Source organism: Aphis gossypii, chromosome 1 (genome assembly GCF_020184175.1).
Source record: "Aphis gossypii isolate Hap1 chromosome 1, ASM2018417v2, whole genome shotgun sequence".
NCBI lineage: Eukaryota > Metazoa > Arthropoda > Insecta > Hemiptera > Aphididae > Aphis > Aphis gossypii.
The window spans coordinates 79827140-80115497 of NC_065530.1; the positions used below are offsets into that span (position 1 = coordinate 79827140).

General features: G+C 27.3%; 2 protein-coding genes and 9 non-coding genes across 13 annotated transcripts; 5 read left to right on the forward strand and 6 right to left on the reverse strand.

Moving 5' to 3' along the window:
- The first annotated feature begins 21826 nt into the window (after positions 1-21826).
- LOC114121572 (probable G-protein coupled receptor No9) lies at positions 21827-165539 on the forward strand. 3 transcript variants are annotated; one of them, XM_050200994.1, is made up of 4 exons: positions 21827-21894; positions 109318-109386; positions 127787-128564; positions 163123-165539. In XM_050200994.1, exons 3-4 carry the CDS (start codon positions 128313-128315, stop codon positions 164953-164955), a joined length of 2085 nt encoding a protein of 694 aa, XP_050056951.1. In that variant the 5' UTR covers positions 21827-21894; positions 109318-109386; positions 127787-128312; the 3' UTR covers positions 164956-165539. The 3 variants fall into 3 exon arrangements, with proteins under 3 accessions (XP_050056951.1, XP_050056950.1, XP_050056955.1); XM_050200993.1 differs by lacking the exon at positions 21827-21894 and adding an exon at positions 57046-57910; XM_050200998.1 differs by lacking the exons at positions 21827-21894; positions 109318-109386 and adding an exon at positions 57046-57910.
- Trnaa-agc (transfer RNA alanine (anticodon AGC)) lies at positions 119340-119412 on the forward strand. The gene has a single exon. It is a non-coding gene; the product is annotated as a tRNA-Ala (tRNA).
- Positions 165540-170206: 4667 nt separating the features above from the next.
- On the forward strand, positions 170207-170279 carry Trnaa-agc (transfer RNA alanine (anticodon AGC)). Its single transcript has one exon. It is a non-coding gene; the product is annotated as a tRNA-Ala (tRNA).
- A 13639-nt stretch (positions 170280-183918) lies between these two features.
- On the reverse strand, positions 183919-183991 carry Trnaa-agc (transfer RNA alanine (anticodon AGC)). Its single transcript has one exon. It is a non-coding gene; the product is annotated as a tRNA-Ala (tRNA).
- Positions 183992-185833: 1842 nt separating this feature from the next.
- Trnaa-agc (transfer RNA alanine (anticodon AGC)) lies at positions 185834-185906 on the reverse strand. The gene has a single exon. It is a non-coding gene; the product is annotated as a tRNA-Ala (tRNA).
- A 1834-nt stretch (positions 185907-187740) lies between these two features.
- Trnaa-agc (transfer RNA alanine (anticodon AGC)) lies at positions 187741-187813 on the reverse strand. Its single transcript has one exon. It is a non-coding gene; the product is annotated as a tRNA-Ala (tRNA).
- Positions 187814-190328: 2515 nt separating this feature from the next.
- Positions 190329-190401, reverse strand: Trnaa-agc (transfer RNA alanine (anticodon AGC)). Its single transcript has one exon. It is a non-coding gene; the product is annotated as a tRNA-Ala (tRNA).
- A 4510-nt stretch (positions 190402-194911) lies between these two features.
- Trnaa-agc (transfer RNA alanine (anticodon AGC)) lies at positions 194912-194984 on the reverse strand. The gene has a single exon. It is a non-coding gene; the product is annotated as a tRNA-Ala (tRNA).
- A 2986-nt stretch (positions 194985-197970) lies between these two features.
- Positions 197971-198043, forward strand: Trnaa-agc (transfer RNA alanine (anticodon AGC)). Its single transcript has one exon. It is a non-coding gene; the product is annotated as a tRNA-Ala (tRNA).
- Positions 198044-198308: 265 nt separating this feature from the next.
- Positions 198309-198381, reverse strand: Trnaa-agc (transfer RNA alanine (anticodon AGC)). Its single transcript has one exon. It is a non-coding gene; the product is annotated as a tRNA-Ala (tRNA).
- Positions 198382-261065: 62684 nt separating this feature from the next.
- On the forward strand, positions 261066-263916 carry LOC114121573 (uncharacterized). Its single transcript, XM_050206641.1, has 2 exons — positions 261066-261247; positions 262671-263916. The coding sequence occupies exons 1-2, from the start codon at positions 261230-261232 to the stop codon at positions 263763-263765; spliced, it is 1113 nt and encodes a 370-aa protein (XP_050062598.1). The 5' UTR covers positions 261066-261229; the 3' UTR covers positions 263766-263916.
- Positions 263917-288358: the final 24442 nt, after the last annotated feature.

Consider the following 288358-nt stretch of genomic DNA (forward strand, 5'->3'; position numbering starts at 1 on the left):
AAAATACATGCTTTTAGATATACATAGTTATGTGTATTTCAATAATAGTTTATTACGGCAATGATAATACAATATTATACATTTATCTATGTATAATATATGTTATAAAGCTAAGCACCGAATCCAAAGCAATCCATATTCAGATAACATATCCGAATTGATCTGGATTAAAATAAACGTTATAATCTATTTCATCTGGATTTAAATACTAAATCTGGAATTATGATGATCGATCCGAATCATATCAATTATACTAGGTAATACTATTATTTTTATTTTTAATAATATATTAAAAAAGAGTATTTTCCTATTATTTTATTAATATATATATATATATATATGTATATATACATTTTGTTTCTGTATAATTTATAAATGAATAATAATAATGTAAAATATTAATAATTTTTTTTTTATATAAAAACAATATCAGTATCTAAAAAATGTAATTAAATGGTCTTAGCTGACAAACAACATTTATATTATACAATCATCTAATATAATGAACATTTGATTTACCAAAATATAGTAAAATATTTGTCAAGCATTAGTAACCAGTACCATGGCCGCCCGCAGGGAGGGAGAGGTCATGCCTTCCCGTTTTTTTGATAATGTTTGTATAGTATTTTACCTAACCTAACCTAGCAATGTATAATATACACCTTGCCCCCCCTGGTTTATTGTATAAGTATTAAATTATATATATATTTTTATTTTATTTTATAATAGTTTGTAGTTAACCAGAAAGTTGTACGTAATCTTGTTGTTTTTAAGGTAATTTTTCAAAATTGTTGATCAAAATTGAACCGAATCGCTCTTTATCCATCCTCTTTTGGTTATGTTAGTCCCTAATGATATAACTTACGTATGTACATAATATTTTATTCATGTTATGATTATTTTCCATTTGCCGTTTGTCTCTGGGAATAATTCCGAATATTAGTAAAATTTAACCACATAAACTATTACTGTATAGTGTAAAATAAAGTCCCACGTCGCAAAGGGTCAAAACGATATTTTCTTAACTGACAAAAAATATAATGCGTAACAAATTCGATTAATTATAATTATTATTATGGATTATTGCTATTATGGATTTTTGATTCCGACGATGATTATATTACAAACGATTTTCGATTACGGTATTTATGTAATTTGTCAGCATGCTATCGAATCAAAAATAATAACGGTACTCAATAAGTGGTCTTTATTACAAACAGTAGCCCAATTAACATTCATCGCGCAAATTTACTTTAATAATTTTTACATTGACGGCTGTTTTAATTAATGTTTTGTTTTAATTTGAAATGGCAATCTCGAAGTTATTGTTTATAGGAGAAGATAGATAGAAGATAGATAGGCCTGTGGTAAAGTTTTATCGGGTCGATTTACACAACATTGTGTATAAGTCACATAATCCGCTATATGGAAACAAGTAGAAAGTTAATCAATTCTACCTAAATATTTTGTTCCCGGCCATAACGAGAAAAGCAAGAGATTAGCAGAAAAGTGAAATCGACAATATAATAATAATAATAATAATAATAATGACATCAGGTAGTTTAGAATAAATTATTATTATGTTAATGAATTCGACCCTTTTTAACATTATGCAAATAAGCTGAAAATTAATAATAATAACGATAAAAACAAAACTGTTTTATTTGTCAATGAGATGATAAACATAATATCATAATAGAAGGATCAAACGCTTCTATTGGTGTTAGACAAGTAATGCTAAAAATTATGTATCTATGAGCAGCGAAGGTCATTATATAAGCTATAAGACCAATAGTGGCCAACCATGGTTACGTCGGGACAACAAAAGGTTTTGTGGTCTTTACTTTTCCGCTCCTAGTTAACACGCTTCTGTTTTATGTGTTAAGTGTATCGTATAAATAAAGATGTTCTTTTTTTTGTATTATTATTGTACACCACGCAGTGTATTGTTTTAGGAGACAAACGACGCTTTAACTGAAATCATGATTGCGAATTCGAACAAAAAAATAATAATAATAATATTAAAAAAAATTAATAAACAAATAACTTTTAAGTGCAAGCAATATTGTTATCTCACATTGTCTTCGTTATATGTCAAAGAGTAAGAGCTACAAAATTACCCAATTAGCTTGCTGCACTAATTTTAAAGTTTTCTCTTTTTATTTTTGGAAAAATAAACGCTTTTATAAAATTTAAGCTATTTAGTACTCTACATTAATAAAAATATATTTTATTTATTAATATTTCTAGAAATGTAAGTAGACTTAGCTCCTGATTATAAAATTAAAAATACATAACATCAAACAAATTTAAAAAACCATAGACACTACTATAATAAAAAACCAATAAAAAAATAATAAATTTTTTGTAAGAAAATAATGTTATAACTCGCCTATAAATTATAAAATATTTACTTCAAAATGTATAAAAACGTACACATTGTCTAAGGAAATCAGGATTAGTGTGTAAACGGATCAACTCATATAATATAGATAGTAATAATATTATGAGCAACAATTATTAATTAATAATATCACGCACGTCGTGTGTTCGTAAATCGTTCGGGCGTTGATAAATGGTCGAACGATTTCCAAAAAATACATAACACGATTTAGTTGGAATTGATTATACAGCCCCATACAGCCTAAAACGGCAAAACAATAAATAATTCTATACCAAAGTTGCGTAGTTCGGTAAAGTTATTACGAGTTACTACGCTACATTTGGTACGAAATGCTTCTACGATAATACGACCGTTTACCCGTCGAGAAAATATATCTATGTGTTTATGTTTGTGTATGTTACCGATGATTTGTTTTCCTTTTCCAGTTATATTATTGTCTTCGGCTATTTATACGTAATATTTTAATTCTTACGATCGTCTCAGTCGTTTTTCGTTTATTTTTTTTTTAAACCGGCACGCGCAGTAATCTCCACTGCGCAATTCCAAGAAACGTCCATTCATTATTTAACATTTTACCGGAAGACGTAACCCGGCGATTTTCCGACAACGGTCTGTAAAAAAAGAAAACGGCACTTTACTCGCGAACGTCACGAAACCGAAGTGCAAAAACTTGAAACGCGAGGCACAATAGCGATTTACAGTTTATCAAAAGTACATAATATATTTTTTTAAAACGCTATTAAACAGTATAGTAGTATCACGAAAGTAAGGAAGGTAGTACGAAAAAAAATAAACAGCCTAATAGTATACGCGTGCACGTAACATAACAATAATATTATTATAATGATAAGGAAATTATTTTTCTCGATGCGATACGAATTTTAGAATACGCGATTATGGCGTGTTCGTCTCAAAATCACAAATGATTTAGGTGTTGTAAAAAAGCTCGGGCGTATCGAATAAACATTTTTGGAAAGTTAAAAAAAATAACTTGTTTGTCTATGTGAGCAAAATAACAATTTAACCTAACCTTGAGTAATATCTTTGAATCGGGTCAAAAATAACAAAGTACGCAGTAAAGGTCTAGCGCGTTTTGTGAATGAGATGTGGTCGAGATGTCTGATATTTTAGTCCGTCGGTGCAATCATTAAACTTTGAATAGTACTCAATGACGCTGTTGATGAGTTGATTCTTAAGACCTACCTTATGTATTAGTTGATGATCCCGATATTGTTTGTGTACTAAATATGTATGATAATATATTATTATAAAATATTCAGCTTATTAGCGTAACCCAAGAGACACCTCCAGGAGGTTGGCTGACAAGTCTCTCAAAAATGTATTCTTTTAGATTTTTTCATATTTTGAAAATCATTAATTTTTTATTGTATTATACTATTATGTATTATTTATTAAAAAATGTAATAGTTAGGTAGAAATTTAAAATCCATTGTTTTTAAAAACTGGTATTTGGTAATGATATTACTAAAACTATTTGTTTTTCTTGGATTTTCTAGTCGCATTGCGCCTGCATATATTCCGACCTTACTTTAACTGCTCATCTATAAAAAGATAAATATTTAGGTGCTCACTACAATAACAACTGTTGAATTTTGAATATACTGATATTACAACAATAGGGAATCAACTCGTACACACCTCTTAATGACCCGAGAATCAATTCAACGGTATCGGTGTAGGTAAACAGGTCCCCGGAAATCAACTCGTACACAGCCCTCAATGCATATTATTATTTAGTAGGGCAGTACATTTCTGCGTAACACAATCATCGGTAATTACGATTTCAATAGGCCAAGACGAGTTACAGGTATTAACCTGGAAGATTATGAAAGTGTTTTATTTATTATATCATGGAAATAGCAAAGTTTTAAATTAAGTATTAATTAATTATGGTCTCAAAACACCTGATCAGGGGAATTATTATTTCAATAACGTTGACTTTATTAGCCATATTTATCTAATGCTTTTTGTTAAAATGTCCATGTTAATAAATATTAATAAAATAAATAATTCATTTTCCATATTAATATTTCGTTTATAAAACTATTCATTCAAAGTTTATTTTAGCTTCATTTAAGTATATGTATTGCGGGCTGCATCCGAGTTGGGTTCCGAATTTAAAATGACTACACTAGTTGGGTCCCGAATTATTTTTAGGTACCTACTACACTAGTTGAGTCCTGAATTATTTTAGGTATAACACAAGTTATTGAATATGTTTAGCCAATACTGCACTATACTAACATTTTCCTTCCCATTTTAACTGATTTAGAAATCTATGATATATATAATAGACCACAGATTCACATTTTTTAAAAATTGTATAATTTATATAATACTTTTGTGGATTTTACTAAAAGAAAAATGAATAACTAAAAATATGATTAATACAATTGAAGAAATAATAAATCGATTCGATTTTGTAAAATTAATGTCTTGTAAATTTTTACCAACACAAAATTCCTTGTTTTTCTAAATATTATTATTTTGTTTTAAATTTCATTTACTTTTAAATTTAAGAAAATTATTGTATAATATTTTCATTACACTATACTAACTTTCTAATACTATTATATAAATTATACAGCTTAAAAAAAATCTTGTCTTATGGTCTAAATAGATCATAGATAGATTTTAGTATGATGTAGTACTTACTAAAAAAAATTCAGGACCCAACTAGTACACCAACTGCGATTAGCCCCTAGATTCGGAACCCAACTCAGATGTGCTGGTATTGTGATTGTTATTGCGGTATTTACTTATTTAAAATAACCTAAACATAAAATATGTAAATATAACAATGATAACAGTTATAATTATAATATTATATTAAATTTTTTTATATGTATAAATAAATAATGTAATAATGGTTTCGATCAAAATGTCTTAAAATACGTATATATTTTAATATTTTCAACTATATTGTTTGTTAATAATAGGAATAATTAAATGTTTCCAATGCATTAATAAAACAAAATTCATTCGTTTCAATAACTTTGAAATCAATACGGTTAATGACTCTAATTATTTATATACAGTCATCTTTTTTAAGTTAGGTGGATATTTAAATCAATAATATCTTTAAATTATGTAAAACTTAGATACTGTGTTTTTAGTTTTTAAAGTATTTAACGTAACGTTACATAGACAAATAGTAATATGAAAAAAGACAATTAAAAAAAGATGTTATTTTTTTTTCCTTTTAGTTATTCATATTATATTTTAACTAAACGTTAATATAATATTATGTGGTAAATAATATGGTAAATACAAGAGAATATGGGAAAAAAATATTTGATTTATAGTTTTTTTGTTTAATTATTAATCCCAAAATGATTAAAAATAACGTGATTTTATTTGTTCTTTAGAATATATTACAATATCATATATTGCTTCATATGACTGTTTGTATTTCAATATAGATTAATTTGTACAGTGTACACTGTACATAATTCAATTAGTCGTATAACTCATGTGTAACAGTATTGAATTACCTATAATATAGTTATATTGCAAGAGAACTGAGCGAAACAAGTCAAATTAAGACATATTAAGACGTTGTATTTAATAAGAATGAACTGATAATATATAAAACGAATAAATATGTCCGGTATTATATTATACTTCTCATAAAAAAAAAAAAATAATAATAATAATATATTAGGCACATTCAATATACAATATTATTATGTATAAAATATATGTTTAATTCTTATTATGTAAAGTACCAATAATGAGTTAATGAAGTTAATCGCGTACGAATCGAATACGAGTAAGGTATATTAATCAACGTTTGAAGGTGGAATAGGCGTACGTATACGTGTGTGAGATCGGTGAAAAAAAAACAGAAACAAGATAACTTCCGTTAATTTCCAGGCTCGATGAACTTTCGTAAATTGCTACAAAGATACGGGGCAATGAGAGTGCAACGGGCGGAGCGTATACGAAGTAAACGAGGTCGTGAGGCTGTTAGGCGCCTACGGCACCATTATTGAATCAACTGGCGAACGGTGTGTTCGTCGTTAATGGGGTGTTGAAATATAATTAATAGAGGTACCCGGACGATAAAATGAAATCGCTCGGAATTTATCTGTGTTTAAAGGGACGACGGTCGAGTGCGCGGGGTGAGTTTGCTGCGCCGAGTTAGAGATTGCCGCCGGGCGAATATGTGAACTGATGTTGATTGTCGGTCAGGAGAACGGTCGGTGGAGAGGAGGATGGAAAAAAGAAAAAAAAGCAGCAAAAGAACGAACGATAAAAATAAAGATTGGTATTGATGACAGAATTCTTTTATACGGAAGAGGACATATAACAACACGCGGCGCCGCCGACTCGGACCTCGCGGACGAGTGCAAAAACAAAAAAAATCTTAATCTATTACCCGACTGTTCAACGGTACGGTCGTAAGTGCTGATCGTTCGACCAAAATCGTAAGTATAATATTATGTTCGCGGGCGCCCCACCGCGGTATATATATATTGCGAGTGATTTATGTAACGAGTATAGATTTCGAAGGGGTTAAAACCGCGCGGCGGTCGTTGCGGTCGCGTGTGTGTACCAGCCGAGTTATAACAATAATAATATTACCTATATACAACACTTATACAATATTATTATTAATATTGATTATCGTCATTATTGTATTCGTCGTCGCGCCGGTACGATGTTATATGCTACCGTTGAGAACTTTTCAATTGACAATATATTATATAAAACCGCACAGGTACCTTATAATGCGTCACCAGCTGTCAACGGTGACGAACGACTTATTTCGTTTCGAATATACGCGGTGGAGAAATATTTGGTAATATATCCGCCCGAGGTCTGAGTTGAAAACGTCAGTATTGACTATCAAACCGCATAAACGACGTATTGATTTCGAGAGGGAAAACCGTTTCAGCTCAATAAACCTATAGTCTTCTGTGATGTACTGGATTTCCGATAGGAAATGGCAAGATTTGAATACTTGCCGTTACCGTCTTATTCTGCGGTTTCGCACGTGGACATTAATTAAAATTGCACTCATTATTGCTTTTAAAATGTATTTTTCTCTGTTCCGTGAATACTATGCATTATAGATATTATCACTTATTTATATACATAATACAAATTATAATAATAATAGTATAGGTAGTGTTTAAAATATTATGTGACAGTAGATTTTAGCATGGCATATGTCAAATTTGGAAAAAAATGACCTGTAAGAAATCTACTTTGTAAGTAATATTATTTAGATGAATTTGATATTGATTTTTTTTTTATTAATTAAAAAGTTAAAATATGAAAGGTAATTTTTAAAACTAAAATTTGATCTTATATTTTTAAAATATGAATTATATGTGATTTATTTTTAATGCATTTTGATGGGTCGTTTATATTTATACGTAAAGAATATTAAGGAAGCTATTTTTTTTTTTTTTAATTCGTAAATGCTTCAATGAATAATAATTTTAATATACGTTTGTGCTTCTATAATACATTGATCCATTGTTGTATAACCTTAATAATCTGTGTGCTATTTTACTATCAATTTATTACGGTACTAAAACGTCTGTTTGATATCTTACTTTAATTTGATATTACATAGGTCAAATCACATTATTGTAGTGATACTAAAAAAAAAAACACACAATAATCATAACTAGGCCTATTAAACGTGTGTTTTTAAAGTAAGTAGTACTACTTATATAATCAATGTTAATAATGGTATTATTTGAACGATTTTTATTTTTTTAGTCATTTTACATATTATTCATTATTTATAAAACAAGTAATAATATCTTATACATTAGTAAAATACTAAAATGTTTAAATAATTATACAAAATTGTTGTATAAATTATGTTACGCACTATGAAGCATACACATGTATTCAAAATGTATGCAAATACCTCTAATTTTCGACTAAATTAATGTAGATACCTAAAATTTGTTTTTAATTTAAATAATATCGTTTTCCTCTAAACACTCTGTTTGAATCGACTTAACATGAGATAACCATTTCTAAACACCACAAAATTACAGCATCGATTTCAAAAACTTGCATGATTAAACTTTGCATTTAATTTTAATATAATGCTAAATGATGCATATATGAATATAAAATCACATAAATGTTGAAATAACATTAACTTTTCAAAGCCTAAGATATGATCAAACCAATATTAAATTATAATAACTAAGGATTAGGTGTTGTTTCATTAATTAAAGGTTATCAAAGCTTAAATATTTATAATTAGGCTTACTTTAGTACTTATAGTCTTAAAAAACACACATATATGAATACAGATATCCATAAAAAAAAAAATGATAAAATGTATACTGTAAAAAAATTTAGTACCTAATCATCATAGTAGTACCTAGATAAAGGGTACATAAAATAGCGCTGTATATTACGTTGTAGATATCTACCACGATTAAAGATATACATAGGTTAAGTAATTTACTCTTACATACTACAGCCATAATGATCACGGTACTCAGATATAAGTATATAACCGGTATTTATATACACAATCGCCATTCGGTTAACAGGTATATATTTTATTACTCCTTTAAATCGATAATTCAATTTCTAAAGCACACAAATCGTCTGTATTATATTTAAGTGTTAAGTGTATAAAAATGAACATAAGATTATTTTATGTTTAATATTATTATCATCACTAACTGTTGAAATTTTGCTGAAAAACAAAATCGGAATGTCACAATAATGTCTTTAATTAATAACGCGTAAATATAAACTTATCGTCATTTACGTCAACATTAATTAAAAAATAAACATATTTCAAAAATATCGGTTCCTATTTGATTTTAAAAGTTATATTCAAATACTTTCTTTTTAAATAATAAAAAATATATTGAATATTAAATTAATTTAGATAAAATTACTAAAAAAATTTTTCACATAGATAATTTTTACCTAATTGATTTTCACCTATGTCTATACACAATTATTATAAAATATCGTAAGACTATGGTGGTCAAATCAGTATATAAACAGCCTATCCAGTTACAAAAATTATTTTACATAAAAATAATGTACCCATTGATGCTGTTACTCTAATATGCAATCTTTCATTAAAAAATCATATTGAAGTGGTCATAATATTGCAAAGCATTTATGCTTTTAGGGTTATTCATATTTTACACTGTCACCATTTAAAATTTATAGTGTCCTTCGAGTATGTATATTTTACAATCGTACTTCCTATTCTAATATATGGTAGTATCCGATGTGATAACTACATAAATCTATGATTTAAATTTTAAATAGTCCAAAGATAATTATTTTAACATGCGATTGCGTCGATTCCTTGTCCTCTACATGACTATAACCCGACTCCAGATTTCCTTAATCTCACGAGTATAGTAACCAGGAAACTACAATCTTGGATTTCTAATCAACCTGCCTACTGGTAAAGTCAACATCCAAATCTTCTAACCGTCATTATTTTGTATGTAGTTAATCGCTTTACTCATTCACAACCTGACGTTCTATACACCAATATTTTCGGCCGACTATTTTTAAAAGTCCCTAATTATCTATGATTTATACACATCGCTGACCATGACTTCGCGCTTTTTCACTCAAACTCGTGTTTATTTTTACAGTATACTTCTCGTATAAATTAATCCGTTGATTAAAATATATTTGAACTTTGTTATTTTTTGTGCTTATCTCAACGACGTATGCATGAATGAAATAAAACTAAACACGGAGCATGTCGATTTTTCGCAACAGACGCCATCACAAGACATGCAGTAAAATTGAGTTCGGAGTGGCGCCCTATTTACCATCTGCAGGACATTATACTAATATTGCGTGTGTGTGCACACGTAGTCTATGTATAACGCCAAAGCGAATCGTTTGCCGCAGTGTATATATCGAATAGCTCGTGGCCGATACCTCTCTACCCGCTGGCACTACGAATCGATATTATTAATTCGTTTATTTCGGGTTCTACCACCGTATACCCCCGCACACGAAATTGGCGGGTGGACGTCGAAGGGGCTTATTTCCCTCGTCCGATTTCACGCAAGATACACTGCACACACACATCGCACCGCCAGCAGTCGTGTTGGGAACGCTTAATGAGCGATTTCGTCTCCGAAGATGGGAACCGGAACACGTGCGGTCGGTGAGCAGCGCAGTAAAACGCATATTATTATTATTATTATACACGCAACTGTACGACGAGACGTCCGAATTAAATACATGATGGAATGCGACGTTATACGATATTTTCCTTAGCTCCTCCTCGCCACCGCCGCCACCGCCGTGGACGGTTACGGAGTTCATTACACGACATCCATCAAAGTTGGACGGATGCGAGATAAGGAGAATATTACGGTTTTTCACCATTCGCATTAATAACAATATGACGATGATCATAATATTATATATAAATATAATAATATATGATGTTAATGTTGTGCTTGCGAGGATGAAAAAAAGGACACGCGTGTCATCCGCGGTCGTCGCGTTTTGAAATTGAAGAATTACAGGCCGGAACATCTGCAGTTGGTCAGCGGTAGCGGAGGATTTTTTCTGATGACGGTGGAAGGGTAATACAAACTCGCCGCTCGGGTAAAATAAATTGCGACCAGAACACGTTCTAATAACGGATGTTAAAAGTGGTCAAATAAAAATTATAAATTATGTAAAATAATATATAATGTTCTGTAGTATTATATTATAACACATTTTAAACGCGCTAACAACAGAAAACTGATAAAATATAGCCACATAGGAAAATTAAACAGATTTTGATGTTTACGTGTCTCGATTACAGCATTCCATAGCATTTAATCGTTATCATACGTCCGAATTTTTTGAACATACAATGCAATTAATAGCAATCACTTATGCCATTCTGATTTGTATAATTTATTAATATACGAAAAAAATGTTAAAATACTAACTGTAGTCTATAGAAATAAATAAAAAAAGGTATTTGAGTAGGTACCACTCTGCTGTACATTTATGGTATCGAGTGGGTCACTACTATAGGGCATAGGCATATTACATTTGAATACAACAATATATCATTGTGTACGTAAAACGATTCTGAGTGCAAACAGTCTGTCAGACTATATCAACAATATGTTTATGATTTTTTTTTTTTTTTGATATAGCTATTAAAGTAATTTGTTTTACTATTAGTATTATAGTAGGTTAGTATCATTTTTTCCAAAAATATTACATTTATTATATTATTAATGTTTAATTATTATAATAATCCAACTATAAAATATTATATCAACTTATATAACTCAACGTCTTAAACTAATTTCTCAATTAACATCTTAAATAACTCAAAAACAGTTAAATATTTTAAAAATGTTATCGTATAATAAAAATAATAGCAAAAACATTTAGTGAAAATTTCAAATATCTATTGCTTTTGTTTTTTAATACAATAAATATAAAAATTGTTTGAGGAGAAATAATTATTTTACTGGTAAATGTCGAATGTCGTAAATATTTGAACTTGAAATACTCATAAAAATTTAATTTGGCTTATCGGTAGAGTTATTTTATTTTATATAAATTTTTAAAAACTGATAAAGAAACGTCTATAAAATTTTTAAATTTAAGGTTTATATATATATAACAAAATATTAATTTCTAAATACAAAATAATCTACTAATTCTGACGATTTTTTTTATGAATTTTGCTAAAATTTTAACTTCAAACACTTGTTCAAATATTGCGACTTTAGATTTTCGATATTTTTTTAACTGAGAGATTAACAACTCATGATAAGCTCTATATTACATTTTCCAGCATTTATACTAAACAAGTATTTTTTAATCAATATTTATATATAAAAAGAAAACTGAAAATTTTGAAAATTTGTTATGACTATAAATAGCTCGAAAATCGTCAAAATATTCATTTACCTCCAAAACAATCCCTATTTGAAAATCAAAACATTTTATTGAAAATTTATCGTATACACAAAAAAATAAACATTCAATAAAATCAATACATTCATCACTCCGCTCAGAATCTAATACAAAAATAGAATATTTTTGTGTCTGAATTTAATAATAATAATTGCATAATACTCTGATATAACTTGTTTATTATATTATTCGTTGAATTAGGTCAACAATAGAGATTTTTGAGTATGTTTGCACCAAGTATTAGACTATAGTGTGTTTAAACTCACGTCGTTTGCACGTTTTACACGTTAATGATTATATTCGATTATCGCTTAAATAGATTGAAACTAAAAGCCATCAAATGCATATCGTTTGTTTTTCGAGGACTTAGATCCAATATGCGCATGAACCTACTTGGCACTAGTAAATATTTCTCACCACCTAGTTATTATTTTATTGTTTACTCTATAAATTGTTGTTGTTGTTGTATATAAGTATTAAATTGAATGCAAAATATTTTTAATACCTGCAGATTAACCTAACGTCTCTAGTAAGATTTTTTTAAATTTAAATATAATATCCATGTTTGATTTTTGCAACCATTTTCAAGCAATTTAACTAGACTTTGAGTATTTTATACTTTTTTTAGGAACTTATTTTTCATTAAATAATAATTATCGCCGTTAAAAATAACTATAATAGTATTATAACTTTGCTCTGAAAATTCATTATAATGATTTTTGATCTCCTAATAATCGCTTTTATAACAATTTTAATGTCAAAATAATTGAAGTATTTAAGTTATTTTACTCGTATCATGTTTATCTACATTACTTATAAATCCGATTTTAGATTGGATGTTAATCACGATTAAGTTACATTTTATAATTAATATTATTTCTGATCAATTGAACCTGTCGTATATGCGTCTTTTTTAAATTTTTATAAATATTTAAATATTTTTCTGATAAATATTACCTAACAAATTTGAAAAAATCAAAATATATGTCATTTATACAATATAATAATAATTATATTTTTGATTTCATTCACAACGTGACAACTAAATTATTTTTTCAAAATGTTTTTTTTAAATTACTTAAAACCCGACAAGTTTTAATCGGATTGTATAACATCACTAAGCAGATTATTAGCTTACTATAAAAAAAAATATATATATAATATATAATATGCTCTAAAAATCATATACACATGAGAAATGTCAATCGCATTATATTAATAATGTCAATTGCAATTTTACACAGAACACTTTGATCTATAAGTATTATTGTTTGTTATTGATAGTTAACGTTGAATAACAATGTAACAGCACACATTATTAGTGAGAAAGAATAACTTATTATACAGAGCGTAATAACGATAAAAGTACAATATATAACTAATGCAGTCAAATTGAATTTGTTTTATGTTCACAATATTTAGGATTGTGTTTTTTTTTTCTATAAAATCTGTTCTACCAAATTTTTTGATCGGTCACTGAATAATTCTCGCAAACTTTTCTGCGATAAAAAAGGCAATTTTCTGAAATAGTTCATCTAATATACACGCCGTTAATAAGGATTTTAAGTAAATTATGAGCAACAAAACTGAATAAATAATGTAACTACCAACCATCACCAGGGTATACCGATGAATGAACGCTTTAATTATTTAATGTAAACGAATCTTTGCGAACGTCATTGACCACCGCCATTTGCCGACACGAGAACTTTAATTGGATTGCGTTATTCACGCCATGTGGATAATCCAAATTAGTTTTGTTTCTTTAGTCTTTGGATAATGATATTTTATGCGTATTTGTCGGTTGTGGTTATGTACAAGTTTCATTTTTAAATGAATAACAAAATTAGTGTTGTGTAATTATTTTTGTAATATAATTTTTTTTGGGGCTCAAAATTAATATAAAAAGGTAAAGAATAGTGGTAAGGTATTTTTGGTGTGGAGAAGGTGTAATTTGGAATTTAATTAAAACGTGTATAAATGGAAAAAAAAAAAAATAGAAAAAAAAGAAAAATACGGGAATACGGGAGGTAGTTGTGTGATTTTTGTTGACAAGTAAATACTTCATCTGTAAATAACCTCTTTCCAAGCACGGGTATAACGGGGAGAACTATCTTGTCATCAGTAATTTTTCATATTTAACAACAGTAAGAGATTCAGTGTTTTAATTATATTTTCTTATTTCATCTAAATACCTCCCTAGACGATTACTATCCAAATAGTATAAATTAATCACATTTTTAAATCTATCTTTTTGTACAAACTTACATTTATCAATAATTAAACACGTCATCATACAATATCGTTTGAATCTTTTCAAGTTGTTTTTATTATGGTCACTGTATCAATCGTATCATACATCTATTGTATATTGTACATTTATTCTACTGATTATCAATTGCATAGGTATCCTGAGTTGATCTAACTCATATATACTATGATATGTATCTCTTCATTTTATAGAACAAAAAAATCATTCGATTATTAACTTCGATATTTATTTTAGGTAGAAAATTTGATCTAGTTGGTACTTTTAGGATTTCAAAAGTAAAAATTCAGTTTTTTTTTAATATTATCGGATGAGGGGATATAAGAAAAAAATATTCATTTATTATTTAAAATAATTTATAAATTAATTAAATATAATAAAAAATAAATGAAAAAAAAATTATCTCCAGAAGTTTGTAATTTAGCGAAATTGGTACCTACTCAATAATGAGGTACGATATTTGACATCTACTACACAACAGAGCGATTTTATCGATGTTTACATTATATTTTATAAGGAAAAACAAAATTTGAGCAAATTTATAAATATTACCTATTATTACTTAAATTATCAACAAAATATAAAATAGGAAATGTAAGTTTTTACATGAGAAATATTATTTGAAAAACACCCAAAAGTATGTTGGAACACATGGCGTTAGGGTTTGACAGTTTACTGTCTATAACAGACAGTGAGTAATTTATCAATACAACAAATATTCTTTTTGAATCTAGATAACATTTACAGGTTGCTGTCCGATGATAGTTTTCTTCTTGACTATGATAAGTGTAGATGGAATCTTATATAACTCGTATAAAGAATAATAATATTAATACTCGTAAAATATATATTTTTTGAGTTGAATTCTTTTTTAAATTTTGTTGAAGACCTAAACCATTGTTGTTATTATTATTTGATCGGGAATTTTGTGAGGTTACTTCTTAGTAACTGATGATTTATATAATATTATTTTAACATTGTAACTTACATTTTTATTGATTATAATTTTAAAAACACACACACGCATACACATATTATATATTATACACATTTATGGTTCATTTTTTTTCCATATAGCGGAAAATATCAAGTACCTAATTTATACAAGTATAGTAATAGACATTGTAAATAGTAAATATATTGTGAAGTTTTAACTCAAAATACTCGAAACAGATACACGTTGTCAACCTAACTTCTTATACTCCAAGCGTAAATTAGTTCGATCATCCGATTACGTAAGTATTATTTAAACAATATTGAGATAGGTTGTACATTTTGAATACCCTGATTATTAATCAGAGTTGACCAATACAATTTCACTAGAATTTAAAAACGTCTATCAGATTAATGTAAATATTTGCAAATTCAACGATCGAACGTTGCTTTAAAATCAATTTTAATAGGTACTATTGTAAAATAACAGAATATAATAATCGTAATAGATTAACATTTATAGTAATAATAATGAAATAGATTACCACAAAACCATAATAGAAATTAATCTCCTTTCCTTTTACCTATGTCTAATCGTATTTATATTTCATCACATCCTTCAATAGTAGGAGTAAAACCTATTTATATTTAGAGACTTGAATAGTCCACTTAGCTCACTCTACTGTAAATAATTCTAGGTTGTAAGCTTATTTTAAGATTAGTTGTAATAGTAAAACAAAATATAAATTTGAAGTATAGATATTCTCTTTGTAATTTTTCGTAATGGAAAAAAAAACCAATAAACTATTTACTAAGATTCATGAGAAACAATAAAGAATATCATTCTGTGGCAATTTAAAAATAAAAAAATTATCATTAACACGTTACGTGTCATTTAAACCTTAAGTTGCAACGTTATATTATGTTTTTATACATGAAAGTATCTAAAAATAAAAATTTAGATTTAACTTTTGAGTTTGGTATTACAAATATTTCAGAATTTCTTGTTAACGAAAAACATAAAATATAATAATATGTTTTGACAGTTTGAAGGGCATTTTATCGGTGTCAAAAAATCAAGAATATTTATATTGTTTGAATTGTCAAGGACCAACTGAACTATAAAAAAAATGTATACACATTCGGTATTGCATACGAAATTATCTTTAAAAAAAATTCATCTTATAAATATCAGTAAAAAAGGAAAGATATAAAATTGTCATTGCAGCAGTATGATTTGTAGTAGAAGAATGAAATAATAAACATATTTTACAAGAACGGTCGTTTTTAATACTTTAATCTACCAAACATCGACAAATCTGCAGTACGCAGTTTTATAATATGGAAACATTAGATTAATTCATCTTGGAACAAGTACAATTTATTATATTTATTTTTTCTTCGTACGCGTGTCCAAGATTTATGCGATCGGCAAGTCGCCAAACTGACGTTCGCGTTTAACAAGCCACAGCAGAAAACCGTATACATTTATTAAAACCGTAATAAAGTTATCAAATATTTTACTCGTTTAATTATGAGCGTAACGATTGCATACAACAATATAAATGTGTTAGTGATTTAATTATATTAAACTTTTCTTATTAAATATTTATTAAACTAACTCGATTAAACATCAAAGTTATCAAATATATATATATATATACTTATATAAGTTTAAATATGTTTCAAACGAAATTATAGAGAACATTATTATTGATTTATCTAATACTTCGTAATACTATAATTTTAATGATTTTCGAGAGTGTCGAACTTATTACGAAATTTGTGATTGTAATTAATTATTTTAATTTATTGATAACAATATTTAGCATATTATTTGAATTGATCTAAACAAAAATCCGCGTGGTTAGGATACTGATACTGCCTAATTTATTCTCTAAGAACGAAATAAGTCAAGTAGAAAGTGCTTGGTGATACAGCACAACCTACGATCGCTAGATGTGTTATTGGTATTATGTATATTGTATGCATTATGTTATTTTTGTAGAATTTGTATACATCAATAAATGATGGAAGCAGAGGAGTAGTGTTTTTCACAAAGATTCTCCTCTGCTGTCGGTTAAACAGGAAAAAAAAGTAGAAAGTGTTGCTTTATTTATTAGCATTTTAAATTTTAAAGTAACGATAAATCATTCAATCATTGCTTACGAAAAACATTGTTGTTGAAGTCGGTCGTAATCACCATTCTTTCAATTTAATTTTTAGTCCACACTGTATATAATTTAAAAAAATTGTCTTTTAAAATGTTAACACGTGTCCAGTATATAAATATAGTCCGGTTTATAGATGCACCGAAAAGAAAATTTGACTTTCTAGCCAAAATAAATCTATTATTACAAAATATGAAAATGAAATTTTAAAGAAAATAAAAGTCATTGTAAAACTACGATACTATCATGTTAAAATATGGCATAAAATAATGTGACCAACGTATCGATATGACCACAGAAGGTGATAAAAAAATATTCAAACAATATGGTTAAAGGTCAATAAGAACGTAAAATAATTTTTGAAATTTATAACTTATCAGTAAAGCACCGGATATAAATTCAAAGTTGAACTTCAATTTTAGTATAAACTCGTATACAACATACATTATACATTATTACCTATTTATTAATATAATGTGGTACGTGTTTTGAATTTGTGTATTATTTTTATAACATGAGGTTTTCGAGAATTCGGAATAAATGTAGTCATTTTATTGTGACGTGATATAAAATTGCGTGTATATGAATTGTAAAACATTACATTATGCACAGGATTTTTTTACTTGCGTGATTAGTAATTTACGAGTAGATTTTTTTAATTTCTACTTGTTAACGTGTTCAAGCGGGCAACACGGAGGATGCGTATGGTGAAAACGCACTGGACACGTTTTAAGTAAAATATATCCATTTTTCATAACTTTTCGATTCATATGCAACATTTATGTTAGTATGTATGTTTTATCGTATCACGTTAACGAATAATGACGTTAATTATTACCATAAATTTCAATCCTGCGTTTCAAGTTATTGCAATATTGTACACATCTTATCATGTTCGCGTCACGAAAGCACACGACTCGACGTGACACACTTACACTCCGTTGAACAATATTTTATGCATGCCTATTATACGGCAGTAAACAAACGAGCGTAACCTTTGGGTGCACAACCTTATGCGGAATAGGTCCAGGACCCGTTTAATGTACCTACGTCTGTGCTCTTGGATTCCGCGTAGGTATATTACATTGTATAAAATTCCTGAACCTCGAGCGCGGTAACGCGCACCGTCGTAACAGTAGTATAATGTAGCCAGAATTTTTAATATTATTTTTAAAATGTTTACTATTTTATCATGTCAATTGCCATCAGTATGACATCGTCGATATCATCTATATGCCATACAGCTGGATAGAGATCTAGTATAACATCATTAGCAAACAGTAAACACTGAGATCTTTTAGATTCTGGGCACAACGAGACAACATTTATTACAATGAGAGTAGATGATTTGTGTAATCGAAATTTATTCCCAGTGATTTACGTTTCTTTAAAAATGTAAAGAAAAAGCGGCTATAACTTTAAATAGTAGAATGGTTTTAGGTAGGTATAATTAATTAAATAGGCATATTATTTATTAACTATAATTATTTTGATAACATGATATTTTTTTATTATTATTTTTTTTTTTATAATTCAGATAGAAATAATTATTTTAGATAATTGATATTTTTATCAAATACTAAAAAATTAACATTTTGTTAAAAGAATATGATTCTTTTTCAAGTAGGTATATAATACATAGATATTTATTTATTTATACGCCAAACGGAAATTTTACATATTATTCAACAAGATAAACGGGCGTGAGCCCAGGTTACAGTTCTAATATAATTTAACAAAATAGTATAAGATACAATTGTGGAACATATAAATAATTGTAAAAAAAAAAAAAAAACAAAAAATAAGGTACATGAAACATATATAGATACATAATTCTATCGGAGAAATGACGAATCCTCATTGGCTAACTTCATCATGCGGTTTATTGGCTCGTTCATTAAATAATTAGTAGAGGAGAGAGGAATAAAAAAAGTATATGAGTTTCGGGTGCATAAAAGATATTATACAATTGTAATTAGCCTTTTTGAAATTGTGAAAAGAATGTGAGTAATTAATCATACTAGGAGTAGAGATATTAGAAAATGAAATATTAAGAGGGGGGTGATCAGCATCAGGTGGAACAAATGGTTCGAGAGATTCACAATCAACAACAGAATCATTGTTACAGCACATAAGATCAAGAATGGAACCCTTAGAGTTTAAAATGGAATTCTTTCGGTAGAACCCATAGAAGGTGAGAGATTCAGGAACACAAGGTACACGAATAGGAGAACATAATGTACATGTAAATCATTAGACCAGGAAATATCAAGTAAGTTGTAATCTCCATAAAGCAAAAATGTGTGTTTAGGATGATGTTGATAAACATTTTCTAAGATGGACATAAGATCTTCATATAAAAGAGGTGGAAATAGAGGAGGAAAATAGGCAGCATTAGTTATAAGCTTAGAGAACCCAACTGAGAGCATTACCAATAAGTGCTCAACGTTAATTTCGTGAACAAAAATTAATTTGGACAATAGATCTTTGCGTGTACCAATGAGAACTCCGCCAACCCTCCGCCAAACACAAGACGGTAGAGACAAAGAAAAAGGGTGAATTATGGTAGTAAGAAGTGTAGTGACTTCAAAGATTTTGTCCTCAGATTTGGTGGAAGAAGATTTGTCCAGACCATGTACAATAACATTGCATGAGCACTTTTCACGATCAGACAATTCATTAATGAGTTGAGGTAAGCTGTTAGATGTAGAAGTTAGAAAGTTTTCTATGGTAGTTTCAAGGACAATAATTCTACCCTTAAGAGTAGCGGTGGTCGTTTTTAGGGACTCATTTTCGGAACGCAATACATTTATCTATCAAGAAAATGTATCTAATCTGGTTTTAAGCTCATCATGCTTTTTATCATGAGAAAGACTCATCGATTTAAAATTTGAGAATAACGCATTCTGTGATTTCTAGATATCTCCGATAACATCATGAAACCCCTAGGCTGAGAGGGTTGTATCTGATGCCGTATCTTCATGTTTTGCATTATAAGTGAGTTCAATTATAGTGTTGAGTTAGTAGTTGGAACAGTATATATAATTAATTAAAATTAAGTAGGGAGATCCTCCTTACAATATGGGGATGCAACTACAACAACAGTAGAGTGACTGGTTGAGGACAGCTCCTTATAGTATGTAAATACAACCACATTCGCAGTAACTCTGAATCGGCAGATAAGGCTCAAATCAGAGAGATAAGCGATTCTAATGACTGTACCTTGCTAATATGTACCGCAATAGGCAAAAACAGCTGATCAGAAGCTACGACAAGTATTAGACAAGTATATGATAAAAAGAAAACTTACATGATGAATGACAAAGTTTTAAGAGTTGCAGGTAAAGAGATGTATCTACGGAAGATACGCGTACAGGAACACTGACGGACTGAAGCAAAATTAACTGAACAAGCGTAAAAATAATAATTTGATCGGGATATAAAGTGATTTAGATCAATAAAAAAAACTCACTTCTACGAGTAATCACACGTTATCACTAAAAAATAATATTTTAATTTAAATTTAATATTTAAAATGTTCGAATTATTTTAAAGTGTTTTTTTTTCTGATTTAAGACTTAAACATTATTGTTTTTGATAAAAATCTTGATAATTAAACATAAATATTCTCATATTAAGTTCATATGATGTGGATCTTAAAATAATTTATTTATATTTAAAAAATACATAATTTTAGTTTTTATTATTATTATTATTAGCGTTTAAACTTAAGATGTTTCATATGAACCTATTGACTATGTATATTATTTGTTTAAATATTCTTAGTACAACACTACAACAGTTATTCGAGTGAAATACGTGGAAACTGCTTTCTTCATACTTTGAATACCTTACAAGTATGTGAGAATGCCAGCATTAATATACTTACCAAGTTGTATATCATGTTGTATTGCATATTGCATGAAGTATAATAATATACAATATTATGCATTTTACACACATACATAATATATGGTTACTGGTATTAATAATAATAATGAACGTGGTGATAAAGCGACCGCGCTGCCAATGTCATTTTCGCACAAAAACACACTTCATATCCTGCCTTGTAGAATCAACAAAATTTTTTTTCTAAATTATTTTAATTAATTTTCAGGGCGGCATTCTATACAACACAAGTATACGTGTCAAGCGTTTTTTTCTTCAAAAATGTATCAACGCTGGTATGTTTAAAAATATGTATTTTAGAGTTAATTTTTTAATTATTATTTGTTTTTTATTTTGTTTATTATTTTTTTTTATCACAATTTTATAGAAATCAAATTTAAAAATGTGACCGGCGTAGACTGTTTTCTTATACAGATCAAAAAGGGGAAAATGCTAACACAATATTTATTGAGTTGATAATCGAGTTGTCCTTGTATACAATTCCCAGAACAGCCGATCACAAACCTGCTATATTTTGTTTGTTCTGCAAAAGTATACGACTATTTATTTTCCTTGGATAAACGCTTAACACATGCTAGTACACACAAATCGGTTTCCATGACGTTTGAACGATATTATTGTAGACGATGTTTTCAAAAAATATACTATTATTATTACAAGTATATATATAGATAGATATCGTTGTCATTGGATTAGTTATATTAAATAAATAGTTTTTTAAAAAGTGGGAATAAAATAATAGATTTGAGTTTAACTATATTTAGAACATGCTTAGAGTGATCGTTCGGTGATGCACATCTAATGCATGATAAATAAGATAAAAAATTTGATTAAATATTCGACCGATTTTTATATTATGGCACCTACTACCGTGATATAATATTATGATGTATACGTGCAATGTACATGACTAGATTGCTACGCTAAATAAATAATAAAAAAAATAATAACAAATACAGTTTTATTAACAATATAAAAAAAAAAATAGTTTTTACTTCTTAAAGATTGCTATTAAAAAAAAACTTTCTCTTTTCTCAATGTCAATTATTCCTTGTTTACTAAATAAAATAATATCTAACTAATTAAAATCATCATAAAAATAAGGTTTACACAATTTAATTAATTTTGCATTTTTATTTATTACTTAGTGTATAGTACTAATAATGTATATAGCACTTATACTTATTAAACCCAAACCTTAACAGTTAATTTATAACTATTATTCCAAAATTTTAATAATAATCAAAAAAATGTATAATACTATAAAAATAAAAATATATTTATATCTATAATTATAATTATATATTTTATTATATTTAAATACTAACATAACTAAGTGCCACCCTTTTGAAATTCGACTTGTATACATAAAGACCCGCAGATGTATGTTTCTATTTCAAAAAGAAAAAAAATTCAAGAAAGAAAATATGTATATATTTTTTTACAATAATAAATTAAAAATGACGTAAGCCATACGTTTCAAAAAACGTTTATATTTTAGTAGATTATGTGTGTTTGCCATTAAAATATTCCTTCGGATTGAAGTTGCTGATGTAATTCTTCGTATCTCCGATTTTCCGTAATTTGTTTACGTATACGCATACACAATACATAATAAAATAATAATATGCGTTACTCGAGGAGGTGAACAGGAATAAGGAGAAGAAGAAAAGAAATGGCGCAGGCTCGTGATTGGTTTCTTTCAGACTCCGTCATCGAGCGTAAGCATAATAATAATAATAATAATAATATACAAATGTGTACAGTAATACGAACTCGGTAACGCGGCACCGTCCGATAATCTGAAACGTTCAGTAAACCAACTCGTTTTTGGATAGAAAATAGTAATTTGGTTCCAAGTAAAACGAGAGAAGTCACGCCACGTTATTATAACACGACGTCATCGGGTGAAAAATAATCAAATTGGAAAATAGACAACACACGAGCTATATATACACGTCATGGTGTTGTTACAGAACTATAAATGTGTAGGTATTAATACATTCGCTCAATATTTAATTCTTTGTCGCCTCGAAATCACGAAAAGAACTTTTCACAAATAACCACACGGCCGTGACAGCGCGCACGTAGACGTATTGAAAATCGAGATACACTCGATTCGCGGGGTTGTATCCTTTTCGGATATTTTTTTTTTCAGCCATAAGCTCTGTAACGATCGTTATTTACTAAACCTGTATAAACTTAGTATATCTCATATATTAAAAATATGGGCTGTTAGAATTTTAATGAGTTTAACCAAATAATATTTCATTATATTTCATAATATTTCATCAGAATTCGTGCCGGTGCACGCAAAAACCCGAATAGGTAAACCTGAATGGTGAAGCGGGTCACAACGAAATCAGTGGCGTAGACAGAAATTTTCAACGGGGAAGGGGATGCGTGGGGTCATGAATCTAATTACTTTTTAAAATTTTTTTTTTTTTGGTGGTGGGGGGGGAGATTTACAGAATTACTAATATCCAGAAAATATATGATAATAAATAATATTCCTAATTGTTATTTACGCCCAGGTCGACGTATTTGTTTACAATTTTTATTCCAATGTTTGAACACCCGAATACATACCGCAGCACTTAAAACCCAAATAATTAATAATTCAGAACTTTTCATGTAATATATTTTACCACGTTTTAAACAATTTATCTATATAATATCTGAATCGATCCTCGCCTTTTTCTAATACTCGTCATTTACACCGCACTCGAATCATCCTGAAACGACCGAATATCAAATCAATATTTGATTATATAAAAATATTATTGTGTGTAGGCACGTTACAGGCATTTTTTAGTAGTTGTTATTTGTGTGACATTGTATAAGTTGATTTCTATTCATAATAAGCTCGAAAAGAAAAACAAGAACATAAAATCAACTTCAATCACATGCAAAATACGAAGACAATATATTTAATTTGATTACTGTTATGATATTCGTACACGCATAACGGCCGTTAACAAAAAAACCGTTTTTTTTTTTTTTATCACTTTCTATCCGTATAACATATTTATGTGTACACTGATCTATAATGTATTATTACTGCTCTTCGGCTGCGTGTTGAATATACAAGTTGATTTATTTAACAGACTATACTAATAATTATCTAAATCAATTTTGTGATATTTTTTAAAAATTTTTTTTTTTTTTTACTCAGTTTTTACAGAAAATTTTACATGATATGCATTCATGTATTGATGTCTAGATTTTAAATTTTTTACATCGAAAATATACCTAATAACCGTCAGAGTTTTTAAAAATTACGTAAACAATTCTTATTTAAGTTGCTGTAGTACAGATCAAAACTTATCCGAGATGACCCCGGATCATTTTATCACGGTGTTTTGGCTTTATAAATACTTACGAAAGCCACTATTTTTTTTTAAATCTCAAAAACGACCCGAGAAAATTAATTTGCCCGTTTAAATACTGGTCGCCTTGTATTTCATAACAAAATATAATTTCATTAATTTCATAGTTATTCGCGACGATGAGCTGCATGTTCCTTCAAACGCCGTGTGAACGCTAACAATATGACAAATATAATAGTCCGTTCAGCGTGCTTAATCGCACTGACGTTTGTTATTTTTCACATCGAAAATCTCTGCACCGCCGACTTTTGGTCTTCCACTGCTCACTATAGTAGCCCGCGTTTTCCGGGTCACCAATGCATTATTCAGACCAATCGATAAACGAGCGGAAAGATATTCGTCCGTGCGGGTCTGTGTACATTATATTATTATATTTGTGTGCGTGAGCGTGTGCGTGTGTAACGTACACGATATACGCATTATACACTATTCATATATGTTTGTCGCCGTTGACCTGCGAGAGAGGAGGACTGCCCCAACTGTAGTTCGAGTCACGATTATTACAACTGAGATATTATCGTGACTGAAAAGTTGACGAATTGTCTGTCAGGTTGATCAAAAAATATAGGCCAGTTTGATTTTCGACGAAAAAATCATAATATTAAATGTAAATACATAAATGGTAAGAAAAACTGAGCTACGTTTATAAAACCACTTCTAACATAGGTATACGTCATGTACTCTTAATTTATATCGTTCAAGTACTTAACTCTCTTGAAATTTAAAACAAAATACAGTAATTAATAAGTAATAAGTAACAAAGTATATACTATTTACGTTTTCAATTTAAAAAAAAAAAAAATGTATATATATATACAATATTATTGTTGATAAGAACTTAGCTAATATTTCCCTGGAAAATGATAATTTTCAACAGATACAATATATTGAATTTTATAAATTAATTTTTAACAGAAACGGTTAGGTTTGATTTTAATGTTTCGGCATTAAAATTTGACGTAAGAAAAATGTTTTCAAGTTTTTTTTTTAACATAACACCCTTTAAATCAATCAAAAAATAAATATTTCTATTTTTGATGACGTTTTGTAAATATAAATATATTTCTAAAAGTTTCTATAATTTATAGCCATAAGATAGATACTATAACGAATAATATTTTATATATAATAAAATAAAATGAATGTTGGAAACTCATTTGTAACGATTATTAAATGAATTATTTAGTGTAACGCGTATAAATGTATAAAAGACGATATGACTCATACAATATTGATCTTACAGCGTGTTTTTATTTTTCAAATATATAATATTTAATTGCATAAACAGTATACATTTTCCACTTTCTTCTTAAAATATAATATCGAATCACTACAAAGAATACGAACAAAGGTTAAAATAATTATTTAGAACATGAAATAATTTTGATATTAAGTCAAATGTATTGGATATACATTAAATATGGATAATTATCTGTAAATACCTATGGTGCATTAATAATTATTTTACTCGTACTAATATTGATGAACAATAGAGTTTGATTGATCACAAACTTGAATTACGATATTAATGGTGAAATAAATAAGTGTATTACAGTATATGGGACCTATTGAAATTTTATTTGGCCCAAAACGTAAATTTAACATTAATAACATTGTAAACACATCACACATATCACACACAATTTTAGATTTTATAAATCGAAATTGTGCTAATTGTACTAATAAATATGCTTTAAAATCCAAATTTTTCCCCTTTTATTAATTTTTATTTATGAAAATTGAGACTTTACCTATAAGGACATAAATCAAAATTAAAAATTAAAGTCAAAAATCCTTATAAATTCATTCATCTAAATATCCTATACCTAGAGATTTTCGCTTTTCGGAGAACTTTTATCAGTCGAAAGAATTATAATAATATTCAATAAGCCTAAAAAATTAGAACAACATCGTTTATGTTCAGAGTTACATTTAATACTTGGTCTTTTGCTGAAGGTATTGAGTACTGACTATCTTGTTTTTTAAAGTCGTTTATTTTTCTTTTACCCATAGCATATGGATTAAAAACTTATTTTATTTTAACAAGCAAAAAATAATATCTCTTATAATAGACGAACGATAATTTACTAAAGTAATACAAACGCATTGTTTCTTAGAATTTGTTTATTTAACCAAATATCTCCACATCTTTTTTTATAAACGATATACAATAATTCATATCAAATATATACATAATATGTGATGAGTGAATAAAAAAGCATTATAGAGAATAGTTCATAAAATAGTGATGAAAGAAACTAGTCATTGATGACATTTTATATTATGCATGTTTATTAATAACTAACTGTCTCCATGCACTTCATTGCACGTTAAAAATGACGCATTTTATATGACTCAACTTTTGTTCAATTCGTTATTTAATACTCGGAGTTAACATAAAACAAAATAGAGAATCTTATAATTTATATTGAAATAATAAAACGCGAAACGGAAACGCGTATTATTTAGTAATAAATCAAAAATATTAATTTATAACTTACCTAAGTGGTAAAAGAAAGTCAGACATTTATCTTCATACGATAGCGAATTTATTGATAAGATAACTCCGTTAACCAAGACGTTTTCATAAAATATCGTGTTAAAATTCATTTTTTTTTTTTTTTGATAAAATTGAAATGAAAATATTATAATACGTATAAATCGTAAAATAAATTACTTTAATAAAAAAATATAATTAGTGATATAGACTTAAGAACGTCTCTGCTGAAATAGTTTTTCGTTAAAAAGACGTATCATTAAATTCAAATTTAACATAATATCTATTACAGTGACCTATTATCGACAAATACTGTACAGCAGAACGGAAACTTTTTGCTCACCTTTATAATTTTATATTTTATGAAAAATAATAAAATATCTACACTTCTTTATATACATATCAAAATTATATACAATTATTTTTTTTTTTTTGTTTTACTTGTTAACTTGTATACTTTGCTTACCCTGGTCAATATTACCTACTTAAATATTTGACTGGGACGTCCGTAAACTCAATTTATTAGGAGGAATAAAATGGGGAGTGAATGAACCTTCTGTTCAGCGTCCCAATCTCTTAACATATCTATTAATATATTTATCGATGATAAAAGAAGGTTAATATTTATTACAAAACCAAAAATTGTAATTTCACAAAAAAAAATTAATAATTCTTTTTGAACTATATTTGACATCTTTTCTCCCACCAACTTTCCAATTTCAAGAGATGTATTACTGGACCCAGCAATTTTTAATACTGAATGTGTGTCGATTAATCTGGATCTAACAGGTGATTTATTACTAATCAATAATGAACTAGTGTTGGTACTATCCGGATACTCGGATATTTTTAAACCCGGATAAAAATCAGTTCGAATATCCGTAATCCGAATATATTCGGGTATTCGTGTACTATTCGGATATATTCGGATAGTCGTACTATTCGAATATATTCGGATAAACATACTAATCTAAATTTGTACAATATGTTTAATAACAAAAATAATACACAAAATCATGGTGTGTCTGACAAAATATATATTATAATATTATATAATAAAGAGGTAGCGTAAAACAATAAATATATAGTATTTAAACAATAATTAACAAAAATAATACAAAAAATCATGGTGAACAATATATATATTATATAATTAAGTGGAAACGTAAAATAATAAATAGATAGTGTTTAAACAATAAATAACAAAAATAATACAAAATATAGTACGTTGAAAAATACTTATTTTAAATATTAAATATTTTTATTTTGCTTTAAGAAAACTAGAGTGGAAACATTTTTTGCTTTTAATCTATTACGTTTTGATGTAGCAATATTCCCGGCGGTAGAAAAAACTCTTTCTGAAGATGCTGACGATGCAGGAATACATAAAATATTTTTAGCGACCTTTGCAATTGTTGGGTATATTGTTTCGTGTTCTTTCCACCAAATGCATGGATCTAAATTGTGGTTAATTTGAATTTCAGTAATATACTGTTCAAATTCATTATATGAAATGTCAGATTCCCCAAGTAGTATATCCATAGCTGTTGTGTTTTTGGTAATTTGATCCTGATCTTTTTCAGATGTTTCCTCATAGCTTTGAATAAGATATTTGACAGTTTGTCGAATATGTTGCTTAACATTATCGGAAGTTTCATGGTTCAGATTTTTATGTCTAGGATCTAATAAACATGCAAATACGCTTACTTTAGGTTCCCCGATTAATATATCATCGTTATGAATACCAAATCCAAAACGTTCACACAATTCATTTGATACTATTGATTTAAATTTTACAGTTAATTCATTGTCACTAGTATTTATTTTAAATTTATTTGACAACAAGCTACTTATTATAGGCCTTACAATAGATATCGTCACTTTTTTATCAGCACAAAGAACGGTTGTAGCTAATTCTAATGGTTTCAAAAGTGATATTAAATTTCTGCATTTTTCCCAGTCATCTTCGAAAAACTCGAGTTTTTTGGCCATTTTTTTTGTAAAATATAATTGATCTGCCATTACAGCAACTATTGCTGACCGCACTTCGATTAAACGTTCAAACATGTGTAACGTGGAATTCCATCGTGTTGGACAACATTGAATTAAACGTAATTTTGGTTTGCCATTGTTTATAAGATAAGACTCTAATGCGGTTGTTCTTTTATAAGAATGTTTGAACGCAGACACTATAGCTGAAGCCTTTTTGGAAATAACCATACATTCATCAATTCCTAATCCTTTGTTCACTGCTAGTTGTAGTGTATGGACTGCGCATGGCATACTTCTACAGCCTTCATTTATATTTTCTCGTATTTTTTTTATTGCTTTAGTAATATTGAACGCGTTATCGTGTGTAATACCAGACACTTTTCCATCCACATTCCAATTCTCCATAACTTCTAGAAGGGTTTCTTTTAAATTTTTAGATGTATGATGTTTGGATAGTTCTCCTGTATACATATTAAAACAATGTAACATCCAATCATTATCAATGAAATGCCCTGTAACCGTAATATATGAATCTATGGCTAAAGATGTCCAAGCATCTGTGGTTAATGCAATTTCTGTTACGGAATGTATTTTTTCTTTTATTGAATTAAATTTGTCTTCATATAAGTTATGGATACGTGTTTTAATATTTTTTCTTGATGGTATAGTATATTGAGGTTCAAGAACGTCTAAAAATTATTTAAGTATTAAAATTAATAAAGTGGGTAAGTGTATGTCACTCAGCTCACTGCTGTACAGTAGGTTACAAGTGGGTCAATGTAATAGAAGGTGACAAATTTGAAGTCAATAATGCAAAATCATTGTATACGAAAAATGATTCTGAATGAAGCCGGTCAGTAACCCTAGGATAATATTAGTAATAGTATATTTGATCATTTGATGATATTATTCTGATTAAAGTAATTTATTTTACTATTTGGAATTACTATTAGATAAAGGTAGACAAACTTATGAGTGTTTCTATGCAATTGTAGATTATTTTCCTTTTCACATTTTTGGATTTTTGTTAGTAACCTTTCATAGTACATTAAAGATACCGGTGACATTTTTTTTTCTTATTTTTGCATATTTTTAAAAAATTTGAAATGTATTACATAATTTTAAACCGAAAATTAAAAGAGAAAAATGTATAAAATAATATTTTGTCAAGTAGAAAATATATTATAAATAATTTTGTTGGCATTATAAATAATAACTAAAATAAAGATAAGATGAATACGATAAACGTTTGGGTCGACCTATAATGTTAATTGCTATATCAGTTAGCTATCTAACACTTAGTTACGTCGTTAGTCATTTAGTCTGTAAAACGTGAAAATTCCAAAAATAAATAATTTGCTAATTTTTGTAATTTTTATGTATTTTTTTTAATTTCTAACTTTAAATGCGTATAAAAAATTTAATTGTGACTCTGTATTTTTATTTTTTTTCAATTGTTATTGTAACAATAAATTAAGAGCTTTGTATAAAATTTTCAATTTTTTTTACCTAACTAATGAAATGTTATTAACATGTTAAAACACACTTCATTGTAAAATGTAATTTAAAAACTAAAATGTAAAGATGCTTTGTATAATAGACCTACTCATCAGTTTTCGGAATCCTTCGTGATCTACTGTGTTATAAGGTAACATATCAACACAGATCATATTACTAATTGCTTGAGTAATCAATTCTTGACGACTTTGATTTATAGGACGGCCATTTACTGCTGAAGACACAAGTGACATTCTAGTTTTTTTTCTCGGTGGTTCGGTATTATTTTCTGAATCAGAATCTTGATTTCTATTTATATTACATAAAATTATACTATATAATAAAATTTTTCCCCAACATATTTATTGCAAAAGGCAACTTCCTAGTAGGAAGTTCCTATTTTGTATATTGTATACCTAACGCTAAACCACCACTAAATCCCAAATAATTGAAATATTTAGTAGATAAGTACTTACGTCGATTGAGATGATTCAGTATCAACAATGTCAAATCCATTTTCTAATCGATGAAATTGGTTGTAATGATTCCAAAGACTTGATGTGGAACTTTTATTTTTTAATGTTGCATCACATGTTTTACACTTGGATGAATTTACGTCTATTTTTTCGAAATAATTCCATACTTTGCTTATATTTTTACGAGACATTGTTGCCAAAATATATATGATAATTTTTAATTTATTAAAATGTTGAATTAAACAAGACAAGTAAATTAATGTGTTTCTTTAAATTAAACTTCAACAGCACAAAATTAAAAAAAAACTTAATTAATCCAGTCTCCGAATAAGTGAAAACGATTGAACTTAATACGTTATTGTTATATGGTCAATACATGATTACGATATCTCATTTATAACTATTATTGGTATAATATACTACCAATTTATTATAAAACGTAAATCCCAGTGTCTCATTAGATTTATCTCACGAATCACAATAAAAATACCTACCGCTTTGCTGTACATTAGGTACCGTGTGGATCACTATTATATATTATAGGAGTGTTTGAACTACAAACGCTTATAAAAAAAAAAATTGACAACCGAATTTTGATTTTTTTTTTAACTACAATAAAAACAACTCATAAGAAACCTTGTATTAAATTTTCAAGTTTTTTTGGTTATCCCTAATTTTTTCTTTTTTTTTTTCTTTTTCTCGATAATTATTTCAAGATGTTTACTTTTGACTTCTATAATGCACCAAGGATACTCGCTTTTCCATCGGAAACCACACCCGAAGTTTGAATTAAAGCATTATTTCGACTAGTTATGCTGTACACAGACACAAAAACAAAAAACACACACATTATTGTAGAATCATTACATTCAACACTTCGTTCAGAATCTAATAAATACTTGATTAAATACACTACAAGTATAAAAATCCGAATATCTACTATTAATATTCGAATGTTTGATTATTTTTTTTTATCCGATTACTATGGATATTCGGATATCCGGATATTATGGATAATCGTGAATATTCGGATTTTGTAATTTAAATTATCCGAATATCAAATACTGGTTATCCGAATATTTAAAAAATCCGAGTATATGTCCCAACACTGTAATGAACATAGTTGCTTACAATCTCACATCGATAAGTACAACAAAACATAAAAATAATTTTACATTCGAATCTACGAGTTTCGTACTGGCACAAACTTGTAAAAATAAGGTACACCTCATTGAATTTGTTTTTTTTTTAAATTTGAATAATTTTAAATCTCGGTATTTTACTTATGTTAGGTTATTATAAGTTATAACTTATGTTTTATTTTTTTCCCCCATTAATATTGGTAGCTGTGGGCCACAAAAAAATGAGCCGCGGGCTGCGTGTTTGACATACCTGATTTACACCATAGACGACTACGTGTACTACTAGGAATTTATGAAAAGAATACGTTTTGAATAAGTGGATTTGAATAAGATGACAATCGACTATGATATTTTTTATAGAAACATTTGACTTTTTTATTATAAATAGTTTTTATTTTAAAATTTATTTGTATCCATAAGTTTTATGTTTAGGGCGGAGCATTAATTACGTTTCTGAGGATGACATTTTGAAAAGATTGAATTATATTTTGTATTTGTCTTTTATTCATTCCACATAACTGAAGTTTGTAAGTTAAAATTGGTTTCAAGGGAGTTCCTGATTTAAGACTTTTATCTTACTTCGTACCCAATGCATATGCATATTTATTTATTATTTGTCACTTTAATTTTGTTGTGATAATATTATAATATTTTTTCAAACGATTGTTAATTTTAATATAACTTAAGTAATTTGAAATGAGTCGTTTAAGATAAAATACGTAATAAATCTTTTAATTTTAATAATTCCAATTTAAGCAGGCAATGATCACTCAATATTTTCTCACGTGTAAAATGTTAATAAGTATTTTTCTTACATCGTGTGTTGTGTGTTATGTTCAAAGTGTTTTTCTCGATAAATTCAGTTAGCATAAAAAATATATTCAAAAGGAATAGCGTATTGTTTCGTCACACGTTAACACAATTTATTAGGTGCATTAAATGAATAAGCCACTTAAATTTGGTACTGTTTGCTATTATAATATATTATATTATTAAGCAATTGACGCTATTATATTTCAGAATATTTTAATAGTGTGCTTTTCATACCTAGAATCATTTCAGAAATGTGTGTGATTCTTTAGGTTGCGAACGTCTTATTGGTTTTACTCATATACAACATCATATTATAGTGAATACAATATACACTGTAATGTAATTATTTATTATATTTCATCTATGAACCATCCTTCCCACACGCACCAATAAAATTGTTAGTATTTATCTTAATAGTACTAAACAAATAAGAACTTTTGTTTTGCAAAATGTATTTATAAGTCGTAAAATATCATGTGTTTTGAAATTTCCATTCTCAAGAACTTATAAGTAAACCTTACAATCGTGTGAATAAATACAAATCTATAATAGTGAAAATAGTACTTGAAAGTATATATGTTACGGATTTTTTTTTATAATATTCAAGTATTCAAGGTTCTTTTCCTTCATTTTTAAACCACTATTGAAGCTCAAATCGATATTTAAAAAACATATGCTTAAATTAATCGTATTGCGTTTTTATTAATTTAATATCGAATTCGATCAGAAAAATTAAAATAATAATTATTACCAAATATTTTAGATACTGATCTTTGGATAATGTTATATGTAATATAACATAAATATTTTTAATAAACGAATTCGTTTTGTCATCTATAAAATATCATAGGCCTAAATTTAAAATATTATATTATTATAATATTCATTAACCATAATTTTCACCTCAATTATTAAGATTACATTTTTTGTTTTTAATTTTGAAGATCAATAAAGTACAATTTTAATTGTTTAGATTGTTTATACTATTTAAGGAGTATTTTAAACATTTGACATAATATCTACTTATTTGAATTTCAATTTAGATGTATTAGCATTTAAAAAATATATACTATTTGCATAATAATTTATAATAAAAAAAGTTAAACTTTAAAAAGAAGTTTGTAACACCATAAAATATTTTTTCAATAGTTTAAATAATATGAATAAATGAAAAAAAAACTATTTTTAAGAATACTTGTAAATTCCAAAAAATTTTTTTTAAATAATTTAATTGTTAAAAAAAAAAATAAATGGTGGTAAATATGCTTTGTGGATCATTCTGTATATTATTTTAATTTATATTAAGTATATAATATTATTATCAATATTTTAATTTATTAATTACCTATATATAAAAGTTCTTGGCAGTATTTGTCTGTAATAATAATTATACACACTATCAGATGTATATTATTTTATTCCTAATTACTGACAATTAATAACAAATTTAAACGTGTACCTATGATCTATATTATCATTTTTATTACCGACTTTTATTATCATCAATACTCATATTAAATATATTATATCATTTTTGTGAGGTTTGTTTTAGACATACAGTTATACACTCATAGATAATATGTTAAAATTGTTTAATAATTGTTGCAACAAATATTCCATTATACTTTAAGGTAAATATAATTATTACTTTCAACAAGTTATTGGGTATCGTTTTATACATAATTCAATGTTTTTTATTTTTTTTTTATTATAAATTTTGAGAAATTTCGTGGTTATTTTCATAGTTATTTTTTTATGTTAGTTATTCATTATTTATTTTCATACATTACGAAAATATAATAATAAATTGGTGTTTAAACTATTTGGATTTGTATTTGTTTTGAAAATAACACCTTACTGTAGTACTGTGGTTCATTATATTATATATTTAGGTAAAAAATATATTATACAATACATAGTTATAATAATATTATCTGATTTCGATTTTAAGGATCATGTATCGTAGACTCGTAGTGAAATATCACCATTGCAATCAAACCGACAACGATAAATTGTGATATATAAATATGTACTTTTTTGTTTAAGAACCACTGGACTCGCCGACAATTCATTATTGCGCACCCACTCGTTAAATCGTTACAGTTAATTTATTATGTAAAAAAAAAAAATTATATGTGTTACTCGTGTATTAAATGAAAAAAAAAATCAACTGATACAAGTACTTATATTCACTATTATAAAGAATTGAACAATGTTGTAGTATAGATTCCTGAAATCGTAGCCAGTATAAGGAATAACTTAATGGCATTGTCGACAGAATCGCATTTCACTATTTCCATTTTTTTCCCATTTATATTATCATTATGTTGACTAATAAAAAAGACGTTTTTTGCGTTACAAAAATTTAACTTTTTTATAGTTAATTTTTGGCCTAGACCATATTGTGGGCTTAAACATTATTAAATTATCGTTTCGTTGAATTAGACTAAATGTATTCATAATATTTAATAAAGTGCGGGAGTTTTGGTAAATTAATTTTTTATGAGAAACGTAGTATTGTCGAACATTGCGTGGGCACCTCCTGCATGAAATATATAGTTATAATATGTGTGCAATCCTCGAAGAACAAATACAAAGCATAAAACGAACAAAAAGCTGTTTTGATTTCACGTTTAATCGTAATGACAGATATTAAATTTCAGAACAATCGATAAATTATTATAATTAGATGAATTATTGAAAATGTTGTTTAAATTTAAAACATACAATATATTATAATATGTACCTTAAATATGTCATACACACGAGTAGACTAAACATGATTATGAATGCATATACATCACGTATTGTTTTCGGTATGGATTTCGTATTTATTGGCAGTCAAAACACAAATGATGAATAATTTGAGTAGTTTAAAATACTTTAAAATTTGTGCAAGAACGTTTAAAGTAAGATACAAGTTTTTCATCAATAGTGGGTATAAAATTCACAATGGTTAATTCAACTGGGTATTAAAATTTAACCTAACCTAACATAGAATGTAGCACAAGAAAATAAATTATAATTATAACTGCAATATAATGGTTTTCAAATATATATATATTTTATAATTATTTATTAAGCAGTATTTACATGTCAGTAACAATATTACTTATTTTTGCAACTATTGCCGTTGTCAGTTAATAATTAATTGGTTAACTGTATTATAGAAAAATAATAACAGAATTAATATGATATTTCCAATATATAATATACCGTTAGGGAAACAATAATTACTGCACTATATATTATTATGTATATACTATTATAGTTTTATGGAAAGGTTAGGTAATATACAGTAGGCACTAACACTAAATTTGGATATAAGAAAATTACTGATAAAAAAGTCTGCGTAAAATTCCATTATTATTATTGAAACTAAAACAATTTTATCCATTCAGAGCTGAAAATAATTCATTAAAATACACAATTTAAACTGCATAAAATAATAATATAACATACATGAAAAACAATAAAATGTAAAAATAAAATCTGCTTAAAATAATATAAATATAATATGAGAATAAAACATATTAGGATCGAATAAATTTAAAATACAACCAGTGGAAATTTAAGTAACGGTAATACATTGATCACTCGTGTTGAAACAGTGTTTCTTTTTCAAAACGTATAAATAAACTAAAAATAGTATATTTGTAAGCATAGTTGTAAAGATTACATAAATAATATTTAGTATGCTAATAAAAACATGAGCAATGAAGGGACACTCAACTCTAATTATAACAGTAAAAAAAACATCGGTAAAATGTATGCAAATTTACATTTTCCAGTAAAATTAATTGAACTTATATCTCTAAGCAAAATATATTACATCAAAAACGTATAATATTACTATATGTAAAACATATATGGTAGTAATATATAAAAATATAAAATATTAGTTGCGCTTATAAAAAAAAACCAAAGGACAAACGGCATCATAGAGTTCTGTAGGTCATTCGACAATCGTTATCGATGAAGACAACGATTTTTTTCGAGATAAAATAAGTTTTTTTTTTAATATCATAGAAACTTAAAAGAGAAGTGAGAGCGCAACCGGGTGAAACAATGTCACGGAAATTAGAAAATCAGTACCTGGGTCAATAATAATGTACTTTTTTTTTATTAAACCAATCAATCATTTACAATCAATTATCATTACGGTATTAACTTTTAAATGATTTGTGAATAGATTTTTTTTTTGTATTTAATTCATTCATATTTCGTAATTTTAAAACTGTTAATATTTTATAAATATAACTAAACATATAATATCATTGTATATTATATTTGTTTGCATGCATATTAAGTAGGTATATTATTATTATTAATAATAATAATAATAATAATAAAAATAAATAAGGGAAAATGCTAATAAGTGTAAGGATTTCGTGTAATTTTTGGATGAATAATTATTTTGTTTTCTTAAAAAAAAATGAAAAACATATATGTAAGGTATTCCGCTGGATATTGACATATTAAAATATTAATGAAATCTTAAAGAGATGTTTAAATATATTTCAAAAAATAACTTCTTCATCAAGAGTACGTATAAATTATATTGTCAACTACAGCAGTATTTAGTTTTTTAATATTATGACGTACAAACACCATGAAACTAGATAGAACTTTAATAGATAGTATTAAAAAACGCGAACGACATTTCGAAATTTACATTTTTACAACACTGAAGTGGACACTTTAAATATGTAATTTAGTTTTTAATTTTGGTTAATTTTTCTATTCCGAAAAACCAAGCATAATCTAAAAGCAGTATAGCCCTGGGAGAGACTATATTTCGCACAAGTTACGAGAGAGATACCTAATGCGATTGAGTTTGTACGATAACATAAGTCCTTTTTTGATTAGTTGTTAAATGATATAACCGTAAAAATCACTACACCCTCTATATCATAATTATTATTAAAGATTTTACAATAATAACAAGTTAACTAATGTTTCTTTGTTTATATTTTAATTGTTAATTTGTTAATATACCTAATTCACCTATGAATTTTATAATATATATTGTATTTTATTATAACACATTAATTTATTATTGACCAATTGGACCAATAAATTAATAAAAAAATAGTTTTAACATATACCTAAATGTTTTAGGACTGGATATAGTTTTTTTTTCTGACTAATTTCGCATGGCCTATTTTGCATAATTGTTTCTATGGTAACTAAATATTAGGTTATAGTAGTTAAATAAGTTTCCCAAGTACATTAGCAAGTAATGTTCAACATAATTATGATACCTGATCTATTTCATGGTTCAGTACATATTCAGCATATTTAAATAATATAATTATGCTTCCATAGTAATGAAAAATAAAATTAAAAAATTAACTAGATAAATCTGGATACAATTTTTTTCATAATATAAAGTTTTTTTTAAGGTTTTTCATAGAGATCAATAATTAATATAATAGCTATGTTAAATATTATGTTACCATACTATTAACTTTGATGATAATTTCTTTTTTAATCATAATTGTATGAAATTTTATTTAAATGATTAAATTGTTTTATGTGCATTGGAGAAAATATCAAGCAGTAAGTTATATTATGTTTATGTAAATATGAAATTTCACTAAATTTCCCCTTTCTCTCCAAGTCACCTTAATGAAAATGTGAACAATTATACGCAACAAACAGTTTAACTGTTTCCCATTCTTTTAAAGTTATATCGCGTTTACTGAACAATGGTACAATAGTCAATAACTCATGGTGGTTGATTTTACCTGCTAACCGACATTCCGTGTGGAAACCGATCAGGGTACCTCATCTGTACAATAGTATAGTGTATAATAATAATAATAATATTATGGGCACCGTATTTCAAAGGCCTTGGTGCAGCAGACTTAGTGACTCTCGTCGACATCATTTAATAATAATACTAGCCAACAAAACATACATCGAAACCCGTGCTTAGGTCAACTCGAAAGTCAAAATTATACTATCGTTGCCAAAACAATTATAAAATATAATCAATCTAACCTATGTATTGATATAGATACATATTATTATAATGTACATAATGTGGGAAGCATAAAAAAAGCTTAAATAATAAATGCATGAAAATGGACGTCGTTGCTGCGAGTTCTTAATATTATATTATAAAAATATTATTAATAGGTACTGTAAATCAACATTATATATTTATATTGTAATTATTGTGATCGATAATGACATTCCGTCATATTTATTTGATTTGGCCAAGAGCCAATAATTCGATACTTTAGAACTGCGGTGATTGTTCATATCGTCGCTTGTAAAAGGTATCATGATTCAAGTAGTGGGCTAAGAACCAAAATGTGTCACCACAGAATATCAAATTATTAAGGAGAGCAATTTTAAACTTCAAATTGCAGTATTTTCTTTTGTTATGAATGATTTTTAATAAAATCAAGAAATTCACAACGTTCCTCTGTGTTTAAATTTAATTTTTGTTCTTAGTAAAACTTAAGATAAAACAATCGAGATTACAAAAAAATATCAGTTAGACATAAAAAGTTCTACAGATAGAAACATATTGGTTGTTACTATATATTTTATCACTTAGTTAACAGTTGTTTGTTTTAAAATAATTGTATATAACTGTCCAATAAACAAAATTCGGTTAAATTAATGTTGATAATTATTGTTTTTAAATAAAAAAAACTTGAAAATGTAATAACTAATAAGTACAAGATCCGAATAATTTGTTCTTATATAATTTGAAATATGTACTATTTTTTTTATATATATTTTAAGTTAAATTTTCCACATCTGATTTTATACCAACATGAATGTTGAGAAAATGTCCCATAAGGATGATTCATCGAGAATTTTGATGCCCCCTTAACAAATAATATAGTTGTTCAAGATCTGATTTTTAGGGTTTTTATACCTATTATAATAAATACATAAAGATTATATTTTAAAACTCTTGAGATTTATTTTTTGTATTATTTAAATAGTGTCCAGTGTAGATACTATAGGTATAGACTTTGGTTTTTTAAATGACAATTCGCTTTTTAAGCATTTAATTATCTAACAGAAAAATTTTCTAAAAGTTTTGACGTATTATGATCAAAATTCAAACAAATAAATTTTGAATTGTTTGACTTTGTGTATGTATAGTTCTAAAATTTAAATATATAATAATTATAGATCCACGATAATGGATTTGGAACTTAGAGCGACTACGACTCTATGGTAACTTGACGATCTTAGAAATCAATATTAATCAATCAAAATGTATAATAATTGAAAAAATACTCGTTTAAATTTAGTTTTTAATACATCAACATTTTTAGAAAAATTGTCTGCTAAATAATTTACAAAATAGAAGGAAAGTTTTATATTTTTATAAACAGAAGTACTTCGCAAGACACTTCTTAAGTAGTTAAAAAAAGTCTGAAGAATTATTAAAAATGATCGTTAAGTATATTTAAAAACTTTAAAACCAGATTTTGGATAATTAAATTAATGAAGAAAAAGGGGGTAAAAATGCTCATAATGAATCACCCTATCTATCTATAGGCTATAACGCAACTACTATGTCGTCAAAGTCCGCGGTGCAATCATAACACACCCCAATGCTGGTTATTGTCAGTCTTTTGGAAGTTTTTATATAAAAAATAAAAACACCTGACTCTCTATATAATATAATAAAACAATAATAATTACTGGAAAAATGGAGTTTTTTAAAGTTATTACTTATTAGTTTTTAGTATTTCCAAGAATTTTCGACCAGAACCTTTTTGAAATTTCTAGGAGACCAACTCTAAGCGCATCTGCGTTCTACGCTGTCATTGTCGTCTGTCTTCATTAACAGATTACATCGTCAGTGTGCATGACAACATCATAAGGTGTCTAGTTCCCTTGATGCTTCAGTAACCCAACTTCGTTTCTTCCATTGATAATCAAATTCATACAACATACTAATATTATAACCATCATCCTTTTCCTACTTCACCTAACTGTTTCATTTCATGATAGTCTAGCCATATTACAAAAATTTTAAGAATATTATGTTATAAATTATCAATAAAATACAAACATTATACGAAATGTATATAGCACCGATAGATAGGAGAATGGTTAAAAGTAATTGAGCTCAGTTATTTTGGTTTAAACAAATATTGGATGATTAAGTAAAATAATATCTATTCAAATAAATTAACTATAGATTAAATTCTTAATTAAATACAAAAGAATAATTTTGATTTCATATTAACGTAATATTTAAACTCTATTAATTTATACATAATGTCTTTAATACTGAAAAAATTTATTAAATATAGTCCATATGTGATTTTTATTTTCAAAAATAAACAATACTTATTACAACATAAAATAATATGAAACTGAGTAAGTTCATTATTATACTTATTTGTATACAAAACAATGCATTAGAGTAGCACGACTATAATCAATCGCGTTAATTTAATATTTTAAGTACCTATATGTGTAGAGGATATATGCTGTTATTTTGTACTGACATTGAGTTATCAAGTTATATGTAATAGATTACATGAATGTACAAATGAAAAACATTTAAATATCATAAATTCATAAATTAAGTATGATCCAAATATAATGATCCAAAATTAAACCAGGGACGTCAACCAATGACCTGTGTTCCCTACAAAGTCATGCAATTCGGCCGTAGTAGTTTTTGTTGTCTACAAAATACATACCTATTATATAATTTTCAATAAAATCTCTATAAAAATAAACATAATTCATATCAAAAACGATATTGTATTTAACGCCGCTCGTTATCTTTGTTATGTGATTTAATACTGGTATTTCTCTTAAATGATTCATTTTTGGAAAGTTATGCAGTGTAAATATATATTATATAAAGTTTTTTGTAAAGTCAAACAATATAATTTGTATTGTTTTTCGTGGTTTGATTATAATATAATTGGTTGTGTAAATATTGTTAAAACAAATTAATATTTAAACTTATGATTATTTCACACTATTAAATAACAAATTCGTAAACTGTGTTTATTTAGAATCATTTAGTTCTCGATAGTTTTTTAAAAATTATATATCTAAATGGTTAATTGTGATCTTGAATAATATAGTATCAATAATTGAACATGTATAATGCATATAATATATTCACATATATATAATACATATACTATATGTAATATAAATATTTCAAAAACTTTTATTAATAAATTACGATATTATAAAATAATATCTCAGTCATAATTTCAAGAATTGCTAGAGACAGATAAATAGATAGGGTCGTACATAATTAATGCATCAGAATAGTTCATTTAGACCTTTTTCATAAAGCAGATGTGCTTCGTTTGATTTTTGGGTTATGCATTGTTTGCACATCACCCGATTACTTTACGTAAAATTATTGTACTTAATATTTTGCGCATCAACGTGTTTAACAATAAACTGGAAAAAATGAGGAGTACCTACCTAAAACCACAAATTGTTTAATAACTTTCAATTTAAAATTTAACATTCGTAAATTCATATAATATACGATAATCAAAAATTGAAAAGGTTGTTCTGTTTAAAAATATAGATAAGTATCATGTTACGACAAGATTAAACAACTGGAATTTATAGATGATTGACCATTAGATGTACAAATGATAGCCAGCGATAAATAGATATTAAAATAGATATATCTACGCTAAATCAAAAATAAGACACAAAATAGATTTTAATTGTCTGTGTTTTGTGGCGTGAACAAAAACTAAAGCGTCGATTATAGCATCAACAGTTAATTTCAGTGAGCTGTTGCACTATTAGTGTAACAAAGTAAAATCCGAAAGTGATTTAAAAATCAATATTTATCGGTAGCTAGCATATATCTTTTTTACTTAATATGTTTTTCTTTTTATTGAAATCGTGTGTGTAAAAAATTGAAATAATCAAAAAACGTCCTCATTAATTAATAATTACAAGACCAAATTTTACAATTATATTGAATTTATATCAAATTTGGATTTATAGAACATTCATACCATAGAATCGGTCTGGTAAAATTGCTCCAAGAAAAAACAGATACTTACACGATCAGTATTTTAAACGAAAATCGTTTGGTATTGTTATACTTAACAGTTTTTTTATTGAGTAAATAAAATTTCAACATCTGAAAGGTCAATACCTAGTCTAAATTTTTTACGTATTTATATAAAGTTTATGTAAATTCATCATGTTGAACATTTGGGGGGCGAAATTAGTAGTATAAAAAAATTGTGTATAATAATATAATAGGTATATTGAAATTAAATAATAATATAAGAATATATTAATATCGAATCATAATATGGAACATATGGTCTTTTAGAATCTAAAAATTCAACATTTAAACGAATGAATTTAAGGATAAAAGCAGAATAAGTCACTCTGTATACATATGGAACACCGTGTGTTATATAATAATACATTCGACGCACGTGCGCCCGTGAGAGTAAACGGTAATAATTATCAGCACAAATGAGCGCGAAGATTGAAGGAGTGGCGCCCGGACACCATAAATAGAGAGTCGGTGTATTCAAATGTGTCGATGATAATTATAATAACAATAATACATCTAGTGTAATATCACACATGGGATGCCCGTGCGTGGCGCGTACATCGTATTATATTTTAGTGTAACAATATTCTAATACCTATCACACTGCATATATTAGGTAACTACAGCGATACCACCCACCGTACTACAAGTACGATTCGACGTACCTACAGAGTGTATCAAGTTGATAATATGAAGTGATTAAATTTGATTCCAGTATAACATTTTGAAATCCTACTAGCATATACCGATACACCCACTAAATAATAACATAGAATATTATCAGCACATTCGAATTTCGTGTAAAACATAAAAATTAAAACTGGAAGTCTGTAAGAACTGGGTTTCATGTCAAATTTATTTTTTCCACAATCAATGGATATAAAAAAATGGGTAAAAATATAAAAATGAGAAAATCTTGAATTAGTTGACAAATTAGTCAGCATAATATACTATAATGCAAATGCTAGTGTATAAAAATGTATTTTTTTAATTGAATTCTAAAAATAATTAGGTTATAACGAAATTCCATTGCACGTAATATAATTCAAATTTGAATTTTTGTGTACAATTCAAATGTGGCCAATATTTTACCATGTAGGTATAATATTAGTCTATCGCGATATAAAATCGTCGTCGAGAGCGCTTCCCATACATTCTCCAAACGTGTCGTCGACGATTCGTCCTTGTGTATCCTGTGAACGCTCGCGATACAGTATTATTACACAATCACATATACATATGTTGTACGCCGACTAAAAGTACCTAAATTACGATAAATCGAAAGATTTATACATAAAATACACGAAATCACATACAGTATATTGTATATAGGTTTTAATGTTTATAGTACAAATGTTGTTGTATATGGCTTCTCGAGCGACAATAATTGCCGTACGATGATCGCCATATTAATGCAATACACTACGTTTGTTGGTACTTACAACATACTATGTAAACGGTATATTGTACAATGTACATAGCAAACTATTCTATGATCATGTATACATAAAATATAATATAGTGTGATTTTGTTGTAACAAAATAATCCATCTTGTTTTATATTTTAAAAATAAAAAAAATGTTCGCGCACTTTTATAAATAAACGATAAATTTATTACGCTTAGTACCTAGTATCTTGCATTACGTATATTTTAATAGGCATAATTTAGGAGCTTGGGGATCATTAGTATCTCTAATTTGACGCTCTCGTAGTTATTATAATTTGTGGACTGAACAAAAAAATAAGTGATTACTTAACAAGTATACTTGCCTAAACATAATATTAGTAATTATGGAAATGTAACAATTGTGATATTTTTTTATTTTTAACAGTAATATGTTATTTATTTATATGTATACATTGTACAGGTGTATAGATTAAATCGCAAAAAAAAATATAAAATAAAATAATAAAATGTTATAAGTACTATTTAATAAAATCATTGACTAAATCAAAGTATACAGTTTATGAAGATCCATCATTGGAATTCGATAGGTGGTGTAATAACTAATTATTACGTTTATTTGTAGGTATGTATTTTATTTGTGAATTAATAATTATAGTTATTACTACTGCGATTATAGTTATCGTTTATGTGAATGATCTACAATTAAAATGAACAAATATCTAATCGATACAACCAGCGATATGAAAAAATAGTATAAACAATTTTATACGCTTTTAATATTACGTGCGTGCATCGAATGGCTTTGAGTTGATAATACTACAAAATCCATAATAATAATGGTAATTTTAATAACCCATTAATATGAATTAATAAAAATAATCAGTTCTTAATTTATTTACATCAATATTCGATGATATAAATTGATTAAAAAAAAACCCCTATGTGGTTATGTGAAATTAATATAATTAAAACCATACACGTTTCAGAAAATGTATGTACATTGTACATCAAAAATATGAATAATCATCACTTTTACTCGATCATGTTCAGAAATAATAATTTAAATTTTCGTTCGATATTCTTACATAAAAGACATCTTTAAATTATGAGAAAGATTAGTACTAAAATAACCAACTGGTACAATTATTATTATTAAAAATAATAATGTGAATACACTCGATTTAGTATTGTATTTTATGTTTTCATAGTATAGTTTTGAAATACTATAAATGTATTAATTTTACTAAAACACGTTTATTATTTCTTTAGAAATAATTTTAAAATTTTTTTAAAATATATGTTATTTATAAATCTAAAAGTATTTTATTTAATTTTACTATTATAGTTGTGGGTAGGTGTAGTTTATTTTAGTTCTACGTTTCTTATATTTTTTTCCGTTAAAATATAATCAATAAAACTGCAAGAAAAAACCCTCCTACCTATAACCACGCAAACTGAATAAAATGACACTTTTGGAGACCAATATTTATTATACAAAGGTAGGTACTCCAATAAATTGAAGAAAAATGTTTTATACACAATCTAAGACGTCAATGAAACTGTTATACAATAGGTACAATAACAACATGAGCGTGATACTAGTTTTGATTAAATTAGATTAAATAAAATAGCAATAACATATTATTATTATTGTTTTTTTAAATACATATGTATTTAATAATATTTATAGTGATAATAATAGATTTGGATATGAACAAAGGATTGTACCAAGACATTTAAATTCGTGAATTCCTGCATTTTTGATAGAGCGCAATACATGAAAATAAAAACATCGTTAATCAGACCAGTTTTAAATATCTTTATTACAAGCAATAAGACAAGTGTTAAAAAGTTTGTATTTCGTAATACAACAACTAAAAAATAACAATGCTATTGATTAGCTAACTTCTTTCCTTCATTTTTTTATATGCCATTTTTTAACCAAGTTTAAATTATGTTCTGGTCGACTTAGTTTATCATTTAAAATTCATTACGCTACATAAATAGTGAATTCTACTAGTTTTTAAAATTATTTTCACGTCAATATTCTGTATGTCTACCTAAATCAATACTAATCGTATTCACTGGTCACTACTGAAGTGGTTTGACATTAAAACTACAAACGTTATACTACGTCTGAAGAGGCTCAATTCAATCTAGATTGTTTTTTAATATATAATATTATTAGGAACGTTATATAACATATTTTATTTCTGTTATTGAATTTAAATTCAGTTTATAGAAAATATAATTTGAATTTTGACCATTTAATTAAAATATAAAAATAATACATTATTGTATTGTACAATGTATAATCGGTAATATAAACAACATGTCATATTAAATCCTACCGATTAAAAAAAAATCGTATTAATTCAAAATAGTCATAAAGAAATATATGAAGTTGTATCTTTGAAACGTCGGTATAATTAAATTAATATTTATTATATTCATATTTTATTCGTCCTCTTGTTCTTTTCACGTATATACCTTATACCGTTACGAGTTGGATTGAATTTACTACGAATTCTTCCACTGAATGATTACTGCAGTAGTCACAGTACGTTTATTTTATTAAGGGTAAGAATAACGCTAGAATAACACCAGCTAAAATAAAAACGGACACTAGTATTTTTGCATAACAGATTTTATACTTTATAAACAACTTAATATTATATCGTGCCGTTATCCAGACGAAAAATAGATGTCAAATGTCATCAGATACCTATATGCACTTAAATGTAATTTGAACAAGTCCTGAACGTGGGAAGGAAAAACATCAATTTATTATTGTCTAACATCGGCGTATAACCAAACGATATAAAATGCGCAACGTAATTTATTTCTACCAATTTCGTTGAACGCAATATTGCGCGTATGTTTCCGAACGAATTCAATATAATAATATTATTATAACAGCTAGAGACAATACATTATTTCAATGTTTCTTGCTGTACATTATTATGACGTTTACATTAAGTAACGCTGTTTACGTCATTACCTGTCTATACACAATACAGGTATATACATACATAACGTGTAATCCTATATCATAACACTATTTTGGTTCGTATAACCATGGTTATATTGTAGTAACCATACGGATTAAGACAACTCTGAGATGCTGATTGTATTATGTGTTCCTATATACATGTCAAGACCGAATATATATAGATATAGTGCATAATATGTATATGCGTATTATAATAATTACAATATCATCCCTACGCCTAACCACAAGATTTTGGTACTCGTCTAATACTGCCCACGTACACCGAAATACGCTTTGTCCTCGCATGCGAATCCTGTACATACCTATTTCATATAATTGAATTCTGTCAGTTTAATAACCATATAGTTGTATTGTATCAACCATTTTATCAAATATGATATTCAATATTTACTCGATGATGTGCTTTGTCTATTTAGATTGAGCTAAAAACAAAAAACTCGATTCTTGGTAAAAAAGCTTCAATAATGTATCGGGAGAGCGTCGATATAACATCGCTTCAGCATTTCATTTTATTGGAAACAAGCTTGAATAACATCTCCCATTTAAATTTCATACTTAACTCTGACTCAACGTTTGTGGAGTTTCAGTAGTTCAACTTTGGGCCCCGGTGTCAGGATCAATACAATTCTCGTTGTAGTGCGAAATTGTAATTTTTTTTTTAATGCATTTAATAACAAAAGTCTTCCCCTTTTAGTATGAAGACTAAAACTTGGTCAAACTTCGTTCAATATGATTTTAAGGTTAGGGTTTTCTCTGCGACTTTACAGCCTACAGGTATTTGATACTGATACGCGTGTAACTATTAACTACCCATAACTACCAAGAAAAGGTATTTCACGATATTGGTCATCCATTGGCAAGTATGTAGATAATAAACTATGTCTAGTAAAATGACGTAAGTATCATAAATAATGTGAGCGTATAGTATTAGATCAATCAAAAGATAGATAATAATGTAATTATGATCAATATAGTTACTTAAAATTATAATATTCGAGTATTTTAATTTTCTTCAGTTATGTGACTTACGCATAAATGCGTATTAAGTATATGTACATATTTTTTTTTAAGAGTATATATTTTTTATTTTTTACATTAATTCTATAACATAAAAGTTTATATCTCAAATATATCAAATATGAACTATATTTTATAAATTTATTTTGTAGAAAAATAAACAGATAATAATTAATTAATATGTACCTGTGCCCTATACCAATATCAGTTTTATTATATTGTTTCAACTTTATTGTATTATTGGGATATAAATTGGGCTCTATATAATACAATAATATGAAATTAATTAATTTGATTTACGACATTTGAATAATATATTACGTTATAAAATAATTTTCGATAGCTTTCGAATACCAATAATTGACGATTTCAATTGATAAATCGACAATGATAAATACATAAGTGATAGGTGTGACAACAATTCGAATCATTTCATATACCGATGCATTGTATTTCGTATAAATAATGTAAATATGTAGGTGGAATAATATTTAGAAAACGTATTCCATTATTTAATTAAATACGATTCAATGATATGATTCTTACTATTTTATAAATAAAAACATAGATACCAAATTTATTAAACTGTATCATTAGATTATTAGAATATTTTTAATTTACAAACTGTTTAATGTTAATATTAATATTAAGTTTAATAATATGTGTTATACTTATTTAACAACTAATTTATCTACGAGCCTAAATAAGCTCATACAGCATTTATCAGTATTTTGAAAACGAAATTATGTTTTTAAAGAATAAATAATAATACAGTCGAGTCCTGTCGAGAGAACCTTGATAACTCGAAAACCTCTATAACTCGAATTTGTTTTCGTTCTAATGGAATTGTTATGCACTCAATGTGATATTTGTAACTCGAAAAATCCATAAGTCGAATTAAATTTTGCCTCCCTTGAAATTCGAATTATCGAGACTCCACTGTAATTTAAATTGGTAAAATAAGCACGCCGCATATAGGAGTTATTTTATGTCGAATTGTTGTACTTAAAATTAACCACTAAATGAAAATATAACAACTTTAAGACACATTTATAAATGAACAATAGTAAGAGTACTTAGTGCTATAAAGATATAATTCTAGATTCCCTCTCATATTTTCAAAATATAACTGAGACATTATCATAAACTATATGTATAATAAGTATAGGTACCTAATGAATAATTTAACAAATCAAAAACCGAGCTACTACTCTTTTATATCTTCACTTTAGTGTTATCGCATAATTTACAAATAAAAATACTTTATAAAATTTAAAATATATACGGTCTACATTTATAATGAGTTAAATGAAATCCGATAAATCAAACACTCTACCAAATTAATTTTACGCATGTGAAAATAGATGCCTACGTAAAAATTTAAAAAAAATTAATTATTATATATATTATATATTTTTTAATACTTAGCTTTTTCAAAAGTAGGATATTTTACGAAGTACTCGTATTTTAATACACAAAAATCTGAATTCATACTAGTAATATATGAATTAAAAGTATTTACCTTTTTGTAGAGAAGAATCGAGTGACACCTCGTAAATGCTGATCTACTACTCCGCTTACCAAAAATTAAAATATTTATAACTCATAAACCACTTTTATAATAAATCGAAATACTCCAAAAAATATTCTGCTTCAAAATATGAAATTAAAAATATGTTTTGTCAATCAAAAAAGTAAAAACTAAAAACAGTGTTGTTTTACTTCAACAGAAAATAATCTATATGTTTGATTTTTTTTTTAAAGAACAAGTGTTGTTTGGTAAAATAATCAACCAGTATAAAGCTATGCAATTTCAAGAACCCCAATGTGTTTTTCAATATACATAGGTATACGTGAATAAAAATTACACCGATGAACAATGAAATGTGTAATTTTTAACGCCATACACATTACAAGTACTTAACCATATAGGAGTTTGTATTCGTTTGTCTCGATTTTCTTACATTGAATTAATATGATAGTAATATGATGTATAATATAAGGGTACAAAGTATCCACGTTATATATATTATACAACAACACTAAAGTAACTTTTAATATTTAGTGCAGCCCATGATTTGAAATCTGTTTTGTGTATCATTATAGTATCCAAGTACACACAAGTATATTTTTTATTTCATATAATTATCAAACGATTGTGCACACTTGCCTCGTATGAATATTGAATAAGGTACTTAAACATATTTTTATGGATATCCCATAACAACCTAAATTATTATTTCATATTTATAATTAATAATTATCATAACCATATTGTGATACTCTGATATATTCATCGTCTATGTATTACATATTTACATTTAAGCATTATCATCGAAAAAAATAGAGAAACGTTATATTAATGATAGTAATTTTCGATACACAAATTTCCAAAAATTTCGCAATGTGCCTACAATAATACATTTATACGTCTACATAATACTGAGTTGTATATAAAATATTGAAATATTGAATATTTTCACGAAAAATGTGTATGGTATGAAGATAATATTATTACGCTTAATGTCTGCTAACGCTCTTTGTTGCGTGTATGCAATAAATAGGTAGGTATATTATAGGTACGCTCGAATTAATGACATAAATGTAAAATGAAATAGGTAAGGCTAATTTCAAACGAAATAATTTGGTAGTAGAAAAACTACGCACTTTATACAAAATTAGTTGAACCAATGAACCACATAATAAAGTAACTGTTAGTAAACAAGTAAAACGAGCTATAAAAACTATATGTATCATCAGCTAAGGAATAATAATAGTATGTGTTTTTAAATATACTATGGCTAATTTATCGGTTTTCATAATTGGAAATCAAAAAATAAAAAATAAAACTAAATTACATGATTAAGTTATATGTTATTTTGAGTAAGAATGCAATAAATATATACATTCTTTGGTATATAAGTCATCACGTTATCACGTCGTATACTATATGATATTATGAGTAATACAAATTTAAAGCACTAAAATAGCAAAATAAAATATAAAAATATAATTATTGATTTTTTTTTGTAAAATGATAAATTGTTTTTTTTTTTTTTTTAACAGCTGAACAAAACCAGTAATAAAAACGCTAATTAATCGAAATCAACTTTTTCTACGCTTTTCTTTAACAATAAATTCGATGTTTTAAATTGGCAATTACATTTTTAACTCAAAGTAACGAGTAAACGTTGTGTAATGTGATGTACGAATAAAAATAAATTATGAAGCTATTAATATTATAAGCATTACTAATAAGATTCAAATAATTGAATTGTAAAATGGTTAATGACTATAATGACAACTTTTATAATAAAACATATTTTTTATGCCATTTTAACCTTTTTTCAAATTATACGATTAAACAATAAATAGTGTTATTTAAAAACACACCATTGGTTATTCAATGGTTTTCTTTTTTTTAATTTTTTTTTAATATTAATTTTACTAAAAGTATTACAATTTGTACTTTTCATGCGTATAGATACACTGAACTATTTATATTTTATGAATCATTAATTTCATATCATGTAGTTAAAATAATAATAATAATAATAATTTGTATTAGCTGTTAATCATTATAATTATGTAACTATACATTTATAATAAAAATAATTTTCATTGATTTTTTAGTTATATATTTTATAATTATAAGTTGTATTCAATTTTGATCTCTATTAGCTATAGTTAGTTACCATTTTATTCTTTAATTTGTTTTATTATTAAAAAAATATAATGCTTACTATCAATGTGATAGACATTTTTTCCAGTCAGTTTAGTGGAGAAATAATTAACAAAATGGAGAATTTAAAATATTTTTAACCCTGTTCACAATTGGCATGCATGTTGAATACAATGGTCAACAAGTACAACACAATACATTATTCGATAGTAATTGTTGTTAAACAAAGTATTTCCCAAGTATCTCCAAGATTCTAAAAACTAGATTATTCTTCTCTATATAAGTACACTACATTTTGAAACAAAAGTTGAGTAGTTACTATACTAATTTAGACTATATCGATTTTGAAATGTATCTATTGTATAGATATATATGTATTACATACACCAAACTTTCACGTAAAATTTAAAATTCAATGACCGACATGCGTTGTATTAAATGTAACTATAAACAACCCATTATACCGCATTAATTTTATAGTCTTTTATTTATTATTATTATAATTGTTGTAATTATTATCGTATTATAATAAATAAAATGTATTGTGCCGTATGAGTATGTAAGTAAGTGGGTGGTTTCTGATTGAATTCATAATTATTATTTTATTTTAGATAATGAATCGGACAGTCATTTATTAGGTACGCGTAGTTATCAGTTTCATAATAAATATTTTAAACGTAAGTATAATCTGTGATCAGAGAGTGTTTTAACTGTGACGAAACATAATATAATATTTTAAAATATATATATTGTATATTATGTGTAATTTAATTTTCTAATTACTGGGCGCGTGTGTGTCTGTGCGGCGGCGGCAGCAGTGGCGGCAACGCGTACAATGGCGAAAAATGTGCTATACACAATACCGGGGTTCATTAAGTAAAAAAAAACCCGTGACATGTCGGTTTATAAAAGAACTGTATATTATTATTTAGAACGAATAACTAACATAAAAACTGTTTACAAGTGTTTGTAACTCCATATTTCCATTGTTACACTTCAAAAATCTCAACCATATAATTGGACACATGAACATAATATAATATTGTAATATTAAAAATTCAGGTTAGGGAATCTACTACTCTTTATAGAAAATCGGTATCAGGCACGTTTAATTTTGTATAAACACGAAAACGACGTGTCTGTGCAATTGACGCCCATGTAGTAAAGAACCCATCGAAAAACTGTTGCCTTTTAGTTTGTTCGTTTGGTTAGTACATGTTGTTTAATAATGTGACAACAACAAAATATAACACAATATTATAATACAACCACTATTAAAAATATGTTGCACAACAAAACTTGAGTTATTGTCATGACTCATAATAATAATAATAATAATATAGCGTTTATCTTTATTCTACCTGTTTATTATAATTTTGGCGAATAGCCCGGAGACAGACGTATACCCGCGGTATAACTATACATCATAATATACTCAACGATGTACATTATACTAGGTAATTTATCATAACTTACACGGTTTACACGTGTTTAATAATTAATAATACTAAATCGATACAAAAAGGATGGACCCTCATTGCCGAGCCGCGTTGTTCTACATTACAATTACTGATTACTGAAATAACCGTTGTATTATTATTGTTATTATGTTATTATTATTATTGTTATCATAGTAACGTGAATTTGGGGAGTGCTGTGGCAAAAGGAAATCGGTATACCGCGCCGACGACGCGGAGTAAATTATAAAAGGACCATACTATGAAATTCAGGAAATTCGGGAGATATCGTTTTGAATCAATATAATTTATTATATTATAATAGAATACTATAACATACCTGTATAAACTGCTTCCCAGTTATGTAATAGAGGTGGCTTTCGGAGAAAATGACTCGCTTTATTGGCATTTCGGATTTTTTATCCACTGAAAAAGTATTATATAATATTATATACGATATACCACACGGAGTACGAAATACATGAGATTGATTGTTATGTAATATTATATTTATTATTATGAAGCACTAACATACTTTTTACTATCAAAATATAAAAACGACTACTCTCGCTTTGAAACCACATTGGATACGTATACCAGGAAATCTGGGAATGACATACAACACTAGATAAAGGACAATTACGTCGATAAATAAAGTATACTGTATAAAGTGCTCTAAAAGTTATTAATATCATAATTATAAGTATTACTGGTACCAAAGTAGGTTATTCGCAGTTGAATATTAAAAATGTTTTGCCTCGAAGAATCTTAAATAGGATTTAAATAGAGGCATTGTAAAAAAATTAACTATAGGTATACGATTTCAATAAATAACAGTGTTCAAAACTTGTAAGTAGAAGGTAGATAGTGTGCTGAAAATGTAAGTGATCTTAACGCTCGCCCTTCACATTAATTTCCGTTTACATAGTATCATCTATTACTCTACATACTTTGATGATCGTGACTCTCATTTCTGATAGATGACTAAACCTACGAAACTGAGACCCGATATTTTTATATACTCAAAATATAAAATTAAGGTTTTGATTGATATAGGTTACCTATTGACAATAACTTGCATTTTATGATTTAGAAAAAATTAAAATATGAAGTAAATCATAATATAATAATTATTCCCTAAAATCATCTTAAATTTATACTTAATTTTACAAATTATTCAAATTTATTTTATATCATTAAACAAAAGAATAACTGAAATATTGAAATATTAATTTAATATTATACTACAATATACCTATTGTAGACTAAAAAAGACTATATACGTTGTTCAGTGTAAAAAATAATTTAAGTATAATTTACTTCATAGACAGTTATAAATAGCTGCTAATCTATAGATACAAATCCATATATTTTTAAATATTTATATCGCAAGTAATCGTTATGCAATTATTACTATACGGCTATTCCTAATTTACTAGAATTTTAATTTAATTTAAATAAAATAGTCTACAAGATATTAACTACTGTCAGCCATTTATTTTGTTCTCGTTGGGGAACGGTGAACCTCCTTACAGCGGACTATAATTTACAGCTCACTTAAGTAATTACTAAACATAATATTATAATATAGTTTACTGTAAAGATACTCTCTCATCTCATGACATATTGAATGAATTTATTAACAACATATACTTATACATATTATACTATAAAATGTTGTACTTTAACATTTCAAAAAATCATTTAAAATTAAAATATATAAGAACTATTTTTTTAAAACCACATAAAAAATGTTGAACCCCCCGAAAAAGTTGAACACACGCCATTCTCTAATAATATGAATTTTTTTTTTAATGATATGTATATATCGTGAACAATGAGGTTATAATGACTTAAACTGTAATTTAAAAAAAAAAAAACGGTGCAACTTACGACGTAAGTAGGTATAAAAAAAAAAAAGTAAACAAGTTATAATAAGGTTCCTGTACTACTGAGCTGCAGATTGATTAGGAGATTGATTACTTGGGAAGTGTAAGTTATATTATCTGTTTGATTTTTTTCGTCTATCGATTTCTCATAATTTATTATAAGAAAATATTAGTATTTTCGATATTTTTTCACGTATGATTTTTAAGTTAAATATTGATTGATATCAATAATATACATATTTATTATACCATCATCATAGGACGATCAAGGTTAATATATTGTTAAATACTTGTAGTAACAATTTATTAAACTCGCTTTGCGAGACCAGATTATTTTTATACCTCAACTAATTGTATTGGTTGAGTTAATAATTAAAAATTATGCAAATAATAAATGTTTAATAACTTAAATACTTTTATATGCGATGGATCGAGGAAATAGTATGATAGTAATGATGTAAAAATCGGGAAAATTAAGTAAAAATTTTATTAAGAATACATATTTACTTCATTAAATAATGTCCAACAGCTGGATTTTTTCTTGTGGTTAGTATTTGTGTAAATCGGGATTAACCCGTTTAAGTCCAATAGGAGAAACTAGTACAGTACATTAACCGCGCGAGTCAAATAGGTGGTGACTAGTGACTACTGTATTTTGATAATAATTAACAAGCACCACTCTGCAGGTAAATGTGAGAATCCAATTTTTGTTTATTCTTGTTCTAACGTGGTCTACAATCGGTGCCGAGCACGACTGCGGCGATGAGTCGACATAATTATTATTATTATGCGAATAGTTTTAATTGTTTTCACAGAAATCGAATAAAAGACTAAACAACAACCGATATAGACGATACCTATTAAACGTACTGCGACCAATGACCATATTATTATTATCGTTATAACATTATAGGTATATACGACAGAACCGCGGTATAACTGCGACCTAGGTATACCGGGGGCCCGACGACGGCGGGGAGGTACGCGGGCGTGATACGATCGCCGCCGCACTCCCGAGTCGCCCGGCGAATTGCACACGCACATACAAGCTCGCGTTTCTCTCGTCGCGGCGCATGCGGCGGCGGCGCCGTCGACGGCGGCGGCAGACGAGCGCGCGACCCTTGGCTGCGTGTGCTCCTCGGCGGTCAGTCGCCGCTAACGCACGCCGGACGTGCCCGTTGAACGCCCGGTGGTCCCCCCACCGCAATAATCACGTTCGCGAAATCCCGCGACGAGTGCGCGAGAATATCCGTCTTCGCCGTATTGTTGCGATAACATTTCCAAGACATAATAAAAATAATAATAATAATAAAAATCGTAAAATCGTTTCGTTACCCGTTGCATAATAGTAGCCGGGGCGTAACGAATAATATAATATAGCGATATAACAATAATCGTATTAAAATAAAATCGTAATTATAAAGGGACGACCGTCGTCGTCGTCGCGGAATACGAAATATAAAATATTGTGCGCGATCGTCGGGATAAAATATAAATTATAATAATATCGTTTGGGCATAATAATAATTTATTAAATCGTCGTCGTCGTCTTCCTCGCCGTCCGTGTAATATACCTGGTTTGATATAACATCATTTAATACTGCTTTTACGACTTACGTGCGCGTTCGTATTGTTGTGCAACGATAGTGTGACGTTTTTTCGGTATCGAAATTACCGACGGTTCCACTTTTTTCAGCCCCGTCGGCCAAATTTCATCTCCCGGCACGGAGAAAAACAAGCCGACGTATCGGTTATCTTCTTTTGTTTTGGTTTCGCGTGCAAACGGCCGATCCGCGTCCATAGAATCACAATCAAAACAATATCACTGCGTGTGCGATGCGGTTTCAAATATTGTGTTCATCGTCGTCGTTACCGCCGGTGCCACCGTGACCTAGTGATCTCGCGGAGAAGCGTTCGATCTTAAATACGTACCATATATAATATTATACGGTACATTTACACAGGTATTTATACATTACTACTACTACTACTATTACTACTATAATTTGCGGATACCTGAATACGCGTGTAAACACCAGTTATTTACCTATAATATGTCGGCAACAGCAGCTGACGCTAATATTATGTGATAGTATATCGTAATTGTTGCGCAGAACGATAACGCTCATTATTATTTGTATATGCCGCCCGGCCGCCGTGTGTGTTGTATTATATTTTATGCTAATCGTGGTGTACGACATAGGAAATATTGTCGTTTTCATAATTTTGTTATGAACACAATATGATATGCTACCCAATATTATTGTGTAATTGCGATGCACTCATTATCGAATAGATTTATATCGGAAATTTTTTTTTAACCACATTACGAGAAAACGCTTGTTAAATATAGGATTTTTTTATTTTTCTCAAAACGCTGTAAGTATCTACGTTTATTTATTATCATTATTTTTTACACGTCAAGTTGTTTTCTCTCATGGATCGTTTTATATTTTGATCGGGATTTGGAAAACAACATTTGTTGAACTGCGCGATTGTCGCACGCGGTATTTTTTTTTATATCTAAATAATTTACTATCAACCATAATATTATTATTATGTTTTTGAAAATGACGTTTGCAATATTTTATTTACGTACGGAAAGTGGTATTCGAGTAACCTTTTAATTTCGTGTTCGACATTAACTTATGTAGTTTACCGTGGTCGTAAAGTGCGTACCTATAGTATTTTAACGTCGTCGACTATTGGTCGTAAAACATAGTAATTCGTGTTATTTTAATTGCTGTGACGAAGGGTTATAAAGTTTGTTTTCGTTACGACCATTACTGAAGTGAATTTATACGAAAAAAAAAAACAGGAAAATAAATGTACTTAGAAACACGCCTACACAAACATTACACATGATAATAATAATAATAATATAATATTCACGTAATCAAGCATGTATACAATTTATTTACTACATGAAACTAAATTTATTGTCACTTATACGCCTATAATAAAGATGTTACGGGAAATACGTCAGGTTATATGAAATAGAAAAAAAAATCGAAGATGAAAATGCCAATTTAATTCAGTAAAAGTGTCAACGAATATGTTTCACGAAGAGTTATGAAAAAGTTTTGTTTTGGGTGTCCTTGAGTGAATGGCTTTTTTGATTTGAAAGGTTAAACTGAAAAGTTAAAATAAATCTAAAATGTATTATTATGATTGTGTTGATATTTTTATTCGTACGTCCATGACACAAACTTTCAGTATTATATTTTTATTAGGCGTTTCTACTTTTAGATGTGTAAGTAAAAAAAAAATGTGCTTATATAATATTATAGACAGTATTATGAATGAATAAGAAAATATTATCATTTAGTATAGGTAGTATCATACCCGTCTATCGTACAGCATAATAGTATTTAACGTGAGAATCGTTTAATATTTAATATATAATAATATGTATCTATAATCGATCAAATTGATTTTCGAAACATAAATTCAAAAAAACGATAGTAAATTATTTTACATCACAAATTCATAAAGTATATAATAACATTCTTGACCTGATTACTGTCATTCAAGTTAGTCGATGTATACGAGGTTTTTTTTATCACTATTTTAAATTATTATCGTTATGGTCTGTAACACTAAAAACATTGAAATAATAATATATTCTCAAAGCTTAACGGTGGTTTTTGAGATATATATCCGAAATCCATTGAAACATACAGTCAATTGACTTCTGGAACACTAACTTATAACCGACCTGATTTCACGAGAACATATTATAAAATGAAATGCTGTAAAAATACAGAGATAAAATCGTATGAGAAAAATTCAATACTTCAATAATGTAATATATAAACATGTTAAGTCATTGTATTCGATTGAAAAATACTTGAAAATAGATTATGCTTTTAAAAACAAAAAATATTATGTATTACTGCTTATTATTATTATTACTATGCTCAATAACAAATATATCACGCTATAGGTACGGCTTATAACTACTATTGTTATCGTCAGTTGTCGAATTTTTCCTCGTCGACGACCAGTAAAAAATAATGTTATCATTGATTTATTTTAATAAAAATAAAATAAATACATATAATGTAGGTATCATTAATATTGATTTATTTATATTTAGTGCGTGTTGTATAATATTATGTAATATTAGTATTATTCACATATTTCCAAGTATTGTATATTTAAAAATGTCTGATTTATTTTTGTAACACAATAAGTATAACTGATAAATTTTGTTTGTTAAATCCCAGTGATGAAAACAATACGATTTTTAGTTTTGAGTATAATTAAAATATCAATTTAGTTTTTGAAAATATTTCATCTAATAATAATATTGGTTTCGTGTGGGTTGCCCTCTTAAAAATTTAATTTTGGGCGTCGTTATAATGTTCTATAACTCTTTCGCATAAATAATGAGTCGATCGACTAACATTTATAGTAGGTATAGGATGTATGTACCTTTAATGTTTTACTTTGATCTTGTATCAAAGTTGCAGGATTTTCATTAATTTTTAAGTAATCAGTTTTTCTGTATTTAATTATAATTCAAAAGGTAATTATTTTCTTTTATTAAATATCTTTAAATGATTATTTTAAGGGGATTGCAGTTTAATTTTTTGTTTTTTTTTTGAATACATATAGTGTATATTTCACTATTTTTGTGCGAAATAGAACTTTACTATTGCATCGCTTGATATATTAAATTTTGTAAATAAATTATGTTTTGTTGTTTTAATGAAAACAATTCTGCTCCAAATCATTTACTGTAAACGATATTCGGCATTGTTTCTCGGAATTTAACTCTAACCTATCCGCTTCAGGGATAACCGAATTGTAGCTTGTACACTTAAATTACTCGTATGTCTAATCTGTTTACGCATAATTCATCGACAGTCTCGTGTCGTATACGGTTCTTCAAAAACGCAGATTATAAAGATAATACGAAACTATTTAGTGATTGTAACAAAGGAAAATTATTATTAATTTTCTCGAAAATTAAACTCGTGCACTAATAAAAATTATACTGTCATACTTTATTTTATTTAAAATTTACTTACGCACATAAATTTAGAATTAAAAAATTATATTATATTAATGTTAATATTACTTTATACATTATTTTGTAATATTATGTTTTTATTAAGTTGATAAGTAATAATGCATGGTGCAGAATCAAAGACAAGGTCTCCGAGTATTTAAAAACTATAATATAGTTTTGCATATTTTATCGCCAACACGAGATTGTAATAAAAGTTTTCTGGGTTGTGCATTTTTTACACACATGAAATACACATACTTTTATACTTTTATACTTATAATTTTCTTATACTGTGTATAATAATAATTACGAATTTATACTTAATATTATTTATAATGTATTATATGTACATATACTACTATATTAGTGGAAATCTAAAATTCTGTTGTCTACTTTTAATACAATTTTTATTTTGGTCTGTGAACGGAGCACATAACAATCCGAAATTGTTTCAAAAGTGGAATAAAAATTTTGGTCTCCAAAATCTAATTCAATCTCAGCAACGTTTTCGCGTGTGGTTTATTGCGCTTTGCATTCGATGCCGATAAAATATTATACAGCCGATGTTGTATAATGTAGTCAGTAAAACGTAAAAGTTGTATTTCGTTTTGTTTTTTTTTTATATTTTGTTTGGCCGTGTTATTAGCCATAGTGTGAGATAGACGAGTCGAAATAAAATATATTATCGCGGTTTGAATAGTAAACTTTCGTCGGAAGACGATTTATGAATATTTTCCCCGTACGTTTTTATGATATATACGTATATACGACACTATGATATTTTATCGTTGACGTTATATTTTTTTTATTATTGTTCGTTATATTTTTTCTTACCACAGAATCCGGATATTATTATTATTATTATTATTATTATGCGAAGAGGATCGCGAGTTACTCGCAAAATATTTGAAATTGATTTGTTCGTTTCCGTTTTGGTATGCTATATATATATTATACATATATCACGTTCTTCTGTTTTATCACTTTTATCACGAGCGCTGGCCACTTGTACGACGATGACGTCACGCAATCGCTGCATCCTAATGCTCAAAATACACAGGTGTGCACACTACAAAAACCAAATCAAACAATTTTATGTATTATATAATATCAGAAACCTATTCAAGTTGCGTTGGAGGGTCGTTCGATTGCGTGTTCTATTTTATCCGTTCATTTGATAAATTGAAACTACATACATATTATAATATATTATAAGCACACCATATTACACGATGAATGTGGAATCGATTCAATAGTCACGTTGTCTTTGATAAAGGCGGGCTAGTCAATGAAAAAAAATATTTTGAGAAAGTTATTGAGTTATAAGTTAATATAGTTAAGTAACACATATTTGACTTAAAATGTTTAAAGTAAACATAGAGAAAAATATGTAAGATAGTAGATATTATTTAAATAAAGTTATTTTTTTATTCTTATTTCCATTTTGGTTACACGTAGGTATTTATAATTATTTCTGTACAAATTTCAATTTTTTTTTTTTTTTTTTTTTTAATATAATATAGGTACTATACTATTCCTTGTTGTTGCACTTGTAGAGGTTAAGGTAGATATTTATAAAGGTTAGTCGAACATTTATTGTGTCAACTGATTTACTTAATCAAGAAGTATTTATTCGTTTATTTTTATTCAAAATAATCGTATAAAACGCAGTGAAACAAAAAAAAAAAACAAATAAACAAATAAATAATAATTAGTTTTAACTATAATTTATAGGTAAAGATATGTGTAAGACTTTATAAATTGAACTTACAGCATATTATTTTTTAAATTAACCAGGAAAAGATAATTTATTCAAATGGATACATTAACTACTAAATTAAGTTTAAGTTTATTAGAAAATTAACAAAATTGTCAAGTTTAAAAGTTTGAAAATAAATTCAATTACTTAGTTTAGTTGTTTCAGATCTTAAGCTTTTGGCTTGCGCGTGGTCAGTGAAATATCACATAGCTATATCGTATGGTTTTATTGGCTTAATACTATAGTGATTATATGCTATGGCGATGTGAAAAAAGATTATAATGATCAAAATGATGATATTTTTTAGTCACTCGCCAGAATGCATTTAAAATTATACATCATCGTTAGCCGCTATGCATTTAAATTATATCCATACGATATAGATCATTGTGAGTTTTTCACATATCCATTACAACGGGCGTTTTACTTGATTGTGTGAGATGAGAAGGGTAGATAATAATTTATATATATATAGTTATTATTTGACTGATATATTATACTCCTTACTTTCAAAGTTTCATAATTTATATGTACTCGTATGTATATAACATGTATAATATATACTCACACAGATAACAAGAAAATATTCGATCAACTTTTTATAGATAAACAATTAATAACAATACACAGACTAGACAAACACTGACTTACTGACCAGTGGTTTTTATTTTTATTTTTTTTGCTCTATCTTTATTTCATGATTGGTATATATTTGGTATTATAGAAATGAAATAATCGCAGATTTTAATATTTTTACGTATAGTGTCGATATTATTAATTTTAACATTATTATAGCCTGGTGAGTTATATAACATAATACAGAAAAAAATAATTTAGATTAAAGTTAAACTATCATTTTGATCAATAATTGAAAATATTGTCTATTTAATTTTTATTCAAATCCAAGTATCCAATTCAGTTTTATTGGTTATGGATTTTGAACAATTATAATTTTATAATATTCATGTTTGTTGACTGTGAAAAAAACTCATGCATAATAATTTAATTATAATTAAAAAATTCGTTAACTTTTAAATAAAGATGATAACCATTGGGTTGAAATTAAATACTGATTAACTATTACGTTTTGAATTACGATATGGGTCATATGGCTGTCTGTTGGGGGTATCATAGGTGATGAATACGTATTTATGAAACGAAATAACATTATTTTGAGACCGCGATAACTTTAGATAACCGTGATGGCTAAAGCGGATTAAACATATTTTAATAAACTGCTATAATATAATATTATATAATTATATTATATCATCATAATATTATGTAAAATGATATGACTTCGTTGATGTAGTGTCACATAATTTTTTTTTGTATGGCCGATCGTGATTTTCTTTATTATTATTGCAGTATCTGAATGTATGTTAATTGACAATCTTCTTCAGTAATGTTCAATTCACCTACCTGGTTTGATATTTACTAACGCCACAATGTTTGGAAAAGATCAGATCTATATTTATATGACACAATATTTCAAATCGAAACTATACATTGGTATTATCGATTCGTGTATGAGATATTAAGACGTAGTAAAGTATATCAAAGCTGTTGTGATATAATCCAATAATACAGGATCTATTGTTTCAATAACGTAAAAATTGCATTCATTCATCTGCAACTGTATAGTTTAAGTATATATATCACCGAACTACACAGGATGATTCATCTGTAATTTTCAACCTAATTTTTCTCTTTGATAAAATTATTCATTTAAATTCTGAATTTTAAAAGTTTTATTATACTTAAGACCATAGTTTAAAATACTTATATTTTATAAAATTTAAAGGGTCCAATTGATTTTTTTTTCTTCAAAATATGTAAATCAACTTTTTTTTTACAAATCATTAAGCAGTTGATTTTTTTGTAAACGTTGACGTATTTATATTAAACAACCAAAATGTTTCTGAGTTATTAAAATATATACTATTAGTTATTTAAAAATATAAAATATATGTTATGTTTAAACTAGTAATAATTTTATAGCCGGATATTTTTTTTTTTAAATAGAAATTACGACTTTCTAAACCTATTATCTTTAACACAAAGTTTAATTTCTCAAAAACTATTCATTTTAATGGAAATTCTAATCCATAAACACTTTCAAAAAAATTATTGGCAAATACTTTTAAGTAAAAAAAAATATTATCACCTTAATACACTTTATATAATGTATTTAAGTGTTTCAAATAAAATATAGTCTTTAAGTGTAGTTAAACATTTGAAAAACCATAATTTGAATATATTTATATGTATTAATAAGAAAATACTAAAATTATGAAATATGATTATCTGATTATTTTAATTATAATATTGAATACTTGATACTATTAAATGATAATTAAAAAGTTTTTCAGATTTGATTTTATACTTTTACACCGTGGTTTATATTTTTACCTTGTAGGTATGATTATAATATCTAAATATATTAATTTCGTTTTATATAATTTTCATTATATGCTTATATCAAATAAAAATAGATAGAACAATAATATTAAATATAAAAATGTATAGGACAATACTATTTGCCTGCACTTCAGATTCGTAATAAGATTTAAAAATTATTCATGGAATACGTGTTTGCGTGTGTTTTTATGTGTAAAATCACTGTATTGACATACAAATAAACGAAATTTTCTAAAAAAAAAAAAACTTGTACATATATATTCATTTTAGGACATTTATATGAATAATAAATCCGAGAAAGCTGTATAAAAGCACCGGGATGAAAAATAATATGGAAATATTTTTTTCCCTCATGCGTGCGTAAGGTGGTAATTGAAATATATTACTTACGTACCCGATATTTGGCGGTTATAATGTAATTACATTAATAAACTAAATTTGTTATCTAAGCCCATGCCAAGTACGCATGCCGCCTTGCCAACATTCAACTTCTATTAATGTCACTTGGCTGTTTTAATATGGCGTTTATACGATCGTGCATGTACGTTACATATCGCATACACGCGTATAATATAATGTATACTCGCGTACAATAATAATATATTGAACAACTTTACGCGTACAAATTATTCGTCTACTGCTACTGCGTCATGTGTCGTTTTTAAATTATTTCTGAAATCGCATTAAAAGGAAGAAAAAAAAGTTATTCTATTTACTCGTCAACCTAGCCTTAAGCGTTACATTGATAAATCTTTACAACAATAACCATTTATGTATTATACGCAACGAAATGCTTGAATATATATTATAATAAAATGAACTCGTGGATTAAATAATGCACATCTCATGTGATATGTGTAAGATGGTTGTTTTAAAGGTAAATGCTTATTTTCTTAAAAAAAAAAATATAAATATTTTTGACAGTATTTTTTTTTTCATAATTCATGTTCTTAAGTTTTTTATTTTTTAAATAATGGCATATAATTTTAATTCTATATTCAAAGACAGAATATTTGTATTAGAATTCTAATAAATAAAATTTGCATTTCGAACAAGTAGTAAATTATTATAGTCTTAAGTACTTATTGAACGTCTTGATGAGTGAAGTAACCTTTTACTGGGTACCCACATCATTCCATTTATCCTAATAACCAACTAACTTCTGGTTCGAAATTTTATTTTTATAAATATTAGATAAATGTTTTCAAAAAAGTAAAGATCACTCAAAAAATAAAAAGTATAAAAAAAAAATGTAATGGCTTTAAATTATGTAAAAAAAAAATAATAGTAATAAAATACATTACTCAACATTTTTTAATACGTCTTGTTAATTATTTGTTTTTAATCATTTCTCTTGTACATAACAATTATACATATATATATAATTAAATTGAGTAATTGAAACTAGACCATGAAAATTAAAAAAGTTTTTTAGACATTTTGTCAATTATTTTTTTATTTCGTGTACTAACACAATATATAATACATAATATTGTTTTTTATTTTAAATAAAGACCTGATTATTTTTCTGGTTATTTTACTCGATTAGTTATGATCAGTCGGTCGAACTAAAAACAAAACAAAAAAAAAAAAAATTGTCATTTTACTCGTCGATACATCATCAGCGATATAAAAACCGTCAACGGTATCGTAATCGTCCATGTTATAGCATACCGGACAAATCGTGTGGGTCGGTGCGTCGTATCGTATTCTGTTTTTTGATTAACTCACTTGTACAACACTGGTATGCGTGTGCTATACGAAACTCCGAATTCAACGTTTCGCGCGTCATGCACGGTTTTTAAGAGTTTACTCGATTTAATATTAAAACGCCTTTGACATTTTTCCATTATTTTCCTGCCCCTCTTACGTACGCCACGCGCATTAGATATCCTGGAAATACATTTACGCTCATAATCACAATTCACTTACAATCCGACGGATAATGTGTATATAACGGATTTGACATTTGTCATTACGTGCGCAGCACACACTATACGGTGTATACTTTGGCTGCGTCGTCGGCGCGACACCACACATGATGCAGCAGCCGAACGTGTACGGGCCAGAAGAATATTATTTTACTCGTTCTAGTTATGGACGAACTAACTTTTGTTTGTGTTTACCTTTTTTTTTTTTTGTGAGACTTTCAATGGAAGCTATTCACATGAATGAAACATTATGCTCTGCGTGTTATAAGCTTAGTGCTTTAAAAGGGTTGAAAACACGCCAAAGGTAATTTCGGACGACAGTTTAGTAGGTAATTTGTTTAAATTAATTAAAAGGACAATTTGTTTGAATTTAGTTTTAATACACAAAAAGGTTATAATATAATAGGTACGTAACATAGCTGTCGTGCTGTCTATGTACAGTTATTTCATTTTTTGGTATTATATATATATTTTTTTTTCGAAAACGATAACGATGAAAAAGTTTTATGACCGCAGTACGCGCACAGTTCGCTAAGTGAAATGATGGCTATTTAAAACATCCCGCAGATGTCAAAAGTACCTACGCTGAACGACGGCCAAACGGGCATCATATATTAGTCATATTATACGTGCATTATATTTACCGGGCGCGCGTCTCGGGTTAATAATCGAAACGCGTTCCACTTGGATGGCTGACCATATTAATTAAAATACGCGATCCCGAAAGGTCGAAATGTTTTCACGTCGTCTGGTTCAAATCTCTGCTGGTATTTTTGATTACATTTTTTTCACTCGTCACAATAATATCGATACCACGTAAATATGTATCTACGTACGAGTCGGTTTCACGGAACGTATATAACGTGTTAATCTTGATCTTTTGATTTTATAAAGAAAAAACGACGCGTATTTTTTATATTTTATCATCAATCGTTTTACCGGCGCCTACACGAGCATTGTGTTCAAAACGGTTACTATTATTATTATTATTATTATTTATTGTAGGCGAGCCTCAGGTGGTGGACGACAGTCAGCGGCAAAAGTCACAACATGGCCGGCGCATTGTATAGTTATATTATTATTATTATTTATCAGTCGTGCCGGGCATACTGCAGCAGTGGTGGTGGCGTCCTGTCGATGATTGACGTGTCGAAATAAAACGTGATAATAAATCAACCGTTTGAGAATATTATTATTATTATTATTACCACGGTATAGTTTGAAACGGTAAACCCCAGTCCCTGCACGCACCTATTGCCTTTCTTCCTCATACCCGTGGCACTCACAACAGTACCTATATGACGTATAATATGTTGTTATTATATTACAGTATTATCGTGCCATCGTCCCGTCCTGTCCCCTCGTGACTTCCATCATCGCCGCCTTCGTTTTTCATCGCGCGGTCACAGATTGGCGGGGATAGTCGAATGGCGGTGACGGGTGGTTATAGAGGTAGAGTTATGGTTTGCAACGGCTTTATTATTCGCACGCGGATGATGCGAATAATGACCGAGCGACGGGGCGAGTGAGTGGTGCAGTATGACCGTGTAGGGGAGGGTGAAAGGACGAGATAGACGTATGCGTGAGCGAGAGACAGAGACCGCAACGCTCCACAGTCGATGTGTGGCGGAAACATATATACAGTGAAGTGGTTGTATAATAATAATATTATATTTTGTATGTACGGATGTATGCATAATACGTTATGCTTTCTATATAACGTAATTATTGTACACCACCACCACCACCGCCGTAAATGCAATTAAAAACTCTATCGGCCCTAAATACCGAAACGTGTCGTGATGTGGCGAACGTTTCTAAGTTGTATTTCCTCGCCAAAATAGTTTTGTGTCCCGTGGTCGTACAGTATATATATTATATAGTTTATCATTGTATACATATCTTATAAACAGCTTAATACCGTAATAATTATATAAGTACGTTCTGGTCTTGGCAGGTTTAGTTACGTAACGATGTCACTTTATAGCGCGTCCCATACGGCTGTATGGTACCTGACAAAAACGAGATTGCCAGGTAAAACGTATAATAATAATGTGTTGTTTCAAAATAACGAGTTACAAATGAGTTATTACATTTTTTGTTAAAAAAAAAAAAACTTCTCTTTTTTAGATTAATATGATTAGTGATCAGAGAGACACCAGTCTAGTATAATACACCGATATATAACATAAAATAATACATTTTTTTTATCATATAGCTATAATATCTATAAAAAATATTGTATTACTTTTTTCGTCTAAAACACACTCTCGTCACTAATGTTGGACAGTCTCCTTTTTGGCTAAAACTTAAAATTCCTTTTTTAGACACTCTCCGTCCTTAACGACTAGTACAATTTTTTTTTAAATTTACAATTATAAGAACTGAACTTGTCAATTGTTTAAATTTAATTTGAAATCAATATAGTATTACATAGGTAAATAAAAATCAAATTTATATTATAGACTATAAAAATATTAAAGATGTCTAACAACAATTATCTTTAATTTGACTAATATGTTAAAACATTTTATTGCAAATTATTTTATTTTATTATACTTTCACCCATAAATTGGTCAAACAAATATTGTATTAATTCAAATTAATCTTAATTGTTTATTCATAAAGGCATCTTTTATTATCATAAAAAATTATTATTAATTTAAATATTATATGATTATATTAATTTTTATTCGACTGAAGAAATCGAAAATCTCAATTTGTGACATTTATGAAAGCATATTTTTTTCAGATAGTTTTATGCAATGATTTTGATAGTTAAATATCACATTAATTATGGATATTATCATTATTTATTTATTTATTTTTATTTTTCATTACTTAAATAATATACAACCTGTTAACTAATTTTACAATACAAATAATATGTGCTATAATAAAATACCTAACATGATTGCTACTTAATAAAATGAATAACCCAGCGGCTATATATTTAATTAAATATAAAAATTGTTAAATTCAGTTGTTAAAATTGTAAGCCTAAAAGAAAACTATACTGGCAAAAAGGGTGACGCCACTAACGTCAAGACCTGTAAAAAACAAAATCAGATAAAACGGAGGTATTACAACTATCACACCATATAAGTCTTACTTCTATATTATTGTTTAATATTCAACCGATGCGCGCTTATGGGATGATAAAATATAAATCCATTAAATAAATTATACTACAAACTGTATAGTATAGCTACAGACCGAGTATTGTTTATTCTGATATTATCCTATGCTATAACAAACGCGAGAATACATCTCTGTCCACCATATATATATGTATGAATGTATGATTGAAAATGCATTATATTATAATGCACTAGTTATAATTTAGCGAACAACACTGCATCTGTGTATCAATACATGCAATCCTACTGTAATATTATTTGTTCACATAATCTACCTTTGTATTACAACAGACGCTCATTCGATGTTCTGACCCGTGCCGGTGGTTGGAATTTTATGATATCAATACACAGATTAGCTACGTGTATCAGTGATAGATAAAAATAAGCCCATGATTAATCGACGTTTAAAGTTTTTAAATATTATGTAATTTATAAATAAAAATTTTCAATAAAATATATACTCGTTAGTCGTTACTCATTGAACTCGTCAATACTAAGGGATTAGTAAATAATTAATGTTAAAATAAATTCAATTTGGCTAAGAACTAATAACAAGAACTAGTTAAGTATTTAAATGAATTATACTCTACGATTAAAAATTAACACTCGGGCCACTATTAATTTTATTTAGCTTTATTTGTAGCTATACTTTATACTACTTTATTATAATGCATTATATAACATTATAATTTATTACACAATTATTATATTGAACAATATTTCAACTTCAGCTATGGATATTGACAAATGTAATGAATAATGCATATGATTATAAATATAAGCTTTGTAAACTAATCATCGGTTTATCAAAGTTTTTTTTCCAAACGCTGACATACATCATATTATAAAATATATACACAATAACAACACTATGATTGAATGTAGAATAGTATTAAATGTTTTAATGCATATATATCTGCAATTTTTAAACATTCTTATTATTCGTAATATGCAGTTGTCTGCGACACCCGCGTATTGTGATAATTCGAAAAAATGAAATTCATCTGTAAACATAATAGTTGGGTAGTTAATAGTTATTAATAATGATAGCAATGATAAACGAATCTTCAAATAACACCGCTCTTTCTCGTTATTAATATTAAATCTAGTGATAAAATTATAATACAATGTATTATCTCAGAGTTAAAAATATATATCTTAATTAGATGCATTATCGATTGTTCCTAGAACACCAGCATATTATTATTGTAATATTAACTATTATGCACGTGTTTCAATATATATTAAATTTCATACTTTTGAAATAACTATAAATGACCGTGTTGGTCTTGGGAATTTTTGTCTTTCGAAAAACTTTCCGAATCCGATAAACCCTTAAGTATAAATTAAAACTTTATGAATATTTGTTTTAACTTTTCTTTCGCATTTCGATTTGAAAACTTTACGGATAAACTTCAAAACACTCACAGATTAAAACAATTGGATGTTTTTAAAATTATACGCACAAGTGTTTAAGTAATTTATCGAAATTATGTATTTTATTGAAAACCATATTAGGTAACCGTCTACAGTAATATGTTCTACTAGTTAGTAAGAAATAACAATTATACATGACTAGGGAACGGATTTTAATTTAAATAAATATTTTTATCTAGTCTTAACATTCGAAAGTTTTTGATATATGTTTACGTTTCGTTTAATTTTAAATAATCTAATGCTAATTTTATTTTAAATATTTTAGAAAAATTAATTTTTTTTACAAATAAATATATAAATTATGTAATATTACACAATTTTTGTGTATATTTTAAATATTTTTTACAAATAAATATACGTATTATGTATTATTGAAAAATTTCAGTTTTTATTTTGGTATTTTACGACACGATACGATCTCTTTACTGTACGCCTTTGACATCAAGTCATCAAATAATAACGACTCGATATCTTATCTAAGTATTATGTAGTAGGTACTAATTTCTTATTTCTGTATAGGTATATGCGTTCGCTTTTTTTCAGTATTCGATCACTTTATTTTTGTATTGTGTCCGTTTGTGTAGTTTCTATAGGTATAAAGTATTGTCAACTATTTAAATATGGCAAAAATCGTTCCCACAAAAATATCAAAAGTTAATATTTATTTGAGAGAATTTCCGAATGAAACTTTTAGAAGTGATGGACAAGTTGTATACTGTCAATTTTGTGATAAATCAGTATCTATCAACCTACGTGGTCAAGTTATTCAACACATCAATACCAGTAAATATAGAGACAATAGAGACCAAAAGCTTAAATTTCAACAAAATTTTATTTCTACATCATCTGCATCTACCAATAGTAAGTCAGTTTTAATGATAACTTTTGTCGTGCACTAATACTTTCAGACATTCCTCTTTTTAAATTGAATAATGATGCATTCAAAAATTTTTTGGAAAAATATACTGGTCATAAAATTCCCGACGAGAATACACTTCGAAAAAATTATGTAAATGGGGTTTATGAAGAAACTATTTCAAAAATTCGAAATAACATTGGAGATGGACCTATTTGGGTTGGAATGGATGAAACCACAGACGCTGAGGGTCGATATATCGCAAATGTTATTGTAGGAAAATTGAGCACTGAACCATCTTAACCATTTTTGTTATGTTACGAAGAATTAGATAAATGCAATCACAAAACTATAAGTCAATTATTTAATAATGCAATGGGTGTTTTGTGGCCGAATGGTATAATACACAGTAATGTATTCAGAATACATTTTTTTATGTGCATTATTTTGTATTATGCACGGTATTATGTAATATTTGTAATAAATTCTATCTTATTTTCAATTTAAATATTTAAATATTATACACTTATAAATAAATATTTTTTAAATAATAAACAAATATATATTTAAATATTTTTAATTTTATACTAAATTAAAATCCGTTCCCTATACATGATGAACAAAATAAACGTTGACAATAGTATTTAAAATTATGAACGATGCGTCAAAAATTCCTATAATTACTATTTTTTGAAATCCGTAAAAATCAATCATATAACTTTACTATGTCAAATGTTTTACATGAACAATTATTTTCGTCATAATTTTAAATTGCACACGCCTTTGAGAGTTAAAAGAACTAAATTTATTTTTTATTATCCTATAACGTACGTGGTGTGAATATTAATATATGTTTTATTTTAATGAACGAGACGAAGAATAAAATATATATTGTATTTTTTTTTTTTTTTTTTTACTTTAGAATGACTTGAAATTGTTGTCGATAACCTAATACATATTTCTTTTTCAGTTTCATTTGATTATTTTTTTTTATCTATGACATGGATTTAATAATTAATAACATGTTATATGATTAAATTGGTACACGGATTATAACTATAAACATAATTACCTAATACAAACTGATCCTGTTATTTGTTAATTAAATACGATCAAACTTATACAAAATTTTCTATAATGAATACGTTTATGATAATTTATTGTAACATCTAACTAAATATGGCTAATTAATAATGGTTAAGGAGATTAAACTTTAATCCCAACTGAGTATCCGTTTAGAGTTAATAGGATTTGATAAATGATTTTAATTCAAGTATTTGGAGTTTGTTAGATGATATACATTTAATATATTATATTATTATTTCAATTATATGATAAAATATCAAAATATTTTTCCACAATCGCTGCAGAAAATAATACAACGAAAAACATACCGTTGTGCAGCATTATTTTATAATAAAAAATAGATTTTTACTTCTTAATCAATATATATTTAAAAATAATATTAAATTAAGTATTTATTTATTAATAATTAATAGTATTTAATTACTTTAAATTCTAAAGAATATTTTTTTTAAACCAAAAAATATAAATTTGAGTGACATTATTTTACATGATAAACTTGTTTAGTGTATCTGTTATTTATTTAGCTATAGTTTTTCTTTACTATTTTAAATTAATTGTTCATTTTAAGTTTAGATTAGTTAAATGTTATAAAATACAATAATTGCTATTAAATTTGTAATAGCAGATGATTTTCAAAACTTTTATGTCTTGTACTATATATAGTAATGAAAGAATATAATTATGTATTGTATTTGAATATTTCCGATCTCACCCATGAATTATTGTTTTTATTATTATCATTATTATTTGAACGGGATCTGTGTGTATGAATGCTATTTGAATTTAAATAGAATTCATATTCAGACCTCGTATACATGAATAAGATTTCTATCACACAGATGTATGGAATTTCGTAACCACAATCATTGTAAGACTTGTTTAGTTATCTTTATATTAGCATTAAAGTTGACTAGTATTCTAAATCTTGTGATCAATATCCTTAAATACATACTTGAGTCTTGTGTATATATGTATTTGATTCAATAATGGCGTTTTGAAATATATATTAATAACTTGAAACAATTAAAAGATAAATAATAATATATATATATATTGGTATGATGTGTTATTTCGAGTAAAAATAAATTTAACGTCAATATAATCAAATGTATTCAAGACATTCGGTTTAATTATTCAAATGATTTATAGAGATGCTACTATAATGAGTAGTTTTATACCACGTATCTATTTTATTTATAGTTAAGCATTTTTTTTTCAATATTATGTTATCAAATTGATCTACTATATTTTAGTTGAATATAAGTCAAAAATATTTTTTTTTAAATACAATTTATGCAAAATTTAAATTAAATGATTTTTTTTTTTTATGATTATATTATAACTTACAATTACCTATACTATATAAGGCATTTTTTTATGATAGAAAATGCTGTCAATCTCTAAATGAATTAATAACGTATTACAAAAATTGAAGTGCTTACAAAGTTTATAATTTGAAATTTTTTTTTTCTAGTATTTTACTTTATATTTAAGTTTCTACTTTTTCAAAAATCAAAAACTTGAATACTTTTTGAAATGAGATTTTACCGTTCAAATAATCATCCAGCTGAGTATGCATTTCATTTATATGATAATTTTGTTGTCACATTATGCGTTATTGTAAGATCACGTAGATACCTACCTGTCCTATTCACATTTATCCATAGAAACTTTTATAAATATATATCTGAAACCTACAATTTTAAAACACTACGATGTTATAAAACTGTTCTACTCAGTTATGTACTATATGTTTTCATATATAAATATAAAATACTTGTTCAATACACAATACATAATACACATGCTTATCGCGAATAAATCAAATTTCACGTTTAATCTCACTTAAATTCAAACAGCGTGACATAAAATGTGATATGTAGTTATAAGTTCTAACCTAATGCAATGCATATAGTCTATTAGGATATTGCAAGCGAATTATTCATATGCATTTAAATAAATCTATTGTTTCGAATTATTTTGTAATCGAACATTATTTTATATAGGTCTCAAATTGAAGCAATCATTATTTAGTTATAATATATAGTAGTTAGAAATATTACTTATACAGATAGTTATTTATCTACAGCTAAGCTTTATAATAATAAATTCTATTAAACGTATTGGTGTGAGTTGAAGTAAATCAAGAAATCAGCTATGATAATATACTGATCTGATTATTATTGTAACTTAGGAGGAACGCGGTTATACTTAATTTAATACTCGCACATTCGTCGTTAAGTCGAAATTACTTAATTATTACTAATTAGATTATTTAATATTGATTTCAAACTAAATTCAAAAAGAGACTTTATTAGCAAAGCAGATGACGATTAGTTAGTTGAATCTCATTGATACCGATGTAAGTTGAATTTTATCGATAACTGCAGTGTTCAGTTCTCATTATTATGGGAGTTAGAGTTAATAATTCAGATTGACAGAGGTAGAAACCCAAAATGACATTATTCGTCGGTGATTTACTCCGTGTTTGTTTGTTTCGTTGTAATATTATTAGATATAAAAATTGTATAATAAACAGTTATGAATACACCAACCAATGGTTAGATTAAGTTGATGATGATTAGGAGTATTTAAAAAGGTATATGATTTTATAAATTTCGGAAACATTATCTGTATTTATTTGACAAATTTTAAAAGGTAGTTAATAAAAACAAGGACATTAATATTGAGTAACTATTACTCTTAGTAGGGTATAACAAATAAAAATGATACTTTTTAACTGAAAAGTGATATTAATGTGTTATTTTGTGAGTCGCAGTTTACAGTTTAAAATAAACCAAATGTTCCATTATTAAAATATAAACACTGATAATAATGATAAATCAAATTCATATAGAAGAAAAACATTGCTTAATTTAGTATGTAGAATTAGCCCAAATAGATCAAAACTCGTTTCCATTTTGACTTTTAGAATGGAATACTGAAATAATTATAAATCCCACGCCTTTAGGCATAATGATTAATTTAATATTTTAATGTACAGTGTAGAATTATGTGACAAAACCAGCGTGTGCCCTAAGTCACCTATTTACTATACTATGTTGATTGTTAGTGTTGTTGTTGTTGTTTTTTTTTTTTTTTAATACATACCAAATGTAAATTTGCGTGGAAATAAAAAAAATTAAAACTAACAATTAATATTAAAAAAAAACACTATTCGATGTATTGTGAAAATTGATTTGGCAATATCCATGGTACTATGTGTAAAATTCAATATGTACGCACGCATATCGCATGCAACATATAATTATTATTAATGCACGTGAATACAATAAAATGCGTGTAATTGTTACAATAATATATACCTAGTAAAAAACGATAAGAGTAATTTCGAAAATAAAAAATTAATGCAAATTGTATCCAATTGACACAGGAATTATTATTGGTTTTTTTTATGAATTTATATTTTCTCTAGTGTTTTCTTAAATTAATAATATTCCCTGAAAATCCATGATGAAATTTTTTTTTTATTAATGAAACATGAAATTTTTGCGATTATAGTTTTTATTTTTAGTGTGGTTTCATATATTTAATTGATAATAACCATAATATAGAAAAAATTAAAGAATCTTCATTGCAGCTTGGTGCATAATAATTAATTACCACTTACCATAATATATAAATGAAATTAAAAATATAATATTTATTTATTTAATTATATTAAATAACTAATTTTTTAATAATAATTAGGTATGTTTTGCTTAAAAAAAATATACAACTATTTTAGAAAAAAGCTTATATTCATATACATATACTATATAGTATTATTAGATTGGATTTAATCAGATTACTTTTTCTTTTTTTTTTATAAAACAATTAATAAAGTAATATTAAAATTAAAATTAATATTTTAAATTTAACATTTATATTTTAAAGTTATATTTTAAAAATAGATATACAAGTGTTTGTGTTTCATTTGTAAACAGTGTGTTTTCTTAAATTTATAAAAATAAAATTAGGATTTTCAAATTTCAACTATTCAACTTAACCGTATAAAAGTGTACAAGTGATTGGCATGCTTAGATGTCCTACAGACAACTCACAAATCTGATAATATAAGTTTTGCAATTTCTAAATTTTTTCAACAATTATTGGAATTATTTATTAATCAATTAAAAATGATCTATATTATTTTAAGAACTAATTTATTAAGCTTTAAAAAAAGTCCTTGGTTAATTGACTCATTTGGAATTTTCTAATCAAATAATACGTAAATCAAAGATACATACAAATTAACTGAATTTATTTATATTTTATTATTTAATAAATTCCATTACACATTCATTATATAACATTCATTGATATTCTGGAAATACGTATGATTTCTTCGAGTACTCGTATTTTTTCATTTATTTAATAATTCTACCATTCAATAATCATGTCTCATCAGTTATCACCAATTTCCATTCATATTATATTATATTCATAGATATTAAAGAATGGATAGGCCATTTGTGCTTATCATACGGGCATGAATTAGAAATAATTTTGAGGTTATAGAGGTCTTAACAGAATTAGGATTAATTATTTAAAAATTATTTATATTATTATACAATAAACATATTACATTTTATAATAATAATATTTTAATAATTTATAAATTCCAATATCTATTAATTGTCTATACATCCATCAATGATAATAATCACAAAATATAATTTATGATAAGACCTCTGCTAGAGTGAGAGGCATTAATAAAATCTGTCCTTCTCTCTTCCCCATTCCGGCACACTTCCCTCTATACGATTAATATAGCGATGGCCTATCCATTCTTTAATATCTATGATTATATACGAATGTATATTTATTCTCAGAAAATTCGAAAAAAATATCAACGTTTCTCTAATAGTAATTAGTAAACATTTACGCGTAAAGATACCTAATCTCTCGTTTATTCCACGAACTTGTCATAAGCTATATTTTACATTATACGATTAGTTATGTCATCGAACATATTTTTCAATTTATCCACACATAATATTATGCCTATATAATATATAATTAGCGCTTTGAAAATTATTTTAGATTTTGAGTTAAGCGACGAATATATTGATTTTAGAATGATATGTGTGTGTTTTTTTTCTGTCTGTCATCACCTTTTTGTGGCAATAAAACATTCACAACACAACACACTATATATCAAAACTTTAAATATTTATAAGCTTCATATCCAAAATGTGATTTTTATAGATCAAAATACTTCATATTTGATGTAATATTCTGCTTTATAATATGAAATTAAAAATGTATGTATGTTATTATTAAAAAGAGATAAAAGTATAAATAATGATAACTAACTTTAAGGAAATACAATTTTTTTCCAAAAATGTAGTTTTGTAACAACATAAATTATGTAAAGAAATAATTTCAAAAATGTTAATTTTTTTCTAAAATAATACGTTTCTTACGTTAAATAGATCACTCAGTACCTATAAATGTATAATATTCACAAATGCTTTAAAATTACACGAGTTAAGTTAAAATATTTTTCTTAAATCCGAGACACTTTGCGATGGTTCAGTGAATATTTGAATTGTCTTTTCCATTTGTGTAGCGTTTGAATAAATAAACTTTCAATATTTTTAAAACCACAGTGAAATTTGAACCCGTATGTGGTATACGAGTTGGATACAGGTACATGGTTTAAAATAACGAGTTTTCATTGAAAACCTATATATTTTAATAATAATATAATAATGACTACAATGGCAATATTCATTTTATAATATTATTATCCATTGATGGAAACCGTTGTGCAACTATTGGACCGTGCAAGTCGGGTTCATTAGGATTGTTTTGATATTGCACGCGAGACAGGTGGTATGTATACATCATAACATACGCAAGCGACAGCGGTCATTCGGATTGTTAAATCCTCCACTCGTCGCATTCAGGAAATAATAACAATATATTATTATTATTATGGTCTCGACAACGAATCGATTCCAAGCGGCGCCACGCTGGTTCAAATGGAAATCAATTTTTCGCTAAAACTCGTTATAACCTAAATAATACGTTACTGTAATTAAATACCTGATAATTTATTTAACGTAAGGCACTTATTATTTTAAAAACAATAAATGTACCTATTTTAACATTTTTTATTTCGCATAATTTTAAGGTTTTACTCTTTAATAACTTGTTAATTCCTTATTCTTCAGCAAAATTTTTGAGTACTTCATATAAATCGAATTTTGGATGAGTTTTTTATGAGGGACGTAAGTAGGTATTGAAAGCTTTATTGAGCATAGTTGAGTGGTGATACTAAGAGTACTAACCCCCTAAAATATTTGTCTACTTCTTGACTCATCTAAACCTTAATTACCGATATAGTAACATACAACTATCTAATAAACTACTTGTCCAAAATCTACAGATCGAAATACACCGATTAATCTTTTTTATAATGTGAAATCAAAAATGGATGTATTATTCAAACTTAAAAATTATAACAATAAAATAACTTAGTAAAATTGTATTTTTTTTTCCAAAAACTAAATTGTATTAAATCATTTTTTTATATAGGTTACATTAGTATTTTCTGAAATAATGAGTGTATTACTATATGTGTAAATTGTATTTGTGAAGTTTTTGAAACCATTGAACACATAAATGCAGCAATTTAAAAATAAATTATCATTTGGTACTTTGGAATCAGTCGTTTTCTTTTGGCGTCTGATAGGGGTTTTCTGCGTGTGATTAAATTATAATAACATCATAATATACCTAATACCTATACAGCTCAAACATTTGAATTAAATTTTTAAATTTTATTTGAATCGGAATTTGTAAACCCTCTTTTTTTTAAAAAAAATAATGCCTTTTTATACAGTAATAATAATAACTTATTTACATGATTTTAAATGAATTCAATTCACTGTTCAACGCATGCATATTTTTGTAATACTCAAAGGCCACATTTAAATTGTATTTAATAAAATATACTGTAAATACAATGTGTGTATTGTAAAAAAGCTTATTATTTTTATAATTCCATAAAATTTAACTCTAATATGTTACGTTTGAAAGTTCGGACAAAAGTAATGAAATAACGAATAGTAGCCGATTTGTAGTTATATAATATATATATATTTTTTAGAGCTAAGAGTTGATAACAGTTTGTTTTCAAGGACGTACTTATTTCCTTTTTATGAGTAAAATTCCAGATGTCTTACTGTAATAATCGCCTCCTAAAATATATTTGTTTGTTTGTTTGTATCATCCGATGCGTATGATTGAGTTATCTAAATCGATTTAAGAATTAAATCATTGATTTTCATTCACATGACTACGAATTGAATTTAATAAAAATGAGTATGTAATTCATAAACCAAATATTTCTATTTAAACTAAATTTATTATTTTAAGAGGACGAGATGCTTACACGCAATGTCGTAATACGGGCATACGGCTCTCCATCTAACAAAAACGTAAAATGTATATATTAGAATTGATCTATACGCATTGTAAATTAACAAGTGAATAACATAATATTATCTGTGTCTGTAAATCGAATTTTTAAAAGTTTTTAATAATTAATCAAGTTATGGGCATTTTTAAACTTTAGTAGGTATTTTATATGCTCTTTACTATAATACATTTAAATCGTAAAAATACCAATGTACAAACGCAGATAATTTTCTAACATTTTAGTTTTTTTTTTTTTGTAGCTCGTCTTCTTAACTATTCTAAATATGAAATAACTACAAAAATAAATGTATGTACATTATAAAATTCTGGTTCAATTCCTGAAAACTAAAGAAACTCGTTATTCGTGAGACAAATGACATAGCAAAATGTTTCATTTACCAGGTATTAGGTACCTCAAACGGCTTTGTCATTATTATATTTTCATTGCTGAATCGTTTAAATGGACAAGATACTTAAATATCAATAAAAATTAAATGTTATATGAAACTTAAGTTTTTTTTTTTTTTGTCACACTAACCACAAACCGAAGCTTTCAGGTTCGATTGTAGTCGAAAAAAATTGCAATATAAACGTTTCTTTGTCTCGCAGTTGTTTATCAGTTCAATTGACGATGACATTTCATTAAGCACGCTACGGACAATGCACGTTATTATATGCTATATCTTTAATATTAACATCATAGTTTCTTTTTATCGTCTAATTGTTGGACAAAGTGCATGCGTGTTTTGCTGAATACGTATTCGGAATGCCAATAATATTAATATGCTAACGACTTTTACTATCTGCTGTTATACATGCTTAATATTAAAGTATAATAATTTAACAATTTTTATTCGTATTTTTTGTAATTAACTATCATATACGTCACAGCACAGTTATTATATTTGAAACTTGTGCATAGTATATTATTTAGTTATCAACCACTATTTATTTTCTTTTTATTAATTATAATATTATTTTAAATAATGTAGGTACTTACATAAATATATATTTTATAAGCGATTATATATTTATTTTGTTTGATAATATGGCATTTTATTTTACAACTATTGGCATCCAGATTTAAGTTAACGCCCCCTCCCCCCAAATAAACATATCTTGTTTCTGTTGTTAGTGGGATACGTACATATACATTTATATTTATTTATACAAGCACGTCTTATTATGAAACCATAATCGCGTATTGTTTAAAATAATATTACGATATTAAAGTTAGAAATGGTATTTTAAAACGCACGATAGAACTTATGTTGAAAAATAAATCGATTTAACGCTCGTATTTTATCTAATGTAGACTTTATTTTTGAAACCTAATCATATATCATATATACATTTGTATCTACAGAATTTAAACGCGCTATAACGTATAATACATGACGTGAAATCATAATTTTAATCATATGATATAAACATGATGTTATCTAGCCGTGTAATACATATTATCAATTACTACGTATGATTATATACACATAGGTACACTGCAGCGGGAAAATTACGTGTAAATGTGTACAAACCTTCAACAAAGATTATAAAAATTGTTTGCATCCAATGTATATCGTTCAATTTTAAGGAATAAGTCTTATAAAAAACCGTTTTCAATATCGTGTTCCAAGAGTAATCCGTTTGTTAAACAAATGGAAACGTAATGTAAAATTCGACACGGTAGGCCGCATCGTCACACGAGTGCAATCACGCCGCGGTGCAGTGTTTTTGTAATTAATTTCCCGTGAGACCATAACGACACAACGGTGATAACAAAACGTTTCATTTGCCGTCGTGAAATAAACTGCAACCGCGACGAAAATCCTGAGTACATAAAACTATTTCTATAGTGCGTTTTAAACACATTTTGTATTACATTGCAAAAATAATAATATTATGTTTGCCGTAAAATAATATTAACGCGTAGGCTGTCGATTAGTCTACCTATGATCATATAATTTAACAGCATCATATCATATTATTAAATATATGAGTAATAATAATAATAACATTGGTATTAGTCCTGAGCACTTACACTTACATATACCTCCTAAGTTTATCCCAGACACTTAAATAAATTGTATATTATATTCTTAATAACCATCTACAGCATGTGCACGTGCAAAACGGTTCTCGACGATAATAGTAAATACATAATATGGTTATTATAACGAGAATTTAAGGTATAGAAGTCCACGGACAACATTATAGTTTCCGAATGGCTTGCCCGCCGCAACCCCTGCCACATAATCATCCTTCCTTACGTATAAGTCGTTTGCCTCACCCCTCAACCCGGACGCCCGGCAGACTATAAAGTTGGTAAACGCGTCCGCTTTTACGGCAGTAAAACTTCGTTAATTACCATAACCCATTAATCATTGAGGGCAATCAATTAGTTAGGCGCAGTCCTTGATTCGCAAGTTAAATGACGTCAGACAGTTTTTCGTTCTGTTTATTTTCCCTTGTCGACACGGCGTTGACGGACGGTCGCGTGGTCGGCGGGTGTGTGTGGAGGTGGATTTGATATACATGTATAGAAAATACCTTAATGCCTCCATAATATTATACGTTCCACCCACATCGCTCAACGCCTACCACGACGTGTGTGTATGTGTGTGTGTGTGGAAATCGAATGAATAATATATATATATATATATATATGTATATAATTTACAATAAAATATCGATCAGCTGACCGTGTTTGGTATACTTTATAAAATTAAAATTCGATCGACCCTTCACGGGAATATTATAGTCGTAATATATAATGAAATTTTTCAAGTTTATATTAGAATATAGTTTAATTATATTTCAAAAACTTCATCTTGTAGCGAACAAAAACAATAAATAAATTAAATTGATTCGAGTAAATAAAGCTTTCTTAGAAATTAAAAACAAACACTAATTTAAAGTATATGCTTTAAGTGATTTTAAAAGAGCTAAATTAAAAAGTAAACTTTTAATATGCCTTTTAATTTATAATTTAAAAGCAATATTTTTTATACCCGTGTAGGCAATCTTAAGTCCAAGTATTTAAATTTCATAATGGAATTATAGTTACTTAGACGATATTATTATACTAAAATAATGTCTGATAAAATATTGCTGACATCGCACTGAATAATATAACAAGTAAATTGCACTAGGTCATAATTATTTAAAAAAAAAATCATATAAATCTCGGCGTCATTATTTATTGGATTGAAAAATAAAAACATTTAAGCTTTTGATGTAATAATTGGTAATGCGTACATAAACTAAAGGCACTACCTAATTAAAATACCTAATTAAATTTTTTTTTTTTTTTATTAAATCAAATTATTAAACTATAATGTTAATAATAGTACGTAGTTTATTAGCGTTTGAATTTGAGGCTTATGTTTATCGATGTTTCGAATATATTTCCAGAGTAAAATTTGGTATTTTATATCTTTACTACATATTAATTTTTTATGCTGGTCCATAACTTGGCTACTTTTCTAAATTCAAAACGTCCAAACCTATATTGACACAGCCGGTATGTATGTAAATCAACTAAATTTAGACGACATTGACACATCAGTACAAAAATCCCGTCTGAACACTTGTAACGAGTATATTATAATATTTTTTGCGCCATATCGCTGACTACTCTTATATACACCTATGTATCACGCATTGATCCTTCGTTAATATTTCGTGTCATGCCCCATGCCTATATATAGGTATAATAATTATAAGTGATCGCCAACTACATAATAATTTAACATTTCTATATATTATTGATATGATTGTGATGTCGTAATTTATAGGATTATAGATATTATATCACAAGTTATTGATAATTATTAAAAACAAAAAAAAAAGTATCCTATTTTCATATTTTCTTATAATTTATAATTAATATAAATTGATATATTTATAATATATATTATAATTAATTATAGTGTACTATGCTGAATCAATTTTTCGTTTTGATTTATAGCTTGGTACAATATCTTGGCTAGTATTATAACTTTTGGTCCTTGTAGTATTTTCTGGATTCGTTTCAAGTATAGCTCAAATTAAATTTGTTCCTAAATCAAAGTTATGAGTTTATCGGATGGACATTTTAATTCATGAACCCTGAGATCAAACGTAGCTGTAACTTTCGATAATCCTGTATAATATGGTATATTGTATGGTTGTCGCGATATAGCTAAATATTGTCGACTATCATCAATAATTAATAACTGTTTTAACGTGCAAGTATATGAATTCAGCATATTTATCCATTTTTGCGTGTCAGTTTCATAAAATAACTCGGTACATTTCATGGTTAACCAAATTTCGCGGTGCGAAATCAGTGGTGGGGATTATAAACTATAACGGTAGCGTAATCCCCGCCTAAAGTATTTTAACGCGAATTCAGATTGACCAGCATAATATTTAACAGTTCAGTACTTATAATCCATATATATCGTTCAATGTTATGTATTTAATACGGTCTAGTATTAGTATTATTACTACGCATGAGTTATGTCTCCTCGACCGAAAACTGAGATGTACAAATGGCGTATACTATTTTCGTTGGACAGTAGTTAGTCGGTAGTCCGATAAGATAATTAATAATGAAAGTAGTATTTATAATATTGGTTGTATGTAAGTATCCTACGAATCGTATGTACTTATATAAATCAAGTATAATGACTTATAAGTAACAATAACACACGATTGTCCAAAGGAAATGTTCGAAACCAGTCTCCACGTGTTATAGGTAGGCTATTGCTCTCACCACGGTAAGATTTGAATGGGGCGGTCAGTAGAGCCCGTAGTAGTAACAGTTGTGTACATGGTCTATATTATATTGAGAGAAAATTATTAAAATAAATTCAGTTCCAGTTGTTTTGTACAAATATAATTTATACCTATACATACTTCTAAAGTTTTGACAAAAAACTGAAAAAAAACCAAATCTAACTTTGTGTTCTTCTTATCTATATAATATACTCTAACACTCACTTTACCCACTATAGGTCTACCAAATTTGAAGGTATATATCACAGGATTGGTCTTAACCATTGTGGTGATATTGCCTCTACTGGCGCTGGCACACACACACACATATACACACACGTGTATATAAATAATATAGTGTGCCGTGTGCGCCCACTGCAGATTCGCAATAAAATCGGTTGCTGATACGGTTGAATGCAATCAAAGACCGAAAGGTATTACGTGCCAACATGTTTAATGGCCAACGTTGGTCTCCACTATGGTAGTCGGAAGTAAACAAGATAATAATTTTCCTGGCCATAAATCGTTAAATACAAAATGGCCGCCTTCGGGGTTTTGCCACCACCGCAAAGAGCCATGCGGCAGACTTACGATGTAAAACGCAATTACGATTCGTCGAGCACTGCGATCCGTGACCGCACCCGCATCCGTAACTCCCCTCCCTCATCATCACCCATCACCGAATATTCTATATTTTATGGAACAGTATAATAGCCATATTAGTTAAGCGTAGATCATGCAAATATTAAAATATTGTACTAGAATAATATATACTGCATGCGTTTAAAAAAGCCAAATTAACGTTGACGGTTATCGATAATTTAAAAAAAAAATATTTAAAAACATCTGTATACTACAACAGGTATTATACGTCATTATGAAATATTATAGGTATTATTGTATAATAGAATATTTAGACATATTATACGTTAAGTCCAACGTGAAGAGAAAATAATATTGTCGATGAAAATCATTCTTAATTTTGTCTTCTTCAGACTTCAACACATATAATAGGAGTATATCATTGTACTTAACTATTTTTTGACTTATCGAAACAATTATACGCGTTAGTGCACTCCATACTAATAGTGTATGTTATATATTATTTACCTAAATACTGAATGATTCAATGATACGAAGTACAAAAATTTAAACGTGGAAATAGTAAAAAAAAAAATAAACAGATATTACAATATCGTTAATATTATCATTATTGTTTTACTATAATAAAAATAATTATATCATTATTATATATTATTACCTATGTAGCGAGAAAAGTAAACAACAAACTGCTGTGTGGCAGACGCGTACCGTTTGCACACATACGGAGCGAGTCGATGAAACGGAATAATTTCAATTACTACATACACACACACATATATATATATATATTATGTATTATAATATTGTTACGCGTGAACGTATAGGTACACACCGGATATGTATATGAAATACATACTCTAATGCGTACGAACATCCAAATGTATATATAAGCCAGGAGGTGTATCGAATAACGATCGAACAACTAGCGCACACACACACAAATACAAACAGTCACTACGATCCGCTTATGAGCCAGGAAAATGGACACAGTTTTCCGGGGGACGACGTGCCTGTTTTTAGTGTGTGTGTGTGTGTGTGTGTGTGTGTGTGTGTGTGTGTGTGTGTGTGTGTGTGTGTGTGTGTGTGTGTGTGTGTGTGTGTGTATGCCGATTTCCAGAGGTAACGGAATTGTATTGAGACTGTTTTTATTGTTGTTTTTTGTTTTGTTTTGTTTTGTTTCCTATTACCTTAAACGCGTTCACGGCTGGGTGGGTTGTACTTTGTTTATTTTTGGCACGTTTCTGACAAGACACCCCTCTCACTTGCGCGCACCCCCTACCACCGATCACATGTGCACGGTACACAGAAATGTAGCCAAAAAAAAAAAAAATAAATAAATAAATAAAAAAAAAAATGTTATTTTTTTTCTCTTTTGGAAAACCGTCAAGTTCTAGTAGAGCGCTTTGCTCTTGCAACCGTTATTCCGCGAAGCTTTTATCATCCCCTTCATTCCGTTTCTGTGGCCTTTGAGCGTGAGAGTTTATATTTTTCCCTCGCTAATGACATTATTGACACGACGCCAATAATAATTCAATGTTCGTGACGCAATCATAGTATATATAATTGTAGATATGATTTTACCATGATAAGTGACATTGACAACTAGTTACAAGAATGCATGTATAATATAACGATATTATACTAGTGGACCGCCGGTTGGTATATTCGAAAGAGAACTTATAAATCCACATTTTTAGTGTAAAGACATATTTGCAGATAACGTTAATCATTTGTTTTATATAATATATTTTGAGAAAATATGACAGTTTAAATGAAAATCTATTTTTGTGATAATGACAATTCAAAATAGCGTGTGCCTAGTAATTTTTTTTTAAATATTATTCCTTATTCTTGAAATCACACAAAACGCATTAGAAATAATTAACATACAGTTATAAATCTGCATCAACATGTCTTAATTAGTGCATTTCAAATATAATTTTGTAATCACTCAACAACTCAAATCGACAATGATAAATGAAAAAAAAATTAAATTACGTAAACTACTAGTTAAAAATAATATTTTTAAAATAATTAGTAGGTAGACATTTAAATGTTGTAATCTCGTTTATTTATATACATTATACAAATTATTTATTTATGATCAATATAATAAATATTATTATCAGAAATTTCCATAGTCTACGACAAAATATATAAAAAAGTTTCCATTTACAAGACATTGTAATATAATGTTTACGATTTACAAATGTGTACGTGGTCTGACAAACAATATTAAATCGATGGAATTATAACTATACGTACATCGTTTAGTCGAACTAAATTGTTTCATTTGACAAGACTTAATATTTATAACATTATTGACGACGTTTATCCTATTACTTCCACACGTTTATTGAGTAATTTCATATCAATATCGTGCACCACATGAATACATATTATGCTGAGTGATATAATAATACGATTATATTAGTATGGTCTAGTTTCTTTTGTCTGCGATCAGTAAATGAGATGATGTACGTATTCAACGAGGACTTATCATGGTGCGTTTTATAATATTTTAATTATTAAGAACAATATAACTGATCTAGTATCATTAAAATATTAAAAAGCTATATGTTATTTATGATTTTATGAATTCTGTAATTTATGACAAGTTGTATTACTAATTACTATGAATCATGTACAAACAAAAACTAATAACTGACAAAAATAATGTATTTACATCGAACGAAATTAGTATAGTTGTTAAATATTATCGGGGCGCAATTAGTGTAGTTGTTAAATTTTACTGAAACGAAATTCGTATGAAAAAGGGATCTTGGGACGCTATTCGTTTGCACCGTCAAAAACAATAGTTTTATAAACCTTATTAGGTACCCTACTAATATTATATTAAAATTCAAAAATGGAAAATTTCGAAAGATTAATATTTATTCTTTGCGGTTGGTTTACCGAAATTTATCGTTTTGAAATATTCATAATTTTTACTTGTTTTTCTCGATTGTTATTTATTACAAAATATTGTCATAATTTACTCTCGAATTTTATGGAATCTTATTAATTGATTATGAATGATTAGTGGAACCAATAAAAAATTCACAACGGTACCTGCAGATCTCCCTCACCATCATTCTGGTTTATAATCAATTATTATTTATAAAATGCATTCAAAACTAGAAATACATTAATACTTTAAAGTTAGATTGACTCAAGATAATCTCATATCTGAAATAAAATACGGATTGTCGTCGTCAACTGAATACTAGACAATAAAAATAAATATTCAACTATAGTACATACGTTTCTTTTCTTTTATATCATTATCCGCTATATAACTGTATTGATTATTATGTCTTGAACAATAATAAATAAATGCTAAGACTTGAGTTTATAAGAACATGAAAAATAAATTAAGAATCCAAAAAATAAAATGTTTATGAAGTATAATGTACACGTCAAGTACTATATAATAGGTACAATGAATGCCAGTTAACACTATTCAATATCGGGATCACTATAATATGTGTTTTTATGCCAAGGTCACTTATATTAATACTTCATGCTAAACTTGCACTTTTCTAAGAATTTGATGATTCAAGATAATATTAATCGTTATCCCGATACAAGTACAATAATTGGGGATTATTATAACATAATGATTTGTAAAACATGTTTATTTCACGCTGGTCTAAATCAGCGTTTCTTAAACTTTTTTTATCTATGGAACACTTTTTTAAGTTCACTTTAATCGTGGAACCCCTACGTTTTTTTTTTTAGATTTTTAGCTACTTATATTAAACATTCAACAATAAGTTATTACCGCTCGATAGTTAGACTCTGTACTTTGTTTCAATAGTTGTAACGCGTAAAACATTTTTCCCTGTTAGTCGCTAATCTTTAGAAAGATTTTCGAACATTTTGAAAAAAAGCATTTTAGTTTTGCGGAACCCTAAGGTTCCACGGAACACAGTTTAAGAAACGCTGGTCTATATCATATTATAGACTAAGGAGTAGGATGTATGTATCTAATATCGCAACTGCGCTGAATACGTAAAAGCATAACGAATTTTTTAAAATATGAAGTATGTATAGACATAGTTTGTAATTTTTTCCTCAGATAAATACACTGAACACTTAATTCTTCCGTTGGGACAGTAAAACCTAACTTTAATATTAGTATTATTATAACATTATTGAAATAAAAAAATAATATTATAACCAAATTACCTATTATAAATCTTAAAAATATAATTTTTTGTTAAAATTACCTAATTTAAATAATAATACTTATTATTAATAATATAATTTTAAATTATTTATAATCTGATGAAATAAAAACCACAAAAGATACACTATATACAATATACTATGTAAATTAATTACCCATTGCTTTAACACAAACCGCGTTTAAATAAATTAGTATCATCAAAACGGTTACTTACTTAAAATAAAAGTATTTTAATCAATATGTTAATTATATAATTGTATTATATTATATACAAATACGTATTTCTTTGATAATGTGTGCTTTAATTTAAACCGTTTAAAATATTAAATTTAAGTATACTACGTATAATTAATTATACTTACACACAAGTACTCAACGTATATATAGATTTAAAAACATAATACTGAACGAATAGCTTGCCTAAAACGTACAGTTGATTATAACTATTATTATACTATAATATTCTGCGATAACGTAATACTATAATACATATTTTATTTACCTAAGATCTTTATGTTAAAATTATTGGAACTAAAATGTTTAACGCGGAGAACATCACATCATTTTTAAAATTAGATAATTTGATGATAAATCATTTTATACACCAACTGGAACTTAGAAATTATTATTATTTCACGAGTTTCTAGTGAATAGAAGATAGTTAGTTTTTATTTATATGCTAAAGTTTTGGTGTAAAGTAATCAAAGACACAATATGCTATATTATATAATATAATAGTAATATTGTTAATTTTGACGCAAATATAATATTATATTGTTAATAAAAATGAAAATAATAATGTTGCTTTTAAAATTAATTAAACAATGCTGATTAGTATGATAGTTCTTATTTGAAATAGGTATTTGTGCTTTCGACTAATATTAATCGATTAAAAAATTATTTTTATTATTTTTCGTTAATCATTTTATTATTGTATTGATTTTGTCAATAAATTATAAGCCATGCATCGCATACACACACACACAGAGGGTTTTTAGTTTTCAGTAATAGTTTTCAAGATGTATAACATGTTATGTGTTGTTTATTCACAACAATTATATTGTTTTCTGCAGAAAGTTTATCGCAAAGTAGCACATTTTATTATTATTATTAAGTTAAAACCACGCTCACGATACGTATCTTCGTAATATTCAACGTATTTTCTATACGTCGGCTGCATAAATTTAAAGCGTTTCTAACGTTATCGGTGATTTCAAAAATAACAACTGATAAATATAATACATGAGTACACAAGTCATTTTTTGTGTGTGTCTATACGTCATAAAAACGAAACCAACGCAGTTTTCACGTCAATACACATAATACTATACAGCGTCTACTAGTGGCATTTTATAACAGTACTTATCGACAAGAGTGTCTGGAAGGGATGAAGGTGTGACTATGGGTCCTTTTTTATGAATTAAGTTTTGATTTATACATTGAAATCCAATGTATACCTAAATTTGACATTAGCGTAAAAATTAAAATTTGAATCTTTAATATTAAACAAATATTACACGGTATTGAGACAAAAAAAAAATTTAATTTAATTAAATTTTTTATTGTAAAGTGTAGAATATTGAAAAAACAACTGACTAAGTGATAATAAAATATATATGATATTTTGTTTAAAAAATAATAAGTAATAGTTTTAAGTTGATAGATACCTTATATAATATAATTAAAAATTAAAATTAAAGTAATTAAATATTAATTAAAAAAAAAAAACTAAATAAGAGTATATAAATTCTTTAGTATAGAAATTATGATTTTAAATAGTATGATATTGATTTCAGAAAATATCTTTCTTCCTTGAGCCAAAAATTCACTCACAAAGTCACTCCCTAATATTAGAATGTTATACTTACCTATAAAGAACACAGATCAATTGATTGAAAATTAAATGTCGTTTCTAGCTGGTGTTATTTACTCTTTTCTGAACCTTAAAATTCAGAAAAATATTTGTATAAAGCTTGATGAGTGGTGTTAGTGAAAATTGATTTGACCTTAACGTAAACGATCTTAATTTTCCACCTAATTAAGTTGTAAAAAAGATTAATTTTGTCAATATTATTCGTTAATTTTATTTTTTTTACTATAATAATATAACTAAGATAATTACTCAATAATTTCTGTTTACATAGCAACAGCATTTTTAATTAAAATTAAACAATTATTATTTAAAAATCTTATACCGTTTTTGGTTTAGATAGTTTCAAGCATTTTTGATGCCGCAAATTTAAAGCATAGCTAGTTTATTATTACACTCCTAGAAGATTAAATAATACTTAAAGTTATTTTTTAAAATAATAATTATGTATATTATGTATCTATAATATTTTTGTAATCATATTTTCAAAATATAAAAATTCACATTTTTATCTATTTTGACCTCTACTTATCAATTATACATAATATCATCTATTATTTTATTGAAGACCAAATATATACTGTTATATCGCAGGATTGCTCTGTAGATATTAATTTGATTATTCGCATTTTACACGTCTGCGCGTGCGTGAACTAGATCGTCTGTAAAACGATTTACGAGCACGCAGGAAATATTTTGTTTTTTTTCTTTCGTTCGCTTAAACGACGCATAGACGACCGAAAGTTTGAAGATTTATCTGTCTGCTTGGAACAGTCGCATTTAAAATTCCAATACAATATAGACTTTGACTTTTGTTTAAGTCACATTTATCTATCCACGTCTTCTAACCCATTATTTTGATCCACAAATTCTCCCATCCCGATAAGCAATCTTCGATTTTCTCATGTATACCCACATAATAAATCGTGACGGCTTTCGTTTTATATACATAATAATAATATACATTATGCAACCACTTATATAATATATATATATAGAAACACGATATCCACTTACCGATGTGTGGATTCAGATGATTCAGCTGCTCACAGTTATGATCAAAATTTTTCATTTTTTTTTTTACTCTATAGCAATGTATTCTAATTTATTTTCGGTCACATAATATTATTATATATTATATTATACAATTTATTTTGAAAATATTTCTACAATTTTTCGTTCATTGTTATCAAATATAGAATTATTAATTTAGCCAATACTTATAATATTAAATGTCCTTGAATTATAATTGCATAATGTAAGCAAAATTACGTTATAGTAAAGAAAATATTATTTGATACTGTAGTTTACATATTTTAAAATCTGTTGATATTGATTCACTACAGTTAGTTATCAAACAATGAGAATTGTGATAAATGATGTTAATAATATAATGCACGTTATAAAAATTAGTCTAATGTTATATGATATAATAATTTGGACTCTTTCCTGTTAAAGCTAATAAATTATACGACATTAAAATAAGTAAACTTGCTGAATTATTCGTTTAGTTTACAGGATTATAGAATAATAATTTAAATAATAGTACATGTCCAAACGTTGTAATAGATATAAAATAAATAAATGTAATTAAAACAAAAACTTAATAATTATGAACCATAAACTCTATATATTAGTTAAGATTTTTAAAAAAGTATTTGAAAAAAATACTATTGTAGAGATTTATGTGTTGATAATAATTGTATTTATGCACTATTGAAGTTATGTAATAATATTATGCAGAATGCTGGTACCGTCTAAAATATTCAGAAATATGTAAAATAAAATTTCGTACTATAGAATATGGTTATGGTTTAAATCAGCTTGGCATTTCACTAATTATATTATATATTATTATAATACTCTGAATCTAATAGGCATTAGGTAATGTATAGACTTGTTATATCGTAGGTAAAAATTGCAAAGTGAATGTAATTAAAGTTAAATCTATTTAATGAACCCTACTTCTCAAGTAAAAAAGTATAATATATATTATTTATAATTAAGCATTAACAGTTTAGGCTATTATCATTTTCTAAATCTAAGGTATTGCAATTTAAGTTAGTAGATTAATGTATGTTTAATGGTTGTATCAAGTAGGTGGTACAGGTATAGTAAAAGATGAGAACTCGAATTAAATATTTTAATTTTGATAGATATAAACATTTCGCGATTAGAATTATAGTTTTTAAAATAGGTTAAGGAAATTCAAAGAGATTGTATGGGATTGAGGCATTGAGCTCATCTCGTAAAGATTTGTATTATTGTGTGCTTTTGATTATCCACTGAATAGAGAGGATTGACATTCATGAATAAGCGAATTTCGCGGATAATCTACGAAATTAAAATTCAAACGAAAATGTTATAATTGTATAACATACTCGTATATGCATTATTAATAAAATTAAATCATATAGTTTTAAATAATACTCATGGAAAAATAAATTAGAGCATGTTAAATTTTTATTTATCATTCATATAATATTACGAAAATACCTATTTAAAATTTTATAATTTCCTTATAAATATATGACGTATGTATGGAATAATTCCATGGAAAACTACGGATATTTCGGAAAGCAGATAATCGAGGGTTTTTATGTTACGTGTTTTCACTTGATTCGCAGTCAAAATGAGGACTTATTAGAATGGTTAATATAATTGTTAAAGATTTTAACTAAAAAAAATACAATAAAAACTGTATGGAAACAAAATATACAAAAACAATTTTAAAATTCAAAACGATGTTCTTGATTTACTCCAAGAATTTAGGATGACAGACGAAAGTTCTTTATAATATAATAAAGTAATTCAAATATATGTACAACTATACTGTATAAAATGCTACATTTACTTGTCTTACGCTTTTAAAACAAATTTGGGATTAAATAACATACTATGTTTCAAAAAAAAAAACAATATACTAGATCATATTATAATAATATTATACATTATATATAATTGACACGGTTTTTTTTTTATTTTGTCCTCTGGCGCTGTAAACGAAATTTCGATTGAATTTCACGGGGAAAATGGAGACGAGTTTAACAAAAACTTTTGATCTTAAGATGAAGATTTTACGGGGATCAGAGACGGTACTTATGGACTCTATAAAATGGCGGGGGCCAGTAGAAAAACGTGTCTACGCCGTAACAGAATTGAGTCGAGGAGACTTTTCGGCATCGACGCACTTTTAAATCAGCGTTCGATGGTGGAGAGGTGAAGAGGCGCCGACGCCGGAGAGCTCTTCAAAGACGAGAAATAATAATAATACAATAGACCGGAAGCGGGCTGGCAATAATAATAATTCGGAGAATGACGTCGTCACCGATGCCCCATCTACGACGAGATTTTCGCTAACTCCGCGAAAAATAACCCTTTGCGTAGCAGCTCGTGGGTGACGTGAAAATTCCAGGCTACTTATTTACATGTATATAATACATATTATATTCCACCCATATAATAATATTATTATATTTTATCAATATTATATTGTTTATAGGTACTAAATGGTATTATAATATATGTATTTTTACGAGTGTAGGTACTTATTCGTAGGTTATTTTCGGCTAATTTTTTGTTGAATTCTTTGTTTAAATGAGCATCTTTTATCTTTTCTCCTTATAATAAGTAAAAAAATGTGCAGGTATATATGGGTGCTGGCAAGTCGCAATAATATCATATATATGTATAATGTATATTGTATATACTAAATAATATAATGTGCTATGTGCTAGTTGTAGGTGCTTCCAAACGCGAAACGAGAAATTTAAATTACGTAATGTTCCTACAAACACATACAATGTAATACAATTATTATACGCCCAAAGTATCTAGTATCAACCCTAAAAAGTATATGCAGGACAAATCAATATAATTTAATAAGTTTTTATAATAGTAACCTGTAAAAAAATTCCAATTTAATGGCATAAATTCAAAATGTTTGTACAAAATAAACTTTCACGTTTTTTGTATTTTTTTCTCCTCAAATGCTTGACATTAAATAAGAATTTTCTTACAGATTAGTTACTGTTTTAAAAATTATATTTAAACATTTAGATTTGCACAAAGACACTTGGAATGATTTCTCTTATTTTGTTTTTTTGAGTTTCACTGAATAATACGTATACATTAGTATACATTATAAAGTAAGAATTTTTCTATGCATTATTTAGTTTTATTATTAATTTCATTATATTTAAACACTGAACGATCCCTTTCTAACGAGATTTTTTCAACGTTAAATCCGTCTATTGCAGTATTGCATACACACTCTTATTTTAAAAACAAACATTTATGGATTAGGTAAAAATGTTTTAAAACAAATAATATTAATATTAATAAATTGTTTTATTATACATATACTATGTGTGTTACAAATATATACTTGTACTATTTCTGAAGTTCGATTTTTCTTTTCTTTTCTTTTTTTTTTTTTTGTTGTTAAAATGTACGTTTAGTGTACTATAATTTATAAATAGTACAATATTTTACTTTTACACTAGATTCGTATGTATAAAAACTAATTAAATGTTTGATTGACAATCATTCAGAATCTACATTATTTTTTATTGTATTATTCTAGTATTCATATAAAGCGTATTTGTATATAAGTGTTAATACATATAGGTACTATAAATAATGAATGACATAAAATAAATAAATACCTTACATGAATATTATTTTATTATACCTATATAAGATTATATGGTGTAACATTGTCATGAGGTTTATGAAATCTATAATTCTATAATATGAATAGCACTAAAAATACATTTTTATGTTTTCTGATTTGTATTGTTATATACATAAAAATGTCAATCACAAATTTTCAATATCAAGGACGTAATCACTTATTTTTTTCCGAACCAGCGGATCAATAATAATCTGATAAATATTTAATGTATAAAGGTAAAATATACCAAAAGTTCCATAACAATCTTAACTATCCTATAATAATACAAATCATATGATTCATTTTCCTTAAGATTAAATTCATTAAAAATCATTTTTTCGTAAAACGTTTTAAGCTTAACAACCGTTCCGCAATACATATACATTATAAGTAGTCAATACATTGCTATTTTGTTTTATGAGAAAATTCTGTGAGACTTTCGTACGTTGAATTAAATACATTAAATAATTGTATTATGATTGAAATTTTAATTACTAATTTACACTTACAAATTGATTTTAAATTGGCGCTAGTTGCATAATATCCAATGAACTTTGAATAATTCACACATTGAACCTTAAATAATTAGCATATGCTGTGAAATCAATTTTAAATATACTATCTGGTGTTCATAATCTAATTTTATTAATTTGAGGATATACAATTATATTTATATAGACGCTGAAATTATTCAACTTCAATATAACATATAATATATTTTGGTCGAAATAATGTTGATTACCTGCAATTGTGAATATAAAAATGCCATGTATAAACTAAATGTTAAAAGATAAATGTCGTACATTGACTTACCGAAATTCATAAAAGAAAAAACTCATAAAACATTAGGATATAAGATTATAAAACTTATTTTGAAGATTTGCCAAAAATGTTTTTTTTTTTAATAATACTGGAATATACTCGTATAATATTATATTTTAAAAGATAATCTTAAGTAAAACGTTAATTTGCGAACACTTCTAAGATATTCAACATTTTATCTAGAATAAATTTAAATTAATTCTATGAGATTAACTACTATAATACAATAATATTAAACTAAATACTTAAAACTAGTATATTGTATTTAACTGTGATGGTTTCGTATTAACAAAAACCAGAAATCGTACCTATTTGTACAAAAATATGTTATGTATATGTGAGTTTTGAGACATTATTTTGATTATGATTTTCCATAATAATTTAAACGATAAGACGTATAATTTTTATATATTCAAACAGGTAGTATATTGTTTTACATTATAACAAACATATATAGGTACGTGTTTAGTGTACAAAATCATATTAGTCATACTTAATCATAAAGATAAAAACATAAATTACACCATATCCAGATCATGGCTTTAAATAGTAATTCAAGAATTAGTAGGTTTGAATAAATATTTAAATGTTTCCTATGCTTACATTATAGTTGGTAAACTGTTATAATTTTTTCTTATTTAGTATTTACCAATTCCAATTACACATCAAACATAATTTTTAAGAAAATAACAATTTTTGTACAGATACATTTTTCATTTATTCTGAGCAAAGGTTATTAGATTCTCGTAGATATTAAATGTTTGCTATTGTTATAATTTCAGCCTAGATGATCTTGGTCATAGCTAAAAAGCTAATGTATATATATATATATATATATATATATATAATTTTTTTTTAACGGGGTTGGAAGTATGAATTGACTTGAATCCGAAAGTAGTCTCTTAATTAGTTTCTTCTCTATTTTAAATCATTAATACAATAAAAAAAAATACAATGACTATATAGTTTTGAGTAGTAAGAAAAAATAAAAGCCAACGAATTTATTGTTATAATATTATACACTAAATAATAATATGTAAATAATACATTAAGGTTCTAAAGTAATCACAACATTTAATTTTTAAAAATCAGATCAGAGACTTAATTATTTCTTATGAATTAATTTATAATATAAACGTTAATAACGACGTTTTGAATTTATTTTCTTCAACGGTCTTGAAAAGTACATAATATTTGCATATATGGTGACCCAAATAATAATATATTTTGATCCTTTTCTCATCGTCATATTTATAATATGATATTATATTATGTTCATTCGTGCATATTAAATTTTTATCCGTCGCTTGTCGCTATAAATGTGTATTTTAGTTTTGGGAGAAAAAAATGTAACTTAAAACATACATTTCACGTGTCAAAACCTGTATGTTTATTTTACAGTACGTCGCTCTACGTGGAGAATTTTGCTGACGTCAACTAATTTTGAAAGGTCAATGAAACTTTTCGTTTTTCATTTTTTATTTATAATGCTTAAATGGATAAGTGACATCAAATGAGAAATCTAAATTTATATGCTTACTGAATGTTTCAGGGAAATATATATTTTTATGTTGTATTAATATAATAATAAAAAAAATATCAATTATAAATGGTTTTAAATATTTTAAAATATGTACGATTGACTCGTTGGATTTCTATGGAATTTCGAATAATACAGCGTATTGTTTACCGTGGACCACCGTTGCATATAAAACCTCAAAAAAGTTATTTTGTTTCAATTAAAAAAGTTTGCTAAAAATATATATAAATATAATATTATATAGTAATAATGATATAGTTTTTATTGTGATGTTGATAATTGCATAAGGTCATGGTTGCTTTTTTGGTACGATAATCATGTGCATCAGTTAGGTTCAAAAATATTACTTATACGATTTTTTAAAACTTAACTTATTTCAAATAAGTATATGCATGTGAATATAATTTTAAAAGTGAAATATAAAAATATTTAGTTTTAGCAAAAACTCTTTTTTATCAATTCTACCAGATATCTATCCAACATGCTCAAAAATATTTTCAAACATTTTAGCTGATCGAAGGAAATAAAATATAATATGAATATAATATTTATTTATTTATTACACAAATTATTAATTCATTCATTCTGTGGTTTGATCGCAAATGAAATATAAAGCCTTAGGTGTGCATTTTAGAGTCTGTTTGTAGTGAGTGATTTGCATTTATTTTTTAACATTTATCAGTCAACTCGTGATAAGACAAAAGTTGACGACTGACATTATAAACATAAAATGTATAAACATACTTATAGTTTATCATTGAAGTACAGGTTCGCACTCTGTAAAGAGAAAAAGTCATAAATAATATTCTTCACATTTGCATACATATTTATGGTGTTAAAAAAAAACTCATCTTCCGATCTGCATATAATCGTTTTTGAATAGACACACACGAAATCTGAATGACAAATTGACGACCATCATGTCATATTGAATTATAACTAAACTATAATATTCATTCATTGTGACATGAGCGTATTAAATGCTTTACCTTGTTAACATATTATAGTAGTGAAAAACAATCATACCATTAACCCTTTTCAATTCCCTTACGTTTTTGGAAATAATTTACAAATGATGGCAGATACACTAGTAAAATACGGCTTGTAATATAATCGTAATCGGTGTTAATATATTATTACATTGTTTTGTATAGCGTCAATATTTTTACATTACCGTAAAACTAAATTATCACAGTCTCAGTAATAAAAATGTATATAATATGGCAAACCATTACATGCGAATCGGTCGATCGTTGTTGAGAGTGATACAACAAATATGAACATATTTATTACGTCTGATGACGGCCGATTAAATTGATTGACCTAAAAGCAACACTAATACCATACATTTAAATTCATACCATATTGGTTATTTAATTTATAAAATTCTAAGTTATGAACTATAGCTTGTAAATAAGGTTCTAATATTGTGTGTAATTATTAACTCCAGGTTCACAATAGATCATGACAATATTTAACATAAATATGTACATTACTATTGAACGTAAGCGTAAACCACTAAATCATTAATATAGCTAATAGTATTGGGCTGTATTTACGCAATTATGAGTTATATGTTATATTTTCAGTACATAATTTTTTTTTTTTACGAAACTATCGCGGTAGTTTGTGGCTCATATCCAACACATTAACACATTTCAACTGTTTAGGTTTTATTAAAATTGTTTCTAAACATAATGGTACTTAACCAAATCATTTAACTGTATTTATTATGAGACAACAAGTATCTTTACATTTTTTATTATGATAATAATACTTAATATAGTATTATACGAGGTTAAATTCACTTAAATTATAATTTAGCTAGTGCCTATTTTCAAATGAATGTCATTGAATGAAAATTAGTATTTTTAGTCTAACTGGTGGAAATGATAACCTAAAGGTAGATGGTTGTTGCTTGTACACCTGATGCAAGAACAGAAGCCCTTGCCCAGCAACGAAATCTGAAAACTTGACGGAAAGCTATTTTTCTTAATTCTTTTTTTTTTCATCAAAGGATTTCACATTCGATGCACGTAATCCAAAACATATAGTGTGGTTTATGTACTTGAATTTCCAACGAAGCTATAGCCATAAGAATGTTTTACGTTCGTTTTCTCTTTTTTCCACTCATGTATACGTATATAAAATTTCCTCTATCTCGTCCTCTCCCTTACACACACACTCATACATTTAGATATTCTTACGAGCCTGCACATTTCTCACCTATCCGTAATCCGAATAGTATGTTATGCATTTAAGAGGCTGAAATAATAATTTACTGTTACGTCCGGCCATGTTTTAAAACAAAATAAACGAAACTTTAAAACATGTTGCCACGGAGTAGTAAAATCCAACAATAATTTATAAATCACATAACTATAATTCCAAATTATTACATTAAATAAATTGTAAAGGACGCATTATAAGAAACTGTCATAATAATAATATTCTTATCAATTTCGCATAAAGAAATATCAAAAAATATTTTTATTCTAGATTCTTAAGATTGACTGAAGATAGTAGAAAAATATATTCAGTTGTACCACGAACATTTTAACCTTAGATTTGCACGTGCAACTTTTAAATAATCCCTACGAAAGAGTTTTCAACTCCAGTTTGTCTGTGTATATACCTTCTTAACGACTTAATACTTTAAGAGGAACCTTTTTTCGTACCAACCATTGGGACTTCTTTTTTGTTTTGTATTTATTATTATAGTTTTTCTTAGGTTTTCAATAATAATAATATTATACAATAATAATAACACGGCGTCTTGGATAGGCTATTTAGCAACACCAATGTCACGGGTGAATTCTACATTCTGAGGTTTTTCGGTACTCTGCAAACTGCAGTTTTATGCTGATGCGTGGTAAATTAATAAAACAGTATAGTTAAAACTGAATAGATACTTTTAATTTAAAATAAAAATTAAATAAAAATTTAGAATTATAAGGTTAGGTTAGGTTAGATATCTGTTAAACACAAGTTTCTCCTTCGCGTTTATGTATATAATTACGATCTATAATATAGTACAACAAAAATATACGGTACTCGTGTGTGTTTTGTTTGTTTGTATAATTTTAGACGTTATACAGCAAACTGCTGTAAACACCACTCTATGCGATACCCATGAGCATCATGCATATGACAGTCGACTTAATACTCAAAGCTCGCGGAAGACTTTATTATGTCTCATGCACAAAGGCCAGATTAACTTTCGCGATCTTATAATTAGTTATGACCCAAAATATTTGTACCTTTTATTATGTATTATAACATGAATAATTGGTTGTGATAGTAGAGAAGAGAGATTCAGTATGCTTTTGATATTGTTTATAGATGTTAAAAATAAGTTGTAGCGTTCTCATAATATCTTACATTGAATCTTATAATATAATTTAGTATTAAATACGTTTCATTTTATAGAATTTATTTCGAGGTCACTTGCAAAATAAATATATAATATTATTGTTATGGTAAAAAATAATAGTATTATTGGGTGAAGTATGATTCAATTTAAGTGATAAAAATTATATACATATATATTATTGACTATTATATTATGATAATATTTTAAGTCTTACGATAATTCATATTCCATATTATTATGATTAACAACGTTTCGTATTAAGCCTAGGAACTTATAGGTGTATTATTATTTTTTGTTATTATTCACGTATACTCTTTTCCTTTCTAAAATCGCAAGCCCTCGTCCATCGTTGATAAAACACGACTGCGGGTTTCAAACAGTTTTTCTCGAAGCATGACGTAAGCTTTTTAGTATCTACCTAGTATTTTATTTTCCGGATTCTTTTCGGTTGTTCACATATTACTACATTTAAGACGAGAGAAGAAAAAAGACAGCGTGTTTGTATAATCGCAGAGAACTTACAACTGCATGCACGCGTGGACTAGAATACGATCGGAAACGACGCGACCTAGTGCCGCTGCAGTTGTCGACGACGTCTCATCTTGACATCCGGGGTAGTCCCGCTCGAGCTTTATCGTCATCTGGATGATCGTTTCTGTATGCTCGTGAGAGCTCGCTAGACGGTCGAGCTCCGACGGATATACAGACAAAACCATTACATACGATAACTATTTATATACTTATATAATATATAAGCGTGTATATGTGTGTGCATGTAGAATTTATAATGTAATGTATAGTGATCGTACTATAATAGTGCGGTGTACGGGTGATAGTTTCAAAAAAAAAATATTACTACGTATATACAATATTATAATTATTATAATACCGTAGAACATTAAAAAAAATTTACACTTTATATAATAAAAAATATATTAAAAGAAATCAAAAATGTCATTTCGTCTTGTAAAATTCATAATTATACATACATATATATATATAAGATATATAAACGTACCTATATACATAATAAAATGTAATAGTTTAAGTTCCCGATAATTATGTTTTAAATCATAACAATATAATTAACATTTCGTTTTTTTTATAAACGTCCATTAAAAATATTATTGTTTCTATATATTTTTTAGATTATATAGTTTCAGTATGAACTGTATAAATACAATTTTTCAAACGTAGACACAAAAATATCATTTTTTGTAAATTTGTATCTACAATAAAAATAAGATATACAATTTTTTGAGGTTTTAACAACATTGCATAACAAATATACAACGCAATATGCATATAAAATAAACTGTCCCTATACATTTTTAAGAATTTTATACTGATATAAGAATAACTTTAGTGGATATTGTATTAAAATTTCAAGAATTTTTGAAACAGTGAATATATTTTTGTTGACATTAATAGAAAAAAACAAAAATAAATTTCAATTTTTTACGCCTATTTATAACTCAAACATTTTTTTAAAAGTTTAATTATATACAAAATAAAAGTGTTTAATAAAAAAAATTGCTGAAAATATTAATTATCTATTATTATTTTTGTAGTACAATAAAATACCAACAATCGTCAGAGGAGAAATTATAATTTAACGATGAATATACCTATAGAATTTTATAAGAATTGGAACTTGAAATACATATGACATTAATTTGACTTTCAATTAGAAGTATTTTTATACAAAGATTGAAAACTGATAAAGAAACTCGTATGACATTTTTTAATTTTGGGTATAAAATTAAAATTGTTTTAAAGTTTCTGATTACAATAAAATTAACCAATTTTCACAATTTTTATGAATATTTTCAAAACTAAAAAATATCATGAAAAAATAAATATATTTATCGTTTCGCTTAGAATTTACAATTATTGTAAAAACTACAATTCGAATTTTTATAAATATTGTTCCTTGACGACGGAAATAATGTAATGAAAAAAGTGTTTGAAATGATGTATAAGTACTTAAACGAATAACCTTGAATTTTTTTGATTAATATAATAATTTTCAAACCATTTTAGATTAATTATGACCAAGAAAAAAGGATGTATTAAACCACTTTATAGGTACTTTTTTAATTTAAACACAACTACGCTCGTAGTGTCATGATAATTATTTTAACAGCCATAATGATGCACAGCGTACATTCATAAATATAATCTAAATAATTGGTACGACACGCATTACAAATATGTTAGTTATTTTAAAACGGTTAGGTAACTCTTTAGAAAAAATCATAAAATTAATACAGTATTTAAACATTTTTAAACCGTTTTGAGTCTTTACAACCAACGGCAGCCGTCACTTAAACGTTTTAAAAGATCTGTGATAGTTAAAAAAAAAACAATATATAAATGAATAAATTGTACAAAATATAATGAATAATTTAATATGAAATAATATAATGATAATTTGTATAATTTTATACAAATATTATAAATATTGTTTTTTTGCGGTCGCATTCTAGAACAATATTATCTAATAATAGTATAAAATATGATAACGCTGTTATAATTATCGTATGTAATATATGCATTATTCGTAGAATTTAAAACATCATTAGAAATCATATTTTTGTTTCCGCTTCTAATTAAAACATAATATATTATTAATAACGGCCTGCAGTGTATTGTTAACTGTGTTTTTCCGTATCATATGTAAATTTATACAATTAACAACACAAAATTAGTGTTTATGCTACTAGAAACTACACGCAGTAATAATATGGTATGTTTTGTATTCTTGTTTCAATATACATTTTGGTCGGTATAAAGTATACATATATCTAGTCAATTGTAATCAAAATATATAAAAGAAATAGATAACATTTATGTATACGATTCACGTTTAATTGTTTAATTTCTATTTACGAATTTCTTCAAGCTTACTTTATATTAATTTATATATATATTATAATACTTATAGGAATATAACATAAAATCCTACAAAATAATAGTTATTTATAAATAAATTAGTATTTACTGTTAATATTTTTAGCTGTTAAAAATAACAATTTATTAAGAGAAAATATAAAAATACAGTGGAGGTTCGATAACTCAAATTGGTTGAAGCGAAAAAAAAATTTATGTTATCGAAAATTTTACTTACAGAAAATAAATAAAATATATATTGTAAGGCTTTTTTATTTAGTAAATATAAATTTAATACTAACTAATTAGTAGTTATTGGTGATTATTTAAAATTAAATAATAATAATAAAAAAAAAAATACAACTACAACAAAATATAAATTAGTGAATTATAACCATAATATTATTGCAACAAGGTTTTCATTGTTTTCAAAGACATATTTTATTCATGATTCACTAATGAAAACAAACAACTACACTGAGGAAGATGTAAATATTGTTAAAATAGTTGCATTTTTATATTGTATACACATAATACTAATTTATTATTGAGCAAAAACCAACCATATTGCGTATTTTATATAAGCATTAAAGTATATTGCGTATTATATATTATTATGTATAAATGGCGTACCTAATCGACGATAAATTATCAATTTATAAAAATAATAATATTTGTGCAGCGCCCGTGATCGGATTTTTCGACTTAAATCATCTGTATATGCGTATACACTATACATTTAGACGTATTCATAATATATTATAAGTATTTATCGTTTGTATTATTTTTGGCGGAAAAGGGACTTGATGAAAATACGGGCGATTAATTTTATTGCACTGAATAAAACGGCTGCGGTGGCAATATATATATATATATATATAAATATAGACAGTGGCTGGAAAAGTGGCAATAATAATTGAATATCTTTCGAGGCGCAAACAGTTAAATACCACTGTTGCTATTTTTGGGGGGTAGGCTATGTATGGTAACAGTCGCCACCGCATCAATTTTCATTATGTCAATATCAAATGCCGTTGCAACCACCGCACACCAATGATGAAACCGACGATGCCGATGGCGTGAAGAGCACCGGCACAACGCACAAGTAACACAGTTTTCCTTCGGACAATTATTTTATACCCCGCAAAAATACGGAAGCTAAAAGGCTCTCTGAGCGTTAGAAGTTCATTTATCTTAGCGACCCACCCGCTCTTCGCCGTCATCGAATGCCAATCACTCGCCGCCGAGGTCGGTTGATCGATTACGCCGCGGAAAACGATATCTCATCGTCATCGTCGCCACCATCACCTCCGAGCTACACCATCACCTCTTCTACGATCGTATTATACATATAATATATTTTCTGTCACTCTGTCTCTTTTGCTCTCGTATACTGATTCGGCAAACGACTACTACGCCCACGAAAATAACAACAATGTTGACTAAGAGCATACGTACGCACGCCAGTTTGTTCGTATCCTTATAAACTGTAACACATGGTACGCAGTATAGATAAAAATACTGATTTTAAATCTTATACGATAACACACAATACGCGTGGACACTATCGGAATCGAGAGTTTGTCACCGAAATACGTTGATAAATTTGATCCATTTTTGTGGTCAACAAAAATATAAAAAAAAAATATCCAAGAATGTCGTAATTTCTTTTTTTTTTTCAAAAAATCATCGATATAATCACGCATCACATTCGTACGTAATAACATAATTAATTTATTCACATTTTATATGAAAGCTATGAATCCAAATAATAATATGATTAATTGATATTTCCATTAGATGACCAAAAAAATTTTAAACTTACTGTTTGCAAATTACACATTGACGATGAAATACATACAATAATATAATACGGCTATTATTCTATTCGGTATCTCGTACAAAAATATTAGAATAGAATATTATTTTTCTGAATGCGGGATCCGTCTAGTCGTTAGCCAGTCGAATGATTCACCCGTCTGCAGTGTTTATTCACGTGTTAAAATTATATTCTATCTCGGTCGAGTACTATCCGTCGCTGATTATTTACAGAAGTCACGGTGTTTCATTGACATCAATAATTAGTTATTACGAAGATATTCAATATACCTATATTTATGTACCATCTACTATGTAAACTCCATGTATAAATTTTATTTTTTTGTAATACATGAATAGTAATGCCCTAATGTAAAGTGGTAGGATTTCCGTATACCGTGATGCATATTGTTTCCTAAAGCTAGTTACGCAATGCTTGTTTTTTGAAGTTTTTTGCATTTATTTACCACTTTCGAATTTAAAGCTCTTATTTTCATTATTTTAGCGTTTTAGGGTTTTAAGAGTATTTGCACTAAAATGCGAATTATTTTTAAATACTGTAGTATTTTAAGATTTTTATCTGAATAAGTAAATTTTAAAGAGTTACCCGATGGCTAATCGAATATTATTAGAATATTAATAATATACGTATTAATTTTTTGAAAAGATTCATACGACTTAAAATTTGAGTGTATTAGTACTGCAAATTAAATTGGAATACGTTTTATTCCATATTTTTTCAGATTTTTAGATGACTTCAAATAGTATAGTCCTGCAAAACATTTAAAAAAATATAATAGTTAATAAATCTACTAATTTTATTTTTAAAGTTTATTATTTCAAACTTCAGGACTTTAAGGCATTTTTTTTTAGACCGCTTTTTGATTTTCGCATGGTCATAAAATTTTTAGTCTTAAAAATAAATATGACGAGTCTATTATATTACAAACTTTAATAAGCTTCATATTTTGATATTTTTGAGTAAGCAATATTTACACTAATTTGATTTAATAGTTTTGTGTATACGATTAAAAACATGTTTGCTAATGTCTAAGAAAAAAAAATAGTTCATACATTTTTTAAAGAGTTTTTTAATCTACCACAAATATATTTACGCTTATGTACCAACAAATATACATTCTATAGTACTAGATACAAACAAAGTGTAGTAAAAATAATAATAAAAGATGTATAAGAACATAGGCATTAATTTGGCCACCGTGAACTACATAGATATCCTCACAAATACATTATTAAATTAATACCGCCAATGAATTACAACTCCACGCTGTCAACAGTCAAAAGCTTAGCTTATATTTTTTTGACGTTCAAAGCCATTTTTCTTACGAGCCTAAACATTGTTAATAATATATAAGTATTAATAATACAATTTAGTTTTATATTTCTGCGATAAGTTCAATTCATTGTTGAACAATGACATAATTAACGTATGCATTGAAGGTATTTTATTATATAAAAGCGAACGAAACCTGTCACGGTCATAATACACCTGTACAATAAAAAATATATTCAGTGTTTTGAATATTAAAATTACGAATGGAATGACATTTGAAAAATTATTTTTATAGCAGCATTTCATTTCTTACTATAATATACATACACATAAGTATGTTGGTTGACGTTTTTTAAATAGATTACTGGTGTACTGTGGCTTATAAAATAATTATATTGTTGGATATTTTATGCTCGAGTTGTAACGTATATTTATCTTTTTTGTTTTTATATATAGGTCAAAAATTGTCAAGGTATATTAAAATCGGTTCATTAAGACTTTTGGAGTACAATTTCTACCCACCGGGTGAGTTAGCGTCATTACAATAATTTTATTTTGAATTTTTTATTAAATTTAGCCTTTAAAATATTGTTAGTTAAAACAAAAATTGATACAGTTTTTAAATGGTTGCATACTTGCGTTATGTGTATTTTTTATCACCTTGTGTAGATTAACTAAAACAATTAATAAATAATACATTTTATGAGGGAAATCAATGATGGAGCTGAATAATTAACTGCGATATTTATACATCATGACAAAATATATCTGTTAGACATTTTCAGTAAACATAAATAGGATAAGAGATAGTAGGTTGAGTACTTACCTAACTTAATTTAGGTACTTATTATTTTATTAAATCTGAAAGCATCAATTACAAATATTGTTATTCAATCGTTAGTTTAGTTAAATCTTTAAATCCATTATAAGTAGGTACGTCATATTATGTTATATTATTATGTATTAATTGATACTAATTTGAAACAAAACATTATGTACCTACTTATGAATACAAATTATTATTGTTGTTAGATACATATATACGCACAAGCAGAAATTGTGTACTTCGTTGCCCGTTAAGTTAAAATGCCAATTCTATAAAATGATTTGAATTTTGGTTAATTTGTTATTTAATATTTGGTTTAACGGTGTTCAAAATTTAGACATTTTCATTGACTATTTTGATTTCCAAAAACTTGTGCAAGCACCGCTTCAAAATGCAAATTTTGTAAAATGCTTTCTTATTACACACTAAATCTGTAGTACGATTGTAGGAATGTATCGCGTAAATTGCAAGCATTAATCTATCACTGTTCACACTCTACGTTTATCAGTCAGTAAATTAGTCCAGTAATAATATTATAGTCATTCTGCTTGGCGTTGCCCGTGAGACTCTCTTATGATTATGCGAGTAGTATATTATCAGGTAAGCAATCCACCCGTGGTGGATTGCGGACCCCGCGAGATGTGTACGTAAGTTTATAATTTCTAACCTTTGAGTTTCAAAGTTATATCAATTTTTTTTTTTAATTCGGTGGATAAAATACAATTATGTGCCATTCGGTGGTTTTTTATATCGTTTCTTGTTGGTAAAATTATAAAACTTAGTATAACTTGTTATATTAGTCTATTGCTGTGATTTTGAGATTTACGGTGGACATTGACTTATTTCACTAATTCTTTTTTTTGTTGTTATGGTTTTGACAAAATATAACAACAGGTCTACAACTATTATATTCAATTTTAACCAATACCTTACAATAAAGCCATGTTATGTCCATACCTAAATACATACTTGACATGTATAAAAGGTGACATAAAATAATAATATTCAATTGTGTATAGTACTGGGAAGATTCGCGTACAACATAATTTTAGTGTCAATTGGTTGTTTTTTAAACAGTTTACTAAAAATAATTAGATAATAGTTAAAAATACATTATTTGGTCCGGTATTATTATTTCAATGTCCAGATTTTAATAAAAATTCACTGCAAAAAAAAATGTATGATAAATTATTACGATGTACCTATACTCGGTTCAATCAATTTATATTACAGAAGTCTGATAATCAACTATTTAAATTTAAAACTACAATATGCACACACACGCGTATTCATATATTATTTATTGTACATAGTCAATAAGCTTACAGTGATATGGTAAACCGCATATTTTAAAAAGGCATATTTTATAGTGTTATTATTATACCACAAATATTATTGAGAAACCATGTATGATAAGTCTGTAAATAAAAATACTTACTATATTATAACAAATAAATTAAAATGCATGTTTCTCGAACAATAAATTAAATCTCTTATAAAATATAATACAAACATTATAGGTATACATGGTTATGCAGTATAATAAAGTATAAATGTAAAAATAATACTCAAATAGATTATTTGATTTTCACATATATAGAAGTAGTTTTATTTTTAAAATTAATAATTTATATACATAAACATTGCTTATTTAATTTCGCTTCGTTAGCATTTCGTTCAAATAAAATTTATAGAGTTAAGTAAGGGACTGTATCCTGTAGTCAATAGTCATAGACATATTGTATAAATAAATATAATGTAACGATAAATAACAATTATGTACACGAAATGCTTAGGAAATATCAAGAAATATAAAATTCAAGTTTTACTTTTTTTTTTTTTTTATCAGCACACCCGCCCAGTATATTTTCCGTAGCTAACCAATGTACCGTCTATCGCGCTCAAAAGTCCATTATTTATTTGTGCGAAATTTAATATCGTTGGTATGGATTGCGTTTTTGTTACATTCATCGTAATCCGTCTTTGCCGTAATATTTTAACAATAATTGTATTTAGATAATACGCTCCTACCCTTTACTTTAAACAACGGTGCAGCTCATGTTGCTTTTTTTGTCAGCGTAACGGTATTGGTTACAAATAAATTCAAAATAACACCAAGGGAAATTGTTTTGCGGGTGCCTCAATGTTATTTTTGGGGCGTTTATTAATTTTTTTAGCGTTTACATTTTATACAAATCAAATTAAGAAAAAATAATGAGGAAACCTTAGTCACCCAGGTTGTAAAACGATAGCTCAGATAATAATTATATTATAATATATCAACTACGTTTATTATAATACTATATTATATCGTATAAGTAATGCAGTGAAGAATGTGTTTTGATATTTAATTAGAGATAGATCATAAACATTGTTAAATCATAATTTAACACGGGTGTAGCATAATTTAAAAACATATTAGTAAAACTAAAAGTATAATAAAATGCTTGTAATAATATTATATTGTAATATACTCGTACATAATATATTTTTATAATTTTTTTTAAGACGTGTATGCATTATTAAAATAAAAAAAAATCATTATATTAGTTTTAATAATTTTATAATTTATTTTTAATATCTCGCACTGATCAATAAGTGTTGTAGTAGGCACATTATAACTTATAAATTAAATGAGTATAGATATATTGTATAATATTATAAACTTAAATAATTTAATAATCTTTTTGGGATTTATTTTTATTTTCATTGTTATATAATAATATTATATTACAACAATAATGTTTGACTCAATGACTTTAACGCTGACGAACGTTCTTTGTATAATTACGTAAATCCGGTAAACAATACTCAAACATATTATACAGTATAGGTGATAGCCAATAGGTTCCATATAAAATGACAGTATAATATTATTTTATAATGTTGTGTACTCGCATGCATGGCTTTACCAATGAAAAGATGACTTTTTAATTTAGAATGTTAAGCATCTGATAGGTATCAGAAGGCTTGAATAAATTTAAAAGAGAAAAAAATTTCAAAACGGTTTTCTCGGTCTACAAATACACATTTTAATATTAAGTATTTAAGTACAACTCTAGAAAATATAAAATTAAATCATGTATAATTAATTTTGCCATAAAATAATGTTAAGATATGAACTAGATCGATCGCATCAAATAAATTGTATATTATACCTACATAAAGTAAATTCCAAAATCTGTTGATTTAATAATTATTTTTGTTTTTAAAACTGTTAAAAGCAAAAACGTTTTTGAAACTGTGCTTTTAAAGCCCAATAGAGAGCCCCTGGATCCGCTTTCGGTAAACGCAGTGGCTCAAAACATTTACCTATTCGATATAGTTCACTACCTATAATAATAATATGAATATTGAACTATGCGCGTGGAATTCCGGTGACGCGTTTACGTACAACTGCGGAGTAGAAAAAATATTATCCTCACGTATAAAAGTAATACAACACATGGTACACGAGCGAACGTTTACTACTTTTCTTTTTGCCTATACCGATTATGACCAGCGATACCTATACACGCGGTGTATATACGTATACCTGCAGACGTAAATATAATTGCATAATACGGCAGCGTATAAATGTTTCATATCGGCGTGGTAACATCACACCTGCACGTCTCGAACGACTGTTGTACTACGTACGTATATGTAGTCGGACCCCGTGCGGAAACCGGGCACGTAAGAATCGTAAAATGAACGCTAAAGGGATGAAATCGATCGATTGGCCAGCCGAATAAATACCCACATGCACGTGCACACATACACGACCTTTTTTTTTTGCACACAAGCGCCGCTCGTTCCGAGGCCATTTAATAGCAAACGACCGACAATACATGCGCGTAAATGTCACATTGTACAGTGTATTAACCGTGTGACTTACGGTTCAATTGCCTTCGCCGACACAGCGTACGCGGTTTGACGGTACCAGCTGCAGCTGTCGAGTGTCGACTGCAAATCGCACCGCTGTTGTGTACCCGCACCCCGACTACACCACACCGTCGTGGTGCCGACATTTCCGTTGCCCGAAGTACAGAAAGAGATCGCGATAGGACGACGTCCGAGAGCTACAAAATTCCCAGAAATAATAATAATAAAAAATCCAAACAATGTAACGATCGAATTTCCGCAAATAATAGTTTTCAGCGAACGCTGCAACTCATCGGCGGCAATAATATAGGTCGTCATCGACTCCATTGACGTTGGGCACGATAATATGTATACAATATCTTACGTCGAATACTCTGAAGTACTTATACGAGTTCCATCAAATAAACAAAACATTTTTTTCGAAATAATCCAGTATTGTAATACAGAATTAATGAACATCAATAGAAACGATTTTTTTTTACTATTAACAAAAACACAAAAAACACAATGCGTGTTATATATTTTATTGATGAATAATTAATTCAATAAAATACGAGTTTAAATCGTACTGTAAAAAAAAAAATAAAACTTCTATATCTTATTTTTTTTTAATTCAATAGTAATGGATTTGTATGTAAATATTTAAAAAATACTACAAGTATACCTAATAAACTTTTATGAGTGTATTCGTGAGTCCTAATACTATGGCTATTTTGACAAGTCATTTAAATCATTTTATTCGCCTAACTAATAAAATAATTTTTTTACGTTCAACTTAAAAATTAATATTATACTAATTGGTTGACATTATAGTATTACCTACACCCTTACGTACACATTTTTCATTGATTTATACGTGATAACATTTTTATACTGTGCTTATTTTGAAGAATATTATATGAAGAATAATATTTTTAATGTTTACGATTTAAAGGTTTAAAATATTATGAACAAAGAAATATAGTATATAGGTACTATAATATACCATCTCTCATTCAAATATCAAAAGCCTTCGGGATTATAATCTTTATCGCATTAGGAATTCTCTTTTAGTCAGTTTTTCGTTTCGCTTTGTTATTTTTTTTTTTCAAATAACTTTTATAAATCATCTCATATTCTCTGCTTAGTTGCGACTATACATGGCTATTTGGCATAACAGTGAACATTATTACTATAAATATATACATATTAAGTTCACCAAGCTTGATCATACAGTATAATAATTCACATAGATATGCGTAACGATTATTATATTTTCCAAAACTGACGTAAATATAATATGTTATAGTATTTTCTATTCTGTAGTTAACGCGCATAATTCTGCACACACCGCTTATATGTGTCATTGTTTCAAACGTATTATGCAATAATAATAATTATACGGACCATTAAATTTGGTGGTAGTATTAAGAGTGTAAATTAAAATACCAAGTATCATTTGAAACGAGAATATTACATCCTATTATGTGTTTTGGGTAAAAAAAAGTCAACAATGAATTCGGTTGAATGTCCATACAGTTCGCTTTTGAAAACAGATGCCACAAAGAAAACGAGATATTATAATCTTCCTATTTTAAACTCATTATTATCGCACTTACTTATAATGATCAAAATAACTTAGTCAAACACATGCCAGATATAATAATGTGTATATAATATTAAATACTGACTAAAACTAAAAAAAAAATAAATTTTAGGGTGTGTGATATTGTATTAATATGAACTATGAAATTATTATACTATCAAGCGATGATACAAACGTACCCACACTACCCATATATTTACACTTACCTACATTAAATGGTGTACATCCAAATATTGTAAAAGTAATAAATACTTAAAAATTAAATAAAAAATAATGACTTATAATAATTATGATTAATAATTTCAAGTTAAATAAACAAATTTTACAATGTCTATAATATTTTTGGTTTTTAATAATGTATATCATGTTAGGAACTATGTCTGTATTAAATTTAAATATTATTTGTATATTATTGAAAATATACGGCAATTATCTAGAATGTTATATAGATACTGTACAATGATGATATTTCACCTCTGGTGTCTGATTTAATTAAGTTTTTAAAATTTATTCAATAAAAATAAATTTTCAATTTATTAATACTATCCAATTTATGTCACTTAAATATCATGTTAAAAATGAAATCACTAATACATCTTACAAAATATAGATACCGTATTAAAGGCCCCTTTAGTTTAATAATGCTCCAGGCATAAATCCTTGACGTTTTGATTTTTTTTACTGATCATCCTTTCCAGGAATCCAAGATGAAATTATAAATAGTCATACGTCATAAATTCAGATCGTGATTTATTAACATTGTGTGCTGCACATAACGCGACTATAAATGGCCTTATGATCGAATAATATTGAATCTATAAGGACTAACATAATTGAATACTATAATAGCTACTATACACACGAACTCATTCAAATACCAAGTATAAAGTCATGCCTTAAGTATCAAGTTTAAATGGATGTCTGTCCAAGATTTGTTTTCAGACCTAAGTGCAACATAGATAAAGTTAATGTATTCATATAAAATCGTTTTTATTTTAGATTTTTTGAGTTACCTCGGAGAAAAATGATTGAAAATTAGATATATTGATATTTTATTATATTATAATTTGACTTAATATATATATATATATAACTACATATACTAAAATAGATATTAAACATTAAATTATTTTGAAACAATATTTTGACAATTTGCAATCTGTTAATAGTTATAGGTATATCCTAAACGAAATTATTCTCAATATTTATTGTGATTGGTAATTTATATAAAAACAATGATTTTTCAGTAAATACGCTTTGTCTTTGTTGCGTGAGGGCTTGCAGAAAGACAAAACAACTAACAGTGCACTGACATCCACTTGTGTCATTCTTAATTCATGACAGTTACCAGAAAGCTAAAAATATACGCACAGAATCATTCTCATCGTGAATGCTTATTTGATTATTTTATAATATGCATATAATATTTATACGAGAAAAATCCTCGTTGTGCCAAAAGCGTCGGTAAATGAAAATTTTAAATGGTTCGGGGCAGAAAGACACCGAGATGAAGGAGGTGGGGAGAGAGGGAGAAAGAGAGAAAGATAGAGAGATAGAACTACATTTCTCTGTTACCGACACCGAGCCGTTATACTAGTACAACTGTTGTGCGTATATACACACATATATATATATATATTTATAATATATGGCTACGTGGCCAGGGAGGTTTACGCCAAGGGAAGATTTATTATGGGACACCGCCGTGCGATTTTCCCTCCTCCGGTTTTAGCGTAGGTTTTCGTTCGAACACTATTCCACCTCCATCGCCGCTATTTTAAATGCGCGCACGCCATCAGCTCCACACTCACACACAACTATGTACGCTAAACTCTACTTGTATGGTGTTGCCATTTTGGCAAATATAATTGGGTCAACGCATTACATTATACATATTATATAATATTAAATTATGTGTGTGCGCTGTTGAGCGGAAATTCGACGGAAAACGTCCATTTTGCTGTAATAAGGTCGTCAAGATCCCAGCTTCAGTGCGGTTAAACGCAAACCATCCGACCCACAATAATAATCATTAATAATATTAATAAACAATAATTTATCATTACGTAAACCGTTTATAAATGCGGTGCTATAGAAGTGTTAGTTCTGAAAGATAAAAAATACTCTCACAAATCGTAAACTTTGTAAATTACTTAGGTTTGTAAATATGTTATTATGTATAGAGTGTATTACTGTGCGTTAATAATATTTAAATTGAATGCGAAAGTGGCAGTAAAGACAATAAAATGATTTTTTTGTTGGCTAAAAGTCACAGCTAACCAATAGTAAGTCATTAAAATATTTTTTTTAAAGCAGGCACACGTACATATATATATATAATTATCACTCATCATTTTTGAATAGCTATACAATATTATAATATACAAACGAAAACATTGTATCACGAAATCAAACAGTTAACATGTACGCATAATTCCGTATGGGACTTTACGTATGTTTCCTACAAAGATTTAAAACTTCAGAATGGGATGTGTGCGTAAAAATTATGTTTATTATACAGTAGATATTATATTATGTAGATAGTAAATATTGTTGAAAAATTATAATGATAATAAACCAACTTAAATGCGAGACAATTAAATATATACATTAATAAATACATATAATTTTGAATCACATAGGTAGTCTCTCGTGACCACGATCAATTGAATCAACAAAAAAAAAAAAAAAATTAAAAAGGCAAGCAAATGGGTACTTCTTTTCTGTAAGGTATAGGTGTCGAGTAGGTCTCTGTAATGAACGTTTTAAACTTGAATTCAATGATATATCGTTATATACGAATGACAATTCTGAGCAGATGTGGTATGTCAGCCTATATTACTAAGTCTAAGTGTATTTCATGATATTGCTATTTAAGTAATTTATTTTAGATACTGAACGAAGTGATGAATGTATTGGTTTTACAATGATACGTGTTTGAGTGTGTGTGTGTGTGTGTGTGTGTGTGTGTGTGTGTGTGTGTACTAGTCGAAATAATGCTTCAATATCAAACTTCGAGGATGGTTTACCTTTTCAAAGTGAATATCCTTAATGCAAAGGTCAAAAGTAAATATTATCAAATAGTTTTCAAAAAAATCAAGAAATACAAAAAATAAGTATGAGTAGATGTATAGACATATTCATTTATATTATATCTTATAGTAATATACTTGCTTACAGTAACAATGTAATACAAAGACAATTAATGAAAATAAATCTTTTACCACGATAAATATGATTAATAATAAAATATTTATTTTAAAATAATTTGTTGATATGGTAAAACATTCAATGTACAGTCAAAAAATAAAAAATAAACAAACTAACAAAATGACACATAATATAATTAATACAACCTCTTATGCATTGTAATTAGCCAATATTATCTCCTTTGTATTAATACCAAGAGGCTTGCATTAATTATATTTTTTTTGTGATTTTTTTTTGTTGAAAGTTAGGAATATTTTTGAAATTTACTACACAAGTGACAAAACACAGTTAACTACATTAATTCGTTAGGGGTATACAACGTGAACTCTATGTCTGTATCATAATCTTGTTGTCAATATAAACAATGTTGTATTCAATATTTAATAATGATCAGTGACAATATCGTCGGCATCGAAGTCACTGGGCAATAAAATTTCAACTGTCTAAACGGTTACTCAAACCTACATTGTTTTTGTTATAAATCATTGTTTTAGCCGAAATTACCACTGCCCTTGTTATTAAATTTACATTAGTAGACTATCCAATTATAGACTTATAGATTATAGTACAGTTGGTACAAAAGTGCACTACTCTGGACATTCAATTGTAGGTAGGTACATATCTTAACCGTTCCAAAAAATCACGCTTAAGTTATCATCTGGTTCGTAATTGAATAATAAAACTATAAAATGTATAATATTATTAAAATTCTTATAGTAATAACAATAAAAACAGGTTTTGTTATCATCTACATTCTACAGTATATTTTAATAAATAAATGCTTAATATTACAATTTACAACGTACTGAATTTACAATTATTATACATTTTTTTTTTTTATTTAACGGTAATATACAAAAAGTCATAACATTTTGGGCCACAATTGTACATGTTTTTACTTAGTTTACGTCACGATATGGCATTGAATACCAATATAAACTCAATAAATTTTGGTCTTTCAAATAATCATGCTATAGTAAAAAACTTTCATCTGGGGGCGTAGCTCAGATGGTAGAGCGCTCGCTTAGCATGCGAGAGGTACCGGGATCGATGCCCGGCGCCTCCAAGCTTAATTTTTTTTTTTTTGTTCTTAAAATAGTGTTAATTTTTAATTGAATTGTAATTAAACAGTGGCTTTACAATAAAATTTATTTAAAAAACAAATTTACTAACAAATTGATTTTTCGAAATACTGGTTTGTGTAAAAATTCCCGTTTTCCCTTAGTTTTTGTTTTTCAGATTATTTAGAAAATAACTTACAGTCTTATAAAATTTATCTCCCAAAATACTATAAAGATTTATATTTTTACTTAAAACCATCGTCGAACTTAAAAATAAAATCATTTTTATTGACTCTCAAGATGACGAAATACAGAAAAAAATATCATTGGAAAATCAATACATTCATCAATACGCTCAGAATTTAAAAATGCTTCATCAGCGAAGTGGTACGTTACATAAACAATTTGGAAGACATTCATCGGCATGGGAAGCGTAATATATCTAGGTACATGTTTTATCGAATAGGATGTTTTTATCCTCTTCAAATTGCAAATCGAAAAAAATATAAATTTCGAGTGAAGAAACATTATACTCTGAGTGTAAAAGAAAATTACCTTTGGCGTAGTTGGCGAGGATGTGAATAAATTATGAACGAGGGATGTGCGTGCTACTTTAAATTTATATACATATATATATATATATATACAACGAACAACGAATATCATGGGTCCGCTCGTTTTCCACATCGTACGACACACAAGGAGAGGAGTCACTACCGCACTTTAGTCCACGCACGTCTAGAGTCTAGACCGTCAGTATACATAATATAATTTGTTATTATACATTTTATATCTATCTGTATAAATGTATATAATAAATAATGTATAACCACTAAGAGGAACCCGAGGAATAATTATCACGTATTCCGCTCATTAACAATAACAATCGTCAATATAAGTAGTAAATATAAAATAACCATATGGATACATGTAATTTTAAAAATTATATAACTTATAATACAACAACATTTTTAAAAAAAAAGACTGCATTTAGTTTCAGCTTTCATAATTATAATTATCGTTTAACTCATAAAATGTAGGAAAGGTGACTCCGTTAAAGTTTTTAATAATAACAACTAAAACAACTTTAGAAAGACTATATTGTAGTCATATTTTATAAGTTGTATTTAGCAGACTTTTTGTATTATTATTATTATTTTAAATTGTATGATATTGTATTATACGCCTATTACTTACTTACAATTATTATACTAAACATAATAGTCGTTAATGTTGTTTGGTAAAACAATGTTCACTATTGTAATACCAATAATTACTTCTCGAATTAGTTGTTATATTTAATAAAACAGAAATTTAACAATGATAATATTATTATTTAAATAAGAGACAAGCTGTCCATCTTGAATTTTTTCAATTCGAAAAATGAGCAGTTTACTTGTTGAGACATTGTTTAAATTCCTCAAATTGAAGTATAGTTCTATGGAGTCACAGTCATATTAATAATTAAGAATAGTGTAATATTTTAGATTCTGAACAAAGTGATGAAACTATTGATTTTACAATACAATAAAAAGTGACGGAAAATGGGAATTTTTACGCATAACCAGATTTTGACAATATCGATTTTTTTGTATAGTTATAACTTAAAAACGTATCACCGTAAATATTTGAAATTTTCACCAATTGTTTATATTAGTGTTATCTATACACGATTTAATTTTTAAAATATTTTTGAGCTATTCATAGACAATTGAAATTTTCGATTTTTCTGAGTATTTTTTTTTTTTAGTGTCAATAAAAATTTTGGATGCCCAAAAAAACTTGAAATTTTAATACAAAGTTTCTTTTAATAGTAATTCTCATTAATTGTAATTAAAAAAATTCAAAAATTGTTTTTAAGTTTAAACTCATTATAGTGACCTACTCTATGTCCGAGGTCCATTCGATACCTAACTGTACAGCAGAGTGTTACCCACTCGACCACCCTTTTATGTTTTTGATTATATATTAGTAATTTACATTTTAATTTGTTACCAAGAGTACAAACAAAATAATATTTAAATACTATAAAGTTATCAAATCACTTGTAGCTTTTACTGGCTCGGTTGAAAGATGTGTAGACTAAATAAGTTCTCCAAAAGCTAAACCCTCTTAAGCCAACTGCAGTAAGAGGGCAAGTGCTGATGGAGTGTTAGATTAGAAATGCACATCTGTTTTTCACAACATATTTCTTCAGTACGTTTTTTTAAAAAAATAATGATAATTTAATCTAATTTCTGTCAACTTAATCGGTTTTAATCAACAAGTAATTATTTAGTAATTGAACTTTGTGGTTCGATCCCAGGATAATGACAAAAAATGTTATTGATTTTTTACAATCCTTATTGTTAAATTTAAATTATCTTTTATTATAATTTTGAGACAAACCACCACAACTATTCCGAAGACGAATTATTATTTTCACGATTCGTACCACCAAATCGTTTAATTTAACAGTCATAACAAAGGAAACACTACGCGGATCCCTTGTTAAGTAAATAGTTGTTGTAGATTGGCAAATATTTTATGTAAATATCTTACTGAGTAAATACGTATGTAAAAAGGAAATAAATTAATAATAATCACCACTAGTTCACTAAATATTATATAATAATCACAATAATGATACCAACAATAACAATAATAACATTACATTCATTACAAGTCATTTTATTTTTCCAACATGCACCTATACAATACTGATAATCGGTATTCAAGAATAGTGATCATTGAAATTTATAATGGTTTTATTATATAGTATTATTTTTAATACTATATATAATTAAATAGTACGTTGAGACATTAATGAACCCAGACTGCCTATTTGAAACGCCGAGCTGTATTATTAAAATTTTAATTTTGATAATAGCAACAATAATAGTATTATTATTATGTATGTAGGTACATTGTACATATTATATTATTAAATAAAAATAATAATTGTTACGCATTATGCATAACCAGAAAAAAAGTTGTAATGTGGTAAAAAATAAAAACAGTGGAACTAAAAAATATGAGTTCAAACTGTGCAGTAAGTACTAAATGGTGGTATACCCTTAGTTAGTAATGGAATAAATCAAGCGTTTACATTTTATTACGAAAATGTTGTTTTATGAATACAAATATGTTTAGGAAAAACGATGAGGCAGATGGTCTTTGGCTAAGCATAGCGTGTTAAATACACAGAATATAAACCTATAAAAACCATACCTAGTTGTAATATACGTAGGTACACATAGCTGGACGTGGCATGAGGTGTAATAATGAGAGATGAATTTAAAGTCTCAAAAACGTCAAGTCTACGTCCACGAAGGGTACCCACCGTTCACTCCAACTATTCCATCAAAGGTCGTCGTCCATACAGACAGGGGCCAAGGCATTAAAATACAATACATATTATGTACGATTGTACGTAGCGCATAACGTGGCAAACACGGGACCATGCCGTCGACAAATCCCTTCCTGCGTCTTTAACCCCTCTCCACTCTCCGATCATAATAATATTTTCAAGAGCAAACAATAGTCGAATAAGTACTTGGCGGCAGCACGGTACTTAAATGTATTGTTTCGGCACGTCATAACAGATTTCGGTTTTCCTGCGTTAATATAATAGTTTTATGGTTTCGAAAGCTCTCCCTTTGTGCGCGTATAGGTATATAATCATATCGCACACACATACACACGTGCTCGCGCAAAAACACAGATATACAATATATACACATGGGCACAAACTATTTTCTTTGCAACGGGTTAACTCCGAATGTTATCCCCCCCCCTTACTCCAACGCACAGAAAATACACCAAATATGTATATTATATTTCACCATACCAATAAGTTACGAATCATTTCCTTTAATATTTTCCAACACTGAGAGGATGCGCTTTTACGTATTATCTTTCATATAATATATTGTAGTCTTTTGGCGTAAGTAATTTGAAAAATCAAATCCAATCGATTCCCACGCACGTCTAGAAATTTAAAAATAACTTCATATACTTTTCGTAATAATTGTGAAAAAACAAATAATGAAATAACGTGAATAAATTTTAAACGAATACTAAAATCTACTTAAATCTATGAAAAATGTGTTTTATTATTTTATCATAGGTAAATAAAAAATAAAACAAATGCAGAAAATTATCATTATTACATAAAATATATTTTCTTTACACAATGCCATTTTTAAAATATTTAGGTTAATATAAATTTATTTATACCAAAACCTATTTACACCATTCTTCAGCACTTGCGCCAGGATATGACTTATAACTTAAGAACAAAATATTATTTGAAATAAAAGTATAATAATATATATTATTTATTTCGGAAAAAATTAGTAACAATAGTAACGGTAGGTACTACTAATAAAACATTAAACTACTAATATTATTAGGTATACAATTATAAAAAAATTTCCTTATAGAAAATAAATAATAATTTATAATTAAATTATATTTTATATCACAACACTTACTTAATGACGAATTAGAATTGACACATACTAGACAGCTGCACATCAATTTTCATGGTTAATTTTGTATCTAATTCTGAAAACAAAAAATAGTTAAAATATAGTTTTTTCGACCAAAAATAATGGGTTAAATTCTAAAATGTTTGAAAAAAGTGATAAGTTTCGATAATCGGGAATCAGTATATTTTTTAATTGATACTATACAAATCGAATATAAGCATTACAAAATAAAATGTTTATAACAGAATAACATCAATTCATAAAAAAATAAACCTAATCAATAACCATATATATTGGTATTATAAAGTTAACAAGTCTTGTTTGCTTAATGAATTATCGACATCGTTAACATTGTATCCAGTATATATTATATAGTTAACAAACATTTAATCGTAATAATAATATACTTTAAAAATAAGAGCGTATATTATAATATCGAAGTACTGAGTATATTAACATAATACATACTCGCATCATATATTCATAATATAATATATGTGTTTTTCAAAGTCGTATATAATAATCTATATGGTACGCAGTTCCGGCACAGCATATAACAATATAATGTCACTTTCCGAGAGCAGTAAATAATATGCATACATATAATATATACATGACGTGTATTTATTCTTATCACTGTTATTCGAGTGGGACATCGCGTATAGTGGTGCAAAGTGTAATCCAAAAGACGTCTCTCTTAACGTCATTTCTTTTGAATTTTCTACTTTATATTTAATTTGAAAAACGTATACGCATACGCATCTTGCCTGCAATTACCCATGGAAAAACAGCTAATAAAAACGTCGGTACTACATAATAATATAATATATGGTCTACAGGGTGATTTACTAATCTAGCTCATCGCCAATTTTTTCCTTTAATAATAAATTTATCTAAGTTCTGATTTTTTTAATTTTCAAATACGCTTAGGGTGATATTTTTAAATACTTAGGTTTTGTACACCATTTAAGAACTATCATATAGGTAATGGTTCTGACTACATTTTTTCTAACAAAAATCACCTGATCGTCAATCAAATAATTTGTTTAAATATATTTATGTATAGGTCTCTAAATAAAAATTCAAATGAATAATTTTTGAGTTATTTACATTTTTTTACCAAGTATTATAATCAGTAGTGTGCACAGATTTCGTTTATGGGGAGTACATTTTTAAATGTATAAAAAATGTTATTAATTTAATATTCCATAAAAGAAATCATTATACATGTTTTACTTATATGAAGGGAGGTTAAACCTCTATTATTATTGTATAATAATATTAAAACAATCGATTTTTTTTCTCTATATAATATGGAATTAATGAGGTATATGTGTATGAGCGTGTGAGTTATAATTATAAAAATAATGTTTTTATATAAATTTTCGTCTGAGATTTTTAATCATCGTATGGCTAGTGGAAGTAGAATAGGGTTAGTTAAATGTGTTTATTTTCCCAAATAATCATTTTAAGTTAAGTATAATATAAGTACTATATGCTGACTCAAGCGCTTGAAAAACTAAATTGTATCCACGTCGTTTGTAAAAATCACGCAATATAGAAACATCCATATACATGTCACGTTCTCAGTTTCTACTGACCTTATATTATTATAATACAGTAACGTTTACAAGGGTAAAAAAAAATAGACGTAATTAAATAATTTAAAAAAGAAATGTACGAAATATATTTAATTACATGTTTGAATACAAAGGGATTGTAACCAACGTAAATGATTTATCATATTAAAGTAACGATGATCCAATCATTGTGATATAAAACTGCTCCGAGCCGCAGCTTTTCCCGACCTCTGTGGGTCACGACCCGAATTAGTTACTTAAGGACAGGGTTTCAGTTGCAATAGGTCACAAAAAGTGGTCTAAATTAAAATGATAAAATCTTAAAATTATACTAGTTTTTAATATTTTGAAACCGTGTTATAATTAAAAAATTATAATAAATATGAAAAAATCGAGTACGACTTACAGTTCAACAAAACTACAAATAGATTAATATAGAAGTAATACATTTAAGCTTTGATATTATAGTTAAAAACAATGATGAATCATCGTATTTAAAAAAAAAAAAACAAAAAACAAAAAACGAGGACAGTTAAATTAAAATCACAGTCACCCTTTAATGTCTTCGTATTTTGTAAATCTTCTTGGCAGGCTTTGTAAAATTACTGCTTAAAATTAATTATCCTATATAAGAACTAACTAGACGTAATTGTCTTAATCTACAGACATAGACACTTAAAAATGGTAGATGACTGCCTGTACACTAAAAGTGAAAAATTCATCAAATTATTAATGTATAAATCTCAAATTACTGAGAATTTTTAGATTAAATCTCATATTCATACGTATGCCTTAATTTTCGTTAATATTTGTTTGCGCCGGAAATAGACAATACTTAATAAGCCGTGCGCCGGTTGCGTATTGTACTTCATACGCACCTCATACGACACATTAACTGACTTATGTTAATTGTGTGTATATATGTAAATAGCACTCAATAGGAAGTGGACAGGGTCGCAAAACAAATCCCGTGAGTGCTAGTGTGAGGGTATTATGTGTATGTGTGTATATATGTTTGTGTGATAGATATGAATATAATATAATCATAGACCTTATAATAAGATAAGTATAAGCTATTGAGTATAAGGTCTATGAGTATAATATAAGGTATAAAATGAATTAAGGCCCTTTGGGGCCAACAAGTAAAATATATGTTGTGAATAATAATTAATAATTAATAACTATAATAGACAAAATAATAAATAAAAAAAACACACGATACAGTTGGTTCACGGCTGGCCAGTTGCTACCTGCTGTGCCTAAATAATAAAATTGATACACACAATACTCAAAAAATCACAAATTTATTTTAAAATTATAATGAACACGATAAAGTAAAAGCAAGGTGGCGATTCGCAAACACAAGGTATAATTTAAAATAAAATGTAGCGAATCGCGACCACAATACAATATTATAATAAAAATATCCGACGGCAATTAGCACGTGGCAATTAATATAATGTAATTTGGCGATTCGCGCCCGCAATACAATATATAAAGCACAGTGGCGATTTGCGCACATAGAATACAATAGTGTAATAAAATTGTAGCGATTCGAGCCCACGATACTACAAGAGATAATATAATATGGTGATTTACGCACACTTATTCTTCGCCTTCGCCTTCGCCTTAATCCCAACTACTCGGGGGAAAAAAAAAGTTACGCGTCAACACTTTACGGAACGAACAGATAAAAAAAATAATTAAATAATATGGACAAACACGTTAGGCGACGAGTATAAAATTAACATATTAAATAATTCACAGTTTAAACGATAATAATATGTGCGTGTTTGTGTGTGTGTGTGTAGTCGATTTTTCTATTTAACATTAGTGGCGCAAACCATATTGACCGAATAGATTTTTATTAATAACAGACGTTTAAAGTTTAATTAACAGTACAATACTCGATAATATTTTTGAATGAGTAAATATAAAAATTCCATAAAAAATTGTAAGTATTCTGTTTGAGATTGCGAATATAGTCAAAAAGAAAAACGTGAAATAAATTAAATATTATGCAAACGAAAATATATCGACCGAGGTCGATCGAGAACGCTAAACGATGAACTCATATCACAACCGATTCGCTAGTCATTCGAACGTATTCTGTTAATATTTAGTTGCGTGGCGAAGGGAAATTTCTTTTAAGCCTCCTTCTCACCCATGTTTGCGTTTTTAGTAGTGTGGAGGTAAATCCTATGTTATATGCCTCTGAAATATTTCCAGTTCGCCACTCCACTGACGATTGTTATGATATTTTTACAGTTTGAAGATCCTATAATAATATACGTTGTTTTATAGTGTATCATCATTATTTGTTTTAGGCGTGTCTGCAGGCTGTCAAACGCATTAAGTACACGTAGAAGAACTTACAAGATAACATGACGGCGGCAAGTCAGTGGCGATGACTGTCGTCGCCTCGGTGACGACGACGACGGTCACCGCTGACACTGCGACCGCACCGCAACGATGACGGGAACGACAACGTGGTCGGCTGCGACCGCGGCGGCGGTTCCGTCAGCGGCCGCGGACACGTGGTAGTGCGTGCGGCCGTTCGACCGGCTCAGTCGTTGTTCAGAGTCGTCGTCGTGCGCGGTCGGCGTCGGACGCGACAACGACAACGACAGGGCACCGACGACAACAACAACAACAAAACAACACCGAGGCGGCGGCGGCGGCGGGGGGCGGCGGCCGTCTCGACGGCCGCTCGTCCACGACTGCGACGCGACCGACGGTTCGTTCGCGCCGGCCCGCTTATCGCGTCGCGGCCACCACCACTGATCGCGCGCGCACACCGACCGCCCCGAGAGCACGCGACCACCGAACACCCGCCGCCGGTGGCCGGGCCCGATGAACCGGACCGAGTGCCAGACGCTGCGCGACTCGCTGGTGTGGAGGGACGCGCAGGTTTTGGGTACGCTGGCCGGCCTGTCCTTTATCGCGCTCGTCGTGACCGTCGGCAACACTCTCGTCGTGGCCGCCGTGTTCAACAGCTCCAAGCTCCGGTCGCCGACCAACACGTTCATCGTTTCGCTGGCCGTGTCCGACCTCATGGTCGGCGTGGCCGTATTGCCGTTCAGCGCCACCTGGGAGGTGTTCAAGGTAATCATCACAATACAATATTCTAATATTATCATTATTATTATTATTATTATTATTATTATTATTATTATTATTATTATTATTTTTACATCGTGATAAACAGACCGCATTCAAGACAAATTTGTTTGATACTTATAATATGCTATACTGTCACAATGATTTAAAAAAAAAGTTTTACTGACGAAAATTAACACAGACAAAACTGAGGAATGCACCAATAGTAGTTAGTGGACTAATGTGAATGGTCCTATACAAATAGTATCATCATAATTTATAACTATCTCGTATCTAATTATTTTTAATAATTTTCATCGTATAATGTATATTATAATATACGATTATTAACGTGATTCACCGAAATACCACCATAATTCTCTCTTATAATTATAATATTATATAAGCAAATAACATTAATGACTGGTCGTATGGGCTGATCACAGATAATTATAAGCTGTGAGTCTAGTTAACTATCTTAACTTTGTAGCATAAGTTCACAAAAGACCGATGTAAGTGTGCATGTGGGACGTGGGTGTACGTGATATGAGTAGTTCAATCAGCAGTGAAAGGAATCGCCAGATAAACACTAATAATTAACTGATAATAATTATGAACTATAGGTTAGTCTTTTATCCAATGCTCATTGTTCAAAAATGTATTAACATTTTCGAAAATATTTCGTTAACATAGTTTTTAGTTTTGATAATATAATCAATATTTTTTAAACGAGATAATACATATTTTTAATTACATATTCCGAAGTAGAATATTTCTCAGAATGTTTCGATGCATAAAAATCGAAATTCGGACGAGTAATTTAAGAGTTATAATTGTTTAAAGTTTTGGTTAGCGGAGTAGAATGGGTTAGTGGGTACCCGTATACTTCGCAAAATGTTGGTCTACTAGCTACTCAGCTCACCGAAACTTTAAACAGTTTAAACAATTACAACTCTTAAACTACTTATCTGAATTTCAATTTTAACGCATCAAAATATTATTCCAAAAAATATTCTACTTTAGATTATGAAATTAAAAATGTATGATTTTATTCAAAAACGTAAAAACTTAAAAAATATATAATATAATAAAAAATAAAAAAATAAATGTGTTTTATGTATTTTGACTGAATATTATGTTGATAAAACAGTTTTAAAAATGTTCATAGATTTAGAAACTATGAGAATTTTTCGATAAAAGAATATTCACCCCGAATATGTATATGTGTTTATGTATACTTAAGACTAATAAATAACGGTAACAAGGTTTTGGTAATAAATAGTTGCTGAATAATAAATACAATTTTGCATAACACTCAAAGTATTATAAATCACATCACAATATTAGTACCTACTACCTAGACATCTTAGACTACACGATATAATATTATAATATTGTGTGCCTTCTGATCCAACAAAATAAAACTTAACTTAGTACACAATTTCATAATACAAAGGCACTTTCGGCTCAGCAAAACACAACACAAAAAACTACAGTATATATATATATATATATATATACAAAAAGATGATAATAAAAAATAGTTTAGCTACTTACATTACTTACAACGAATGACAATGCGCAGACTGGCTAGCCGCCTCAACTAAATTTGAATAGTACCTATTCACATAGACAACGATAATTGACAATTTGTATTTTGTATGTATCTAATATAATTAATTTAACAGAAAAATTGGTATAATATCTAAAACAATTCACAATTGTGGATAGTTAATAATGGCAACTACCGTAGCGATTAGCGTATAAAATACAATAGAATAATAATAACAATAATAATAAAATCAAATACTAAATACTAATAAAAAGTAAGAACTGATTCATGCTCACCATGTAGTATATAATACAAAGTCCTTGGCGATTTCAACTAGTATGATTATCGTAGTATAAAAATACAATAGTAAACAAAAACGAGTAAAAGTTGTGGATAATATTATATAACACAATATAGGGTAATCGTATTATGTAGGAAAACTAATTATAATACATAACCCACATTGTGATTTCATAAAAACAAATCGTAACAAAAATGTGCAGCCCATATAAATTTAAGAACTGTTATTCATAAATATTAAATTTTCTTAATATATGTTACCATTTTCGTAGCCTGTAGACGTACGATCATCGGGGCAATGATTTACTCATACTTACCCGTTTTCACGACGCCGCGTATTCAGATTTCAGATTCGGTTATACGTAATACGTACGTCGTATAATCGAGTATGAAGACGAGATATTAATTCAAAACGCGTCGTGTAGTATTATTATTATTATTATTATCGATTCATCAAAACCGCACAAACACAATATGAAGTGTCGTGTTGCTAATCCGAAATAATTTATATCATTAATCATAATAAAAAAATCAAAAAAAATCGTATCACTACGAATGATATAATATATAATATAATATTATGTGTACGTGTGTACCTACACAATATTATACAGGAGGCCCATGCTATATATACTGAGTGCACGCATACGATTTATCTCGATGCGACAAAACATTTGTTATGTATTGTATCTCCGATATCGGCATAATACATTATAATTTATGTATATATATAATATAACGCATATATTCGATATATCTATGTATTTTTATTTTTTACGATAGGTATGTGTACGTACCAAACATTCATAACCTAACCCATACCGAGTATAATGTCTAGAGCAGACGGAAAAAGTTGTAGGAGCCTAAAACTAATTTTTTTTCAATTAGGCTTAAACGTCTAATATATTTTTATCAACACTTAATTGTTAAACTTTATTAGTTGTATTGTAAGTTAAAAACTCATAACTAATGAAGTTTATATATTTTTGATTTATATAATATACATTTTTGCATGTTATTTAAACGCCGGTTAATTTTAAATTAGAGCATTAATTACTTATTCTTTATTTCAAAATTAATAAATAAATAATACACGAATAATATAGATTACTCACTAAATACACGTACCTATAGTAAAATATAAATATATTTATGAAATTTTGCTAGGAAATTGTTGTCAGATATTAATAAATTAGTTATCTATATTAGTTTCTCTAGATTAAAATTGAGTATAATACTACTATTAAATTCACAAATTATCGATATCGACTAAATATTAAATTATTTTAAATTTCAAATAATATTTAATTTTAATTTATATGGAAACCTCAACTGGGGTACCAGCTGGGGTATTCTCTAGTTAAATTTGACAAAAGAACAAAATAAATTAAATCACTTAATAATTTTTATTTTTAAATTAACAAAAATTGATAATTGTAATAATAAGAATTTACAAAAATTAATTCAATTTTATAAAAAATAAAATAATTAATCAAATTAAAAAATAAAGCATACCATTTATTTAAAATATTCAAATATTATAAGATATTTAAAATACTTTGAATAATTTATGGCTGTGATAATATAGTACGTTTTCTTCTGTACATTATTACTAGTATTTTGTATAATCACACTAAGCTCAAAAACCGAAATTATATTTTAGTGTGTACTGTCCAATAGTTAAATTTTTGTATCATTTAAAACGGCCGATGCTTCGATTCGGGTAAAGGTCAATCAACGGAATGGTTTTAGTTCTACCAAGTAGGAAATTAACGCGAACAAATGTTCTTGTTTAATCGAACCGGTCGAAAAACACCGATCGTTAGTGGGGAACGACAGATGAGCGTATGTAATCGATTATTAATTATCCAGTGAAAATGTTATACAGTGTTTATCGATGATAATACGGTTGAAGGTTTATTATACATTATCAATATTATACTATATTATATAGACGTGAAATCGAGCAATAATGGATCGGGTAAGCAGATTACTATGTGTGTATAATTTAATTCACAGCAAAGATAGTATTATACTAATAATGTCGCAAATTTCAATGATTATCGTTTATTCGCAACGTGAAAAAAAAATGAAATGAAATAAATTTGAAGTTTTTGAAGATAGACATGTATAATATTATACCAAATAAAAAAAAATGCAAAATTGTCCTTTATCATAATCAAACTCATGAGTACAGCTATTTATTTCAAACCCTCAGTGGGCTAACCCTAACTTCTGCTTGTATATTATTTTTGTAATTTTTAATTAGAAATAATGACTTATGATTTTGCTTCATATTGCTACTACATAATAAATTAGTTTATAAATTAGTTGATGATAATTAATTAAGGTTTATTTTATGCACATATATACACACACATATAATTTAATAAACACAAATGTGTTTTTATTTATTACTAATTAATCATTTATTGAGCGCCAAGCGTTGTGGATTATTCGAAACTCATCATGCTTGTGTGACAGGCAAAATATTGCGCACCAATTTATCCAAAACAACATTTTGATGTTCATCATAATATCGATAACAGTTTTACCAGACATAAGCTTGCTCATAACAGAATTACAAAGATGTGCATAATATAATTAGCTATTTGTCACCAGCACTTAAACGAACCGATGATAATGCACAATAATACTTGATATGAATATTATGGTAATATACTAGTTTGTTTTTGGGTGTAACTACTAAAAGTCATACTGTTTGTTACGCAATTATTTTACCAAGGTGTTCTTCGGATTTTCAACTATACATATATTATACTATGTGAATAGAGTAACTAGGTTTTAATTTTTGAATAACAAACATACTGGAGTATGAGACGACATTACCCTAAGATGAGTAAGATGGTCTAGTGAATAAATAGTGAATTTGTGCGTACTTTTTTTTTCATTCTTCATAAAATTACCCGTAAATTTAGACTTTATGAGTCTATTGTGACATTTATTTCCAACTTTTTAAATCTTTTTTAAAGCTATTTATCCGTTTATATATATATATATCGAGTTCTGTTGGACTAAACATGTTATTCAGCATCAGTGCGTTTTTAATATACTTTTTTTTTCACAAATTATTATATTGCAAACATTTTTTGTGCATCCTACCTTTTACCTACCTTAAATAATCATTCTACCTTGTAAATTTCGGTTAAACCGACGTCCATGGTAGCAATAGAAATTGTATTGGTAATAAATCGAATTTTAACGTACGTCATAACACTACAATTATATACAACGGACGTATATGAAGTTAAAATGCAAAAAATAGTGTAATTTAAATTAAACGCCAGAAATTAACGTTGAAAAAAATGGGCGTGACGACTATTTCATAAAATACTGGATGACTAAAAATATCGTATTTATAATTTCTCCAAAAGCACCGTAAACCATATGGTCAATATTCATTCAACCATGCTTACCAAATTTGTTTATAATCTCACCAGACTTACCGATGAAATAAAATTACCATGAAAACAGCATTTATCTACGAATTTAACCAGTGAATTTCTATAAATTACATGTTAGTTACCACTATCCATATCTTATACGGTATAAGGTATGCAAGTGGTGAGTGTGTAACTACCATGTTTTTCGTAAGCCACCAACCGTACAAGTCGTACAATAATGATCGCTCGATTAACGATGATTTTTGTTTAAATTGTTTTCGCATCGCTGCGCGTATATAAAATAGTTGTGTGCAGTGCGACGAAATTTCGGTGAAACGGTTCTTGAATATATCTCTACATGATCTCATGCTCGATACAACGCCTAGAGGATTATGCGCCGGATAGCTCGTAAAGGTAGTATGCAATCAGTCACCTATATTATTCACGAGTTTCATAGAAGAAAAGCGACATTTTCATATGCGATTTTAGGATGACGCTTAATTAGAATTTATAGCATTTGATTAAAATGACGTGTGCGTTTTGTTATACATATAATATGGGTTCGGAAAATCTGGGTAAAATCTTAATCATGCGACATATAAACATATTATAGTAATTGCTATTGTTCTTTATTGTAGCTTCGTATTATTTATATGAATATATTATATAGGCAGTGTTTACTTCATTGACAGCATTATTAAATTATTGTAACTAACAACGGTATATTTGGTGAGATTAAAATTCTGCAAGTTTATAAAAAATATCTCAAATTTACCTTGAGTATAAGGGTACAACGTGCAAATATAACATGATTAAAATTAGGATTTTTATATATAAGAAATTAGACGATAACTTATACAAAAGTCATCGTATATAAGTTCTTGTTTATTATTAGTTTTAAATTTCACTGATGTAGTTATTTAAACTAAATGATATAATATTATACCTTTAATATCGTTAATAATAAAATAAAGCAATGTATAGATTCTAAAACATTAGAAAGTGAAACTTGCGTTATTATTGGTTGTTTTAATTATACATCGTCTTTAATCGGCTTTATTCCATTTTTTTAGATTCTGTATAAATTTTGGGATAAATTTATTAACTTTTCCATGATATGTATTTTTTATTATTATTATTATTATTATTATTTCTTTAATTACATTTTGGAGCTGTTAATATGTTTAATTTTTGACTAAAAGGATATTTTCTAATAAGTAGCTAATTGCAGCATCTAAAATTTAGACTTTCACTCAAAATCAGTAATTCAACAAAATTGTTTTTTTTTTTTTTTGTATTACTTAAAAATAAATACAAATTTACAATTCACAATAAATATTTATGTTAGAACATCTTACACTTAGTTTAATTTTTTAAATATTTTAAAACATATCGAAAACTTAGTCACTATATTTATTTATAAGCGTATCAAAATTAGTCAAAATCTTACAAGTGTACAAATTATTTATAGTTAGGAATTCATACTTATTTTGTTATTTATATTCTTCTAAATTTTCCTTTACACACGTATAAATAACTAATATTTTTTTTAAAACAACTACGCTATTATCTAAATTACTATTATGTATTATAAAATAAATCACAATTAAATAAAGTACAATATATTTCAAGTGAATTGTAAATTTTACATTTTTGGTGTTACAGGAATATTAATTAAAATGTGTTAACAATAAACAAATCAATAACAATAGTTCCCATAAATTTGTTATAATGTAGTTATTTTTATATTATAATTATAAGTTTAAACATAATCATATTATCTGCATTGTTCACGGTTTATGAAGAAGGTAGTACAAAAAAAAAAAAAAAATAATGAGGGACGTTCTTACAGTAGATTGTTGAATCTGACAAATCCGAAATTTCTTTCCAGAAGTATTGGAGCGTGTCGTTTGTAGTTTCAATCTTTTACGATATTGTAAAATTTTGTAAAATGACAATCCTCCCTGAAAAAAATTCGTGGCACGTTTTCGTGGTGGGGTGCACAATTATTGTATATTATGGTCACGTGTAAACGCAAATGTAAAATTATGTTTGGTAAATACCTATATTGAGTATAGGTAGTATAGAAATAGATAATAATATATATAATAGTAAGGGTAAGGTTTAAAGGATACAACAAGCTATATCAATAAATTGTTGTTTGTGTGGGGAGTGAGCATGGTAAAATTGTTCTAAAGACAAAGATTATAAACCAGTAACATTACATGTATTTAATAGTTGAAATATAACCACTCGATAATAATTGCAGAATCAATGTACCAATGATAAAGTTTAATACATATATTATATATTAGTCTTAAATATGGTATGGTATGCCAACACCCTTATAAACTATTTTACAATACATAAATTCAATAGTTTTCATTACATTTCTTCAGGCGATTTGATAAATGGAAAAAATTACTTTTATAATTATTATTATGAAAATTATTCAAAAAGTACACAAACATTACGGATTACGGAATAAACGTATAAATAATTAACAATATTGTACACTTTGGGATCTCTGAAATTGTGTATACGACTGATATGACTAAAGTTATTGAAGTAATTAAAGTACCTATAAACTAATAAGAATATAATAATGTATAAGATAAGACACAGCATAACACAAAGATTTGTAAAAAATAAGTTTGCATGTTTTATGTTATAATGCACTATTATATAAATTATAAAAAATTTTATTAGAATTTTTACGTTTACTGAAACGAAGGTTATGTCTGTAAAATCAAGTGAAATTTTTTTTCTCCCAAATAATATATTATATCAAACTTTTTTTGAAAATGTGGGGTTTTTTTACATTTTCTTTGTCTGAAATTTCGGCTTAGGTCAATTTAAACTATATTATATACTCGTATGTATACTTGTACTATTATTATCTGTAAATATGTGTCTTTTTCCAGGCAACCTATCTGGAATTAGTATAATTATAGTTTTCATTATTACACTTGTCATGAATTACTACGATAATATCATTCGTTACTTTGATAAAAACATAAATAGGTAGGTAATAATATATGGTGATATTATGCCTAAAAAATTATTTTCTTTTTAATTTAAAAAAACATGTGCATGGTACTTACCATGTATTTTTCAGCAAAGAATAAGTTATCATTAAGTATAATTTTTTATTCTCTCTTTGTGTATTGATATAATCCCTATTTGTTTAGTGTACACAAATTATAGTTCATCAGAATCGTAATGCTCCGCCTGTGGTCCCTGCGGTACCCGTTACCCGAGACTAACAGAAAATGCGCCATTTTCCCAAACAAAAATTATCCATGCATCTCCATATTATGTCACAAGACTAATAAATAACGGTAACAAGGTTTTGGTAATAAATAGTTGCTGAATAATAAATACAATTTTGCATAACACTCAAAGTATTATAAATCACATCACAATATTAGTACCTACTACCTAGACATCTTAGACTACACGATATAATATTATAATATTGTGTGCCTTCTGATCCAACAAAATAAAACTTAACTTAGTACACAATTTCATAATACAAAGGCACTTTCGGCTCAGCAAAACACAACACAAAAAACTACAGTATGTCACGTACAATATGACACCCGTCTATTTTTGAATATCTTTATTATTTTCTACTCTTTTAAGCTTATACACTCCATGACCTAACTAAAATAGAAACAAAATATTTTTACCCTACATTCAAACCGTAAAGGCTTATACACAAAATAAATTATTATGCATGTTATGAATTCTATAATGAAATTATTTTATTATTATATTGTGTTAGACCAGTGAGCTGAATGAATCACTATTCTTTTTTCGTGAGATGATTTAACAATTCGTATGTAGTATTGTGGTGTGGCAAGCCATATATAGCTTTTTTTATTTTATATATTAGGATAATCCACAAATATCCACCAAAATTTAAAAAACTAAAAAATACAGAATTTCAACTTAAGACATTGCCAAAATCAATATTTTACAATAAAAAAAACGAAAATTCAAAGACAAATAATTCAAGCATAAAATATTAATTAAACGTTATAAAATTAGTTTTAATAATTATGTTATTATAGTATTTAAGTATACACTAGATTTATATACTTTATAAATGTATATATTTGTATCATAACTTGTAGAAAAAGTCTAATGAAGTTGCAGTCATAATAAAATAAAATTCTTTACTTAGAATTTTAAAGTTGATATTAAATTGTACTCTTATACGCTAATATTTGTTTTTAAATTTTTATTACAGATATATACACATACTTAACACTCGCTATAAATATTTAAATACCACATAAAGTACTCATGCTAAATCCAGTATAAGTTGCTAAATTATATTAAACCAATATAATACCTATTATAAAAAATATGTTTAATCCATATATTACGAACGGTTTTTAAGAGCGGTATTGTTTAAGCTTTGTTTCACTCGATTTAAAAGAAAAAAAATAAAGATTTATTTTATTGCATACCATAAATATTTTATATCTGAAGTTTTATTTGGTAGTTAATTAGACTATTATTTTTTCAATAAATTATTAGACTACATACAATTAAATACCAGAGGTCTACTTATTTTTGTTATAAGGTACATTAATAATATGTTAAAATGAGCAGTTTCAACTCATTTTTATCTGTATATACTATATACACAAATTTACCACGTTTATTTACGTATACATGTTGACTATGTATATACACTAAGAAAATATTTTCTCTTTGCTATAAAAAAACAAAATCAAGACAAATGACATTCAAATTATAAAACCATGAACAATGTATGTTTAGTGATTTCAAATAAACTCGTATTTGTTATTATATTATGTCAATCATTAATGACTGCTTTATTGATTTGGGGGAAATAGTACGACTAACTTGTTTCAACACCAAAAAAATTAATATTATTTTATTAAAATAAAACCAAGCTATTTAAAAAAATTGAATAACAATAATTTGACAAATAATTGTTTAAGTGTACTTAACCAACGCACGGTTATATTATAGTACGCTGCACTATAACATAACATATTTGTCATGTGAAGTTTCAAAATATTTTGAGTATTTTTACATGATTTAAGAATGATTTTAAAACCAATATTAAAAATTAATGAAACCTATCCATTTCTACTTCTAATTGTATTATTATTATTATTTGTATTGTTGTTATTTACCGCAAACAACGGAGTAATTCGAAAACTAACCAACGCTAATGAATAATAACGTTGTTTTACAATTTACAAGTATCTATGTTTACACAAATAGAAACAGACTTAGGTGCATCATAGAAACATTTATAGTATCGTCTAGGTATATCATGTGTGTTCGCCACAACCATTATAGTCGTACGTAATTATTTCACTTTGACGTTTTCGATTATATACACGTGTGGGACGACTACTTACAAGATAGGGGATTACAGGTGGGTTGGAAATGAAAAACTTCACCCTTGTTTGCTTTCCCACTCATCACTACACGCACACAAACGCAAGCGCGCGAGCACATTCGCGATCATCATTTTGTTCAGATTCATTAAACAAATTTAATTACCTACCCAAATGAATGGGAACATTATGTTTTTCCGTTATCCTGCTGTTGTAAAGTAAATATACGTGCATAATATATGTGTGTGTAAATAAGCACACAGTAAAATTATACAATAATTATTGTACTTCTGAGATGATGACGTTGATCTTCTGTTAATATATTATAATACATTAAATTAATTGTGGTGAAAAGAAAATTTCTGGCATCGGTGCTGTCATTCAATAATATTTTTTTCTTACGAAATTAAAACAAAATTCTTTTACACTGTCATTGTTTATTTTGCTCTGGTCACAGCCTAAATCGTATTTAAAAGTATATATTATTTTCACAAATACTTTTTATTTTATTAGATTGTAAAGTCGTTCTATTAATATTAACCTTTATAACAATATAATTGTTATAATATCAATAACAATGTATGATTATAGCGTATCAAAAAATATTTTTGGATACTTAAAATTAATTTAAAAATAAATTCATATGTTTATTATTTATACTGGGCAGCTAAAATACAATACATTTTATAATACTCGCTATGATATTTCTCAAACAGCAACACGAGTACTAAGTGTATAGTTTGGAAAAAAATCTCTCTTAAATGTAATACTGTAATATGTCCAACTTTCTTAACGTTAATTTGTATTGCATTTAGTACAATTTACTAAGTACATGATTATTATGTGTGGTGAATTTCACATTTTTGTTGATAATATGAACTTGACCTATGTATTTAAGTTTTTACTTTCAAAGTAGGTATTTCCAATACGTTTTTTCATTATACATTTTTTCTTCTAGGTATGTCTAAAAAAAACCTTCATATACTAACATACTTTTATTTTTTAACTTTTTTTTATACAACAAACTCACGAGTCACGATGGCAAACAATTTTTTCTAAGTATTTGAAGTATCCTGTAATACTGAAAATATAATAATGTCGGATCTTCCATACAGAGCGTCGTGATATGGTGTACATTTACTATAGGTTAAATATTATTTTATCTTGATTTATTTATCTTTTGGTACAACATTTCGTTTGAATTATCAAAATAAATATAATATTACTTATTCGGGTTATCGAGTTATTGAGCATATAAAATTGCTTTCAGTTTAATACGTTGAACTAATTTGTTGTTAATTAAAAAATAAATAAAATAATGTTTTCAAAAAAAATTTTCTGATGAATTGATATTTATCCATGGCAAATATCAAATAATACCTAATCTAGAAACCTACTAATTATAAATTAAGTGTGTGTATTTGTACGTATAAAATATTTTTAAGTAGCGTTTGAATTTCTTGGTTTTATTTCAAATCCGTAATGTTGAAACTAATTTTAAACCAGAGTTTAAATCAAAAATTGTATTCGGGTTTCGAATTTTTGTATGTATTCTGAATATATTTGGTTGTTCAAATACCAGAATAAGAAATTTAAACAACGTTTGAGTTTGAATAACAACAATAACCGTTATTGTCCGGATTAGTGTTAGTTAATACAATATAGATGTTCAGAAGTTCAGAAAAGTGTAATTTTTATAGGAGGACTTAGTTTTGCACAATTTTAACACCATTATAAAAAATAAAAAAAATAAAAAAAGTAGTAAATCAAATTTTTATTGCAAACACTATAAATGATATTTATAGTATTTGTATTTTGACATTTAGTCAATACGTTATTCTTTTGTTGACACCAGATCAGAAAAGACCATACTCGTATAAAAGTTAATTTTATCTTGATATTGGCTATACTTGGATTTATTTTATTCTAAGAAAGTAATAAATTGTAATTTAATTAATTTTTTAAATTGTAATTTGTAAGTAATATTAGCGATTTGGTTTAATCAGAATTTAATTTAATTTATTTTTCAAGTATTTCTAAGAAAATGTTTATTGTGTTAATTTTTTAACTAAATGAATAATAAATTGAAGGTGTATGTATAGACATAATATAATATATTATAAAATTTTATTATAATATTATTTAGCATTAATTATGTATTTCATATAATAAATGTTATATTATTACATTTTACTCTATCAATACAATGTTCTTATCCATAATTGATTTTAAAATTATTCATGTTATAGTAATATTTGTATTATATTAATAAACAACTCAATATAAAATCAAACTAACTAGGTAGCAAAAATACTTATACATTGACATATCAAATGAAGACTATAAATTAAAAAATGTATTCTGATGATACATGGGATTCTAATATTTGATTTTTTTAATAGTTTTTAGAATGAAATGGTGGGTTTGTATTGGACACTCTGTCTTCCTAAATAATTATACAATAAAGGTTTTTCAGTATCACGTGTTTTTATTTTTTAACTTTCTTAAATTTTACATATTACATGGGGGTGATTTATAAGTCCGGGACACACGACTGGCTTACGCAAGCGAATCGTTGCAGGCAGTATTTGACCTAAAAAGGCGTGACTAAAAATTACAATGGTCTGCGGTGACATTTCTATACAATCTAATTAATTATAAACATAAAGTTAAGAGATATAAGTCGTCACAGTCGTTCGGCGGTTAATTTATACGCTGTATCATAGACGTAAAACTTGCTAAAAAATTGAACTATCGTAAAAAATCAACATACAAACACAAATAATATACTTATCATCAAGTTTCATAATAGGTCTATTAACTTTTAAACTACCGGAACTAAACACGATCTTCTGAGCGTAAATTTGCTATATTACCCACTTGTAAGACGGAGACAACGCATGTGGGTGTTGCGTCATCTTAAGGTGGCTAATCTCTTGCGAGTTGTCAAGAAGTTGTTAAGCAGTCACGTTGGGATACAATTCTAGTTTTTATGCAGTTGGAAAAGTTTTTGATTTCATCCTGTTTGAGTGATATCTTCAAATCTCGATAAACGGCTTTATTTCTGTTGAACCACTATGTCACAAAAATGGTATGAAGAGCGATACTTTGACAATGCTAAATAACTCGAATGTTTGATGTTTGATGAAAGTTCAATTCTTATTATTTATCAGGTCTAGTAATAAACTTCTTCGTACTAGTCATTATGACGTGTATTTTTTTTTTTTTTATAGTTTTTTTTTCTGTTGGACGTGCTGTTTTAAATTCATGTGGAAATGGAGTGCATGTCTATTTATGCTTTTTGTAGGATTGTCGTGTTATCCAGAACACTTGGAAATATTTGGCTTTACGTTAAGTGTAATTTAAGTGTATTTATTTATCACTTTATGTTTTATATATGATTGAGTCTCATTCTAAACAAGTACCTATATAGCTAATAGTGTATCAACTTTACAGTAATCACAATTGTGTTGACAATGTATATGACAGCTGGTTTATAATTGCATTACTATAACGATAATAATGTATAAATCATTCTGTGGTCTACGAAGGTTTTAATTTGTATCTGGAGATCGATTAATCAACAATATTCGTTATTTTAAATATTTTGATACAGTCTGAAATTTTCTTAAATACAAATAAAATAGAAAAAGTTAAGTTTTTTAATTACTGAAGCATAGTGAAATATTTATTAAGTCATCATCGAGTTCCAAAATGAATTCGCAAGTGAGATTTAATAATATTCTACCGTAATATAAGTTGCTATCACAGTATGTTATATCCAATTATTATAACATCGAGATTTTTTTATTTTTGTAGGGTCTTATTAAGACATTATTTTTTTCCAATCTTTAATGAAATATGTGGTTGTTTGTCAATGGTGGATGGTTATAAAAGAACGTACACAACCACATGAAAAAGTTTAAGCTACTAAAAGCTTAGATCAAATTTCACTTCTGATATTTTTTCACTGTTTGTACCTCGCGTTATAAGCATCATACAAATTAGTTTGCTTATATTATAGGTATATTAATTTACTAAAAACACTAAAATACCAGTACTCGCCTATATTAATACAAATAATACAACAATACACATTGAGTCGTATAATTGGTCTTCGCCGATAGAGAAAAAGGAGTAAAAACGCGGAAAGGATTTGGTCAGTTGAGCCTATTATATTATACATACATAAGTATGTATAGTAAAAATCCGTCACCGCCATTGTCTGTGTGGCATTTTGCGCAGAGGCCGGCGGTACGGGGGTTGACCTTATTTGCCCTGGCAACTGCTCGGCGGACTCGGGTGAGAAGGAGTAGAGGTGTGTCTATTTTTACCATCCCTTTAGAGTGCCCATCGTCAATCAACCCCTACTCCAATCGTCCACCCCATCACCAAACCTACTGTAGAGCGCCCGCGGTGACGCGTATATAGTAGTAGTCCTGTACGCACGCCGTCGCAGGTATATCGCGTGACCTATTCAATTCACGCAACACACGGAGCATATACAGGTCGTATACCGTGACGACACGATACGGGCAGTTGGAAGAAAAACCACAGCTAACCCTATATCTTTATATACAAATGTGTGCGTATGAATATAACAATAAACGACTTTGCGCTGATTCCCGTGCATTCAGACCGTATAAAAAACACAATATAGCCAGTGACGGCGGCGGCTGTAGCGATGACAAACGATTCAACTGGGTCAGAGCTGGTATACAATATATATGTGTGTGTGTGTGTGTGTGTGTGTGTGTGTGTGTGTGTGTGTGTGTGTGTGTGTGTTTATCTAATACTGATATGAATCGTATTAACATTTTCGATCGTGCAAAATAAGACTTACTCCACTTCCCCCTATCGCGGTGAACTGCACTGGCAGATGATGGGGTTTTATAAAGCGGCGTCTTATCGGATACAACAATCGGCTTTAGAAAAAAAAAAAATAAAAATAAACTGCTTGCTTGGAAATTAGTAGGTACCCTATTATACGGTAGGAAAAGACACGGTCTTATCGCCATCGAGATTTTTTGTCGAAAAAACGGCGATCGGTTATAAAGCGTGGTGCACGAAAAATACGTAAACTAAAACCGTTCGGATTTGTTTGCGAAAATACGATGTGTCGAAAAAAATAGATAAACATATATTTTACCCCTAAACATAATCATCATAAGTGCTTGGTACTTTTATAGGTCTATTTGCAACTTGTCAAACTTATATCTTTTTTTTTCTAAACGCATTTACTACAACACATAGTAATAATAACGTAATATTATAGGTGTATCTATTGCTGCAATAGTTAAGATAATTCTTGAACTCGAGCTAATGCACTATAATTCATTATACGATTAGATTATTATTCGATTCCGTCGGTGTATACATACAAAACGTTATTATCACTAATAATAATAAAATCAAAAATAAGAAGTTTTTCACGTGTTAAATTTACGTATTTAATAATCAATTTACGTAAAATATTTAGTTTAATAATGTTGTGCGAGTGTTCAGTAGTCGTATCTACAGTAATTATATCTAGTTAAAAACATAAACTAAATGTTGATGAATATTCATCGTTTTACTACTAAATATATTGATGTATACGCAATAAAGGATCTTTAACATTTTGCCCCAGTTTTTAAAATAACGTAAAGAATAATAATATAGCACTCCGAGGAGTCATTCAATTATTTTCTTTATTTTCACGCCTTAACTGTGTGATGCTTGAGGAGCTAACGTGAATGGCAAAATTAGCGTAAAGCCATTTCTGTTCAGTCACTTTCACGCATCAAAGTACCTACGCTTTTTTTCCACTTCCCCAGAGGATTTAATTTCCGGTGACTTTTTTTTACCGATTCGTGGATGACAATTTTTACTATAATAATAAATTACAAGATAATTTACGATAATATACGTGTTAGATTATTGTATTTTAAATATAAGCTGCCCCGTTTGACAAAAAAGTCTACTATACATATTATGTTGTATTTTTTTGTACTAGTTAAATAAATTAATTTAATAAAATTAGTAACCATATGTTTATATATGAGTGATATACCACTACACTTCTTCCTACTTCATGTGTTTAATAAAGGAGTCGTTTATTTTAATATTACATTGATACGTAACTAATTGTCATAAATATTAAATATTCACACCATGATGATCACTGACTGAATCGTTATGCTCACTCTTACTTCAGTTTTTGTGAACGGTAAAAGGGATAAATATTAAATATTGTCCATTTTTTATGAGTTGAATCTTATTAATTCGTATAATTATAGTAGCTAAAAACTATAAAATACTTTTTTTACATAAAAATGTATAAAATAAAATTAATATACAATATATCGAATTCATATTACAAAAATATATTTTTCAAAACATCTCAAATTCATTTTATTTTCATAGTTATGTTGTAACTATTTTATGTGTCGAAAAAATATTAAAAAATATTCGACTGACAAGTTATAACATTTCAAAGTTTTGAAACTAAAACTATAATAGTATGTGTATTGTTATTTATCTTGTTCGTAAAGTGAAAAGTTTTGAAGAAGTTAAGTGAAATTATCATGTATCTTTATTTAATATTAAATCACTGTACTGTTCTTATTAATATGTTAACTGTAGTACTATTTAATTAAAATAAAAGACATAAAATATTATAGTAATATAATATCAAATTGGTTTAAAATAGAGTTAAAAATAACTGAATTAAAAATATATATATATAGTTCTATAGTATTACAAGTGTAATACTATTTTTAGCAAAGATTTATTTAAATAAAACAGTTATTTAAAGAAAATTTATAATTTTAATAAAACAATCAACAAACGAAAATTGTATGTTAAATAAAAATACGTTTCGTTAAAAATAAAGACAATTTTTATATTTTAAAAATCTATAACAGACAAAGAATATGTTTAATTTCAGTAAATAAATGTACAAAGACTCACTTAAAAATGAAACTAATTTCAATATTAAATAAATTTAAGTTCAAATAAAAATGATACAATTGAACTAACTTAAGTTTAATAAAAAAATTAAATATTTTTTTTTTAATTCTATAGCATACAAAGATCTGTAATTCAATGATTATATTATTATTTTTATCTAAACAAAACTTTGAGAATGCTTACTGTATCGGTAACGCGCCATTCATTCAACAGAACTAACAGAAAGTAAACAATTTAAAAGCTTAAAAGCTTCAATTCTTAATGTATTCATATCATGTGTCTACTTATTATTGTTTATTATTTCCTTCTAAGAACAATATGATATTATTCTGCATTTAGTTTTAAATATTAATAAATAAATTGTTTCTTCTTATTTTCTATATGTAACAGTATCAAATTATTTACAATATAAATTCATTTAAACTATGAATGTGACAGTAGACAAATAAATCAAGAATAATTCTCGTTCTTGCCTTTACCAAAATTTAGCATAACGTGGAAAATATTGTTTATAAAAATATGCATACAAAAATACTCCACAGTGCTTACTTGTATTGTTTTTAAAGCAAGAGAAAAAGGAAATAAATAAAAAAAAAACGATAATTTTTTTTTAATTCATCTAAATACAAATTATTTTTAATTAGATCAAAAGTAACTTTTTTATTGTTGTTAATATTATATTCATGTAAAACATTATTAGTATCTTATTATAAATATAGAGTGAGTTTATAACTCATCTAGAACATTTTTTATTTTATTATTATTGATGTTCTTAATTTAAAAAAATACAGTTATAAAATTATTTTATTTTTAATTTTTAAATGATTTTTAAAACGAATAATAATAAAAAAAAATAGTCATAATATTATTATTATTATTAAAAAATAAAAAAAAATAATAAAATACAAATCGGTTAAAACTTTAAAAATTAAAAACAATTTTCATTGATATCATATCAGTTTAAAGTGGCATTAATTAACATTTTATTATTAAAAGCCCTTGTAGGTACCTACAAATTATTTAAACACGACTGGAATTAATAAAATAAAATATCAAAATGACAATAAATAATATCATAGTTATTTCAAAAACAGAAACGAAATCAATTTTATTTTATGACTAACTCTAAAAATGTATTTAAAAACTTATAATCATACTAGTTGTTTTTATGAAGCTTCATAATTACGATAAAGAATACAAAATATATGAATTTCTTTAGTAAACATTTTGTCAAGAGAATATAAATCATTATATTCAGTTAAACTATTTATCAATGAAAATTGTCAAGAAATTTGTAAAACTATTTAAAACAAAGTTCATTGAAGATATATGACAGTTTTAAATGTTGTGATATATCCTTAAAAAGTAGGACAAACATTTATGCTCATATTTTTGTTACAGATTCAAAAATAAACAAGTATAATATATATATACTAGTGTAAAATAATATCATTACTTATAATAATTCATATTTAATAGCACTCGTGTGTCGTAACTTGTAAATTATACGTCAAATTAAACCACGAGTACCTACAAAAAAAAAAAAAATTCAAAATTACACCACACCTACCATATATAGGTCGATACAATGATGCAATGTTTCAATTCGGTGATAAAAATACATTTGAAATGGTAATAGCAATAATAAATACGTTGTATTTTGTTTTATTTCAACCGCGGTCACATCATTATACTTTCTAATCAAATTGAACATTGCATCAAGTATACTGCAGTATACACAATATTTCATTAAAATTTGTAATAATTTTTATTGGTCCCATATGACGTCTAAATACGTGTAACCTTTTTTTTTTTTACACAAAAACGGAACACAATATATAGTTCGATCGCAGTCGCATCGCATTCGTCGGGTAACGTTTCATGTATATTACATCAGTTTGCAGTGTAATGCGCACATACAGCTGATGGTGGTCGTTTTGCGTTTCACCTGACAAGATTTCTCATTCGGCCGCTCGCACCGCAGCCCGAAACTTTTACTCTCGGTCTCATCGACTTTTTAGTTGCCGCCAGAAAGTTGTGTGCGGCCGTCTTCAAAGTTGTTTTCGTACTCTGCCGCCGCCACTGCTTTAAATTTCCAACGTACAGACTGCTGCCACTATTTTATACAATGTAATATATAATATAACGACAACAATGAAACGAGTAAAACGACTGACGATTCGGGCGTTTCAACCCCATCAGTATACCGTACGATAATATAATATATGTGTGTGTGCGCGTGTGGGTGTGTGGGTATACACACAAAGGCGTAGGAGTTTTCTCAAAGTATATAATACAATAATATGTATTGTTAAAATAATAATCTCTAAATCTTTTTTTCTGTTAAATTGTTCCATTTATGTAGAGAACTGTGTGAGAAATACTTCTGCGGTTTCCACCTCTCAATCCGACACACACACGATAAATCTTAAGAAGTGCCACACCTGCGGCATGTATTGTTTCCATCTTATACAAAAGTACAATCAAATGTGCGTTTAGTACAACCAATTTTATTTTGTTAGCTATAGATTAGATTGCCTGAGATATACCGTTGAGTTAAAATAATTATCTACAGAGTATCTCGTCGATTTTTATTTTTGCTTAAAACTTTTTACTGGTTTATGAAAATGTGAAATTTTAGTAGAGACGACTCTCGGTAACTCAAGATTCGAGGGAAGGAGAAGGGAGCAAAATAAAATTCACCCTACTACAATTTTTGAATTATCAAAATTTAATAAAATATATTATATTACTAATATATTATATTGTTATACCAAAATATGTATAAAAATAGTTTATAATAAATAAATAAAAATAAAAAAAAATCAAATTATTATTATTATTACATTTAAAGTAATATATAGTAGGTATATGATAATATAATATATAATATATATTGTGTAGCTTACAAAAATATCTTAATTTACATTTATATTACATATCTATTTATGGAAATGTGAATATTTGTATAATAATCCAATAGTAATGATTTTACTTATTTAAAATATCGTGTTTTCATTGACTCACAAATCAAAAGTGATCTTAATTTTCCTGTGCCCGACATATTAGCTCCTAACAAAAATGGTAACTTTTTCTTTGCTATGTTTTCCACTTGAACAAGATTGGTCTATAAGTACAAATTTTTTTCAGATAAATATTTAAAAAATAATCTTATTTTGTCCAAATTAAAAATATCATCTGGTAAACAATTTTTATAACATTTGGTAAATTATTAATTCCAAAGACATATTTTTGTACGTCTACAACATCACTTTCACCTATCAATGAAAGCCTGCAATTTCCTAAACAAATCCTTACATTTAAGTTTGATAAAATAAATCAAATTACTATAAAATTAAAGATATAACAAATTGGTTCAACCATATGAACATTTTAAATATACTTTTGTTTAATGTCATCTTAAATACATCATGTATCCTTCTATTATCAATTAAAATTACCATTATCGTCAAATTTCAAACATTAGTCATTATAAGCCAAGCTCAAATTTTAAAATATTTATTCATATCATTTAAAAATAATAATTAAAACTCAGGCTAATTATTTAGTATAAAGATAATGTATGTAGAAACCAAGTTCATACACTTATCATGTAGGTAAGTTTCGGTTTTCAGGTACTTCGAATTACAAATCATTTTTTATACCTTAGAAAAAGTTTTATCTTTTGATTTACAAATGAAAATGCACAAGATGCTATGGAAAATAATATACTAAATCCATTAAATAATTCCGATAGTACTCTCTCGGAACTTTAATACATTCCTGATTGTATGTCATGTTATAGCATAGCAAATTGTAACAATCCTATTTTATTATATTATATTAGTATATAATTATACTATGAGTTTCATATCGACTTTCCGAACACCCATAACGATAATTTCCTGTACGGCTTAAGTACGCAATATGTTATATTACATGTCAATAATAATAAATTTAATAACGTACTTCATGTTATTATTACATAATCGTAGTACGCTTAATGCATTTAATGTATAATGTGAACAAAAAAAAAAATCAATTAATAACAATTAGCAGCGTTTGTTTAATTTTTATTATTAGACCATGTGAGTTGGTATAATACATTATTGTAATAATTTTAATAATAAATCAACCATAGGGTTGGGATAAAGACACTAAAAATGCAATTGCGATTGCCCGCCGGCAATTAAATTGTGCGTACGTTTTTAAACAATCATTTACCAAAACAATATTGTTTTATATATTATTGTTATTTTTATTATCATAATAAAGTGTCTATGTGTATGTTCGAGTAAAAGAGGCGTATTTTTGGAAAACGTTTGCATATTCGTATATGTACCCATATAAGTATATATTATATTATACATATACCGTACATGGGGTGGTGGCTTGCTCATCGCGAAATAGCATTTTAGCAATTTGAGCATATTACGCTTATATAATACAATAATATTATATGAATATATTATGGCAATATTTTTTATAAAGGCAAGAGTTTAAGTATATTTTGAACGGCGTAAGTTTTAGATCGCGCTAAATGTTGTTGGCCCACGTGTTTTTACGACATTTTGTTACAAACTTTTTTCATGAAATAAAATTTTAAATCGTTTGAGATTTACTATATATATATATATATGTATATGTATACTTGGAACTTTTTGTCTTCGCTGTATAGCTGTTTCGTAAATAAATGCGTTAAATGTAAACTATTTTATTCACGTCGCCACCGGATAAAATACACGGATAACCGTAAAAATATAAAATATTATATGACATTTGCATTATCTGCATAAGTTAATATAATAAAAACCTCAAACATAATGTGGGAATTAAATCAGGGTAAAAGGTATTTAACTGTATAGGTAGGTATTATGATTATTGGACTGTATTAGATGCATGCGTGAAAAATTATCATTAATGTGATAAAACCACGTTATAATGTAGTGTTTGTATTAAATAAAACTTGCATTGGGATTTATTAACTTAACTAAAATATCAAATAGTTTCTATTAATATAATATATAATGTTAATTACACTTTTCATACTTAAATAATCTTAATTAACCTACCTATTCATAAACGAATACTCTAAGTCTACAGAAAAATTATATTATGTTTATTTCCAATAACTATTATTTTTTATTATTAATAGCTTCACAATTCAAATTATTAGCTTACAAAAATAATAATTATACTACCTACGTCATATGAGTCAAATACATTGTTTTTTTCTATATTGAATTAATGTGTTTGAAAAATAGAATGATTTTATTGCTATTGCCATTAGCTCCATAATGCCTGGAATTTCAAGGCTTCTTGGTTTCCTATGATTTCGATAATAAGAAATAAAAAAAACCGAATTATAAAACAAATTTTGTATTATAATAAAAAGGAAAATAAATATTAGTTCTATTATTTTAAAAAGTAGTTTTCAACGGTTGCCATTTAAAAGTAAGTAAGGTATATTATAGCATGTATGTTGCATTGTTTTGAGTAATGTCATTACTTGTCACAACTGAGTAGGATTTGTCATGTGTTTATGTATTAAAAATGTGTTGGTTGGCTATTCAGCCAAGTATTGAGATGTCAGGCTGCTGTTGGAAGTGGTGACGGTATAGGTATAAGTTTTTGGAGACGGGAGTAATTACCGTTCATTGTTTTCAGTTTACAATTGAGAATATTATTATTATTATTATTCTTTGTGAGTATAGTTTTGATTAGATATTTGGTTTTTAATTATGATAATGGGTAATGCATTTTGTTCCAATTTTGAAGTATTGATATCTGGCTTAATAAGTTTATCTTATTTAAGTCCAAAAATCATCATGCACGACTGTACTTTAGGAAATGCTAAATTTGCTAAATATTGTTCAAATTTGTTGAATTTCTGTTCTTTGGAAAAATGGCGAAATTCGTTCAAAGAAACTTCAAGTCATTAAACTGTTTAAAAAAAGGCATTGATAAATATAACATTCGATAAATTTGGTAGGTATGCTAATTTGAACATTTCCCGAGAGTAACAATTATGCGTGAGCACTGGACGACGAAAACTGAACATACATTTTTTATTCTTGAGCAGAATATTTATTGGAGTATTTGATTAATAATAATAAAAATTTCGTCAAGCAGCTTATGAGTTAAAACGTATGAGTATTTATTGGTTAGTTAAGCGGAGTTGAGTATTACGGTATCCTCGTGAATACCCCACAAACTATTAGCCAACAAAATACTTATCTCATAAACTACCCGTTCAAAATTCGATTTGTGTCAAAATAGTACGAAAAATATTCTGCTTCAGAAAATTAAATTAAAAATGTATATTGTCATTCAAAAAAGTAAAAACTTAAATCATTTTGATGTTAAAAAATATTAAAAATATAATATATTTAAAAAAAAAAAACATTATATTATTTTATTTTGACTTAGATCTATCTAAGAAAAATACTTTTGAAAATGTTGATATATTTTGAAACAATCAGTGTTTTTTGATAAAAGAATCACTCTGTATATAATATATTATTGAAGTTAATTATAATTTAATTTTTAGTGTACCACAATGTATACATATAATTATATTTTATGTAACAACATTATCTTATAAACTTAAAAACAATTACTGTAATACAAAGTTTAAACAATATCTAAAATATACAAATATTTAAAGTTCATTATAAATGTATACGCAATACGCATGTATATGATAGCACTTGTTCAAGTTTTAGTAAAGTAATTCTTACTTTTATTGTTCGTCGTATTTTTACAAAGGTAGGTATAATGCAAAATAAAAATTGTACTTAGTTACCAATGAGAAAAATTAAAAATAAATGACGTTCTTTAGTAGATACTTAATAATTTTGGATTTTGTGTGGAACGATAAATGTTTTTATTTAACAATGTTGTTTCTTTTTTTTTTATGTGCTTTTGTTTGTGTAGTGTTATAGTTGAAAAAATGGTTTGATTATGCATTTTGAGTGTGATTTTGGATAGCATAATATACTAAATTTGATCTAGTTTTTACATTAAATATGAAAAAAATTCCTAGTATTTTTCTAAATAATCAGGAAAACAAATAAAAAATTTAGAAAAAACAAGAATTTTTATACAAAATCAATTTGAAAAATAAAGATTTTATATCTTTTAGTGTAACTTTAAAATAAATAACTTTAGATACTTTAAATTTCTACAGAATTTTCATGTAATTTACTAAGCATAGAATAATTTTCAAAATATTTTATCTCTTTTCAAATTATTTAAACATTTGAAATTTTTCATTTCAGTTTTTTTTTTTTACAAATTTTGATAAAAAAAAAGTTATCTCTTATTAAAAATGTTTGATTATTAAATATATTAAAATTTAATTAGAGGTTCTTCGTGAGTTTTTTTTTTATTTACATACTTGAAAATATACAAAAATAATGAGCACCTAGATCCTAGATCATAGATTATAATTTGATATTTTTTTCAAACATTGTAACAACTTACTAATAAGATATGAAGATATAAATGTCACTTAATTACAATTAAAACATAGAAGACGTTCTTCTTTTTCAACTAAAGTCTAAAATAATTTAATTTTCTAATATAATACCTACATAAGTTTGATTATATAATTATATAATCATGATTGACCTTTTCTAAGTATTATAATAGCATTACATTGTATGCAAAAATATAAACTTAATTATAAAATGTATAGCCTTACGTCATTTTTAATTTATTATAATAAAAATATATATATTTTTTTTTTTTACTATGAAAAAGTTCTTTTATTCTTACCGATTAATTTTTATACACAATAAGAATAATTGTAAGATTGTCAGATTATGCATTGAGTGCAGTTATACCGTGTTAGAACCTATGTAAATAACTATTTTATTTTTAAAAATTATATTTTTTAATTTTTAAACTAAACTTATTCTACGTTATTTCAATACACGGTAAATGTAAAAGGCCTAATTTATGCTATCCCGGTTATACTGTTAGGCTTGTTCAATACATCGAGATACTTGTTTACTATAGAGAAGTGAAATCAGTCAAACGGTATGGAAAACAGCGCATATCTACTTATAGTTTCTATATAGACAATATTACAAACGCAAAAACAGAAAATTACAAACTTACTATAGGATGTCATTTTTCAAAACTTGATTTAATTAATCATCACTTGCAGCACCAATGTAAAGAGCATTACTACTTTTTAATTTATATCAACTAAAGGTCGTGTATATTTTAGTTGTAATAAATAAAACGCAAGACTTTCTAATTAATAACCCATCTAATAATTTATTTACCTATTGTTTTTTTTACGATTGCATACAAATTATTAATAATTTTTCACATTTAAAATAATATTTTATACTTAATGTATTCACTTCGTTGGCTTGGAACATGATAATTACTTGTTTACTTAAATAAAATATCAAATGTCCAAATAATTTTTATAATAAAAGTATATATACGACAGCACAATGTATTAAAGTTGCTTTAAAAATAGAATTTTCTGTCTTAATACATAATGTAGATATTCTCGAAGAATTTAATATGTATTAAATAATTCTATATAATTAGTATAGTAAACTATAATATTTATATGAATATATGTAGTAGCAAGCTTTGAAAATATCATTATTAGTACTATTATTTTTATTATTATTTTTGTTATTATTATTATTTTTAAATTTCTTTAATAATTTTCATAAAATTTCGATTTATCTCCTTAAATAATAAATTTAAATGAGCACAAATAATTTATTCTTAAAAGTATTAAAAGTTTTAATAATGCATTAATGGACCACAAATGTTCAGGCAACCCTTCTTCATTTCACTTCATTTGTTTAAGTAAATAAAATAATATTATGTATTGATTGTTAAATATTCAATATTATAAGAAATTGATTCCGATTACAAAAATAAAAGTATATGTTGTCATCATAAAAGTTAAAACTTTAACATATATTATAATAAATATAGTGTTTAATAGGTAAAACGATCTAATTTGTCTGTAAATAATGTAAGGTTGTAAAAAAATATATCAAACTATAAAAGACGTTTTCATTTAAAAATCATAAAAATAAGCTAAGACAAAAGAGCGTTTCCTATCAAACGGATCACTTCATATGTAATAGATTTTATTGTACATATATTAGTGTCGGAAATATGAAATATAACAATTTAACAAACCCTTGAACCTTCAAGTTATATTATAAAACGCCTAGACCCGTAATTAGGTAAAATTGTTTATGAAACGTTCAGTAAAACATATAATTTTATAAAACTCCGTATATTTTATAATTCAAAATCGAATGATGACTGTCCGACGTCAATACGGACGACTCGCTCACAGTCATTGTGTGTATTGCCATTGATTATAAATACTTAGTATTCATAATAATCAATGGTATTATATAATATGTATACTATTTATGCTGTTCCCTTATTGCTTTGTACATTTTTAATTAGTATAAGTGCAATAATTTTCGACTGTAAACCCTATGCACATAACAACGGTCAACGAAGACGACGACATTAATTACTATTATGACGTACATTATAATATTATGTATAGATGCATTCTAGTAAGGGGCCAAACGATCATTTTCGACATACCGTGCCAGGCCGTTATTACTTGCAATAATGTAACACAGGTGTAACCAAATTGCCCACACTGAAGGTGGTATTACCTAAAGTATTATAATACTACATTATAACCAGAACTGGTCGTATTAAAAGTTTTACACGTACGGTAAGTGTACACTTTCGCGTGGTCGGAGCAAATGTACGATGATGCGGTTTTTTTTTTTGTTTTGTTTTGTTTCTCTCACAACAATGTGGAAAGGAAATAAATAACAGACAGCTATCTATCGTAAACGTAATGCTTTCCACTAAAATCTTATTATTATTCAACGGCTACAGAGTTCGGAGACTTCTCGTTATCGTCATCCTAGGAAGAACCATTACTTTTTCTCTTGTCATTGAGTATAAATGGTAGAATCACATTAAACACTACGTATTTTTTACTTTAAAACAAGAATAATATATAAACCTGCATAAAATATAAAAAAATGAAAACGGATGAGATTTTCCAGAAAGCATAAGCTGCATCACTGATGTAATGGTATTATTCGTTATACCGATTATTCTCCAGCAAATTCTAAATTCCCAAAAAGTCAAGAAAATATCATACCACACCAATTTCTCGAAAAAATAAAACGTGATCAATAATTTGACCAAAATGGATCAGAATATTTTAACAAGTGTTTTTTCTATTGTATTATTTTATAATCATTATACTATATTGATTTATAAATTAATGTTGTCACCCACCAACTATGATTAATATTGTAGACATTTACTTAAACGTAGTATATTAGTGCAGTATGTGTGTGTGTAAAGTTTGGAAACTCTAAATTTGTATTGGGATCATAATATTATATGATAATATACAACGATTAAAGATAACAATAACCGTTAAGTCTTGGTAGTATGTATTCAATTAATCTTTAATGGTTGCATATGTGTGATCTTCATAACAAATTGAGAGTTTCAAAACTTATTAGAGAATACGCGTTACGCACTAATACTAATTCACATATATTATAATATTATAAATGTATCATTATTATACATAATACATAATATATTACCTTAATAAGTAACTATGTTCCATAAACTTAAATTCAACTAACAACTAAATAATACTGAACATTTAAAATTTACAAAATATAGTATAAATCATTTAAACTTATTACGATTAAAACTCGACAAGCAATATTTATATGAATGAGAAATTATTGGGCTGTGAGATTTGAGTTATATGTAATTGAATATAGAAAAAATTCATATTTGTAATAGATAGGTATTTTTTTTACTATTTAAAATGCAACAAAAGAAAAAAAAACTATTCAAAATTAACTCTGATCATATTACCTATTATAAAACCTATACCTAATAAATTGTTACTTAAATATATGTATATTTATCGCTCATAATTTAATAAAAGAATAAAGAAATCACTCAATATACAACATTATCAACAATTAATAATTAATATTATACTATTTGGGCTATGTAGTATTGTAGTATATCATAACACTAATGTAATTTTAAACGGTTGATAGAAATTTTGGGGACTTTAAGTAAGTACCTAGCTTTATTCAATATAGATATTTGAATAGTTATAAGATATAATAAGATGTAATCATAAAAAATGGCTTTAAAGTTTTAAATAAAATTATTAGAATTTTAATATAAATTAAAATTTAAATAGAATTTTCATTATAAATTCCTAGTATTATTTTATATTTTACCAGGTGGCCAATAAACACAAACCATTTTCATAATTATATTTAACAACCAAATGATTTATATTAAAATTATTAAAGTTAATTATTAAAATAAATTATCATTTTAAAAAACTATTTTATTTACAAGAGCTTTGTAATAAAAAAATTAAATAATAAAGTATTTAGGTTGTTTAAAAATTAATTAATTTAAACATTAATCGACTTAAATATTATATTAAATTATGTTTTTCATTATAATTTTTAATATTATTGTTTTTGTTTTTGAACGAAAGCGTTATTGACCGATTATATTTAATTATGTTTTTTATGTACCTTACTATTTAAATAACCTCAGAACCTTAGATACTTTATTCTAGTGCATAAACGCGCATTGTATTTAACTTTTAAAATATGATACTCGTATATATTTTATATAATAGTGGAACTTCATTATGTGACAATAATATTTGCGTATTTTTATTATATTAACTATGTTTTTTATTGATACAAAAATTAAATTTATTTATTTATTAGTATGTAATTAAACTTTGATACTTTGCCTAGTATTTTATGAAAATAAATAATAATAATAATTATACATAAAAAAAAGATTTATTCATTTTAATACATCCGGTATAATTTTAAATACCAAATTATTAAAGTTAACACCAAATTATGTCAATTATTTTAATATACATATATGTTAGATGTATTTCACCTTCACGTGGTGAAATCATTTATTTCACAAGCTGAATATCCAGATAGTGAATTTTAACGAAAATACATTATATGGACGTCCATTTCACGAAATAGTTAATATATCTATAATATATGCTAATTATTATAAAAATATAATATTTTTTTTTAATGTTATTTAGTAATTAATTATATTATAACATGATTAACTTTCATTGTCTATATTGTTTTATGACAAAAATATAAAAATAGTGAACAAGTTATATTATATTTTAGAAATAACAGTGTTACCTATTGAGCATGATATAAGACTTACATACCTACCTACTTGATTCACAAGGATTTTTCTTTAGCAAAATAAAACAAAAATCCATATCCTCCTGAATTTTTTGAGCTGAAAATTTAATGTTTTTATCAATTTGAACAATTGTGACAAACTGAGATGTCGATTTTTTCAAGTATTCATTTCTGAACCATCTTTTAAATAAACCATATCTTGTTCCAAATTAATGCAATAATTTAAGTTTTTGTTCCACGATTACATAAATTATGTTTGGTGGATCTTTAGGTCCTTTATCAACTTTTGGTATTCGTGTTATAATTAATTACTTAATTTCAAAATCATTAATTGTTCTTTTTTCTGTTCCTGTTAAAAATAAATTTAAATTAAGATCTAAAAGTACATTAGTACTGTATTTATCTACCACTTGATAATTTTTTCTACAATTATAGTTTGACGTTCACGTTGCATTTGTATTTTTTTTTTTTTTTTTATTTAAATCGTATAATTGGCAATAATTTTATTTTTTTTAGCAATCTCCGATTATAGAAAATTCACAGCAACTTGACAAATGCTGCAGGCAATTTAGCGTTTTTCAATTTCCTTAACTTTAGATTATGTCTCAGATCGTTTTCCGTTGTTAATTGATGACAAATTTGATATACCAATATCCAATACTTAGTAAAATTGTTGGTTCAATCTAAAAAAAAAAAACTTTATAAGAGCTACATCCAATTGTTCGATGAAATGAACAATTTTTTGAAATTGAACAAAATGTAATCCGATTTTTATTATCAGCCATACATGCTCGTATCATATGTTCTATATCATCGTGATTAGATATCTCAATACTCTCCTAACTTAAAGGTTCTCTAGAGCAGTCATGCACTATACCACAATATGGCCAAAGGTATAATGGTTTATACACTATTAAATTTTTTTAAATAAATTCACAATATACTAAAGAAAAACCTAAAATATCAAAATTGAAAGCATCTTTTAAAGAAAAAATGATATTTTATCCATACTTGTCAAAAAGTTCAGGGTAGCGCTTGATATAGTCAATGTCCAGTTTTTATATATCTGTTATTGCAGCCGAAATCCAAGACTCACCGCCGTATCGAGTCATCATAGTTATTTTGGTAACTTTTTTGTTCGATCGACCGTTCTACTGACGCCGCTTACAGTTGCCTCTACACTCACATACACAGTGCATCGTTGGCCGAGTTTATATTTTATTGTTCCCGGACTACATTTTAGCATGTATATGGAGTGGTATGACGACCACGGCGACGGGAAAATCGTGAGTGTGTATAAAGTCTGCCAAAGTTTCTAAACGTGAAATTGACTGATCACCGACAAATAACGTGTCTCGTATATAATAATAAAACTATCTGGCTAAACGAAAAGTTTTGTTATTCTATATCTGTCAATGGCCAATGCGTTTGACCTTTTATAGTCCACATAGGACTGAGTAGTAGAGTAGGCGGACGTTCTGCTCGGCTGGTATAATAATACGCACATATATATATATATATATATATATAAAGGTTCCCGTTACAAAAGCTTTCTGATTCAATGGACGTTTTTGAATTCACGAGATATACGAAAAGGCTGTCGATAAACGTGACAAGTCGGTGTCGCGATAATTGCAGTGGTGGCATTACTCTGTCGACGCGTTAAAGGGTCGGATGAGATATCGAAAAAAAGTATCTCATTGTCACACGATACAAGATACTTTTGTTTTATGTTTATATTATATATAGCTACGAGATGCGAGATTATGTATCAAGATAAAAACAAAAGATACGAGACACTGACAACAGTTTGCTCAATATATTCAATTATTACATAGTATACAGAGCAAAAACATAAAATTATTCGATTATAACATAATGCCATACAATTATAATTTGACATAAACAATTTATTAACAACTGCGCATATATTCTTACAAAAAATTATAATATATGTGTGTAAAATATTAAATAAATAAAAATATGTTAATTCAATAATCATACAAAATCGTATATTAGTATAGTGATTGTAGTTTGATAAACAGTATTACAAACTCCACAAACAAATATATTTTTATTTACGCTATTAAGAATTAAATATTAAACCAAACAAACTCCAACATAAAGTACTATTAGTAACATGTTTAACAATTACAGCCATATTAGCATCAAAAAAAGACAAAAACGTTAATGTTCATGACATTCGATACCACTCAAATCAGAACTAAATTTGAACAAACAATTATAATAGTCGAAAACAAATTAGTTCAAATAAATTGTATTCTTAATATAAATGATTGTCCCCTATTCATACACATACCAATTCAAAATCAAACTAAAAACCTAGGAGTTTATTTACACAATAGATTAACTTAAGCTCAACATACAAAAAACAATGCATTAATCGCTACATCTTCTTTACTCATTATTATTCACATCAACGAGTCTAAAGAACAAAATTATAATATACAAAACAATATTGTAACCTTCCTCTGATTAGGTTAGACTGTCAGGCAAGATCAGAGATACTCATTAAAAAAACATGATGATACAATCAGATCAAAATGTATATTGCAATTAGATGCAATTTGTATTTCACTACCTATATCTGAGATGTTGTATCACTCTATCGAAGCGTGTACAAGTACACGCTTAACATCAGACATGTATCATCTTTATAATATGGAATAATTTACTTCTGACTCTGAGTTTGTATTCATTTTATCGACGATTTTTTAACTTGTATTATATAATCATGAACTATATTTTATCTTTATATACGTATTATTCAATTATATATTTTTATTGAATTTATATGTGTCTTAGATACTATTTGAGTCAAACATTTACAGCAACAATTTAATTTACAAAAACCCTCCTTCACTATTATAGGTCTAAAAACGTGTTAAAATACATTTATGGAATACACGGCATCAGCTAAAATGTTCCATATTAGTATTTTATTATTTTTATTTTTTACCTACATAGGCTGAAGCAATAAAATGCAATAATTTATAAAAATAACTAAAAAGTATGGGTAATTTACATAATTTATACTTTAACTATACTTATTTTTATACATTATTTGTCTTCACTTCGTTAATGTTTCAAATTATACAAAATATGATTACCGTTTACCATTAACGCTGGGTCGCTCGAGCGATATTTTATCTTTCGTCTTGGTTCGGTCTATTCATGTCAAATATAAATTGCTGCTCGATTCAAAATAAGCAATGTTCATATACATGTATTGTGTTATACATTCATAAATGTTCTGTGTTTGTAGAAATAAGTTTAGAGTAGCGTGCATCTCTAAATGCCACAATAGTCATGCGTGTACAAATAAATAGTTAACTAAATTTAAAATAAATAAAATATTATAATATAATGTTAGGATTTCATTATTCTAGTGTTAATATCCTTATTATTATTTTAAATTTTGACTCAAGGATTAAATTATATTATTATACTATTTTTTATTAATTATAATTTTATATTATCAGTTGGTCGGCGCGGTGAATAGACAATTTTGTTACATTGGCGTGTAGAATTCTTTGAAACGAAATGCCGTGCTGTTATCGGCGAACAAATAAGATATTTTGTTTTTAGTACAACAGTGACAACTACTTCTCAACTATCCACGTAACATGCGCATTCGACTTACTTAAATTAAGATTAAGACGAACAAAACAAATTCTTAGATGTCAATTTGAGAAATAACGGTCCGACCGTTTTAATTACAACACGGTTAAGTTGTCACAATGAAACTATTGACCTGTTATATTATACAGATTGATTCAGTTGTTATAGATGTATTGAAAAAACGAGATCTCGACGTTGAACAGATTGCAATAAAAATAATTGACCCGATAAGAAGATAATCCCATAATTTCCCATAAGCCCATATTCTGGTTGGTTTTATCTATATGAAAATAAAATAAGATGTATAAAGTATTTTATTCAGTATTACATTATGAATGGTTATTAAATTTATTTTTAAGTGAGCTTTTGGACAAGGAAATGATAAAATGTCATGTCATAAAAAAATAAAATAAAAAAATACTAGCTACAGTGTCGCTGGTAGTGTAATGTGCGATATAACCAAGAGATTCGAGAAGTATTATTTATATACATATTATTATGACTGGTATCCTGAACATCTGGAATGAAAACATAAATAAATAAATAAAATATTTTTATCACTTGAACGATAGAGATAGGTGGCGGTAAAAAACGAAGAGTTAGTATTACAAAGAGTAAAGGCGCAAACACTCATTTCTGCACTAAAATATTTTCGTTTACAGTAACACATTCTTCAAATACTTCCCAACAACGTGTGATACATATTACACATCAACCTCGTGCATATGTATTAATAAATACTTAGGATACTAATATTAATTTACTAGGATCACAACTATTACAAACGTTTAAAATAATAGTAAGTCAAAAAATTAAAAGTAGATAATTATTTCTGCAGAATAGTAATTATTCTTAACATTCCATAAGCCAAAAAATCATATCGCACTGCGTAATACTAAAAGTTTGGCGGCACTATTTCAGTGTTGTTGAGTGGGTGCGCGAGGAGGGAATAATTTACTAATCTGACCCCGTATAATATCATATATTATTTCAAAATCGTGAAAACATAAATCATTATACTGATCTTGCGTGTGTGATGTGACGTTGCAGGTGTGGCTGTTCGGCGACTACCTGTGTTCCGTGTGGCTAGCCGTGGACGTGTGGATGTGCACGGCCAGCATCCTTAACCTGTGCGCCATATCGCTGGACCGGTACCTGGCCGTCACCCGGCCGGTGCAGTACCCGAGCCTGATGACCAGTTTCCGGGCCAAGGTGCTGGTGGTGATCGTGTGGGTGCTGAGCTTCGTCATATGCCTGCCGCCGCTGGTCGGCTGGCGCGACACCCACATACCCGCCGAAGCGTCCACGGTGCTGATCCGGAACGAGCTGTACCGGAACGGCACCGGGCGGCCGCAGCAGGACGCGCTTCCGCAATCGTGCCCGTGGATATGCGAGCTGCCCAACAACAAGTGGTACGTCGTGTACTCGGCGCTCGGCTCGTTCTACATACCGATGTTCGTCATGTTGTTCTTCTACTGGCGCATCTACAAAGCCGCCGTTCACACGACGCGGGCCATCAACCAGGGATTCCGGACGATGCGCAGCCGCCGGACGTTCGGCAACCGGTTCGACGAACAACGGCTCACGTTGCGCATACACCGCGGCCGCGGTTCGTCGCTCAAGCACGCCGCCACCCCCTCCACCGGCGCCCCCAACGGTCCGGGCGGCGGCGGGTCGCCGGACGTGAACCGGCCTCCGAACAGTCGGCGACCGTCCGTCCGCCGCAGCAACCACGAGCGGATCAAGATCAGCGTCAGCTACCCCAGCTCGGACTGCATAAGCGCCGCCGCGGCGGCAGCGGCCGTGGCCACCGTCACCACGGTTGACGCCAACGGCAACTCGCCGCCCGAGACGCTCAGCCAAAAGTCGCGGAGCTCGTTTTCGTCCACCACGTCGCCGACCAGCTCCAGTCCGCTGTACGCCGTCCACTACACGGCCAACGAGACGTACCAACACCAGCGGGCGGCCACCGTCCGGTCGACGGTCGACTCTTCGGCGTGTCAGCTGCGCGTGGCCGGGGGAAGCCGGAAGGAACACCGCCGGTGCAGCGCCGGCGACACGGCCTCGCCGCATTCGCGTCTCCTGTTGCAGACGACGTCGTCCCCGGGCGAACACGTCCAACACCACCAGCACGGCCGACCCGCTTCCTGTTCCGTGGCGTCCGTCAAGGACCAACTGTCGCCGTCGCCGTCGTACGACGAGTCCACCGGCGGCGGCGGCGGTGGCGGAAGTGCGGGTGGCGTTAGCGGCGCGAGTGACGGCGGCGGACTGGCGCGAGTCGGCTTGCTCGGACCTACGAACAGCAAGTCGTCCAAGTTCGCGTCCAAGATGGTGGGCGGCGGCAAGCGGAACATCAAGGCCCAGGTGAAGCGGTTCAGGATGGAGACCAAGGCGGCCAAGACCCTGGGGATAATCGTCGGCGGTTTCATCGTGTGCTGGCTACCCTTCTTCACCATGTACCTGGTCCGGGCTTTCTGTCCGACGTGCATACAGCCCACCTTGTTCTCCGTCATGTTCTGGCTGGGCTACTGCAACAGCGCCATCAACCCCATGATCTACGCGCTGTTCAGCAAGGACTTCCGGTTCGCGTTCAAGCGGATCATATGCCGGTGGTGCTGTTGGGCGTCCGCCAGCGACTCGACGGCCGGCATGGGCGGCGGCGGACTTACCGTCGCCGACTACGGCCGCCGCAAGGGATCGGACGGTTCGCAGCTGGGCGTCGGTGGCCACGGCGGCGGCAGCGCGTCGCCCCGGAACAGGTACATAGTGGCGGGTTCCGTGGTCGGGGCCGTCGGTTCCGACGAGTGCAGCACGCGCAGCATGCGCCTGCTCCAGTACTCCGACAGCGAACCGCTCAACGAGCCGTGTTCGGACGACAGGTGATGGCCACTGAGCGAGCGGCACTCGCGCGCCGCTGTAACGACGTTACTACGAAAATATATCCTGCGTTACGACGTGGGTATATGACGACTCCTGCTGCTCTGTGCAACCATTGTTTTTGCATTATTAATTATTATTATTATTATTATAACTATTATATACAAAATAATATAATATACACTAATGTAAGATGATTATTATTATTATTATTATATACGATAAAGTTATATGTGTTTCCGTTACCCACTCATTATTATTATTATTATTATTAATATAATACGCATTGTGTAATTACATATTATTATTATGTTTACTGACATGTTTTATCCTTATATAATATTATTATGTGTTAAACATCAATATGTTGTATTTTAGTATCGTTTATAACTTAAGACGACCGTGGTACTACAAACACGAGTTATTTTGCTTAGTGATTTACCGACCGATCGTCCAATTTATTATGATATTATAATAATATTACGAATAAACATATACGACACACAAGACATCGACTCACTCTCAGTTTATATAATATATAATAATATTATAGCACATATATATGAATAATAATTGAGTTTGTGGTATTATTTCAAAATATTTTTTTTATGCGTATGAATAGTGTGATATCAACTTCCTCGCTTCTAAAACAAAGGTTTACGATAACAGCACTTTCAAAGGCTATAACGATCATGATTTATATATGTAATGTACCTATACATATATATATTAATATCATCTTTCCATTTAAATAATAACAGATATTGAAAATCGGCATAAACGACTATAAAAATTCATATTTTCGTAGGATATTTTAATTTATCACTGAATTCGTGAAATTCAAAAACATATAAAAATAATAGCGCCATAGATTCAGACGATAATTTAAAACGAAACACGCATACATGCAGTAGACTATTGTCAGATCTTGTATAATATTCTTAAAAATTATTTGAAACCTATGACGTTAAATCACGTCTAACTACAAGTATATACCTACTTTAATACCTAACAAAATGTAATGCTTTTCTAAAATTACAAACCGAATAAGTTATTATTCTTGTAAGTGTTTTATTTAGCAACATTTGGGCATAGACCAAAACATTATTTGATTTTTTGTGAAAGAAAAAGTGTTTCATCCAAAATTTACTCAGTAAAATGGATTTGATTTGAATCAAAATCAAAAAAAAAGATTATTCAGCAATAAGCTTAGAAGAAGAAATTCTATAATGAATAATAATAATATATTAAGTATTAATATTATTGAATAAATATTAAAAACATTGTACAAAATATAATATCACATTTGAAAAATATTAAATAACCAAATCAAGCAGTCAATGATTAGGTTTGAGTTTAATTTGAATTAATATTAATGGATGTCAATATACATTTAAAAAAAATAAATAACTGTAAGTGGAACAAAAATTCGTCCAAAACAAACTAGTAATTTAATAATAATCAAATAATTTCATTATTATTAATTAATGTCTTAAATTAAGTCATTAAATGTTTTTTTTTTAAATTTATGCATAAAGTTATATTTTTAGTTTTTACTCAATATTATGTTAAATAAATTATTATATCGTCCTATATCTTAAATATCCATCCTATGTTAGGTTATCCTATGTTAAGTGAACATAAAATGTCAGGTATTTATAAATATACAAATATAATTTAAGTGCACAACAATATTAATATAAACCATATAAAATAAAAGACGATTTTTGTCAATTAATAAAACATGTACCTAAGCAAATAAAAAAAATTGGCATAGTAAACTTGTTTTAATTTGTCTCAATTAAAGACACTATCTATTTGTGATCGATGTCACATTTGCGTTTACTACGGTATGAATACTGCAAGTTATTCGGTAGAATATTAATTCTGTCCATCGGCTATCTTCGTTTTAACGACATGATAATAGGTTTGTTATTCAATATTCAAAATGCAATTTTGAATCTTTTCATATTTAATACGACTCTTGCGATCGATTTAATCCATCTACTGGAGTCATAGATGATTTTCCAGTTCCAATGCTATAAATTAAAAAAAAAATAATAATAATAATACACTAAAAGCCGCTTATTGGGAACACGAATAATTGATAGAATCACATTATTAAAACAACACGTTATCGGTTATTTGAAACAATTAGAGCCAAGGTACTATACTATAATACTACTACTGCATGAACTACATAATATTATCTTTAATAGTGTAGTTACGGATCGATGTTGAATTCTATTTGACCATTTAATTTCACTTATTTTTACTGTTTTTTTATCGTAATTCGTTAGTACAGTACCTACCACACGTTTTTTACTGTTATCGTTATAACTTTCAGTACAGCTTCGTCGTGCGAACTTAATGGTGTTTAAGGTTTAATGAGCAACACTATTCTTATGAAAACGTGATCATCAAGTTATTTGATGCAACAAAACAGACATCGATAGATAAATAATATTTTACACAACATATAAACTGATAATCCAATCGCTTATTAAAAACAATCGGTTGATTGACACATTTCATCTTCCTCCAAAAGTGTTTCTAATAAATGGCTTCTATTATATTCTATATATATATTATCAACAGCATACAATTCTTTTTATTTATTTTCAGTTCTTTTGATTTTTTTTTTATGTATCTTTTATTGGTTTTTGTGTTTTATTTATAGTCTTTCACTCATGTTTCAATTTCGACGATTTTCAGCATTTAAAAATGCTTTTGACAATATTTGTTGGCAATAGTTAATAAATATCTTATATTAATTTACGATTGACAAATACAAAATAATTATAACGCTATAAAATCAATTCCTAAGTTAATATAAATTATTATGTAAACATTATGGTTTAAAGGTGTAAACAATTTGAATTTATTACTATTGCATTCAAAATTATCATATAAAAAATAGATTTTTTATTGATTTCATGTTTAAAATTAAATTATTTTAATTACAATGTTTATTTTGCGTAGGTAAATAAATGTCGCATGCAACATGACATAGTTAATATAACCATAAACACGTTTATAATATATTAACGATGCAGTATCTGTCTAGTGTCTATATAAAACAATTAATTGCCTGTGGTGTGTTCTGTCATTTTCAATTCATTATTTTCTTAATAATGAAATCGTGGTTCCTATAATCATCATCAACTAGTAAGTTCAAATACTACAGTCTACAATCTATCGTATACTTAGTACTAAGAATTAATAAGAATTTTGCGGTGAAAACGGTAAGTGTGTAAATATTGAAAATAACGAGAAAACCATTATTTAATACATCACATTTATTATTTATTTAAAAAAAATAACACTGAAGTATCTATAAAACGTCATTTAAATGTTAAAACTATTTTTATAACACGTATATTCTAACTGACTAACTACCAGTGTTATAATCAGTGTTATTGAAAATATAAATTTGATTATAAATTTACTTGCCCCTAACTTAAGTCGATTAAATCTGATTAATTTTAAATAGTACCATATTTTTATTTAATATTCTAATAATTTGTAGGTATATACAAATAAAAAATAAAAATGTATTAATCATATTTTACAATATAGGTATGATCAATGATGTTATATTGTATACAGTAAACACGTCATATAACAGCAAAAATGATAGATTTTCAATAATAAGTATATTTACCTATTATAATATTATATAATATATAATAATACTATCAATATTTAAGAAGTTGTTGTTTTACATTCATAAAATTAAGTATTTGTAAAACATCTACAGAATTGTACATTAAATTGTTCATTTGTAAATGATATTTAACTTTTAACTAAAAAAGGTACAATTTTGATCAATAGTATGTAATTTAAATGACATCTTATTTTGAAAATCATATATATATTATATAAAAGAATACTTTCACTTTCAATACAGTCAGCTGTCAGTACACCCATTATATGACGTTGTGGAAAAAAATCGTTAATTCTCAGGCTATGTGTCTGATAGTATAAAAGTACACATCATAAACTTTAATCTAGCAACAAATTGGTTTATCTTATCAATTTCAGCATATGCGATCACGCCACTTTTTAATTCATCAGAATCCACTACAGTACTTTTAACGGGAGTGCGACGTTAGGTAAAATAAGTATGAGTAGATGTATAGATATATTCATTTATATTATAATATTATTGTATAGTAATGTAAAACGTTTTAATTAAAAACAAAAAAATGTACACACAATATTATGCACAATAAATAATTAACAATTAACTTTAAAAACAAATATATATTATTTTACCAAAATTAATATTGTAATATAAAGACGATTAATGAAAATTAATAATTTATCATAATAAACATAATTAATAATGAAACATTTATTGTAAAATAATTATTGATATATGTAGTAATATGGTAAAACATTCAATGTACAGCCAAGAAAAATAAATAAATAAACAAACAAACAAACAAAATGACACATAATATAATTAATATAACCTCTTATGTATTGTAATTGGCCAATATTACCTCATTTGTATTAATAGCAAGTTGCTTGCATTAATTTTATTTTTTTGCAATTTCTGTTCATTGAAAGTTACAAAACATAGTAAACTCTATTAATTCGATGGAGGTATACAACGTGAACTCTATGTCTGTATCATAATCTTGTTTTCAATATAGATAATGTAGTAATTAATATTTAAAAATTGTCAGCGACAATATCATCGGCATCGTAGTCACCAGGCAATAAAATTTCAACTGTAAACGGTTACTCAAACAGACTTTTTTTTTGTTATATCGCTATATTAATAGACTATCCAATTTCCAACTATAGGCTTATAAATTATAGTACAGTCAGTACAAGTGTACATTACTCCGGACATTCAATTTGTAGGTGCATAACTTAACAGTTCCAAAAAATCACGTTAAAGTTATCATCAGGCTCGTAATTTAATTATATAACTATAAAACACAATATAATATTACTAAAATTCTTAAAGTAATAAAAATAGTAACAAATTTCGTAATCATAATCTATATTCTACAGTATATTTTAATAAACAAATGCTTAATATTACAATTTACAATGTACTGAATTTACAATTATTATAATATTTTTTTTATTTAACGGTAACAAACAAAAAGTTAAACAATTTTAGGCTACCATTGTACATGTTTTTATTTAGCTTGCGTCACGATATAGCATTGAATACCGATATAAACTCAATAAATTCTGGTCTTTCAAATAATCATGCTATAGTTAGCTACTTTCATCTGGGGGCGTAGCTCAGATGGTAGAGCGCTCGCTTAGCATGCGAGAGGTACCGGGATCGATGCCCGGCGCCTCCAAGGTTAATTTTTTTTTTTATTCGCAAAATAGTATTAATTTTGAATTAAATTTTAATTAAATAACAGCTTTATACAAATATTTAATAAAAAAAACACTATTTTTTAATTTCCTATTTATATATCAGGTATTTATCTCATATTATGAATACTGGACATATATTTTATTTTTTATCTACCCCCTTCCCTTAAAGTTTTAGCTAGATTCAATTTGCTACAAAATATAACTCTTAAGTTAAATCAAAGAAAATCAATGTATTTTATCGATTTCTTATCATGTACAATAATGTACACTGTACATAAAAACAAAAACATATTTATATAAAACTAAATATAATATACCATTGCTTGACTCTGCAGAATCTAAAACAAATAAATCGATTTCTTACATAAATTCAGTATGAAACTATGAAAACAATAAAAAATGAAAACTTGAATTTATTAAATAAAAAATTATAATTATATTTTACTTTATATTTAATAGTTATTACGAAAATTAAAGAAATAAAAATACATTGTTGTATACATAGAAAATTACTAACAAAAATAAACTTTGTACAAAATATATAATTTTTATAATTGTGTATGTATTATTTAAATGTATATACACAATGTATTGTTATATTTAAAACAATCATAAAAGTTTACGATATTAATATTAAAATATATAAATTGGCTTTTCAAGATTAGTTTTTGACATGTAAGTTAGTTAACTACAAATAGTTAAATAGCAAACGACACAGTAGAATCGTTATGGAGACCACTCTCGATTTTTGGCAATTTTCCCTTTAGACGATTACTATTGTCGTTTATTCCGTCTGGTGAACGCCAAAACGCCAACAATCCGGTGCTGGTGCAAAGTACATAACAACTGTGCCAAAACTGATAAGTTTTTCACTATGATTTTGCCTACTGATTTAGTAACAATTCACCTTATCCTATACCACCTTTACAACAATTCTAAAATGTCCTAAATTTAACAACAACATGAATCTTCCAAAGGGCATTTAATCCATTACCCATTAAATATTTCAAAAGTACCAGTATCCAAAAATCCTGTAACTAGTGCAATAAATCAAAAGTACTTACCTAATATAATTAATATAATTCGAGACCCATCCTCGAACTCAGGCTATTATAAATTTAATTTCTAAACTGTACGAGTATTATATTAATATTTTATTAACTAACTATATTTTTTTTATTATTATTATTTTGTTTCTATATTTTTCAAGGGATTAACAATCATAACTTAGAATCTAAATTGATTGATAGTTAGATCAACAATGGTTTAAAACTTTTATATTTAAACTACTAATATATAATATGTATATTAATATATATATAATATTATATATATATTTAATATAAATTTAATATATAATTTATGATTTAATATAATTAATATATATAATAATTTTACGAAATTGATTAATGTATTATCCGACTAACTTATCAGTATTATTTAGTATATTTTTAGTGGATAATTGTATTTGAAATATATTTATTTTTTATGTATTCAAAATTTTAACGAGTAGCTTTTGAGTAATTTAACTTTGTGTACTAAAAATAAAAGATCCATAAAATGGGTAAAATATATACGAAAACTGTGGTAATTAAACAATTTTAACAACTTACCTATTAGATATTAATCCATAAATATTTATAGTTTTTAAAAACGGTCCAAGTATAAATACTAGATTCTATATGGTGATACAAAATCTATTTTTAAGGACTATTTTCATAAAAAAATATAAAACTAAAAACCTACTCGTTTGAACATGTTGAATTAGATAGATCAATATATTTAAAAATAAATATTCATTGAATAATTTACGGTAAAAAAAGAGGAATTTTCAATTGAAAAACAGAAGATGGTATCTCTACAGGGCATTCCTTAAGTAGTACAAACAATCTCAAGAATGTTCTCCAAGTATATTTAAAATAATTCAAAAAATCTGAATTTAAATAAATTTATTATTAAATGAACAATAAGAATAAGCATGTTTGGTGATTCACTTTGTATAAATACACTACGAATTATATGTTGTATGAATACGTATGTTTGTTGAAAAAAAATATTTACAGCACCTTGCCAACCAAGATTGATCAATACAGTTAAATGGGAAAATACTTATAGATATGTCCAACACTTCTATAAATATATTTAGTTTTTACAATTTATGATATTTGCAGAGTAAATGCAATTAATTGAAATACTCTAAACGTTAAATAAATAATACAAAAGTAACCTGCGGGATGCGGGCCGCAACCGCCTTTATTATTGAGTAGAATTATTAAGACAATTTATGCCGTTATTCAGTGGTAACCGATCCATAGTAGTTGTTTTCTTCTCAATATTATGTAGTTCCTATTAGGATTTAGCGTGTTCATTTGTTTAAAGAATAGGTACAATAATAATAATGTGAAAATCATACACAAGATTTTTAAAAATTTATAATATACTATCTAATTATAAAAAAATAATTGTAAATATTATAAAATAAATAAAATATTCTTACACTATAATTTTAAATTTTAAAATTATCATAACTTGATTCCAAATAATTCACGAACAAAAAATAAAAGCAGCTTACATTTAGATAAATAATAATTCTTACCTTAAAATTTAACTATAACTTAATCTACTTAAATTTTAAAAATAACAGAGTAAAATGAATTATTCTCAATATAAAATTAAGCATATTATGCGTTAGTAAGACATGGATTAATAATAGATGCACCAAGTCAAAAGTCCCAATTAAGTACCTACTAATTATGAAATAATCCGTCGTAAAAATTATCTCATTAAAATGGACTTAAAATTAATATAAGCGGTAGGTGAAAAATAATTAAAAGTTAAAACATATATAACTGCTTTCGTTCGTATACAAGTAAGTACCTAAGTTTGTATGCAAATTTAAATTTTGTTATTGAAATAAAATTACTAGCCACTCACAAATGACTGCATGAGCTAAGTTGGTCTATAATACTGGAATTCTAAGTTGCGGCATCATCGATGCCGTCTAATGTCATAACTAATATGACATAAAATAATAAGTAAGCTGATCCCTATTACTACCATTACTTCTTACATTCCTTCTAATCATCAGAGGACTCTCAGGATCCTGATTCGAGAATATCAAGTACAGCGTGTAATAAAACATTGATAAATAAATTATAAAAAATATTATAGATCACCTATATAATGCGCATACACCTTACCTTACTCGAAGCTATATATTTTGTTTTATGCCGTGGTTTTAATAAGGTGATTCAGGCTAAAAAGCTTATAATATCCAAATAAATACAACACTGGTATATTTCATTAAAAATAAAAGGTCCAGTTGTCGCTCGCCGGATCCGTTGTGGTTGATATGGTTAGTGCGCATGCACTGATGAGAAGAGTCGATGTGGTCAAATAGGCCAGAGTCGCAGGCGGCCTCATCAAAGGCCTCTGCGTTTCCAAAGATTTAGCTTTATCATTGGTGGTAGAAACCCTCATTGAGCTATCCCTTATCTCTAGTGGCCCATGAATAAGTCACTCGTCTTACGCCACATTGTCACAAACACGTATGAGTTTCAATATGACCTTACAATGAAAATCGTCCCTCTCATCAGTGATGAAAGATGTTTATTGAAATTAACGGTTATCTGCGTGTAACATCCTAATCGTTGTTTGTTTATTGTCTACTTAAGAATTATACAGTTATGATATATGAGCGTATCATTAAAATATTTCCTTTATTTTGTAATTACTAAAAAAAATTACATTACACAGCCCACATTAAACTAAAATTGGTTTTATGATTTCAAATAATAAAAGAAAAATTATATAGAATAAATTAAAACATTTATATTTTTAATACGTTTTGACAGTAATTGAAGTATTACAAAAATGGACTATAAAATAAAGACTATTGACTTGTGTCAATCAAAAAAAAAAAAGATTAAATATTGTTAATTAAATAATAAATGATAAGTCCCACGAGGCGTGATGTGTGATTTTTAACAACTTGACACTATATAGTCAATATAGTCAATAAATTAAATTACATCAGTACTAATAATTATTATTGTGTTAACTAATTTAATATAGAAAGAATAATATGGATATAATACATTTTTTTTAAATTATAACATCGGGTTGAAAAAAAATAATAATTTTATAATATTATATGATTACCATAATATAATATATAGTGTCACATTTTTCATTAAAATTGTATATCACTATAGGACACTCCCTATATGATATTAAAAGGATAACTATGCTAACCTAATTTAAATAATTTTTTATAGATTTGATAATCACTATTATTCTTAACATATTCCTATAGTTAAAATTTGAATAAATTCATTATTAAATTAAAAATGAGTGTGAAAATATTTTATGAGTGGTGTCAAATTTGTAAAAATCGTTTTATACACAACTTAAGAGTTGAATTTTTTACCATTTAGGGGAAGTGCGGTATTTGCCGCCCACCTAAGCAGAAACTCTTATAAAAATCACAAAAATGGTCCCAGAACCTCTGTTTATAGCTCATTAGATAGATAAACTTGTTATCCTTCTTTACGTCTAGGTTAAATGCATTTAAAATAATTTGCTAGTGAGTTATTCCAAATTTAGGAAAAAAAGTATTTGGGCGGCAATACCCTCCATGTCGGGTTTTGCCGCCCAGTAATCGGGTTTTGCCGCCCACCAATTGTAAATGCACAAAATATATTAATTATTTTCCAAACATAGTCGTAGTTGTGTGCTCAATTCTAAAAAGTCGATGATACTCCAAACATTTAATTTTTTTAAGCAATAAGTAGGTATAAGACAACATAATTTTTAGATCCTCTTAAGAAAACACCTTTTTTAGGAGAATTACAAAATACCCAAATTGGTGCCATAGTAATATTGAACTTTAAATAAGCTTTTAATCCCCATTACCGACATATATAAATAAATGAAAATAAAAAATATATTTTTACTCAAAAATTCTACTTTTTTTTTTTGCTTAAAAATTTCAAATTAATACATTTTTATTAAAGCAAAATATTCGATTCTGTTTATTTGAATTTTTAGTTAGATTTATCTAAATATACTGATTGGTTGCAAAAGTCCTCTCTAAAATAATGTATAGTTTATTTATAGGCTATAGCTATTATGTATAACCAGTTTATCCAAAACTTATTAACGTATTAACATAATATATTAATTTATTAAATTTTTTGTACCGATAGTTGGCATTCATCCAGAAAGATTTTACTCTCAAAGGAAAAAAATAATTTATGCCTAAGACGCCTGACATCAACAATGGATATAGGTTGTAAATCCCATTGGCATAGCCCATAATGTAGCAACAGTGAAAATCTAGTCTTTAAAATGTCACCACCGCTGTCGGTAAATGGATAAAATAAACAAAATTGTACGTCATAGCATTGTATAAAATCTAAAAAAAATAAAATAACAACAACATTATGGGGAAAAGTTCGAAAAACTAATAAACGAAATTGAAATTCTTTCGTAACCTCAAACACTAAATATTATGTCAAAATGTTTGTGTTTTTTTATTTTTTTTATATTTATGAAATATATATATATTAGTACTTATTCGCTTTGATTCTATAAATATAGTATTATACATATACTAAAAATCAAAATTTGTTTTACTAAAAGTCGTAATATGTTACCTTTATAAAGTTATATATTATATTTTAAAATTATTTAAATTTAAATGGACAGAATGAAAAGTAATGTTATACATGATGTTTATGTGTTCAACGTTCAATATATTAAAATCTCTTTTATCATATAAATACGTTGAAGTTCGGGTTTTAATTTTTTATTTAAAAATATTATACATAAATATTGTTACTAAAATTAATTGTGCTTTCAAAGTATCAAATGGAAATTTTTAAGACACTGTGCTATGAACTTTGAGTTAGTCAAAAAAATCCAAGTAATTTATAAATATTATTATGTATCTACTAGTAACTACTGAATTATTAAGTTTATTTTTTTTTAAATAATATAATATTATACATTTATATTAATTTGTATTAGTTTAAGCTAAATATATTGTATTTTTTTTTTTTTTATATAAACCGATTTTTACATTTATTTAAAATGTTAGATTTGTCTTACATTAATTTTTTCAAATAAAACTTAAATACACATAATATTGAGAGTATTTTTAATCAAAACTTTCTAAGAGTTAGATTATAGTATAAATAAATGTGTTATACTTATTTTGTACATTTTATAAGTTTGTACACGAATTGACCAAACTACACGAAAGATCTTTGTACATATTTGCCATTTAGGATACATTACTGAATACTCAACAGTCTTGGTGTTTAAAGTCTTAATACAAACAACTTCGTACTACAGTCCACAATCATGTAACGGCTTAGCAATTAGTAACAACTAATATTTCCCTTGGGGTATTGGCAGTAAGCAAATAATCAACAGAGAATACGAAAAGTGGTGATCTCAAATGTTTAGTTTCTACAACCTAAATAATTTTAAACCTAAGTTATTTCACAACAAAATGTAATTTGGGCTAATGAGATAAAATAATTTAATGTACCAAAAATAACTTAAAGCTAAAAAACCCATTGGGTACTTACTTAAATGATTACTTGTAGTGGCGAACTGGATTTCAAAAATCGCAAAGAGTAGTAATATTTTATTACTTTAGATGATTTATGTTTTTAGCCAATAGTTTTATCAATTCAACTTTATTTTTACACTTTATAAAATTATATAAATAAGAACGGTCTATTTTTAATCCAAGTTTAATTAAACATCAAATTACAAAGTTAATAATTTGCTTAGCTCCTTATGGAATATTTATGAATACATAAAAGTCCTATTGATCATTGAACTATGCAGTAAGCTATTTTTTATTATTACGTCTGAACACGAGTTTGAATGAACGATAGCGTAATTTTATTTTTTCATGTTTGATTTTAATACAAATTAAATTATGAATACATACTTTTAATAAAGTATACATTATTAACAAGAGTAAATTATATATTAATAATTAATATATTATTATGCTGGTACTATTATGTCCAAGATTTTCAAGAATAAAACAAGTGTAGTAATTTAAATTACAATTACTGTAATATTGGATACATACTATACACTATACACTATACAGTATACCATATTGTAAACAAACTTAAGTTTAGACATTTAGTAAAGAATTTGATAACAGTAGATTTTGTTACAGATACGACATTTTATTTACGAAGTTAAAATATAACACCTAACGAAACGAACGATTCTCATAAAATATGAAATTATAATTTGTATAAACGAGCATTAATGTTGCTTATTAGTTATATGAGTAACAATGATTACTCTACTTATAATATTCAATTTATAAATTTTTCAGAATTTAAAATCCATGTCAATATTATGGCACAATTGTTTTACTCTCTATTATCATTCTTATAATTGTACAAGTAAATTAATAATATTATACTGTTTTACATAATTTTTATTAATATGACATGATCAAGGGCCCAGGAGGCGATTGTCCTCAGATTGCCTTTACTGGCTAGTCTCCCACTGAATTCACTTGAATAACATTAAATTTGTAATAACTAATATGCCTATATAGTTATAAATTAAATATTTTTAATATTAATAATTCATAATGTATATGAATTTTTGTGATAAATTGACCTACTTATGTTGATTTATTTATTGTAATTATAACCTGTAGACTCATAGTTTAAATATAACTAATAAATTAATTCTGGAAATCTTGAAATAAAATATACATAGTGTTATAGATCCTACATGAAACTATTGTTATGGTTTTACACTGTAAACTTTAAATATCAGAAGTGCCTTCCAGAAAAATTTAAACCTAAGATCAAACCCAACAGTTCCACATAAATTGTCTGTAAAAATTTGGTATACATTTTAAAAACATTAATAAATAAATGTTGATTTTTATAAAAGCAAAATCAAATTATTAGTATTAATGTTATTATAACTACTAATTATTATAGATTTTAGCATTAGTTTTACTACTCGAATATAAATTTTAAATCCGAATAAATTATGTTATTGTGTTTTATTTCAAGTAAATAACATTTTTCCAGTACAGTAAAAAAAAAAAATAATAATAGCGTTAATTAAAATCTACATTATACCTACCATTACTCCCTTTATATGAATAATAGAATAATATCCTGAGATAATGTTTAAAACTGAATTAAATTTGGCAATTTGTATAAAATATTTTATAATTACTATAGGTACTTACCCAATACTCTAATATTCATACAATTTTATAAAAAAAAAAAAAAAAATTAATAACACTGATGGAGATTGGAGAATATTTTTTTTTATCTCGATGAATTGTTTAAATTATGTAATGTAATAAACAATAATGTTACTAAAATATGAATATAACTAATAAGTAATAATTACCCAAAGGGTACTCTACTGATAAACAATTTTAAAACCATATTTTGATTTGAATAGTATTATTTATGCCAAAAATTACTAATTAGTGACACAAATTAAATACTATAATATATAATATGATATATGTGTGTGTATGTGTGTATGTGTGTAGTACATACTCTTAAACAAATCAAATAAATTGCACGTAATGTCATGCAACCTTAGATTCGTGTTCAGAATTATAAATTGTCATGTTTTCTAACTTATACCTAGTTAAATTATTGGCACTACGGCCAACTTAAAATTATAAAACTAATATTTATCCTAAGATATTTTATTATTAGTACATATAGGTATGCCAATACCATATTTTGTTTTCATTTTAATAACAATATACAAAATTAATGTAAGGGTAATGCAAATACGACCTAGTTCTTATTTAAAATTTTTAATATCATATAATAATAAATATTTTATGTAATGTTTGAATATGTGATTTATAGTATCAACCATCAAATAATGAATATTATACTTAATTGATTAAAGTAACTAAATAAATCTTCAATTTATATCTAAACATTATATAATATACCAAAATTTCATCAACGGACGGCTCTTCTTATACGGTTACAAGTCATTCATACAAATAAAACATCCCTTATGTTTACTATATTATATATTTATATGCGTAAATTGTATAATTATCTTAATATATATAATATTAAATTAATACTTTTAATTTTATTTTTTTGTTTGGCGTAAATTATCGATACTGATATTATATAATAACATTATACGAAATCAAAACGTTTACCGGTATGGTTGTATTCGTACTTTACTATATAACAGGATAATTAAAAATAGTTTATTTAAGAAATTTAAATGGCACCATATTTATTCTATAAGTGTAGTTAAAATCATTATATAATTTATATTTATATATACATAAAAAATTATCATGAATATTATTATTTTTTTTTTATTTAAGAGCTTTTAAAATATGATGCTTAAACATTAGGTACTTACTTAATTCTAAATAAACAGACAAATAAAAATAAAATATTCAGTTTTAAATAGTTTATGGATTATATACCTACCAAGTACCAAATAATATATATCCATTATGAATTACAACCATACAATATTAGTTACCCAAACTGACTGCTTGAAGTGGAAGAGGTAATATATTATTACATACTGCAATTATAATTATTATTAGTAATTTGTTAGATTAATATTATATGCCAAGCTATTCTATTACTATAATATTATCATTTATCAATATATAGTTAAGTAAGATGTATGTTATATTATTTACCAATAAAATTAATTATTTTTTATACTAAGTACCTTTATATTACTAAGTATAAATATTATTTTATTTTATTAAATATTAAATTCAATTTATATTGTCTATAATTCCAATGTACCATAACAAATTTAAAGCTATTTGTATTACTAATATTCACTTTTACTGAAAACTATATAATTTTACATTAACTATTTTATTATGTACAATTTATTAAATTACTTTAAATAAATTGTAAGTCAAATAAAAAGTACCTACTAGACGTTGTAAAATTTGGTATTCTTTTCAAATGTGAATACATTTATTGTAGAACATTACTTATTAGTAATAGAGTGTATTATACTATTACGAATTTAAGATCAACTGTTAGTTGTTATCCCTGCAGGCAATACGAGTACTTTCACATTTTTAACTATACCAAGTACTAACAGACCATGAACTGGTCTATAAATATTAAATTATATAATATATTATTACACGTATACACAATATGTATAATAATTTATTATTAGTAACTATGTGTAGTACCTATATATATTTAGTAGAAGAAAAATCAATGTTTTATTAAATAAAATACTAGTATACTAAAACAATGAAAAATAAAAAAATTACATGAGTTTTTGTAGCTAAATTAGTACTTGAGGAAATAGGTATCATAAATTATAATCTTTATATTAAATGTTATGTGTTATTATTTAATAATACCTATGAACGAAACAATTCGATCTGTATTTTTATCAACGATTATAACGAATATTTAGGGAAAATATATCATTGAATACTTGAAATAAATTGAAATTAAGACTAAACTAAAAGAAATAACCATATGTGTTAATGTTTTCAACATATTATAAAAATCTTCAAATAGAAAAGTAAAAATAATCCTAACGCGTTTAAGAATAGAGCATACTAAAAAGTCTTCTTATACACAGTTATTTTGTGAGTTATTATCAAAGTATATCAAACTAAATGGTCAACCTGTGGAGTCTAATTAACAATCAAACATATTCTTGTCGAGTGTAAACAAATAGAAGATGCTAGTTAAATAAAAGATTTTTGAATTCATTCATCAATCCCTATAATACAAAACAAGAAAGCCAACTAACAAGTGCTGTCTGTGATGATTTATGTAACAAAATATAATTATTTTAAATTAATCCTTGAAAACATTAATATCATAGTACTATTTATGTATCAAAATAATTAGAAAAAATACATTGTCAGCTAAATTAACGAGGCTTATTTTTAAAAATAAAAATAAAGTTAATACTAATAATACAAATAGTTTGTATTTTACTTAGGTACTTATTATTAAAAATTTAGATAAAAAAAGTACGGTGCATAAATAAATAAAATAAATAAATGTTAACTAATTTTATCGGTTTGAAATAATAACTATCTCTATAAAAAATTATGCTATTTAATATAATAATAATGTTATTACCCAAAAACATATATTATTCTAAAAACCGAAAAGAATCTGATAAGTTTGTTGGTCCTGCAACGATATGGTGGATGGTTTGAATGTCTGTCTACGTATGTGGAAATAGATAAGTTCTCGTTAATTGAACTTAATAAATAACAATAATTGCTATGATAAATAACGAAATAGAGCATAGCGAACAAAGCTCATAAGTAGTATATATTTGTATGTTCACAGCACTTTTCAGCAGGGAGATTTTAAAAGTTTAAGGCGGAGTATTCCGCTTAAGCCAATTATTTTTCACTGCAACACAAAAAAATACTGATTTTCAAAAACCATAATGTATGTTCAGAGCACCTTTTAGGTGAGAAATCGAAAAAGTTTAAAACAGATTATCCCTCTTAAGCCAATTATTTTTTCCCTGTAACATGAAAAAATACTGATTTTCAAAAACCATAACGTATTTTCACAGCACTTATGCTGAAAACACAAAATGCAATCTCCCTGCTGAAAAGTGCTGTGAACATACATAATGGTTTTTGAAAATTAGTACTTTTTTCTTGTTACAGGGAAAATATAACTAGCTTAAGGGGAATACTCCAGCTTAAACTTTTAAAATCTACCTGCTAAAAAAGTGCTGTGAACATACTACTCACATAATATTAAGGGTTGTATTTTAAAAACCAATACAAAATATCAACAGTAAAAAATCGGAATTTATTGCCCAAAATTAAAAAATTAATCAATAATCATACTTATACAAAATGTAAAATTATCAACTCATAAATGATAAAAAAATAAAAATAAAAATTAGTATTCCAAAAATAGTACAGTTATCAAATAGCGCGTTGCGTATATTTTGTTTACGAATTACATTTTGTTTCTTTTTTAACAGTTAGAAAACACAATAAACAAGCTATGTTTTTTGGATTATTTTTTTAATCGAATATATAGCTAGCCTATATTATTATTATTATTGCGTTGTATTATTACAGCAGATTTTTAGGAAAATAAAGATTATTTATTTATATTTATTATTTCGCTGTTCTCAAAATAGAAGATTTAATATAATATAAGTTTCCAAGTGGGTGAATAAGATGTTAATTTGTATCCCGGTTTTGAAAAAGAAAATTATTTAATTTTTCGTTGAATTATTGCCCCAACCGGCCCAACCATAAAGTCCTCTTGGCTTTTATACTTCTTTTGTACTATTATTGTCATAAGTCATAACTGTCTTTCAAATGAATTTAGTGACGGTTTGAAAAATGACCAAACTAACAATACTTTTGATTAAACAGTGATAAATCAAACAGTTGTGTTCTGAATACTTGAAACATCGCTATAAAGAGTATATTATTATAGTATTACACTAAATACACAACTCTTATAATATTATACTATGATATTTGACCAACACACGGTATATTATCAATACGAAAATAGTATTCGTTTACATTTTAGTACCATATATTGGTCAATGGTACTTATAATGCGTAGCTAATAAATACATAATATATTATTATATGAAATGTGACTACTGCTTGTTATTCCTACATCGATACAACATAATATTATTATTATATTAATTTAATTCGAATAAAATCGTAAAATTACATTGGGAGTGTATTCAAATAAATAATTATAATCGAATACCTAATCTAACAGTACTATTAAATGGTATATTAAATATTCAACTAAATAAAAATGCCTTGTTAATGATCCTAAAAATCGAACATAGTTTATTTTTATTTTACCAACAAAATTCAATCCATAATTTTATTAAGATGTCATGGTTTCTAATTAACCGTGTATACTAATTATTGGTATTGAACGACGAGTCTATAATTGAGTTAGAATTTAGAAATATTGTCTATAAACTATAGTTTAGAGTATATTTTCGAGTATAACAATATAATTGTATTCTATATATAAATTGTACCCAGTGTCCGCTATTTATCTATTTTTAATTAAATGGCACAAATTATACACACTAAACCGCAATTAAAGCGGTTTTATATAAAGTTTAAATGCATTTTTAAAACTTTTTTTCAACGTCCTGACGATAATTTATTTAAAAATTAAAAGACTATTGTTTCATCTTAATTGCCATAATATATTTTGTATTTATATATATATATATATTAAAATGCTCAAGACTTTTAATTTTAATATGAAATTTAAAAATTCAGAACAAACTTCGTAGTATGAAAACCACAATTATTTTTTATAATTACAATTAATATAATCTGAAATATAATGTTTTTTATTTTAATTTAATTTCAAGAAGAAATATTATCAACAAAATACTATTTTCTTGTAAAATATTGAAATGTTTGTGAAAAACATAAAATAATTTTTATTAAAACATAACATTTTACCAGGTAAATTAAGTAAAAATATTGACGAATGCTTCAAATTCTATTTTAAATGTTGGTTTACATGTTTAAACGTTTTATAAAATTAAGTTTTTATCAATAAAAAATCAAATTGGAGGCGCCGGGCATCGATCCCGGTACCTCTCGCATGCTAAGCGAGCGCTCTACCATCTGAGCTACGCACCCAGATATTCGCAGGAAGAGAAATGTAGATCATTTGATAAAACGATAATATTAAATCAATTCAATAACTTCGTTAAAAATACATGCAATGGAACTCTACAAATGTAAAATTGTACTTTGGTAGTTCGGTTGCAGTGTTGGGACCGAATCCAAATAATTTTAAAAATACAATTAAAATAAACTAAATTGTATGCTACAAGAAATTAAAATAATATGATATTCAAATTTAAAAAAAACTAATGGCTTAATAATTAAAAAACTTTAAATTGATAAATATAAAAAAAAATGAAATATAATAAATGTTAGGTAAGTTGTAGATAAAAAGGTTATACTGAAGTATTAACAGATATGAATTGATCATGTAAATATAAGTACATTTTTTATGGAAAAGACGAAAATGATAAACAGAGACCTGTGGATGATTATCGGTATTAGTGTAATACCTTAGTTTGACTGCGTGTTTCCTGAACATAAATTAATATATTATTGTTAGATATATTGTAACATTTTCTTAGAATCTACGGTAGTGTAATCCAAAATATTATTAAAGTATTGACAACTCAGAATGGATATTTGTTTCAATCGCATTAGCTTATCTAAATTAATTATTCAATATTATTTTACTAATTCATATGCTTAGGAAAACTAAAGATTTTATTTTCATTTTAAAGGAAAACATTGAATTATATGTTATTGTTTTACACTTTTTTTGTTGATTATTATTGATTATACGAAATAGTTAAGAAATATTAATTCATACAATTAAATACATGATAATTGTTAATTGATCAATTAATAAAACTAACTAACTACTGATTAGGTACTTTGTAATTATTTGGTTACCGTGGCAACTGTAATACTCAGAAAAAAATGTATACAAACCAAAAATATTTGTATTTTAAAATTAAAATGTAATCTTTAAAGCAAATATAACGCTTAGACGATTTTTGTAATTTATACCTATTTACTATTATTAGCGTTTATTAGTTTCCACTAGTGTTAGTGGAAAAATGTTCATAAGAAAAAAATCGTTATACACCAATATACCTAAGTATAAAAATATTAATTTAAATGTGCTTACTGATATAATTGTCAAATTGTTGGTCGTATCAATAATAATAAATTAGCTAAATTTCAGGATATAAAATATTCCGGTTCCAATAATACATATATACCTAACAAATAACAATTAGTAATTGTAGTAACTAGTAATTTTAAATAAACCATATTATTTGTACGTGAATAAATCTGCAGAGCAAATTTAAGCCTCTCTTTAATCATCCAAATCACAATTACCTATATTATAAGATAACATATTTTATAGGAAAGTATTCAAAAACACATTTTACATTTTGTAGGTACTCCAAAAATGCTCGGGACTCTGACTAGCTATTTTCCTAACGAAGAATCAACTAATTTGACTTCAAATATTAATGAAAATCTAATAATAAATAGATTAAAAATAAAAATAATTTTTTAATAAACAATTATATTTTTATAGTTCAAATACCTACTGAAGTCTTACTTGAGAGTAGAGCTTCTGTTCGTGAACTCATTTAATTTTAAATCTGGTCAATTTAACAAATTACTTTTTTAAATTCATTGTTTACCATACTTCACACACCATCAATATTTTAACACGTTTACTAAAAAATAATAATAATAATTAATTTGTTATTATTATTATTTTTTTTTTTTTATAATATATAATTTAATTTCAAAATGTTTCTAGCTTAGCTATCTTATATAAATGTGTTATCATTTAAAAGATCAATATATAGCTAATACATTAATATGATTAAATTTACGTAATTTAGTGAACGAAAAAAAAATAAAAATTAAATTTGGAGGCGCCGGGCATCGATCCCGGTACCTCTCGCATGCTAAGCGAGCGCTCTACCATCTGAGCTACGCACCCAGATATTCGCAGGAAGAGAAATGTAGATCATTTGATAAAACGATAATATTAAATCAATTCAATAACTTCGTTAAAAATACATGCAATGGAACTCTACAAATGTAAAATTGTACTTTGGTAGTTCGGTTGCAGTGTTGGGACCGAATCCAAATAATTTTAAAAATACAATTAAAATAAACTAAATTGTATGCTACAAGAAATTAAAATAATATGATATTCAAATTTAAAAAAAAACTAATGGCTTAATAATTAAAAAACTTTAAATTGATAAATATAAAAAAAATGAAATATAATAAATGTTAGGTAAGTTGTAGATAAAAAGGTTATACTGAAGTATTAACAGATATGAATTGATCATGTAAATATAAGTACATTTTTTATGGAAAAGACGAAAATGATAAACAGAGACCTGTGGATGATTATCGGTATTAGTGTAATACCTTAGTTTGACTGCGTGTTTCCTGAACATAAATTAATATATTATTGTTAGATATATTGTAACATTTTCTTAGAATCTACGGTAGTGTAATCCAAAATATTATTAAAGTATTGACAACTCAGAATGGATATTTGTTTCAATCGCATTAGCTTATCTAAATTAATTATTCAATATTATTTTACTAATTCATATGCTTAGGAAAACTAAAGATTTTATTTTCATTTTAAAGGAAAACATTGAATTATATGTTATTGTTTTACACTTTTTTTGTTGATTATTATTGATTATACGAAATAGTTAAGAAATATTAATTCATACAATTAAATACATGATAATTGTTAATTGATCAATTAATAAAACTAACTAACTACTGATTAGGTACTTTGTAATTATTTGGTTACCGTGGCAACTGTAATACTCAGAAAAAAATGTATACAAACCAAAAATATTTGTATTTTAAAATTAAAATGTAATCTTTAAAGCAAATATAACGCTTAGACGATTTTTGTAATTTATACCTATTTACTATTATTAGCGTTTATTAGTTTCCACTAGTGTTAGTGGAAAAATGTTCATAAGAAAAAAATCGTTATACACCAATATACCTAAGTATAAAAATATTAATTTAAATGTGCTTACTGATATAATTGTCAAATTGTTGGTCGTATCAATAATAATAAATTAGCTAAATTTCAGGATATAAAATATTCCGGTTCCAATAATACATATATACCTAACAAATAACAATTAGTAATTGTAGTAACTAGTAATTTTAAATAAACCATATTATTTGTACGTGAATAAATCTGCAGAGCAAATTTAAGCCTCTCTTTAATCATCCAAATCACAATTACCTATATTATAAGATAACATATTTTATAGGAAAGTATTCAAAAACACATTTTACATTTTGTAGGTACTCCAAAAATGCTCGGGACTCTGACTAGCTATTTTCCTAACGAAGAATCAACTAATTTGACTTCAAATATTAATGAAAATCTAATAATAAATAAAATAAAAATAATTTTTTAATAAACAATTATATTTTTATAGTTCAAATACCTACTAAAGTCTTACTTGAGAGTAGAGCTTCTGTTCGTGACCTCATTTAATTTTAAATCTGGTCAATTTAACAAATTACTTTTTTAAATTCATTGTTTACCATACTTCACACACCATCAATATTTTAACACGTTTACTAAAAAATAATAATAATAATTAATTTGTTATTATTATTATTTTTTTTTTTATAATATATAATTTAATTTCAAAATGTTTCTAGCTTAGCTATCCTATATAAATGTGTTATCATTTAAAAGATCAATATATAGGTAATACATTAATATGATTAAATGTACGTAATTTAGTGAACGAAAAAAAAATAAAAATTAAATTTGGAGGCGCCGGGCATCGATCCCGGTACCTCTCGCATGCTAAGCGAGCGCTCTACCATCTGAGCTACGCCCCCCGATGTAAGGAGATATCAAAACTTGATTATTTGAAAGAATAGATCTTATTGAGTTTATGTTGATACCTATTCAATGCTACGTCGAGAAAGTAAGTAAAATATACATAGTACATACTATAGTATTAGCCTGACATTGTATAATTTTTTGAGCGTTCCCATAAAAAAAAAAAAAAAGCATATCTATTAATTGTAAACCAAGTATTTAACCAACAATGTAAATTGTAAAATTAAATATTTATTTGTTAAAATATATTGTAGATAATAACAAAATTGTTATTTTTTTTATTACTATAAAAATGTTAATAAAATTGTATACTTTTATTTAGTTTCAAGCATTATGATGATTTAAATGTGGTTTTGTTGTCATGGTTAAGTTATGTACATATAATCGAATGTTTAGAGTAGTGCACACTAGTCTAGTACTAACTGTACTATAATTTATAAGTCTATAATTGGATAATCTACTAATGTGATTTTGATAACAAGGACAGTGGTAATTTCGGCGAAAAGAATGGTTTATAACAAGAAAAAAAGTGTTTGAGTAGGTAGTACCTTTTATATTTACTATTACAATTAGCGTTTGGATGATTGAAATGCGTTGCCTGGTGACTTCGATGCCGACAATAATGTCGCTAATCATTACTAAATATTAATTACTACATTGTCTATATTATTGAAAACAAGATTATGATACAGATATAGAGTTCACGTTGTATACCTTTATCGAAACACAGTAGTTAACTGTGTTTTGTCACTTGCGTGGTAAATGTCAAAAGATATTCCTAACTTTCAACAAAAAAAAATTAAGAAGAGAAAATATTGATAATATTGGCAAATTACAATGCATAGGAAGTTGTATTAATTATATTATGTCATTTGTTTTTTTTTTTTTTTTTTTTTTTACTATACATTGAATGTTTTACCATATTACTTTATATATATATTATATATATATATATATATATCAACAATTATTTAACAATATAATAGTTTTATTATTAATTGCACGTATCAAAGTACATGATTATTTTCATTAATTATCTTTGTGTAATAATATTACTATTACTATAGTCATACTAATATCTATATTTGTTTTAAGTTTAAAGTTCATTATTAATTTTTAATTGTGCATAATAAAAGTGATTTTTTTTTTATAAAATTATTGTACATTACTATAGATTCAATATATACCTAAATTAAAACACTCTTACTATATCTATACATTTATTTATACTTATTTTACCTGACGTTTTACGCCCGTTAAAAATGATATTAAACAGAGTACTGCAGTAGTGAATTCTATTGAATTAAAAAGTGGCGTGATCTCATGTAGATAAGATAAACCAATTTGTTGATGTCTATAGTTTTATATTATCAAACACATATAAAAATGAAAGTAATTTTAAACATTAATTATTAAAACTATTATCTAGTAGGTAACAAATGGATACGATCTTCACCTTTTAAAGCTGAGGTTTGAAAATTGAATACAACATACTGGATACTGGATTAAATCATTAAACAATAATATAGGCAAACACAATTATTTATTATAGGCATTGGGAGATTTAAATTTGAACGAAATTAGGTATATTAATGATGTCAATTATTTTGTTATGAATCAAAAACATTATTCGCAGACTTGTAGCTTTTACAAGTATTGTTCATTTTACTATACGTAATGGTATTTTTTAAAATTTGTTGATTAGTTTTAATAAGATAATATATTTTTATTCTATGAAACTATTGAAACTGTTTAGTTTTCATAATGTATTACGGTATTTACAGTGTAAGATGGGATTAACTCAAAAGTTAATAACAATTATAGTATATAAATATATAATAATAATGTTTTCGAAAAATAGTAAATTAACCTAGGTATAGTAATACTAATAGTAAAATAAAGACAATAGCAATATCAAAAATCATACCACAAAATTTAGTGATATAAGCTATTAAGCTGACAGACCAGGTTAAAAAGAATCGTTTGTCGTACTTATATACAATATGATATACCTATCATTGAATTAAAATTTAACATATCTTGTACACTGTACAGATTTCCAGCTTTTTAGAAATTACAATCACATTAATAACAATTAAATATATTTTTGTATTGTACTAAGATATAATTTGTTTCATTACTTAGAAACTAGGTAATTCATAACTATTAAATTAAAATTCGTCGGAGCCCACTGTTACAATGCATATAGGTATTATTATAGTTTACATGACTACATATAGATGGGCTGCGAACACAAAATGTATTTATGATTGGATGATAGGTATTTTATAAACAAAAATATCTATGATACATTTAATAAATATTACAATTTATATTATTATTACAATTAATGTAAAATATGTTTTGAAAAAACAAAATAATTTTTATTGAACAAACAAATTATGTGACATTTCAAAACAATAAAGCTTCTTTTAGATTTACAAAAAAATATCCTATCTTTCTTAACGAACTAAATAAATATATTTTTAATAGAAACAAAAATATGACTACTGGAGGCGCCGGGCATCGATCCCGGTACCTCTCGCATGCTAAGCGAGCGCTCTACCATCTGAGCTACGCCCCCGGATGAAAGTAATGATCTAGATCTTATGTATTTGAGAGAATAAATAAATTAGGTTACAGCAAACAACATCTGCAGCTATACAACATTGTAACATACCTACTTTTTGTACCGCTTTGATGCTCTACCGATTTAATTTCGACCGCGATTTCTTTTTGCGACGATCCCTTTGCGCGTTGAACGGTTTTTATGTATACATTATAAGTAGGTATAAATGTATGTATATTCGAGCATACAAAAACGATTCGCCTATATATATATAATATGCATTTATATACCAATTTGGCATGCCCGGTGGAGTCGACTATGCAGGGTGACAAGACAGAAAAAAAGGGGACTATAAAAATTAAAAAGGGATGACGGCCGAGATAATGCGGTGCGGTGCCGGGGATACGCAAGACGACTACGTGTGTATTGCCAACAAGAAAGGGTGCGTACAAGACTACTACCTCGTAGACTACAACGTACGCAAATCTCCTAACGATAGCGCATAAATATAAATTCCATGTTGTGTTTAAGACCACGGTGGCCGAAGAAATTTACGACCATCACGCGCCACCGTATAATTTGCTATCCAATAAGACTGTTACATTCCGCATCATCTTATTTAACATAAGACACTAATCTAATAATTCCAATTACTAGGTATATTAGCATTTTTTTTTTTTGTTTACATAATTATACCATAAAAAAAACAATTTTTTTCCTATAAAAATGTATTTCATAATTTTTAATTTTTTGAATTACAATAACATACATTATTGTTATTACGTTTCACAAAGCATATTTTTTTTAGTTTAATTGATCGGAATAAAGTGGTTCCCCTACTCTGTTAATCTAAAATTTAGCACAAATATGGTAATATTTTTTTCCGAAAATGTTGTTTAGTAACAACCTAAAATTATCTAAACGATATATTTTCAAAGGCATTATTGTTTTCTGAAATATAGAATGTCTTGCGTTAAATGAATCAACCCTCCGTGCCTATATATTTCGCACTGAACTCGAGGAGCAAACACATATTTTGCGACTGAGATTTCTATAACGAAATTTTCTCCAATCTTATACTTATAATATTATATAAACATACAATTTATGTACACAAGTGTTGAAATGTGTATGCAACGTATCGTATAATAAATTAATATTATCGTTTCAATAATGGCTAAGAAGAAGGGACGTAATTAGATTATTTTTTTAGGAGAGGGATGGTTTTTTTCGAGGTAAATTCCCCAATTAAACCTATTAAAAGCAAGAATAAAAAATGTAGTACACAATTTTAATTTGTTTTATAATCTATTAACTGTTTTAAAAAATGAATAACTATTACATAATAAAAATAAATATAATAACAATGATAATGTAACAAATTAAAGCAGACTTCAAAAATATTTCCTGAAGTTTTGGAGGAAAGAGCTGCAGTCCCACCACTCCATATATAATTCTCTGCAGTGAGAGGTGACTATAAATAGAAGCAATTATTTTTAAACCGAAATAAATTGTATATTCTATATCATGCATCATCTATGCAGTTTACATAGGTAACTACTAACTAGATATAAGATAGAAGTAGGTATATAGTATTAATAAAACGTAAAAAAGGTTGTATACGATCGTCACACACACTCAATTTTACGACGTTCTGCTCTGTCCGTAATCTTACTCGTTATGATATAAATATAGCTACAAATTATAATATATAATGTATTATTAGAATTCAACTGTAAGCTTGTATCCTACACAGCTACCATACTATGCTGACTTATTGTCATGTAGGGTTATTTCGCACCATTTTAATCACGATTGTGTCCAAATTGCAAGCCATGTATAATATTATTTTACTTTTTTTTTCAATTTATGTTAATACAATTATAATATACGACAGGTCCACCATATTAAGTTGTTCTTACAGTAGTAAAATACTAAAATATATTAAAAATCTATAGTCTATCATAAAATAATACATTTATTTTTTTGTATTAGTGTTTAAATTTCAAATTATCTAATTATTTGAACATAAAACTTCATAAAACTAAATATAAAGTTCCCTAGAAGTTTTTGTAAAAAAAAGTATTCAAAACAGTTTAGTATAAAACCACATTATATATTTGTATATTATTTGAGAAACCAAATTTTGATATAATTTGATATTTATAAGAAAAATAACGTTTATTCTATAATAGGTAATTCAAAAAATTTAAACTTATTTTTTGATTAATTGTAATCGCTATTTATTCCATGGACCTGCTTAAATTTTTATTTATTTTATATTTACAGTTCTAAACGGTATGTCGTGATTGTAATAAAGTAATGTATGTTATCAACAGCTAATGGTATACAATAAATATGTAATAGTTATTAGTTATTGTACAATAATATATCCACAAAAAAAAAATGGTTTAACTCACCATAATAACACTATAAAAAAATTAAATCATTAGACACTACGGACTTATTACTGTCTCTGTTCAGTACCATTTTTTATGTACAATATAGGTATGTCAAATGTCAATGATTATCACAATTATACATGACATGAGATACAAACTGACTATAATCTATAAGCTAGCACGCAATTCTAAGTATGGGCACTTCAAATTATGTTTATTTTGTTACTTGTTAGTATTCAATTTGGATGTACTATTAATCAAATGGTCAATAGAAGTACAAATTTTCGATGATACTATAATATACATGTAATATAATATGCTCAAACATCTCAATATGACTTAAATTTTTTATCATCTTTTTTTAATCAACACTTCCATCACGATGTATACTACAATCGCAAGATTCATCTTTGGTGGCGTCGTAATGAACTTAAATAATGATATAAGCTTATGTTAATACTTAATTATTATATAATATTTGAAAAGTGATTAATTTATATTTTAGTATATCATCGGATATTCAGCGGATTATGATTACCATAAGTTTTCATAGTTAATGTGTGAATATTTTTTACACAAATAATTTACCCATAACTTGCAAACAGTATCCATCTTACAATTTACATCACTCAAATACACTAATTAATTTACTATCTTTAGATTTATATTTTGTTTAAATAATTATATTACAATCGTAATATTTTGATGAATAAGTACTATAATTTGGTACATGTGTTCTATGCTTTGACTAAGTTTTCACACATTTGTCATACAAAATAGTATTACAATATAATGTGGTCCTGCATTTCTAATTGTTCCACTTGGTCCGGTAATGAGTAATGACCCACCCGAGATTTCGTGAAATAAGTTTCTGCAGCCAATGCGATTACCATGTTCGCACAAACTTCAAACGTGTAAACAGTTTTGCGGTTAGCACGCATAATAATAATATTATATAATGTTGTAATATATTAATATGTGGTCTATAGAGATCTACTCGTTTTAGCCGGGTTACAAGACTAGGGATTTACTTATTAAATCCTTGCATACATAAATCTTTTATTTTTCAGACCATTATAATAGTCCATGGTATATGAGTAATGTAATATTCAAAATTATTAAGATATTCGTTAGTTTGATAAATAAAAACATAATAATTACATTTTAATCTTATTATATAATATATTATATATATATTATATAATTAAATTACCTATTTTTGATAATATATTACTTTAATTTACATCATAAAATTACTTCTATTAATACATGGGTATTTATAAAAATTCCTCTTAGGTATACAGAATATACAGAATCTCAAAAAAGAAGCCCATATGGTTCGGATAGTAAAATTGTGGTGTAGTTCTCTTTTAAGTTTAAACTGTTTTCAAGTTTGAATTAGGTATATATATAATATATATATATATAGATAAGTATATTATATTTATATACAAAAATACTGTAACGGTCGCGTTTGATAAATGGTGGCGGCAGCCGTTCGAACAAAAATTAAATTAAAAATATATATATGCGACCGGGAAAGGTCGTACCTATTATTAAATCTAAATAAAAAAAAGAAAAAACTTTAACCCGAATCAATAAGGTCCATTTCTCCCTCTCTCACTCTTTGTATCAATATAATATATGTATATCATAACTTCGCTGTCTCGTATACGACGATAAAATACAATATATAATATTATCTAACCATACACCATATATATAGTTATACACTTATACCACATTTATCTTATACCTAGCTAAAGGTAGGTACCATGAGAATAAAATTCAGCCAACGTTTACCCAGTAATAATATTATAGAAAAAACCACCAACCATTCGCATCGATTTGCATATAATATTCTATATTCCTACTATACATACGTTTTGTAAGTACATATTATACAAAAATACAATGAATACAAATATCACAATACTTTGTTACAAGGCGATATGTATCTGTATACGAGTAAATTATGGTTGATAATTGATGACAGAACTTATAAAAATTATAATAAAACGAAATAATAATTGCATTTATTATATAATTTTAAACGAAAGTAAAAATTAAAAAAATTAGTTCATTAAACTGAAAAAATAAATAAAAATTTTGCAAAATTCGAATGGAGGCGCCGGGCATCGATCCCGGTACCTCTCGCATGCTAAGCGAGCGCTCTACCATCTGAGCTACGCCCCCCGATAGAAATGATCGATCAAATATAGATCATTTGAAATACTAATTTAATTTAATATTGAATATCTAAACAAATAATTTAAATTATAATATTATAATTGATAATAATTTAAATAATATAAATATTTTGATATAAATGCATGATATACATAAACTTTTTTTCAGTAATTTTCGCGGTAAATAGTAAAATAAAGTACCTATAGGTACCTAAGATTTTATAATAATAATTGATTTATTCATTTTCCCACTAGAAAAATCTGTAAAAATTATTAAATCGCATTTATACATCTCCATTATTGAGTGTAGCCGTCAGCCATGTAAGCTGCAGTACACTTCAAAAAATCAAATGAAGTTACTATTTAGTAAATCGACTATCGACTAACCAAGTTCCCAAGTTGTTTCTAAGAATTGAAAAACAAAAAAAAAGAAGATAACCGTTTTGTAATAGGTAAACACCTTAACACCCACATTATCTAATATCGTTATACACAGGTTAATACGATTATGGATTGATAATAGGTATGGAATTTAAAAAAATGAAAAAACGTGTTTCTTTATTTTAAATGGCCAATTTTTGTGTATTCATTTTTACATTTTTAAACAAGCAATTGTACCAACATCAAAATCAACTTTTTTTAAATGGTAACAAACTAACAACCATATTTTTGAATGGATTCTTTAGTATTTAAAAAAAAAAATGATGTACAAATCATACATTTTGGTTCACTGGTTTATTTATTATATGAGGACCCTAAACTTTAGTAAACTGATTTAAATGATTTGTATTTCTAGAACTAAATACCTACCTAAATTTTTTTAAACTATCTTTTAATGCAATTCTACACCTATTTATAAACTTAAATTGAAAACCTTATCACTAAACTATTATTTTTTAGGAGGTAATTGCCTACAAAACTGTTGAACGTATTTTAACATACAATTACAAAAATAAGTAGAATGTAAATGCATACTTACTATTATTGTATGATATCATAATAAATTCATAAATTTAGATTTTTTCCCCGTACCTAGTCGTTTTGTTTATTGAAAATAGTTTAAATTTAGATACTTAATAAATTAGGTAATGACGCAGATATTATCTATAATGATTATCATTGTAGGTACCTATTCAGTTATTATTATAGTAACATTAGAAATCTTTAATTAATACAGGGTAAAGAAACCTTCCTAATAATATTTTTGATGTGTGTATGTGTGCTAAGATTTTCAATTTAAGTTTATAAAAAGGTGTAGAATTGCATTAAAAGATAGTTAAAGATAAGTAATAAGATTAGATAGAAAAAATATATTTAGCTCTAGAAATACAATTTATTTAAATCAATTTATTAAAGTTTAGGGTTCCGTAGTAAATAAACCAGTGAACCAAGATGTATTATTTGAACATCAATTAAAAAAAAAAAACACTAAGAATTCATTTAAAAATATACCTTACCTGGTCTTAGCAAATGCCAAATATCAATGTTATCTAAATTTTAATGCTGCAATCAAGGTGTATTGATCAATACACCTTGGCTGCAATATTGTGTATCATGATGATAACGCAATGGTTAGCTTGACTTAACTGATCACGGTACTAGTAGGTACCTACTGAAAACGGTAACCACGATATTTTCCTTCAGTCAATATTTTTGATAACGATTGTATCGGTTATTTTTTAAGTGTTTGTCTCCAAATTTCGCGTATAGGATTTGGAGGGTTTTTTTTATGTTTTGTGCATTCACATTGGATAATGTTATATTATTTTCATAAAATGTTCACATTACAGCCGTTCGCGAGTGCGTAGGTAGTTTATGAGTCGACGAAACAAATCTTGAACACATCACTGCGACATCGTCTACATCTGCAGACTTGACCACTATCCGTACCGCCATTTCTTGCTTTCCCGGGTATTAAGGTGCCCTACACTGCAGCGGTAGCGGTGGCGATGGCGGTAGCGTTAAAATGAGTCCGGACACAATTTTACCGCCACCGCCGAGACAATAGAATTTTACCGCCACCGCTGCAGTGTGTGGGGACCTTTACACGTCAACTGCTGTGCAAGGTAGGTTGTACAAAGTCACTAATATTATTCACGGATTTCTTGTAGAAATAGACACATGAGACTTGACAGTTTTATATGTATTTATATGGACGTTATTAGATATTTATTTTGAGTTTGCCGTATTTATAGGTCTTGAGAATTCAAGGCAAACCTATTATTATTTATTAGTTTAATGTAATAATATTATATAATATAGTACCATGATATTAAAGTGTTAAGTATTTATTGTAAAGTACAATATTGTTTTTTCATATATTATATTATTCGTGTTATACCATTTACGTAATTTGTGGAGGTACATAAATATAGGTATTCATACATCACGTCATGTTTACCGTATAGTAGTGTACTAACTACTAAATCTGCTACAGTGCACAGTGCACTGTTATAATATAGTTGCTGACAACGGTATAAACGAGTTTAGCCGATTACGTAGGTTGAAAATTAAACCAAACTAAAACTTTCTTGCGTGAAACTGTGAAAGACGCAAAAACGTCCCGAATATAAAACGACTTTTTAGTTTAAATATAAAACGATTTAGTTAAAATCAAAGACATCTTTAATTAATTTTAAAAAATGTCTTTAAGATAGATATTTTTTATTATTTTTGTTCTTATAAAAGCTAGTAGGTAAATATTTTATTTGATCAATCGACGATAAGGGTGCTGGTTAATTTCTTAGTATTATCCAACATAAGGATAATGCTCAGTGTAACAATTAAAAACAAATAAATTTTAAAACTTCAATTTTAAAAAATGTTATAAAACTATTTAGGTACTTATTACTTTATAGCTATTAAATTTATTACAAAGATTAAAATATGTACATCATTGCTCACTTATAATTATTGTTATAATACCTATGTTATAATTATATTAATATAATAATATTTCTGAAATGTTCTACCTTTCAGTATTTAAACATATCGGGGGCGTAGCTCAGATGGTAGAGCGCTCGCTTAGCATGCGAGAGGTACCGGGATCGATGCCCGGCGCCTCCAATTAATACATTTTTACTTTAATTCATAAATTAATTTTGTTTTACTATATTGTTCAATAAAAATTATGATCATTAGCTAAATTAATTTATATACTTAAATTGACTCAAAAAATAGTACCCATAAATAATATCTGTTTAAATATAGATTAATTTATTAAATATCAATACAGAAATAAATTATATTTATTTAATTAAAATTTCAAAATGTTTATAAATCAAAATGACATGAAAACAAATTTATTTAAAAAATCCCAAAAAATATTATCTGGAGGCGCCGGGCATCGATCCCGGTACCTCTCGCATGCTAAGCGAGCGCTCTACCATCTGAGCTACGCCCCCTAGATGGGAGAGTGGTTGGTTAATAATATATATAACTATATTGTAAATAAGTATAATATTATATAGTATATCTGTGATTAGATGTGTTTCGCTTCTCTTAAAATCTTTATAAAGATCAATCTACATTTCACTAATTCAGTACTACATACTAACAAAACTTATGTATAAATGTGAAATAGATAAAAATATTATAAATACATTACCTATACCTACATAATATTATATTTTATAATATAGGTATAACTGATACGAGGGAGGGCCTAGGCGTCTCAGCCCCCCCCCCCCAGACCTTTTCAACAGTCTCTTTATACCTAGGTACACAAATTGTTTTGTTATATGTACGTATATTAATTATTAATTTTCAAATGTTTGGTAGATCCACATTTTGCGGACTATGCCTGTATATCACTGCAGGAGTGGTGATTAAGTTATAACTCATTAATTACTCATTATTTTTTTCGATTTTTATTAATTACCTAATCGAAATACTCCAAAAAAATATTGTACTTCGAAATGTGAAGTGAAAAATATTTGTTGTCATTTAAAAAAGTAAAAATTTATAAAAATGTTAATGATAAATAATATCTATTAAATAATTTAATTTCGACTGGAAATTACGTAAAAAAATATTTTTTAAATTTGTTTAATTTTCAAAAAAAAATATTGATTTTGAAATAATAAGTAATGTTCAATAAAAAAATCTCCCTGTTTATGTATATATATATATATATAATATTTATATGTATAATGTATCATTATATGTAAATATGTATATTTTATATTAATGTTCATGCGCAAGGCATAATATTATATAGCAGCACAATAAATAAATGCCATCTATACAGCCATACAGGTGTACACATATTATATAGATATAAATATGTAGGTATATCCCAGAAACCTGAGAACAAAGGGTTTACAATAATTATACTTAAGGACCTAGCCATTGTATCTTGGAAATATGAACACTACTCGAACAGTCACACACACACACATACACCATTCACCTCGTATTGTGCTTACAAAAAATACTTCGGATCATTTATATAATATACGTAGATATGAGCTTTTCGAAACAATGTCAAGTTCCCAATGTTTTTCATTCGTCGTGCTTTTTTTATATTTTTTTACGCTATTGCCAAATCGTATGCATCGCGTGCATGACGTTCTTATGTGCTGATACATATATGTAATATTTGTAGTATATTATTATTACTGCAACAGTTAAAAAAAAATTCCGACAGACAACAGTCCATTTAGTTAATAGATTTTGGTCAATGATTTTCTAAAACACTATACATTTCTTATATAATATATATTTTAATGCCATATTGCCATAATAGTCATATTATTATCGTGGTTGGGAATTTAATGATTTTGCATGTTCATTTTTTTTAATTTGTACCTGAAATCATTAAAATTACTTGACACCTAGTTTGATAATAACATTTTTATTACATATAACTATAGGTACTCTACAGAATTTGACAATATAATGCGTTAAATGCGAAATTTTAATTTTATTATTCTTCACATACTCAATGTAAAATAAAAGAAAACATGAAGTTTTAAGCAAAATAGATTTGGTTTCTTTTATAAAATGCAGAAATGAAAAAGTACATATATTAGACTTGAAATGTTCACCAAATATTCATATACCTAAGCAATTTCATATGCGGTATTAGTATGGGTAATTCTGCCATTAGCTACTTAGCGATGTGTAATCAACACGCAATTTTTAAAAAGTCTTAAACGTATTATAGTTTTTTCGTTAATTAATGTTCTTCAAAAATTAAAATGTATTTAAAAATACTTGTATTCTTCACGTTATGCTTTATTTATAAATTTAACCCCCAAAATGATCTTTTAAAATTTTATAAAAAAAATACCTACCTATTAAATTTACAAATCATTTTATTATATATGTTTTTGAATAAATGGACCTTCGGACTATACATTTTTCTTTATTTTAAATATTCATATAATATATTATATTACAATGTAGGTAACAGACCATATCTGTTCAGAATCGTTTTTCGGATAGAAAGATGTATTATCGAATTTAAATTAAACACATTCATAACAGTAACCTACTTAATGTAGAAGTACCGAGTTACCTACTATATATCAAAGCGAATTCTTCGATATGTATTTAAAATAATATAATTTTCGTATTTGTCAAAACTTTTTAACAGCACAAAAAAAAAAAAATTAGAATTAAAACGTATTTTGACTCATATAATAATTTGTTTACAACAAACTTAAAACAATTAGCTAGATAATTAATTATAGCGCGACTTTTAGTAATGTGATATTAAATTACATAATATTACACACCATGCATTTTAAGTATACGAGTACAAAAAAGAAAAAAATAGTTGTTGTAATGATCTTAAAATATAAAATAAAGGTAATAAAATCTAGGTAATAATATATAGAAATAAATTATATTTGTTCAATTTGATCGTCATTCATGATACATTTTGAATTATTGTAACTCCCTCATTTGAATAATAGTTACTAATTTACAGTACCGGCGCTAGGTTTTTCGCTGTCCTGTGCCAATTACCTATAATATGCCGCCCTTATATAATTTATATATTTTTATTATAAACAATGTCGTCCTTAAAATTCCAAAAAATAACCCTATTATTATTATTTTATTATTTTTAAAATTTTAAAGTGATATTAATCTTATTTAATTTATTTAAGTGAATCGTATTCATTTAAATGTTTACGGGTATAATAAGGTATATTGTTTTTCAATATAGTATATTATTTTAAATAAGCTCTCTGTATAGCATCTTTTAATATCATAGAAATTGTTTTGTTAAAAGGCAGATACACTAACTATGTAGGTAATTTGGTAAAAAGATTAATAAGGTACACTTTTGGTGAAAAATGAAAGGTGCACGCTTTTGGTGGAAAACATGTTTGTGAAGTTGACCGTCCGTGACGATCACGCGATATTTTTATTTTTAAATTACCAATGGTTAACTACCATCATCATAATTACTTATTGTACTACATCATTTTAAAGATTTTTTTATTCTATATAATATTTAATAAATAAAAGAAAGAAAAAGCGTGGTCAAGTATAAGTACCGCTCTCATGTACATTAGGTGCTGTGTGGATCACTATTATATATATGTATATGAATTAAATTTGAATCCAATGATAAGACAATTATTATCATTGTATACAAAAAACGATTCTGATTGGAGACGATTTGTCTGTTTAGGATATAATATATAGAATATGTTATATTTTAAATTTGATGGTGAAAAAGATGCTTATGTTTTAAATCAAGTACAGAAAATGTCAATTTAAATAACTGGTGTATGTTTCAAGTTTCTATGACTACCTATTAATTTTTAACTATAACAAAAATTTAAAACTATTTGATAGTAACGTTATTTTATGAGTGAATTTTGTAAAAATTTAAATTAAAGATAACATTTTTTTAATTGAACAACGTTGAAGTTCATTTTTAATAATTATTATTTGTAAGCTAAACTTATGAAAAATCTAGTATTACATTTTTAATTCTTTGTTACTTACATAATTTTTTTTATAAATATTAACTAGGTACAAAATAATTTGCAAATATATTCATGATTTTTATGAATTTTGTTGATATTTGAACTTCAAACACTAATAAAATAAAAATGTGCCTATGTATTCTTATAATTTTTGAATCACTATAAGACTAACTTATGAGGAACTTTGTATTCAATTTTCAGTGCAAGTTTCCTCACCACCTTAGCGCATTATGAAATCGATATTATATCAACTTTAATGTTGCATGAGGTATTGCATGTGGCGCGTTTTTTTAATGTGGTTTCCCCGAGTATATAAACTTTAGGCCTAGTCCACACAGAGGATAATGGTAAACTGTCGGGCAGATATATCGACTAGATATATAGTGACTGAAAATCTTCCATTACCCTCATTAGCAGTGCTGAGTTCAAGGCGTATATCATATCAATGGTAATCTAATAAACGATAATCGTAGTTGACTAATCTGATTGAATATTAAAAATTTAAAAAATATTAAAAAATTATATATTAACATTTTTACATAATTTCGTTCATATTGATATATTTTTGTCTACTGAATTCAATACTGGTGTATGTGTACACATATAACTAAAATAAATATAATTAATATTATAATTTATAATACTTGTTACTTATACTATTATAAAACGACTAGTATTTTAGCTTAAATAAGGTTATTATAACTATTTCTAATATTACACGCAGATAAATTAAACTCACCTGTATATTATCAATTAGGTATATTTTAATAATTATGTAATAGAAAATTAACATAGTTTGCACGTATTATTAATAATCCATTGTACATCTAAAATCTTGCTTATCTTTCTTAAATATTATAATATTATACCAATGATAAAAAATAAAATAAAACAAATGAAATGATTCTATACCTAGAATGATGTGGATAATATTAGAAAAATACTCATCTGATCACCAAGCATTCTTGAAAAATTATACAGTAAAATTAATATTGTAAATTAGAATAAAAACATTTAAAATTAAAGATAATTCTTTTAAAACAGAACTACTTTAAAAAAAACTAATAGTGCATTTAGAATGAAAACAATTAACAGATAAATTATTTAAATATAAAAATAATATAAACCACGAAAGTGTATTGAAATAACTTAACTGATAGAGGATAAAAATTATAAAAACAAATAAATAATAATAATAAATATTATTATAATATATGTTATTCTAATTAGCCAGCATAGTATTATGATTTAACTTATCAATACTTTATAATATATCCAAAATAATATAGCACTCTTAGCTACAATTTTTTTTATAAATTCTTATTACAAAATAATTTGCATATATTTATGATTTTAACGAATTGTTGTCAAACAATTGTACCTATGTATTCTTATAATTTTTAAATCACTGTAAGACTAACTTATGAGAAACTTTATATTAAATTTTCAAGTATTTTGACTCAGCCAAAAAAATGTTATCGATATTTATAAAAAAAAAACTAAATAAAAATGAATATTCCAAATGCCTATAAATAACATTAAAATAAGCATAATATTTTAAAAATTAAATCATGTAAAGAAAATGCAAATCCAAATAACTGGTGAAATTTTCAAGTATCTATGAATTATACTTTTTGGATAATAACAAATATTTAAAATCGTTTGAGGATAAATAGGGGGATAAATCATTGTTGTTACGCGATTTCGTAAAAATTTAAAACTCAAACACTCATAAAATTGTTCCTATAATGAGGCTTTGAGTTTTCTCGATAACTATTTGAAAAAAAACTTATGGAAAATTTAGTGTTGAATTTTTTGACCTTCGAAATAAATACAAAAAAAATTTATGAATTTTCAATTACAAAACTACTCGTACATTTTCACAATTTTCACATATTTTGTGAACATTTGTACTTAAAATAATTGTAAAAAAAAGTATTGACTAACGAGTTTTGATTTTTTTATAACTTCTATAAGAACAATCTGAACAACTTATAAGAAACGTATTAAATTTTCAAGTTTTTGTGGGCACCCAAAATTTTTTTATCGAAACTTCAAAAAAAAAAAAAAGATAGGATAGATAGGACAAAATATTTTGAAAATTTAACTGTTTATAGATAACCATAATAAACCTTTGGTGTAAATTTCAAGTATTTACAGTGATTCGTTTTTGAGTTGCAACTTTCACTTCGTTCAGAATCTAAAAATTCGGTATTATTACCAAACATTTAAAAATATTATGATAGTATTTATAAAATATATTATATAGTCTGTCATTACATATTATATTATAGTATACTAGGATTTTTTAAGTAAAAAAAATAAAACGACGGTAAAATCTGTATTATTCTAAAAATCAGACGCCGTACCGTCCACCACCGCCATCCGCCATCGGATAAGATTAATTGCACGCACGTCGCAGTGTTACATTCGTGTTAGGTTAGGAAACACTCGGTATTTATTGCGATGATGATAACGTTCGCGTTTGATTACTCGCAGATCCGGTCTACGGCTCTTAACTAAAACTTAACGTAGCGAGGGTGTGAGTTATGCCTGCGTAATTATTCAACAACTCGCGGTGACCATACCAGGAACAACGATATTTAATCGTCCTGCGACGGATGATACGACAAGGATATGACGCCTCATGTATGAATTCGGACCCTTATCCCTACTGTTAGTGAACTATCTTACCCCAATTTAATACGTCCAATAAAAATTTTAGTTGAAGGGACGCAACCCTTACATGTGTTGTCTTGTATTGTCTCAATTTTACAAATAAGCAACAGAGTAAATTTGCGTTCAGTAAAACCAATTATAGGGTTAGATATTAGCAAAGTCCCCCCTCCCCTCAAAAAAAGATTAATTTAGAAAAACAATAAAATAAATAATAATTTTTTATTCAAACAAAATAGTTTTTTTTTATAATAAATAAGTAGGTAATAAAAAAACAAATATCATATATTTACTCCTCAGAGATGTTTTGACCTAAGTTTGAATACTGTTTGTATATAATATATAGTTTTGTATATACCTATTATAATAAACGTGTATAACAATATCTAATATAAGTTAAAAAATATAATTATAAGTTATAAATTCGTTTTAATCTGATAATTATGTGCGTTTTTATGTATAAAAAATGACTTAAAAATATTCGTGCTTTAAATTTATTTTTCCAAAATTTGAACTTAAAACACTTATAAAAAATTCTGGACATATTTTCTTTATTTTTTTAATAAATTTTAAAAATGTTTTAATTCTTTATTTGTTTTTTAAGATTTTACTGACAAACAAAAATTTTATCAAACGTAAAAAAAAACTGAAAAGTTTAAATTCTATAAGTAGCATAAAAAATTTAATTAGTTTTAAAATTGTATTATGTATAAAATGCAAAAATAAGTAATTGGTGAAAGTGTCAAGTATCTAATATGGATATTGGATATTCAAGTTATTTATTTTTGAATTATAAAGAAAAACCGAAACCAATTTGGTTGAAAATATGTGTCAAATAAGTACTCCATATTCTCTGTTTTGTTGTTAGTTTTCTCGATTATTAAAAATAATGAGAAATTTTATTTATTAATATTAGTACTACTCACTCACTGTCATAATATATACATGCCATAGTGGACTTAGGCTTCCAAAATAATTCTCCACTCATCACAATCTTTTGCAGCATTTCTCCAGTTCCATATACCCATCTGTTATAGAACTTTCTTAATTTCATCTACCCATCTAAATGTTGGACGTCCTTGTCCCTTTCAGTCTTGCAAGCATTACAAGTTTAGATATTCTTTTCTCATCAATTTGAAATTTCCTTCTATATGATCAAATCATCTAATCATGCATGATTGTATTTAGAATTGCTATGCATTATTCATTATACCATAATTCTATGTTTTTAATTAGTGATACCTACAGTATATTTATGTCTTTTAGGAAATTAAGTCTTACGCCAAGAGTCTTTTAACATTTGTTGAGGTTGTAACATATCGTAATGGTCTTGTGTTCCATATTTTTTTTTTTATCTTTTTGTATTTTTATATATTATATTATTAGCTAATAACTGTTGACTAATTAGCATATGAACTAAATAGTAGTCTGTATCAAATTTAAGGCCTCTCATCTTTTTGACATCAATTATAGCTAAGATGTGTTCATAGAACACAATTCTAAGGTCAATTTGATTAAAAACGTTCTATTCGGGCATCTTCTATATTCCTTTATGTATGTCTTAGTGCGGGTAACATCCACTTTTAATTATAATTCTATGTATCTCTGCAGATTGAGCTAAGAGTAAGTCATTGTCACCCGTATTCTAGTGTATAGAGAATCTTCCTGCTACTGACTTTATTAATTTCTCTTTTCTGATCTTTGTATAACCGTCTTCTGTTATAATAATCATGTTATGTTTAGGTACTTTATCAATACATTTATCCAGAGTTTCATAAAAATTATCTTTTTTTTTATTCGTCAGTGAGTTTATACTGAGACTATTGCTATGTTTCTGAATTTTCCTTTGAATCTTATACAAAATTATAACAAATAAAAATTAATTATCAAACCATACATTTATCACTCTATTCAAAATTTAAATTTAAAACTGTGCAAATAGTTCATTAAGTATAAAAAAATTAAAATTAAATTATACATTTTAATAATATAATTTTTGATTTTTTTTCATTGCGTATTCTGTATACGTTGTTTACTGAGAATAAAATGTATAAAATCAGTAAACGATCTGATTGAAACAATAATAACCCTTCCTCTCTAAAATGGTTTCAACCCTATAGTTGCGCTTATGGCATTCAGAGACATATTTCTAATGTATATATAGTTTTCAGTGTGCATATATTAATATACGTATATTATATTATAATGATATGTACATGATACATTGTTCATATTCCCACCCAAAAAGTGTAAAAAGAGATTGATAAAAAAACATTGAGTACCTATATATTATGTTATTTCAGTATTATACAATCGTGTTTTGCCCGGTATGCGTTTATTTTCACCACTATCTGTTTATTTTAAATTTAAATGTGTTTAGTTATCATTTCCTGTGCTTTTTAATTGGATACTACTGTATTTGTTTTAAATTGTTCCTTTAAATGGAGCTGTCTCCGGGATATATTACATACTTTATCAGCATGTACAACGTTTTGTACCGAATAATCATGCATTCGAGTTAACTGAAGTAAATGGAAACTCGCGCAAGGATAACGTGAAAGTTTTTTTTTCCCAACACTTGTCGTAAATGCCGAGCATTGGAAAGAATCGAAGTATATAGAATACTACAGGTGTACCCATGTTTAAATATTATTCGTCATTAAAAGATTTTTATCGTTCATTAACCATAAATATTATTTTTTTTCTACAATTTTATCAAAAAATATAAAATATATATATTTTTAGAGCGATTTTATTTATTGCAATCATTTTTTCATTAATTATTGTTTCGTATGCATACTATTTAAATTTGATTGGTAATATTGGTAAACTTATAGTATTTTAAAATTTAAGGACATTTTAATGTTCAATATTTTAAACTGTTGAAATATTGGAAAATGATATACTTAACCTTAATTTTTAAATCAGATAAATGAAATATGTTTTGAAATAAAATACAAAATACTTAAAAGTAGCTATATAAAATAAAGATTATTATTTAATCATACTCTTTGATTTATATTTACAACAACATTACTCATTAGTCATAAAGTCATAAACGAATAATTTTATTGTTAATGTGTAGGTATATTTTTCTTATATTTACTATATATTTACACTATTCTAACTGTAATTATGTTAATTTTGAAATGGTTTTGATAAGATTTTGAATTTTACTAAGAATTTATTAGTAATTTTAGTCATGTATTAATGTTATTTAAAAATCCAATGGAGAATGTATTTACATAATTGAAACATAAAATTGTGCTCACTATAATAATTTCACTGCATTTCATCGCGTGTGTGTTATTTGAATAGTATAATTTAGTCACATTACAGCAATGTCGAAAAATAGCTACCTATTGTAAATTAGGTTATTACTTAATACTTGTTATATATAATAATATACCTATTAATAAATATTACCATACCTAAGATATACCCATAATTATAAAGGCGCTTATAGTACTTTCTTTAATGGAGGTAACTATAATGTACTATAAATAACTGCTTGATTACATTATATTATACTTACTCTGTAAGTATATAATATTGTATTGGCAGTTATTATTATATAGTATAATGTCGATATGGTCTGGCTATATTTTGATAATTATTGTTTTATTGCCATATTGGTGGCTAACTGTTTTTAAGTATAATAGTATGAAATAATCATGTCCGTAAAAGAGAAAAATCAGTTATTTCAAAATTATTCTAAGTAAACCTTACTTATTATGCACCCCGGTTGTAGTAGGTAGCTGGTATATGTCTATATTTATTCCACCACTGAAATTATATGAATCGATGCAAACTAAATTACTATATACTGTATACTGTATATAATATATATTACGGCCCGCAGGCGAAGTGCTGTGGTCTGGGGAAGGATTACATTTTAATTAGAAAATATAATATTATACAGCAGTGTGGCGGCCACTGGGAGTTATTTCTAACCGAGAAATTTTTGTCAAATCATACCTACCATGCAGATCGCTGGAAAAACATCGACCAGCCACCAGTTACATTATACTATAGTATGCTTTCTATTGTTAAGAATAAAGTTATTCACAGGCTAGGTTAGGGCCCGGAGTACTGTAATATCGAGTTTAGGAATAGTCGATAAGTAATTGGAAACTCAACTAAAATATTGCATATTATGTTATAAACCTAGTGTAGTTGAGATATCGTTGTGGTGTGATTAAAGGCGGCAATCGTGTACAATTATTTTATTATTTATTAGGCGAGAGAGAGGAGAGCAACCAACTTAAAATCCATAAATAAAATAAATATTTTATCGATTCACTTGACATAATTCTAAATTTTATAAATTCCCGAGCGTATTTAACGCAAAATTTAAAAATCATAATAAAATATATAAGACTATATTGTCATATAATTTACAGTTCTGATAATATTATCTTGTTCTTTGGAATCAACCATTAACCATTAAGAAATTCATTCTTAGTGCCTATTCAATAATTTAATAATAATAACACGTATAGGTATTCCTGTATATATATACTAATATATAGGATTATACTGCATTTGTATCAGACCCACGCATAATAATAATAGTACATTGCACACCCACACGTGTATCATATACACGGGTTTGAATTTAATGGATCACAAGTCAAATAACCTGTATCGTAATACATATCATATATATAATATATGCATATATTATACTATAGGTTTTCCCACCGATGAGTATCTAAAAAATATAGTAAACGGTTATGTGGTCTGTGCTTTCAATAAAGACGTCGAAAGTATAATAGATAACATAATGCGGAGACGTTTAGTAATAAAAATACACGCTGTATAAAACAAGACAGTTATCACTGTTTACATTACTTCTAAAAAAAACCCTAGCCCTAAGCATGTCATAACGATTATATTATATAGCAGTGTAATAATACATATTATAGAAAGAATAAATCTTTAAGAATATTTTAAAATCTGGAATTATAAAACGATATTATAATTAATTAATTAAAAAATTGTACGTACTCATGTTAAAAAGAGGTTAGCTAGTTTAAATTGTTATAAATAAATAATTGTTATCGTTTAAAATCGATAACTTTGTACGCACAACAATTATATACTTCATATTTTTATACTACAATGCTACTATTATTATGCACTTATATTTCCCAACACTATAACTGTAAATTATTAAATTTATTTGGGTGTAATATATATTTTGGATCTTTTTCTTAACGCTGTCATAACTAATTATCAATAATAAGTAATAATTTATAAGTATCACTCATATGCTTGAATCGCACAGGCCAAAGCTTTAACAAAACATTATTATTAAAGTTTTTACTGAATACTTAGCCATTTCACGGGCTATATGCCTATATATAAATGTATAAACGTATTTTATGTTCAACCACCATAACGCAAACATATTATTATTATTATGCGTTTGTGTGTAATATTTGAAAGCGCGATACCGTGCTATATTATGTTATTATACCCACTACAATTTTATCTGAAGCTAAAGGTTCATTGCGAATGAGAATAAAAAAAATGGAGAAAGATAACTCAGAAAACAAAATAATATATATAGTATACACACATATAGTCAAAGGGCGTGGAATAAACTAACGCGATAAAATGATATTATTGTTTATAAACATTTATAAATGTTAATGTATTATTATAAACCACTGTACTTACAAAAAAAAGTAGAAATTACGAAATATTTTCTACGATATACATAATATTTCATATTTTTAACTATAAAAAATATTTAAAATCATTTTTATAGGTAAATGCAATATTTTTGATTTAATAAAAATCAATTAAGCTTACGAAAATAATAACACAAGTTTTAGATTTTAGAAATGAAAACGTGGTAAACACACAATCAACCATTGCCATGAACTAAAAAAAAAAACACCACGCGAATGGTAGTTAAACTGCAGTTGGTTACAAACAGTACACACTGTTCTGCACAGAAATGCCGATCTGATTGCTACAGAGTACAGATGGACACAAAATCCACGTATACATTGTACACTAGAAAGTCCGAAAAAGACGTCGATGCAGATCACTACGTATAATAATATCATTTTAATAAAAATAACGTGTCTTTTAGATACACTACCGTCTACTAACTAGGTACCTATATATGATTGATGGGGTTATAATATTTCGATTAGTCGACTTGGATAGTGCCGCACGACAAGAAAACTAAATAAAAACGTGAAAAAATGTTTCTATACAAAGCCATAATTATTCATAGCTAAATTTAAAGTTCATACCGTTTATCTATTACTTACCATTTATCATTATGATATAATCGTGTAAATAAAAACAAAAATACGCCGATCACTCGTGAGAGTATATGTGGTGAGATGAGTGCGTGTAATGATGTATTCATTGAACGTAATCGTCTGACGGTAAACAATGGGCAAAATCAAATTTACAGCCTCGGTGGTAGAGTTTTACACGTGTCTTGAATTCTTAACCCCCTCCTGCAGTGAACGTGTAGTTTTACCAAAAGGTATAAGGCAGAGTAAGTACTATATGGTTCTTCATCGCTGTAAATATCGACCATATCTAACTAAATTGCCCAGGGGAACGTACAGACAAAGTTTATTCCTCTTCCCATAGTCTTCACAGAACTTCTCAGAATATTCCTCTTCACCTTTCTCTACCTCTACGTCTTCTACGATTTTTTACACTCGGAACACTATGTCAATAGTATAATACAGGATGATTCTTTTATTATTAAACACTCGTTATTTCGAAAAGAGTTAACTTTTTTCAATTATATTTTTTTCAAAATTTTTAGTTTTGTGCTTTTCTAAAACTTTACAACATTTTTATTTTGTTCACTCTTATATTTAATAATGAAACCACTATCAATTTTTGATTTTCAAATATCAACCTATATTTAAAATATCATAAAATAATAGGGCTATTTTTTTTGTTGGAATTTTAACAACAAAATTATTATTTTTCATTTAACTGTTTACAAGTTATAGCTTACTCCTCAAAGTAGGGTGGTATTGAGTTTTTATAATACTTCTTATTTCTGAAGACCAGTAGTCACATGGGTAATAAATAATTATAATAGATACATATTTATTATTTTCACATGTAATTAACTCGTTTTCTTCTATCATTCAATGTAGTGAATTATAATTTATAACTAATTTATATAATAAGCAGACCACCAGCCCGGGTATGCCAATAGTTTTGATAAGGAATTTAATAAGTAGTACTTTTTGTTTGTAAAATCCGCAGAAAAAGATGTACCTTATACCTTCATATTTTAGTCGGTGGTAAAAAAAAACAGTGAGTCATCGCGCGTATAGAGAGATAACAAATATCAAAGATGGTAGAAAATAGAGAATGTGCAACTGTTTTTGGAATAATATAAATCTAATATACATTAATTATAATAATAACTAATAATAACCAAATAAAAAAAGCAAAAAAATGGTCAGGAGGTACGTAATAATTTTCGAACTGTGTAGGTGGTACGCGAATACAAAAAGGTTGAAACCGCTGATATAGGTATATTGAATTCATATTAAAAATTGTTTTTGTAAAAATGTTGCGATAAGATGAGAGTCGCAAAAGTCTATGACGCGATTTGGCCACCCCTGTAGTTGGTTTTTTTTGGTGCCTATGAGACTGCTGGGTAGGCAACTATCACACCACGGTTTTCCAACTGGTATTACTATTTTAATAACATTATGTTTAGTCACTGGGTCGATTGATGTATCTGACGGATTACCGCGAGTCGTTTCCACGGGTTCCTCTCGTATTTACGAGCGTCAAGGGGTTTGTCGATATCATCGAAAAGTCGGACTATTGATCGTTATTATTGGTAGGATTAGGTATTTTAAACGCATGATCTGATATCCAGACGATGGACATTGCATTGAATAATTGCTTTTTGGAACGAGAAAATCACAACATCGTCTTCACGTGTTGTCGCATTGCGAAGGTGCAGTGGTTTTCAATTTTGAAGTCGTTTAACCGTACACTATCTTTCACTAGTTTTATTGGCTTAACAGCTTAATACAGTTGGTCGTGTTGTTGATGAACTGAGAAAGGGCTTTATAATGGGTGGTAGTTGTTTATATGTTAACTGCATTAATCTATTGGACCATTTTATTATTTTATCTCGTCGTCCAAATGTCTTTTTTTCATCATTTATCATGAACGGCGTAAACTCAAACTACCTACTATATTTATCTATTCAAATCTTAGCAAATCGAGATATATGATGGTCGACTATTATTTATTACTATTATATTTATAACGATATGTTGAGTGTTTATCGTGTAATATTTGTTGGTTCTTGCTTGTTACTTTATTATTGCTCTTGAAACTTTAAAAGTTTAAATTCATAAAACTTTTCTATATAACCTTGTCTCTTCGATTAATTTATTATCATTAATAATTAAATAATTATCTATAGGTGCTATAGGTGTGTTGATAGAAATAATACACTAAAAAACGTCAATAATATGAAAGAAACACTAAAAAAAGTAAAAATAACCGGCTCGATAGGTTGTTGATTCATTAATATTAATTATTTGTAAAATACTAATATAATCTTACAATAAATTATCGAACTACCGTTAAAATTATTATTTTTAAACGAAAGATAACATTAAAATTGATTGGATTTTAATTAATTTATAGTGATTATAGTAAATCTAATAGTTATATGATTGAAAGAAGAAACTGAATTATAACAACGTAGTAATTTATATCAATAACGCAAGAAATTTGGTAAGAATACTGAATAAACAATAGGCAAGATTTTTTAAGAGAATAACCACAAATTTTAACTATATAAGCGGATGATTGATTTAACTTAATTTGTACCCATTGTTTATTTGACTTTGGTAATATAACTGCCATTGTTTACTTTTGTTCATTAAGCAACGCTTATAGATTTAATGCCGATAAATTTACATTAATTAATATTTTGCACAAGACTTTAAATAATTTAATATTTAATTAAGTGAAAGAAAATCTTTAAAATAAAAAATAAGTGAATAATACATGCTGAAAAAGTGAACAGATAGTTTTTGCAGACATTAAATGTATTATTATATTAATATATTTTAGTTTTAGTAATTTTAAAATATTGCCATTTATTTTAACATATACAATAGAAACCATCAAAGCATGCATGAATAAACAAACAAATAAAAACAATATTAATAGTTTTTTTTTCTTTTTACTTCGTTAAAAATTTGAAAAAGGAATTAGACTATATAAATCACGTTTAACGTACCCCAGATTGTAAGTTTGACCTAAGACTTGATTTATAACAATTCACAAAACAAAAAAGCTTGGTGTATTGTGTAAATATTCTTTGAACAGTTTGAATTAAATAGGATATGTTAATTCTATATTACTATCACCCATTAAAATGGACCGATTTAAATCATACCTATTGTTTCCAGATTTTTTTTTGTTCGTAAACTAATGATAAATTATTACCATTTGAGGTAAAAACATATCATACATATTTCGGATAACGCGTTGATGGACGAAACCATAATGCATTGAATTAACAATGTTTTAATGCAAATAAACAAATAAAAATAATACAGCATGTTGAATTTTTCACCAAAATACTATAAATATTTTTAATATTTAAAGTTTCAATAATATTTTAGAGTGTTTTATGACCATTTGATTTTTTAATTTTAAAATTATTTAATTTACTTTTAAACCTAATATTTTAATATCTTTACTTACAATAATGCGGGTTTTTTTTTATAAAATTGTTTTTAAACTTGCTGGAATTTTTCAGTACTTTTTATTAAATAAAAATGATTATCGAATTTAATAAATCATTGCTAACACAACTTTTAATATACAATTCATAACATAGTTTTAAATTTATACAATTCAGAATTAAAATATTTTATATAAATCAATTAAAATATTATATCAGTAGTACAATTTAACTTGTTAAAAATTAGATAACTTAATAACTTTGAAATTAAATAACAACATTCTCTATCTTTTTTGAAAAATAATAATTTTTAATTATATTAGGTAGGTATAATTAGGTACTATAAAATGAACTTCTGCACTTTATTGAGCTACTAAATAATACCAAAAAATGGTTTAGCAAGAAAAAATATCATAATTTACATTATGAATCTTTTGAAAACAGTTTTTTTGTTATTGTAAAAAGTACCTACAATTTTCCTTAAAGTATTATTGAACCTTTATTTGCAATTAAGTTGATTAAGTTATTAATTGACAAAAAATTATATTTTAAAGTAGAAAATTGAATTTCAATTTGAAAATATTGTGAATATACTACAAAAACAAGAATAATAGTTATAAAAAAATAGATATTTAAAATCAGTTAAATACAATAATCATTAAAGAAAATTACAAAATCATAAAGATAAGAATATATGTTGTTTAATAATGTATATTTGTGGCCAATTTTAACTCCTTATAAAGTATTAGTACTCAAGCCCCTTAAATAATATTAATATATTATAATGTATTGTTATGTTATTCTCACTTTATTTACTTTTATTTATTTATGTATAAACCTTAATCAGAAATTATATATGTAACTGTATAAGTACAGTAATTTATTATTTCTAATAAAAACAAAATGCAATCAGTATTTATTTGATATAGTTTTATTTTTATCAACACTAATATTAATCTCTTAAGATCAAAATTTGTTTAGGCATAATCTATAGGCAAACATATATGATTTTATGTATTCTGTGTTTACTATACATTCTTTAAAATGTGTTTCAATTAAAATTACGTAAGAAGTCTATTTTACGAAACATATCATTGTTAAAGAGATTGGAAGTAGTAATTGTTTGTCTTTGTTTAATACACTCAGATTTTAGAAATTTAGACTTATTTTACTTTACTGTTTTTGTTGTACCAATTGATTTAGTGAAACGATACAAATCCTAAAAACAGAATTGTATTTTTCGTCAATTTTTGACTTTCCCATATTTTTAATTTTTATTTTCCAAAGAACTTGAATACCTATTTCATTTATTTAATTACTCTTTTTTATGAAATAGGTGTATAAAATCAAAATTATAAGAAATCGTATTTCAAGAAGAACAGACGAAAAATTCAAATCTGATTGTTTTTATCGCTTCACTAAGTCTAATGTCAATCAATACGTCAAAATGAAAACACGTCTAAATTCCTATATTTCAAGTATGTTTGATAAAGTCAAAAAATCACAGTTTGCAATTCCCTTAAATTTTTGTCATATTATATTATGTAAATTTTAGGTACATGTAATATATAAATCAGGGGTGGCCAGCGAGAGGAGAGTCGCGAGCCACCAAATGTATTAATAAATATGGAAGAGCCAAAATGTAAAAAAAAAGGTCAAATATATAATACATAAATTCATAAAAAAAATTGTTTTTGGTAAAAATGAGATAAGATGCGAACCGCAAAAGTCTATGTGACAAGTCGCATGCGGCTCGCGAAACACGGTTTAGCCACCCCTGATATAAATTATAAAATATTCAATACATATTATGTACATTGTACATATAATCATAATGATTTATTTTTTATACATCAAATAATATATTGTATTTCGTTGAAAATAATATATAAATTATAAATAATTAAATTAGTCATTAGAAAAGATTCTGTAAGAATTAATTTTACAATAATGTTTTTGTATATTTTCTTCAATTTTTATTTGACTCTGGAAACTGTTAGTAAAAAGTACCCCGAAACATTCAAGTATCCTCCAATATATATTATATTGGATGTGAAAATGTAAAATCAAACAGATAGATAATAATTTGATGAGGTATTTTTACGTTTTTTTTTCGTTTTCAGTTGTTTAAGTTGTTTATATACAATATACATGTACCTACGTATATGTATCTAATTATGTATATCCAACTATGAATGATTTTTGGAAATAATATTCTTAAAAAGCTATATATAAACATTTGAATAAATATTCATACAAAAAAACTTTATTTTATGTTTTTTTAGTAACCAACATAAATTAAATTTTAAACTTATACAACAAAGTTCCTATATAGACCATTTCTTTAGTTTGATCTTTGATCGTAAATTTTATTTATTTATTTTGAATCTTTATAAAATATTACTATAATTAGTTTTAATATAACTATAGTTAGGTATATTTAAAGGAAATAATTACAGGTTATTATTATTTTTTTTTTTTTTTTGATTATAAAAAACATTATAATAATAGGATAATATGTAATAAAATGTTTTATTAAAATACTTAAAAAAACTTTTTTGAATATAAATCGTTTTTTAAGACTAATTCACCCTTTTAATTAGAATTATAACTTTTTAATGATTAAATACTAAACCACGTTATGTTATTAATACAGGTTGCAATTAATTATTAAAGGTAGGAAATATAAAACTATAAATACAATTTATGAATATTTTATTATACATGTAAGAGTTTTAATAAAAGTAGCTTCTTTTAACTGTATTGCAATTTAAGTACTATCATTTAAATAAATCGTAATTATCATGTATACTGTTTTAAGTAGCAAACAGATGTCCTACAGATATAGATGTGAATATTGTAGGTATATTGATAAATAAAAATATGAATAGTTAAAGTAATACTTAGATAAATAAAATTAGTAACGACAGTACAATGAAGTATGGTTGACATAGAACAAAATAGGAAACTGTCTATGAAAGGGAGAAATTAAGGTTGAGAGTATAAGTTTTAAATTAAATAAAAATGCGTAAAGATGATGTTAGTCATTTGAACTTTTTAAGTAAATCGAATTTGTACTATTTTCAAATAGATTTATCTACCTATTTCAAATAAAAATTATAGTTGAAAAAACAACAACACTGTACTCGTTATTTTAGACAAACTTTATGTTTTTTTTTTACCACTATTTTATAATTGATTGATATTTATCCAGGCTAGTTTCTCAACAATGACAATTAGTTATTACACACTTGTGTATTTTTTATACTACTATTATATTTTATTTATAAGTATCGATAATAGTTAATTTTATATAAACAAATAATTATCTGATGATAATGATAATAATAGTATACTATTTACTGTGAAGTTTTTAAAATGATGGTTAAAATAATATGTAGGTATATTATGTTATGGGGTAGGTATATTATATTTTATTATAAGATTATTACACACGTTTGATGTATCCGCTAGTGACTATAAATGTTAGAAAATCTATGTATATATACGTGAAAAAAAATCCATTTACTAAACTGTAAACAACTGAAGAACATTTTTTATGTTTTTTTTTTAGAAAATCTTTCTCATGGTCATTGCATTTCATTTAAAACCACAGATGTAGCACAATGGAATTGTTGAGTAAAATTTAATAGTTTTCTGTAGCATAAGCTCACATATATGTAAACTACTAAACTAAGAAGTTTATTATTTTCACCTCTGCAGTAAAATAATTAAATAATTATTAAATAGATAATGAAGCTATAGCATTTACAATATTATAAATATAATCTATATCACGCATCGTTTAATTAATCGGAACACAATAATAGTCGTTAATCGTTGATAAAGGATATGGCATTTCGTGTGGTTCGGTCTTTTGAACGTACAACCGTTCATTTTCAAATGAAAGCTGATGGTTTCGAGATTAGTGCACGCAGAAATGAAATGGGGTCGTCGGTTATTTTTAAAAAAATGTAGTTATACGTAGATCAATGTATCTATTACATTTAATGCGTATAATATGCTAAAACGAGCATTATCAATAGATAATAATATAATCAAAATATAGGTTCTGAGATTTTATCCAATCAGTTTTCGCTAAATTAAAAAATATATTAAAATCAATTTTCTATTAAAACCGAGAGGCTTAAAAATCAATTTATCCGTTACGCGCATTAGGAACAAGGAATGTTACTGTCGATAATATAAAAATTGTAATAACCATATAATGTATTATACTATAGTACCAAATACAGTAATATAATGTATATTATGAAGAGTAGAGATAGATTCGGAACCTATAGTATTATTCTTTGGGTCCGACGTCGACAGCTGTACGTGTATCCCGCATAACAATATATTATTATCATTTTCGTTGAATTTTTTTCAGTAAGTATATAATTACAATACAATAATATTACTATTTATTATAACGTAATAAACTGACTTCTACATGAAATCATCTATCGTTATGTAATGATATAATATTTGCAATTTTGAATACATTTAGCGATCGATTTGCTATCGCGGATAAAATGTTTATAAAATCGTCTGTCTGTTTTTAGTTTTTAGAGACTTTTCAATAACATGCAATAGGGTGTGTTCTATGCATAACTGTATAGTATGGATTTTTAAGCGGCCAAACTTTTTATTTAACTAACTCCAGCTTTTTAATGTAGTTTAAAACATATTGATATATATATTTGTGTTCGAGCTTTTAAAGATGACTATTTCAATCAATTTTTAATCCATTACAAAACTGATTTCACCCCATCATGTATGTCGATATTTAAAACTAGTTTGATGGTTCATTCACTTATTCGATAAAAAGAAAAAAATACTCTAATACTAAACATCAAAATTTTAATTTATCATCAAAAATCCAATACTATTAAAATACTTTTTAAAAATAAGGTACTTAAAACTAACTAACATTTTGGAAAAATTAACTGTTTGTTAAATTAAAAATTAGTTAAATTACTATTAAATCATGATAAAAATGGCATTAAAAACATTATTTAACACAACACAAATAAAAATTAATTTTAAAAATTCAAATTAAAAGTTTTATTTTTATATTCTATTTATACAAGATGAGTTATGATACATGCAAGAATTGGCATTGTCGATATTATATAAAAAATATACCAATATTAAAAGGGTTATAAACTAGTACAATTATTTTTTTTTTTTAAAGATTTATTCAAAATACATAGAAATGTGAAATAATATGAAAAAATTCAAAATAAAAACTTTATATTATTATAGCTTATGGATGATTAAATTATTACATTTTATGATAAAGGATTAACGTTTTAAATCACCCCCAAAAATCTGGAGGTTATAGTAATAAAATTCATGCCCACAATTTTTTATTTAACTTAAAATAAGTTAAGCATTACAATATAATATATTACTGTAACTCACACGCGTCCATTATTTGATGTCTCGTAACTTGGGTCCAAAATGTATTTAATGGGTAAGTCGCGTTTTCAAATGAAAAAGGTCAAAAAACAGGTCATAGCCTACCTGCGTCCTAGACCCTAGTTTACTCATAACCTATAATTGCGTCTCATAAATCCATATTAAAAATTGATTGTTTGAATGCACTTGGTTAATATGCAAAAAAAATATTATGTTATACATATCATCTTGACGAACTATACCTACTACAATTATATAAGAAAACAGAATAATTCTGGTTATTGTACTTAAATTTAATATTGCAGACTAAATATTCATAACTTCCAATTTCATTTTTATTCTCATTTTTAAGTTCCAGCTATATAATAGGTATGTGTATAATTATATATAATATATTTTTATGTTAAAACACGTATTAAAAAAAATGGAGAATATATTTTGTATATTGCATAAAAAACTGAATAGATTTGTTTATCATTTGTCGCGTAGTATAATACTAGCATATCACACACCACTATATCACCACTTATCTGAAGTTACTTCTGAGCCACTGACATCACTGAGATTGCGTTAACGGTAAACATACAGCAGCAGCTAATGAGTGCGCTAGGTCTCATAGAACCACAGTACAAATGACGAAATCACTTGAAAATCTCAAAATTCTATCTTAAAATATTACCAGCTCCTGTCAACAGATGCCACCCGTCAGTTCATAATGTATTGTTTCGTACGTATAGGTAGATTTCAAGGTTTGGTTTTTTTCTTTTCCGTCATCATCATCATACAGTCGCTTCGTAGCTGATAGTTACTGTACCCGTCCGTCCGTTTTTGAGCCGCCCGGAAAATCGTTCGCATTACATTATTTTACCGCCGCCGCAGTTAACAATGAATTTCGTTGTACCACACACATACACTATAGGTACACACGAAATATAATATATATGTATTATAGTAAAAAAAAAAAATATATATATATTCGAAAAAATGCGTTTTGTAATCACACTGCAGCACGAGTGTGTGTGACCCGCGTACAATGAACATCACGTACGTCTCTAAAAGATCATATATTATATATTATCTGTGTGTGTGTGTATGGATAGTTCATTGCTCGGATGAGTATAGCTCGTTTTTGTTCGGATATATAAAGATCCACACACGTGTAAATATAAATGTTATACGATCACAGTCGTGTGTGGAGGTGCAATATCATTTTGGAGAAATGTCGGACGAAAAGGAAAAAAAGGTGAAAAAATGTAATACATTTATAATAACGCGTATATAAAACGAAAGACATTATAAAATGTGACCGCCGTCTCCGTAACCACATATACGTATTATGCACTTTCTACACGGTGAACCCCGCCAAGGTCTACCCGTTTAACAGTCCATCTTCGTGGATTATGTTTTTTATATTATTTTTTCATTTTTATTTTACCTCTTCCTCCTCCCTTGTCTGTCGGTGCATTACCAAAAAATATAGTTATGTCAGAATTCATAAATATGGCCATCGTAATTTGTTTTTATCATTATTATTTTTTTCATATTTCTCATTGTTTTCTTAGTGTTTCCATTCGACAGAAAATGCATAGTCTGACGCTCCAAAAAGCAGTTATAGTTGAATACTAAGGTTTTTTTACCTGATATGGTGTATATTGCTTCGATTATTTGAGTAATTTAAATCATTAGTTATAATCTTAGACTTATAAAGTTATAAATACATAAAATATAATACCTATACATAGTAATATAACTAATACAATGAATTATATTGAATAAATTGTGTATTTTCAAATCATATATATTATTGGTGTTATACCTATCACGTATACTTGTATCCCTTATAATATAACAATGGCAATCTGCAACAAATTAAAATAATGAAAGCTGTAGAATCCAGAATTTAAAAATGTTCACAAAAAAACAGTAAGATTTTATAAAAAATTCCACTCCCTACTTTTTGCCTATCTAAATAAAATATCTAATCTAGTGAAGTTTACGATCCCAAAGATTCCTTCAATATTATGTATTAAAAAAAAATTATAACATAATTTACTACGTGATTTAAAATTAAATATAATTAAAAAAAACTAATAATTTAATTTTAATTCACTAAGTAGCTTCTCCCATCAAACTTATCACTTTTTATATTATTTGTAATATATTTGTATCAGTCATGGACAACTTGTATAATAATTTGAACTTTAAGACGTATATATATGTGCGTGTGTATGTGTGTAAATTAATTTATAAGGTTCATAATCTAAGAAACTACTGAGTTAATTGACACCAAATTTTTTACACATATTACTTGAGACTCGTAGAGTGCTCTTTGGTTGGTTTTAAAACTTCTTTAGAAGAAGACTCACACGTGAATTTTAGCTCTCAAAAATCGAATAATTTTTATTTATTTATTACATGATTGAATTGTGATTATTGAATTAGGTTATAAAAATTAAATTTTAAAAATATTATAGATTAGTCATCCTACCATTCATAGTTATATGTGATGTTTTTTAATAGAATAAAATCATACTTAAATTAATTGTTTGTTATTTAAATGTTTAACAATCGGCAATATCTGTATGTTTATATCTTATACACACAACAATAACTCGATATATTAAAAAAAAAATTTCAATAATTTTTTTTAGAAATGTCTAAAAAATTAATGAGTATATAACTACGTATGAAAATATATCAAGTATCAAATGCAATCTATCACATGTGGATTGTCCATTCCGATCAAATACGTGACACAATGCGAGGTACACTAAAACTGAGATACACCGATACAACGTCATATTTTATATTTACATCTTTGGTAACTTCCATAAATGAATACAAATTAGAGTAACCAAGGTTTTTGAGTTATCAAAACTTAATTGTAATTTAGTTTTTAAAAAATTTCAACATCAAGCTTATGTAATCTTAGAATCATTATAATAAGTCTCATTCTCATAATATACAAATAAATTTCGTTAGTCAATTTCGTTTTTTTACTTTTGGATACAGACCAATTCAATTACTTGTTTCACACCGCATCTCTACGAGTGTACCATTTCCCTCGTTGGACCAGATCCAAGCACGTGCATATGAGTAACTAGGTTCAGATACTTCCATGACCCTTGCTACTATATGAAAGCAAAACTTAAATAATAATAATAACAATTGCACAAAATCCACTTAGACACAACTATTTCAACTCAGTATTTGATATTAATTGTACCAGTGTAAGTCTAGTACATAACTAATCGTTTTATGTAATAAAAAGCAATTGGTTATATATTATATACGTGATGGTGACGAATAATGATCATTCAACCCATACACGATAGCATTATAGATTCTATAATATAGAACACACTCATTGGCCAAATTTTTGTCAAACTAACAAAATATTGTATTTTAATGTTTGTAATAATATTATTTTAGTGTACCTATATTATATTAATATTTTACTGATGTGACATGGTTATGATTATATTCAATGAATAAGTAAACTTACGTTTTATTTTCTAATATTTTATATTGAAATAATGTCAATGATTTTATTAAAAACAAAAATACATTCCGATGCGCAGTCCATTCGATTTTTTAAAAATAAATTTCGTTTTTAAAAATTGTAATAAATAGCGTGTGTGCGAAACATTTGATAAATATAATATATTAATATCACAATAAATACGCCAATAACAACAAAATAATAAGTTATTATTCATATAATAATGTAACATATCTCAGATAATTGAATATATTATAATAATATGATCTATTTGCCTATGTGTTATGCATGCAGTAGGTATGTTAAATTATAGTCGTATATATGAAATATAATATATTTTTATAATTATGTGAACGGTCGTATTAGAATTTTATTGTGACAAAAATGTAGAACACTGATTGTTAATGTAAATACTAATAACAAGCTATATTACAATTTATATTTATTTATTGAAAAAAAAATGACTATAAAAGTATAGTACATAAAAGATGGCAGATGGTATAGCCTTGATTTCAAGCAAGAATGAAATTGTATTCACATACTCGGTATACAAACATAACATATTGTCGATATTGATATGTCTTTTTACTGATCTTCATGGACCATGTAACAAAAATTTAATTATATTATATATACCTATCTGTACTAAACACTCTAATTTAATAAACGAGAATAATTTTTTCAATTAATAATTTTATTTTAAGTAGATAAATAGTTTTAATAAAATGCTCTCCGTCATTAGTATGACTCGTATATCATATATATAATAAACATGATTGGTCTTGAAATTAAAAATGAAATAGCAGTAGTTTTTTTATTAGTTTTGTATTTTTTTTAATTTAATTGATCAATACACACACTTAACATAATTTATTTAGACAGTATTAATTTATAAATTATATGAAAACAGCTATAATAATTGCATAGTGGACAAAAATTCACTTTTGTATATAATTTAGCCATTTAAAACATATTATGTTGTAAAAACTTATACATTTTTATATTATATATACTTTAAATTGAATAAATAATATTATATAATATGACACATTGTATGTATTATAATGAATTATAGTGTTTTATTCCAACGCTCTTGCGCAGTAATGGTATAGTTATTGTAATATTTTAAATACAGCTTAATTTTTTGGATCGTTTAATTTATATTAACAGTTTACGATTTTAAGATGTTTTAAAATTACTGATGAAATGTTTGAAAATTCCATGTATATCGAATAACTTTATTACACTTATTTACCTTTCACGTCACACGACGTGATATGGTTTTAAAATATTTTCATATCGAATATAATTTCCTGTAAAATAGACAATTAATCAAACACAATTTGTTTGAAGAAATTATTATGTTTAATAATAAGTTATAATTTGATGTTTTATATAATATTATCATACAAGTGTATAGTTATTGCTGAAAATCTATTAATCATATCTTTAGATATTACACATCGGCACAAGTTCCACACGGTTGAATAGCTTGGCCATTAAAAATATTCATAACTTATTGATATTTCATTATGTAAATTAATACAATTTAATATTATTTTTATTATTATAATTTGAAATTAATTTTAGAGAATTCGTTTTGTAAAATATGTGATACATTGATCGCAATAACTAATATATTATATTAGCAACCTAATCTTACCAAACGGAATTAAATAAATTATTACGATAAAAAGGTGTACATCCAATCATACAACGGTGTGCATATGTTATATGTACTTACGTACGGCTATGTTATATCGCCGTTCCATTGATCTCAAAGATAAGACTCTCTTCAATATTTACATAATCAATATCAATGGTGTTATATTTAGGTCGAACCTTATTTATAATATATTATAAATAGAAAACGCTATAGGTAGGCAAACTGCGTATGTATAAAAACGTTTTATGCATAGACGTGAGCGAAAACATCCCAAATAACCGTATAAAACGTCCGGACGACGTCAAAACGTATTTTATCCTCGACATGGCAAGGCGGCTGAGGGGTAGGATTTGTGAAATCGTTGGTGTGTCGTGTGTATAATGTACATATTATATATATAGAAGAGAAGATCGAAAATCGAAAATCGAAAAACTATCAGTCTATATCACTTTTAGCCGATATCTACATAATACACTTTGTATATTTAATATGTATATTATATATAGTGTTATATACGAATATTATTTATAGAAACGCCAATAACGAAGCGGTTGCGTCAAAAGCTTTATGTTCGTAAGGCAAAAAGGCACACGTGTTCACCGCGCTGCAGTACGATAGAGGCCGTTTTCTACCTTTGAACATGGAAAAAAATGTAACAAATTGCGCTCCTTGAAATATTATGCTATCTTGCTGTCTGCTAAAAAAATTTTCAATTCATTATTTAAAAATATTAATTTCCCCCCCCCCCATTATTCTTATAGGCTGATGGACTAGAATCATTCCGCTGACATTATAAATTACATTTCGCGGTTTTATACATCAAATTTTTCTATTCATATATTATTAAACACCTGAAGTGAAACTTACTTAAAAATTATAGCATTAAAAAAAAATATATGTTTATATACATACCTCGAAAAGAACAAGAAGGCAAATTGAAATTTATAATGATAGCTTGGTAAAATTAGAACAAAATTAAATAGTTTTATAAGAATATTTGAATAAAGTAATGGAACTACGAGTTTGTACGACTAAATTGTAATTCTTAATTGTATTTTTAAATAGGCTATTCTGTGAATTAATAACATAATAATATGAAACAATTTTTAACCAAGCAAACAGTTTAATTTTTTTGTTAGCCTTAATTCTGTAAAATTGGTAAAGAAAATTTTTAAAAGGACAACACCTATATTTCATGGAGAGTGATTGTGTTGCGTTTTTTTCATGTAAAAAGGTAGAATGGGCGCAATCGTATTATAGCCGTTTCCCGTACCTACGTATATCTATGTAAGCGAGTTTATGAGAAATTGTTTGACCTTTCATCCACCTGCACATTTGCTCGGTACGCGTCACGAGACGAGCTTAGCAAGAGCAAGGAGTGAAACCCTAGAAATCAATAAAAAATAAAGACTTCCTACCTGAAATAATAAAATAAAATAATTATTATCAGCTTTTACCAAAAAAAAATCTTAACCAATTATCTATATTTTGAACTAGTTGACAGGTTGCTTTATAACTCACATATTTGATTAATCCACTGTGGAGAGAGTAAACTTACTGCATACGATGATAAAATATTCAAAACAGTTTATTTTTTTAAATCAAACCATAACTTTATGAATACAGTTTATTTTAAAATAGAACGCGGTGGTTGAATCTGTGATATAATTATCGTTCCCCTTAGAATATTAATAAAAGGAACAGAACTTACAATGGATCTAATTACAATCATGTAAATTCTTACTAAAAGTATTAAAATATTAAAATTCAAGAGAAAGATCAGCTGTGTTAAAAAATATGTTTGTTAAACGTTAACAATATATCTGTTTCAAAACACTGTGAGTATTCGAGTTATATTATTGCTTTATTGTTGTTTTTATGGTACTATTTTTTTTAATCGTTAAAAAACGTTTGAACGTAATGTTATTGCGCAATTTTCAAATACCATATTTTGCGAAAATAAAACGATAACATTGTCTATATAATATTATATATATATGTTATAGCCGTTATAGGTATAATGTTGCACCTTTCAGTATAGAATCACTACAAAGAATAAACTCATTCAAAAAACACTGAAGTGACTAATATTATATACGTATATTGTATACTAACCTTTTTTTTTAAGAATTTAATTTTTATACATTACAATTTAAGTATTGTTAGGTATTTAGACTTTTTTAAGACGACAATGATCAACGACAGTTGATCGAATGCTGAAAATTATTCACTTAAGTTTATTTTACTTGTATACTTTATCTATTTATAATAAACGTAAGAAATTAAAAAAAATATATATTTAAAATATTATGCACAGAATTATAGCTTTTTGATTCTTATAGTTTTATTATCACAATAAATTTTATTATTGTGTTTTTTATTGACAACATTTTACATTTACTGTGCAATTTGAATATCATAGCATGCTATAATAAATAATAATAATAATCATTATCATTTGTTCAGAATAAATCAACATTCAATTTTTTTCAATTTATGTTTGGTAGGTATTTAGGTAATGGTATAAATTATAATTCTGTTTAATGAAATAAGACATAAAAATAGATTAATTATGAATGTTATTAATGTTGTTAATATTTGATTTGAGAAGGCATTATTATGATTTTAAAACGTACTATAAATAATAATTAAAAGTACATTTTAAATATTGATTTTACGTCGAAGGCGTTTTTGTTTGTCATTTCATTGTAGATTGATAAACAAACTTCTTGTTTGTTAATTTTTTACGCTTTTTAAAATGTAATTGTCAAGTTCACGATATTTTTTCGATGGCCGTTACTATTGATTGTAACACAATGTTTAACATAACAGGTAAATATCACTAACAGTAAACTAGGATGACACAGGCTGTTAGAATATTAAAAAAAAAAAATCTCTAAATGTTATAGTGTATTTACGCGTTATAATAAAGCCCTAGGAAAGAAAAAAAAATGTGATTACACCTATACAAATCATTTGTTTTGTATATATTATGCATAAAAAAAAATGTGTTTCACTTATTATCTTCGGGTGGTGAACGTATACTCTGGAAGAAAAGACAAAACAGGAGTCATTAAGACATATATAGACGGCAAACGTGAGCGAATATTAAAAATTACTGGAAATCATAACGTCATTCGTATTTTAGTATTCATTGCTCGTTGGCAGGAATAAACTTTTTGTACAAACTTTTCAGCAAGTGCATAAATTCACGTGATCAAATATTCAAATTTAAAATGTCTATCGTAGTATTTTCACCTTTACGGTTTACTTATAAATGCAAGACACAGTAGTGTTTTCTATGTTATCTACCAAATTGTACATTCGTTGTAACATTGATTGAGTAAAGTAAATCAATTCCGTTGAAAATTTGTATGTGTTTAAAATAGTAAATCGTTGATTATTTGCTTATTTATTTTAAATAATAATGATAATTCAAGTTAATTTGTTATCCGTGCAAACAAATGTTAAAACCTAACAAAGTTTATAATCATTATTTAAAAACATTACGAAATAAATGAATTCCTAATAAAACAACGTAGGAACACGTCATACACAAATCTGTTTATAATTTTTAGTTTTGTAACATTCAGTATTTTGTTAAAAACTTAGAAAAATATGATGAATAAGTCTGCTTTTTTAGTTTAAATCTAGTTATTGAATCTAGTAACTGTAGCTAAATACTTACATTAACATGAAGTCTGAAGTAAAACTGATAAATACAATTCATTTTTTTTCGATAAAAAAATATTTGTTCCGTTGGTCTAATAAAGAAGAATGAATAAAAGTTTAATATTGGTCACAAAAACATTTTCATATTTTAATAGGAAATTATTGGAATTATTTTTGTACCCAAGTCGTTTGGGTAAAATAATGTAAAAGACTAAAGAGATAAAAAAACGACATGAATTGTGTTCTCTTTATCGATCGTAAAGTAACTGTACAGATTGTACCCATTTTCATGAACTTAATGAACACATTTTACAGATTCTTAGTAATTTTTGAATATACTCACATGTTTTCAATACTTTCAATATTTTAAATTTTATATATTTCACATCAAGATTTATTTCTGGTATAACGTTAATATGTTTTATAATTACGTAACAGAATAACTATATATAATCTTTGGATTCACAAAAAAATAAAAATTTTCCTCTAACCTTTTACTTTAATAAAGTTAAATAAAATGTCAAATATTCAAGTCATTTCCAGACTTTGATGGTGTCCTAAAAATACAATTTTCAAATTTAATTGAATTTAACAATAGTTTGAATAATAACATATTGTGACAATGGTAAGAAAAAAAATAATACTATATTACTTATATGTTACATTGCTTACTAAGATGTTTTTATTCATTCTATAATCATTGTAAATTCTTAATTATATCGATGCGTCCATACAATAGATTGTATTCAATCAAAAATAGACTAAATATCAATTTCTAAAATGTCCGTCGATTAATTATTGATGATGTAGGTCGAATGACAGAATTTAAATCATCTGATCTCATTACTATTGATATTTTACAATTATTTGAATACAAAGAGGTTTTCAATATATGTTTTCGTACCTTTTTAATTTGCCATACATTTTTGACATATGGAAGCATTTTCGTGGGATAAATATGTAGAATAAGTTCACAAAATAAAAAACCGAGATCACTTCCATGACCATTTTTTTTTGTTATATGGGTCATCATATACAATACATATATTACATACAATCCGTAAAATGTGCTGATAATTTATTTGTATAGGGACAATATTATGAATATAATACTACAAATTAAGAGCTTTTAAAAACTACTTATGAATGTATATGGAATGAACGTGTTATTTACAAACAAAATATAATTTTGTATGCGGATTAAGTAGAAAATATAAATAGCGGAGATGTTTAACGTAAATATCAGACGATTTAAATTTTAAATTCAATAGTTGGTCCACTGATCTCTCCTTTCTTCCATTATAACTGCATTTATTGCTAAAGATACAATTTCTCCCTAGTATATTCCCGTTTAATATTGTTGCACTTAAATTTTAACTGTTATAATGACCTTCATTGTTACCTCCTTTAATAATTCTATCATTAGTTTAATACTTAAATTGTTTAATTAATAAATACAATTTTATCGTAATCATCCACAATATTCTATTTTTATGTAGTATGTATATAGAATACAGATAATGTATTTTATTAATGATTTAAATACATATTCTATATAGTATATATATATAAAAAAACCTAGACAATTTTTAAATTTAAATTTCATAACATATAAAATAATTTAACTTCAGAATCGGACTATACAGTTAACATTTTTAATTTTGAAACATTTCAATGAATATTTTAATAAAATGAAAGGATATTTGCTTACAAAATATTTGAATAGTAACTATATACATAAAACGTAGTAAACATAAATCTTTATTAAAGTTCAGTTCGATCGTTTAGTATCGTAGAAAAACTTTATAGGCAACGTGTTCATTGTAAAAATTCAGCACTCGTTCTGTTCAACTAATAATAATAGTAGTAGTAATAATAAGAATAATGGTTATTTTATTTATTTAATCCAAGCAAAGTCACCAAGGTGAACGATCGCGCGTGTGCGAGACACCGGCTCGTTGTGTGGGCAAACATTAACAGTTGTAGGTGTTCTTTTAGATCGAGAGCCGGTCGCCGGTGATGTATAATAGCGGATTCACCACCCATTTTTCCATTTTTTTCTCTTTCCGTTCCATATGTCATTATGCGTATTGTCAAAAAAAAAAAAAAAAAAATAATAATAATAAATAAATAAATAAACCCTGATATCTTACCTTAGGGTAATGGCCCGAGAAAATCACCAGGCTATTATTAAATTTATATTCACAAATGACGCCCGCCTTCAATGATTGGCAGATCTTATAAATACCTACCTACCAATTTAGTTCCATTACTAAATAAATATTTAATTACAGTTTTATTTGAAATCAATCAGTTTTATAGAACAACCATAATGGTATTGTATTATCGTTAATGAATCAACAAATAAACGTAATATAGTATAATAAATAAATAATTCGTTGATTAACGCAAACAAAAATGCTGTTGTGCTTTATTTAAAAAGAAAAGTTATAAAATCTATTCGGTTTAGGTATAATATTTAGGCAAATTAAGAAAGGAATAATGCATGATTGTTCTTTGATTCGAATTTCCAACACATTTTTTTTTTTTTTAGTTAGTTCGTTGTTCATTAGTCATTACCGTATAGGTTTACACCCACTACTCACAATACTTATTTAGATTTTTCTTTTACGTACATTTGGAAATTTAAATAGAATAATATATATTTAATTTTATTATTCTCAGGTAATGAAACCAAAGCTTAGTTTTCAATTAATTATCATTATTATAATCATAATAAGGAGTTGGTACCCGTAACTTGATTAAAATGTTTATTTTGTGTTTATAAAGATATATAATTGACTTTTATTAAAAAAATATATACGTCCTTTGATCCATAAGGCTATAAGCCCAACAATATATTATATTAGATAAAAAAAAAAAAAACTAAAATTGACTTAGAAAAAACTAATTTTAGAAATTTAAAATTTTTCTTTTACAAAGAGGTTTACTGGTGTCTTATAATGATATAATTTACGACTTACGTCCGTATATTTTCGTAGAAAATAATTTTGATGTGTAGGAATGTTTAAGATTGATTGATTGAATTTATGACGTAGATATTATTTTATTAGCGTAAAAGATTATGAATCACTTATCGCACACCGCAATATGCCAATACAATACCATATTTGTTTTCCAATTATCGAATACTCTTGTGATGATGCTAGTTTCGTTGTTAACGTAATAATATATAATGTAATTCTAACGAATGTAACTATATAACAGGTACTTACATTGTTTAAAAAGATTATAAAATAAATTGAAAACCGTTGTAAAAATACTCCATGTCCCCAGGAATGAGGACCCCTCCTCAACATTTTGAAATTCGAAAGATCCTATTCGTTTGTCCTCTTCATTCTGAAGTTCGTGCTTTTGCGAACTTTCAGAGTGAGGATGATGGAGACATGGCGCTTGTAAAATCGTACTTTCGCTATTTTTGTAATTTATCAATATGAATATCATATAGGTAATAGGTATACAAAACCAAATATAAGTATTATGTGTATTGATAGTTAAATATATCTTATAGCTAAAATATTAATTTTTGTTATAATTAAATTTTACATAATAGGTATATGACATTGAATTGTATGTATGCAATTTCAGTTCAATTATGTCAACTAAATTATTTTTATAGATTTAATATTAATTTTTACTCAGATATATATTAATTTATCTTTTAAAAAACTGTATTTTTATTATTTTAATGAGAAAAAATGTTATTATTTTTATTATTTATTTATTGTGATAATATTGAATAATTATTAATATGTGTGTGTAATATTGAGAGCACACAAAGTTATTGAATAAATGTAACGTAGTTATGAAACTCGAAAGGATCAAATAAATTGTGTTTAGATTTTACTTTTTACTAGATTGACTTGTGGATATTTATGTCAATCACAGTATAGATTTACGTCAATTTATGTAGGTTTGTTGGGATTAACGTCACTTAATTTGATACGTTAATAAACAAGTCACTAAGATATTTTTGTCAAAAATAAACAAGTTGTATAATGTTTTACATTAATTTATTAAGTACCGGGTAAAATATTTGTTTCCATATTTTTTATTGTTTATTATTTAATCATTTTAGAAATATTAATTCCCATCTTCTGATATTGTATAATAACACAGATATCGGTATTTAATGAAATACATTAATGCCTACTTAATTCTACTATATTATTGTACATGGTAAATATTAAATAAATGTGTCATGTTTTTAACAATTGGTATGATTGGCATAAATAATTTTACAATTATTATAAGAAGTTATATGCTCTAGCAGCGAAGTAAAATATTGTTGGTTTATGAATTAGCTGACCACTATACTTATCAAACAGCGTACATTTGTATGTACTTTAATATTTACAGATAATTATATACATATCCTTACAATCATTCTACTAAAATAGCTTGAGTCTTTTTATTATTTTTCTACCCTGTTACTTAATAATTAATATTCTTTTATCAATTGGCAATGGTCACAATGTGCTGACAATCATATACTGTTCAAAACAACACTATAAAGTTTAATTTTATGTTTATTTTTCAATTAGAGTTCACCGTAATTATCTTATCAGTTATTATTATCTTATAAATTAAGTGTCTACAGACTTTTTAGAAAAATAATATTTACGTTTTTCATGGTTTAAAAAAATATTAGACTGGTAATTTTTTGTAACTTGCCATTGTCATCTGTTATTTTAACTGTCATAAAGTTTATTGTGAGTACCTAAATGCAAAAAGCTACGTTATAAATTAGATTAAGACTTTTCAATTTCACACATGTATTGATAGTTTAACACTTATACTTTATTCAGTTTTTAATCAAGATACATATATATGGATATAAAATACTTTATTAGATTATTAAAACCATACAAAATAGTTAAAAATAAAAATAACTATATTTAATACTTTCTTATGCACTCATCATAACAAATTACATCAGTTCGTAGTTGTCCTATATAATACATTACAAGTTTAATACCTCATCAAATTAAATATTTAAATTTTAAATTGAATTTACGGTACTAAAATTTTGATTAACTTACCATTTATTGTATAATAGCTTAATGTCGGATATGTCTTATCGTTATAGTATTAATATAAATGAATGTGAATACAACTTACTGCAAATACGATTTAAATATATCCAGCACTAGAATTTTACTTAGTTATAAAAATACCTATTATTTAATATATACCTATATAATTTTTTTTTACTAGCTTAAAACAACCCAATTAATAATAACTAATAGTAGATCTTAAATATATTATAATAATAAAACAATAAAACCATTTGCAGGTATTGATAACTAATTTAAAAAAATATAAATATAATATCTTCCAAGATAATAATTAATAAACGAAAAAATATTAACAATTATACATCATAATAAATTTAATTTAAACTACTATAATTTTGTGTTCATATAGAATATTATGTAGTTATATAAATAAAATGTTTTTAATGCTAATAACTTATGTGATATGATATGTAATACGACATGACACCTGTTACTTAACATACCATGTATTAAAATATTCTCGTAAATGGTAGGAAATTATTTAAATTACAATGCGTATAAGTACATTTATCAACCCGATACATCAGATCATATGTCATATCTGTTTTATTTGCACATACCACTTTTTTTTTTTTTTTTTTTTTTTTTTTTTTAATATGTAGTGATGATTTGTTCTGAGTTTTGACCAGGAGTATAATATGATTTACTTGATTATTTAAATAATTCTTATGAATGTCATATCATATTATTAATTGCATCGAACTTCAAAAAGCAAAAAAATAATTTGTTTTGTCTTTTGATTAAATTATTCAAACTAATTAAGTACAACACATAACAATATCTATTTATATTTTATACTTATTCTATTTTAAATATCAAACGTTAAGATTTTAAATTGAGTTTGTGCACGTATAATAGGTAAGACGATCATCTGTTACCTATAATTATTTTCCCGGATGCTGAAGTCTAATTTTTCAATATTTTCCTAAATAACGTCCTTGCATATTATTAGTAAAGCACATACGATTTGTGAATTGCAGGTGTCTTTGAATATTTAACACTATCTATACGTTTAACTATTTCCTATTTAAACAATAATTTAGATAAATCATTGAAAAGTGTAAATTATTTATAAACAATACAAAAAATTGATTTTGATAAAACATTCAGATTGTAGTTAGTTATAACTTATAAGCTTTTAAAGTGTTCTTTCTACCGTATACTATATACAAACGATTCTCATTTATTTTTTTGAATAAGTCACGTTGTTCATAGTTCTGGCGTTTTCATTTACCTCAATACAGTTTTTTCGATATATTCATGGGCATATATCAGTATTTTTTATTAGCTTAAGCCTCAAAGTGCAATCGCCCGTCTCGCTTCAAAAACATAATAAAAAGAACTTAAATGAAAAAGCTACTCAATTCAACTATAAACTTAATTTGTTTCTTAAATAAAACAGTGAAAAAAACTGTTTATTATAAATATGTATTATTATGACATGTTTGGGTTTGGGTTAGTAACCTTTATATTTTTAGCATCAAAATGTCTAATTTTTAGTGCTCAGATTGAAATTAAATTAATTAAAAAATGAGAAATACATTATTTAATGAAATATATTATATTATTATGAAAGTTAGTATATTTGTTCTTCATATTATTATCACCTAGGCTATTGAAATGAACTGCGCCAATCACATTATTCAGTTGAATATATTATTTAGTTTCAAAAAGACTCTTATAATTCAAAATAATATAGTTGTATATACATTTAGGATAATAAGGAACAATGGCGTTTTTACGTTTATAAATAAATTACAAGTATTATTACATTATTATAAAAAAAAAATATTGTATAATATGGTATTTTTAATATTTTCATGTTATTTCCATTTTTCTACTTGTACAGTATACAATTTGTACATACTCATTATAATAATACATACAATGAGATAGAAATTATTAAATTATTTATAAGATGTGTTTGCTGTTATATTAAAAAAAATAAAAAAAAAATTGTAATTCAATTTGTAAGTTATGAAGTTAATTCAAAATAGATATATACAAATGAAAATATTATTAATTGTCATCATATAATATTCACATATTATTTCTAATTTTTTAATTTCCTGTCAATAACTACATATTTTTTTCAAATATGATAAAAATAGTTCTAAAAATGTCTATTTTTTAACGTTTAAATTTCTAGTGTTGTAATTAAACAATAAATGATCTATACTATGGGAACATTTAATCGGTGGATTTTAACATCAAAAAATTAAAAACACTGATGTAAAAAATGCCAAAATTACTGTTAAATTATTATAGTTATATTGCCTTTTAGGCATTTTAAATAACTAATATATATATTTTTTTTAATTGTGTACATAATTAATATTAAAATATTTTCATGTTTAATGTTTGTGTATAATAAAAAGTTGTTAAACTAATTTTACTAAAATAACAATAACTAAATTTAGAATCTTTTAAAAACGCGATAGTCTGATACAGCTTTCAGTATCAGGATAATTCATCTCAAATACACCCACCCTTATTGTGACCCACTCAACACAACGGTTTACTTAATTAATAAAGTTTATCTATCTTATTAAATTAATTTAATATTTGAAGGTTGTCTGTGATATTTTTTATGTATGAGTAATAAATATAAACCAAATTTTTCATTAATTAAAATGATAGTTATCAATTTAAGTATAGTTATTTAAATGTTATGTTTTAGTCAATATCTATGATTAGATACTAGGTGTATAGTATTAATATTACAAAACATTGTAACTTAATCGTTTGCCAATATCTATTTTGCTTTTTTATTCTTAGCGTTCTACTTTTTTAAAATTAACAGATAATTATCATTTAATATCTAATATTATATTATATAATAAATTTCATATTTCTCTAGTTGAGATTTATATATAATATATATATATATATACATAACTTATAATAGCAGATCTAATAATATATAGTTAAAATTACCTTAAATACAATAATAATAAATAGTTAATAAAAAAAATGTAAATTTGATAAACACACAAAAAGTTCAAAAAAAATGTAGATATACATAGTATATACATATAATTAGTTAACTAATACTGATTAAAAGTTTACTATTTGTAAATATTTGATTACCTAGTTAAATAAAATGATGTGTCGATAACACAGAAAATGTATTGTATACTTACGGAAACGTAATATACCACATAGGTACTAACCAATGTATAAATAGAAGTTCATAAAAGTTTCTAAATAAATTTGTTAACTATGACTGTTAGAAACTATTTCATTTTTTAATTATACATTTGTATAATATATTAATATTAATATAAGTATATTTTAAATGATTTTCGAAGAGATAAGGTAATTTAAATAGGAAATAAAATATATTATCGTACATATATTATTCTTGTCAAAATAAAATAAAATCGTATCTTGTTTAAAGAAATAGCATTAAAGTATCCAGTTTAATAATAAAATTGTAACGATTCATTAAAATTCAATAATAAATAGCTAGTATTTACTCTAGTATTTGGCATTGAAAATGATTATGTATTATAAAAAGGTCATGCACACTTTATATATCGTATAAATTTATATATAGGTACATATAAATGGTAGGTACAGCGGGTCACAACATCAAGTTTATTACACAAAGTCTGCATAATTAACTTGTCACTTAAATACTAAATATATTTTAAAAAAATATCTACTCTCATAAACAAATATAAAACTATATTTACTTTACAACTAAGAAGCCTATTAGTTGAATAATCTCAACATTTTAAAATGGATTGAATTTTTTCCTAGTTAGTAAATAATTTTGACACAGACTGTACTGTAACTAAATAATTCAAAATTACCTTCAAAGATTCAGCATATGCTTAGTATATTTTTAAAGGTATCATTGAAACCAATTAGGTTTTGTAATATATTATGTTTGGAAGTCACTTGTGAATTATAAATCAAACTTGTAATGTTATAAATAATAATAACCAAAACTGAATAAACAGTATTTATTTAATCTTCACAAAACATATTGTTTCGATTTATAATTTATCGTCATACATTTTTCACTAGCAATTTTAAAAAGGAAACTTAAAGTTTTACTAGAACTCTTATACAAAAATAATAAACAATTCATTTTGACATTTTAATTTAGTTTAATCACTATTTTCAAAGTATGCTATTGAAAGATTTAATAAAACCTTTACAAAAAAAAATAATAAATAAATAAAAAAATGCATGTACAGCACTTAATTTGTGAATACATATATAGTATAATTGTATTTATGTATTATATTTTAATAAGTTTAAAACGTGGTAATGATTAACTTGAAACTCCAATTTAATTAAACATCTACAGATATGAATTAAAATGTTAACATGAATAAACTACACAGTAAACTTTACAAATTGAAGTATTGAATAGGTACATATGTCAGTTCATATAATATTTATATACGTTTCTTTGTTCTAAGGTAAGCATCGATATTCCCCAAAGTAGTGCATAAATACCTACTTATAATTTGTAATTAAATAACCAACCATGAAGATTTACTAATAAAATAAGTAAATAAAAACAATTAAATTTACCTACTAATAAAATACAAATACTTATAACTACTTATAATTGTCTTACATATGTACCTAATTGAATACCTAATTATATTGAAGTTAAAATGTATAGAAGAAAAATTAAATTGAAACTTATTTTTCAATCATTTGAAAATTCTAATGATTTTTTTTTTTTAATGTAAATATACTGTTGTAAAAACATGTTTGTTTACAGTTATAAGTATTTTATAATAATATTATATATTATAAATACAATTTAACTTTTTAGCAAGAATAACCCTAGCAAAAAAGAAAGAGCAAACATATGATGAAAAGAAAAATAAATAAGGAGGTTTTAGCAAAAGTAACGGTATTCGACCAAGTGTTAAATTTGATTTTCTTAGAAAATCGAAAGTTCAAATATATAATCAATGTTCGTCTGATTTTGGAAAAAAAACGTTTTTTCGACTATCCGGCCGTTTTGTTATACGAATAAATTGGTCGATTCATCATCGGAATCCCGTGGGAGGTGTAAACAACAATACTCCGGATAACGACTCTGGGACGGTTATTTTCTTGATTTCTCGTGACTACCGGTAGATACGCAAAAAAATAGAAATAAAAAACAGGTCTCCGTGTCCGACGGCTGAATTCATTGTTGGAGCGCCACGCATAACTCTGAGTGACCCCCGTTGTGGCATGTAAACATACCACTACTTAGTGGATAAAAAAAAATAAATATAATATACACATAGGTAGCTGCTATTAATTTGGTATTAAACACATGTGTGATACGAAGTGTTCATTATTTTTATCATTATATTTGTTTTTTAGTTTTAGTAGTCTTTTTTTTTTCGCGTAACCGAAGAGACCGTCAAGGTCCCGAGCAAGGTCGTTTAGGGACCACGCCCTAGACTTTGAACCGCGCCCGAGAAAAATCAAACCGCATAATCCGGATCAGTATTACTACATAATATTAAAGTAGGTACACCACCGTAAAAATAAAACAAAATCCTCGTATAAATCGTATATTTAATAATATTTGTTCAGTTATTATATTTACGGTTTTTTCTACACAAAAAAAAAAAAACTATCAGTGGCTATTTTAAGAAATGTGTATTGCTTCACCACAAACGAGTATCTACCTTGTATAGCTAACAGACGTGATTAATACAATTACGCAATTATATATTATATTATCTCCCTTTTGCTAAAATATCTGTTTACTGCACCATTGAAAATATTATGTTTGTTATAGAAAATACTTAATCAAATGAGATGTGTTATCTTTATATTAACTGTAAATATGGTACATCAATACGTTTTAATTTTTGAATATTCGTTTAATTTAATTTTATGCATAAATTATATCTGTATGACTGTGTGTCAATACTTATTAAAATATCTGAATCAAAAATGTGTTTATAAGTTTTTTATATTTTTTTTGTATTTTTATTTTGTGTATAAATATTATTAACATTACACCAAAAAACAATGAACCGATACACTTGTACTAGTAAAATAAAATACGATTAAAATACACCAAACTTGTAGACAAAAAAACTTAACTACTTTACTACTACTATAAACCTGTTCTATTTCTTAGTAACTGCAAAATAGAATAAAACCCTGATGCGATATCTTCGTTATTTTAATATTATTCAATGTATCTCTCAATAAATAACTAAATATCGATGTACACACACACATACTATACAAAATATATTTTATAAAAACAAATATTTACTGAACCGGCGTATTATCTTGTAGAAAATATCTCATTAATTTTAATATTTTCAGTAAATCAAAATGATATTTTAAAGTAATGAATAAATAATATTCCAATAATATAAAACAATATATTATTATTACGATATCAAAACAGAATAAAAAACATAATCACTGTAGGTACCTACTACTAACTATAGATCATAATTAATAGATATTATTTATTTTATGAGACGTATGTGTGCGTGTATTATAAATGAAAAAGTGGTGGTGGGGGTGTAAGAGAAATAATTATACTAACAGTTTATGTTAATCAGGACTAAAATACCACCCACGTTTTAATGCGATTTGGATATATAACGAATGCCTCAATAAAATTTAACGTTTATAGAATTTTTTCTTTTCCCGATTAATACACGCCTTAGCTTAACAGTTCATTTCGCATGCATAAAAATATTTATACAATAATATATGTATGGCACTGGCACAGATGCAATAAATATATATCAAATTTTACCACGATATTTTTTTCATTTTCTTCTCAGACCACGCGAAGTGCGAAAAATATTTATAATTTTTTTTTTGTAATCGATTGGTGATGCGAAAAATACTAAAAAAATTCATTTTTTTATTGTTCGATTTGCGGGGGCACGCATTATAGTGGCTGTTCTTTAATTGAGCACGCGACCTTATGATTTATGTACAAAAATCGTCTTTGGAAAATAATAATATTATATCTATTAATTCAACTCACGCAGTTATTATTGCCATTTAGCTATCTATTAGTTTATCGTCCATCGAGAGATAGCCACCGCCATCGATTGTGCGTTCTGGAACAACATACTTCGCGCGCCTTGACCCCGCGAGTTTGTAACAATATATTATTTTTCTTTAACGCTAAATTTGTATAAAATAATAATTTCTCAATCGTTTAAGACTTGTACAATTATTTACATATACAATATGTTTTTTCAAAATGTGATACTATTTTTAATTTTTTTTAGCTGAACAGCAATGGTTTATACGGAAATATGTCTTTAAGTAAAGAAATACGTTTAAATTTAATAACAACTATAAATAAATCACTACTTTATACGAATTTCGATATTGCTTTAATATCTAGACGAATTTTAGATGAATTAGTATTACCAATCCATAATTTTAGAAAAATTCTTCCATTACATAATATGACATATATATTTTCATTTTTAGACGGAAATGTTAGTGCTGGAAAAGTTGTTGCTGTTGTGATTGGAAAATTATAGAAGTTAATAAAGTTAGTCACAAGAGTTTAAAGAAGTTTTCTTACTTCGGGAAACAATTTCGCATCGCATAAAAGTAAAGTTGAATGGATGGTTTTAGAAATTTTACACATTTGGCTAACACGTCGTTTCCAGAATTAAACTTCTTTAAAATATTCGTTTGCATTCCACAGTTGATTACATTTTTTCAACCAAATTTTTAAAATCATTGACGCTAATACTACCCGATATATTTTTCAAAATATTAATGAAAATCTTCAAAATCTAATGTAGAGAGATGATAACAATAACAATGCAAGTCAACAATATATCGTAGATAATATGAAAATTGTATTGTTTTTAGTAAGTACATTCAATATTAATTAATTGATAACGTTTGTTTTAAATCGAACTCTTATATGTTCGCCAGATGTACTAATTTCACTAACCAACACACTCATACACACCCCCTCCTTATCAAAATTTATACTCCACCGCATTTTGGTATTATAATAATACGTAATTATGGTGCACATACAATAAGCAAGCTAGTTTGATTCAAACGATTTATTGTACAGGTATTATATAGCTATTATAAGGTATATAAAACACGTAACAATCATATAGCCATATGAACGATTGGATTGGAATGGTCCAAATGTTCATTATTAAAACTGGACTCATTGTATGGGGTATACAATATACTGTTCATCGTACCGTATGCAAAGAATTAACCTCCGGACTTCTCGCTAACACGCGTTTAGGAATTCTTTGACGTCGCCGTAGGCGCACGCACGGTCGAACGCACGACAATAAATATTGTGTTAAGCGCGGCGCCTTGGAATTCAAGTCGTCGAGTATATTATATATATTATACAGGGTGTTTCATCTCTTATGTTTCAGTCTTAAGTCCTTGTCTAATCCTCTACCGCAGTGGTCTATACGCCAGGTCTATAAGTCCAACGTATAAAACGTTAATGCAACCAAAACTCACTGTGGTATAATGATTAATTCAATTTTCAAAATACTAGAATATATTTTACAAAAATTGACGGTTTCAGATGTAAAATAGTTAGTAAATAATATAATTGCGAAAATAAAATATAAATAATTTTCAAAAAATATCGGCGGAAAAAAGGTGTTGTTGACCCCGCCAACCACGTTGAGACCACCCTGTACTCTACGAGTTTTCCAGTCCAGCAAAAACGTCAGTTGTTTGTCTCTTATATGTACAGTATTGTGTGTGTGTGTGGGAAAAAGGGGGGGGGCGAAATAAAATTGCGACCATTATTTCTTAGACGTACATTATGTGTACGATATGTACCTACGTGTTATAGAAATATATTCATCTAGATATTTTTAAGCACGGCGTGCGAGAGACAGCGAAATATTGTTGCGCGTGGCTATTTTACGAGCGAAAAATAATAATAATAATCTAGGTGTCATTATAATATTATGGTTGTTCACGTGGGTGACCGGCGGTTGCGAGTGTCATATTTACGGTAGGCATAAGGAGAAAAAAGCAAGCTATTGTTCGTCTCTGCTGTTTTTTTTTTATTATTTATTGTCTTAGCTGCTCCCTTTTTCGCGTTGCACGCGACGGTCTAAATAAGTAGAAACACGCGCAAAAACATCACACGATATTATATTATACGCACCTGCCGCCTACATCCGTCACATGGACGATATTGTTATCACTATTTCTTATGACGTTATGCATATAGAGTATTCAAAAAACATGCTTAACCCCATCCCTCTTTCGAAAACTTTAATAATGCATACTGATTTTCTGATTTTTGGAATTTTAAAATATAAACTTTAGGAAAACATTTCCAAAAACATAAATTTGTATGCCATAAAATAACGTCAGTTTTTTCTAGGTGTACAGACTTCTTTTTATTTTCAAATGACAAACACTCTTTATTCAGCTGAATCTAAATTTAATTGAAGATCTTCTGGAGGGTAATTATTACACGCAGAGTACTAAGAATAAAAAAGCCTAAAATAATAGTCATAATATATATAAAATAACAATATATGTATAATATAATATTTGATTAGATAGGTACTTACAATAATCAAACATTTTTTTAAATGTATCATATTGTAACATATTAATGTAAATTCGTTTGTACAACATGAAAATTTAATGATTTGTAGTAAAAAAAGGTAATTGTAACTAAAAAAATTAAAAATAATTTTGCATCTCTACTGGATCCTGGATTCTCCTTTATAATTATAAATGGCATAAGAAATCTAAATATTTGAATATATGGTCTGTAATATGTATTACAAATTTCGAAAACCACAATTTTAATAAATTCATAGTTAAAGGAAAATAGTGATTGCATATTTTTTGTGAATCACTATCACTATCTTGTGATATATTTTTATGTATAAGGTAGCATACTAGTTCACTGCTAAAATTTTTTTAAATTAAAACTGTATCGTATTTTTTTAGCCGTTGTGCATGTTCTATGCGTCAAATACGAATAATATCTGATTTTATTTCTATGTTAAACGAAAAAACACCCTATTTCACTACTCCGGTACTAATGTAATGCCATAAATCGACACCACTTGAGTGAATGTGTTAACTATTAAGGTTGCAGTGTTATAGTTTAAATGTATAGCTATTTGTGTTTTGAGGTACTATGAACAAGCACAAACACTACGACGTATTTGAAAGACACAAAACACTTCTTACGTATAAAAACGATCAACAACGTAAAAGAAAAAAAAGAAAAAAGCTGTGAATAAAAATGTTTTATGGTTGGAAGACAAGCATAACCAAATGTAATAGAACCATGATATCAGATTTAGTTATACCTAGTTACAATCATTATATTTTATCATAGAATAAAAGTTCAAATGTATCAATTATGTTAAGCAAACTAAACATTAACATGGAATTTACAGGTATTTTGATATTATCTTAATATGATAAGAATAACATTACGTAAACCATAAAAAAAAAATTAAGTATACATAGTTGCTAGTAAATATATTATATTATTATATTTTATTATAGAATAAAAGTTCAAATGTATCAATTATGTTAAGCAAACTAAACATTACCATGGAATTTACAAGTATTTTGTTATTATCTTAATATGATAAGAATAACATTACATAAACCATAAAATAAAAATTTAAATGTACATAGTTGCTAGTAAATATCTATCCTTTTAAGTAGGCCACATGTAAAAAAAATTCAGCCTATTAAAGTAGTGATACTTATCTACATTCTACATTGTGACTAAGTCTACTGTGTTTTAACCTAAAATTTAATATTATCACTCCAATTTTAATGAGCAACAACGCTGTTTTATTTATATGACTTAAGACCTTTTTTTTTCTGTTTGAACCGACGACCGAGAGGGAACTAATTTCCGCATATGACTTAAGACTTAGCTAGTTTCTAAATTACTATCTTGTACATTTCCGATACCTAGTATAGGTATCCAAATATAGTTTTTAATCTTTTGGCGTTGACATTTTTTTAATGACGCATGTATCAGACTATTGTCTGCAGTTTAAATATTATTACCACTTTAATATGCTGTTTTTTATGGGGTGGATATTAAATTGTTTTTATTTTATTTTGAGTTTATTTTTCATAATTTGCTAGTTAAGGCACCATGCAACCAATAAAAATATAAAACATTGGTTTCCATGAAAGTAGGAGTATAGTTAGATTAATAGATAATTAAACAGTAGAATTAGTTACAATCTACAATATACAGTGTACACATCACTATTTTGATAGACGGACTATTTTTGTTAAGTGGTCTTTAACTTGGCCTTTTTTAATGGTTAGGTTTTTGATAGATATATCATTACCTACTTTTTATTGGCTGTAGTATTGTCAATATTGTCTTTATTTTTTACTATGCACTGGGGAGTGTATATCGAGATAAAACATTAAAAGTTTATTATATAATATACTTATACTAGCTATAAAATCTGATTTCGCTAGGTAAAAAATGGACAAACACAATAAACGTCACTATATTATAGTGTACCTCAGTTTTCTTGATATCTACATTCTACATAGAGAATTTTTTACTATATAGGTATGTATTAAAATTTTCTTGGTTAATTATCTTACGTAAATATTAAAAACTGTATTGAATAATAATTTTTAATTCTTAGTCGATTTATTTATTATTTTCAAAATAAACTTGTGTTAGAAATCGGAAACTTTTTAAATAAATAAGAAAAAATATCAATAAATCAAAAATATTTATAAGAAAATAAACAAGCATAATAAAACTAATTAAAAGAATAATTATTATAATGTGTATTATATACTTACATTTTTTAATATTTGAAGAGTTGAACCAAGTTCAATAATAACAATCGATTTTAAATAATTACTTTTGAATTTTTATATTTATTATTACAATGTTCTACTAACCTGATATACTGCAGACAATTTTGTACAGTTTTTAATGCTTTTAAATATTTTAATATGATATTGAACAATATTTGACTTTAATCGATGTTTACTTTGTTATACCAATAATTGGTTAGTAAATAAGTACTTAAGAATGTCCATAGCTATTTAAAAGTTTATTACGAAATGGAAAAAGACAATCGTTTATGTTGATTTATTTAAATCAATGTTTGCTGTTTGGTAGCATTTCAAAATGTCTCAGTTTAAAAACGAATCGATTTGATACTGAGAAAACAACGAACAATTTATACTAAAAACCCATTAAACCTGCAGTGTGAAATCTTCATCTCTGCAGTAAGCAATTTATTGTTTGCTATAGAATAATATAGATTGTTACTTTTGTTCGAGTTTTGCGTTGACGGTTATTTGAAAATGAATTAAATACTCACGTATCTCACAGCTAGAAAAACCACTATTTACATATTATAATAGATATAATATATACATAGACTCGTAAAAAAAAATCAAAAAAATCAATTAACAGTCAAAGGCACTTGCAAAAATTAAAAATAAAACAATAATATTGACCAATCGGTCATACACTCGTAGATCATATACAGATTTATAGCGTATTTATTTTTATTTTTTTGGTAGAAATAAATAACAATAAAAGTACCTTACATAACATTATAATAATGCTATTTCCAGAGACCAGTCGTTATGTTAAAAGGATCGCGTTCGGTATCTGCACCATCAAAGATCAAACCATGAGGCATATTTATTTAAAATATTACTAACAATTAAAATATATATTATATTTAATAATTATTATAAAAACTGTCATAAGTTAACAAAATTAGTTTTGGATAAATATAATATTTTTCCATGTTTTTTATTTCTATTATTAAAGTAATTTAACATAATATCATCATTATTATACTATTGATTATTTTTTAACCACGATTCTTATTTTCGTAACTGTCAAATAAATTTGTCATTTAAATTTTTACTGGATTTTCATTTTGTGTATGAAACTTATATTTTTATAAAACGTATGACTAAAATGAATATAAAATTCATTACACAGAATAATATTATAACTATCAAATTATGATATAAAAACATGTATATTTGTTGGTCTATAATTAGTTAAAATACATCATAGATAAACATGTGATGATTGTAATTTGTAATGTGTACTTCAACATTAAAATACTGTGTAAAAAATGATTATGAATAAAGTACCAGACCGTTCCTTATTCTCATTTTCAGTATTCGGACGATGATTTATTATTTACACCTTCCCATGAATAGAAATAGCAATATTAGCTGATGTTCAAGTGTGGTTTTTGTTTTATATACCTATACGTTGTAATTTAAATATTTCAAAGTTGAAATCATATAAAAAACACGTTATTTGGTAGGATATAATCTAATATACCTTTGTAAATCATAAATAAATATTTACAGTTTCTCGTGTTGTACATGTTTCAATTTAAAATCGTTAATGGAATAATAACAAAACTAAAATTTAGATTTCTAGAAAATTGGGTTTCCTAAGCAATGTTTTCTTTTCCCTGTTTTTGAAATTCGATTATGTATAAAATAACATCCTACATTGTTCTATAAAAATGAATTATTTTGTGTTTTTATTGATATCATATACCCACACGTGAAGAAAGATGTTTAGTAAATATAAATATATTTGTAAAAAAACAACAAAATGCGAGTATAATATTCATTAATAAAAAACAAATATTATTGAACGGGCCATTTTGTACTATAGTGATTAGTGAATAGACATTTCATAATGATTATTATTGTTGTAATTAAATCAAGTGTTATATAATAATGTATTCCTTTGACTTGTAATCACGTAAAATCGTATTTGTAATGGTTAATATGTATGATTAACTTGCACGAGACTGTAGTTATCATAAGCTTGATTAGGAATTACAATAAGTGGCTCTGTTATTCAATATCATAAGAAGTATATTTGACGTGTGAATTGTAAAATCGGCTCAAGTGTTTTATTCTTTTTTTTCCATATAATTCTTTAATTCTCAATACATGCGTGCATTAATAGTTGGCGTAACTATAGGGTGTTGGTAAATTATTGTCCCCATATTAAGCGCTCATTAAGAAAATTTCTTCGTAATATGAATACGTATTCGCTAAATTTTTAGTTACAGATCCTTACTCGGAAATTCAGAACTCCAATTACGCTAATTCTTACACATACATACACGTCCAGTTTACTCAATGGCAACGATGAATTCACAAACACTGATAATACTCTTTCACTTATAAATTATTCATATATTATTACATTGATAACGCACGCGTGGTACTCGTTTTTAAACGTTTCACAATGTCTTTCACATGGAATTAGTCGTCGACTCAAGTCACTTCTTTGTAAGACTTTTACACTTCGCGTACCTGTTTTTCGTTTTTATAATTCTAGTTGACGTGGCAAAGGATTGTCAAATCAAATCGAATCTGCACACAAGAGTCGAGTAGCACGTTGTCAGCTTTCAAGCGCTTATAACGGAACGGCAAAGTGTCACGGTCGATTAACTGCATTTACAGCTTTGTACGCTGCGTGCGTGGGTTTAAGAATTAAATTTGTATATAATACGTATGATATACTATTCTATAGTATAGTCTTATATAAATGACTTTATTGAAAACAAAAAAAACATAGTGAACTGTTCGCCTGAACAACTTGCAAAATTCTTAGGCACAGTTTAGTATTATTCCAGTGTATCTAAATGCATGTACCTACGACCGTATATTGCCATAAGATGGTTCGAAAATAATTATTTTGTATTGGTATAGAACGTAATTTAAAATTATTTTTACTTGAAACTGTTCCATTTTCTGATTTCAAGCATTGATGACTACATATTAAAGTTGACAATGTAAAACTGATCGTTACACGAAATAATATAGGTACAACCTACTAGATTAATATTTCCCATCTATGCAAGAAGCCTCTATAAAAATAAATACTCTAAGTAGGGTATTTTTTTTTAAGTAGATATAAGTTTTTAAATTTGTTTATAGAAAAAAAATGGACTTTACAATATACTAAATTAAAGTTTAATTCGTTAGAAGTTAGTGATGAATGTATTTTTAATTTTGTGTACCTACCTTGTATCTACATCTGCTTTTTTTTTTTAGTTTCCTTTTTAGAAGAGAATTGTTAAAAAAATATGTTTTTTTCTACTCTAGTTTTTATGCTCTCGGTTATGCATGACGTCATTGCAAATACGCTGCATCACTGCACCATATTTCTACAACTAAACTTTCAAAACTCAAAATATTAAAGATAAATATAATTATTTTATATGTCTTAATATTATTAAATTATGTTAGTATAAGGATTATTTAACTATCGTAAAAGCATATTATAAAAAAGTGCATCAATGTTAATTAAAAAAATCATCACTGTTTCCAAAATATTATTATCAACTTAAACGATTAATAAAAACTTTTGTTAACGTTGAATGCTTGTTTTACAAGGTCATCAATATTGTTAATTTCACTAAGGTATCACCTTAATGAATAAGTATTTAGTGACAATTGAAACAGACTTTCAATTTCTTTTTTTTTTTTTAATAAAATCATATGTTAAGTAATAGTAAAAAAGTATAATTTATTATAGGATAATTAAAAATATGGTAAATCAATATTTAAAATTTAAAAAAAAAAATAGTACTTAGTATTTTTTGAATTGGTGACTTGTAATTGGTTTAAAATCATATATCATATATTATAATAAAGCTCGGATTTTAAAGCATATCTTCTTTTTTATATATGAGATAGAAATCTAATTTTTATACATAATTCATTTCACGTCATTCTGATTTCAAATAAACCAATTTATTTTTGGTTTTTTTTTTGGGGGGGGTTTTTATTACTTTTTTCAATTATTCCAGCTGTGAATTTTTAGTATGTTTATTATGCTATTATAATAATAAAAAAAATAAGAAGAAATGTAAAAACCCAGAATGTGAATATTGGATTGTTATTGTTTTCGTTATCGGCTTGATTACGAAATATATGAAACCTTAAGATCATCAATCTACATAATATAGCTTGCAGTACCTATACGGCCAGTATGCTTATAATATCGATATCGAACATTTCAAAATTTAAGATTTAGTGTTGCAATTTGAAACCTCTTTTATGAAGTATGACTATATGCACCGATCACTTAAGTGGATATTGAGAGTTCGTTGTCTATGTATAAAAATATTCTATTGGACAATAAAGTCAGTTTCACTACTGAAAATCTCGGGAAATTCATGGCAGTATTTATTTTTTTTAATTGAAATTATTTTTATTCATTTTTATAACTAGATTATGATAATTTTTGGTCATGATTTTTTTTTGCTTTTTTAAAACAATCGTGTGCTTTTTTTAGTTGCTTATTAAGCTTTTAAATCCAAGCTCTTGTCAAATATATATATAGTTATTTGGATGTATTATATTGATATAATTGTATGCAATAATTATTTAAATAAAATTGTGAATAACAACGACACTAATACTATACATTATTAAACTTACGTAAAATAATAAGTGAGATGATTTTTTTAATTTCTTAATTCATTGCCATTCGTGTAGGATAAAAATGTATCCTAGTCAAACTTAAAACATTCAATATTTATCAATAATTTACATTACTATATAAATTAAATTAAGTAAATAATATAATTAGTAAGTAAAATAAAAATTATTTTTTTAAGAATTATTATACTGGGGTAAGATTTCACCCTGTGTAAATAAAAGTGATATCAAAAACCAAGTTAGTGGCCACAATTTAAATTGTACAATAATAAATATGAATTTGTTAGATTATTGCAGTCTGTATTATTATATTGCTATTTTAATACTTCGTAATCCGTGCTATTTTAAGCACTGGAATTATAGCACCTAACTAATAAATTATCATCATCGCGAGATATAATATGATTGCTATGGGTACTTACCGAATGGGGAAATATTCGCAGAAAATTAAACTGGGCGTATCTCACGCGAATACAATGCATTGCGTTATAATGAACCACTATTATACGTAGATATATGCACACGACTTGTGCTACGTGTGCGTATATATTTCGGAAAAGCGTTGTAGCATAAAATAATAACAATCCATTAGGGTTGTGATGTGTTTCTCATTGTGAAACTTGTTAAGAACCAGTCAATTTCTGGGATTTCTTTTTCGATTAACAACTGTGCAGAGTATATTATAATTAGTTAGAGGTTCGCCGAAAATTACCTCGAGGTATTTTCAGCGGCGGAGTGTGCTTGACTGCTGTCAAAAATAACATTATCCGCCTTGATTAATCTGTTAATCCCGAGAGGCGAGAATTGTTATTAAAAAAGTGTATACACCACAAAAGGATCAAAATCTATGTACGTTTTTACGATAATTGCGTACGATGAAACTCGAGAGAAAATCAATGATACACGACACCTACAATGGTATGTAGGGATACGATCACAAAATGTGTCGTGCCACATTAGATAGTGCAATGACGTAAGTTGTGTTTGACTTTGTTGCATCAATGTTTGAGATACATTATTGTATACTACCCGCCGATCACACTCTCATGATTTATTTATTATTTTTAATATTAGATTCAGGGGCGTAATATTTTGGTTGTAAGGGTGTGCATATTTGCGTCCACGGGTATGACGCTTTTTATATTTTCTGACTTATTATTGTTACTTTTTTTTTTAACACGAGCAATTACATTTTGACGGTTTTAAAAATTAAACGATTTAATAATTATTTAACATATACCAAGTAATTATTATTATATTTGATTGCAACGTTCCTTGCCCATGTATCGGACATGGCGAACTAAATTAATTATATATATCTCTTGATGTTTCTACCGAATTTCATTTCGCCACATCGAAATTAAAACGATATTAATAATCATTTAGCGTTACGTGCGTACCTATGTTAATATTATCGCGTGTATTTATATTATAAATCAGTAGCTATAATATGTAGGTGTTGTTTAAACGATAATTGTTTTCGAGTCGACTCTGATCACTGTCGGTTGTCGGTATAATTTGTTTTGCATTCCACCGAATTCCTATACATCACGATGTCAACGATTGCTGTTATAGACCTTCCGGCGCACACACAATACAATATGGTACACGGGCGTCGTAAACATTTAATCGTACACGGAAGACGTTTGACGCGTGCGGGCCGAGCCGGATAAAAATTAAAAATACGCGCGGTTTCGGATCGTATTTTTTTCGCTAAACGTTTTTTTTTTTTATTTGTAGGCCGATGTGAAACCACAATATGGTTACCTACTGTTTACGTTCGATTCGCAGTCGTTTAATCGTTTGCCCATATATAATATTATTATTATCAACGGAACGAGTGATACGGGACACACATCGCACTTACGCATTTAAATAGGTTGACCGTCACGGTCGCACGTACAGAGGTGATTGGCGATTCGAACACAGAGAACCAGACGACCTCCGCGCGGGTTACCGTAGCAGTGAAATGTTTCGTGTTATAATATCGCATAATCTAATAATAATCGCGGACCGTACGCGGATGAAGGCGATGGACACACGTCATCCGAGCAAAAAACGGTTGCGTGCGCGTTTTTAGTTCGCTATAACACTATGTAACACAACTGCCGATATACATATTATAATAATATGACGTACGCGCATAGTGTTGTATTACATTACACCGAGAACAAGAGAAGGTTATTAATATAATGTATATTATATATTAATGTTATTATAATTTATTATTATATGGTTTAATTGACGGACTAAAAACTATATGATACAGTTAAACACGATATGTAATAATTCGTTTTATTTTATTCGGTGTTATCGTCTTCCAGAATTTATTATTACCAAAGTAGGTACCTACATTATAATAATATAACGTTTATTGCGTACGATGACGTGTGGAAATATTTGAACTTTTTTTTTAGTCTACAAAAAAAAAAAAATCGACGGTTGTTATATTTACAAATATATTTTTATAATACTATTCGGCGAAGACATTGATGCATTAGCTGCGGTATTAATTTTATTGCAGGGGATTTCTATTCACGTTTTTATATTATTCATATCTAAATTACGATCCATCATTTGAATATTTTCGCGAATTCCACAGTGAAAATATATTGTTGGACGTTACATTTTTTTTTCTTCATATTATAGATATTCATGAAACAGACACATTTATTTCGTCTATCAATAACCTGAAACGACCCGGTCAAAGAATATAATAATATATTTATGACGTGCAGTTTTTTCTACAAAATTATGGATTGACTATGTTACACATCTTGGGCGGTCTTTGTTGTGGGATTTATAGGAATTTTGGCGAAGGCCGGACACCCGGAGAGAACTCTGATGTAATAAAATATAAATTATAATTATACACCGATTTAGCAAACACTAAATAAATCATTGAAAGAAAAACCATAAAATACAAACAATCGTTATATTATTTAACATGGTGAATTTGTTTTATTCAATAGTCCATAAATAATAATTATTACTTTACTTGTATTATGTCCATATATTTTTAAAGACCGTACAATCAGTTCAACAATAATCTAGTTGTGACCATATTCACGGTTTTAATACTTAAGAATTGATGAAAAATTCAAAACGTTTATTGTAATTTTTTATAAATATAATTCTGAACCACGGAATACGAAATGATTTTGAATATAGCTGATTTGAGTTATATGTTTGTACATACCCCCGATTTATATACCATCTTTTCTTTGATGGTTACTTAAAAGAAAAACAATGCGATATTTATTCTCGGACGGATACGGTAGAACCGTCATGTCGCTTGGATAAAAATGATATGTGTACCGCAAAAACGGATTTTAACGACGTCGTCGAGTAGGAACAGCGTTAGACGATACAGCCTCACGCCACTATATCGGGTTGGGTAGAACGATACCGCAGTGGGCAAAATATTACGGGTAAAAGGGAAATCTTTTTTTCTTTTTTTTTGTCTGTACACAATGTATACAAGTTAGATTATATTATGTGTGCAACAAATATATAGGAACGCATACACGGAGATTGAAGGGCACTCGCGAGTTTTGTTTATTTTTTCTGGCGCGCTCCAACATTCGAATGGGAAAAAAAAAACCGAAAAATGTACATATTTTCTATATTGACTCTGCGTACTCGTATATAATGTATAGCACACGGTGTACACGACGTATACTGCTACAGTAATAATATAATCATAATGCATAATAAATGAGATGTGTGCTGCGGGGTGGTAAGGGTGGTGGCGGTGGGAGACGACCTGCACTAGGGTGTTATTATGTATACGCCACTGCTGCTGATGGTGCTACAACACTACATTTTATATATAATATGTATACACCACTACACCTACTCGTGTGTTATTACGTCCGCGTACCTGTACGGTACGTATGTATATAGGTATATCTAAATAGTGTAGACATCGTTGCAACAACAATAATAATAATAGTAATAGTAATAGTAATAATATAATGCGTAGCAATTGTCGGTTTTCGATTCCGTACTGTGGTGAGAATATAATATATACGCACGCACATAGGTAATATTATACAACGCGCGAGTAATACTATTATGATGATCATGACGCGAGATTAAACTTTCAAGCCTATACCGCGACCGTGGTATTCGCCGACGACGACTATAATATGTACACACGACGCATTCTTTTACGTGAAGTTTTAAACCGCGTGATTACCGCAACATTCTTGTAAATCCATAATACACACACACACACATATTCGTACAGCTAGTTATTATAGTTTGTATCCGTCTGTGAAGAGTACGTATACGCACCAAAACAATATATTTCAACCCTTTTCCGCGTTGCGGACTATTATTAGGTACTCCTGTCGCGGAGACGAGCGAAAAAATATTTCCATTGTAATATTCTTTTCTGATGCACGACATACTTATTTTAATGTGTGTCATTATGCCTTCAGGTGGCTTAATTATGGTATCAAATAATATGAGTATTTTTGAGCCCCCGCAGGATATTTCAGGATAATATATACCGTACTGCTACAGTGGCGATCGTTTAGTATTGGTTCAGATTTTATCAGCCACTTAAATATGAAAAATCGTATGCATGCATTGAAACAATAAATTGAGCATTATAGTTGTAGTGTCACGAGTTGGGTGTTCGAAGAATGGAAAGAAGCGTTTTACTCGCGCGATGTAAATTTTTTTTACTTATACTTTTAGCGATAAACCAATTCCTATGAATGAGGATCATATTGATCTTCTTTTATTAATTTTTGATAGTACATTACAAGTTTACAATATGATTGTGTCATTATATTTTTAAACTTAAAGCTCATTGCTAATTATAAGGCAATTAATTTTATTTAATTTTATTCAATTTTAACTGTACAGTAAATAAATAAATTAAAGCTGTTCATACTTATTTGCCCAAACATTATTTTTGGTGCAATGAGCTTTTGCCCAAATGGTCCCCATCCATTACATTATCCGTGTGCTAAACATTTAATATTAACGTGACGGCGGATGATATCATTGTCGTTACGAGTCAAACAGCATATATTCTCCAAATTTGTAAGGGTGTTGATGCTAATCACACACGGCACATCTACTATATCATATATCTTTATACATTTGCTTCGACTGAGATTTTAACGAAAATCAGTGAGTTATTCTGAATTTTGATGTCTTTTGTGTCATTTTAACGTCAAAAAAAAATTGAAATTGATAAGTAATAAATTATTTATCAGGTATTCACGTTAACATCTTATTATACTTATAATGGCGCTGCAGCAGTAGTAGCACGAATAGTTGAATAATTCATTGCAGTGATGAAACTCGAATGATTTTTTTCCACTCATAAAACTCGTATACTCACGTCGTACGATAGACATAATAATATCGTCTGTTTTTTCGTTGTATTGGACGTTCAAAAATCAAAACAGTCCAAGTATACTATCGTTGATGCGTATCAAACGGGGCCGTTTTCGGAAAATCCGTCTGACGCGTCCACGACTTTGGATTTTCGTCGTATCGGAAGATTATTGTTGTTGTCCGTACATCGACACTAGCTAAGTACACAAACATCGTCACAATGGTCTCCGTGATGATCGACAACCCGCAGCTACGAACAGCAGAATGTCAGACGGCGATCGTATCGCGACCACGCCCGCCCGCCCCCGCACGCGAGCGATTCGAACCGTTTTCGAAAAATGTCGCCGCGCAGTACACGACGGTAAAATACGTATTATAACACATAATATATATAATAGTATCACATAGGCGTATTATATTATTATAGGTACGATGATAATTTATCGATATACGCTCTTTTGGTGAGGCACAGGTGTCTGCACGTGTCGCTTTTACTATTATATATACATATATTATAATATTATATATCGTTCGGCGCTTACACTACACAACAATGCACTTTGCACGGAATTTCGCACCGGTCTTTTTTATTATATTATTTCCTAACCGCCGCTATACGTTCCGTCGTCCGCCCTCGCTTTTTTTTTCACCTCGTCGTCTTATTATCCGTCTTCTGAACGTTTCGCTCGGCCGCGAGTGCAGCGTGTTCCGATCGCGGTCCTGCAGCAATATGGGTGTATCTATATTATAATACACATATATATATACATATATATATATAATACGCCTCCGCCGGATGCAACACCGCGGGACCCGAAAATCTAAATAATTATACCGCGCCGCGGCGTAGAGTCAGCGCGCTCCGGAGCATTGGGAAAAGTCATTTTTCACCAGCCGATTTACATATATATTGCTCGTACCCGTACGCTGTACATGGGACGAAGGGGCGGCTGTTATAATAATATTATATTGTTATGCATACTCGCGCCTTTATTGTGTTGCACTTGTGTGTGTGTGTGTGTGCAGCGCGAAACGATAGGTATACAAAATATTATAATCATTCTCACCGGGCCGCCGTGTACAGATATCATTATATTGTATAATATTATTGGGCTACGTGCCGGTTTATCGGAGTCGATTTGAAGTGAAGTATAGTCGTGCGAGTACAATACACAAATCGTACCTGATGGATTTTATTCAAAACGTATATTATTATAATATTATAATATATATTACTTAAATAATCGTGTTTATGTGGTACAATAATAAATATATATGTAATATGTATATTATCTAGGTACCTATAGGTTAGGGCCACACATATTACGTTATACGTTCGGTGTAAAAACGTATCGATATTATTATGTAGGCATGTTTCTCGTATATTTAAATGAGATTCGATTTACACGAGATATTAGTGTCGAACGGCTAAACGTGTAGAATGTAACGTTTTGTTTAATGTATTTTCAAACGATTTTATTTTTTATTTTATTTATTATTATTTTTTCTTGTACAACACCATATTACACTAAACACTTATAAGTTATAATATTGTTGCCCGTTAGACAGTGATGATGTTTATTATGTGTGCGGTGACTCGCTTGAAATGTACTGCATGCAGTATTCATGTTTCCTCTCGACTGGAATTATAAGAACTGATTTATAATAAAATACACTTTTATCAATGGCTGTTGGACGAGCACATGAATAATATGAGTGAGATGACATAAATAGGGGCCGAAAATAAATTATTCTTGTTTTGGCCCCATCCCTCACTCTATTGAAGTAAAAACCAAAAGAAAATGTTTAAACTTATGCTTAATGTTTACCTACATGTTTGAATACATTGATTTTAAAAACTCGATGGTGAGAAAAAACGTATGCTCGGATGTCATACGCTTAGTTGATCGATCGATTAATAACATAGGAAAAATAAATAAAAGCCTTATAATAGTTTCAAAAATAACATTTTTTTGTTATAATATAAAAACATGTTATGTTTTAATGTTTCAGACGTTTTTGTTCGTATAGAATAATCTTTTCATAATTTTTCTGTATTATAATATACTTAAATAAACGCCCTTATTTCGTAATTATCGTCCATTAATATATTGTACTAATAATACGCATGTTGCTAATTACATATATTTACTTATGTTATAAATATGTATAGGTTCGTATAATAGGTAGAATAATTAAAAACATAACATGCCATTTATTTTCGGAATAAAAATATGTTGAGTTATGCAAATGCTTGAAATTATATAAATATATATATATGTGTGTGTGTGTTTGTGTGTGTGTTAAAGATATACCTATATAGTATATGAATTATAAACATACCTACCTAATAATTTCAAAAAGTTTATTATCATTAATGTAGTAGGTAATAGATATACCTATTAAATATATTTAATTATCTATAAAAAATTTTGTTTTAAGATATTTCCTTAAGTGGTCAACATCCAACAATAGTTAAAAATGTTTATTGTTTTAGTTGCAGTCATTCTAAGCAGCTTTGAAATAATGTATAAATAAAATAAATATGAATATGATCTGAACGAAATTAATCGTACACAACCAACTACCATAACACCTATACTTATTAATAAAAACCGGATAAAATCAGACAATCACTTATGAGTAAGTTACTATACAAATAATAAAAGTGAAGGGTTTCAATGTAAATAGTATATAATTGCAAATAATGATTGGTCAGCTGTATGAAATGTAAAGGTTTAATAAAGTCTAAACATAATGATTTATATTGATAATTGATATATCAATTTGTATTTGTAATTGAAGGACTCGATAAAAACGTATTATCAAACATGACGTGTAGTCTTAAGGGTACAAGATAAAATAATGTTAAACTGAACGTATTAATGTGTTTACATACTGCTATCTATCTAGTTTAAGATTCTACGGACACATTTCGATAATATAATAGTATACTTTTAAGCTTTTTTGTTTAAATCACTAATCAGTGATTTCAGTTTAATTTCAGTGATTTTAAAGAATGCGTTAAAATAAATTATAGCTTATTTGAATTTTCTCCATTTCAATTCAATTACGACTTGAATTTTTAAAGAAAAATGTTCAAGAATTTGTTAGTATTTCAGTTGTTTAAGAACACAACAGGAACACTGTTATTTTGAAAAAACTCAAAATTATTATTATTTTCTCATCTTAAACACTATCAATAACGAATACCAAAATCAGGTTTTTTTTGTATATCAGTTTAAGGATTATTTATTTAAAATTATTATTAATTAAATTTTACATGGTTCTTATTCTCATATTGATGATATTCATCAAGTAATAAATTCTCAGTATGAATTGATGTAAGTATGAAAAATATACTTAATTTTAATTTTTAAATTGTAATTAAATTCATCAATATTTTTCATTATGTATATGGAAATCCAATCTAGTAAATATTGTTTTAGATATTATTTATACCGTATAAAACCTTTATATAATACAGTGAATGAACATCTAATCTATTTAATGAACCTGAGGATTCTTTAAATAATATTCGTTAAATAGAAATTTTATAAAAAAAATAAATAATATTTTTTTCTCATTTTTAGTGTACAAAATATTTTCGAATAATAATATATAATATTTAGGTATACATATTATTAATAAATTAATTAAAATAAACAAAATAAATAACAATAATATTTTTTTACCCTTTTTTGTTGAAGAGCTTTCTGCGATATTTTGTTGAAAAATTATTGTATTATTCTGTCTATAAAATTGCTCGCACTTATTTAAATAAGTCGGATTGACAAATATGTACTTTATAAATAATATGTAACAGTGCAATTGTTTTTAAATTTTTTAAAGAAAAATAACACAAAATTAATTCGTTGAATAGACATTTTTTACTTAAATAGAAACATTTTTTAATGAAAATTGTATGGTTCCAAAAAATATTTCATTATACAAAGGCTTTCGTTAAATAGAGGTTCCATTGTATTTTAATTAAATGTTTCCGATCTTTAGTAAACTGTATAATAATATGAATAGTCCGTTTATATTAAAAATGACCGTATACAATTATTACGTACCTATTTAAAAAGCCTATTTGCTTTTAATCCAAATTCTGTGATATTATGTCTTTAAAAATATAATTATACAATTTATATGTATACCTAAATTGTTTAGTTTCAAGTAAGGATTGGATGTCTTCTAACTATTAATGAAAAAAATAATTTAAGTATTTAATACGAAAGTTAGCAAATGCAATTACAGTAAACTTTAAACGTTTCGTGCATAGAAATAATAATACAATGCTTATTGCACTGCATATAAATAGACAATACCTAGTATATGAATATTATTCATAGTAAATTTGATGAATAAATCTACATCAATAAAAAAAAAGTTTTATTGCTAAGTCCCTAAGTAAGTATAATAATATTTGTAACTCAAATTTAAGGTTTTAACCGGATAATAATAAACACAAAAATACACATAACATATATCTACTAGTGCAGTTTAACTGCAGTATTATAAAATGTCAAGGGCCTGTCCCGTTTACTATTATAATAAATAATGAATAAATAATACAAAATATTTGAAACTTAATTGATTAGATACGGTTTCTAGTTAAAATATATAAACTATTTAAATTGTCACAACTGTACATACTATGTATAATATGATTAAAAGTTATCCAAAATATCTTAGAAAGAGTACTAAGAGGAATACCAAATTCTTGGGCAATGTTTTGTTTTTTAAACCACTTTATTCACTATTAAAATATATTTCTCAGATAAAGTCAAATTCATAAAATGTACTATATTTTCTTTTGCTATATACTTTAGTACAAAATGCACATTATGTAAAATGTAAATAAATAAAATAATTTACCTTGGGAAATATTGGAAATAATACTCAAGTCGTCAAAATGTATTGGTTTTATATTTCGATATGATAGTATACTATGTACTCGTAATATCTGAGATAGACCTGCAAATATATTTATTATCAAAAATTGTTAAACCATCAATTTATTATTTAAAATATCGTAAATAAATTTGGTCGCGATGAGTGCATACAAACTAGGTTTTTAAATCCTAAAAACAATACCGCGATAACAGAATTTTCGGTAATTTTTGAAAACACGAAATTCTAACATACGATTACTCGCGTAAAGATAAGGACTTATGAAGACAATACTAAGACGAAAAATGATCTCGTTTATTATCATGCCATATCTGAACCGGAGACTGATGGCTATCTGAGTACGCGGGTGTGTACCTACTCGACTCAAACTCCAGTCCGGACAACCGGACTCCGTTAGCCGCGAAAGGGCGACGAAGCGAACGGATGACGAGAGTGGCCACCACTATTTGGCGAGATTGTCGGGCGCAAAAGGGCAGGGTCGCCTTCAACAATATCGTATCGCTTGTCCTCAAAGCCATGTCCCCGGGGCGACTTCCGCGTGACCGACGCCTATAATAGTAATAATAATTATTATTTTATATCGCCACCGCAGCGCGCCACTAAGGTCAAAACGATTTTTTTCCATCAAACAAATCGTATATAAATAACCATGCGGTACCCAAACGATCAACAGCATTGTCGATCGACAGTCCGTACTAGGAACTTCTTACTACGGTCGTGCGATAACGATTTAGTGTGTTTCTATCTGAGTCTTAGTGGTTCGTGTTTCACGTTACTAGAAGACAACGAAGTCGTTCCAAACACCGAGAAAAATGAATTCCAGTCTATTGGTAAGTGTAAAAAGTTTTATTACGCATATCATGTATTATCGTCTCGCGCCTTTGACATCGAAAATCTTCAAAAACGTACCAATTGACGGGCGGCGTTTCGGGAAAAGTAGAGAAAAACGGCAGTGATCTACTCGCAGCCGCATAATATTGTCGTTATTGCTGTGCATGTCTGATTCGAGTACGGCCGCCGTGCGACAAGACCGCGACCCGCTGTCCATATACGCCGTGAGGGGTGTTTTTCGATTACGTCCGTATACACGTTACGAATATACGCTTGCGCGGCGCTCGCTGCGGTGGAAATAATTAATCTCACAGTCGAAAATCGGCTTAAAAATCGCCTCGGCCGCTGAGTACCGCCATTATTCTTTGAAATTACTTGGCGTCTGTGAATAACGTTTGCTTGTAATTTAAACGGCGCGTCATTACCGTAGCACAAAGAGCGTGTGCAGCGGGTTTATCATCAAAGTTCAAGTTGCATTGCGCACTCGCTGCACACACGTATGCACATATAAATAATGCTCTTTTACACGCGGCCTCGGGTCGTTAACTCCGCCGGCGATTCGCGAACGTTTCCGCGCACACGATCGCAGACAGCGTCGGGAAAAATTCGAAATACCTTTTCTGTGTTCGTTTTTTCGGGAGGCGTATTTTATTGATAACCGTGAAAAGCTCCACCGCGAATTCACGGTCTCCCACACACGGTGGCTATAAGCCGGCAAGCTTTTCTTCCGCGACGCGTCATACATTACGTTTTGTAGGTAGGTACTTATTATATAAAACATTGTAAGACATATATCTACGACGCTTGTGCGTCATCGTGCTAAACACGATAGACAATTTTATAAAAGCTTTCGTGTAGTTTGTGAACGTGTGCGTACCACGTCCCCTGCAGAGTCGTTTATCAAATGAGCGCGAGAAAAAAAATAAACTCACACCACACCTCATCCCCGGCCGAGGTCGCTTATCAAGCAAACGTTTGTAGTTAATTTTTATGTATTTGTTATCACGCTCGGAAATACTATACACGCGTATAATAACACTATACGATATTAGTATATTGTTGTGTACAGTGTAAAATATTAACACGACGGCAATAAAAACAAATCGAAACGTTTAACTTTTTTCCCCGATTTATCATATTATTATTTAGCCTTTTTCGCGGTTCGGGGAATATCGCTATCGCCGCGCGGTGTACGATCTCATTCGACTTTAAAACTTTAAGCTCAATCCCAAATCAATCGTCCTGGTCGAAGAAGTTAGTGAGACGTGCGTATAGTGACGGGCATTTCGTCAAATCATTACGCAACACTACCTAATCTTTTTTTTTTTAAACTTTTTTGAAAAATACGAGAAAAACCGTCCATTAAGCTAATGAAAAATCCGTTTCTGATTTTCTAAACGTTTTTCTTTTTTTCCTTTGCAGTTATTCGCAGCAGCCGTCGTGGCAGTGGTCAGTGGAAGTGCCGTGTACCCAGTGCACCACGCACCGGTCACCACCCAATACCACTCTCAAGACGAATTGGGCCAATACGCTTACGGATACTCCGGCGGCCCATCGTCCAAGCACGAACAGCGCACCGCTGACGGCGTGACCAGCGGCGGTTACTCGTACGTGGACGCCAACGGCCTTGTCCAGTCCTTGGCCTACGTGTCCGACCCGGTCAACGGTTTCCGCGTCAGCGGCACCAACCTGCCGACCGACTCCAACACCGTGCACGCCGCCGCCGCCGTGCCGGTCGTCCACCGCGCCGCCGTGCCGGTCGTCCACCACGCCGCCGTGCCGGTGCACCACTGGGCGCCACAGCCTGCCGAGCCGATCGTCGTCAAGAGCCCGTCGTACCTCGTGCCCGCCGCTCACCCACTTCTCAAGCTCGCCCAGCCCCTGACGCCCGCCGGCACAGTGAACGTGCACTACCCCGAGCACGCCGTCGTCTTGGCCGCCCGCAAGAAGCGCAGTGCCGGACTCTACTCGCACCCACTCGTTTCCGGTTACTCCGCCGCTCCCGCCCACATCGTCACCGTCAAGCACACCGAATACGCCGCCCCACCCGCCCCGGTCGTCCACCACTTGGCAGCCCCGGCCCCGTACTACCTGGCCGCCGCCCCAGCACCGGCCCCGGTCGCCACTTCCTACACCAGCGTCGTCCGCCACCACGAACCGGCCCTAGCGCCCGCACCGGTGCTCGCTTACGCCGCAGCCCCGGCCCCGCACGTCGTCGCCGCCCCGGCCCCGCACGTCTACGCCGCCGCCCCCGTCCCACACGTGTACGCCGCCGCCCCAGCCGTAGCAGTGGCACCGGCCAAGAGCCAGTTCCACTCGCAAGACGAACACGGCCAGTACACTTACGGTTACACCGACGGCGCTTCCGCCAAGACTGAGACCCGTTACGCCGACGGCGAGACCCGGGGAAGCTACTCGTACGTGGACGACCAAGGATCCGTCCAGGCCGTCCACTACTCCGCCGGCGCCGACGGTTTCAAAGCCGCGGGCACCAACATTCCGGTTCACCACGTCTGAGGATCGAACACTGCCCGACACTCCCGCGCCGCTGATCGAGTAAAATTACCTACCTGCAATGTACACTACATCATGCATATATAGTCTTCCCTTCTTTTTTCTATAAATAATATTAAATATAAATAATAAATTTCATTTTTTTTTATATGTATATCGACTTCTATTGTATGGTTTGTGTCCCGTCTCGTCCGTCAAAAAAATACGCAATATAATATATGACACGTCATCATCACGTCATCGTGAATATTGAAGGTGTATTTTATATGCTCCCATACAGGATACGTAAAGGATACACGACCCTTGTCAGATAAGATAATAATATAATATAATATGGTGTATACGTATAATATTGTATGTACATTAACAAGTCTGGTTATAATTTGTCGTTACCCGACCTCGATAAATGATCCTATCGACAGAATTACAATATTTATCAAGGTAAATTAATTAGGACTGGACTAATTGTGAACGGGCAATGTATCGTTATATAGTTATTACGACATAAACTTGAATGTCGATAATAATATTAATAACAGGTATTAAAGAAATAGATGGTAAATAAATAGATTAATAAGAAAATGCAAAGGAAGCTCTTTGATCCAACGGCCGTAATACAAAAAACACGCGTCTCTTTCAAATAATTTTCTTAAAAACCAAATTGTTTTATTATTATGTTCACTCTCGATATTATTGTCGTAGATTAAATACGAAATCTAAGCTCAAGTCTCGTGTCATTTATTGTATATTATTTTTATATTTTAGTGTCGACTTTAATAATAATATTATTTACACGAAATACGAATATACTGAGTGGTAACGTCGAACTTAAGCATAAAAAAATAATCATTCAATGGTTTAAAAAACAATTTCCGTCATAACGAGAGTAAAATAACAAAACCATTTACATAAAATGAAATACAATACATAATTTTAAAAAGTCTGTTAATCGAGAAATCATAAACTTAAATAAGTAATATTGATCTTTTTATAATCCAAATTTTAAGTACATTAACATTTTTAAACGAATAGTTTTTATTTCGATTTGACATAATTTATTAGTTATAACTTATAAATATAGATAAATTACATAGCTGGGTGAAAAGTTTTAATAAAAATAATAGATTTTCACGAAAGTTGTAAAAATTGTTCCTAGGCTAGTACATAATTACATACAATTTTTAAAAAATAAAAATAATGTTATTATATAAAGTAATATATATAAGCATATCCTAATTCAAATATAATACAAATTAAAAGTTTTTTTAGAATTATCGTGATATTTCTTATTGTCGCCGAAAAATGATTTCTAAACGATAAAACATATTATTATGATTTTTTGAACAAATTTCATATTATAGTACTATTTTGCAGTATTAAACCCATTACATATATTTTATTAACAATTTTTTTGGCTACAGACTATAATATTTTCAATTTTGTGGTAAAATAAAATTTAGGTTTTTTAGTAACAGAAATTAATAATGTATTATATTAATATTATAATACTATCTATAATGTAATAACGTATTTCTTTTATTATTGTCATTTACAGAGTTTTCGGAAGTTTTTTTCACATAAATATTGAGAAAACAAAACGTTTTTTTTTTTTCATAATACAGGCGCTCATATTTCAACACGGGGAATATAAAAATATACATATTTTTTCTAAATTAAACGAAAATAATTTTACCGCTGCGTGAATCTCTCGGTTTTAATACGAAAGAACATAACAAAAAAAAAAAAATTACCGTCTCACCGAATAGACGTAGGTAGGTGTAAGAGAAAAAGTCGCAGTTCACCGCGGGAATCCCGAACTCCGGCAAATGTGCGTGAAATAATAAATTTCGCCGAAAAGTTAAAAAATCGCGTGGCCTCTGCGCGCTCGACGGCTGAAACTCGCCGTCAATCAGAAAGCGCTAAAGGGATGGTGGTGGATAAGAGGGACACGGGATAAGGGGTTGATAGCGTACTACATTATTATACTAAAATAACACTATATGTATGTATAACATTATACATAATACAACGACTATTATACTATACTGCATAATATAATAATGTTATTACGGTAATAAATCAAAGGGCACACAACTAGTGCTGCTGCTGTCGCACTCTTCGGTGTGTGTATGTGTGTGTTTACTGTGTTGCTACTATAGCGAAGGGCGTGAGAACGAGCCATCGCCGATAATAATAATAATAATATCATTATCGACACGAAAATGTATATTATTTGTAGCCTATCTCTATCATTCAAACGGAATCCGCCGCTATATATGCGTACAACACAATATATACATACCACACTACAATATAAAACAAACGAATATGGTTTTCGTCTTTTGTGTAGTAACGTATATAAATATAAATGCACTTAGACACGGTTACATGTACGTGTACCTATATACACACAATATAATAATATATAGATATCGTGTATTTTCGATTTCAATAAGCCGTGGTCACAATAGATGCATATTAATTGCTCACAATAATTTGTATACAAATACATACACCCGTATATATTTCGCACTATGGGGATGAATATCATACATATTTATATATGTATTATAGATATTATTATGGCGAAATGTCTGTGTATGGATTTTGTTACTTTTGCGTCGTTGTAATATAATATCATATAAAATTAGGACGGGGCAAACGAAATGTATTCGACCGATTTCAATGTGTGTGTGTGTTCTGATGGTCCTATATACGGTCGTCCTGCCTTTACGTGAGCTGTAAAAACGATGGACACACGTGTGAGACTGCAGTCTGGTGACATATGATTTCCGACACGTGTCGCCAGACCATCATCGTTTTGGAAAAACTACATACAGCCCGCCCCAGGTCGAGACCGTTGATTTTTTCCGGGTTTTCGATAGCAAAATCGCTTTTCCTCTAAATATCTGCAGCGTCTAAGCGCGTGCAATGAGACGCGTTTGTAATAATACATAACAATAATATAATATATAGTGGGTATACGTATATACAACAGTATTTATGTAATATACTTATATACTTAATATATCCTTGACATTATAACTCGAAATGAGTTTTCTTTCCTACCCACCCCGGCCATAATTTCCACCATTGAAGGTTTTATGTATTTTGCTAGAAAAACGTCACGACAATAACAATTTGAGTGATGCTCTTTAAGGAGTTTGTGCACGCAGAATGACTATCTGCTTTTAACAAATCGTGTTTTACACAACTCTCATTCATTTTGAAAATATATCCTTATATTCAACAATTTTAGTTTGAATAACTTATTAAGTTATACTACAGACGCGCGGATGCAATAGTTAATAGCATATAATTCATTTTCGGGGAATTTATGCACATATTTTAAAAATTATGGTTTTACATTTTTTTATGAACAATATTATTTACTAATCAGTGTTGTTCATCATTTTTATGAATTTCAATAAAAAAAAAAAACATCCTTTAATAATAACTAGTATAGTTACAATTAAGTTTTTTTTCAATCAATTCAATCATTTATTTGTTTTTTCCAATTCTAGTAAATACAACTAGCTACAACTCAGCTTAGTTTTTAAGTACTATTTTATTGTTAAAATTTAAATTTAAAACCATGCCGAGGCAAAAAAAGTATAATTTTAATCATGCCAAATAGGTGTATAATAACTATAGATAATATAATATTTTAAATGCTTCCAATATATTAATCCTAACTAATCTAATAAAATAAAAATAGAGTTTTAAAACCTATCTGGAAAATGTTTAAAATATTCAAATTTAACGATCATCCGATATAGTTTTATTAAAATAGTTTCAGGGAGGTTGTTTTGAAAGTGTTTGAAGGTAGTTCGTATTTCAGAGTACAGGATATAAGTATCGGTATCAGAATTACCGTTGCTTCGCAATAACGCCTACGACTTCACGATTGAAATCGCAAAACTTCGTGTATGTAAGTACCTAGTATAGTACGTGCGTATGCATGTGTGTGCGTATAGCAATACACCAAAACATGTCTAAAGTGATGTACGATTTCTTTCGAGCTGGTTTCTGATCCTGCGATATTCATTCGACCTAAACGAAATAAGTGTATAACATCGTTATTCCAAAGTGAAAATTTAACGTCACTATGAAAACGTAAACATTTATAAATATATTTGATTTAAAACATTGATATTTGATAACAAAACACAGTTTTCGACTATAAATTATATACTTTTATGCTATTATTATGGTGTCGAACTTACAACCTTTGCCATTGTAAAATAATATAATTCCAATATTGTTTATTTTTGTACGCAAGTATTGGATTCAAACCTATTATTTTATTTCGAAAACAATAAACAATCGGAAAAGAAATAGGATGAATTATAAATTATATAGGTAGTAAATAATATAATAAAAAACTGTGGTTAATGTAATATATATTATATTATAATAATTATTTTATTAAGTCATAAATTGCATTACATTACGCAAAATTAAGTAATATCAATCCTATGAAATATTCATAATATATTATTTTTAATATAAATAATAAATATGTAAGTAGTATTATAAGTTTTATATAAACCTACGTAGTACGTATCAAATAATTAAATATTTTATTTTAATACACATAATGATTTAAACATTTAAATCTGTTAGTTTATTGTTACGTAAATTAGTATAATATATTTAAAAATAAAATACGATTTATTTATAAAACGATACACACTTGAATTGAAGACTATACAAATGTATTTAACTGTGTTATAAAATATGAAATTCTCAAAAAAAAAAAACATTTTCCAGCATTTTTTACAAGAATTTTTCAACATAAAAATAATATATCCAAAGAATCGTTTTTTTTATACAACGTTTAAATTTTTTTAATTGTCACCTGATGGTGGGCGACAAATAACAGGGACTTTCCTGATCATATATCACAATGACAGTTTTATGAAAATGCGTGGTTAAATAAAATTATAGTCTACACGACTTGTATTTTAACTTAAATTATAAAAATTGTCAACTTCGTTTGTTGAATGTTTAAAAAAATACGTATTTTATGGAGCTTAAATTTTTCTATTCTTTTATTGTAAAAAAACTAAATATTTTTGTTTCAAATGGTCACTGTTAATTTTATGTTTTATATTTATATAAGAATAAAAAGTTTAGAAAAGACAGTCTTTTTGTAGTTATTACTTTAAAATTAAATCAATGATCACCACACTTAGTGTATACCAACAAGAACACAAATCGCTTTTAATATCAAATAAATAATCATACAATTAAAATAAATTAAATTTGTATTTCTTTCACTCCAATAACTTAAATAACAATCATTATACTGTTGTAATATTGTTTTCCACATTTTATAAACTAAATAATGTTTTATGCAATTAAAAAAAAATATTTTTTTGGTGCGATCTTTAAAATTATTCGGTTCAATTATATCAGCTGAACTCAATTTTAAAATAATTTTAATTTATTAAACATAATTACAGTCTTATATAAAATAAAATAAAAACAGGAATTAATAACCCGAATTTTTTTAAAAAATAAAATAGCTTGTTATTGAATATAGATGATATAATTTAATAATAATTATAGTTTCAAGGATCAACCACAGCATGTTATTAAATATATTATATGACACCTAAATAGTGTATCCAAAACACATTATTGATTTCTGTTTTAACGCAAAAACAAAAAGATATTATATAATAATATAACACAATTATATATAGACGTATAGGCGCACAAGAGCATTAACGTGTTTGGACAATTTTTTTTTTTTTTTTGGAAGTAGATGTACAACAATATGATAATATTAATGGCTATATATAGTCGGCCAAAGTGTTTTACGCGACAATAATTATTGCGATTTATTTTACCACTCAAACCGCAATTATGTAAATCGGCTAAAATAATGTATAAATAATGCATACATAGAGGTACTCGTGATAAAGATAACGCGTAAAAATATGTATTCGTCTAAGACACGCGTGTATAAAACATTGTTTAGAGTATCGTCGTCGTCGTCGTCACCTGTCACGAACGTCTCTTGCACGCGAAATTATTTGTTTTTATTTTTTTTTTTTTTATATACATAATATCGTTACATAGGCGGTTATACATATTATTATATACGCCGTATGGTTTATATGCGATATAATATTATATTATCGTTATACGACTAAACTTTGCCATACGAAACCGCATTAGGACTCGTACAACGAGCGACGGATGGAATTTTTAAACTATACGTTCAAGTACATACACACACACACACTTCGGTCGTCGCACGTTGTTTTTACTGTATTTTATGTGTGTATAATGCGACGTTATTATTATTATTACAGTGACGCATGATACCCACCAGTTTTCTGGTATTTCGAACGTCAACGACCAGCCTTGACGGTCAACGGCGGCGGCGGCGGTGGCGGCGCTTCCTAAGTTTTCCGTATTTTTCCGGTGCCCGCCTCGTGCCGACATTAAATCCGTGTGCTTACACGGATCGAATAATGAACGCACTCGCCTGCTGCAAGTATAACCCGACCCGTATTATACGATATACGATACTACTACCATGGTTGTGTCGATGTTGTTGTGTTGCTGTTTCAATTAAAATTCGCACTCGGGATCGGTCGAAAATTACACGGTCGGTCGGGATGACTTATTAACGCAAATGGACCGCGATCGGCGGCGGCGCCGAAGGCGGCCAGTGCGTGTAATGTATTTATATATTATATTTATATGATAATAATTTTATAAGGTAGGTCGTAATATTATTATTATACGGTGTAACGCCTCGGTGTGAAGACTATACCTATATTATATCTGCTGCAGCAGCAGACCGGCGAACACGGGAACTCTCTGCAGTATAAAGCAGAGACGGCGGAGACCTTGCCCCGGGCGCGCGTAATCGTCGCAAAATATATAAAAAAAAAAAATAATAATAAGTGACGCGTTCGGCGATAAAATACACGTAGTAGGTACCTAGTTTTTTTCGGGTAAAGTTCGTTCCTCCGCTCGCCGGGCCGACGGCTGAATACTTACCATACTACCTAATTTTATATAATATAATATCGTACTGCGTTATACATATTTTATAATAATCTGTACGCGGTATTATTGCAGCAAACGTATAATATAATATATTATGTATATACCTACGATACGATTATTTTAATATTAAATTGGTTTATGTTTTTTTACGCGAATTAAAATGTTAGAGGGTTTATATTATACATTATTATTATTTTCGACGATTTGATCAGTTAAATATTTATATTTAATTGCGCGTAAAAGGCGGAGACGGTTATCGCGCGGCCCAAAGCACAAAAACAGATGCGTCACGCTTACATTTAATCACCCCGCAAAATATCATATTATATATAATATTACGTGAAAACGATCGATATAATATATTATAATTCGCAGTATATAATATTATGCGAATACCTACCTACCATGTTATTATAGTTATTTTTTAGGCTGAAAAAATCGCAGTATATCATATTATCTTTACGATTTACACCTATATAGTTTGTACAACCGTATGCGCCAAAATGCTAAACTGTCGATCGATACTATTCGATTCGCATAGGACGAAAATCAAAATCATTTATGGTTACACAAATGGTTACATACATCAAATACAAATATATATATATACGGTATTTAAACGGAAAAATTGTTACCGATTAAGTAATATCGAAATTGGCAGTAAGAAAATAGCATGCTAACATTCCGTATATCAATAGCACCATAGTATAAATGATTATATATAATTATTCAAATACATATTGCATTAGGTAAATCTAGAAAATCTTTCATAAAAAATTGCATTATGACACAGACAAAAAATCTCTTCGATAATCACATTTAAAATCATCTTAAAAAATATTAAAACAATGCTTTAGCGAGCACATGATTCATTTCATCATAGTCCATTATTATTAATAAAATGCAAGCAATATAATTAAAAATAATTCTAATATTTTTTACTCTAAGCACAAAACATTAAATGTTCTACATAAATATTTATTATAATAATAGCTATACCATTAAAATAATAATGATTATTATAAATTACAATTTACAGTGACAACCTTCAGTAATACTTTACGCGTAAATAAAATACAATTATTTATATTATGATTACAGCTATATTTCTGTATAATATATAAAGACATTAGAGACAGCTAGTGAGTATGATTCCTTTACGTCTAAATTCCAAATAGGTACCTACTCGCGCAATAATCTACGCTGAAGACAAAGAAATTTAAAAACTATAATACTATTCAAGCTTTTCCAAATATGATGATGCATAATTTATACAAATATATTTATTTCTCTGATTGATTAATTAACACTCAATTCTTAAAGCATTGTTGGTAAATTAGTTAATTACCATAGTATGTGAATTAAATTATTTTTTAAGATATTAAAAAAAAATCGGTTAGACATAAATATTTTAAAAATTAATTAAATTAATTACAAAAACGAATACAGACATATCATTAAAACATGAATATAATATATTTGTTATTTTATCAAAAAGTAAAAGGATCTATGCAGTTAGCTCATAGAATTTAATAAAAACTGATGGCCATCAAAAATGTTATTTAACCGATTAAATTAAACCAATTTTTTTTTTATTTATGATGCAGAAGCATATGATATTTATAATGTATTATGTATTAATGTAATATATTTAAACTATATTAAACTATTAAGGTCGTTTTATTAAGCACTAAGCAGGACAAGAAATGAATGTTTTATTAAACGACATTAGCTTGCGCATTTAATTATGATTTGTAATACGTTCGTGAACTTGAAATGATATTTAGAATTCATCCATAAAATTAATATCCATTTATCATTATACCATCAATGTCGTCGCCGTGTAACTTAATTCGAAGTGATCCATTTAACATAAGACACTTATTATTTAAGAAAACACTAATCATTTTGAAAATAATTTTTTGCATAATTTTAAGTCGTTTTTAACAACATATTTAAAAAATATATATTTTTCTACGATTTCTATAAAGATAACGATAACGTTATCGTTGTTTAAATGTCAACAATTCAATTTTTATACAAGGATAAGTTTCAAAAACATATTTTGATGAAGAATAAGGAATTAGAAACGCATGTAATCACTACAAAAAGTAATAAAAATACATTTTTTTAGAAAAATGTAATACCTAATATTTTGAAATAACAAGTACCTATCTTACATACGATAAGCGTGAATCGCCCGGTAAAATTTGAGCAAAAATAGCAATCGGTGAGCTCGACTACTACGTTTGGTCACAAAAAGTCAACAAATCCAAAAGTTAAAAACCTAGGAATACCTATAGCTTTGTAATGAATCAAAAATAAGCTCGTACGTTACTATTGATGAAACTTTACCTTATAATAATATATTAACCTGGATGTTTTGGTCAAGTACTTTTAACAAATAATAATCGATGAGGCTAGGAGTAGCTACAATCATAACTTTACTTTTATTACAAGTTTAAGCCTAATATGTATTATTAAAATTAGTTGGGATCGTAAATACAAATCTATAGATATAAGTTATTCGTTTACACACCTGAGTCTACGTGTTCTATTCAAATCTAAAATAATGGCAATTCTACTAATCTTAAAATGTTTAACACATATTAATATTACTTCTTACTTTATTGGCGTCGATGATCAGAAGACGAAATAGAATCAGGACGTAAATTTGGTATAAGTAAAATAAATGAAGTAAAACTGTTTTACAGTGTAATATTGCAATTGTTAACTTATAACATTGCAATAAGTAGAGAGATCAATTACTTTAAGCTTTAAGTTGTTAAAGAATAAGACGATGTGAAGCTGCCTTGACAGGTTGGTTGATGGAAGTAGACAGGCCATAATGTGAAAATGGGGTTCTACTTATAATGCTGATATCTGGACTTATTGTTCCGTTCTAAGCTGTTATTATTTATTTAGTGTAAGTACAATATTATTGGTAAGGACATATTTTAACAGATACATACATGTTATTATTGATAGTTTTATAATTATTGTATTATTGAATAATTATTTGGAATGTAATGATAAGTAATATGATGATATTGAATTATAAAGCTGTGTGACGTAATAATGTGAATATCATTACGGCTTTTAGTGCACGCCGCGGTGGAATTCGTCCGCTTCGCGTATCCGCCGGTACGGATATTATACGCGCATCACATCCAACGACCGCGGATATGTCGACGATCGTGCAGCGTAGATACGAACGCGCGAGAGTATAAAACAAACAACAAAGGTCTCGGAAACCCGATACACATAATATACGTGTGTGCGTTTATCTGAATGCGAATCGGTCGGTGTGGGAATTAGTAGGATATCAGTGGGTATAAGCTATGCACCGGCACACGATATATATATATATTATTTTATACACATGTGCAATGTTCTACGACTATATCATGAACACAATATAATAATAATAATATGGAATTGGCGAACGACTCGCGTGCACACCACACGACGTACATTATATACGCATCGCTTATCTATGATTTATGCCGCGAGACAGTCTACGCCATAATATCATAATATTATTACGGTCCAAACCCGTCGACTAGCGGTTCGACGATATCATCGACGAGTGTGTGTGTGGAAAGCTGCTGGTATTGCGGAGACGTGGCGAACCGTTATTGATGTTAAGCTCGCGGATACGGTTTTTCCATAAAAATCTGTAAGACAACGCCGTTTGTTACCATTGTTAACGGGAACACCTTTACGTTTTCTTTTATTCTGCAGCAGTCGTTTGAACGCTATAATAATTTTTCTGTATCGCTCGGCAATTTCTGAACCATCATCGATGATTCTCTCTCTTTGTTTTGGCCTAAAAGTCAAGTGAAGATAGAAATTTCGTATCTGAGTGCTCGATATCAATGAGACGAACGAAAGATACTTAAAAACAGCCGGCTGCACCGCAGCAGCAGTTCCGGTCCAAAGGCCCTCTCGAAAACGACAACGTTAAGATACGACTACGCGTGGGTGTCGCGTTATCGTATTATTAAAATTCCATTTGCAAGGATCTCGGACGGTTATTTTATCTTTTTTTTTTATATTTTGAGCACCAGGAAAAGATTTATAGTGGTGAGAGGAGAGATGATGAAGTGGCAATCTCCCTCTCTGGTTCTTTTTTTTTTTTTAATAGATTTATTTAAACATTTTTTTTAACAAAAACTGCAAACGGTGACGTTTGACCAACGATCGTTATCAATGATGATCATCATCTTTAGCCAAGTGTAAAATGTCTCAGTAATACAAAACGCTACCGACCTGTAAATATTTAATATTAAATATGATCCGTTGAAATTTGTGATAACTGATAATACTTTAGTGGAGTGTTAGAGGAGATTGTTTGGTTAACATTCCGCCTTTGTTTAGCACACGTGCGATATAAGAATCATTTGTATTATATTTCCTGCGTACCGATTGATACAAGGAAATGATAAGGTTGTGCATAAAAATATATTTGAATTTGTCGTCAAATCTACACTCAAAATCAGTTTTTCCATTAAAATGTAATATGTTTGATTGTATAGCTCTAAATATCATGAAAGACTTAGAAATTAAAAAAATATTACTGCAATATTACTGTTTCGAAACAACAACGTGTTAGAAAAAGACACTGCTCTCAGTCGTTTAAGTATAATACACTGTTTTGCAGTGTTGATTTTTCGTCTACGTGGCAATTTCTTTTTTAGTCCGCGTTGTGTATCACTCGTGAATTCATATCCCACTCCGTTTAAATAAAATTTCACGTCATTTCCCGACACATGCAGTCAGTTACCTGTATATTATAAGAGTATAATAATACGTTTAGACTCATTAGTCGGCTTGCGGAGATTGATAGACTCGCCGTGTAATAATATGTATGTATTAAACGGCGGTGACAGTGTTTGCGGCACCGGAGGTCGACGCTTTAGTGGAATTAACTCGGCAGTGCGGCGCCCAAAAAGAGCACGTTAAGCCCCGGATTAACGAGGTCGTTATTTTATATATATACATATATATTTGTGTGCAGGTGTATAGACTTTTAAGACGGTCTCGCTCGCGCGACGACAATATTATTATGTTATTATACGCTCGTGGCTCGTCCGACAAGCTGCTGCCGAGGCTCGGCGAGCCGGACGCTATATATCCGGTCGGTGGTCGCGCGGCGCGGATTGTGCGCAGCTCGTAATCGCAACCCCTCGTATCGCCATCCCAACAACCCTCTCCACCCACCGGCGCAAACACACCTTAAACGGTGAGAATGTAATATGTGTGTGTGTGTGCACGGGAAATGCGGTCGTATATCACATGACGATGACCCTCGGGCGAGTCAAACACGCTATATATATATTATATATGTATACATAAACCCTCGTGAGTATAATATGCACGGTGTATAATATAGCGGTTACGGGTGGTATGTATGGTATATATGTATATATGCATATACACAATATCACGTCGATGTTTGTTTTGGACCGCGGCACCGCCGGAAGATTGCTCAGCCGCGATTGTAAAGAAACTCCACCGCCGGAAGCCGGCCACGGCCGAGTGGTGTTATTTAGAAGAGCAATATATATATGTGTTTTATTATTATTATTATTATTATTATTTTTTTTTTTTTAAATCTTTCAGTGTTTATTTTTCAGTTACCTCGCTCGGTATATTGTACATACCGTGTTCTACGCGAGTTGTATACGATACGCGAATATATAATCTTACGTTTTCGTATATATTATTAATATTATAGTGCGGATGGCTTTTATATTAGAACTGCAGTTTTTAACGACTAAAAAACGTTTCAATAGACGCGCTGTTTTAAAATATTTAAGCTCCATAATGGTATATATTATATTGTAACCTACATAGACAGTTACCTGCTATTACATAAGTATTGTTAAAATTAATTTACAATAATACAATATATTATGATATTCAATAATAAGCATATCGCATGCATTATTATGTAATCGAAACTCGATAACTCCGTGGCTAATCCCCGAGGACTCGAATTTTATTCTTGTCCGTTAAAAAATGCCTTCTATGCATAACTACACTCGGTGCAATATTTTTTTTCGATTCGTAACTCGAAAAATACATTAATTTTTATCCTTCTTGAAATGCAAGTTGTCGGGAATTGATTGTATAAAAAATATCATGTCGTTTATTATATATGCATAAATGTATGGTTTGCAATGTTAAAGTTTAACGTATTTTTTTCCTTAAAAGCTTATAACCTTAGCTAAAAAATATCAATATAATATGTATAAATATGAGATTACATAATATTATATTTGATATCATAGACATCTGATGCAAATTTCGAAGAGAATTACACGTGTAGTATTTATAATATTATTTATTATATATATTATATATGCTTAAGTTTTTTTAGTATTTGCAGATATAAAAATTTATATTTATGACAAATCATTTAAAGGCGCACTGACGATAAGACTTCAACACATATTTTGTACCTGATTGTAACTGATTCTAGTTGCATTGTGATATTTAAAACACGCCAAAAAAAGTACTATGGACTTAGGAATTGCCAAATAAAAAAATTTCAAGATGCCTTACTTAGTAAGATAACCTCAGGTTAACTATAGATACCTATAACATTATACTATCCAGTTAAGTGACTCTGACCTCGACGACGCTATGCGTTACACACTTCTACATCATGCATTATGCATACATCTCAAGGGAAAAATGGTTATTAAAAATGTATATAGAACGGGCGATAAAATTCTAGTATTTCTAAGAACAGCTGCCAGCAGAACAATCCACGGCGGGTACGTTTTATTATTGTGCATAAAACCGGAGTTAATCGCATTGGCCGCCTGTAATACAATACGAAAAGATGCACACACAATTTATTTCAATATTGTACATTGTAATGTAGAAAAGTAGATACGCACACATATTGTTTAAAGATCGCAGTGCACAGAAGAAATTGAAAAAAGCACGCACCAATATATCGCGATTATTTGGCTCATCGTCAAACGTACAATGGGGACAACGGTTAATCTAATCTAGTTGACCGTAGCGTGGGTTAGACCGAATGAGATATTGTGATATTGTAAGTTTATCACCTATTGTAATTTTATAACCTCATAACGAATTTCATCATTCCTCGACTGGTAATAATAACATTGTGTTTTGTAACGTTGTACATATTTTTATTCGATCGGCGCTGCGTATATGCCGTACTACAGCCGGTGCGTTATCATCGTCATAAATATAATACGCATAATGCATATATAATATACACATTCAAATACAAATTCGGAAGAATACGATTAACCAAAACCGAAAACGGGATATCTGGAGGCAATTTTGTTCGTAAGCGTAATTAGTGGAACAAAATAGATTATCCTCGCAGCCAACAACGACGACAATCGACGTTTATGGATTTTCCAATTTCCCGCAGTAGCGTGGAAAAACATATTATTTGGTAATAATATGTAAAGAGTTAGGTTAGACCGCGTTATGACAGGAAAAGAAAAGATTACGGGCGCCACATTTTTCATAAATTTATGTATGCAACTTTATTTATATGGAACCAAAAAGTTGTTTAATGTTCACACTTTCATGACAAACAGTGGTTAGAAAAATCGACTAGTTAAAAAAAAAACTTTTTCGCTCGTTTTCTATTGTGTTATTCAAATATATATATATATATAATATATATGTACTGTATAATATATGAGCTATAACAAATGTGTTTTTTATAAAAAAGAATATATAATATCTACAATAAGAAAATATAATCTTTGTTCATAGAAAACTTATTGCCACTCTGTACTACAATGTAATATTATTTTTACCCACATAAATTTTAGTTTTGTTTTGTTTTTTTTTCTAATTTTCCAGGTAAAAATTCTCACAGAAAATAAAATGTTAAGAGTCAAAATAAATATATTTCACAAACCTAATGATCTACAACCGTATTATCTTAGCAGCTTTATTTTGTACGATATATAACATATAGGTATTTACATGTTTATTACGTTTTAATAAAGATTAAATTGATTTTATGATTATTATTATATTTATAATCATTTTCACGAACTATATATTCATTTGGTATGGATTTTTTTGAACGTCTAGAAATTAATTTTTGAATTTCAACTTTGAGTTATTGGTTTAATAAAAGTAGGTAGGTATATCTACAAGCTAAAGAAAAAACTTAATATATATTTTACATGTTAGATTTTTACATATTTTTAATAAAAACTCAGTCACTCATAAAACGATTTTAATAACATTTTTATTCCTTTTAACAGATTTTGTATATTTGAAGTATAATAACTAATATATTGTTACTACGTTACTATTATATAATAAGTACTTATCTATTTATTTGATCAACATAAAAATATATTTAATCAAGTTTTAAAAATATCATAAATAGCATTATTAATTGTTTAAAATTATTTAAATATTTACTTATTTATTATTTAATTATTATTAATTATGTAAATAGGTATGTAGTTTTACTTTTCACGTTAAAAAAAAAAGTCATAAATAAAAACATTTGCTTAGATGATTTCTTTTAACTTTTAAGTTAGCTTTACAACAATTGTGTTAATATATTACTACCTACGTATTATAACTTAAGTAACTTTATAACTTTTATTTTATTTTTCTTAGTATACAATTTAATAATATTGTAATTCGCAATAAGTAATCCATATTCGTACTACAAAAAATTGAAATACTATTAAAGCAGTAAATTAATACACATACAACTAAGGAATCTTGTATATATATTGAGTACATAAAAATCAAAATAATATATAATATATACACTGACTACATTATTACCATATTATATAATACTTAGCTATTCTAATGTACTACAGTTTATAAATTTATAATATTATACATTAACGTACTTACCCTTGTTAATACATGTATTATATCAATATGTTTAACCATTTAACTACTTACAAATTATGTAAATCTCTCTGTCTACCCAATAATATTTATTTATTTTATGTTCCCCTAGCGCCGAATAAGCATCCTTACAAATCTAACCTAATATGCAACTCGCGCCATATTGTTTTACGTCTTTGTCCATCAAGCTCTATAAGATAATTTATTTTTAAATTAAATATTTTACTTATTCATGTTTTATCGAATTATTGCTCATTAAGTAGCCCAAAACGATTGAATTTAATTATGTCAGTAAATATTAATGTTAACAATTTTTAGTAGCAATAATGCTCAATTTATCAACGGGTATCTTAAATATTTATTTATTACTTTTAAAATATTTTAAAGTTAACTTTCGCTATAAACACTACTTTACTTTGATTTTACATCGTATATGCAATATGCATCCATATAGATTAAAAGTATTTTTATTATTACAAATGCAATAACTATTAAGGTATACTTAACTATTTGCACTTGATACTATTTATAATGTTTGAAATTAATATAATAGCACTGTCAAGGTTTTCAATGTACGAAATTAACAATTTATCATTGGTATACAATCAGTAGGTGTATGTAAAATTCAATGTGCAACATAACATGCATACAATAATTGTTCATTTACTAACGACATTTTTAAATAATTCTTAGTTCCTAATAACATAGGTACCTACCTATAATACAGATCAATCATCAATCATCGACCATCTCTCTAACCTTGATCTTAATATTATACGTAAATTCATACTATAATTATGTATCATATTATGAAAAATAAAACTTAGTTATAATACTGTGCTATGAAAAAATTAAGGAGATTCTTTTAAGACAATTTTTAAAAATAATAAGAAATTTTTAAATTTATGTATACCTACTGTATCATTATACTATTTATCACCTTAAACGTCTGAAATTATTATAATGTAATGTTTATACGCATTTCGAAAGCATTCGTCTACATTTTCAAACAATCATAATCAAATGTAGAACAGAGAAGTACTATAATTTATTTTTGTTGTTCGTTTTTAGAAAATGTCTATATACGATTAAGCGAGAACTCTTTAATTTAATCAGTTCTATGACCGATGGAAAACAATACAATCTTTAAACAATAATAGCTAGTGTATGCCATTCATAACAAACATAATAATATACATCGTCGTCAAAAATCTCAAGAAACTTTTTCTAGCAAAACAATTCAAATTTTAACAGCACTTAACCTATATTTTCAGATAAGCTATCTAAAATTGTTTGTTTTAATGAAAAATTAAATATAAGAAAAATGTTCTTATTCTGAAAATAATTCTTATATGAACTTTGTAACTTGTAAGTTTCAATAATAATAAATATATACAATAATCTAGATTTTCAATTATTATTATTACTTTTTTTTTTAATTCATGTAGTAGTGTATCAATTAAACCCAAAAAGTTAAATATTGTACGTTGTTATATCTACTATATCATAATATTTTTTTCACTAACTGTCAATTATAATATCTCCATGTAATGGAATAGTGACATATAAACGAATACTGTACATTGTAAAACTATCATTATTAATGTTCAAATGTGTTATAATTTTTAAACGAATGATACATCAGTTTAAAAAATCAAATAATTTGTTGTTTTTTTTCAATTTAATTATAATAATGCATTTTTACATGATTGAAATATGTGTTTATTATTTTTTTTTTTTAGCTTAAACAACTCAAATATTATTAACGAAAGTTCAAACTTAACATTATAAAATGCTTCTTTTACTATCCCACTCTCAGTAAGTACCTATCTATATTGTAAATACTCTAATAATCATTGATTTGAATTTTGAATATTAAAAATCAAACTGAGTTATTACGTACTCTATAGTTACTCTCATTGTGATGTTGATTAGTCTATCCAGTATCCATCCATCCATTTTTATTACTTTAAATAAAAATATATTTAAACATATTTATTAAAACCTTAGTATTTTTTATATTTTAAAACAAGTATAAAGAATTAATTAATCAAAACAGTGAAAATGCGCTTTAAGTCCATTAGGATATAGTTTAATATACCAGCAGACAACTGATTAAGGAAGTTAAAGGTTAAGTTCATAATTATTATGAGTTAAAGATAATATACTGTATGTATTATATGAATATTTTATCCTGACCGTTCAAATATACCTTGACTCTCGTCTAAACTAGAAATACTACGTTCGTAAAAAAAAAAATGCAAATTGAAGAAAATATGGGAAAAATTCATAAGTATCATGATCGTATTCCGAGTTAACCAACGAAAATAAAATATGTACTGTATTAAGTTATTATAAAACTGATTTAGATTTATGACATTCAGTTGAATGGTCTGCCAGTAAGTCTAACATAAATATTATTCAACGCTGTCTCTGCAGCCTACAAGTTCGACAGAAACAACATAATTCACCGTGATATGGTGTTGCCTACAATAGAAGACTAAATCTAGAGATTTCTTCGTAAATAAAATAAAAGGCTATATCACCAAGTAAATGCATTGCTCATCTAAATACTACCCAACTAATATGCAAAATGTGTACATTTTTTAAGCGTATATTTATATCTTTGAGTCACTTAAACAATAAAGCTTCGGGGCATTTAAAAAAATAAAAGTTGTACATGTCATAAAAATATTTTTAAATGCTTAATATAATTATTAATTTACAAGTTATTTTAATGTTTCAAGTATATTCCAACTGTCTTATTAAAATGACTTTGTATTTTAAATCAATTTTATTAATCTCAACATACCACTGAGTTTTATAAAAATAAAGACATGGAAAAAGCAAAATAATTTTTCTTTTCTTTAACGATATCTGTTAAATTACATTAATGATAATATATTTTACAACGTAAAAGTTATAAAAATATTACAATAAATGCAGTTAATTTTTGAATTTATAACAAAATTAACTATTCATTGATCATAGGTTATTATTACGTTAAGCTTTATTAAGTTTTGGAATTTTAAAGAGTCCAAAAGTCCATAAAATTATCACACACCTTGATAGATGTATGGTATTACGAGTATATTATACTTTGTTTACTTATTTTCTTTATCGTGGAAAAATACTATGATCATAACGAGATCAACTAAATAATTATGTTGTCTGGTAAATTACTTATTAAAAATGTCTGAAGGTTAGCCTTCGATGTTTTTTTTTTTTTTTTATCATATTTTATTACAAGTAATAAATCGTATTTAATTTTTTTAAATAATTATTTAAGTATTTATAGTAAATGCTTTAAGTTTTAGATTCTGAGCGGAGCGAGGAATGATGTATTGGTTTTACAATGATGTTTATTTCTTTTTCTTTTTTAATCTGTAAACGCTTTTTTTCCTCTAAACTTGCTCAAAAGTACAAGTGTAGCATATTTTTGAAAGGTAATATTCTTGTGCTGGTACTTTAAAGAGGTCATTTTAACGGTACTCGAAATAAAAGCGGTTAAAGGAGAACAAATGTACGATATCACTATTTGGTAATACTAAATAATTACGGACGAAGTTTTCTACCAGAAATATTGCTTCAAATGAAAAGTAACAAGAGACCTTTTTTGCTGTATTTTGGAATTGTTCTTTACGGTTTAAAGTTCGGAACATTTGAGCGACTTTTGAGCTTTTTCTTTTCTTTTGTATTTTTTTTCACTTTTATGATATTTCCTAATTATAAATTATAATTATAATTATATAAATTACCTATTTATATAAATCGTTCTTAAACTGTTCTTAAAACACTTTGTTTATCACTATAGAAACGAATAAAATTAAATAAAAAAGATCCCCTCGTCCGTTCAGAATCGTTTTTTATCGAATGCAATCATTGCATTCAAATCGAATACCTACAGTAAAATTACACTATCTAGTCTGAGGACCGATGACAAACGTCCACCACCGAAATACGCTGACCTACTTTTTGTATTATAATGTTATAATATTTTTAATTTTTTAAATATGCGGAATTCACATATATATATATTAGTGTTATAGTATAAAATTTTAGTTTGCTATTTCATAGAATATCTAGGTACTTACATTTATCAAATAAAGATGATAAACCATTATAATATATAATTTACTTAGATATTTTATTAATTCCCGGTGGTTGTTCAATTATATTGTAGTGTATATTACATTGGAAGTGTTAAGATGAAATTTAATTTCTGCGGTGTGTGAACTAATCGGCGTAGCTTACATTATCGATAACAAGTACGACGATTAAATTGATTATTTAATTTAATAATAAATAACAACAACAATGATACACACACTAGTCTGAATAGTATTTCAACACTTGTGCATCGGTTCGCGTATATTATTATAACAAACGTATCGCATCTATTCGTGTCTAAAATACTATTATTATATTAATAATGGTATACTATGTAATTTGAAATGTCACAGAAGTCAGTCTTGTAATAATAAATGATATGCGTATATTTAATGTAAATACTTAAACTGCAGAAGTAATTCGTAAAATTATAAAATCAAAAATTGTAAGCATTAACGGTAATATACATATATTAATATATTTTACATAAAAAAAAAACTAATCGAGTATTATTATTTAGTGCAGTCATCGTAAACTTTCACTACTATTGATATTTTGATTGTGACTAGCCAATTCGTATTGGAAAATACTGTTTTGCTTTTTTTTTCACCAAACAATGGACACGATCGAAACAATTTCGGAAGAGTTTATGGAATTCCGAAAGCTTATTGAAACATTGAGCCCTTTAGAAAACTACTTAAGCCCTCTGCGCAACACGACAATATTAATGGTAAGACGGAATCTTCTGGAACAAGGGGATCCAGTCTTGTTGGCGTGACAGATATTAATTATAATGTCGCTTTTGCCTTTTGCAGCCCACGTCGGTTTGCTGGTATTTACTACACGCGAATTTCAATGACCGTAAAATATTCAAAGAACCATTATTGTTCGATTTCGATACATTTATTTTAGTAATCACAAACATCGCCATCACTAATAGGTATACAACAAAATCATATCAGTGCTATTTTATAATATATTTTTATGATAAATGTTGGTACTCGAACGCAGATGACGGAAGGTCATAGTTTATAATATTATGACGTTTAAGTTTCAAATACGATAATATTGACCAATTCATCATCCACATAAGTATAATACGAGTAGCAAAAATGAAGTTGTACTTGTATTGTATATCAAAGTATTAAGTAACTAAAAAAAACTCGAAACAACATAATTTAAACGCAGGACATCCATTCTAAACGGTCGTATTACGCATTAATCAAATATCTGTATTAAATTCGGTCTTAACCCGGTCCCCTTTGTGCAATTGTACACTTAACTGAACTTTAGTTTGTCACAACAGTTTATTTATTTCTGTTAACTGCACGTCTTTCTCTTATAAACAAATATCGCTTTACACTCTTGAACTTTTTCTCAACTTTAAATATCAATCCTTCTTATCCCTATATTATATAAACACGCTTAAAAGGACGCCATATGCGCATTTGTTGTCTACGTATTACAAGTGCAAACATTACAACTGTATTCTCAGCAGTTTAGCGTCGTTAATTTTAATATTAATGTGAATACTTATATTATAAAACTTATAGATAAAAACTCTATATATTTATTTAAATATAGTTATTTTAAAACGAATTATGAGTATGAAATATTTAATAAATTGAAAACTTAATAGCTCACTTAAAAATTTAAATTTCATAAAAATTTAAAAAAATTGTTTGTACATAGACAAGGTTCTTACCTTTAAATTTGATAATTTATCAATTTAACATGAACTGCTTTTATTTATTGTAATATCTTCATATTTATCGTAGGTAACCATCTAATATTAATATTTACAACGGTGCAACTTTTCCTCAAGCTTTTATATTAAGTAACAGAGCTTGTAGGAAATTTTTTGCAGGCTAAAGCTAAAAGTTTCTCTTGCGGTTATTACCCATTTACCTTGCATAAGTGTTAAAACTAAATGTCAGCAATAATATAAAAAGTCATGCACGTATTTTCTTTTTCTTTTTCTTGTTCTTTTACTTATTTAAAATGTACATTAAAAAATAAATTTAAGATATAAAGCAACAGTTTTTTTCTATCTTTTTAAAGTTTTGTTGATTGTTTGACTCCCAAAAAAAATATTTGCAATATACGTTAAAATAAAACAGCAGTTCATAAATTAATTTAAAAGAATGTTACACTTTAATTTTCAATGGTTTTTTTAAGCTCAAAAGCATCTTAACTTCAGTGGATATCAACACCTAATCTCTAAAATGTAAAGTATATGTTTGTATATTTTTTTGATTAAGAAGAGTAAATAAAAGTACATATATTTAATATTAGTTCTTTAAGTAGAATAGATAATATTGAACTGAATATATTACAATGTAGAATATTATCATGAGTCATAACTAAAAATAATATATAGAACTTATTATTTCATCTGATTATGCATACTTTATATTGAATCTATAACTAAGAACTAATTTTTACTTAGGATTGATCAACATATTATACTTATTTGTATTTGTATTTAATATGGATGTTTAAAATAACTTTAATGTTTATCAAATTAAAAATTAAAAACTATAGAAACCACTATCCTATTTAGTAAATATTCACATGTGCCTTGTTATAAATTAGGTTCATTGCGTATGTATTAAATTTAAATTCAATATAAAAAAACATTGTACAAAAAAATTGTGTACAACAGCGGTTTATTAACCTTATTACTAAGTATTCTTTAAATATTTAATAGTTTGAAATGATTTTTGTCAAAAACAAAAGAAATCACATAATATATTTTAAACTAATAGGTAATAATAATAATTACAGCATTACTTCATATAACATTAATAACGTTGTTATAAGATAATAAGTCTATAATACCAATAGATAGTAATATAAATACCTACAAATTTAAAAGCTAGGTGCTTTTTTTACTAAGTACCAAACACCACCCTTAAAATTGTAGATTAAAATATTTTTAATGTCTGTCTGACAAAAAAAAACACGGTTTTATGTATTCATAAATTCATCTCTACTCAAACTACTTTTATTAGCTTTACTCAACTCGTAATCTAAAAATAATCAAAGAAAATAATATTATTGTATTCAATCAAACAATAAATATTATTTTGTAAAATCAAAATTTCTCAACGCGGGAATACATTATAGCTACATTTAAAATTTAAATGAATTGATTTTTTTTAATTAAACTATTTATTAACCAATATTATTTTTCTTTTGAAATATAAACCCCATAAAAATGACACTCAATTATTTTACAACCCTTTTGATTATAAGTTATAACGCACACACTTTATAATACTTGTCCATAAATCGTCCGCTCACGGATGACAATAACGAATGATAAATGAAATTACTAAAAAAAAGTATAGTATACGGTCTTCAATAATAAAAAATGTCTATATTAAATGACCAAACCCCAAGTTCCAAGAAATTAAATCATACTATAAAAATAATATCCATACACAATATTATTGAGTATTATCATCTATAATAATTAATATATTATAATTTTTGTTTATGAAGAAATATAAATAGAAAAGAAATATTATCATTCACAGTTAATTTTACTACCAACTAAATTTTTTTTTTAACTTAAAACCTAAGCGTTAAATATAGTTGTTCACATTTTCTGGTATTAAAACATACTTTTACTGTTCAAAAAATAATAAAAATGTCTCATTATAATAATTATTTAAATGTTTTATTAATCTTTACGATTATCTTCTAACGTATATTTCGTATGAACTCTCTTACATCCACGTAACATTAAATGTCTTAATTTAATTAGTTTTCCGTAAAAGAATTATATTGGAGTAAAATTCGTTGTAATCATTCAACCATTATTTTATTTTTATTAATATAAAATATATATAATTAATATGATAAAGCAGGAATTTTCATTACATTATGTGATAGTGCAAAAAAATTATCAGTTTAAATGAAAATTATTATTTAATAGTCGTATATTTTATTATAAAAATATAAATTGTAACCAAAATTACTAATCCTATGATGAATATTTAAAATCAATATAGATTATAGTTTAACACAGAATTGCACAAAAGTTAATAATAAATATTATTAAAAGTTTTAACCTGATAAAATGTACACCAAACAAGTTGCATAAAGCTGCATATTATAGTTAATAATTAAATATATTGCGTATAATATATTATATACTTTATAATATTTATTATTATTTAAAAGTATAGATCAATGAAATCTGACATTTATAATTTATTATAGCTATTCTAGTCCACTTCGTTGTCCGTACAAAATACATCCATGTTAATTTTGGTTGTCTAATACTAACATTTAGCGTAAAACATGCGGATAAATAATTTTTTTGTTTTTCTGATTTGGTGATAATATTTCCGACATATCAATTTTACATAGCTGTCCCACCCAGCGTTTTTTTTTTTTAGATTCTGAATGAAATGATGAATGAATTTACCATTTAACAACAGCATTTTTATTATTTGATTTCCTTTTCATTCTGGACCAAAACCCAACAATGCATAAAGCTTCAATAGTGTGAACCGAAAACCGAAAACAACGAAAAAGTTTTGTACTCCTAT

Bases quoted from the DNA above. Each gene is read 5' to 3' on its own strand.
- LOC114121572 (XM_050200994.1), top strand. From the start codon at position 128,313: ATGAACCGGACCGAGTGCCAGACGCTGCGCGACTCGCTGGTGTGGAGG. The intron at 128,565-163,122 runs GTAATCATCACA...GTGACGTTGCAG, and splicing joins CCACCTGGGAGGTGTTCAAG to GTGTGGCTGTTCGGCGACTA.